The sequence below is a fragment of the Marmota monax genome, unplaced genomic scaffold (assembly GCF_021218885.2).
Source record: "Marmota monax isolate L192 unplaced genomic scaffold, Marmota_monax_Labrador192_F-V1.1 WCK01_AAM20220418_F8-fsc00114, whole genome shotgun sequence".
Taxonomy (NCBI): Eukaryota; Metazoa; Chordata; class Mammalia; order Rodentia; family Sciuridae; genus Marmota; species Marmota monax.
In genome coordinates, this window is record NW_026694943.1 from 5,753,916 (window position 1) to 6,042,273 (window position 288,358).

The window sequence follows — 288,358 nt, forward strand, 5'->3', positions numbered from 1 at the left end:
CAAAATTTCCTAGTTGCCATGCTAAAAGAGTAAACATAAACAGATAAACTGGTCTTCATAATATTTAAGCCAATATATCATTTCTCTGTGAAGTCAAAATGAAAATTGTTGATGGAGTTTTGGTTTTCTTCACACTAAGTCTTCCATATCTAGTGTGCATTTTGCAATAGCTCATCTCAACTTGAAGCCACATTTTAAATGTTCGGCAGCTATAAGTCACTCTTGCATTGGTTAGTGCAGATCTAAATTCTTTTATGTAAATAATGTTTCAAAATGTTGAAGAGAAGCAAAACTAGTGAACTTCATCACTGAGAAAAACAGGCCAATGGCCTATATCTACAAATATCTTACCTTAACACTATGTATGGACATCATTTTCTAAGCTGACAACATAAATGGAAAAGAAAAGTAATAACATCGTTCCACCAGGTTTTGTATCCAACTTCATATGAATAAAAGGACAGTGTTAAAAGAGCACCACCTTGTGGTGGTGTTTTCACATTGTTCAAGCAGAACTTGGGGTGGGGGGGGGGAGAATAGGAAACAATCAGAGTAGAAGTATAAGAAATATACTTTAGCAGAGTCACTACCATTTTGTCCTTATGTGCAACCTTTATGGCAGGTCCTCAAGTTATGAAACAGGCTTGACAAACCAGACAGAGGACTTGGGAATGCTGAACTCTGGGTGCCAGATAACTATTCAACATGGCCCTTGGCTAATAGCAAGCAGGCTTCAGTGCTTCCATGTTAATATGGCGTTTGCTTCAGAGAGATGCGATACTCAAGTTTCAATGCATATGAGCACATCAACATTTTAGCAGAAATACTGAAATAAAAGCCCTACTATCTATAAGCAACAACATAGCTATTGGACTGCCAAACCTTAACTTTATTAGACTTAATCTGCCATTAAATTCCAACTGAACAAAAATACTAGTTAGTTCCATGCTCTGTTAGGATGAGAATACATTGGCTTAACCAGAGAAGCCATGGAAAGGGAGTCTTTTTGAAGCTAGCCATTTAGCTAAGATATTTTTGGCCAAGGTCAGTTTAAGGACCCTTCTCAAAGTAGTATGTATTTTTGCCACAATGTAAACCAACTAAGGAATCTTAGGAAATAGATTTCATTTGCATTCAATGCAATTAGTAGATGCTGGAATACCAAGAAAAAAGTTTCAATGAGCTTTGGGGAGTACTGTGACTTTATAAAAAACATTTTTTTAAAAATACCATATATAGTAAAATACATATCTAAGTTATATATTCTCACTGATACAGAAGGCTTAAAATAATCCCTTTTTGTGATCAAATCAGCCCAAACCTATTTGGGCTTGGGAATGTGAGTTCCGTTTTTATTGAGCCCTTTACACAAGGACCTGTTGGCTTATAACCCTGTGCCTAAGCCAATATCAAATCCAGGCCAATCAATTCCAAGTCTCAAGAGTTCCAGGAAGACCAGACATTCTCAGTATTAATTAGTATCGCGAAACAAAGAGTGTGAGATAAGACTTCTGCTCATCTATAAGTAAATGTTCACTTTCTTTCGTTCTCTCCCTCTTTTGTAGTGGGGATTGAACCCAGGGGCACTTTACCAATCAGCCACATTCCCAGCCCTTTTTAGTTTTCATTTTGAGACAGTATCTTATTAAGTTGCTTAGGGCCTTGCTAAACTGCTGAGGCTGGATTTGAACTTGAATCCTCCTGCCTCAGTACCTGAGTTGATGGGATTACCGGCCTATACCACCATGACCAGCTGTTGAGTTGTTTTTAATCATGAAAGGATGTTTACATTCTTCCTATACCTGATTTTTACTCATGTAATTTTGTCAAATGCTTTTCTGCATCTAGTGAGATGATCATGTGATTTTTTTTTTTCATTTTGTCTATGTGTTGTATCACATTAATGGATCTGCATGTCAGGTTTAGGTTGACTTGGCCATGGTAAACAACCCTTTTAAGTACTGTTCAATTCAGTTTGCTAGCATCTTTTTAAGAATTTTACGTTTGTTCAACAGAGTTGTCCTGTAATTTTATTTTCTTGTAGTGTCCTTGTCTGGTTTTGGTTTTTGTAAAAGTTGTACTTGTTTTTAATGTTAAAAAATTAACATAAAATCATCAGCATTTGTATAAACCAACAAGAAATACCCAAAAAAGAAATCATGGATCAATTCCATTTCCAATGGCATTAACAGTTAAGGAAAATTTTAAGGAGAGAACATGGTGGTTTAGAGGAAAGAAGCCCAGCCCAGCAGTTCCTTAGCACTGGACTTAGAAAAGCAAGGTGGGTAACTAAGGGAACTCACTGAAATTCAATATTGGACAGTAAAAGAAATCACAGAGACACAGAATTTAAGTTATGATATGTTACAGACATGCCAGCCTGGGGTGGCAGAGCTGGTGGCAGCCAGGTCTGCTTGAGCAGAGGGGGAGTGCAGGCAGAGAAAAAAGTGTGGCAGGAAAAAAAAAAAAAAAAAACTGATCTGGAAGAACCTGTGGAACAGAGAGGGAGGCTGATCTTAATGGACTTGAGTTGGTGGAAGAAGTCATTGAGTGAAAAGCAACCAAAATCACTCAGCTCATGGGGGCAGATAGTTGGGTAGAAACCAGGGTCACCAGCACAGGAACTATTTATAAGCCTGGCCTGACAGCAAGCCAAGGCAGGAGATTGGGAACTCATAAGGGAAGTGGCAGCTGACTCAGCAGGCATCTACTAGGAGCCCCAGAATGTACCTGGACCAGTGTGACTCAAATAGGCCCAAAGAAAACTGCTAAGGAGAGCAAGCTCCCTTTGTAGTGGATGCCCCATAACAGCTAGCTATTGGCCACACAGAAGCATCTGCAATCCAGCTCTCATCCCTGCTAATTCACATCCATAGTGGTGAATGTGAGACCTGTGAAGGTTGACTCTGCACTCTCAAAGTAGAATGGATGGGAGGCCTGAGACATGGACATTCAGCCATTGGTATTTCCCCAGCAATAGAGGGTGTGGATTAAATTTAAAATATCCACCAACAGAATTCCAAAGTTCAGCTGGATTAAACTCCAACTACTGGAACTTTTGGTTTAGAGCTCTACACCAACCCCAATGCAGGAGTACACAGCATGTCTGTATTCACCCCTCTATCCCATCCCAATCTGGGAGACAGGAAACTAAGAGCTACTATAACCAGCTTTGGCTCTTGGCCACAACAGCTGGCAACATGCAAGGAAGACAAAGATGTTGGACTAAACAACCCAGCCCTTGAGCCAAGGGTTCAGAGCCCAAAAATGAAAAATGGAAATCCACCCATGCCGAGAATTTTGATGGAGGAAAAAAGCCCTATATTTCTTTTTTTTTTGTCTACCCCTTTTCCCCCATACATTCCCCCTTTTTACTTTAAAATTTTTCAAACATTACTTCATTAATTTACTTTTTTTCCCCATTCTGATTGTGTGCCATGCATTCACTGTGTGAACACATTTAATATATATATTCATATAATTTTGCTTCATTTTAATTGCTTCTTTTCTTCATTTATTATTTAGCCCTGGTTTTACTTACGTGAGATAAAACTATATTGTGGTCCGAGTTGTTTTGTTCTTACATTTGTTTTTGTACCTTGAATTTTGTCTCTTTTTGCGGCTTCTTCACTCTTTTTCCCCAATAGTAGCTAAATTTTCCTATTCCCTCTTCTACTTTTAAAAAATTTATTTTTATGTTTTATTCTTCCTTTATTATAGCTGTTATCTGCTTCCTATCACCTGCTTCTTCCATATTCATGCTTAAAGTTTCTCATCTTCTCTACCCTATTTTCTCTTCATGTTAGAAATGTAGCCAGGTGCACTGACACACTTATAATCCTAGTGACTCAGGAGGCTGAGGCAGGAGGAGCTCACGTTTGAGGCCAGCCTTAGCAACATAGAAAGGTCCTAAGCAACTTAGTGAGAACACATCTCTAAATAAAAATTTAAAAGGGCTGGGGATGTGGCTCAGTGGTTAAACATCCTTGAGTTCAATCCTGGTACCAATAAATATATAAATAATAAAATTTAAAAGAGTTCTCCTTTGACCTTTCTATCAAACATTATACCAGAGGTTTTGGCCAGTAAAATGTGCCAAGAAATAGGTATACAGATTAAAATAAGAAAAATAAAGCTTTTTTTTTTTTTTTTGTATATGATAATTTACATAGAAAATCTGGTAGACTGAAAATTGTAACTTATTGCATTTAGCAAGGTTTCAAGGTAAAAGGTCAATATATAAGAACAAACTGCATTTCAATATATTAGGAACAAATCATCGAAAAATCAAAGTCATTTAGCATAAAAAATGTAATGGATAAATCTGACACAAATGTGCATATAATGAAAAGATAAAGCATTGCTAAAATCAGTGGAAGAATTACTGTGTTCATCGTTGGAAAACTCCTTGTTGGGTTTGTTACAATCTCAGCCAAAACCCATCACGTATTTCATGCTTATTATAAAAAATAAACTGGTAAAGCTGATTATAAAATTTACACAGAAATAAAACAGAATGGACAAAACAGAAACAAAACAGCAGGAAAAAAATTTAGAGAAAAATAAAGGGCTGTCACTGCCCAATTTCAAGACTTCCAAACTAAAGAAATGAAGGCAATAATGTTGGAGTTTGAGCTACAACTCAGTGAACAAACAGCAGCTTTGTATGCAAACAGTACAGGAGCCAGGTGTCAATCCATGCTTCCCATCATATTCAAAACTGCAAATGATCATAAACTTAAGTGTAAAACTGAAAACTATAAAATATCTAGAAGAAAACAGGAGAAAAATTATTATATTCCTGGACTAGGTAAATTTCTTAGATAAAAACACCAAAAGCATGATTCAGAAAAGAAAACTAATCATCTCAACTTCATAAAAACTGAAAACTTTTCCAAAGACACTAGAAGAGACAAGGCCCACTCTGATAAAGTTCTTGATCCAGAATATATATTCTCAGATCTCAATTAAAAAAAAAAAAAAAAATAGACATTTCACCAAAGAAAATGTATGAAGCCAAATAACATGAATAGGTGCTAAACATTAGTCATTTGGAAGATATAAATTAAAACAATACTACTTCACACACATTAAAATGGTTAAAATTACAATGACTGACTAGCAAGTGTTGATGAAAATGTGAAATAAAGGGAATTCTCTACTGCTTGAGAACATAAAATGGTACTGGTACTTGGAAAACAATAAAATCTTTTCTAAAAATAAAACAAACGTAACATTTCCCATATAATTTAGCCATTCTGCTCTTATTTACACAAGACAAATGAAAATAACTTTTAATATACTTATAGAGAAATGTTTATAGAACCTTATTTAAAACCAACAAACAAAAGCCGGCTTCTGTGGCGCGCATGCCTGTAATCTCAGCAACTTAGGCAGCTGAGGATTGTAAGTTCAAAGCCAGCCTCAGTAACTGAGCTCGGACCTAAGCAACTCAGAGAGACCCTGTCTCTAAATTAAAAAATATAAAAGAGCTGGGGATGTGGTTCAGTGGTTCAACGCCCCTGGGTTTAATCCCTGGTACCAAACAAAAAATGAGGGGAAAAGCCAACATCAATCAAAGGGTGAATAAAACTGGTATATCCAACAGCAGCATACTGCTTAATGAGAAATGGACTGCTGGTGTCCACACTTGGATGAATCTTGAAATAATGTCCAGCAAAAGCATGCAGACAAAACAATACATTTTAATTCCATTTATATTAAGCTCTTGAAAAGGCAAACTAATGTGAAAGAAAACAGATCAGTGAGTGCCTGGGAAGGGACAGGAGGAACTGCAGAACAGTAGAGAAAACTTAGGAAAGGTTATGTTCTTGGGAAAGCCTCATAGTTGTTATGCACATGGAAACTGAGGTATTTTACTTCAATAAAGCTGCTTAAAAAAGAAGAGTTTACCCCACCTGGGGAAAATTGCTACCTGACTTCTGCTGAGATGAAGGGCAAAGCCCTTAAAACTTCTCTGAGAGCCTATTGAGATGATCTGGGAGTTCCATCCTTAAATTTTAGGGGCCTTTTCTTAATTCCAAACCTCTTTCGTTTCTAGAATTAAGATAACCATAAAAATTTAAGGCAGATATTATTAAGTTCATAACAATTTTATTCATAACAAAATTTATCTATAGGTATATACAATACACTTATTTTTTACTTTGACACATAAAAATAGACATATTTACACATATACAAAAATATTAAAACCAACTTCAGAAATAAGGAAAACACGAAGACTTTACAAAGGATACATTCTTGAGAAATATATACACTGAAAAAAAAGTTTAAGAAAGGTAAACAAACATTTAAATTAACAGACTCCAGAAATTGATATTTTAATTGGCATTAATTTAGTGAAACAAGATGTCTCAAATGCTAGTAGACAGTAACTAAGTAGTTTTCCCTTTTTTAAAAAATATTTAAATTTTGTTTTGTACTGAGAATTTTAAGCTTTTTCACATTAAGTCATAAAATATTTTAAGAAGTTGTGTGTCTTCTATTTACTGGGGGAAAAATCCCAGATACATTGATTTCAATATAAAAAGCAAAAAAAAAATCACAACCATTTTTTTGGGGGGGTAAGATTAAAACCTAACATTTTCTAACTAACCCTCATGCACATTTATAATTGATTTAATAACAGATCACAATCTTTGTAAATTCTTTTTGCTTTTTTTAGTACCAGGAAGAGGACCCATTTTACAATTGGCTTTCAGGAGCTTGCCATTCACACAGTCTTTGGTGGAATGATAATCACACAGACACCTTGTACAATAATCAAATCCACAGCCTTCCCTTCTGCAGGTTGCACGTTGTAAATAGGAATCATATTTTGCAGGTGACTTACAGCGTATACAAGCTTTGAGGCTTTCGTTCTTTTTCAAAGTCTTGGCAACCTTAAAAAAAAAAAAAAAAAAGAACAAAACCCATAAATTTCAGTAAGGACTGAATGTAATTTAGTTATAGTAAAAACAAGAAGGGTACCTCTGCTCCCCCTTACATATTTAAAGCACTACCATCACACATAAGACTTCTTTCCCTTAAGGAGACTAAATGTTCAATGGGTGACAGCATTACTTGTCAGGGGATTCAGTGGCCACTGCCACTTTTAGATATATTGCCTTTTACCTCAGGCTAGGTCTTAAATAGACACTGAAGGCTACTTGCACATCAATGAATAACTTAAATGCCACCATTTCTATAAAGCCTTCCTAGCTTCACTGAGGAGCTGGGTGCTCTTTTACCTTGAGTTCTTTTTAAGCCATCTTTTTTTTTTTAAAGCGGGGGAGGGGGGATTCCGGGATTGAATTCAGGGGTACTTGACCATTGAGACAAATCTCTAGCCCTGTTTTGTGTTTTATTTATAGACAGGGTCTCACTGAGTTTGTTGAGGCTGACTTTGAAGTCATGATCCTCTGGCCTCAGCCTCCTGAGCTGTTGAGACTGCAGGTGTGTGCCACTGCACCTGGCTTTTAAAGCCATTTCTGGGAGTTGAAATGAAGGGGGCAGAAGAACTATTAATTCCCTAATTGTTCTAATTATGATATAATTAAATTTCAATGAACATCAACATCTCTTCCAATTTAGAAGAGAATACATTAGTTAGTATTAAGAGCTAAGTTATATTTTGACCTTGAAAAATTCTTTTCTATTTCTTTAAAAGTTTTTTAAAAAAGTAAATGCCCCATGTTTGTAATTCATTGATTAAACATAAAATTACCTCAGAGAATTCATTGTGCCGACTGTATGTAGAACTTTTCGGATCACGTTGACTGGATAACTTTGTTTGCACACTTTTGGGGGGAGGAATATGTGTTGCAGATTTTTGAACAGAAGCTAATGCAGTTCTGAACATAACATATTCTCTGGTTGAAGCATGTGGTGAACACTTAATGCTGTTTTCCTAATTAAAGAAATTTCAACAGGAGTTATATTTCCTTTGCTATATCAATTCAACAACCAATCACGTAGATTTGTACACATAGGAAAGGTCAAACAGGACTGAAAGGAACTTATCCCTACATCTAACGTAGCTGCACATGCTTAAACATAGCCACAATAACTATTCAGAATTTGAAGCCTAATTCTTGATGGAAAGCGAATCAGAAACTGAGAAATCACTTTATATGTGTAGTCTATGAGGTATTTAATACTAAACAATGTCAAAGACAGAACAAATGGTCATTCTTCCTATCACCAGTAGAAGGCAGGAGCCAAGTATAAGTGTCACTACAGTATTTAACAGATTTATAGTCTTTTATACTAGAGTTTTCATTAATACCAGTAAAGAAATTCAACCTGGAGAATTAAGCAATACTTGTATAAAGTCATTTATTTAGTAGTAGCACCAAATTTTTGTACCTAAGCCTGTCCAATTCTAAAGCCCAAACTTTTAATCATGCATTGATCTCAATTCTTAGACACATCTATAGTTACCAAGTATTTTAGAAATATAAACATATTTCCCTTCCACAGTAAGAATCTTCCATATATTGATATTACTGTTTTTCTGGCAAGAAAAGTATACTTTTTATAGCCCCTATTATTATTATTATTTTTTTGTTACTGAGGATTGAACCCAGTAATCCACATTCCCAGCCCTTTTTAAAAAATATTTTATTTAGAGACAGGGTCTCACAGAGTTGCTAAGTGTCTCACTAAGTTGCTGAGGCTGGCTTTTGAACTCTCGATCCTCCTGCCTCAGCCTCTCTGAGTCTTTGGGATTACAGGTGTGAGCCACCACGCCCGGATAGCCCCTATCACCAGTAGATGACATGGCCATCACCATCTATTAATAACTAAGAATTGCAAATTAAATCTCTTTCCAAGATTGGCTAGATGGTCAGTACATGAAAACTTAAGTTATTTCTCCCTTATTAGTTTGGGCATTCTATTTCTAGAGGGAACCCAATAAATACATAAACAACTGAGGTGGAATTCCCTTTATTTTTTGAATTTGGTTTCTTAATCAGTTCTGTGAAAGGCTAAAATTATTTGCAAAGCATTTTTCCTTTTGGGAAAGGGTTTCTAGATTACTTTTTTCTTTCCTATTTCACCTTTATTTCTAAAGGTAAGAGTAGTAGCAGTATATTTTAAAAAGAAAACATCAATTGCAAAGACTTACAGTAACTCTTTGCATTGCTTTATTGTATAACTGGAATGTTGCCTTATCATCTTCTAGAATCTTCTTCCAGGCTGTGCTCACTTTGGACATACTGGAAAATAAATGACCACAAAAGAAACAAATAAAGCACCAAAAATATGCTAAGATGGATATAGTAGAGAAACACTAAGTATAAAAATGACATTTAAGTGTTTTTCAAAAACTATCCATTAGAATGGTTTTAGGCATTTGAGACTTAAGGACAGATGCCCAGGGCTAGTCATTTGGGTTTAACTGGTCTAAAATGGGGCTCAGGTTTCTATATTTTTTAAATAGCTCCTCATCAAGTAATTCTTGTATATCCAGGTTAAGGATCACTCTTTGTACTTTATTAAAAAGTGCAGACACATTTCGAAGTACTCTAGGACATACCACTATTAGCAGAAATCTACTTGAAAAGCCCATTATGATAAAAGAAAAGGGTACAATCTTTGAGCCCCACACTTAAAAACTGGTCTAAAAATATTTTATACTTCAAGCGTGGCAAAAAGTCATAGGCGTATTAGATATGCAGACTGTAGATATGTAGTTTATCTCCAGAGACATAACTAATTAATTAGAAATTTCAGAACTAAAAGAAACAAAAGATGCCAAACAATAGAAACAGTTTTCTAACAGTGAACATGAAATTCATAATGATCACATTAAATACATACTTCTATAAGATTTTCTTTCATCTTAGTGGCACACAAGTAGTGAAATAAGTGCCAGTGATCAAACAGTCATTATTTCAATTAAACATCGTCAGACTACTACATCAGTCTTTGTATCAGCTGATAGAACTGAGATACTGAGATATCTAACAGAAATGTACAGTAGATTATACTCATATACTCTAAGCAATAATACTTACTTGATTAAGTCCATATCACTGAGCTGTGTCAAAATATTTGCTAGGAGATGTCTGAGTCCCCTTCGAAAGAGTTCACCAAGGATATCTACACATTCTAGGCCCATTTTCCTGCCAATTATATTCTGGAGTTTAAAATTTCCATTGGATATAATTTCCTTCAGCATTTCTCGATCTATTTTAGGATTTCTCTTAGCATTCTTTTTTAATGTTGAACAAACCACTTTTTCAAAATGAAGAACTGGCAGCAAGTTTTTGTTGGGATATTCTGGGCTTTGTGTCTGTAGTAGGCAGGACTGTGGGCTGTTTCTGAAATCTTCCTCGAGTGAAAAGCTACTCTCTTCATATTCATTGAGGATACTTTGCTGAGTAAATGAGGAATACCCACTGTCTTCACAAAGTCTACTGGTGTCCAGTTCTTCTATTTCATTGGGACTATTAAGTGTTTGTTGCACATGTTGATTTTCTTTGTTATGCAAGGGTTTGCTTTTAGGTTCAAGTTCTTTAGTCCTGTAGCTCACAACTGGTGACCCAATATATGATAACCTTTCATAGTTTTTAATGCAGTCTTTACAAGAACCTTCTAAATATGCAGGAGTGTAGGAGCCTTGTCTTCCACTTTCATCTGGTTTTACCAGTTTCGATTCAGAATGAACATGGTTACAATTAAAATCACACTTCATTTTGCCAGAAAAAGTGAAACCTTCTTCTTTACAACCTACAAAAAGAACACATTTACTTCTTAATTGCAAAATTTAGATTGGAATATGCAAGATTCAATAACTTTGCATTCTCTTAGAACTATGTATTGCCTACATGCATTTGCCTATAAAACTGAAATTATCCAAGTTTAATTGAAATGACAATACATGTGGAAATATTTAAATCTTATAGACATACATATTCTTGAAGACTTCAGGACAGATTGCTTTTGAATCTATATATGTGTAAAATTTGACTATTTAGAATCTACATTTGATTAAGTAAAAAACAATGGGAAAAGGAACCATATACATCTGAACTCATGTAACAAATGAGGAATGTGATATGACAAAGAGTAGGGCCCAAAGTTAAAATCATCCTCAAAGTAATCACAAACATTTCCAGAATCGGTGTTTCTACCCTGGACTTTGAACATTCATACGTTAATGTATACCTAAACTCCCAGTTTTCATCTCCAAGTTTTATTCTGATTGAGGCTCTAGGTGACTGTGCAGATACACTTAAAAGTGTTTGTGTACTGTAATGAATAAACTCAGTCAAAGGGACATCTCTCTATATCTGGCTTAACGTGCTAAAAATGTTGCTATATTCAATCACTGAGCAAAGGTGTTTCATGACTAATTAACCAAAGAATCAAAGTACTTCAGCTACCAGTCAGAATTAAGACTTGACAAATAAACATGACACTCCAATCATTATAAAACCATATTTAATAACTCGAGGGGAATAGGTCAGCAGGTGTGAATTACTGTGCAATTGCTTTAAACAACTTAAGACAACATACTGGTTATAAGTAGCATAAGAGGAAAAAAAAATACTATCAACAAATCATGTAACTATTTCTGAACATTACTCATTAGAATTCTTAATTACTGATTCAATCTTAACCTTAAAAGAGTGAAAGATCTAATCAGTGCTTTTACACAATCCTCAGTGCCTAAGACATTAGTTAAGACACATGGAAAAGGCAGCTTTAAAGCAGGGTTTCTCTATCTCTACTCACTTAATTCTTGCTCTTATGTGCTCCCTGGACATGTGGCTGTTTAGCAGCCTTTACTCTTAGACATCAGTAGCAGCCCCCAACCACAAGGTGTAACAACAAATGTCTTCGGTAACCAATTATCACAAAATACAGCACAAAGGAGGTGGTAATGGCAACATTTCCTTTATTCCCAAGTAGAAAACTACAGTTTTTATGTATTAAATATTGGTAATTTGTCCATATTAATATAACTGGTTTTACTGAGAGCAAAACTTTTCAATCCAAAGTACAAATATACCTTTCTATCAAGTAAACTTGCAGTTGGAGGCTCCCTTTAACATCCTGATGCTTGACAGTGACAGTTCTATGCTTTAGTATCCCACTAAACCTAAAAATTAAGTTTTAACTAAGAGTTCAGGGACATAAAGAGTACATAAATAGGGCTGGGGTTGTAGCTCAGTAGAGTGCTCACCTAGCATGCTTGAGGCACTGAGTTTGATCCTTAGCACCACATAAATGTAAAATACAAGATATTTTGCCCACTTAAAAAAATATTAAAAAAGAGTACATAAATAAATTCTAACTTCCCAATTAACCCTAATCCTAAGAACAAATTAAGTGGTTTCCTTTATTGGTAAAAAACACCAATCAAGGCTTTTTTCCCTATTCTTGTCTCAACTAGAGAATTAAGTTTGATTTACATAGGATCACAATTTATATGAGAAGATAAAAAAGCAGAAGCAGCCTATCAAAGGCATAATTTTTACTTTAGGTGCCTAAAGCAAAGAGGCGTGAAGCTGACCTCCAGGAACTCCTTTTTCAAAGGTATATTCCCTGTTTCTAGAACCCAGATTTGGGAAGAATGTCCTATAGAACCTCTTTTATTCAACACAATTTCTTAAATAGACAGTCCTTTAAAATACAGCTAGCAATGATTCAAATATTTTATATTTGTTTAAAAGTTTGTGATTTCCAATATTCTCAAACAACTAATTAGTCCTCACTTAAAAAAAAAGTTATCATTAGCCTGTTTTGATAATGGAGCACAGTCAAGCTCAGCTAAGTAGATTGCAAAAGATCTGATCATGAGATAAGAAAGCCATATCACTGGACTGTAAATCCCCTGCTTTTTCCACTATCTCACCTGGGAATGTGGCACAAACCTGTTTACAAGTGACCAAAAAGCCAGAATTTATGATGCAAGAAGTTTTATATTCATTCAAGGTATGTATTTTCTCTGCCAGAGTATCTTTTTGGCTGCCTTTGTCTGGTTAACGCCTTCCTAGTTTATTATTCACGTAAAGCTTCATGTTTCATTTTATTTTTTTGAGGTCTTCTTAGACCACATCAAACCCTGCTTCCTAGCTCAATCAATTTTAAATTTGTAAGCTTACTGTAAACTCCTTAACACAACTGCTATTGCTTATGATGCAATCTCAAGCAAACAATACAGTGCCTGACACAATGAAGACAGACATAAAATGTCAGCCGTTTCCTAAGACCAAGATTAGAATCTGTACCTATCACTATGGTGCCAACACTTTTCTTTTTTTGCTTTGGTGCTGGGCTTGAACCCAGAGCCTTACACGCCAGCTATTGTATTTTCATTTGAACCGTACAGAATCCCCTATACATTCAGCACCAGTACCCAACTCAGATTACCATGGTGTACATGTCACAAATAATGAACAAATATTGATGCATTATTAAGTAAAATACACATTTTAGTTGTTTTCAGTTTCTACCTATTGCTTTCTTGTGCTCCAGAATCCCATCCAAGATCCACTGTCATGTTCCGGTAGACACCCCTTGTTTGTGCCAATTTCTGACTTTCCTTATAGAATGCCCATCAATGGGGATTTGTTTAATGTTTTTTTATGGTCTGGGGTTGTGGGTTTTTAGGAAAAAAGACACAAATAAAATGCTGTCATTACGTCCTATAGAAGGTAAAAGTTATTAATATAGTAACTTATCACTTCCAATGTTTATCTTAAGCACCAGGCTGAACTGATCAGGTTATTATCCTTTCAGTTACCTCCTGATATCATAGTATTTAAAAAGAAAAATCACTATACAGCTTACACTTCTGAGAAGTGCTGACTTTTGTACTTTTTGTCTAAATTTCTATTTTTCAAAGGGGAGTAAATACATAATCTTTTGGAATCTCTCTGCAGATTATCTATTTTATCCCATTTCTTTCCTTTTTCAACCATTTATATCAGCATAGACTCATGGGTTTTGAATCATAATCCAATACTACTTAAGTTTTTTTCTCAACTTGTTCCAGCTTTCACTATGGCAAGCTCTTTCAGCTGGTGCTGACTTTCATTTGACATATCTGCAAATGACACATCATTTTGTTTTTTGAACATTCCTTATTTTTTGGTTCTACAGGATGCTCTTGGTGGTTTTTATTTGAGAAAGGAAATAAAATCTGGATACTGGTTGTAGATTTAATTTTAACATATGAAGTGACTGTAATGAATTTTTCATCTCCATAACAATACTGAAAAGTAGGTTGATTTAAATACCACTGTCAACAGGAAAGGAAGCAGAAGTAAACTGCTTGCAAAGGCTAAGAGCATGCCTTTAACTAGTCAGGTACTTTCCAAAGACCAAGTCAAGTGTTCCCAAACTCTTTGGGAACTATCTGTATCCATAATTGACCTGATACTATCCAGATAAAGGGAGAGACTATTACTTGATTCTATAGCCTCTTGAAGTTAGCAAATAGGGTCAAGAGTCCAGTTCTGCCTCTTTATTCATTTATACAATATTTAATGATAGTATGGAGTGAGGAAGACATTAATCAGGGATGACCTTTACAGAAGGTGATATTCTGAAATCTAGAATCCTTGTGGAAATCTGTTAGGAAAATTCCAGATTCAGGGAAACACAAGGAAGCAAGGAAACACAAGCAAGCAAAATGTAAATTCTTAATGTTCAAAAAAGAGTAATAATAGTGCTGCAACTTAGTAAGATGGGGAGAATGACTCAGAAATAATGTTGGAGAAGTGGAACAGTCATAGGGTAGGTTGAACCTTTGCATTGTTCCAAATAAAGGAGAGAAATTTGGTTTACATTTTAAAAAGATCATTGGTAGCTGTGGTGAAGCTGTGCAGGAAGGTAAAAGTGAAGGCTAGGAGGTTAGTAAAGTATTTTACCATAGGAGTAGAGTTGGGGACTAGGGTGACTGCAGTGGAAATGAAGATAACTGGGTAGGTTCAAGGTCTATTATGTAGGAGGATAAAGACATAATTATGTTGCTAATGTACTGGATGTTGATGACTAGGGAAAGTGAAATAACAATACCCTAGGAATTAAGGTTTGAGCCATCCAATGTACAGCCTTATTTACAGAGTTGGGGAAAGACACTGACTTTTTCTCAAAGTCTGTTTCCTCATCTATAAAATGGGAGGAAGAAATTAAACTCCTTATACTCCTCAAGTTGCACATCATTAACATTTAAAAGCAGTAAAATATCCTCCAAAGCAAAAATTTGGGAAACAGATCCAAGTTCAAATGAAAATACCTGCCCAGCCTTTGTTAATTGGAACAGTGTCCTTCCATTACTATTCTCATTTTCCCTAAAACAGATACTAATGATACTCAAATACTGCATTTTAAAAAACTCTTTATTAACCAACTCAGTTCAATCATGAAACAAGTGGTATTATGACAAACTCTACAAATCTGACCTTCCATTTAACTTCCCAATCTAGACACTCTATAGAAGCCACCATGTGCACAAGGCTACACATGCTCATTCCTTAAGAATCTGAGAGCCAAGACCTATGGCCAAAGCTGTAAATCAGCCATAATCCTCAACAGAAAATTTTAGGAAAGCCTACTTTCAAAAGTATTTGGATGCGATATTTAGTTTTCTCAAATCTGTAAACAGGTAGAAATAAAACCTTGGAAGCAGTAAATGCTTTTAAGAGAGAAAGGTAGTTAGAAAACTGGAGGGAAAAAAAATTCCATCATAAAGACATCAACGTTCAGAATTTCGAAGGCAGAGTTAGGTATCAGGATATTTTAGAAGTATATATTATTGAACCCGTTAAAATTAATTTCTTTTACTACTTGATTCCTTTTCTAATGAATGAGACATTACCAAACACTGGAATACAGATTTGCTATTTTTTCCATTTGGGGCCATTTGTGAGGTAAAATATGCATTAGGACTTCATTTAGAGATGGCAACAAAGAAGATAAAAATAAGCGTTGGAGTGCCCTCCAATCTACCTAAATTTTGTAATAAAGGACTATGTAGCTGTTCAGGAATACAACCAAATAAAAATCACTTTTTCAATTCTCACAAATTGGCTAAATACCCTAGACAAATTCACAGGTTTGTATTAAAAAGTGCTTTTATTTTAACCCTTCCCTCTCGAATCTAGGCCTTGAGATTGAGTTACAGAGCAAAAAGAGGGAAAAAAGGATAAAACTGACGTTTTTGTCTGGATGTCCCAATGGAGCTTGGTCCGATGTGGGACGGGGGGGGGGGGGTCCTCTCCATTTGGCGGGAGTGGGGAGGAGACCCTGAAAATCCGGCGGGGTGGGTGGGCCGTCCCCTGCGGGCGCGGGACTCCGGAGGCGGGAGATCACCGCGAGCAGGATCTCCCGCGCCCGCCAGCCAGCCCCAGGAGGAGCATCCGGGAGCGGGCTTGGGCTGAGAGGTGTGCGTGGATGCAGAAGAGGGGGCGAGGAGAGAGACGCGAGGAGAGAGACGCGGGGAGAGGGACGCGGGGAGAGGGGCAGGCACCTGGCGGCCCTGGGGTGTCCCGCGCGCAGCCTGTCAGCTCCAGCGCGGGTGGGGGCGGGGAGGGGGCATTTTGGCGCCCATTCAAGCGGGTGGGCGGGCCGACCTTCCCGGGATTAGGTGCAGCCTGGTCTGCCACCGCCCTACCTCCCCGCAGCTCAGCCCAGGTTCCGCATGGGCGGCGGGACCCCGCGGTTAGCCACCGCTTCCCAACACATCTGGCCTCCCCTTTGAGAACCCCCGACTTCTCTCTCCCCCCCATCTGAGAACCATCGCGACCGTCGCCCGCCCCAGGGTCCTGCGAGAGGCCACGCGACCAGGCTGGGGAGAATGCAGGGTCAGGTGTAGCAGACTGCGTCCCTCACCATGCACCCCTAACTGAATGCGCTACTACACTTGGGTTCCCCTCACTCACCGTCTGGGCAGCGAGGGCACCCGGCGGCTGTCAGCGCGCTGGAGCTACAGGAGCAAGAGCTGCAAGAGCAGGAGAAAGGCCGTGTGACGCAGCTGCAGGGGCGCCAGCTCATGCCAGTGGACTTGGGGTCCGCCTCAGGTGTGGTTTCGGCCACACCAGCGGCGAAGCGAGTGCCTGCTTCACAGGGCTGTAGTTCTTAAAAGGCGCCAGCTGGTACTTTTAAAATCTTTGAATTTGGTGCCCAAATCCTCGCGGCCCAATGAGGAGCGTCTCTCGCACGCGCGCGCCAATAGGAAGGCAGTGGGAGGGGACGTCCTCGCCCACGCCCAATTGAAGGCTGCTGAGGCGGGGCCCAGCCGCGAAGCCCAACCCCCTTCCATCCTGCTCCACTAGTCCCCAAAGATGCTGCAGCCTGGGCGGGGCCTAGGAGTACAGGGAGCCCGCGGTCCAGCTGCACGTGGAGAGAGCCTACCACGCATGCGTACACCCTCCGCAGTTCACTCCGCCGTCCTGGGAACGGCCCTTCTTCAAGCCCCATTATTAGCCAGAAGACAGCTCTGGTTTCTCCGAAGATCTCTGACGGGAACAAACGATATCCAACGTTCTTCGATCGTCTCACAAGCGGGAGTCCGGTGAGCGGCGACTCTGGTCGTCCGGGAATCCAGGCTTTCCGGAAGACGAACCCTCCCCCAAGCCCTACGGAGCCCGCCTCTCTAGGATTTAGGCGCGCTCACCTCTCCCTCCTAATTTTGCCCCTCCCCTCGTCTAAGGCCTCTGCGCAGGCGCTTTTGGCGGGAGGCCAGAGAGTTGGCGGGTTGGCGCTTGCGCACTGTAGTGCCCCGAGGTTCCCTCTTGAGCGGGCGGGGCGCGGCGGGCGCGGAGCAGGTAGCGGTACGTAGGTGCGCGACCTTGTATAGAGGCGGGGCCCCTGAAGCTAGTCGCCTTGTGGCGGGAGACTGGAGCCTGGTGTTTACGCCTTCCGGCGTGGCGGAACGTGAATCCTTGCTACTGCGTTTACGTGTATTTTCGGCTGTAGTTGTTCAACCACCATTGATTCCCCACCCCCCACCCCGACGTTAAGTGTACTGAATTTGTATGTATGCCTTCCTGATTTTTCTTTCCGTGCGCTAAGTGCAAGAGACATTAGTGCTGTTCAAAGAAATAAAATTCCAACTTTCTTGAACTGAAGACCTCTGGCCGGGTGAATGTTTTTCCTAGCGATGACAGGAGTGGATGTAGTAATTGTTAAATCTTTGCTGACATATTGCACCATATTATTACTGATGCCGAACCTGGTATTATTTGAGCATGCACCTAAGTGGTGAGGGTGCATTCCTTGGACTCAGGTTTTGGCTCCTTAAGTGAAGCTACAGGATGCATGCTTTCAAAAAACCCAAATCCCCGCCTTTTACTATTTCCCCTCCTTTAATTTCCTGTAGTCTCAGGAAGGGAGAGTTGGCAGTTGGCTTTCAGTTAGTGTTCAATGCAATTGGTTCACACAGTTCCTGTGTGAGGCAGGACCAAGATTAGGATGAGTCATACAAGTGCTGGCTGGATCCATCTTTACCTAAAATTTTTATAATTAATTCATATTTTTTTGCATCTTCTTTTTCTAATGTTCCATTAAAGTAATATTAATCTTGGGTACTAAAATATGTTAGCCCCTTAAGTTTTGTACCTGAAGCAGGTGTCCCATTCACCTTATTCTAGCCTGACTCTGGTGGTAGGTCCTGGAAATAATGGGTTAGAAAGACAAAAGTCTTTCTAAATTTACAAGAATACTAGTAAACATTAAGAAACATTAAGACAACATAAAACAATGAATCAAGAATGGGGAGGAGAGAGACATAGGTTTTAAGAACTTTGGAGGATCAGAACAGTTTCTGACGCTTTGAACCATTGTCTACATGTTGAGCTGGCAGTGCAGACAGCTACATGAGCTGGGAAGACCAGAATGCCTTGCTAGAACTCATTGAGCAAGGAGGAAAGTGGAAGATAATTACCAGAGAGGTAGGGAGAAGCTAGATCCTGTAGGGTGTTGTAGGTTTCCATGTAAACTTTTAATTAAGAGTTTTTTCTTGCTTTGAGTAACTGTCCAATGGGTTTTAGCATAGGAGTTGCTGAGTGAATATTAAAACTATATAAAGTTCTTTTATGTACTGTGCAACTAACATTAATAACTAATGTTAATTCGTTAAAGATGTTGGCATTATTTTTATTTTATGGTGATTGTGCTTTGAAGTCATTCTCACTTTGTGGGAACTAAAACTGCTGAGTGGGAAGATTTCTGACAAACAGTCCTCACATGGTAAGATGAAAGGTTCAAAGGACCAAACTCATGACAACTAGGAGTGAGATTCAGAAAGTCCATTTACTTTTTTCTGTTATGCTTTGGAACATTTACTGGGGTCTTGGTTGTTGACTACATTTTTACATTACTTCCCTGTTTGACTTTAGAAATCATCTTTATTCACTTTATTTTCAGATATGGGCAGAGGTAGGAAATTTGAGAGTGGGGAAGGGTTCTCATTAAACTAGTTGAGCACATGGAATATAACCTTTGTCTCTTAACCACCCCTTACAAGTGTTGTTCAGCAGGATCCCCCCCCCCTCTGAAAAAGGCTGACATATTATTAGAAAAATCAAAATAACTTTAATAAGGTAATATAGTCAAGCATAGTTAGTCACATGTTGGAATAATTTGTACCACTCCTTTTCAGTTTATTACTTAAGTGATTTGAGCTTTGATTATTCTTAACTGATACTTTTAACAGGCTCATGACACCTGTTAATTTCATCTTTAGGGATAAAGTTAGAAAATGTCAGTAGAAGCACAGACCTCTTTTTTATGCAAATCAACACCAGAGTTGCAGGGTTTTTAGGTGCAAATGAACTCCTTAGAGAATTGCCCTTATTCTTGGTGATCAACTGCTCTTTGCAGACTTAGTGCATGCAAGACATATAGGGTGATGTATATGGGAATAATTGAAACATGGTATACTTACCCTCGTTGCTTAATATTTGTGGGCTTGCTTTATAACATTAAACATTTTTTAATAAAGGAGTCAGTACAGGATGGAATTAGGTGCACAACATAAGGGTATAATACAACATTGGATGGATCAAATACATTTGAAGTTACAGTGAGGAATTTTTATAGAACACAGGTTGATTCTATGCCAGGATAAGGGAGTAATCCATAGGACAGGGTTTCTCAACATCAGCACTATTAACATTCTAGGCTAGATAATTTTTTTTTTTTAATTGTGGAGTCTATGCTGTGCATTGCAGGGTGTTCAGCAGCATCACTCATCTCTAATTCACCTTCCCAAGGTGTAATTGTCTTAAAACATTGCCAGAAATTCCATGGGAGTTGAGGTGGGGGTGAAGCCTCCTCTGAATGAGAACCACTGCTGTGGGGATATCTTTTTGAGAGAATTGGAGGAGGTGGCTATCTACAGTATAAGGAACAAAATGGAGGAAAGGTTACATGCAAGGGTCTTTAATTTGACGGAGCATAAGGAGGTGGATATATAAAATCACTTCCCTAATGGGGAGTCATTCTAATGCTGGATGCCAGTCATGGATGTATTGTATGCATAGTTGTAGTTTTATTTAGCAGTGGGGACCTATTACAGTGTTGAGCAAAGGAATGTTGAGATCAGAGGCTTGTTTTGTAGACAGATTAATCTGGAGGTTATTTGTAGCCAGCATTATACAGCATCTAGAGAGGATGCAAGGAGAAATCAGGTAACTAATAAAGTATACCAGGAGAGAATTAATTCTGGACAAGTCAGTGGTAATGGAATTGGAGAGGATGAGAGGACATAGATCTTAGCAGTAAATTGAATGGGAAGCAGAGGAATCTAAGGGATCTATATTTTAAATTTGAGAGAGGGAAAGTGGTACCATTAATGGTGAGTTATAGAGGATTATGATTTTTCATTTGAAAGATATCTATGGCTTCAAAACTGTCATTCAACCTAATAGAGTTTTGATTAGTTCATTTCAGTTTTGGTTCTTTATGAACAATACACCAAATTTCTAGAAAAAAATACTTCAGGTATTACTGCTTGTGATGTTATGTCCTAAAGAGACAAGAATGGTGAAAACACAATCTTATGCATTAATGAGATAGTGTAAGGTCTAGATAAACAGATGTTCCTTAAAATAGGGTTATGTCCCCATAAACAAGTTAAAAATGGATTTCATACACCTACCTACAGAATACCACACTACAGCAGTGTAGAATCTTGGGTGTTCATTGCCCTAATAATTGTGTGGCTAAGAGCTGAAGCTCCAGAGTATCCCACCCCAAAACTGAAAAATCCTCAGTAGTGTACCCACCTTAGGTTGGGCACCAGCTGACTCATCCTTTTCTATTCCTTAGCACACAATTTTGTCTTTAATAAAAGTACAAATAAACCAGTAAATTAATATTTTGAAGTAACTGTTGCCATACAGATATTGTGGTATCTTAGTCTGTCTTGTATTGCTGTAACAATTCCAGATAAGGTAATGTATAAAGAACAAATTTTCCTACAGTTCTGGAACCTAAGAAATCGAAAAAAAGATCAAGGCTTCAGCACCTGCGGAGGGATTCTTATGCTTCTAAGAGGGTACTTTGAGTGTTATGTCCTCACATGACAGACAGAAGGGCAAAAAGGGCCCAACTCCCTTTTTCAAGACCTTTTATGACAGCTTTTATCCATTCATGCCCTCCCTCGTGACCCAAACACTTCCCCAAAAGCCAAACCTCCCAACACGGTTGCATTGCAAACTAAATTTCCAATATGTGAATTTAGGGGGACACATTCAGACTACACATAGCATACAGTAAAGTACTATGGAATACAGATGAAGGGAAGTTAATTATTTATAGGGGACACGATGCCTTTTAGGTTGGATCTTAAATCTGCATTAGTAAGTGGAGTAAGTTTTCTAGGCAGAGGGGTCAACATTAGTGATGTAGGCATGGTGGTGACATGCATAAGCAGTGACAATGCATGGTTTTTAATTAATACAGTTGTATTGTGTGTTTTGGCAAACATACACAAATTTGAGGGATCTTAAAATATTAAGAATTAGGATTCCAAAACTGCCTCAGTTATGGTTCTGTACTCTTATCCAAGTTTCATGGGTTTCCAGAATTCCATTTGATTAATTAGGAATAAATAGTGAATGAAGTAGGAGCCCATGTCAGCTCACAGATCATATTTGCCAGTTATTCTGCATGTGTTTAATACACCAATATGTATTTTATTTTTAAATCTTATTTATTTTTTGCTGTGCCAGGAATTGAACCCAGGGCCTCACACATACGAAGCACACCTTACACTGAGCTACATTCCCAGCCTAATTTTAAATATATATTGTTAAAATCCCAAATGTGTTAAAAGACAGTTTTTAAAACTGACATTTCGATCAGAGAATTTTGAACAAAGCAGATTCCTTCCATGTCAGTGGGTTTCATCCCATCAATTGAAAGTCTGAACAGAATAAAAAGAGCAGCCTCCCCTAAGCGAGAGTTTTCTAGTCGACTACCTAGGAATGGAACTGCGCCACTAGCTCTCCTAGGTCTCCAGCTGGCTCCCTCGTGCTGCACATTTTGGACTTTTCAACCTTAATAATCGTGTGTCAATCTTATCTTTCTATATATACATATCCTAGGGTTCTGCCTCTCTGGAAGACCCTAGATATGGAAATGCACTAAGGCTTACCATCAGTTTTGTTCATACTTTGGCAGAAACCTCCTTGCTTACCAGTCCTTCAGAGTTTGAGGTGCAATGCCAAGGCCTAATGCACCAGCTACACATCAGCTCTGGCCCTCGGCAAACCAGGAACCTTTCCATCATTGATTGGGATATACCCACACCTTCTAATAGGCCCCACTCCATCATGGGGAAGTAAAGACCCTTGCAAGGGTGGTCTTACATTGTGTACTCTTGGTCTTAGGGTACTCTCTTTCAGTGTACTAAGTGTTCTTTTATTCTCACTTGTTAATTCCATTACCAATTCAATTAATGACAGGGCTTCCGTCTCCTGACTAATATGGCATCTACTGTCATATTTTAAGTTTTTTCAAAATAGAGTTAAAGAAATTTTTCGATTAAATATTAAAATATTTAATTTTAAGGATCTTACAGAAACAAATGAGTTTATCTGTTTCTCGTAGAGAAGAGCGCAAGATTTACAGCAATCATAATGTTTTACTAATGCACTGAGATCTACATTAATTATGCATTACGAATATGTATATTGCTTACCATTGTAAAAACTTTTTTTTAAGAGAATACTCATGAGTATGCACAATTGATGTGCCATAGTATTTTCCTGAGCGCATGAAATACTTTAATAACAAACCAACCTAAGCTTTTTTGGAAACAATTTCTAGTAAATATTCATAATCAGCATAGTCCTTCAGTGACTGTATAAGTTCATCCAGTAGATAATCTCCTTGCATAAAAGTCTCAAGACCATGCAGTGATTTGTTTATTCTGTGATCTGTGACCCGGTTCTGTGGAAAATTGTATGTTCTTATTTTCTCTGATCTTCCTTTAGTTCCAACCTATACATGTATAAAGAAAGATATGAGATACAATTAGATCAGGAAAACTTGGACCTACAAACTTAACTTACTCTCACTAAATTCTTGATTTACAGTTGAATCACAAAACAAGATGTCTTCAAGTTTTAACATGTTGAATCTCTAAATGACATGGGATGTGATGAAAAAAGAATGTGGGCTTTAAAATCATAAAGATTAATACTTGAATTCTGTCTCTGCCACTTCAATGCTCTATGAGTTCAGGAAATAGATTAAACTTTAAATTTACCACATAAAAATAAGACAAATGATGTCTACTGCATAGTGACATTGTATACATAATCTCTGTGAATTAATGTAGCCATCTTGAGTGTTGATAAGATGATGAATGCCCCGTACTGAGGAAGTCTTAAAAGGGCTGTGTAAGTTACAAAATTAAATATTAAATAGGAAAAAAGTTCAGTTCAGTTTGCAAGAGTTATAAAAATTTGTTTTCCTTGGTACTAGGGATTGAACACAGGGTTCCTTTACCACTGGCCGAATCTTCAGCCCTTTTAATCTTTTATTTTGAGACATGGTTCCACTAAGTTGCTCAGGGCCTTGCTAAATTGCTGAGACTGGCCTTGAACTTGTGATCCTCCTACCTCAGCCTCCCCAGGGGATTAAAGATGTATGCCACCATACTTGGCTTTCAAAGGGTTAAAAATTAAGGGAATGGGACTCAATATCTTTTTTTCAGTAACTGACAAAATCTGAGAATGCCTTTGAATATAGAAGGCAGGGGAGCAAAATTACTATAATACAGGTATATACCTCAGTCAACCTACTTGAGTTGTTTTCTGCCTTTGACAATACATGAAAAGAGTTTGGACATAAAAAACTCAGTTATTTAAGAACATTTTCTATCCTGTGGAAACATTTTTTTTTTAATTCAATTTTACCTGGATCTTCCTAGCACTGTATCTTTTACTTGTTTCTTCCTCGAGATGCATATTGTATAGCTTTGCACGCAACTTTTTCATAGCCATCTCTCTATTTTTCAGTTGAGACCTCTCTTGTTGGCATTCAGAAACAACACCTGAATAGTTTTATGAGAATTAGAGTTTTAATAGAAAAATCTTCTTTACTTAATATGAAGGAATACTCCTTTTCCTTCTCATTCTTTTTCTATCTTTTCAGGGGAGAAAAACAGGACGACCCTCACATAAAAAGGAGACTTTAAACTTAAATAGCTTTTTATAGTTTATCAAAAGTGAAATTTAAGTCTGAACTATAGCAAAATGCATTTGCATACTGAAGACGTATATAATTAAACAATAAACATAAACCATTCGATTATTTTCCTAGTCTCAGCTAACTACAATAAGTTTTTGAATAACAATTATAGAAAAAAGTTGAGTCATTTAACTCTATTAATGTTTTTTGAGGATTTTCTTTATTCTCATTACTGTTATTATATTCTATATTACATAAAATTTGACCTTGAAGTTTAACATGAGGATACTCCCATATTTAAAAGAACAAAAACATCAATCTAGCACTCCCATCAACCACTTCTTGTTAATGGGACATAAGCCTATTTGAGATCAGTTACAGAAGTTCTTATATTCTTTCTAGATAGCAGAAGTTTGCTAATTCCAAATACTCTTTATAACATGTAAATCACTATATTAAGGCTGATAAAGCACACTTAGTTCCACTTGGTGTATAGTGGAGACTTAAAGATTCAGATTCAGTCCCTTTGCCTAATAGGTGTGTGAATGAACTCAATGGGAAGATGACCCTGAAATTATATGCAAAACTTTGCATGTATACAGGTATGTTTCTGGGTAGGATATCAAGTGCTTCATTTTCTCAAAGGAGTCCATGTTGCCCGCTCCCCAAAAGAGACAAGAACCAGTGGTTTAGAGCATTTTCAGATATATAACCAGTGATAATTACTTCACTGTGATCATTTTTCTTAAACAGCTAAGAATATTAAATATAATTTTCAGAAGGCCATTTAGAAAGATTGTACTTTCTCTTCATAGTCTTTAATATGGAAATTCCCTGGGTTCAGAACTCCCTCTTTTCCTGGCTTTGAGATTATCCTGCAGAGTATCATGTGCAGATTCTAAATCAAGTAATCAATAACTGTCTTTAATAAATATATAGTCCTTGGGTGACAAAAGGGTCTGTTGCAGTGGAAAATGAGTCAAGTCCTTCAGAAAGTGACTCTTTAGTTTTATGTTAAAAAAATAAGTACATACCTGTTGGAAGATGAACAATCCTGACAGCACTGTCCGTGGTATTTACATGCTGACCCCCAGCTCCACTAGCTCGCTTAGTATCGATTCTCAAATCTTTAGGATTAATCACCAGATTAATCTATACATAGAAAGAGAAGATTAAAAAGATTTTAAAAACTTACATTTATCAACTATGTAGATAAGGATGAACTGTTTAATACATTTCATGTATATTATTCATGTTGAGACTTTAAAATTTTAATTTTAAGAATAGGCAATAGTTGGAATGATGCTATTTTTAGACCTTTCTTTCTTTTTTTTTTTTAAAGAAGAGTAGGGAATCTAAGTATAATACAGAACAAAAACAAACCCTTTCTAATCCTCAAAAACTAGGCTTAGCTTCTCTGCAAATACTCCCTTTTTACCACATGAACAACAAAACAGCTATTATTAGAAATGTGTTAAGCTAAAACGAGATTTGTAGACTATTTCTGAGTTCAAAAAGATTAGCACAGGGGGAAAAATTGGTAGCTTGAGTGCAGAGTTTGTTTCAAACACATCTAAAGGCAAAGGTAAGACAAGTAGAAACAGCAAAAGCCAAGATGCCAAGAGTCTAGACTCAGTGGATACACTGTGATCTGACATCAGGATAACACTTTGTCTTAGGAGTCACTATAAGAAGCGCTATGTTTAAAAGTTTCCATAAGCTATGAACTGCGTTATGACATGTCCACAATCTTGGCAATAAAAATATTACCATTCCCTAAGCCCTCCATGTCTCCCTACATAATTCTTAGAGTTGCTAGAAGCGTCAGATGGTCATAGGGACCTCAGTATCCCATCATTTCCTCAAAGTGCCTACCATCTCCAAAACGTTAAACCAGAAGTGACTAGTACCTAGGTGTGACTCCTGCTACTGATTCTACTTTACTTTCTCCCTTAACTGTTCCTCATCTATGCTTCACACAAACATCAGAACTAAAGAAACTCTATTAACCCTATTACATAGAGTCAAACAGCACTTTTTCTCTCAAAATTAATAACAGAAACCCTCCATTAAATTTCTTTCTCAAACCATGTATATTTCATTTTGAAAAATGTTGAAAACCTATCACTTTTTGGGAGAAGAGAAATTAAAAAACAAATACAAAACTAGACTGAGAATTATTTTTTTTAAGAATAAATAATACTCATTAGGAACCATCATAACAATGTTAATGTGATTGGGCTATGAAGTATTAACTAATTATTATCCTTGTTCTAATAATATCTGGGGATCCAGTCACAAAAAGCAAAGTCAGTATTAAGGCTACCCAACCATATTTAAGTAGGTTAGTATTATTTTACCTAGAGAGATGGTCTCACAATGTCTATTTTAGTGGTGGAGAAAAGTAAATTGATAAAGCAAGACTGGATCATTTATAAATATTTAGTTCTTACCATCTTTTGTAAAACTACATTTTGAACTAAGATAATTGATTCTTAGAATTAACTCAAAATATGTGAGGAAGGCCAAATACTAAGAGAAAGAAATACTCAATTCAGTAAAATTTTGAGTGTTACTGGGGAGTGGAGGACAGGGGGCACTATGCTAGAAAAGGGGGGATTACTAACCTTACCTCAGTGGGCTGGGGTAATATTGCCACTGTCATGGTGCTAGTATGGATGCGGCCTTGCTTCTCTGTCTTTGGTACTCGCTGTACTCTATGCACTCCCCCTTCAAATTTCATGTGTTTATAGGCTTCTGAACCGCCAATGCTGGCAGATGCATGTCTAAGGCCACCTTGAAAATATAGGGAAGATAGGTTCTTTTTATTATTTCTGACATTTATAAGTAACTGACTATTATATCTACTATCTTGAAATATATTTAAAAGAATCACAAAACATAAACAGAGATTGCAAATATACTTATTTTGGCAAGCCTACTTTGACATTTAATCTTTATTGCTTATGATGATTAAATATAAAGCATTTACGGTGCTACCTAACTGACATCAATGAAACATGTAAAGGCCATTTTTAGAGACCATTAATCATTCAGCATTATTAAGTACTGAATGAATATCCATTAGACTGTATAAGCTGTTCAAAATTGCTGTGCTTGTAATCAAAATTATTAGCTAAATGATGAGCATAAAACAGCTTAAGACTTACAAGTAAGTTCTGAAGCCCAGTCATGGTCTTGCCAACCCTTTTTCTAGGTCCCATGTAGATAAATAAAATACTACTATACTGTGCCAAAATAAATTGAACAATTTACTTACCTATTTCACTTGGAAAGTATTCCAGGGTTTCAAAATGCCATCTTTTAAATGCAGCGTATTGCTGATACATATCAAACATCTCAGAAGTAAACAACATGGCCTCCTGACCCCCAACTCCTGCAGTTACCTCCAGGATCAAATCACTTTCATCAGTTTCTTCTGAGGGAACCAAAAGACAGATAATCTGTAAACATAAAATATTACCCCTCCTATAATTAAGAATTATTTGAAACTTAATAACAAGAAAAAAAGCTAAATGATCAGATAGAGGATTTTAAAATATTTAACCTAAAATTTCTCTAAGCAAATAATTTAACATTGCTGAGTACTATTCAACCATCTTGCCAATTAAAACCATATAATTAAATTGGTACTTCCATGGAGTACCAATGTTATTAATATAATAAATGTTTTAAAATTCATCTTAAACTTACTGGCTTGATTTTATTTTTCCTTGGAGAGCTTATATGCTTTAAAACACTTCCCTATTCGATTATTAAGAAGTAGTTGCTCCTTGTGAGCAGTACATATGCAAAAGAAGATCCTAGCACTAGTCTTTTGAAAATTAAAGCCTCAAAGGGGGGAAAAAAAAAGGATTCAAATCACATCTGTGTTTTTTAAACTTAATAGAAAAAACTTGTCATTTTGGAATTCTAGGACTAGCACTCTAATGTTGAGGGCCACAGCCGAGTCGGGATGACACATGGCATTTTTGCCAGAAGTAGTGGTTGAGAGGTGATGCCAGCGAGTTCTCTGGGAGTTCCCCTTGAGCTCTAGCGGGGATTCCCAGAGAGTTCCCATTGGTTGGGGAAGTGCAGGAGGAGGGATATTTCCAGCTGCTGGTTCCTATAGGAGCTGCATGGCATTGGAGAGGATTCCCGGGGAGCGTGTGTGGAGTGTGCTGGTGGAGTTCAGAAAGAAAGTTTGTTCCTGCTTCAGTGGCTCCTGATTGGTGCCCAGCCAGACTGCGGCACTCTAATAGTACTAAAGACACCAAATAAAGACACATTCTTGCCCCTGAGGTGCCCACAGTCTGTCATCTCTTTATAACCTCTTCTACCCACTGTCCATTCTGATCCCTTAAAATAACAAGAGGGGAGATATTTTATTGCTTTTCCAGAAAGTGCTATTAATGAGACATTTGTGTTTTTGTGAGAGCTCTACAATCCTTTTGGTGTAAAAATAGGACCACACTAAGTATATTTTTTCCACTTTAAAGACTAGTTTGTTGATAGTGGTAATCATTTTATAATGTATGCATTGAATACCTTCAGTAGATAAAATTTTTGTCAATTACTCCTGAATAAGACTGGAAAAACTTAAGTTAAAAAGCTTATTCTGAATACTAAAAATCTGGTTACTTACTTGTTGATTTTATTATAAACTTCTAATAAAACACATACGAAGTAATGACATGATTTGTTCTTTATACCAATACTGTACCTGATGTTTCAACTGAGTTATTTCTTTTTGACACAAAATTATTTCATTCTCTGCAAGTTTCCTTAAATCTTCGTTCTCATCTAAGGAAAAAAAAAGGCAGCAGTTGAGTTTTTCTTAACTTACTATTAAACTGCTAACAAGTCTCCGGGGTAACAGGTTTATTGCTAGTATAGCTGAAGGGAAAAATAAAATGTCTATCTTGTCATTTTAATAATTACATTAAAAACAGCATTTCTACATTAGTTTTCGTAAGCAAGTAGCTGTGAGAAGAGGAACTTTTTTTCCCCTGATGATTAAGTATAAATGAATCTAACTATTAAAAAACAAACCTCTAGTTTTCCAACTAAGGCTGTACAATAACAAATGAATACATTTAGCAAGATCAAAAAGCCAGAGGGGGAACTTAAACCAAAACTGAATCAAAAAGTAGGAAGTTATTGTCTTAGTAAATATTTCCTTAGTATAACTAAGTACCCTACTTAACCTTTATGTGAAATGCTCCTGTCTCTCTGGATTTACCCTTGTTTCATCTTTGAATTTTTATTTTTGACGTACATAATATACTCCCTCATTTATTCTATAGATAATAGACAGCCTACAAAAGGAGAAAATGGGACCCTTTTTTAGATATTACCAATTGTTCTTTCTGTGAAAGATCAAACTCTGTTTACAGAGTATCTGTGTGCTTATCTGTTAAGAACCAACCTTTCTGGGGTTCTGGTGATAGTCGGAATATAAGACGTACCCTTAAGGCAGGATTATAGATCATTTTTTTCTCTTTATACTTTTCTAGAGGAGAAAAAAATAATCCATAATAATAACTGAAAGCACTATGTGATTAAATATGTAAATAGCAGTACCTTTAAAGAGTTATTTTCCAGTTAGTTTTTGTGGCGCTGGAGATTGAACCCAGGGCCTTGTGCAAGCAAGGAAAGCACTCTACCAACTGAGCTATATCCCCAGCCATAGTTTATTTTTGAGTTGTGCTAAAGGCAAGAATTAGCTGAAGGAGAGCTTATGATATCAGCAAAATGGAGATAAGTACAGGACGCATTGGTGGAAAGGTAGAAAATTACATTGGACAGGGTATGGTATGGAAGAAACTAGGTGAAATGGATAATATGTGCAGTTAAGGAAAAGAAAAATGAATTCTAGCTAAAACTCAACCCCTAAGTTGCTCTTAGAGCAACAGACCCAACTTCTGGAGTCTTGGGTGACATCAGTAAAATGAAAGTTCTGAACTGCATGACTCTATGAGGCCTTTCCAGTTCTGAAATGTTCAGTTCTGCAAGGCTAAGGAGATTGGAGCTAGAGTCTAGAAGTAGTTTAATTTTAAGACTACATTTTATTTAAACCAGTATATTCAAGATATTATAATTTCAATGTGTTACTAGTATAAAAATGTGAAAAACTTTTTCTTTAGTGAGGACTGAACCCAGGATATGGCTTACCACCGAGCCATATCCCCTACCCTTTTTATTTTTTATTTTGAGGCAGGGTCTGGTTGCTTAGGGCTTCACTTAGTTGCTGAGGCTGGCTATGAATTTATGATTCTACTGCCTCAGCTTCCCAAGTTACTGAGATTCTGTACCTACAGCATATCTCAATAATTTGAATTGACTAATTTGAAGTCACATTACACACTCAATAGCCACTTGTGGCTTCTGACTACTACACTGGACAGAGAACTTCTAGAGGGTTTAGACTGAGGAATTATTCATAGGGAATGGTAATATACTAATTATTTTGTCTTTCAATATCATACATTAAAATATTTACAGTATACCACCTATAGTTTCCCCATTCTAGAGGGGTACCTTGCTCCAACCATTAAAGTAATTGCTTATTGTCATCTCCTCTTTTCCCATCCAAACTGCTGGAGATACAATGCCAGATTTATTATTTCTCTTCTGTTAACACTCTAATTTCTGGAGAATATTCCAATTCATCCTCAACAATGGTGCCAACAATAATTTTTCTTTAGAAAGATGTCACTTCTTACTAACTTTTTATAGTCTAAAAAAATAATCTGAATTTTTTGTCATGCAGGTTCTTAATTGTCTTTCTGGCTTCAGGTTTTTCTTAAACTATCACAACACCTATTCTATTTCCCAATTTAGTATCTTTATTCTTACTGATCACTTTTGCCTTTAATTCTGTTCTCTTGATCCACCTGACAACTCCTTGCTTATCCTTCAAGATCCATTTAAAAGCCAACTTTTCCTTTTATTACACTCTGCTCTTTAATATAGAAATTAAAACATTCACCCACTTGTTTTTACTTATCTTCTTAAATATCTCTCTTCCTCATTAAGCTGTAAGCTCCTAAAAGGTTGTTCCATAATTTTTTGGTAATCAGTGGTGTCTGACACATAATAATATCTCAAGACTTCCTGAATGACAATTTCTTTTAGCAACAATTTCTAACAGTCTGTTAACATCTCTAAGTTTGATTTTTAAAATACTCCTAAAATCCACTTGGATTTTAAGACTGGCTTAAGTTATGAATCTAATTTTCCCCCAAGATATTTTTTCTCAATACCATTTATTAATTCTTTTTAAAAAATCACATGTTGTTTTTCTCTTAAGTCACTTGGACTCTTCTTAACTCTCACAATACTCCATTAGCCCCCCCTTTTCATGGCATCTTCAATCCCATTCCAGGGTGACTTTTAAATTGCCACACATCAGGTTTCCTAAGTGATAAACCAACTCTATCATTTGCATCCTAATAAAAAAACTTCTGCTGGCTCCCTTCTGCCAACAGGATAAATCAACCTCTTATCTTAGATTAATATTTGATTTTCTTTACAAAAGGGTTCCAAACTGCCATTCCCCTTATCTCTCTTCCTAGATTAACAAGAGAACAGTGGTTAAAAGAGTGAGATTTGGAGTGGATCTTATATGGAGTAGAGGCTCCATATATAATCTGTGCTGCTTTTTACCTTTATGACTCAGGTTCCTCTTCTGTCACATGGGGTTCATAGTACCTACCTCATAGCTTGTGTGAACTGGATGAATTAACCCATAAAGAAAGCTTAGTAAAGCTTCAAGCATGATAAGGGATCAATAAACTATTAATAATGGTTAGGCTCTTATACCTCTGCATCACCAACAAATTCTTTACTTGGGTCTTTTTTCTTCTCTATATATCTGTTCTCATTTATCAACTGTATAATTAATTCTGTGTCCCTCAATAAACTGCAGCCCTCTCTGGAACCTTGCCACCCAAAGTGTGGCCCATGGACCAGCAACTTGGCATCCCTGGGAGCTGGTAGCAGTGCAGAAAGTTCAGCCCATTCCAGATTCGAATGCATGAAAATCACTTGAGAAACTGTAGAAAATGCACATTCCTAGATTTAAGATCGAATCCTAAGTCGCACCTCTTTACACTGGTCTGGAGCCCGTCACTGGGTAGAGTGCCTTGTTTGTCCTTGCTCCTGCCAGAGGATAGGCAACAAATAAATAAATAAAGTGGGGGCGGAGCACTGTGGCAAGGGAGCACAAAAGCGCCAAAAAGGAAGAATGAGAAAAGAACACGTGTAAGTATGTCTTGACCTGTCATGCAAAACAAAAAGAGGCTGCAAGTTAGTTAAGAGCTTCAAACTCAGTAGTGTGGACACCTGGCCAGCGGCTTAATGGAAAGGGCAAAGGAGGAAAAACAATCCGCTCAGATGCCGCTCCCCTGGCGCGGCCCTTACCGTGCAGCAAGTGCTCGGTCTCCCGCAGCTCCCGCTCCTTCTCGCTCAGGAGTTTGGTGACCGCTACCAACTCTGGCCCCTTGACTCGTAACTGGGCTTCTGACCCTGCCTGGCGCTCGAGGAAGGTCCGTAAAGGCCCGCCGCGGGCGAACAGCTCCTCCAGCGGCGGGCTACTGCAGCTTAGGGGCCGGCGGGCTGCGCCAACAGCTCGGCCAGCCCACAGAACACGGGCAGCGCCCCACAGAAGCCCGCCCCGCATGGCCGGCCCAAAGAGCTAGGCCCATCAGAACCGGAAGTTCCGGACAGAGTAGGTCTCGCGACGCTGCACAGAGCTTGGAAATAGGGGCGAGAGCTAGCCGCACCCCCGTCGAGCGCACGCGCGGGTTTTAAAAGACCTCTCGGAAGCGTTGGCGAGAACTTCCGGGCCAGCACGGGAACGCTGCGTAGTTCTTGAGGGCCAAAATTGAGGGGGCGTGGCGGGGGCGGAGCTCGCGGGGCGGAGCGGGGCTGTCCTGAGGGGCGGGTCGGAGAGCTGTGGGGGCGGAGCTGGCGGGGAGAGGCGGGGCGTAGAGAGGGGCGAGGCTGTCCTGGGGGGCGGGTCGGAGAGCAGTAGGGGCGTCTCCGACAGTGATGGGCGTGGCAGAGGGCGACCGGGACAGGGCTGCCTGCGGGGGCCGGCACCTGTTTCTAATCCTGGGTCGGAAAGGCCTCCTCGCGGGGTGGGTGGGAATAAATTGCTCTTCTGAGACAAGAACCAAATGAGTTTACAAAACGTGCTGTCTAGTCTTGTGTCTGCTACGTAATTTACTTGGTTTCAAGTGACTTCTCTCAGTTGCCTGTCTATCCTCACTGAGCCATGTTTTTCTTTTAATGCAGTTGTGTGAATTCTGTGTGATTACCACACAACAGCCCTGAGCGAGGGTCTCCTGGGTCGGGTGTGCTGCTCAGCAGAAGAGCACTCACTGGCCTCTCCCCAGGTAGCATCCCCAGCACTGCGCACAGGAAGAACTGCCTCTGGCAGCCTGATGCTTATCACTTCCAAAAAATTTACAGATAGGTGCCAAGAATACTGAAGTTTATTGGCAGTTTTTAAAACAGTTGTTCACAGGCCACCGGAGAAATAAATACAACCAAGACAGTCCTGGGAATGCAAAGGTTAAATGTTAAATGTTCAATCTGGGATCCCCTGCGATCTAACTGTGTTAACCAGTGTCCCCATGGTGTGTTTTTGTTTTTGAGATAACTTATTTGAAATAGCTTTTTATTTTTCTAAAAAAAAAAAAAAAGAAAGAAATGGTAAATCATAGGAGCGTTTAACAAAGTTAAAATATCCTCAGTCATCTAACCAAAACTGTTAAGTATAATATTCTTTCAAAAAAAATAATTTGGGGGCTGGGGATTGTAGCTCACTGGTAGAGCTCTTGTCTAGTGTGCTCAGCAACTGGGCTCATCCTCAGTATTGGGGAAAAAAAGAATATGCATTTTTGCATTGCTTCTCTCTCTTAGCACTACATAAAAAAGGAGGTGAAATGAAAGAATGAAATGATCCTTGACATAATGGAAATAGTTTTGCTACTTAAAAGCTCCAATTATTACAATTCTTTCACTTTGTATGTTCAAGGTCCAGTACTTTACAAAATTGTCTTGCTGTAAGATAGTGTTTGAAATCTATTTTATTTTAATGTTGATCCAAGAATAGAATGGGACAGTAGGTTTGTTTATACCCATTATATACCCACTAGGAGCAGTTATTTCCTAACTCTAAACTCAACTTTGATTTTTTTTTTTTTTTTACTACAGAAATAAATGGCTGGAGTAATTTGAACTCAACATGATAAATCTCTCAGCTGAATTCTCAAAACATGTTATTTCAAGAATATATTTCATTATAAAAGGTGCAAAATTCTAATAAGCTTATAGAACAATGTAATGAATCCAACCAGAATTTATTTTTCCTCAGATGCATAAGCAACTTAAGCAACACATGTAAGTGTACCCTTTATTCCTGTAGTGTTATACCAAGGAGGAAACAATAACTTGTCTAAGGATACATTGGTGAATTCTTTATTAATTCAAAAACATTTTAAGAAAGTGAAGAAAGTCTAATGCATACGCATTTTACAATGGTGTCCATAGGTTTCCACAACATAGTTAAATGAAAACAGCTGTTGTTTGATTTACTTTGAAAATTCAAACATACTTAGTATGAGACTTCTGGATTTTCTTACACTGTTGACATGCTCAAATTCTATTACATGGTAAAAATGTAGCATTTGGGGAAGTCTACTGTTGTACATAGGTAAAATCATGAAGTAGAGTCAAGGAAAGGGGAATAAAAATCCAGAATAATTTAAACTGGAGGAAAAATAATCTTGATTATCTATGCAATTGATGAGTAACTACAGTTATTTTGGCATTGCAAAATAACCAAGTGTGGTGCCTCTTAAGATGTATTCATGCACTTAAAACTTCTTTGTAGTCCACTAATAAATGTTGGTGGAGTCCAAAATATGGATATAGATTACTAAATATAATGAACATGGTAGTAAGAAATTATACACATTCAATATGATAAAGTATATAGAATCAAACACATTAAAATTTTTAGTATTAGTAAAACATCTTAAAATCATATACAAGAAACATTGTATTTATGACAAATAGTTAAAGCTGGGGTGAAAATATCAAGTCTTTTACATTATTTCAATATTGTGTACATTGTTCAGTGGAGGGCATATAGAAAAGCACTAAGCAAAATGATTACCAATTTAAATTACCTCTTATTACAATTAATAAGATTAAGATCTTTATTATCCAAAGTGTGTGGAGGCTTAAAATAATTGCACAGGTAGTTCAAGGAAAAAAATTTACTTCCACCTCTATTAAGCAAATATTCGACGTAACACTGTTTTAGTTTTATTCTCCCATTTGATTTTCCAGCTCATTGTATTCATAGCATTTGTCATTAATCCTTTAATGAACCTAATATTAGTATTGAAAATCTACTCAGAATTTTTTAAAACTCAGTGTAAATGTCCACTAAATTTTCCTCTAGTGTAACCTTATAAAAATTGATTACTTTATAGTGGAGAAGCCTAACAGTCAGTCCCTCATTCAGTTGATCAAGGTCAACATTAACAGCTAAGAGGATCCCAAAGTTTGAGAAATTCTCACAGCAAGAGGAGTCATGACCAAGGCATGCACCTTTGATATCGTGTGACAAGAATGGCATGTTTCCTCTGGTATTCCTTCCCCAAACCAAAACTGCTGTCTAATCATGGAAATGCATCAGTCAAATCACAACAGAGGGAGGGTCTACAAAATGCCTGACCAATACTCTTCGTCAAGGTCCTTGAAAACATGGAAAGGTATACAGACTCAGCTCAGAGGAGCCCGAGGTGACATGGCAACTAAATGGAATAGGGTATGGTGAATGAGACCCAGGAACAGAAAAAGGCCCTTAGATAAAAAACAAACAAACAAAAACCAGGAAATCTAAACATAGACTTAATTAATATTAGTTGATTAATGACTAATACCCCCATGGGTGTGAAGTATTTGAGGACAGTTTTTCTTGTTACTATCTGTGCAAATGAGAATTTACAGAAATGTAAATATAAAACTATTTCAAAAAAGATTTAATGAAAAGTTTTCTGAAGACATAACTACTCTTACTTTTCACATGTTCATGGTAAAATTGTTAAAGAAAACCATACTACTCTAATATTAAAAAGTCTGTTATGATCAGTCTCTTATTAACTTAGCTTTAGCTCTATCATCCATTTACATATTTGGCAAATGACTTGATATTTATATTATCATTTAGAACATAGCTTTTATTTCCATTATGTATGTGTATGTGTATATATATAAACATATATTGTATGTGTATTATTTATACACATATATATAACATTGTGTGATACATGTATATGTATGTGTATATATATATATATATATATATATATACACACACACACACACACACATATATCTGTGTATATGTGTGACTGAAGAAATTTTTCTAGATTACAGATAAGGTGAGAAATTGTTAAAATTAAAATAGTGGTTTTGAATCATATTATTGAACAAAACAATAGTATTGTTATAATCTTCCATCTTAAAATAAGCTTGGTTATATTTTTCTGGATAATTAATTAGTTAAATTTCCAAAGTATGTTTTGCAAATATTCAAGGTAACACTGTTTTAGTTTTAAACAAACAAACAAAAACCCACAGATATTCGTGAAAAGTAGCAATTACTATTGAGCTGAAAAACTTTGATAAAATATTACATGTAACACTATTCTTTTTATTTAATTTTATTTTATTTAATCATTGCCAACCTGTAAACTAATATTCTTCATTTGCAGATGAGAAAACAGACTCAGACAGAAAAAATGATTTGCTCACCATCACAGAAGTCAGAAATGTAATTTGAGCCAGGCTTGGTGGCACAAGCCTGTAATCCCAGCAACTCAGAAGGCTGAGGCAGGAGGATCCCAAGTTCAAAGCCAGCCTCAGCAACTTAGTGAGACCCTGTCTCAAAATAAAAAATGAAAAGGGCTGGAGCTATGGCTCAGTGGGTAAGTCCCCTGGGTTCAATTTCTGGTACCCCTCCTCTCTAAAAAGAAATCTAACTTGAAATCAAATTTGTTATTCTAAGTTCTTGATCTTTCACACTGTATTCTAAATGTGAATCTGTGGACATACATTTCCATTTGTAAGCATTGTGTATCACATCATCTGAATACAGCAATAAGGGTTAGAGCTTTATGAGAAGGAAATGTATTCAAACCTAGGACAGAAACACAACATAACTATTTAAAAGCTAGAATGTTATGACAACGCATAGGTATAAATCAGCAGCTTTAAAATTCTTAAATTTCTGCCAACAGAAAAGAGAAATATATGATAAATTTTGAGTTTGCATATGTATTAAAAATGCTATATTTGGTTATTTTCTTTAGCACTTAATAACATCCTTTTTCCTTACATAGAGCTTAAGTCATAGTAATCAGATTTGTCGCACACTGAGATATGTTACCAGTTAGGTAGCACTTTGTCTTCCACACTGGTTTCATTAGTCAAAGTCTAGAGCATCTCCTTGAATGAATCTGCAGAGATGTCACTGGGAACTATAGGACTACAGCTGTAAGAACAATAATTTTAAAAAATTCTTATAAAGACTGAAAAGTCTGATATTTGGAAATAATACTTATTACCCTGTACACTGTTATGTGATGCAAGGATATTGTTAAGTGTTTCAGAGAAGATCTGAAGCAAGTTTTCAGTTATCAGTTTGCAACTGTACCAGGTGAGAAGTTACTAAAATTTTTTACAGATTATATATTGTTTTCTCGGGAGGACATTATATATTGATCAGAAATTTATAAACTGAAAAAAACACTCTAAGTGTTGATAAAATATACTTTGAAGGTTAGGGTCATAAACTGTCAATGTAAAATAGATGGGCAAGAAAGTTTTCTGTAAATATCTTTACTATATTTCAAAATAACTTACTAATATATCAAGCTCAAAGGGTTCGAAATACATGTTTGATATGGCTCTATACATAGACATTTTTAAAGTCTTTAAGAAATTTTGATGGTTTTCCAAAAGGTTCTTACTTCCCTATCTTCTGATTGTCTTTGACATTCCTTCCCTTTAGATTTCTTCACTAAAGCCTTTGATAATGTTTTTTTTTTTTTTTATTAGCTACACATGACATTACAATGATCTTGGCAATTCATACATTTGAATCATTGGGGTATAGATAATATGTATTTATTGAAATTTAAATGGCTAAAATTATGATACTTTTGGTATTTAAAGTTAAACTGTATAGAAAAAATGAATAAACTCAAAATTAAGAATCCGGTATGATTTTAAATAAGCTTAATTGAGTGAAAATGTATATTTATTCCTCCAAAATAAACATTATTTACCTATTTCTGTAGTCCTTTTACAACACTGAGCTATCATGTAAGTATATAATACATACTTTATACTAGGTTCATTAAAGGATACTTATTTATAAACACCCCATGCATCATGACCAACTACCAGAACTGGTCACCCTATGTACATCTTTTAGGATTTTTTTTTAAAGGACTGCGTTCTGGTCTTGGCATTTGCATTTCTTAATTTCAGTATCAAAACTGATTTGCTCTTATTCACATGTGCCCTATAACACTGTCAGAACATCTATGCTAACTCTGAGTAACATAACAATTAGAATAAGGAAGTATCGTCCATCCATTATTACTGTGATCTATGTACAAGAGCAATCTCTGAAGAAATCTGGGTCTCCAATTTATCTATATATACATAATCTATATCACGTACTTTTCTTTCCATTCTAGATACACCTGAAGTTAGGCAATTCAGAAAGTGCATTAACATCTTTCTGTGCGCATTAGCAGATTCTAACTGTACACAAAGATCATTTGGCAATCTAAAACACAAAGTGCTCCTTTTAAAGTGCTCATTTTTCCCCAGGGAGGAATTCACTCACTAGGAAAAATCAAACTCTAATAAAGCAAATATTGTGCTCTTGGAATGGTAGCATAGACACCAGTTGAGGGCTTTTTTGTTTATTATAGCTCTGTAACTTAAACAAAAGGAATTATATCATACTTAAAAAATAGATAGAGTTGCAAATACACAGACATATTCTTAGATACTTCAAACATTTTGAAATTAAATGAGAAACCATCCCATCCCCTGAAAATAGAAGTTTAGCACAGGAATGCTCACGAAGCATGGTTACCAACATCTGATGCATAAATCTGCTCTAGAGTCCTTGTCAACCCAACCTCATTATCAGGTTTCAAAAAGACACACCAAGTTCAAAAATCTGTATTCTACAGACACCCAGGTTAGACATTAGGGCTCTTCATAAGGGCCCTTATCTTTCCCATTTGGTAAAATATTAAACATATTGTCAAACAGACAATTCATCTAATAGTCCAAAGTATCTTATAAAGATAACTTACAACTAGCAGGTCACCATCATATATAGTAACAACCAGAATATATAAAGTCTACAATTAAAAGATCAATGCATGCGAGTATCATAGTATATTACATATCTTCTAATCATGTGCACCAGTTTATTGTGCCTCAAACACACAAACAAGTATGATAGTATACCATATATGTGTACACATCATAGTAGCATAATAAACCCAATTCCAATCAAGAAAAAAAGTAAATGACTTAGGAACAATAGAACTTCGCAATAGAGGTGATGATGCTTTTAGATCTTTCTTTACTCTTTAGGAAAAAATATGACTTTTTGTAAACATCTTCATAGCTCTTTTTTCGACACATTACCAAAAACTATTATTAAATAGTAAATATCTAAGTGACATGGATAAACTATGTCTTAACACACAACACTTTCATAAAGAAAACAAGCATTTGTTAAAAGAAATGATTATAAATATTTTCTATCTTGCATTTTAACTATATTTTCATAAATAATGTCTTTAAAAGTGCTGAATATGGTAGGATAGTCAGCAACGCCAGTGTAAACAGAACATTTTGTTTTCTACTCTGCAATTTTTTTTTTTAAATCCCATTTTGTCAAACACTGCAACAGTTAAAATATTTGCATAGGGAATAGATAATAGCCCTTTTAATCATGTCTCCTGAATTCTATATAAATTAGAAAATCATATTCACTTAAAAAAACAATTCTTGAAATGTTTTAAGTTTATGGAAAAAGAAACTTACAATGCTAACCTTTCAAGTAAAATAAATTTAAAAAGAAAACCCCAAACTTGTTTTTTTAAAAATATGTTTAATAAATTAAAAAATGAGAGGTAGTTAAAAATGACAAAGAAAACCTATAATTTTAATATCATCCTTAATATAAGGCCAGTGTTCTCAGTGGATATAAATCTTTTTAAAACTTTCATTTTAGGTTACTCGGTATTATAGTCATTCAGTTCAAGATTAAAAAAATAGTCTCCAGGGGATATTAATATTCAAATATAACACGCTAATATAAATATGACAATGATTATTATTATTATTATTATTATCCTTTTTGTGCACAATAGGATATTGTTTTCTTGAATGTCAGACGTACATGCCAATGTTGGACAAGAGTTTTGTCTTAAATAGTGTATTTATAAAAAATAATATGGCAGCTAAAAGATTTGAGCACGGTACTGCCTTTTCATTATGGATGAGAATTAACAGTTTGATTTTGACATTTTTAAAATAAGTCATTCGTAACGATAGTACATGAAAACAGTTAAGGTCTGAAGTAGAGAATTATCTCTTCATAACCCTTATAAACTTTTCCTAGTATAAACAGCTCTTCACTGGATTTCACTTTCAAGGAACATATGCCACAGGACAGATGCTAGTCATCAAAATGTTTTACAGTGCTACATGTAGGCATTCTTTTATTAAGTACTTTTCTACATATTCCAAAACTAATTATCAAGCTTTTCTCTTTTTTTTTTTGTTGAAGTACATAACTTTACACAGCCATTGTAGAACTGGAGAGCCAGTCTTTAATAAATTAATTACAGTATTGGACATCTTATATATACATAGATTCATTTTCATCTATTACAATTAAAAACAATATCACTCTTTGATTTGTCACTGAGAGAAGATATCTTCAAATTGTTTTGTGCTTTGTTTACTTTTCTTCTTCTTCTTCTTTTTTTTTTTTAACATAGCAAACGCTTCTGTAATGAAAATGCCACATTTTTGGCAGTGAACAATCAGAGGGATCCTCCCCTACGATTTGCCAACAAACATAGATAAATAGCTCTTTTTTTTTCATGTACAGAAATATTGGCTGCAAAATTAGTGTTCTGAGCACAGTATTATAGCATGTTGAATACCACTGTTACATTTTAAAAATTGCCTTTTTCTGTCTCAGATTATATTAAAAAAATGCAAACCACAGCCATGTTTTGGCAATTATTTCTATAAGACCATATTGCACAAAAGTCTTTAAATACAGATATAAGTTATGCTATTTGATTAAATAGTACAACAACTACGTGGCAAATGAAGCAGCTTTACTTTGCACATGCAGTCTCTGGAAATACACTAGGAGACTGTTCATAGGACTACGAATACAGTTTGCTTGCAAGTAGGATGGGTGTTGAATAAAACAAACATAATTTGGCAATTCATTGTTTTGTGTGGTATTTTCTCCAAACGTCATCATGGATAACCTTTATAAAAAATGGAGACCAAAGACCATATGGTGGTATGTTCACAGTAGCCTGAGGAGTGCTATACTGCAGTTCTCCAGGGACTCAATTTCTGTATTATTAACTATTTTTATTCCCCATCCCAGCCCTCCAAAATTGATGTTTTTTTAAATGAAAATTAAGATTCAGAAGAAGAGCCGGCAGTACTTTCAACAAATGACTTATAGATCTGAGAGTTCAAAAACCTTGGGAAAGAATCTCTGTGCATTAAGGTATATATCTGAAGTTGGGCATCTTCATACATGTGAGGATTAGGATCCAACAGATTTCTATTGATCACCTCTCTAACTCGAGAATCGAGACTGACCTAAAAAGAAAATAGAGCAGATCCATTAAATCATATATTTTTTCAAAAGACCTCAATTAAATAAATGCAGGTTTTTGACATTTCAGACAAACATCAAAGAGTAAATTCAACTATTGAAAATAATGAGGTCATCTTTTCAAAGGCCACATAACCTTGTATAATTTTCTCCCTCCAATCTTTGATTTAAACAGACAAAAAACAAAAAATTAGTCTTTCTGCCAGAAATCTGGTTCACAAACATCTTGACTAACTTGGATTTATTTTTTCTATGCATTCATTCAGGAGCTATTGAGAGTTTCATTCACCAATGAGGTACCAGAGAATAACCAGAATATAAATTCACTTCCTCCTTTTCTTTAACTGTTGGGGAGTTATTCGATAATGGGATAAAACTCCATTGGCAGAGAAGAGTTCTCGGATCAAAATTAACATGCATATCAAGGCTGAATCTCAACAGTTTCTTATCCCAACAGATCCTATGGCATCACAGTAGGAAAAGAAGAATGTGGAAAAGCAGAGTGAAGCAGAAGCACAGGAGGCATTCTTAATAATGTATCTACCTGGCAAGACCCAAAAACCATCCTTGCATTGCAATACATCCAAAGATCTCTGTACTCAACAAAAAGCAGAAAAATTGCTTGAAATGGAATCTTTGAGAAAAGTATAAATAGGAACTAAGAATATGTATTAAAATAATCAATGCAGTGTTATTTGAAAAGTGCATAGAAGCCAGGCATAGTGGCACATGCCTGTAATCCCAGCATCTTGGAGGCTGAGATAGGAGGATTTCAAGTTCAAAGCCAGCCTCAGCAACTGCAAGGCACTAAGCAACTCAGCGAAACCGTGTCTCTAAATAAAAAACAAAATAGGGCTGGGGATGTACTTCAATCCCTGGTACCCCCCCCCCTAAAAAAAAGAAAAGTGCATAGAAATGAAATTCTGTTGTGATATAGCACCCTCCTCCCATTCCAGGCTGGAACAGGTAAGGACACACTGGGAAGGGAAGAGTGGAAAATAAGTAGCAATGAGGGCATGCTTGGGGAACAGGATTGATGCTCTGCCTTGAATGGCTTGTTTAAGAAACACTCCAAGAGCCCTGACTGATTTCTTCAACTTTACTACTGAGCAAGGAATAGGAAATTGTGACCCATGTTTACTGGTCTAATAATATACACAACATACATATTTATACCTACACAGCCTGTTATAAGCATTTATCAACAGTTTCTTTGGTTCTGGTTTCTTTTCCCATCACTGTCTGGGGTCCAAGACAGTCTCTGGATGAAGCCACTCACATTCCATTGAGTGTTCCCAGATTCCTGAGCTCTACAGATAATGTGGAATTGGGTTGACTGATACACTCCAGGGATAGCTGCTAGGTTTGTCAGGAAAGGGTGATCCAGACTAAATTTCAGTGGTTTAGTTAGACCAATTTATAGATAGAAAAATTATAAGTTTCTGGCTGAACTGTGTATTTTTCTTTGTAGGAAATTCCTTAAAAAATAATGTTATGGAAGTGTATCATTTAGTTTTTCATTTCTGTAGCATTCGAAGTCATCATCAATTACCAAACAATAAAAATAGATAATTCCCCCCCCCCGCCCCCGGCCATTTTCTCATTTCATCTAAAGGTATCTTTTGCATTTCTACTCAGTGGCACAATATTGACATTAGAGTTTAAACTAATTCATCTTATTTTGAAATGGGTTGTTCTGGTAGGGTGAAGTCTTACCAAACACATGCCACTGTTTTTGTAAATGGTGGTTTTATTTTTAAACTTGAGATAACTTTTTGTTTCAATGGAGAAGAACATTTTAGATTAGTGAAATAGAAAAAAAGGATCATTTACTTCATAAATAATAGCATCATTAAGTTTAATATAATAGTCCCTTATCAGTAGCTAGAATCAATAGCTTAAAGTTATCTGAAGACAGAGAAATAAAATAACCTTAATTATTACTTGTTTTGAGTCATTCATTTTCTTTGCAAATTAAAAACTAGTAAAATAGCATACAGTAATACAGCTTAACATTTGCCAATCTGTAACAAAAGCACATTTGTTATTTCTATTTGAAAAATAAAACATTTACCTTAATATCTTGTTTGTCTGAAAGGTTGTCAGTCAAAAGAAGTGTAGAGAAGTCAATAACAAGTTTAAGCCCATGGGAATAACAATCTACAGTCTCATCTTGTGGTGTCTTGTGCTTCAGAATGAGGATCATCTATAATACAAGGCAATGGGGTGGATCCAGGCTTGGGCCTGGGCCACAATCACCCTAGGATCAGGCATCTCTAGATGGCTTGTAAGCCATCTTAACTGGGGTCCACCTCATCATTCGGGGCTGAGGAATTCCTGGGAAAATCTTATCCCAAGGAGAGATAAAGTTGAGCACTACAAGAGCTATCTTTAGGCAAGGGAAGTTGTCTTCTTTCTCTGTCTGTATTACAGCAGTAACAGTTTACATACAAATACAGCTACCACGAGATCTGACGCATGAGATCTCTCTGACTACTGAGAATTTGGGAGCATTTCGTTGGCAGCATTTAGCTGCTGGTTTCAACAGTGCTGACCACTGTCAGTTTAGGGAGGTGGCAACTGCAGCTTCACAAAGATGGAAGTGATTTTATGGCAGCCTCTGTGGACTTGGAAATATTCAATCCCACAGGGAGGAGGCTGGAAGAAGAAATGAGAATGGCTTGGAAGCATAGCAAACATAGGAAACTGTCCCGTGGCCATTTCACACACTAGTGGAGAGGAAAATTCAATGAGTGCTTAGGTTTCACAAGAGTATACAGGTAAAGTGGGGGGAATGAAGATAGAAATCTTGATAGTGTGGTTTGGGAAGATCTGGGCTAACCATTGGTGTACTCTGGTCAAACTTACTAGATTTCCTATGCATTGAAGAGGATTACTGTGCTTAGGTGAATACTTCTGATCTGACCTTTATTTTGTTGTTTTTTTGTTTTTGTTCTAGTCCTTAAGATATAATGAAAATTTTGACCCCATGGATATGGTTGTCAGAATTGTAGTGAAAATAATTTTCACTGAAAGTCTTTTTTTTCCCCATAAGACTTCCTTTATGTTGATTTTCTGAACAATATTTTAATATAACTTGATTAAATACTTCCTCCCATTTTCCATCTTATTTTTAAGAAATTGTTTTACTTAGGATTCTTTTCCAAGTCAAATTCTGATCAATAATTTTTTTTTTCATTTATAAGCACCTATCAGATTTTAACAGTTAGAACTTTTGCCACTGGAGATTTTTTCTTAATTTTAACTAAAATTATTTAAATTATTTTAACTAAAATTTATTTTCCCCACATTAGTTTTAGAACCAAAGATATCTGATTCTCCTATCAATTTTAATAAATCTTGAGCATGTGCACATTACTTATGTATTATTTTATGCTTGTTATTTCTACTGAAAATAATTATAAATTACAAATAAGATGGATGATATGATTGCATCTATTGGAGCATTCTATGAAACAGCTTTACTTTGCACATGCAGTCTCTGGAAATACACTAGGAGACTGTTGATAGGACTACGAATACAGTTTGCTTGCAAGTAGGCAAAGATATTAGTAAGATTAAATGAAGTGATTGTATTCTTGGGCGGACTCAGATGAGATAGCATATCTTGCTTGTTTTGAGAGTTCCAGCATGTGGTAGGGTGGTTGTTTCTCATTTTTATCTAAAGTTCTAAAGTTGGGTTTATAGACGTCAGTCATGAAGAAGATACTGGACAATGGAGGAAGGACTCCACATGCTTCAGTAAGAAGAGCTCCTCAGTTGGAGTCACAGGTTCCTGGGCTTGTGTTCTATAGTCACCAGATTCAACTGCAATTTCTCCTGACATCCACTTTACCTCTCTGAAGACCAGCTTCCTCTGCTGTGAAGTGTTGGCCTCTCTTCTCCTGGCTGAAGGACTTGGTGAGATGTAGATTGTGAAAACGTGTGTGAGACCCTCTTACCAACAGTGAACTTTGAGCCCAATGTGGAGAGATAAGAGGAGATGTAATAATTTATCATAATTATGAGGACGATGTTTTGATCAAACCCAGTCAGTGTCTCTGCTTTTGTGTCAAATGGAGCTTCACCTTCTCAGTTTCTTTTCTGAACACCCCTTTCTAGACTCTATCCTTCGGCCTTGCCCACTCCAACATTGACCACAACTTTTAGTTACTTATTTCCAACATGTGTTTTCTGTCTTCATAGAATGTGAACTCCATAATGGATAGGCCAGTGTCTGTCTTGTTCACCATCATATATCCAACACCCAGTCCAGAACCTGGCTCATGGGACTCCAATTATTAAAACCTGGTCTTGAAACAATTTGAAGAAATTTCTACTATGTTGGCCTCAATAGTTTCATTAAGGAAAAAAGTCATATATATACGTGTGTGTGTGTGTGTGTGTATATTTACATGTATAAATAACTATAAATGTAGGCTTTCTCTACATATAACAAAATGAAACATAACTCAAATTAAGATAAAATAAACTTGAGTGAAGAAAATGTAGTCTAGTCAATAATAAATGCTTCATAACTTAGTTATTATCATTTTATAAATGATGCAAATTTTCATGTTTTTTAAAAATATCTGAGTAAGTAAGGCCAGATCATTTTGTTCCCATGTAAGAAATCAAGTTTGTAGTGCCTATCTTTTATTTTGATTTTTGGTTGTAGGTATTGAATCCAGGGGCACCTAACCACTGAGACACATCCCCAGCCCTTTTAATTATTATTGTTCTTTTATTTTGAGACAGGGTCTTGTTATGTTGTTTAGGGACTTGCTAAGTTGCTGAGGCTGACTGTGAACTTGAGATCCTCTTGCCTGAGCCTTCCAAGCCACTGGGATGTGGTAGGCATGCCCTACCACCCCCAGCATGTAGTGGCTGTCTTAAAAGCTGTGCTAAGATTCGAAGTTCAATCTGAGTAGGAGGACCATATTGATTAGCTCTGTCATTTGGTGGGGGAGGTTATGGTTAGTCTCTGTGCCCATTTTTATGGTTACTCTTGTAAATAAATGAACTGAATAATGAGGCTCAAAAAAAGTTAAGTGATTTATCCAAGTCACACAATTAGGATGTTTCAGAGCCAGGACTTGAATCCTATGCACCTGGACATTCATCCCATGCTCTGACTACTATATAATCAGGGATCTCCTGGATGTGACATGTGTTCTTACCAAGGAAAACAACATTTGAAGAACAATAATGCAACCTTGTCAGTAATATGTGGTGCCTGATTAGAGACTGAGAAAAGTTCACACAGGATCATCACCAAGCTAAAATAGATTGGAAAGGGCTCTAATTTCCATGATGTTTTGTGAATCAAATCACTGAACATGGCTCAAGAGTAAATATATCCATTCCTTGGCTTAAAATACAGCTTTTCAATAATTATTTTGTATAAATGAAAAGACCTACCTTCATTTTACTTGGTTTTTGAGAGTAAACAATAATCAAATATAATTATTACTAACTTGAGAAGAGAAAAACCAGGTAACTAAACAAAGGCACTTCATACAGTTGTGTAACTTAGATTCTATATCAAAAGTTATTTATAATTTATTCACAGGTCAGCACATAGGTAGCAACATGATAAAAATGTGAATTCTAACTCTTTCTCTTTTCGCTCTCCATTATATGATATTTTGAGATTTAGGGTAGGTAATGGATCAAATGTGGATGTTAGGAAAAATGGAAAAAATAAATATGGCTATTAAATTATATATTAGTCTTTAGAAAAGTTAAAAAGGTCATGTTCCTGATTAGGAAATACTATCTTAAAGACTTTGTGGTGAAATTCATGTTCAAAATAAAGAAACTAGGCCAAAACATAACTTCATTATTTTAGCAAAAAACGTGAAAACCTAAGTTTATATTTCAATAGTCAGTATCTCTGGTAACTCTCAGCACATCACAAAGAAGAAGTAATTTTGTGAAAATCAAGTATTTTACAAAGCTCCATCAACCAGGACATCTGAGAACGAGGAGCTGTGAGAACAGTACAAGTGCCCCACATAAAAACTAAAGGCCAGGACATGGGGACCATAGAAATAAAGAAATGGTAAGTACTAAATATGGAGAACACATTTTTTTCCTAACAATTTTTAAAAAGTGGAACAATTTTTAAAGCGAACCATATGTAGTACGAAGTACTGACCTAGGTAATCCAGACCCCTATCACTTTAAGACAACACACGTCACATACTCTAGGGAGAGAAATGGGCTAGATAATCTTCCCAGTGACTGTAATTTTGTGTAACTATAGGCAAGGACACAATGGGGCACAACTGGATCATATGGCTTATTTGCTGTATAATGCAACTTTGAAATACAAATGAGAATAAAATCATTATGCTAATAAGATTCAAGAAGAGTTGATTAGATCCTGAGGTTCTAGATACAACAGAGAACTGAAGGAAATTTTTTTTTGAATGTAGAATTATTCTACTGTTAGAAATACAAGGTGATTTCAGTAATAAATGTATCAGTAATAAATGTAAAAATTTCCTACTTAGTTTCTATGACTATTTCTATATTAATGCAGGAAATGAAAAATGAATCAATCTTTTGTGCCTCCAATTTAGGAAGTTTTCTCATTTTGTAGAGAGAATACTGCTGGAGTATCTGGAATTCCAGTGACACTTTAACCTAACATATAAAAATAATTAAAGAATTTAAGTACACTTTATTGGAAGTGAAATAGTGTATGTAGCATTTCCAACTTAGAGATTGGTAAAGTAGATGAAAATGCATTTTTCAGGTCTCAGAGGAAGGAGTGCAAAGCAGGATTTGGGGGCTGGGGTTGTGGCTCAGTGCTGGAGCACTTATTTAGCATGTGGGAGACACTGGGTTCCATTCTCAGAAGTTTATATAAATAAATAAATAACATGAAGTTCCATCAACAACTAAAAAAAATAAACAAAAGGCAGGACGGGGCTATCTCTAGCACTCAATGAAACACTGATGACAACAGCCCAGTCCTAGGGCACAAGAGGGCAGTGTGCAGGACAAAGGGAACAGAAAGCACCGGGACCAGATATTTAACAATGCAGGTAAAATCACAGTAGTTTAGTAGAGACAGAAAAGGCAACTGGAGGGTAAGGAAAAGACAGCCTCCCCGGGTCCCTGGGTTCTCTCAGGGCTTGAAAGCACTCTGAAGCTCTGACACCTGGGTGCCTGGCCACACTGTTATCCCAGGGCTTCTAACTCTGTCAGCTGCAGCATTTCTCATGCACAAAATTAAATTAATTTTTTAAAAGTTAAGAGGAGCATGCTATTTGATGGCTGGAGGTGTTTCTTACTGATTAGGTATATCCTGGCAATGGGAAAACAAGCTTGCATTTTCTATAGAATAAGTAAGATAATTCCTATTTCCCACCCTTGCCCTGAAAATATCAATAGTGATAAGAGTCCATTTTCAGTGCTGAAAAATCCAATCATAGGCATCATCAAATATGTTACTGGTTTTTTTTTTTTTTTTTTGAGCCCTTATGCCAGAAGTTTTCAAACTAGTACATGTATGAAAACAAAGTGCAGATTCCTAGGCTCTGTTTCCAAAACTTCAGATCTAGCATAGTCATGGGTAGGCCTCAAGAATTTGCTTTTTAGACCTGCTTTCATAGGAGTGATCTAGGGAGGATGTTTTGAGAAGCATCACCCTGAGGTAAATTCTTCTTTTCCATTTTAGTTTAAGCCACAGCAAGTTGCTTAAACAGGTGTTAGTTCTGAGAAGCAAGTAGACTACCACACACGGTTCAGCCAGAGATAAGTGATCAAAGAATAGTGGAGGAACCTGACTTTCAAACAGGGATATTCATGGTTTGGAAGTTCAGTAATCTGCTCAGAGAAGTCTTCTGACCTGTCCACATCCCATGTACTACCCAATTTGGATTGGACTGTGGTTCCTTTAAGGCTCTCCTTGGTCTTAGAGAGCCCACCTCAGTGCTTTCCAGATTTTTACCTCTTTTGGCGATAGTATGGAAATGTAATCTTCATATATCATTCTGGCCTTTTCTTCAATTACTTTTTTGTTCTGCTCTTTCTTTAAGTCTTCACAGGCGAGCCAGAAAAGTAGATTCTCTTCACTGTATTCTGTTCGCAGGAACTCTCTGAACAGGTTCCTTCCTGCAGGGGCCTTCATCATCTTGTCGAAATTTTGAGACCAGGACAAGACTTCATCTGCAGTGGGATTCTGGCTGCAGAGACAGAATGGGACCATTACCAAAAGCAGCCTTGACCTGGGAACACTAGACTAGGTGAAGGAGGGGAGGAGATAAAGTCTACTCAATTGCTGCCATCTAGTGGTCAGTATTTTGACATGCAGTTCGGTCTGGCAAATAACCTGCCAGGACCAGATGAGTTTTCTCTGGGTCTTGACCAACAATCAGGTAGGCACAATAAACCGGGAAAGGAGTCAGGTGATGAAATAATAAGGACCTATACACTGTATGAAAATGGTTATCATAAATTCCTAATGAAGGGGCGGGAATTGTGGCTCAGCGGTAGAGGGCTCGCCTAGCACTGGTGGGACCCGGGTTCCATCCTCAGCACCACATAAAAATAAAGCATTGTGTTGTGTCCATCTACACCTAAAAAATAAATATTTAAAAATAAATTAATAAATAAATAAATTCCTAATGAAGCTTGAAAATGTTTAAACCCTGACAATAGGTTGCGAGTGAATGGTACTCTGAAGCATAAAATAGATTTTTTTTCTTGACATCATAAAATAGATTTTTCTAGCTATAAGGAATAGTTTATTTTTTTCTTCTCTATCAGCCATTTATTCACTAGTCACTGGATCTCAAATAAGATCACATAGTGTGCACTTGTTATGTTTTTCTAAAATGCCATTGTAAACCAGAGGGATTTTAGGAGACATTGGGGAGTTTTAGATACCTATGTGCAGATTTTTTCATGACTACTGAAGAAACCATCATTCATTGTTCCATCTGCATTTGGCCAAAGAGGTATCTATATTTTATTTTTCTTAACCTTTCTGACCAGGTATTTAAAATAAATCTGTTACTATTCCATAATGTCTGAACTTTCTCCTTTGCTTAGAAATATTAAATTTTTAAAAGTTTTAAATTACAGTGAAGCATAATTATGAAAAACTCCTCATAAAAGAAAACACTTACATGAATAGTCAACTTGTATTTTGACTTTTATGCCCTAGACATTGCAGTTCAATTTCTCATTTTGGATAAACTTGTCAGAGTCTGTTTATGGAAATAGAACCAGAAGCCAACTGGGTATCCTTCCCAATTGACCAAAGATGTTGGTTATCCAACATGTTTGTGTGCGTGAGTGTGTGTGTGTGCGTGTGTGTGTGTGTGTGTGTTTAGAGTCTTTGCTCATAAAGAAAACAACTTTAAAAATACTCTCAGAAAATGAGAGTTAAATAGGCAGTTTGGGAGGCTAATTCATGCAATAATCTCTACCTCTTTCAAGAGAAAAGATAAACGTAGTTGATGTTCTGGCTGATAACAGAGCTAATAGAAAAACGGAGGAAAAGCAATTGCAGTCACAAAACAAGATCTCAATAGACTATGTTAGCATTCACTTCACAAAGTCATTCCAAAGATCACCCTGAAGCAAGACACACTGCTTAGGCACTCAGTAGACGTTAACAGCACAGAAAACAGTGTCCGCCTCACACTCACCACTCCTCTAGAACCTGGATGCTCTCCATTTTTGTGGTGTGTGTGGGTCTTCCTGCCGTCTCCCCTCTTTCTTCATTCCTGACGGTGAGGCTGCAATGTAGCATAACACATTATTTTGTTAAGACTCAATTAAAGAATGAATTTTGGAGGAGAAACATTTCATAAGAGATTTTATTGTCAATTATGTGAGAATATTTAAAATATAGAAAAAGAAACAACACTTTTAAATGGTGGGTAAGACTGTGCCAACTGAAAACAAGAGAATAATCTTCAAATAAAGTGAAAAAGCAATTTAGAATAATCAAAAGGGAGAGTGCTACTTATTCTAACCTCACAGTTACATAATTTGGATTACTAAAAAAATCTGAGATATTTATGTGATTATGTGCTTCAATATTTGATATATAGTTTTGTTTTGTTTTTGCAGTACTGCGGATAGAACCCAGGGGTGTTGGCCTTAAACTTTCAGTCCTCCAAAGTTGCTAGAATTACAGGTGTGTACCTTCACACCTGGCTTAATACATACTTTTATGTAGTAATATATACTTTTATATATATTTATGTAAAAAAAAATATATATATATATACTTAATATATCCTTTTATATATTTTCTTTAAATGAAAAGTCATTTTGACTTTGGGTTAATTCTATTCAGTTTGTTTTCCATTTATTTTTCCCATAACAGCAAAGAAGATAAAATGTCTCCAAATCTAATACAGATTTTGTTAAATTCACACATCCTTCCCACAGACCAGGTGTGCTGTCAACCAGTCATCTGAGTTTAAGTTACTGGATTTGTCTTTGACCTTTCCCCTGATGATCTCCGATGCTCTGAGAGGAGCAGGCCTGCGACTCTGAAGGTTTGGGACAGGAGAGCATTGGGCAGGAGGAATCTCTGTTTCTGAGGTGTAGGGTGGGAATTCTACAGGATTACAGGAGCAGGATGATCCCATTAGCTTTAGTGACCCAAAACAAGAATAAGTATTGTCTGACTCAGATAAACTGCAGCTGATCAGTGCCTGGGGTGGAACACCCAAAGTTCAATGTGTGGACTAGCAAGGATGCAGGAGGGTGGGAAGGATAACTCTGTCCTTCTACAACTTGAGCTCCTGAACTAGCAAATTAAAGCTTCTGTCTAAAAGCTGAAGAGCTTCACTAGAGCCTGTCAAGAGCAAAGCCAGGGCAGATAACACCTCTTTCATTTGTTCCTTCTTTCATGTATTTACTCTGCAAGAGGCAAGGGAAACTTTTTTTTTTTTTAGTGCCTGCCATGAGCCCATCACTACTCTCTTGGGAGTAATGTTATTCTGAGTATGAGCAAAGTAATGTGCAGAGTGGATTGGCAGGTGGGGCAAAAACTCAATATTAAATGTGTGGTATGGCTGGAGTGGGTTGGAACTCTAACAGCCTGCATTTCTTTTGAGTGCCTACAAACCTCAGTCTTCCATGTTGCTATCCATTTAGGTGACATATGTGTTTCATAAGAGAATCATTTGTTTCTCAAAATTATCTGAGTGACAGTGCTTCTCTGGAATTTCAAAGTGGGTTGTTGGGGGAGATAAACCACTGACAATACTCTCTGAAATTTCTTGCATATATAAAATAAATATATGTGCATGGATATATGTGTATATATACACACAATTTTTGGTAAAATCTATAAAGATCTTTTTTTTATTTTGTTTTAATTAGTTACACATAAGATCTTTTTTAAATAGGAAAATAATACTCATTCTACCAAGCATTATTGATCTTATATGTGTGGATATACATACATATTAAGGTTCTGCAAGAAGACTGAAAAAGAGATCTTTCCCTGCTTAGATAGTAAGGTCCTTGAGAGCTTATTTCTGTTGCATTCCCACATGTCCCAGAGAATGTGCCCCACAAAATGTAGGCACGCCCCATGTCATGCAATATCTTTGAAAATTTGTTCTCCATGTGCCTCTGCTGCAGAGTAACAAATCTGGAATTCACGTGCATGATTCACAAGTTTCCAAAAATGAATTCTGGCTCTTAAATCTGTTTCTGCAATGTTTACAAACATCCCAAATGCTACCATATTAGAGTGATCGCGATGAAGTACTGGGTTGTGTTTACGTCTTGCACTTCCACAGATGGTAAAATGTGGACACATATTTGGACTACAACTGCTTATAACAGATATTCAATAAACGCTTAACTGCTCCCCATTTGTGTTCTCTCTCCATCTAATGTTGGACCCTGTACAAAGAGGCTAAACTCTAGCAACTGGCAATTTATTCTCTTAATAAACTTCTCTATAATACCACTCTTCAAAATGGGTTTCAGGATTGCAATGTTCAAGCACCACTGGAAATGCCATTTTAAGACAAAGTGCAGAAGATCAACAAGAAACTGGACTGTGTGCCTGCCCTGATACATACAAGTCTGTCACCTGCCCCCAATTTCACTTGGTCCTGATCTAAGGAAGCATAGTTTGTTTGTTTGTTTGTTTTATTAAGGTGATAAACTACTGGAAATATTTGCTATAGAGCAACATCCACATATAGTCTGTGTTGGAGAAATTTCCAAAAGGAAAATATCAAATGTAAAAGTTGTAAAGTCTCAAGACTTTTTTTTTTGTTGCATGCATGTAATATTTATAACTAACATTTCTACTTTTTAAACAATTAACTCCATCAAGAGAACAAAACACATTTGCAGTACCCACTATGGGATTCTTGATCAAAGCTTAAATACTTTATGGATGAAAAATGTCAACAACCTGGGCTAAGTATATTAAAATAAGCATTTAAGTTCTACTGGAGATTTTCTAGAATGGTGGCTTTGAAAAAGGAGGAAATATATATGGTCCATTTCAGAAAAATCAGAAAATATGCTCTGTTTCTTGGTGAATTGTTGGTTTATGTTGGATAGTGGCATGGGGAAAGGTTGCTGCCAATTAAACAGTTTACCTAGGGGTTTGTGATCAGCGATATGTGCAAGGTCTATTATGGAAGATGGTCTACTAGTGCTAGAAGAACAACTGGCTTTCAGGAAGAACCCTTGAAATGGTGCAGATTGGATGAAAACTTTACAGTAGCCATGGTAACTCTGGGAAAGAGGATGATCATAAAACCATGTATGTTTAAACAGAAACTCAACTGAGGAATCAAGATGCTCAAGGTTAATACGCTGTGCCACCAAGGCTCCAAGAAAGAACCACTGTCATTGGTAAAGGCAGACAGTTTCCAATATTTTAACCATCTCACCCTGTGATATCAATCTTTTTGTTGTATATAAAAGCTTTTAACTAAAATTTCCTAGTACATAAATGAAATCAACATCCATTACCTTCTGAAAAATAACTGGCAGATTATTCTTTAATATTTCATTTTCATCATTCAAAATATTCATAGCAAAATACTGTAGCTTTATTCAAGAGTTGACAATAACCTACATATATGTATGAAACACCTGGCTTATGCCACCGTGACTGGAAATTCCACATGCATAGGACAAAAACGTGCTGCCCCGGAGCTCAGACAGGTAAGTAAACATCACACGGCATGCTATCAAGAAGTAAAAATAATGCATATGGTGTTTCCAAGACACAAGCATGGTATCTATACTTTTGCAAGAGGGAATTGAGACAGGCTTTGCAGAGGAGGTAATAATTAAATTGGGTTGAAAATGAGCAGATGTTTGCCAGAGATATCTTCTGGATAAAAGGGATTCCAATCCAAGGAATGATAAAGTTGTATAGAGTCTGGGAGCAGTCAAAAGGCACCATCTAAATGGAGAAGAGTGGACAGATGAGATGGTTCAGGGCAAGAGCCGAAAACCAGGATAAGCAGTGAGGTATGTCCTAAGTGACCAGCCAGGATGACCGGGTGGACTGCACAGGCAGATCACAACCCCCTTGGGATGATTCCAGCTCTTCTTGCTTTGTTTCCCCTTCAGGATGGTGACAATGAAGTGACCTATTTCACAAGAAGGTAAAGCAACAAATAAGAACTTGGGACCAAAAGGAAAATTATTTCAAATGCTTAATTGGATGTAAGGACCAATGAGCGGGATTCTAAAATGGGAATGTCAAATTTATCAAAGAGCTCTTAAATTTCAATGGAGGAAACAGACTTCTATTTTGCCGTTATTATAAAACACTCCCTCACACATTGCCTTCCTTACTTCTTCCTCCCAACAGTCCTGTGAGGTAAGCAGGGTGTTTATTATTAACCATTCCATTTTATTTACAAGGAAACATCACGCGGTCTATTTATATAGCACAACTAAAACACAGCAGGACTAAGACAGCATCTCCCATCCCTGGACTTCTTATCTGTGCTCATTTTCACTTTGCAGGGACCGCTCTGCACATAAACGAGCCGACTGTGATGTTTTACCTTTTTGGTTATTTACCAAAATTGATTTTTTCTTCAAGGTTTGGGAAAGGCAAACCACTTATTCCAAGTGTGTCCTGAGTGTAAATGCCCCTCCATGGGCATCGTCCCACAGCCCATTCCAAAGGAGCTGTGCCCCAGGACTCAGCCTGCAATAGATATGGGTGGGTGGCCACTTGTCTTCAGTTCCCCAAACCTGAGACTACCAGAAAGGAGCTGGTACAGAAAGTTTTGAAAGAGGAAGAAAAGATGTGATAGCACTTGCTGGGGACAAGCTGCTGTGGCTTCGAAGGCCTGCCTGGAAGCCCACCTTCCTCCCATCAACAGGAAACAACTTTCAGAGAGGAAAACAAGGGAAGGCGAATAGGACTGAGACCCTGCTTACAAAAGACTGCCAACCCTCCCCCACCCACAACCAAACAAGTACAGAGGCACCAGGAGGGAACAGTAGCCATGTGACATCCGTAATTTCAGACACATAAGAGCTGAGTGCAAACCTACGACCTGAACCTCATCTCCTTCATTTCTCCATTTTTATAATGCAACTTGGTTTTGAGTGGGGTTTGTGAGATGGAAATAGTAGCTAGTAATCTGTGCCTGGAAATGTTACACAACACAAATGAATAATTTTAATATAGTTAATTTAATATTAAAAATAGCATCACCTCTGTAAAAACTCTTGCATTTCATAGTCATGTATTCTGTGTCAAAAAACAGTTTTTCATTTGGTTTAAGTTTTTGCTTCAGGTACTTCAATCTCTTAAGTAAAATATTAATCTATTAAAAACCTGTCCACTAGATGGCGGTGTTACCTTTATAAATACAATGTTTTAACCAAGTCGGAGTTAAAGAATAACTAAAAAAGTTTCTGGGAGTAATTACCCATATTTGGAAGAAAAAAAATATATTCTTACAATAAGAAGTTTTGATAATTATGTCTTTTTCTAAGCAATTTGAAAAGAGTCCTTCAATTTTTCTGTGAATGTAAACTCCAAAGGGATAAATTTAATCTTGGGAGGTATGCCAAAGTGGAACCATTTTTTCTTTTTGTTATTTAGAAAATGTTCTGAATACTCCCTGGCCCAAAGTCATTGATTTGGGAATACTTTTGGTCTTCAAAGCAGGTAGTTATAATCTTATTCACATTGTTATTATGCTTTCCAATTATAAGTTAGTTTGCAGTCTACTGTCTTGTGCTGGGGGATGTAGAACTTTGGTCAAACATTCTTAGAACACATTCAGTAGATAAGGTTTTCATTATCAACAGGTAGGGAATGCATTTATGTAAAATGTTTTATGAGAACTATTGTGAGAGGGGGATCTCCAAATTATTTCAATCCCAGTTTTGAGTTGTCCATAAACATTAGTTTCTTCTTTTGAAACATGGAAACCAAAGCACTTCATTCTCCAAGTCTTTCTCTTTGCTACTAATTGTTCCTTCTACATGAATCTGCTTGAAATGATGAGTTTTAAAACATCCCTCTTTTTGTCTGTATTAAATTTCTATTTCAAACCTCAAGCCATGCATTTTAGGCTCATCAGTATGTTCATTTGATTTGGAATGCAAACTGCATCTAACAAGTAATTGCATGGTTAAAATCTGGAACCACTCTGTAAGCTTAGACAAACAACCAAAGTTTTTTCTTTGGCATAAACAAAGTAATCTTTATTTTTCCTTAGAATTAACAGAATCAGAGGACTGAGTATTTAGATGAACTATTATGATATATACCCCATGATTTGTTTCTGTTTGTTTGTTTGGACTGGGGATTAAACTCGGGGATGTTTTACCACTGACCCACATCTCCAGTCCTTTTTATCATTTATTTTGAGACAAGGTCTTGCTAAGTTAGTCAGGGTCTCACTAAGTTCCTGAGGCTGGCCTCTAACTTGTGATCTTCCTGCCTCAGCCTGCGGAGCCACTGGGATTACAGGCGTGCACCACCATACCCAGCCACGCCCTCGGGTCTGAATCACCTTGGTTTTCAGGTTGCCTGAAATGTGAAGCTGTTCCTTCCACCCACTGTGAGCTTCTCTGAAATTTATAGGTTAGTGGATACTTTTGGGGAAAAGCAAAGGTCTGGGATGTGAGATCAAGTGGACATCTGTTTTATTAAGACATTATGGATAAAATGGCATGTGATCAACTGAGTCTTTAAATGCCTTAGTTAAAACAGAGCTTAAGCTTTTGATTTTACTTAACTTGTGTCCCTGCCATAAAAAGCAGAATGAAAAACCCACAACTCCAGCAGCTGGTATTCAGCGATGCATCTGCTAGCCTGCAGTCGCTTACCCACCACCCATTTGTTCCCCCTTCCCTGGTGCTTTTCAGTTACTGGATAGATGACTTTGTCTAGGGTGCAGGTCGGGGGCATCCCTGGGCACAAATGCAACGGATGACAACAATCCAGACCTGTGGGGAAACTTAACTGCAGAAGGCAGAACTCCTAACACTCCGGCAGTCCTGTGGCTGCTGGTTCTGCTCTAAGATATGCTGGGCAGCATGCAAGCTGGGGAGGAAGGGCCCAGTGATGGACTGCAGGAACAGGGTCCATGACATTGACTGACAACGTACAAGGAACACTGGAGAACACACAGCGCTCAGACCTTACCATGTTGGGTAAATTCCTTTCAGCTTGGGGCGTCTAAGGGGGCTGGAAATACCTGTTAATAAAGGATTATTCAGGGGCCCTGAAGCATATACTGAACCATAAAATAAATGATTTATATATGTAGCTAATCACATCTCACCAAGAAAAAAAACTGAGGCTCAGAGAGATTAAGTGACTTGCCAAAGCCTTCAGGGTTGCATGTCACAAAACTGGGACATACGCAGATCTGCCTAATGACAGTGTGGCAGTTCCTTCCCTACCTCATGCTGCCTCTTGAAAGCAGTTTCTATTTGAGGAAGATGTGACATGAGAATTTGTGTATGATGGTGTAATATGGCAACACCACCTCTACTTACAATGAAACTCATGGAGCTAATATTCCACTGATATACATGGAATTGGTTGATTGAAATAGTTCTTTAATTTAAATAATCTAAATTTTTTGGGATATGCAGTAATGGTATAACTTTGCTTTCTCGTAGGACCAGATCCTCCAAGGTATCTGACATGCATTTATATGTGTAATCCTGATATCTGAAACAAAGATTTTATATCATTGGAAATTAAAATACTCATAATACCCAATTTGGTAGACTTATCATACAATAAGCTCCATTTTCACTGAAAAATAGGCTTCGTGATCTTACCTAGGAAAGACAGAACACAAAATTCTTGAATAATATTCTAAAATGGCAGGCAGATTGTAATAGGTCTACAATACTTAGACCATAAAAAAAAGTAAACTAGGTCCAAAGGAAAGAGTGAAGAATTTTAAAAAGATGGACAGAATCAGAGCTAATACTTATTTCAGTCAGATATGGCACAACTAAGACCCACTACCCGCAGGGGAAGGAAGGAGTAGACACAATGTTAAAAACTCATCTTTGTATTACTGTTCAGGGGAGGCCTGGAAATTCCCGCAGGTGTCCAAATAGCAACCTCATTTGTCCTGGATTTAGAGAGGTTGAAATTCATATTGTCTTAGAAACTGAATAATCTGCTTTGGTTAACTCGAGAAGGGAACTTCGACTCCCTCAAACTTAACCTTCATCACGATGTCTCAGGACCTTTAAAAAGGTGCTCCCTCGTTTTCTCTGACAGCAGCCTGTCTCTCTCCAGTTCCTCCCTGTGGCCTTAGGGAGAAGCGGGACTCTGGCAAAGCTCACCAACACCTCCTGGTTGGCCACATCACAGGTGTTTTAGGATCCCCATCGGATGGGACTTGCTGTCCCACTTAATGCAGCCTTGCCCTGCAAGCTGCAGACTCAGGTACACACAGAACTCTTAGGCAAGGCGAGCTGAAATCATCATCTCACCTTTGGTCTAAAAATGTCCTATTTGCTCATTTAATGAATCAACATCAAGTCAGACACTCAAGCAAGTAGTATGGGGTTTTCCTTATCTCTTCTCTAATCACTGTATCTTGACAGCGCCTTCTAACGTTTTCTTGACTATCTAATTCCCTGCATTCTTTTTACTGCCACTTTATTTTGGAGGCAGTAAAAAGGGTTTGGATCTGGAATGTCCCCCAAAGGCTCATGAAAGCTTCTCCCCAATCTAGCAATGTTCAGGGGTGGGGCTGCTGGGAAGGAACTGGATGATGAGGACCCTGACTTCATCAGGCATGAGCCCACCGAGGGATTCAGAGTTGAGTGGACTATTGGGAGGTGGTGGAACTGTCACGGGGGGAACCTAGTTTAGGGAGTGAATCCTTGGGGCGTGCTGTCGGGGACTTTATCTTGTCCCTGGTCCCTTCTTCTCCCTCTGCTCTGGCTGTCGTGAGGTGAAGGGCTTGCTCTAACACACCCCTGCACTATGATCTTCTGCCTCGTCTCAGGCCCAAACAGTAGAGCCAGCCAACCATGGACTGAAACTTCTGAAATCGTGAGCCAAAATAAATCTTTCCTCCTTTAAGTTGTTTATGTTGGGTATTTTGGTCACAGTGACCAAAAAGCTGACTAACACTTTCACTGAGGGTATTGCGAAAGTCTCCTAATATTTCTCTTGCTCTTTGTCTTGTCCTTCCACATAATTTCCATTCCCTTCAGAATCTGAAATATAAAGTAGACTTTTTCAGCTCCTTACTTACTCAACTTCAGTCATTTCTCATCTTTAAAAAAAGTAAAAAAGGTCCTAACTACCTCGATGGCATAAAGAACTTTTTTTTTTTTTTTTTTTGTACCAGGGATTGAACCCAGGGACACTTAACCACTGACCCCCAACCTCAGTCCTTTTTAAAATTTTACTTAGAGACAGATTCTCGCTGAGTTGCTTAGGGCCTCACTAAATTGCTGAGGCTGGCTTTGAACTCATGGTCCTCCTGTCTCAGCCTCCTAAGCTGCTGGGATTACAGGCATGTGCCACTGTGCCCGGCCATGAAGAACATTTTGTTATCCTCATGGCCAATCTCCCTGCAGACGCAGGACCTTCTGGACTTTATATCCCAGCAATGCTACATGGATTTGATTGCTCTCTCCCCAAAACCTTGCCCTTCTTTGCAAAACTCACTAGTCCTAGTTCTATTGCTAACAACCCTCACACAGAAGGATGAAGGAAAATGGTGCCTAAGAAAAACTCTCTGGTGCTGACCTGCTCGGCACCAGCTGCCACACAATCATACTACGTTCTGAGAGAATGTGCTTGTGCTTTTTTATAAGAATTTCTGTGACACAAATTTTCATATTTTATTCAGCAAACTCAACTGGCAAACCCAAATCAATCATCCATTCAGCACATGTTAAGGAAACACCTACTGGAGGTCAAATAGCATATTATGAGCCACAATGTCTTCCTGGCTATTTGAAAACACGAAACCTGAGCATATGGCCATGAAAGCACCTAGTGACGATTAACCAATATGAACTTTTGGGAATTCAAGTACAAAATCCACATAATTTGACAGAAGGTATTGACCTGATAAAGAACAGGGTCAAATGGAAGAATCACTGATATTGAAAAAAAAAATGGGATAGGGAGTTTTGAGTCAAACTCTGGCCCTCCCTAATGTGGTCAGCCTGGTCCAGGGCAGAGGGGGTCATGGCTCACCACTGGCCCTGGGCGAGGACTTCCCTGAAGCTCTGGCACACCCTGGTCACTCAGCCCAGATGGTGCTCACCACATTGTCACATGCTGTGAGTCAGCCACCATGCCGAGATCCCAGAGGTCCTTCCCAGGTCTGAGACGGAAGGACTGGGAGCTGGCTGGAGTACTGGGCTCTGGACCCCACCCACGTCTCCGTGCAGAGCCTGTTCCCAAATGCACTGCCCCCCGGCTGTCTCTCCACCTACGACCTCTTTCAGCTGTCTGCTCAGGATGGGCTTCTACACCAGAGGAAGGCTCCTCTGATCCTCTGAGGACTCTTGTTTTCCTCGGAACTCCCTTTCCTCATGGAGTCCACCCCAGTCTCAACCTGCTGGGGCCCACTCTCTGCATGGACCCGCCGGTACCAGTCTCTGCAGGAACTGGCCTCTCAGGAGTCTCTCACAGAGGTCACTCTTCCTACTCGCCACAGGGCAAGGTGGGGCCTGGCATTTTTCTTTAAAATCCTTTGAGGTTAATGCCCTCTGACTTGCCCTGTCCCCCTTATCCCTCATAACTCTGTGACCCCCCATGGCACCTCACAGGCAGACTCTTCCCTCTCTTTAGGCAGATTCCCCTGAACAGGGGAACCATGCCATAGGTGACCCCAAAGTGTCCCCATGGTAGCTACTAGGACACTTACTTGGTCCCTCACTGCATTAGCCAGCAAGTGCCTTAGCTCTAAATGCCTTCCTCTGGCCTGAATCCAGTTAACCTGCTGTCTCCCGCTCTTGACTGGATCATTGTTCTCCCTTCTACTCTCCCGAATAAGACCACGCAGAATATTTTCATCTACTATTTGTTTCTTTCCTGCTCATCTTTTAGTCAATAATCTAAATGGCACAATGTGATACCTTAAAAAAAGAGTAAATGCAGAGAAAAGGTACACATAGCACACCTTTGAAGGAAAAGTGTCAATTCAGTTCCGACTCTGTCAGCTCTACAATCGATAGGACTCTGGGCAGGAGTAACGCAGACTTGGCAGAGGCAGCTTAAATATTAAACTCTTTTAGAAGGTGACCTGGAAATAACACCAAATGTTCATTTCTAGATGCAGCCGCTTAATGAGACTTTGCTCCCTGGTATATCGGAGTCAGGGAGAACCCCAAGAAAGCTGACGAAACCCAACAGGACAGGGGGAAATGGGCATTCAGTTAATTGCAAATGAGAGATTGAATGAATGAATGATATCTACAAGTTCCATAGTCCTAATGTTGGACTGCTGATGGTGTGTATTTGGCTTGTGAAACCTGGGTTCAATTTGGTAGATGTCTTTTGATGGTGTAGTTTATAGTTCATATAACTGATAAAAAAAATGTTGAGGAAATTCACCTATGTTCTTCTGAGATGGAGTTTTGAAACTGCTGGGTTCTTTGTAAGTTCTCTTTATCTGGTTACAAGTGCTTTGGAAATACTGTTAATCCAGGGGAATAACTTATGCTGCCTCATGGGCTGCATCTGCTCTCTGAGAGTGATAGGTACAGAGGAGGCTATTCATTGATGCCTCAGATGGAAGGAGTCAGCTTACACGTGTGAGCAGTTTTAGTTCCAGGGAGTGGGCTCTCCACCATGGTGCACACTATATTTTTTTCCTCCTTAAAAAAAAAAATCCTTTGACTTTGAAAGCATGCATCTTAGTATTTATTTCCTTTGGCATAGAGCTAAAGTATGACAGCATCAGAGGACAAAACACGGCATTACTTCTGCACTGTTTTCAGTTACAAAGGCTGTAGTCCTTGTTAGAAATGGAGGGTGAGCTGCTACGAACACTGATGAAGTGTTGAGCATTCACCCAGAAAGATCTGTCCCACGGTCCAGGGACTCTGGGAAAGAATGTGTCCAAAACGGAGACGAGTTCGGTTTCAAAGGACTAATCAATTTGCTAGATTTATTCTGTGACCGATCTCTTCTGAGAAGAACCTGATGCCACGGGCCAAGTCTTGTGGTACCTGAGATTGTGAATCTGCTGGGGAAGGTTGGATTTGAAAATAGTTCATAACAGACCGGGGAATGTAATGTTTGGAAGTATTAAAGTGGATCCACCAATGGAGTGGATATTAAGAGGCCTGCATTTCAATCCCATCTCTACCACTAACACATCTGGTGACAGCCATCAAGGTCATCGATTTCCTGATCCGTAGAATTAGAGGTGGCATTTTTCAAATGCTTTGTAGTCATTGTTGTTGGTTTTGTGTATGTTTTGTTTTGTTTGTGCATTTTTTCTCGAGAAAAAGCCTACACCTAAGTCCAACAGGTAAGACAACTAAAGACAGAACCATTCCATTGCACACTCCAGGGGGGAGCCAAGCTGTGGCCAGCAGTCCTCTGCTCCACTGTCCCCTCAGCTGTCACAGCACCAAGAAGAGACCACACAAACATATGGGAAGGATGGTAGCTGAGGTCTCCTGATTTTTATTTTAATAACTAAATATAGGGAAACCCATCTTGCTTGATGAAACACAGCTAGGACAGCCAGGTATTAAAAGAGTGATTAGCACTGAAAGACTGCTAGAAAAAACAGCCTGGGTTATTTCAATGTAACCTCTGGTGCTGTGAGAGCATTTAGCTCTCAGCTCAAATAAAATTTTGAAAGCTCTACTTTTCTATCCCCTTTTTGATGCATGTTGTGTTTCTGAGCATTTCTGTTCTGCAATGCAGCTGATGTGTTACCTCAGGTCCAAGATCTGAATACCCTGACGGTCTTCACAGTGGTTTGTGGGGAGCCCCCAACATCTTTCAAACATTTCTTCCAGGTGCAGAACAGAAAAGAAGGCTACCACCTGAAAAGGCAGTTATTCTATTTTCCAGTGTCAACCCTGAAGCTCTAGACAAGGGGTCTTGCTAACATTATCTGCTCAGCTGTTCAGATTTGAGAGTCTCACATATGGAAGGTTTTGTAAGAGGCCAGAGTGTCCATCTCATAGCTGAGATGCAGACATCAGTCATTTATGTCAGATAGTTAAGTGGTCTAAACCTCCTTCTCGTGTCTTTTCATTATGTGGATATCTATGAGGAGAGCTGGGAGGCAGGAGAGAAACTTGTGTGGGGAAGAAGTGGTTCTTGACAGGATTGGAGAATGGGTCAGCTCAACAGCTACAAAGTCTACCCAGACTATTTAGATCTTGAAGGAAACTGTGGAAATATCCAGCAGTTACATACTCACTCCCTGTATCCTTCCCCCAAATAAAAAATAATGGTAAGTTTATAAAGATGGCAATAAATAAAAAAATGAGAGAACAGATGACAGTGAAATATGAAAGAGAAATGTAAATCTGAGAGAAATATTAAATTGTTTAAAAAACCCATAATATGTGAAGCTAGGGTGAAGTATTTATATTTATTGCTAGATATAGAAACTTATTTTCCAAGCACTATATTTCCTTAAAAGGAAGTAAAGTCAGCCACATGACAACTGCTCCTATTTGCAAGTGACAGCTATTTCATATTTTGACTTCTAACTTTTTTTAGTCCTTAAATTACATTTTTTCATGTCTCTTTTTGTTCTGCTCCTTTGACCTAGCCTGGAAAATTTGAAGAACATTTCTTTCTTTTTTTCACTCCAAAAAGCCCTTATAAATTTATTTTCTTAAGCTCAAAGTACAAAAATAATGATATTTTCAAAATGAATGTGTAAAGGAATTTTCATTTGCAATCTGATAGGATAGCATAATTAAAATCCCTGATTCAAAGCAATCAAACTTATTCTTTTTTCAAAAAATCCAACTGTTTACATTAGAAATCCCCTACCATTTGTTTTATATAGGACTTGTCAATGTACAGACTGTACATTTTGCAGCTCAGACTCAGGCATCCATAACCCATTGCTAACAAGTGCAGTTCCTGACCACTACGCTCTCGTCTAGGACTAGCAGGGAATACCTCATGCTTGGGGATCTGAAGTATGTGTCACCCTAAAGGTGTAGAGAGTTGCAAAACCTCTTCTTTTTTGTTTTGCTTTGTTCTTGGTATGTAGTTAGTTTTCAGCAACACTTTGCTTTCATGAGTTAATTTGAGTGTGTGTTAATTAGTGCATATTTCAAAAATTAATAAAAGTCAGTCTCACTATATATCTGTGTCAGTAAAAGCAGGTTTCACTAAACAGAGTTATGTACCACGTAAGGATGTTCCAGTCAGTGACAGACTATATACAGCAGGGGATGCATAGGGTCATAAAGCAGCTGAACATTTCCTATTACCTAGTGACGTCACTGCCATTGTATCATTGTTTAACCCATCAATCAAGAATTAAGGTGGTGCGTAGACAAGTTTACTGTGCTGACAATTGTACAAAAGTATAGTGTGTACAATTATGTATGGTACTTACTACTGGGTAATAAACAACTGTTACTGGTTTATGTATTTATATATATCACATTTATATCATTAGCATGTAGTCCTACTTATGCAAAAATGTTGACTGTACAACAGACTACAGTGTTATACCAGTGGCAACATCATCTAACTCAGGCTTACCCAGTCTCTTAATTACATCAAAAGGCCACAAATGACAGACTTATCCCATCATGGTTCATTTAGGATTACACTCTGTGTTGCTTATATGGTGACAGAATTGTTTAGCAATGCAGTTTTCATAATATATCCTCATTGCTAATTGATGCAGGGCTGTATTTATTTGACAGTTAACAAAGTGCAACCCAACTTCAGTATTCTATTTTGGTGCTTTAAATGTAAAGAAATTAAGAAACAAGTTTGGGCAGATAAATAAAATGACGTCTGAGCATAAGAACATGGTATAATGCAAATGAGAAATAGAAGTATAATTCTGAGCAGTGTATATCAATGCATTTGCAACGTTTTACACAGAATTTAAAATGGCTTTCTTTTTCAAGGAAATTTCTGTGTTACAAGTTAATTTTTAAAATTTTTATATTACTTTGAACTACCTCCTCCTTAAAGATTGTCTTTTTTTTTTCCTAATGTGAAATGTCCCACAGCCAATTCTTTTTTTTTTAATGCCTTTTTTTTGTTATTTATTTTTATGTGGTGCTGAGGATTGAGCCTAGTGCCTCACATGTGCTAGGCAAGTGTGCTACCACTAAGCGACAACTGCAGCCCCCCACAGCCAATTCTTTTTAAGTGCTCACTCTGTGTTGGATACTGTTCTCAGCTTGTTGTAGGTATATGGTATCTCATTTAATTTCTATAATAACTTCATGAGGCATGAGTTCAGGTCTTATTATTATGTTATTTGGTATCTGAAGATTAGAGAGATTAATTTGCTAAAGGTCACCCAGTTAGTGACAGCTGAGGACAAAATTTGAACCCTGGAAGTTTGAGTTCAGAACCACCATATTAAGTCACTACAGTGTTTCATGGATTAAGACTACAGCTGGATAATCTCTGTGGGAGTGTAAGAAAACAATTACACAATTATGACTGAAATACACCTCAACTAGAACTCTATTTCCTTCCTCTGAAATTATTAAGGCTTAAGAATGAAAGCAAATGAATCATCTATGACTTTCTCTAACAAAGAATCATCATTACCCAGTAATTTTTGTATGTATACTGCAATATCAGTCATTCTTCTGGGCCTGAGGGGTTTCTAGGTTGGGTAGGGCTTGTTCATCAAGGGCACCACTCAGAACACCAGTTTGACCACAATGATATTCTATCACATCAAAATACATCCTCGCTGGGCGTGGTTGCCCAAGCCTGTACTCCCAGTGGCTTGGAAGGCTGAGGCAGGAGGATCACAAGCTCAAGGCCAGCCTCAGCAACTTAGTGAGGCCCTAAGCAATTTAGTAAGACCCTGTCTCAAAATAAAAAATGAAAATAAAAAAAAATTAAGAAAGGGCTGGGGCTGGAGGTCAAGCCTCCTTGCGTTCAATTCCTGGGTTCAATTCCTTGGAAGTTAAACGTCCCTGGATTCAAACAACAACAACAATAACAACTCAGCCTCTGTGGATGCTGGGAAATTGTTGACTCATGCTCAAGAAGGAGGCTCAACCATAATCACTTGAGCCTTTGAATAAATGTGAAGTGGTTACAGGAGAACCAGATGACCACGGCTAGTCCAGAAGTTCTAAATTGGATCTCAAAGGACCACAAAACTTAGGGTTTCAAGGAAAGTTTCATTAAGTCTAACATCCCCCTGAGGACTCTCATCTGCATAAATGTCAGGACTTGGAGTCCTACTGATTTTCTCACTGAAAGGAACTTCAGGATTTGGAACTGGGAAGATTCCAGAAGGTACCTGAGCACCTCGATGGGACCTGGCAAATCAGTTTGTCTCTCTCATTATCATTCTGTCAGTAAGGAAAACCAAGAACAAAAAGAAACCTCAGAGCCTGTCAGTGATAAAAAGCAGGTTTTCTGTATCTACTTTCTGAGTTTTTGGTGAACTGACTTGGCCTTCATTCCAAGCATGGCCTTTCAGATTGGTGGTCAGGATCTCTGCTCTTCCCTCTGTGCTACTGGGAGGGGTTCTACTCTGAAGTTGCCACCCTGACTGAATTACCTGGCCATGAGGAACCTTAATGATCAACACCCCAGGAGGAAGCGCATAGTGAAAAACCACACTCAACACTACATGGAACACTACCAGGGATCGTCTTCATGTTCTCATACTACCATGATTCTGGTGAATACTGTTTTTTTACAAATAAATAACTATGATCTTATTGTTACCCAGAAGGTTTAAGATTCATAGAGAAAAACTTGACACAGTTTTCCATTCTTTACCTATCGATTTAAGTGTAGATTCTGAGGAAATTAATATTTTGCTAATGAATGTTTGCATGAGACAATGATCTGCAGTAATTCCTACTTTCAAAGCAGTGGGGGGGGGTGGGGGGAGACTGTTAAGGTCCAGCACGCATGCTCAGGGCGCACGGTACCGACAGCGCCACCTACCAGGAGCAGCTGCAACAGCAGCACCAGCAGAAGCAGCACGTGTTGTTGGGCCTCTGGTTTCCGGGCGCTTGAGCCACAGCGGGTGCTCCTTCATTCTGGGATTGCTGCCTTTTTCGCATTGCAGCTTCTTCAGTACTCAACTGGCTGAAAGAAGGGAGAAAACACAAGGTATGTAACAAATTGCCATAAGGATAAGTTGCCTCTGCAGAAGGACGCATCGTGTCCTGAAGGGAGGAAGGAGGTAATTTACGAAAAAGTAAAACCAGTCAGGTAAGTTTTAGCAGTCAGACCAATGTTTTAGAATATTATATTCTGAAAACTTTGGGGACAAAATTCTACCATGATCTGCTGCATAAATTATAATAATTATGCTGCTGCAAAGTCAAAACCATTGGTCAGGTGAATATGATAAGGATTGAAAATTTATTTTGAACTAATTTCTTTCCTCAAGAATGCTTAAATCTTCTTTCCTTAAAGTGATCACAGGGGTGAATGTAACTCGTTTCTCCACTGCTGTTTGCAGTAAGGCAAGTGGAGCTTTACAGATCACTGTTGCAAAGTTTCTAACTCTATGAGCATCATGGGGAAGATTAGGTTTGTGTTGGGTGCTCTCTCCCCTCCTTTTTAACACATGATCTCCTTGACTGAATATCTATCTGACTCATCCTCCAAGGGCCTAATCTTGAAAGCACTGTCAACAGGACCTCCATTTGGTTGGGTGGCCCTGTTGGAAAGGCATCACCTCCCTTCCGCCAGTCTTCAAATTTTAATTTCATTTAGGAAAGGATGGAGGAAGACAAAAAGCCATCAAAATGGGGGAAATTATTTTGGTGGAATTCATATGTCATAGCAGAATTTAAAAAAAAATACTAGGATACAGAATGCTCTACTTGTAACCCTATGAATCAGGACAATGACTTGCCTCCTACTGATACAGTCTATCCTGATCTAGGACTACATTACGGTTGTTTTTTTTTTAAATTTTAGTTCAGTAGAATAATGTCAAATTAGCATGAACTCTCAGGATAGAAATTAATTCTGTTGAATGATGCTTTTCACAATATGCAATGTATGTAAATCATACACAATTATTGTCATATTTATGGCTAAAAATAACACTTATTAAGACTATAATATGTAACAGGTGAGCTTTTAAAAATTATATTTTTATTTCTGAATACAATGATAGATGATCTTTTCTTGAAAATAAGACATCCTTTTAGACCACAGTGGTAGATAAATAGGGGCTAAAGCCATGGGTACCTTGTAGTTCACATGTGGAAACAAAAGGGCAAAGGTCCCACTCCAGTGGGGTATGAAATGCCACACCATGAGCAGTGGGAGACAAACTCTAGGCTACCTGCATGTAATCAGGGACTGTGGTTCTGTCACCCACATAAGAAACTGTCTAACCATTCAATGGCGCCTAACTGCAGCAGAGGGAAGTAGGGAAAGCCATCCAGATGGGACCTGTGCTGTTGTGGTTTCAATCTAGGAAAGCCCCAAGAGTTAGGCAGTGTAGCAGTGGTCAGAGGCGAAAAGGTTGGATTATGAGAGCTTTAACATCATCAGTGGATTCCTCCACTCGGTGGATTAATAATTTGGTGGTAATTGTAGGCAGGTGGGGCGTGGCTGGCCTTGGGCTAGATCTGTCCCTGGCCCCTTCCTCTCTCTGCTTCCTGGCTGCCATGAGCTGAGAGCTTTCTTCTGTCCTGCCTTCCTGCCACGATGTTCAGCTTTACCTCACACGCAGAGCTAGGGGGTCAGCAGCTAACCATCCACTGGGATGTCTGAAACCATGAGCCACAAGAAAATTTCTTCCTCTAAATTGTTCTTGTCAGGTGTTTTGGTCACAGTGGCAAAAAAGCTGATTACCACAGATGCAAAGCAGCCCACTGGTTCAGTGACCAGGCCAGGGCTGTTTCAAAAACCTTTGCTGGGTGGCAGGAATCCTGAAATACCAATGAAAGAGCTGCTTCAGGATGGAGGGTCTTGAGACACTAGTGGAGACACCTGAAAAACCTTCCATTAGGAAGAGTGAGAATGAGAATGACACTTCTCACTCAGTGTGATGCCTGCTGTCAACAAAACAACCACCACAACAAAATCCAAATGAACACTAGAACACAGAAAGCCAACTCAATAATTTGGAGGCGAATATATCTTGACCAAATGCAAGTAAAAGAATCACCTGTAATCAATTTAACAGAGATATATTTAGGTTAAACAATGTGTTCACGGAAAGACTAGTATTCATGAAGGAAACTTAAAAAATTATAAAAAATAGACAAATATTTGTAACAAGAATAAGTGGAAATGGAAAAACCAAAAAACACATAATCATTAAAAAAGATTCAGATAGAATTGTCTCCCAAGAGCAGTACCAAAGAGAATCAGAAATAGTGCCAAAGAATATACACAGAATGCAGCAAAAATACGAAACATAAGTGAATCCAGACAAATAGAGGAGTAACACTGAAAGGCTCCAGAACACCCAGGGAGACTTTCATCATAAGGAGAGAATTAACGGATTGTCAGGGAAGTGGTATTTTAAGGGAAGTTGGCTAAGAAGTTCTTAGCACTGAAAGAAAACAAACAGCACAAAACAAAGACTCACTTTGAAAGAGCACACCACATGCTGAGAAGGATGAATAAAATAAAAATCAATCTACATTTACACATAGGAGAGTAAAACTACAGATCTACAAGATAAAGGGAAAAAAGCTAAATTAGCCACAGAGGAGTCATACTTCAGGTGACTTTTTTTTTTTAATTTTTTTTTTTCAGAGAGACAGAGAGAGAGAATTTTTTAATATTTATTTTTTAGCTTTCGGTAGACTCAATATCTTTATTTTATTTTTATGTGGTGCTGAGGATAGAACTCAGCGCCACGTGCATGCTAGGCAAGCATGCTACCGCTTGAGCCACTTCCCCAGCCCTGTACAGGTGACTTTTAAGGAGCAATATTAGATGCCCAGGACAATGGGCAAGGGGATAATATCATCCTACAACTTCATATTTAGCTAAATAATAATCTAAGAGTGAAGATTATCTCATAAATTCACTGAGTTTATGGTTTAATCTTTGCTGGAATTAACTTCTGTCCAAAGAAAACAAAATTAGAGAAAGAAGTCAGAATATACTAACAACTAAGGACTGAATTTTGTAATATATGACACTGAATTTAATGTCTGGCTAAAACAAAACTCTATCTTTCTCTGTTTAAGACTGCAATAGTTAGGAAAATGGGAGGGTTTCTCTAACCCCTCCATCGAAACTGATTTTGTAGATATCAGAATGTCTCCATATTTTAAAATCTGAGTTATTCTGTCATCTTCTACTGGGCTGCTATAGTTTGAATATGGTTCTTCCTCAACAAAACTCATGTTAGGGCTTAATTCCTCAATGTGATGCTGGTAAGGGGTTGTGGGGTCCTTAAGAAGTAACCAAGCTATGGTTGTTCCCTGCTCAAAGCACTGATGTAGTTCCAGTAACAGTGGGTCAGCTATCATGAAGGGTGTTGTATAAAGCAAGGTTGGCCCTTGTGTTCACTGACTCTTTCGCATATGCCTGCTTGCCCATCTGTTTCTGCCCTGAGCTAAAGCATAATCTTGAATTTCCCAGCCTTCAGAACTATGAGCCAAAATGAAAATTTTTCCTTATAAATTTCCAAGTCTTAGATTATATATTGTAGAAACAGAAAACAAACCAAGTCATGAGCCTTATTAGCAGCACCTGACACTGCAATGCACTGCATAGGTATACCTAATATGCATCAGGTGAATTCATAACCTCCAATGAGATGGCATTGAAAGAGGACTTTTAGGAGGTAATTAGGTCATAAAGTTGGATCCCTTCTGAATGGAATTAATGTTCTTATAAAAGGAATCCCAGAGAGCTTTCTTCCCCTCTTTCTGCCGTGTGAGAACAGGAGAAGCCAATGGTCTACAGTACAGGAAGGACCCTTCACCAGAACTCAACCATGTTGGCACTCTAACTTTAGACACCCAGCTTTGAGAACCAGGAGAAATAAATTTCTGTTGTTTATAAACCACCCAGTCTCTGGCACTTTGTAATGGCAGCCCAAACTGAGCAAGAAAGACACACTAATAACTCCATCCCCTTTGAAATACTTTCTGCCCTTACCTTCATGGCCCACATTCCCCCTGGGTGCTTTCTATTTAACCAGTCACTTCTCACCCTACTTTGCTGTTTCCTTGGCTACAGTCATCTATCCTTAGAACTCTTCTCTGTCATTTCTTTGATAAACTCATTTAGACATTTACTGGATCTACTAGCCTGGTATACCAAGTCTCTAAACTAACATGTCCAATAAAGGTGCTTTTCCTAAATTCAGGACTCATGATCCAACAACCTACTCGACATCTTCTCTTGGCTTTCTCAACCTGTTGTCTCAAACTTCCTACATTCTAAGCTGACTCTATTAGTTTTTCTCCAAAACTTATTTCTCTCCTAGTTTTTCCTACTTTCGAACGTAAAAAGTCTCAAACTTCCAGTTATCCAGATGAAAGACTTGATATTTATTCTTAACTTCTCTATTCCATCCAGATTCCCCATCAGCAGATCAGCAAATGTGAGCCTTACCTGGTCCTCTCCACTTTCCTTTGGTTACTACCACTCCCCAGCTCTTCCCATTCCAATTCAATTCCATTCTGTTTTCAACACAGCAGTCAGAGTGTCTTTTAAAATATAAGTCAAATAATTTCAGCCAAGAATCTTCCTTTCAAATCTGTTCAAAATCTTCTGAAAGTTTCTCATCTTATTAAAAGCCAAATTTCTTGCAATGTAGTCCTTCATTATTTTTCTAACTGTATCTCATTTTGTGTCCTCCCAGTTCTCTGTTTAAACCACAGTGGTCTCCTAGCTGCTTCTCAGTCACATCTGATACAATCATGTGTCAGGACCTTTGCACTTATCCCACACTTGGAGCTCAACTTGTTCAAGTCTTTACTCAAATATTATATTTATTTCATTGAAAGTTTCATTCCATGGAACCTCCCATGACTATCTCGTTTAAAACTATAACTCCTTCACTTCACCCCCAGCCTGACTTATCACCCTTCCCTTTCCTGTTTGATTTTTCTCCACATTATAGATCACAATCAATCATACTACAAGTATTACATATTTGTCCAACCAACTAGAAAGTAAACCCCATGAAGACAGAGATTCTTGTCTGTTTTCCATCGCTGTAACCAGGTTTGGCATATAGGAAGTACACATCAATATTTGCTGAATGGCAAACTTTACAAGCATTCCCATTAATGACAAGAAAAAATACAATGAAGTCTTTGCATTCAATATTGAAAGTTATTAATTTCCTATCCAGTGCAATAAAACAAGAAAAGGTGAGTAAGAGTTGGAAAGGAAAACACAAATCTTAAAATTTATAATTGAATGGTTATCTACAAAGAATTCCAAGTGATTGAACAGACAAGTTATTAGAAACAATTCACAAGAGATACTAGGTCAGTCTTCAAAAATCAGATGCCAATTGTAATTAATATGAATATATAACATAAAAGCATATTCAAATAAGCACAATTTTAAACAATGTGTAACAAAAAATTCTAACAATTTCTAACAATGTGTGACAAAAATTATACAAGAACTTTACAGTGATATTATAAAACTCTATCAAAAAAAAAATAAGACCTAAAAACTGAGAGAGTTATTTTCTCAAATGGGAGGACTAAGTGTCATTAAAATGTTAATTGTCCCAATTTTATAAACTTGATATGAATGTAATAAAAGTACTAGTTGAATCATTCATGGAATTTAAAAGATGGAGTCTAAAAATGTATGTGAAAGAATAAAGAGTGAAGTATAAGCCAGGAATTTCTGGAAATAAGAATATCTTATCAGTGTAATAATAGAAAACCTTATCAGTGTAAATAATAGAAAATATCAGTGTAAATAATAGAAAACCATAATAATTAGGATACTGTGGCAACAGCATAGGAAAAGATAAGTGATCTATAGAATGGAATTCCCAGAGTGCTGAGAAGTGGAGTCAGGGACATGTGTAGTCATTACTTAGACCAGAGAATGTTTCTATATCATTTGAAATGACAGACTATTCAAAAATGGTGTTAAGATGTTTAGATTTCTAAATAGAAATATTACATCTCTAAATGATAACCCACATACAAATTCCAAATGAATAAAACACAGGTGCTGTAAACAAATTATACAACTACAAAGTAGAATAATATCACCATAGCTTCAAGAGAGAAAAAAGACTTCTTAATGGAAGACCAAGTCAAAAGGGAAAATGTTAATTTTTATGCAGTCAAATTTGTCAAAAACTTTTGAACAAACAAGGAAACCTTTTGAAATAAATAAGGAAGCCAAAAATAAAGTTTAAAAAGATGAGAACTGAACTACAACATACAAAGGATTATTAACCACCACATATAAATAACACATACAATTTTAAAATACAAATAAACCAATAGAAAAATGGGGAAATGAAATATGCAGGCAATTTATAAAAAGGGAAAATATGAAATACTCCTAAATGATATGAATAGATGCTCCAAACTAGTCGTCAGAGAAATTCAAATTAAAAAAATTATTCCACATCCAAATTTTCCATGGTTAAAAAGTCACAAAATACCAATTTGGGGAGAGAACTTGAGTAAATGAAAAACTCTCAAACATTGATGGTGGGAATGTAAATTGATAAAAATCACTTTGAACAATATTGAGGACATCTAGAAAAATTATATAACCTATGACAAATTCCACTTGCATGTTTATATGTCAGATAAAAATTCACACCTGCACATGAAGATATTAATTATGGTACATTTATTACCTTAAATTGGCAACAACCTGTTATAGATTGAATGTTTATATTCCCCCAAAATTCATATGTTGAAATATAATCCCCAATATGATGTTCTTTTTAGGTGGCCTCTGGTAGGTAATTGGGTGACTCCGATGCCTTTATAGAAGAGGCCAGGGTGCTTTCTATGTGAATACACAACAAGTACTCAGCACCTAAACCAAGAAGAACTTCCTCATCAGTCACTGAATAGCAGGCACATTGATTTTGGACTCAGCCTCCAGAACTGTGAGGCACACATTTCTATTGCTGGAAAGTCATACTGTGGATGGTATCTTGTGATCCCAGTCCAAGACAACTAAGACATAACTCATTATTGGGAATGGAGCATTGCTTTGACAACATGGAGGTAGCTTTGGAACTTGCTAATGGGTATAGGCCACTGGAGTTTTAAAGTGCCTGCTACAGAAACTATGATTGTCCTGAAGGGACCTTTACAGGTGCTTTTGGTGATGATTTTTGTGAGGAGGAGAGCTCTAGAAAAAGCTTCCATCTTCTTAGAGAAGAAATAGATAAGTTTATACACAATGTGAGTAAAAACAGGGACAGTAAATACCATTCTAATGAGGTGTCAGGTGGAACTGAGGAATGCACTATTATCCTCACATTAATGTTGTTGACCTTTTCTCCACTTTGTCCAATGAAGAAAGGGCAATCCTCGTTGTAACTGTCAAAGAACTTGGCTGCACTGGGCTCATGTTCTAGTGTTTTGTGGAAGTTAGAGTTTCTGAGCAATGAAATTGGCCATTACTAAGTGTGAAGGAGTGGCTTGGTTCCTCCTGCCTGCTGATAGTAAGATGTGAGAAGAGAGAAAAGACTTGACAGAAGAATTAAACAAAAAGGAACCAAAACTTAAAAGAGGTTTGGAAAATTCTCAGTTTACTCACATTGTAAAAAAATGAAGTCATGTGCCTAAGAGAACACCAGGGTGTGGCTTGATGAGGAGGTGAGGAAAGGTGTGAACCATAAACTTAATCAGCTACCAGAGCTGGAAAAATGACACTTTAAACTGAAGAAGGAGCCGGGAAGAAATGAAGAAAGGGTGTCAGGCTTCTTGGAGTTTCCAGGACAATCATAGAACTCTTCAGCTGCAGACATGCTCTAGTCTTCAAGACAAGCCAAGAAGGACCCTAAGGTGATGTCAGCAATGGTGCCTTCCTGTTCAAAAGCAAATGTTTTCAGCAGATCATGTGGCTTTTGCCCAAAGCCACCGGGTGGGACTGCCTGGAGCTGTGGGACTGGACCCCTGCTCAGCAGAGTCTTGAAGTTGAGACCCTCTCTTCCCCACCAGCAGAGCTGCAGATCCACTCTAGTGGTTCCAAAGGTGGGATCTCTACCCAAGTGGTCCCAGAGGGGTGAGCACCAAGCCACAGAGGGTCTTAAGATCTCATGGAGTTTGTCTCACTAGGTTTTGGACTGACTTGGACCTGTCACTACTTCCTCTGTCCTATTTCTTCCCTTTTGGAAAGGGACTGCATAGTCTACACCTGCCCCACCGTTATGTTTTGGAAGTGTATAACTTGTTTGGTTTTACGGGCTTACAGCTAGAGAGAGATTTTATCTCAGAATGAATTGTACTTTGAGATTCACTCCTGTCTGATTCTGATGTACTTCACTGAGACTTTCATCTTTGGCCTTTAGAATTGATGCTAGAACTAGTTAAGACTGTTGAGGCTATAGGGGTGGAAGGAGTATATTTTGCATGTGATAAAGACATGAATTGGGGGACAAAGGGCAGAATGTTATAGACTGAATATTTGTGATTCCTCTAAATTCATGGGATGAAATCTAATATTCAATGCGATGTTTGGAGATGGAGCCAATGGCAGGTAACTGGGCATGAGTGGGGAGCCCTCATCAATGGGATTAGTGTCCTTATAAAAGACCTTGATCTCAGATATTCAGCCTTCAGGACTATGAGAAATAAATTTATGTTATTGATTAAGCCACCAGTATCAGCTTGCTGAGAAAGAACCATATTATTATCTTTTAAGGAATGAATAAAAAGTGACATTACTATATGATGATCTGTGTAAACAACATTTAAAATAAGCAACTTAGAACTACAGGGATCAACTTGGGGAGATTGTAAAAACAATGTTGAGTGGAAAAATAGCTGTAAAATATTAAATATATACAATTCACAGAATTTGCATAAATATACAAATTAATAGTGCATATGTCTTCTGGAAAATACATGTAGAAGTCCTAAAAGCATACATTTTTGTGGATCTATGACAGGGTCCTGGGAGAGGATAATGGAGGAAACATGATTGGAGAGGAAGAATTTCAACTTTATCCGATCATTTGTTTAAAAGAGATCTGAAGCAAAAATGAAATAGTAATATTATTGGAGTATGGGGGTATTTGCTTTATTATCTTTTGTACCTATCTGTATTTCATTTTTTCTTTCAGACACACACACATATACATGCTCACAGAGCACAGAAGTCTTTATCTATATCCTGAAATATTGCAGAAAAATTCAGTAGTTTTCTTGAAAACTGGATATCTTAATTTTTTCACTGTTAAATACTCAATTTTGAAAAATCTGGAGGTGAATTCCATGTTGGGATGTCCAGTTGTTATGATGTAGTTCTTAAATATTCCCCCAAATCCCTGTGTTGAAGGTTTAGTCCCAAGGCACGATGCTCAGAGGTGGAGTTTTAGGAGGTGATTGGTTCAGAACTCTGACTTCATGAATGGATTAATCCATTTATGAATTCGTAACTTAATGGGCTACTGGGAAGTGGTGAAACCTTGGGAGGTGGGGCCTATAGGAAATAGTCATTGGGGGATGCTCTGGAAAGTTCTATTCTGTCTGAGGCCCCTTTCTCTGTTTCCTGGCTGCCGTGAGGTAAGCCGTTTTGCTCCATGATGGTCTACCTCAGATCTCAAAGCTGGAACCAGCTGACCATAAGCTGGAAACTCAGAAACCATGAACCAAAATAAATCCTTCATCTTTTCAATTCTTTATCTCAGGTATTTTGTCACAGTGGTGGAAACCTAAGTAAAGTACCATTTATTCAGGGAATCTCTAAAGATGTTGGCTGAAATCATTTTAGAGGGAGCTAAATATTACTTATTAGATTTGCAAACTCTTCTATGTCTTTTGGCTGGCTAGAAAATCATCAAAAGCAGTGCTTTCTTTGTGTTTCCTGAAGTAACTACATGTGTGGTGCCATAAATATCTCCCTTCTGGGAAAAAGTTCCTACTCACTGATATTTTTTTGAGTGTGTAGGTTCTCATACCATTTGGAGCAGATCGGTTCCATTTTTCTGACTGATTTGTATGTCCCCGAATACCGGCATTTTAGCATCTCATCTGTGTTCCAGACTAAACTTCTGACCTTCCTGGCATATGCCTATGTTGAAGAAAAGCAGCGTCCTATCACATTTTGCTACTTAGCTGCATTGTCCAAGGAATTAGACACAGAAAGCTGGGGCGGGGGGTAATACTGTCTGTGATTGCTGTAGTGACGGTGCCTAGGCAGCATTTTCCTGAGACCTCATCTACAGGTGCATCAGCATGAAGACTGGCCCACCCTCTGGTGCTGGATGGTCAGTCCTGGAACCTTTATTTGCACTTTCTTCTAGTGTGCAACTGTGAACTGTGGGGGTAAAGGGAATTGGCTGGGTTTACCAGTAAACACAGAAGAGAAAATCTCTATGACTTTTATTTTTCTTTTCCAAAGTTCATCAATTTCAGTTTTAAGCACTACAGAATTTCTTAATGTCATCAATAAAACATGAAAAGGTTATGCAAAATGAGCATAATAATGACCTGAAACTCAAACACTTTTGAACATTCTTTTTTCGCTCCTTTCCAACTCTCTGTGGAGAAAGATTGTCAAAGTACCCTTTAGTTTTGCAACATAGTGAAAAACAGGCAGAGGAAACTGGTTCCACTTTTTAAAAGTGCACAAAACAAAGACTTTAGTCAGTGAGTTGTGCAGTCCTTGAAGGGCCCTAGATCCAGAACAGAGCAGGACTAGTACAATGTGTAGCTGGTGTTCCAGAATGTTCCTCTCACACCAGCCTCACTTAAAAACATTTCATTTGGTCCTTGTAGTGAAGTGCTAGGAACATTGTAATGGAATAGTTATTAGTGGGCCCAGCATAATCACCCCCCCCCATTCAAAGCTTAAGTTTATTAGTAAAGAAGCAATTGCTAGAAGAAAACATAGACTCAACACACCAACATATTGGTGCAGGCACCAACTTCCTTACCGAGAGCCCTAAAGTGCAAGAACTAAAATCAAGAATCAATAAGTGGGACGATGTCAAATTTAAAAACAGCACAACAAAGGAAATGATTAAGAGTATAAAGCAAGAACGTACAGAATGATAGGAGATCTATGCTGATTGGTCCTCCAGCAGGGGATTAATAAATAGAATACATAATCAACTAAAAAAACACCCAAATAACCCAATTAATGATGGTCAAAACAATTAAACACACACTTCTCAAAGGAAGAAATAAATACAAATGATCAAAAAATGTTCAACATCAATAGCAATCAGGGAACTACAAATCAAAACTACACTAAGATTTTACCTCACTCCAGTCAGAATGGCAATTATCAAGAATACAAATAATAGTAAATGCTGCTGAGGATGTGTGGGGGAGTACACTTATGCAGTATTGGTAGGACTGCAAAGTAGTACAACCATTCTGGAAAGCAGTATGGATATTCCTCAAAAAATAAGGACTGGAACCACCATATGACTTAGCTATCCCACTCCGTGGTATTTATCCCAAAGAACTAAAATCAGCATACTATAGTGATCTAGGCACATCAACGTTAATAGCAGCACAGTTCACAATGACCAAGTTAAGGAGCCAGCCCAGGTGCCAGTCAATAGATGAATGGATAAAGAAAATGTGTCATATATACACAATGGAGCTTTACTCAGCCACAAAGAAGAATGGAATTATGGAATTAGCCAGGAAATGGATGGAACTGGAGAACATCATGGTAAGTGAAATAAATCAAACTCAGAAATCAAGGGTCTAATATTTTCTCTCATATGTGGAAGCAAGATCGAAATAAGGGAGCAGGAGGCGTGGGTATCCCATGAAAACAGAAGGGAGATCAGTGGAGCAGAAGAGCGGGATAGAAGGGGAAGTACCATAAAAGAGAGGAATGTTGGAATGAAATTGCCCAAACTATGCTATGTCCATATATGAATATATCACAGTGAACTTCACCTTTATGTACCTCTATAAAGCACTAATTAAAAGAAAACCATAAATTTATAGAAGACCAGTAGATTAAAAGAAGGGGAACAGGGAAGAAAGGAGGGGAGGAAAAGAGGAAGGACTGGAGACCAAAGCCAGTTATATTCCATGCACATATGATTATGTCAAAATGAACCCCAATATCATGGATAACTATAATGCACTAATAAAAATTAGTTCTCATCTCACTTCTGATACCAAACTTACAAACACGTGACTGGCAGTATCCCTCATCCCTACCCGCATGGCACACCACAGTATGGTGAAGTAAACAAGTCCTAGAGTCATGTCTGTCTCCAAATCTTGCTTCTGCCATCAACTCGATGATTTTTGGTTACTGAACCTCTCTGTGTTCCACGTTCCTCACTGGCAGATAATGACTGGTGATAATAGAACACACGAGAACATCAAAACCACTGTAAAGGTTCAAGGAAATAACCACATAAAATACTTGGGCCAAAACTTCACCCTCACAGGGAGCATCCAAAAAAATGACAACCCTCTCATGGGAATATGGAGGGGAGTTGTTCATAATGTACCAAGAAGTGGGAGTGATACAAACTTCTCAGGCTACAGATGTTGAAGATTTCCATCAGGATCATCTTGCTGAGAGATCATTTCGCTTCCTACATGGTGGGTTGAAAAGTTTTCGTATCCGTTGCTTAGAATTTTCCTATCTCAGGGTTCTACACAAAGGCTTACTCAGTGAAGAAAGAAGACTAATGGTTTGGGATTTTTTTTTTATTTTTTATTTCACGACTAACACTGTAATTTCTGTCACATGTAAATGAACTGACTCTCAAGTGACTCATAGCACCCACAATCAACTCGTTATCCAACAATCAAACTCCATTTTAATTGCAGCCATCTCGTCATGTTTAGTGAAAGCATTCCGTTCTGCCTCTTAGTTGTTGATTCAGTGTTGAGCCCCAAAAAGGTATTTGCTAAATAAGCCAAATTTGCGAGGCCCTCTTTAGCACCAGGGTGGACAAGGAAGCAATTCGCTAAATACAGACACTTATTCTGAGTTGTGCTGTGAAGAAAAGCAACTCATTTCTCAATTTAAAATTTCTGATCACTACCCTGCTTCAGCTAAGCCAGCACAAGTCTGTATGTCTGAGTAAGTGTTCAGTGCCCCTTCCTATTTCATGACTTGCTTATCTAAAAACAGTTGTTTCTAACCTACTTTTTGCTTTTTTGTGTGTGGAAGGGGTATTTTTAGTATTTTTTTTTCCTTTTCAAAATCATCATTTTTGAGACTACATTAGAACTATCAGAAATACAAGAAGTCAATATCTTATGTTAAGAGTGAATTAACTGGACACAGTGGTGAACATCTACATTTCCAGAGACTTGGGAGGCTGAGGCAGGAGGCCAGACTTGGCAACTGAGGAAGAACCTGTCTTAAAATTAAAAAAAAAATAAGAAAAGCAATTGGGCATTCAGCTCAGGGGTAGAACATCTGCATAGTAAGCCCAAAGCTTGGGCTTCAATCCCTAGTACCGCCTTATCCGTACTTCAGGTGACCAGAATCTGGCTTCATCAGTGAACAATATCCACATAGTTCCCTTTCTCAGTTGATACATAATACTTGCCAAAATGTCACATTCTGTTGAGTCAGCAATTCTCTCTTCATGTTCATGTTTACATATATGTATATATATGAAAATCTATGAAATATATTAAAATGCTAAAAAATAATTACTCCTGTGCTTTCCTCTGTCTTTAAGATGTGTAATCAGAGGAGCATTAGTACTTCCTCATGTTGGTTCCTGTGCAGAATCTATTGGTCACATTTAAATGCATTGTTTGACAAGTCTATTTGATAAGAGTACCTCCTATAGCTCAGCTGCTGGGTTTTGTCCCCAGAAGATTCAGTCATTCCTATTCAACATAACAGCACAATTACATCTCCTAGTTCTGCACTTCTACTAACTTCCTGTTTGCTTCTCTGACTGTGCTTGTGGAGTGCACTGCTTTAGAGTAGGAGATCTGGACTTGAATTACAGAGGTCTGCCTCGTATTGGCCATGTGGCACTGAGCAAGTTACATCGGTGGCCTCTGCCTTTGTAAAATGAAGAAATGATATTTACTTCACTCATTAGTTATTAAGAAATGGAAGAAAATATATATTGCTATTATTACCACTAACCATAGCAGCGTGACAAAAAGCACTCGATGATGTATAATCTCAATCATAATAAGCTACTGAATAAACTTCTGTCTTCATATTCATCAGGCAAAAATGTCTGATGATTGTTCTTCAAAATTTCATGAGGTTTTTAAATATTAACTACAAGAGTGACAGATGCACTTGGTATTTGCCCAAGTTCTCACTTAAATTTTGCCCTTTGCCCTTCGTGCAGCTGGTGGACCACCAACATCACATCAGTGGGAGGTGTTAGAAATAAGGACCTTAATCCCTGAAATTTCCCCCATCTGAATCTGCATTTTAACAATATGAAATTATATGGAGCTGTAGGTGACTGGTGTCCATACTGAGCCCAGTAAGCACTGCTTCAGGTCATGTGGAGCTGTGACCTTGAGACTCACTAGATATTGTAACTGGTGTACAGAGGAGAAATAAGAAGCATGCAGAGTACTCTAGCTCCATGAGAGAAGAATGATAGTGAGGGGCTTGGTGAACAAGAAAAGTCACCCTTTATCCACAGGTTAGCATCAAGCAACTGCAGTTCAGAAATATTAAATGGAAAAATTTCCAGAAATAAACAATTAATAAAATTTCAAATCCATGCCGTTCTTGCACCATCCTGCTTCACTCCCCCTTGGATGTGAATGAATCCCCTTTGTCCAGCACATGCATTTACCTACTACCTGGCTGTTGGTCAGAGGTATGGCAGCACTTGTGTTCAAATAACACTTAGATTGCTTCATAATGACCCAAAAGCCATTATACTGGTGTATAATGTACTGTGCTCAGTACTGTGCCCATCCAGGAGGTCTTCAATCCCCTCTCTGTAGGTAAAGGGCCCATCTCACTTATCCCCTCTCTGTCCTCTTTTATTCCATTTGGGAATGAATAGGTTCCCTGAGCAGTAATTTATAACAGGCCAGCTTCTCTAGCTAGACTCTGGCTTTCTAAAGTGTCTCCCCTGCCTCAATCTCCCTGGCACCTGGCAGAGGTCCCCTCTCCAGGAAATCCTGGCACAGGCTCCAGCCTTGGGAAGACACCTAGCACTGCTCCAATGTGCCTGTTATTCCATGTTGACTTAGAGATTTGGCATTTGTGAGTTTTTCCTCTAATAAGAGTCTGAGCTCTTTGAGCGCAATAACCCTATGAACTAGTGAGCCAAGTCAGTGTACAGTGTGTTATACAAGTGAAACGAGAGAGAGAAACTGCTGTCTCGCTCCTGTGGGAAGACACGGTCTCTAGCAGGCCAGATCTCGGCAGCGGACATGAAGGGGAAGGTCATTAGATTACTTAGAAATTTAAGCAACACATAAATGTCGTGCTTTTAAAAATCCATATTTGACCTGACTTGTTGAAGCTTTACTTTCTTTTAAAATGGCATCATTAGCTTAGGGTGAATGTTTTGGAAATGAGGACAAAAATACAGTAAGAGAAACTTCTGTCAGAAACACTACACAGTGACAAGAATCCCTTGCACGGCCTATTACTTTTATTGTGCCATTCTAAAAAAAAAAAAAGAAAAAAGTGTTTACTATAGAGTCATAATATATTTAACTTGGGGAAGCAAGTTAAATACATTATTTAACACTTTCATCTCTGACACTTCCTGATTCATCAAGCTGTTCTGCAGAGCAGACATGCTCATTATTTCAGTCCCACATAAAGAAGAAAAGAAAGGTTTTCAAAAGGCAAAAATTGGCCGGGCGTGGTGGCGCATGCCTGTAATCCCAGTGGCTCAGGAGGCTGAAACAGGAGAATTCTAAATTCAAAGCCAACCTCAGCAAAAGTGAGGCACTGAGTAACTCAGTGAGACCCTGTCTCTAAATAAAATACAAAATAGGCCTGGGGGTGTGGCTCAGTGGCTGAGTGCTTCTGAGTTCAATCCCCGGTACCAAAAAAAAAAAAAAAAAAAAAAAAAAAGGCAAAAAGACTTAAAGCATGAAAAGGGAAAAATTCAATAGACAAATCAAAAACTACATTTGGGTCTGCAGCAGGAGGATTTTGAGTTCAAAGCCAGCCTCAGCAACTTAGTGAGGCCCTCAGCAACTCAGCAAGACCCTGTCTCTAAATAAAATATATAAAAGGGCTGGGGATGCGGCTCAGTGGTTAAGTACTCCTGGGTTCAATCCCCTATAGGACAAAATAAAAACAAAAACATATTTGGATAAGGGTATGAGAGATTGTTTCCCCCAATAGTAATTATTCATAATTATTAATGATATTATACAAACAGGAAAAATTGCTATGGGAATTTAATACAGACCAATGGTTAAATACATTAAGTGTGAATAAAGATATTAATATAATGTAGAAATATTCACAGAAGAAGAATAAACACACTGAATATGTTTTGTTGATGTTGTGTCTAATATAACATACCTATATGCTCCTCTGTTCTTTTTTCTACAATTCAGGTTACCTGTGATCTCTTGTACCTCCTAACACCTCCTATACTGAAGAACAGTTTTACATATGCAGCATATGAGGGAGTATATTATCTAGTCTGTCCAAAGTCAACATTTATTTTGTCTTATAGTAACAGATATCTAAAAAAAGCATTGAAAGGTACAGTCAAATAATGAGTAATCTTTTGCAAAAGTCTTTATACTATTCAAGGTAAAAATTTATTGGGAGGATTTATGGTCACCTTTCCTACAGTACATTACTTACTATCTGTTTAATCAAGACATTATCTTGATTAAACAGATGACTGAGCCTTTAGCATAATGTATTTTTGGCAAACTCATCCTGGGCCTGTTATAAAGTTTATACCAAGTCAATATTTTTTGTAAATAAACATATCAACTTCCAGGAAGTACAAAAGTGATGGAATCAATTCAGTCAGCACTCTTCACTCCTGTAGCAAAACATTTACTCATCTCCGGAGGAGCAGGCAGCAGCTGTCAGAAAGGCTATGCGTGGTGATGAAGATGACAGAGGGGGATAGGCCAGACCCCAAGCCTCAGCACAGCGCTCCCCAGCCTCCCACTACAGCCACTCTCTGAAATCTCGAAAAAAGACAAGAAATAAAATGACAGGCTTTTTTTTTTTTTCTTTTTCTTTTCTTGGGTCAGCAGAATGATACAATGATTGTCTATCCTCAGGCCTCCAGGGAAGAGCACTAGTCATGAAAGGAACTCCAGCCATTCAGCTAGCAAAGAGAAAAGCTGGGAGAGAAGTGGGCATTGACAGCAATATTCAGAACCTAGTTGGAGAAAGTAGACATAGTGAATGTCTATTTCATACAGTTCTAGGGATGTTGTGAGAATATTAAATAATTTTATGCATGTGTATATGTGTGCTAAAAACTAAAAGTATAAGGTACTAAGCATGATCACGGGCACACAGTAAGTGCTCAGTTATCACTAGCTATTCATACTGCTGTCATAATCCTCACTTGACCACCTTACGGATCTTTCACCACTTTTGATGAAAGACAAGGATGTTTTTTGCTTTTTTTTCTCTGTCTCTCAAATTTCCAATCAGCCATGGAGAAATAATTTGTCAAATACTATAAAAAATTTATTAATAGATTTAATAATTTTACTATTAGATTTAATAGACAAAAATTACTGCCATATTGCCATAAAAGTGTCTAAATGCTTACTCTCACTTTCATTACTAGTGATCAGCTGCAGACCAATAATGAGGATTTTGCAACTGAACACAGACCCACAGATCACACTGAACAGTTGCATTCTCACACCTACAAAACATCAGAACTAGCATTTTTTAGGGAGAATACACTCTCTCATAGTCCTCTTACTCTTTGAGCAAGTGGCTTAAATGTCTTCAGCCTGGACTATGCAATTACAAAATCAAGAGAATAACATTACCTAATTCGTGATGTTGTAAAGATAAAATAAAAGATCCCTCTAATTAACAATGGGCACAGGATAAATCTTCAATTTATGTCAATTACCTATATTTCTAAGCTTTTATACTTTCCCTCTATGAGGGTTTTAGGATAAAGAACCTATCAAATTATTATCTGTATTCTCAGCACCTAAGGCAGTGCCCAACTGTCACAGGTTGCACAGTTAATGTGGATGACTGTCACATAGAAACATAAATATTACTAAGGAGTATGAAAAAATATAAGCAATTCATACCCTCTTGGAAAAAATGCCAGTGTGTTACTCCATTCCACACAATCACAAGCCATTAAAACATTAACCTCTCACACACACACTGCAGTTGTCAGAGGTCTCAGCCAAAGTCAGCCTCATGAAACAAGGGCTTGCAGTGATGCACGATGTGGTCAGATGCAAATAGATCATGTGTGGGAAAGAGGCAAACCCATTACTGAGGACTTTCTACCTACAATATGCAACCCTAAGAACAAACCTGTGAGGTCTATTATTGTCATTTTATCTTATTTGATTTTTAATTGGTCCTGGGGATTGAACTCAGGGGCACTCAACCATGGAGCCAGATCCGTAGCCCTATTTTTGTACTTTATTTAGAGACAGGGTCTCACCAAGTTGCTGAAGCTGGCTTTGAACTCGAGATCCTCCTGATTCAACCCCAGAGAGATTACTTAGTCACTGGATATCCAGCTAATATCCAGTACGGGTCTAAACTTAAACTACCTCCACAGTCTATGGTTCTTCTTCCTGTGTGGATAATTCCTAAACAGTATGGTCTAGCACAGATCCCTAGGGCAAGCCCCTTAGAGGATCCAACCAGCCATCATAACTGGAAGCCCTCATGTAAACTTCTCTGCTAGGCAATGGGCGGATTCCGGAGGCCACTGAGAACTGGTTGGCTTAGTTCATTAATGATTCCATCAATCTCTCTTGATCATCTAGGCTTCTATACTTTTCCATAACAACCCAGAATCACTAGAGTTATCTTATTCATTGAGGAAGACTATAAAAATCAGCCTTATCTGAGATACCCAATGGTGGTTCATCCTAAACATAAACTTCAAGTACTTGGTTTCCATTTCATATGAGCTATAAAATGTTTGATCCAAAATTGAAAATACAAAGATCATGGCTTATAACAAAAGATTAACAAAATACAGAAAAATCAGTGAACTTGCATAAATTGAGTTCCTACTCTGTACAGCTCATGGTCAGATCAAAAGAAAGTATCTTGTTTCTTCATATTAATCACCCAACCATTTTTATTAATTAGTTTGCAATGAGAGTTTGTAAGTTGGTTTGCAATAAAGGGCATCCTTTGTTTAAAAGCTTTGTTTAAAAACAGGTGTGGGCAAATATAGGGCAACCCCAAGAGATGGTCCTGCCTGCTGAGGTTAGGAAATAAGTCACAGGTGGATGTGGTCATTAGAGACAAGGGGACACCCAAATAGAGAACAGTTAACAGAAAGAAGGGACAGAAGATCTGTGTGCAGAGAGGCTTTCCAGCCCAAGCTGTGGCCTTAGCTAGGTCAAGAACAGCTGTCAGCCCAGGTAACAATAAAGGAAATAAATGCTTGGACACTCCCTGGGCCTTCCCTTTGATCTGCTGTCAGTGTTCACTGTTGGTCAAACCACCAACAGGTTTTTCAGTTAGGCCTTGTATGCCAGTTTCCTGTGATGGATGCATGTAGAGAAGTGAGAAGAACATTCTGGAGGGACACATGGGTGATGCTGTCTCATGAGGGCTGCCCTGTTGGTCCATTTTCCTGTATGCCCTGCATCTTCCTGAGCCCACTGATGACAACATGTACGGAGAGGGGATCCATTTTCTTACTATTTGTTACTCACTGTGTCAAGTAGACCCCCCAAGAAGAGGAAAACAAGACTCAGATCTACCTAAAGATGGGTGTTAGAACTCAGACATGTTTTAGGAATATTAAGGTAGCTCATAGGATTCTTGAAATATAAAAGCATGAAATGTTTTTCAGCATTTAAAAAAATCTTGAGGAGAAAATACATCTCACTATCCCAAGGAAACTGCTGTTCCCACTTGTGACACAAGTGCACACAATTTCTTACATTTCCCAGGCTGTGGCTTATTGAACAATTGACTTCTGGCTGTTCATCTGCATACAATCAGTCCAAAGTCAGCAGTGCTCTATGGATGCCAAGGCACCCTTTGCAGAGTTTTAGCAAGAGGGTAAAATCCATGCAACATGAGTCTATGTCTCTTAATAATGCATGCCCTGAATTTTGTTTGAGTCTACATCTCTTCTTTTTAATGAGTCACATAAAATGCGTTATTACGAACACTATTCACTTTCAACAGCTTCCTCACTACAGAACTCCATGTTAATGTGGAATGGGTGTCAAACACACCTGGGACTCTCAAGCTACCATTATGATATGACTGTGAAGTAGAATGAAAACAAAATGTTTCTTTAATTCTGTAATTGGTAGGAAAAAGGCTGTCATCACAATTGCCAGGCATGAAGAAGTTATAAACATGAGACAGTATATTACAAAGCCCTACTTAGCCTTGGTAAATTGGATGTCGTCAGCAGTGTTTACTACCATCTTTGGGTTGATAATATTTTTAAAAGAATTTCTGTATAGAGAGCAGTCTGTGGTTAATATCAAAGAAGGTCTATTGATTGATTGATTGATTATTTACCATCTATATGGAAACCTGAGGATGGAAAGGAACTAAAATCCATTTTTCCAGCTCTTCTTTTGAAGTACACTGTTGAGAGAGAAGAAGCTTGGCAAAACAGAGGCCATCATCTGCTCCCGTTAGTGCCATTCAGTGTGGAACCAGGAGTCGCTTCCCCTGATACCCGTCACAAGAGACCATGAAATTGGGCTGATTATTTCAGGTGGATGAATTCACAAAACCATGAGTACAAAGCAACATAAATACATAAGTTAATACACATTGCTATATTTAAAAGTTTACATAGACCAAATTAGGTAACTGGGCTTTAAATGAACTGAAAATAATTTGACATTGTTATTGAAGTCATTCACAGGTGAACCTTAAACTCTGCCCCAGAATATACTCTAGCTATATTCTAGACACAAAATCAAAATTTGGAAATATACAAGAAAATATGAACCAATTCCTTTATAACATGGGCAAAAGCCCAAATCTTCAAACCATGCTCAATTTATGAAAAAAAAAAAACTTTGCATGGCAGAAACAAAGCAAGCAACTATCATAAACATAATTAATAGATGACGAACTGAGAGAAGTTAAATTATAATTATAACTATTGTAATTTATAGTACAGAAGGTTAATTTTTAGATAAAAGAAAACTCTTTTAAAAAGAAGAAAAAGACCAAAACCCTAATTTAAAAAAATAAGGAAGAACATGTACAGATGATTCACTGAGAAGAAATAATTACTTTTTAACATAAGAAAGTTTAACCTTATATATAAAATAAATACAAATTATAATACAACTAGGTACTATTTTTCAAGTACCATATTTCTGGGTCAAAAGCTCTGTCACTTTTATGCAGTACAAGGGAGGAGACAAAATTTCGACCCTCAAGGAGGGGATTCTGGCAATATCTAGAAAAGACAGTATGCATTATTTACCCTCTGATTCAGCAAGTCCCACCTCCAGGAGTCTACTGTGAAGATTCTTCTCTACCAATGAAACAACACATGCACACAATCAGACCTTATATTATTTGCAGTAATAAAAGATTGGAAATAACCAAAGTGTTCATCAATGTGGGGGCTAGTTGAATAAACTCTGATGGGTTCTCTTCACCATGAGGATTTACCTTTGGGTGGACTGTCCAACACTACTCCTGGATTGATAAAGGTAGAATGCCAACTATGTCCTATTAACATTGCCTCTGGTAAAATCACTCCACTTATAAATTTCATCTGGCCTGGTAGAAAATTTGAATGAACCATAAATACCTTCACTTGGGACAGTGACTTTTCTTTTCTTTTTTTTTTTTTTCCAGTACTAAGGATTGAACCCATGGTCACTCACATCCCCAGCCCTTTTTTGTATTTTACTTAAGACAGGGTCTCACTGAGTTACTTAGTATCTTGCTGTTGTTGAGGCTGGCTGTGAATTTGCAATCCTCCTGCCTCAGCCTCACGAGCTGCTGGGATTACAGGTATATGTCACTGTGCTTGGCCCCTAGAACAGTGACTTTTATAACTGGGCATAGGCCTCCTAAACACTCCTAAACTATGGTTCTGGAATTGTTACAAGAGATACTGGCTTCTGTGGAAGCCAGAGCACCTGCCCCAGCCCTGTGTCCACCCTGTCTGCTGAGGAACTCATCCAACCAAGGACTGAGCTCCGCAAGTCCCCTGTGGGCTGTGACTAGCTCCTACTGGGCTGCTGTGGGATTCCTGCTGAAAGCAAAAACTGATGCTGTTCTGCAGGTTCCCGTCTTTTATACGTCCAAGTGGACTAACAATCTTTTGAGTCTGAATGGTGAGCAGGGCCTGAGAAACTCCCTGGAGGGCACTGCACATCCATGAAGTACAGGGTGGTGCACCTGTGAGAGACATGAGCCCGAGCTCCACAAAGTGGTGTGAAGTAATTTGAGGCATATGTGTTCAATGAGGAAAAGAAGGTGATTGGTTCTTGTGTGTGTGTGTGTGTGTGTGTGTAAAAAGGTAAATAGAATACACGTGTGTCTTTGTGAGTGCATACACACATACACATGTACTTGTTAACTTTTACAAAAAAGGACACAGGATAAACCAGACAATAAAAGTAACTTGTACAGTGGGCCAGTAGAACGAGAGTCAACGGTGACAATTAGAAGCGGATTTCTCACAAAGTAACTTTTTTATGTGGTTTTGATTTTGAAACAGGCTTTTCATGTTCCAAAAAACAAAATCAAATTCAAAAATTCTGAAATCAAACATAAACACAAGCAAATCAACACAATGCATATTCAATTCATACTATAACTATACACAGAAGAATCCATTCAGGTAATTTCTTAACAGAACACTGTGATTGTATATCCTTGGTGGGATATAAGCAAAGAAAGCTTGAACCTTACTCAGTAAGGTTTTCTGTTAGTAGTAATACTGGTGTTTTCATTATGAAATCAACATCACATGTACAATAACACAACTATGTAAAAACTAAGTAAATGGAGTGAAGAACCACTGTTTTTAATATAAAACAGATATGAAAGTTAATAAAAAGTGTAATATTACAAATGAACTAGAATTAGTCACATGAGTTTTACAATATATTTGCTTGATCTTTCCATCGGAACAGTTAAGAAGCAATGGCATCTCCGTAATAATGAGCACACACAGCATCTAGATTCTGAGTCCTAATTTTTATTCCCCACCAAAAGGAATTTGAGCTTCAGAGAATTAAAGCATTTGTGCCAGATAGCTGGGCCATGCTTAAAGACTAATGGTTCACTTAAAAAGAAATAGAAGCCAGTTTGAAGAGGCTCCCACTGGCCCAAGTTAGAGTACGCCTCTAAAAATTAAGGTATAATAATTTTATACACTAAAGAATTAAAGTTCCATGGTCTGTAATAACACTAAAAATGTGGACATAAATCTTCCTATGGAAAAATGCCAGGTAACAAACATAAGATGGATGATAGAATTAGGAAATCATCATCTGATTACAAAATCTATGAGGTGAAAAGCTGGGAATAATACCTCTATGTGGGGTCAAGATAGTACAGATTCTTTACTAACTGCAAAGGGGAAAAATGTACTTTCATAATGCAGCGATGTTTCAGTGCCCATTTTTAGCAAACGTTACTAAAGAGGACCACCTGACACTGTAATTGACACACTATGGGGTAGAACAGAAGTAACTCACTACCACCCTTCCCCCAAAGAACTTAACTTGAATATCATCAAGGCTCTGGACCTGATTTCACATTACAGAAATGAGGAAAACAGAGGAGCAAGTTAAGTGACATTCGAAAAACAGTAAGATGAATCCACAATTTGGGAAATTCTCAAATCCAACTCTCCTGTTCTCCCTACAAAATAAACACGATGGAGGTGTGGTGGGAAAACTGGGGTATTATTTTAGATCAAAAGAGACTACAGATATATGTCCAAATGTGATGGATGAATTTGCATTCGAACCTGTGTAAAATAAATGAATAACTGACTGTAAATATTTGGAACAACTAGGGAAACTTCACTATGCTCTGGATATGAGATGATAATTTGAAATTACTGCTCATTTGACTAGGTGTGATATGGTATTGTGATTTAGTAGCAGACAGTCTTTTTTCTTTTGTGACATACGCTTATGTATGTCAGAAGTAAAGTTTAAAGCCTTCTGCAGCTTTACAAATGGCATAGCTTTTTGTATGTTTTAGAAGTTCATAATCAATATGTTGTTATAAAAATATCATTAGAAATAAAAACTAAATTGTAGCCATTTGCAAGTAAAATTATTCTTCAAATGAGTAACAGGAAGATTAAGTGGGGAGTTTTTATGCCATTATAGAGTCAAACTACCATTTTGGAAGAAAGAAGAAAATAGTTGTGTGGGTGTGCATTTCACATTATCTAAAAAAAATTATCTAAAATAATTGGTATTCAATAGCATATAATGTATCCAATATTGAGAAGTTTTAAATATTCTTTACCATAATCTTACAATTATATAAAAGTTTGTTGATATGCAAGGTGGGGCTCATGAGAAAAATATTCAATCATGTTTTGAAAAATCATTTTCAACTACTCTTTGGAGCAATATTGTTAATAAAAATTGTATTGTTTATTAATAATGATCACCTATAGACGTTTCAGAAGTGTCCAGTAAAGTATTATCAAGTATTATCTCTACTACCAGTTTATAACAATTTAACATTTTTTTAAAGGACCAAGAGCCAGTTGAGAGAGAGAGAGAGAGAGAGAGAGAGAGAGAGAGAGAGAGAGAGAACTTTTTTTTTTAATATTTATTTTTTAGTTTTCAGCAGACACAACATCTTTGTTTGTATGTGGTGCTGAGGATCGAACCCGGGCCGCACGCATGACAGGCAAGTGTGCTACTGCTTGAGCCACATCCCCAGCCCCAACAATTTAACATTTTTAAAATACCAGCTTGTATAGGCAGTATACACTGACTTCTTTCTTTCCAAAGTATACCAGATGGAGAAACCTTATTTCCCTTTTAATAAAAGTATAATTATATTGTTTTATGATTTTAATATTTATTTCTTTTCAAAAAATTTAGGAACTATAGATAAATACCTATTTTTCTTTCTTGATTTTAAGTTTCTAGAAGTATATTTCACCCCGAAAAAAATGGTATTAATTATAGTACACACAGTACAGAGTAAAGTGGTTAAGGACATGGACACTGGAGACAGACTGCTATCATGTTGAGTAAGATACTTAACCTCTGCAAAATGAGGATGACATCATGAATTTCGTTTTCTTGAATATTAATGATATAAGCAACTTTTCCTATGTTTATTTGCCAGACTTATATTTTGTAAAAACTCCATTCAAATATTGGGCCTATTTATTTCTTTCTTTAAATTTTTTTTTTTTTTTTTAGTTTAGACCTTTTACTTTCATTTATTTATATGCAGTGCTCAGAATTGAACCTAGCGCCTTGCACATGCTAGTGCCTTGCACATGCTAGTCGAGCACTCTACCACCGAGCCACACTCCAGCCCCACGGGCCCATTTCTTAAATTGGGTTGTCTTCCTATTACACTGAAAGAACACTTTATATAGTCTAAAAACAATTCCTTTGCCAATACATGCACTTCATTTTCTTTCAGTCTGTGATTTACCTCTTCATTTCATTTAATGGTTTCTTTCAAAGAGTAAAACATTTAATTGTGATGAAGCTGAATATACCCATATTTGTATTTTTGTATTCTAAGAAATCTTTGCCTATGATATCAGGCAATTTTTTTTCTGTGAGTTTTATTATTTAAAATTTTTCATGTAAATCTATGATACATTTTGAGTTAATGCATAGAATAAGGTTGTTATGGTTTGGATATGAGGTGTTCCCCCAAAGTTCCAGTGTTTCTTCAAAAAAAATATTCAAAGTAACATAATTGAATTCTGAGATGTAGAATGTAGCTTAACATAATGTAGCTTAATCAGTCCATCCTAGTTTCAATGGATGGGGTTGTAACTGTATGGAGATAGGATACGGCTGGAGGTTGTTGGTCTCTGGGGCTGTGCCCTGGGATGATTGTTCTTCCTGCTGTCCCTTCCCCTGTCCTCTCTCTCTGCTTCCTGACCCCACAAAGAGTTGAGCAGCTTTCCTTGGCTGTGCCCTTCCCCCATGATGTCCAGCTTCACCTTGGGCACACAGCACTGGAGTCTATTGTCAATGGACTGAGACCTCTGAAACCATGAACCCCAAATAATACTTCCTCCCTCTATGTTGTTCTTGTTGGGTATTTTTGTCACAGCAACCCCAAAGCTGACAAAAGCAGAGGTAAAAGTCAAGATTCATTGTTTTCAATATAAGTATCCACTGTTTCAATATTGGGTCAACTTCTATCCTATAACCATTGTTATTCCTATTTCTCTGGGTTTAATTTGAAGTCTCTAATGTATACAAATGATTTTCAGTGCCTTTATAGGAAGTCTATAATCAGCTGATGTTACTCCTCTACTTTTAATTCTATTTTGAAATTGATTTGATCACTCTAGATCTTTGCAGTTCTGTATTTAGTTTTAGAATCACTTTGTCAATTTCGACAAAAAGTCTCTTTGGATTTTGATTGAGATTAAAATTATTAGACATGGGGAAAATTTACATTCAAAAAAATACTAACTCTAATGGTTCATTAACATGGCATATCTTCATATATTTATATCTTCTTAAACTTTTCAGTGCTGTTAAGTAGTTTTGCAGGATTCCAGTCTTGCATGTTTTTAAAAAAGATAAATTTATATATAGATTTTAAACAATTATTGTAAATGGTAATAATTTATTTTCAATATTTCATTTTCTAATTTTTCACTGCCAGCACATAGAAATACAACAGTTCTTGCACATTAATTTTGCATTTTAACTTGCTAAATTTTCATCTTCGTTCTAGTAGGTTTTGGGTTTTTTGTTTATTTGTTGTTGTTGTTGCTTGTTTTTTGGCAAATTCCTTAGGATATTCTACAAAAGCTATTTCTTCTAAATATAAAGACAGATTTTTTTTCTTCCTTTCTAATTTGTATTTCTTTTTCATGCCATATTGCACCAGCTAGGGCATCTCATACAATGTTAAAAAGAAGTAACAACAGACATTCATTCATTTGTTCCTACGCATAAAAGGAAAGCATTCAGATGACACCGTGCATCACGGTGTCAAGTGTTGATCTGTCACAGACATTATCCATCAAATTCAAGGAATTCCCTTCTATTCCTATTTTTATAATTTATTTTTAATCACAAATGGGCAAATGGGTGATGAATTTCGTTGTTGCTGCTGTTTCACAGATACTAGTGTGATCGTATAATTTTCATTTTAGTCCATTAATATGGTTCAGTTTCATTCATTAAATTACAAATATCAAATCAAGATTGTATTCCTGGAATAAGCCCCACTTTATCAGGATGTATTACCCTTTTTATATGTTGCTGAATTTGAATACTAACATATTCTAAGGAATTTTTTAATATTTATATAGAGAATATTTTTAAAAAATATTTATTTATTTATTTTAGTTTTCGGTGGACACAACATCTTTGTTTGTATGTGGTGTTGAGGATCGAACCCGGGCCGCACGCATGCCAGGCGAGCGTGCTACCGCTTGAGCCACATCCCCAGCCCCTTATATAGAGAATATTGATCTGTAGTTCACTTTTGTTGATTTAGTTTTTGTTTTTTTAAAAAATAAGGGCAGTAATGGTTTTATAACAGGAGTTGACAGGTTTGTTTCCTGAAAGACTGTGAGTATTATTTCTTTAAATATTTGAGAGATTTAATCAGATATTTGGATCTTATAGGAAATTTTAACATTATGAATTTAGAGTTGCATAATAACATTACGTTAAATTTGTTTTTCTCTTAATTGTTCTGTTTCTTTGAAGGAATTTGCCCATTTTTTATAAGCTACTCAATGCTGCCATAAAATTGTTGATAGCATCCACTATCCCTTCCATATTCTTAATATCTAGTGACACCTCTCTTTCCATTTCTAATAATTCCTGCTTTTTTCCTTCTCTTTCTCTCTCTCCTCCTCTCTCAATTCTATTGCTTTTGCTTTCATAAATTCTACTTTTTGTCTGTTTTCTATTTTCATGATTCCCGCTATCTTTATTGTTTCCTCCCTTCTGTTAATTTTGAATCAAAATTTCTCTTTCTTTTAGCATATTATTCTGGAATTTTTGTTGAGTACAGATCTTTCTTGAATGCTATAAAATTTTCCTTAAGCACTGCTTTAAGTGCATTATAAAAGTTGTGTTTCATCTCAGTTCAAAACATTTTCTAAATTCTCTCTTTTTTAAACTTGACCCATGGTTTATTTAATAGAGTATTGTTTGATTACTGAGTAATTGTGTACTTTTCAGATATCCTTCCTTCTAATTTAATTCAGTTTTGGACTTAGAATAAGTTAAATTAAGTTTTTCATTTAATAATTGATTTGTGATTGAGCATATGTTCTATCTCAATAAATATTACATGTTACTTTAAAAGAAAGTATATTCTCCTATGTTTGGGTGCAACATTTATGAATTTCAGTTAGTTTAAATTGGTTGATGGTGTTATTCAAATTTTTTTATTCTCTCTGATTTTTTGTCTAATTGTTCAGAAAAGAACGTTAACAATCTCTAATGTTTATTGTCATTTGAGTTTTTTTTTTTTTCCCCTGTTAGTTCTTTCTGTTTCTGCTTTAGGTATCTTGAAGCTATTTATCATTGTGAAGTCTTATTCATGGAATTTCCCTCTTTCTTCCCTGGATATAATCTTAATTTTGAAGTCATAATGATTCTAAAGGCTTCTTATGACTACTGATTTGACAGTATGTTTTTAATCCTTTTAATCTTTATGTGCTGTACATTGGGTATAGAGTTTTCCCTTATCCCTTTGTAGCCTAGTATTCAGTAAAGATTCAGAATTACCTTAATCAGATTTTTAGAGATTTTTAATCTATAAAGATACTGTGACTCTCTCCCCTACAAATTCCTGTCTCCATCTCCTTCAAGATTGTATCTCTAAATGTTTATCTGAATCCCAATGGTGAGAAAACATTTGTGTCTTGTTTACAAATACTCTGTCATGAGATTAAGAAAATTTCCTTTATTAGTTTTAGAAAGAGATTAAAGAATATTGTCCCCATAAATTTCAGGGTTTTTTTTTTCCCCCTCTTTTGGGTAAATGCTGAAATGCAATAAGGTCCATGCCATAGCCAGATTTATGGAAGACAAACATTTTCTAATTCCTTTTTTATTTTTTAACTAATGGATCATTTCCTATGGGCTAGCCTGCAGAAGGAAAAGCTGGCAGAGTAGTGAGTCTGTTTTTATGAAAATAAGGTCATTAGCACTAATTTTGATGGACACGATTCATTAACTTTTGGACAATATTGATAGGGGAGAAGAGAGAAAGAAACAAACAAGAAAAGAAACAGTAAATACTACTTTATGGCTGAAACCTTGGAATTAAAATGCAAGAGCCACTACAGCAAGCATTAAATTTAAACCCCCTTATTTTAACAAAGGGAAATCTAAAATGACAAACTAAATGTGCCCGAACTATAAAATAGTATTCTTATCTTGAACAGACAATGCTAGTTTTGGCATATTGAAAGCTTTCCAGATAAAGGGTTTATTTTTAAAGATACACACATACATCCACCTATTAGAATATGCACAATTATTGAAAAAATTGTAAACCTCATTATCATGAAATAACAATGTTGAAAGTACTGGTATAGAATATCCAGATGTGAGCTTGGTTTGTCAGAATGTTGTGATGAATAACTGGCTGGAATTGGATTAATTCCTTTATTTATCAGACAGAAGCGGTGGCCACATGAGGAGGACTGGTCATCTGGAATGCAGGGTGACGGAAGAGTTTGGATACCCAAAGATGAGAGGAGCAGGGCTTCTATTGCTAGCTGGAAGCTTAATGAAAGCCAAACGGGGAGCAGCCACAGTGTCCTCTCTGCAGTGCCTGCAGCTGGCCCTTACTCTTGTCTATCTGCCTGGCCCCCTCAGAGATCCAGGAGCAACCTAACATCCTTTAACAACTGTACTTCTGTTTTATTCTAGAATGGACTCTAAAGCTGACATGGAGATGATAAAATATATTAGATTCAACTACAGAGGGGTCAGTGACACCAGAGGACAGACTGGGCTGTTTTAATATGGTCACAGGATGGCAGTCTGATTGGGGGTGAGAAACAAAGATGTGAGGAAACAGCCAGCTCAGCGACTCTCTTGCAAGGAATGATGGAGAACAGCTGCTAAGGCTGAAGGGGCAGGGAAGGAATTTTTATTTTTCAGGAGGGAAGGGGACTGAAGGTTCCTGAGAAGACTGGAATACAATCCAAAGGACAGGAGGAGAGACTGCCTTGCCTACGAGGAGCTGTGCCTCTTCAGCCTATTAGGTTTCTAAGTACTATCCAGTGAAATGATTTGATGACTCCAGAAATATACAGATATTTACTCTGGAAGAGCCTCACCTGGTGTACCAACAAGAAACTGACAGATGCCATGGGAAATTCCAAATGATGAAAAGAAATCCATTCCATCCATTAATGTATGTGCAAAACAACTGAGATTTGTTGTTTCATTGAATGTGTTCATAAGCTATTTCTTCGTTTATATTTGTGAATGATATAATCATGTTACAAAAATTGAGATAATAGATTTAGCTAATACTAAAAGAAACAAAGTCAGTTTTCAGATACCGTTGTTTCACAATTCTTTTAAAATATGTTTTTAAATTTATGTTCAGGCTTTTTTGTATGGATACTCACTCTTTATAATAGGGTATATGTGCACATAGTACATGGAATATTATTTGTTTCATTTATCATAATTATGCTTCTATCTTAAACAATATTCACAGTCATCACTTTAATAACATAATACCTAACTGCCGTAGTTCACTTATCTTTTTCTCTGTTGCTGGCCATGGCTATATCTACACTCAATCATGGCATAAATTTGAATTACAGCTCTGGAAAGGACCTTGGTGATTATCAGGTGCCACATCCTCTTTATACAGAGAAGGAGATCAAAATACAAAGCACTTAAGCTAATTCCATCAGTATCCTATGGCAGATGAGATGCACAGTGAACATCAGACCCTGAGCTACGACAGGCGAGAGCAGCACGGAGACCTGATTTCACTTGCTAGTCTAGTTCAGTGCTTCTCAAAGTTCTGCTCTGGAAAATGTTTATTACCAGTCCACATTGAAATAAGGGCTTGCAGAAGAATGAGGGAAGCAGTGTTATGATCACAGTCAGCTGCTGATCAGAAACTATCAGTTTACATGCGGTATCAGTTAGAGGACTATTTTTATAAGTAGCATAAGATTAATTGAATGAAAAACCACTCATAGAATGTCTGGTTCTCCCTGTCCTTATGAATGGCATTAGAAAATATTATCTTGTATTTTCATAAGCACATTTAATGTATTACTCTTATATTTTTTTTTCTAAACAAAATCTAGTAAGTGCCCAAGAGATTGAGCTTTGAAAAATAATGCACATGTACCCTCTCTGCAAGCATGAGCATAATGTGCTAACCCTGCGGGTTCAAATGACTTTACATAAAGGGATTCTCATAGGAAACTGCAGGTAGAAGAGGCAGGCTGTCCTTTTACCCTTGGCTCTTTCATCATTGGATAATTCAGCACAGTTCTTGGGATGCATATTTGTCAGTGTATGTCAGAAAAAGAGTCCCTTGCAGGATAAATAATCTATTCTGGTTTATTTTTTTCTAAACAGTAGAATATGACTAGAGGAGGAAGGAGGATAAGAATAAAGAGGAGAGGGAGGAGGAGGAAGAAGAGGAGAGGAGGAGATGGAGAAGAAGAGGAGGAGGAGGAGGAGAAAAGGAGGAGGAAAAGAAATAATAAACATAAAAGATGACACAATGCCATTATTTGCTATATTCAATGTGAACTGATTTTGAGAACTAATGATAAATTTGGATACAATGGTTTAAAAAATATATTCTATAGCTCACAGGCTATCTGAAAGTTAATTCCAAGCATGAACAAAATTACTATTGTGTCACTTGGGGAAAACAGAAGACCAGCGGTTGCTGATTTCATTTCTCACCTTATAAACTAGCCTGCACACTAGTTATGCTCAAGAGAAATTATGTGCCCTGTTTTCCTATATTTAAAAATTTCTGGAGGAAGAATTGATGCTATAGTCCCTGTGGTGGATAACATATTCAGGGCCACCCTGAAGGAAGCCTCAACTGTCTTCCAGAATACGTTATCATCTTTTGGTTCTTAATGCAATTGTATTTAAAAAAAATACTGATATCTAAACTATTAAATTGTATCCTGTGAGGGAAAAGCGTGATAGCTGAAGAGAGATGGCCTTTTTACACAGAAAGAATAGATTGAGAATGCAAGACCAGCCCAACTCAAGTGAATGTCTGGCTTGTCAAGGTGTCTCAAGAGCACATCATTCCACAATGGAAACATTTTTCAAGTTAGAGCAGGAGAACATTAGCTTTTTTTTTTTTTTTAATTTCTCACTTTAATTCAGTGTTCACCCAGCAATATTCCCATGATGAATGTTCCCATATTTATTCATACAGGGAAGGCATGCTAGCAGTAATATTTCTTAATATGTATTAGTAAATTGGCAGTGTGATTTGCACTATTTTCTGTTCTATGATTTGGAAGTGTAAATTCATTACGTCACCATCTGGGATTTGGATTAAGTGCATTTCCCTCCATTCTTAAAAAAAAAGTTTTGTATGTGGGGGGACTATGTGTTACAAAAACTAAAAATGTTTACTTGGGAAAATTTAGAAAACATAGACAAGGATGGAAAACATTCCATAGTTTAGGAATAATGCTTAACTTTCACATGTGAGCTCTAGCTATGCATCTGTATCTCCTCTAAGTCTTTCTTTTCTTTTGCAATACTGGAGATTGAACTCTGAGGAGCTCTACTACTGAACTACATCCTGACCCTTTTTAATTTTTGAAACAGGGTCTCACCAAGTTGCCCAGGCTGACCTTAAACTTGTGATCCTCCCTCCTAGGTCTCCTGAACAGCAGGGGTTACAGGCGCCATGCAGGGCCCCTCTGGTTGCTTATAAGCACAAGCCCACATACCAGTCAGCTGAAGCACAGGCTACCTTTCAAAAGGAAGGAATCATTCCCGGACCTAGAGCCCCCACCAAGAACTTCCAGCATTTGCCCAGTTACATCCAGAATTTCTATGGACCAGTGATTTTTTTTTTTTAACTTTTCCATTCTTGATAAGAAATGCTCACTTTATGGTCAATATGTAGCAGGCAGTTAACTTGTCTCTTCAGTCTACAGATGAAGATAGAAAGTACTCTATAAATCAAAAATTAAAGAACTAAACCCAAGAAGCCTCTTCCACATCTGATTTAGAGAACAATATTCTGGGCTTTATATCCACTTTCAAAAGAATGAAACTGGGGCTCTCTCTCTCTCTCTCACCAGTTACAAAAAATAAAAATAATAAAAAAAAACCAACTCAAAACGGATTAAAAACTTAACTGTAAAACCTGAAACTACTAGAAGAAAACAGGGCCAAAGCTCGAGTACCTTGGAGTAGGCAAGGATTTTCAGGACAAGACCCCCAAGGCACAGGGAAACAAAAACAAAAGTAGATAACAGGAATTATTATTCAAACCTAACAAGCTTCTGCTTAGCAAATGGGACAGTCAACAGAGAAAAGAGATAACCTACAGAATGGGAGAAAATACCTACAAACATTTGACAAAGGGCTGATAATTAGAATATATTGAGAACTCAAAAAACTAAATGGCAAAACAAAAATAACTTGGTCAAATAATGGGCAAAAGACTTAAATAAATCATTCTCAAAAGAATGCATACAAGTGTGTGCACATACACACAAGAATCACTGTTCAACATCACAAATCATCATGGCAGTGCACATCAAAACTGCAATGAGCTACCACCTCAACCCAGTAAGAATGGCTAGTATCAAAAAGGCTGAAGACAGCAAGTGTTGGCAAGGGTGTGGAGAAAGGGGAACCCTCGCACACCCTTGGTGGAAATATAATTAGTAGAGCTATTGTGGGAAATAGCACGGAGGTTCCTCAAAAAAAATAAAAACAAAATTACCATGTGATCCAGCAATTCCCGCACTAAGTGCGTTACCACAAGAGATGAAGTCAGTCTGTCAAGGAGGCATCTGCACTGCATGTTCCCTGCAGTACTAGTCCTAACAGCCAAGACATGGAAACAACCCAAGTGTCCATCAACTGATGAATTTTAAAAATGTGGTATATATACACAGCCGAACACTGTTCAGGCACAGAAGATGAACTTCTATCATTGGAGACAACATGACAGTCATTATGTATGTTTTATATATATACATAGGCACAGAAACACAATTTCTGCCTCATCTCACTCATGGGTGGAATCCAAAAATAATGTGGGTCTCATAAAATAGAGAGTAAAATAGTGTTTACTACAGGCTGGGAAATGTATGGAGGTGGAAGGTTGATCAAGAGATATGGGAGTTACAGTTAGGCAGATCAAGAAGTTCTGGTGTGCTGTTGTATACAGGAGGACTCTAAATAAGAATAATGTTCTGTACATCTCAAACACCTGGAAAAATGGAGGTTGTTTTCACCTTAAAGAAATGATAAATGAGGAGACAGTCATGTTCAATCTAACATTACTCAATATGCACATGTGAGAACATCACACATAACCCCATTAAAATGTACAATTTTTATGTTATTGTAAATAAATCTGAGAAAATTCTAGGCTTTGAGCTGATTAAAGGAAGGTGTCTTCTGCGGACTTTGAGATGGCCCAATGATCCCTTCCTCTGGGTACTCACACAGAGTGCATATCCTGAGTAGAGATAGGATTTATCAACTAACTTGGCAAAAGTGACAAAATGTTATTTCTGAGATAAGGTCATAAGAGACTGTAGCTTCTGTCTGGTCTCTCTCTCATTCCTCACTATGTCATTTTTTGCCAGAGCTCATGTGACAAGGAAATGATGTCTCTAGGCAACAACCAGGGCATTTCAGAGATCTCTTGGCCATGTCCACATGATCAGTTTAGAGGTGGATTTGCCTCCAGTTGAGTCTTGAGATGACAGCTTCTTTCAACAAATACCTGAACCACAGCCTTTGAGACACTCAAAGCCACAAACACTCAGATGAATTTTGAGAGAAATTCTGCTGGTTTCATCACTATATTTTTACTTATGTAAAAATAAACAATCAGCCAGGCATGAATTCACACACCTGTAATCCCAGTGGCTTAGGAGTCTGAGGCATGAGGATTGCAAGTTCAAAGCCAGCCTCAGCAACTTCACGAGGCCCTAAGCAACTTAGCAAAATCCTGTCTCAAAATAAAAAATACAAAAGTCTGGAGATGTGGTCAGTGACTGAACACAACTGCATTCAATCTCTGGTACAAAAAAAAAATCAATATAGATATTGAGTTTGATATAGAACTGATCCCTTCTTTTATTACCTTAATGATTTCATGTGCATTGAAACCTGACATTATTTGTAAATTTACAAGTGCCTGAACAATAAATAAGCTATATTTTCCTTAAAATATATTTTATTTCTACTGTTTAATTATTACCTTTTCATAAGTCTTTCTTATTTTATGAGTGGGATATTTTATATCTTATATAAACTCTGAGGGAATCATCATCTTATTTTGAAGTTTTCTGTCTTGTTTCCTCAAGTGTTGGCTCTTCATGAGATTGGATGTCTACTCACCTGATTTCAGAGAATTCCTGTTTCCTCATCTGCAGATGCTCTGGTGACTGTGGGGTGCAGAGTGTGGCACACTGGGAGTAACATGTGCAGGTAGCTAATTTTAGGTGTTTGCAGCTTACCTATTTATACTTCAAATTTTAAGGTAGTACCATGTCTTCTTAGCCATATCCAGTACTTTGGCATGGCAGCTTCCCATAGACTATTATTATAAAAGAAAACGGAATGGATTACAACTCAGCTGTTCAAAAACATGGTTCTTATATCTCACCAAAAGATTGTCCCAGAAACATATCCTATCTTCTGTTTCTTGTAATCATGAGTTTGTAGAATCTCAAGAATTGCTTCCACCTATAAAATAATGTCCTCAGTGTTTGGACTATGGTTTCCATTCATCTTATTTCTTTTAAGAATGTTTCAAAGTCTCTGATCTGACAATGGTCCTCCCATCCTTCTTTCATTATTGTTAAGCATGCATCATAAAATGCATACTTATGTCTTATACGTGTACATGTATGCATGTGTGTATAAATGTATATCTATATGTTTATTTTTTATTAAGTGATTTGAGAATGGGTAAGGACACATATGCAATTATTTTGCCAGTTGAATTCAATTAGTAATATTCTTGAAATCAGAATTCTAAGACTTTGTCTAGAAATAGAATAAGTCAATTTTTGATAAAACTGAATATATGGGTCTAGGAGAATTGTGATACTGGGGATTAAGAAGTAGAAATGAACACTCAGAAAGTGGCCTAGTCATTTAGTGAACGTTGCCTCTGCCATCAACACATTAATGAGGTGTAGTACTTTAATCTGTGTATAAGAAAGTGATATTTAAAATACAAAAAAAAAAAAATTCACTCTAAGATTGACACAGAGGGTTATACACATTTTACTCCCTGGTAGCTTATGTCTTTAGTAACATCAGTTAACAAAATAAGACCATTGTGCAACAACAAAATGAAAAATAATAAATCAATGATTTAGCCAAGCATGAAAGTATTCAATAAACAGTTATATAGAATTTAAAGAAAGTTTTAATATTAGAAATTTTCTAATTCTATAGTCCAGAAAGTTAAGAGAAAAAATATGAGTTTGGTTTTACAACTAGCATGAATCTGACATAGATTCCTACTAATTAACCTCATGGTAATAATTGCTCTTACTATAAAATGATACTTGTACACTGTATTCCTAGGAATACATCATAAAAACACAAGTGATCCTAAAATGCATTCCACTTGTATGCTGAGATATTGTAGTAATACTGAATGTGAAATATAACACTATTGGATATGAAATAATAGTTAATTTGGAGAAATGTCTTGTGTGATTTTGTCAAGTGTGAACACTGAAATATTTGTAAAAGACATCTTCATTAGTGGTGATCAAGCTAATAGTCCCATAGCAACATATTATTCAGAGATATGATGCTTAAGATCCATAATTTACATATAAAGATTCTAATACAATTGCCTAATTTTCAAAATGCTATCTCCATTCAACTGTATTCTGGAAATTTGGAGAAATTTTTTTAAAACTAATATCTGTTTTAAATTGGTATTTGACCACAGACATCTTTAAATAAAGCCTAAGCTTTTTTACTGAAAAAGAAAAAATTCTCACCTTTGGGAATACGGGTAGAAATATGATATCCAGATTCAGTTGGAAATCCCAAGACTGTTATTTACTATGTGAAAATTTTAATTTAAACCAATCATTAAAAAGTTTTCAAAAACTTATTTAACTTTTTTGCTTTTTCTTTTAAAAAATATGGACATCATGCACCTTTTTAAATCCACCTAGATAAGTCACAATTTTGCAAGGTGTATGACTGTTTGCTCTGCGTAACTCCTTGTGCAAATAGATTATGTCACATTTATATATTTAGATGCTAAGGCACCATTTTAACTTTATGATTTTCATGGCAGTTGTTAAAGACTCGGGTAGCCCTTCCTGAGGACAGTCAAAAGAGTTTGCTGTGTGGCTTTTGACACTGTAACTTTTATCAATACCTGTTCTATTATTGTCTCTCTAGGAAATGAGTGTTTGAGAGTTAGTATTCAAGTAACTCCATGTTAATCTGGCTGTTTTATCATCTTTCGTCTTCATCTACCTCTAACCTCTCTTTATTCATTCTGCCTTTTGAATAAAGATGTGTAATTACACACAGTTTGGTACAGAAGGGGCTTGGGATATCACAAAATCAAAGTGGCACCAATCCACTTAAAAAGACCTCTAAGTGAAATTTGGATATGCAAGAAGTCAGAACATTACTTACAAATTATCCCAGTTCAATTTAGCTTATAAATGTTTTGGAATCATATAAACACTGTTTGTCAGACTCATATTACTTGTACCTTAAGTGACTTTTGCAGTTGGGCATTCCTTTTAGTCCAGGTACCTCCTGAGAAGCACAATGTTAGAGAATAGTTATAGTTTCAATTTCCCTTCATGCTTTGCTTTCATTCAAAAACCAGTAATAGTGGGTGGAGGGTGGACTGCCCTACTCTCAATGTTATGGGGACCTAAGAGTACTAAATTTCCATTCTCCTGGTAACAAAGAGAGAGTCCTGACAATGGCTACAGATAACTGAAGATACCAAAAAATATGAAGACGTTACTTAGGAAATATTATCATCAATACTAATTAGTCTTATAACCAAGTACTGCATCCCTGAAGCATTTTTTAAATTTTCTAAAATACTGCATATCTAGTGTCTTATTTGATTCTGAATTTTGAGTTAGTGTCACTCAACCATGGATAGTTTTAGGGTATGCGTCTTCTCTCTATAGACATAGAGACTGCAGCTTAGAGTATCAGAGTCATCTGATCTAACAAGTTCTGCTCACTTTCTCCAGAGTTGACCTCTCAATGGTACCTAGTAGGGTCAACCTTTCTATAAGTCAACACAGCATGCACTGGTTTGGTTCATCTTTCCTTTTTCCACTAGGAGAAAGTTCACTTAATATTCCACAATCTCCTTGACTCCCAGGAAAGAGACCCAACTCCTAACTATGATCCTTCCTTGTCTTTCTCCAAGGAAGAATAAAACACAGGAGACAACTAGTAAGGGCACTGAGACACATCTGAGGAAGGTCATGGGTAGGACATATTGTACACACTTCACCAAGTCCACACACAGAAGAGCACTTAATCAACACAATCCCAACCTGGTAGATTAGTGAATAAATATACAATGAATACCAGTTTTCAACTTCCTGGAGTTGCAAAGTGAACTATTGAAAAGATCACTGATCCTGGAGTTAGAAGACTCAACTTCAGTCCTCCCCAAGGACTAAATCACCAGTTAATATGTAACAAGTGACTTAAATGTAACTAACAAACTAAGCCTTGGTTTCCCCATCTGTGAAATAGGGATAAAATATTCTGGTACCTCACCTGACTGTTTTCAAGCACTAAATCTGGAAGTGCATTAGATAAATACAATTATGAAACATCTGGCATGACCAAGGAATAAGGTTTTCTGCATGTACTCTTCCAAAACTAGCACACACATCCAGGACTTAAGGCAGGTAGATTGAGCTATTTAAGTAATATGTATTTAAAGCCGACAATAAGAAATTTTGTTTCCATTGTACTAATAATTTCTAGTCGTCATGTCTTTGCTTTTCTCTGCTAAATTCCCATGCCTTCATCATTAATTTCCAAGCTTTTAAAAAATCAAATACAGAAAACTCAGAGCACTAAACACTTTCAAAATGTTCCCCCCAGTTTTGTTATCAACAAAAGCTTTTGAACTATCTTCTTAATGTTTTTTACATCTCTAATTACTTCTTTATAATTATCACATTCAAATATTAATATAACTTGGGAATTGACATAATCTTCACAAATACAGGAAACAAGGTATTTATTTGTCTCTGAAATAACAACATTAATAATAATGCAAAATCTCAGATGTATTAAATTCATTATGAATTTTGTTTGGTATGTATTTATGGGAATGTCTGAGTTATAATTTAAAAATAAATAAATAATAAAAAAATTATTAAAAAATAATTAAAATAATTTGAAGAAAATAGAAATTTAAGTGTAATACTCTGTGGGTAGATAATATTGATGAAATCCAGTTTTCTCTAATTCTTGGCAAGTGATTTAGACACACTGAGTAAGAGGGAGAACCACAATGTTTCATCAAGACAAATTCTTTTATTTTGAAGACAGTACATTAAAAGAAATATTTTGGCCATCCCATAATAGATTTTTTTTTAAAAAAAGAAAAACAGAAATAGCAAAAAGAGTACAGCATGAAACATAAAGCACGAGAGACATTTCTGAAATAGTATTGCTATGTTCACAATTTTAATTATGTCTGCTTTGGTTTCTGGAAAAACATTGCAATTAAAAGAAAGATTTTGAAATCAAATACCAAGTGTATTTACTTCAGGGAGAGTGACCCACTTAATGACTGAATCTGTGGTATAACAGGCATTTGAATATTATCTACATACACTATTCTGCATAGAATTCAATTTCTAAAACTATCTGAGTAATTCTCCAAAATAAGTATTTTACGAGGAAAGATCCCAAACTGGTTACCAGAATGCTATTTCCCTAATTTATTGTCAGATTATGAAAAACGATCTAATTATATCTATTATTCACATTTGCTGAGTCACTTCAGGGATACATAACTATGGGAAGGCCCTTGATTTAATCGAGTCTGTAAGAAATATTTATATCTAGATTTTCAAATACACTAAATCCAAACAATACTTAGGATCCAAACAATACTTCTTAAAATTTGAATAAAGCAGCTACAGGTCTCTAAAACACATAGTTGACTGGAAGTATCCTTGTATCCAACTAACATTTGCTAGACATCTCCTATGTCCTATATATGTGTTAGGTTCAAAAAATGTAAGGGAAACAGGAAGATTAAGACAGTCTTCAAGGAGCCAACAGCTGTGTGGATAGAAGAGAAAAGGTGCGGCTGGGAACCAAGGAAGGCTAGAGTGGGTAGGAGAGTCATGGGATTCTGCCTGGATGGTAAGAATGGGGCCAAGAGGGCCCGCAGGATAGAAGCAGTTTCACATACACAGGTTTAGGGTTAGGAAAGGGCATGGGTTCAACAGGATGGCCGGGCTCTGTCCTTGGGGCTGGCTCTTCCCTCATTTGAAAAAACCAGGATGATAACCCCACCTACCTCACTATCTCATTGTGAAGATCTTATGAGTGCTTCTCACTCCCTATTGAAATGCTCAATAACATCAGCTCCTGCAGATTAAAGACTGCAGGTGTCATGTGGCTTCATTTCCTTATCACATTACGCCAGCCATCTAATCTCCTTGGGTTTTTTTTTTTTTTTTCCTTTTCTGTAACAGGGGGTGGAGCAAACAGATGTTGACTTCAAGTCCCCTCCAGCTCCCAGGTTATTACAGCTGGATAACCGCTGCTTCATACACAGCAGTTTGCACTAATTTCTAAAATGAAGGGTTTTTTTCCCCCATAAATAACATTTTCCATCACATAATTTTAAAGTCAAGTTTGATGAGTAATAGATTGCCCTTCACTTCTACAGGTTTGATGATTCATGCCAAACTGAATACCTCTAACTTTCATGTTTATTTCAGGTAAATTAGCTTTGTGTGTGTGTGTGTGTGTGTGTGTGTGTGAATTTTGACAGATTTCAGAAAGATGACAGCATATCTGACTAAAGTAAAGACTGCCCCTTTTTATACCAGTGCTCCTTCCTCTAAACATAACATGAGCTGTAGAGGAACCATCTACAACCATTTAGAACCTGTTTTGTTTGGAGGCTGTTTCACTCAGTGTCTGGTTGGACTGCAACTTAAAGAGTGAGAAGTAATAGCTTTTAACAGGCTCTTTGACTTCTTTGTTCCTTAACAAAATGCAAAAAGCAGTGAACTAGTCAGCAGTTATTTGTGGTTTTTGGTGAAACATGTATCATAATTACATAAAAGAAAGAACAAATATTTCTTGACAGCAAAAGCAGGAAAAAATTCCCTGTGGGTTTAAACATTCATTCCATATGTTTTGTTTTGTTTTATTTTGTTTTAATGCAATCAGTGTTCATTGAACAACTGTTATGCGCCTAGTAGGGTTTAGACAATGGCAATCCAGAGCCCAATATTAAAAAATCTCTAGCACCCAGGAGAGAGAGGGCATCAAGGAGTTAAGGAAGGATGAATTAGTGGATCCGTGGTCTCTGTGCAAAGAATTTGGGAATGTGGGAACAGGATGTACACGGGGCAGTGGAGTCAAAGAATCAGGCAATACAGAGTTGCAGAGGTGTTGCATGAATTTGTCAGGCCTTGGTCTCAGGACATGTGGAGTAGGAAAGGGGTCAGGCAGAGGGTGGAACACCACATCACCACTAAAGAAGAGGTCAGGGAACTCTAGGAGGGGGTCCCAACAAGTATTAATAAGGGAAGGAGGATATGAGAGCCTCATTGCCCCAGCAGCAAATACTGGTGGGAAATGAAGGAGAGGGACGGACCCAAGGGTGGTTGGTGTCAGAAGTGATGAGTGGTGCAAGACAGAGTCTAATTCCCCAGGGGCGTATCTGGAGGTTTTAGGGAAGGAGAAAGACTGGCCTGGTAGGGACAATGGTGAGCAAGGATCATCTATTCCACCTGGTGGCCAGTGGTGGGAAGGGGTAAAAAGCCACCAATGGCAAGGTAACTTCATTCAGAGTCAGGCTCTGGGATCAAGAAGGTAAGAGGAGGATGCGAGAAGAATGTCTAGTAAATGCTGCTGACAGTGAAGGACACAGTGGAATGGGGAATGGGAACAAAATAGGATATAGTCTCTCAGGGACAGAAGCAAGGATGAGGAAGTGTCTTTGGAGGACAGGGTTTTCTAGAATGACTTAAATGGAGAGAAAGAAAGTAAAAACCTCTAAGATGATTGCTTAACATCTTTAATGAAGATATCAGGATCCAATGCTTCTAGATCATATAACTTACATTTATTTTTGAAAAAAGTATTCCAGATATTTAACACATTCTATTCCTAAAAACAATGCACATTATGTGTGTGTGTGTGTGTGTTCTGAAATGTTATAAAGTACCTATTTTGGGCAAGTTGCTTTTTCCCTTTGTAAATATTCTGTCTTTGGTGCAGTGATTCTTATGGTCTCATCCTCCTTCCCCAGCATGATGGTCAGCCCCCCACCCCCAGGAAAGTCCTCAGCCTCTTTGCTTCCCCAGATGAGTTATGAATCTAAGGGACAGGCACTTGAGAGAATCATCAAGTATTCAAAGTAGACAGGGCTTAAATCCCTTCAGATGATCCTCGGGCAGCTCTGTCTTAAAAGTTATGTCATTTGTAGAAAAATGGAAAAACCCGAGAGCATCATGTGAAGAAAAGTAAGACACACTCAGAAAGACAGTCTTATATCTTATCTCTCATATGCAGCAGCTTGAGGGAAAAATCAAGGGGTGATGTTATGAATGTAACAGGGAGACCATTAGTGTGGGGAAAGGTGGGAGAGTAAAAAGAGGTACTGGACAGTGAAATTTATCAAATTATGTTATGTATATGCATGAATATGCCACAATTAATCCCTCTATTTTGTATAGTTAATATGCACCCAATTAAATAAATTTTAAAAGTTATATAATACTTAAAAATGTGTGAATATAAAGTCAAGTCAAAGTGTAGGGTTATCTACCAGAAAAGGAGAATTTGAAGTGAGATTTTTAATAAAGTCCTTTCCATTAAAAATACTATCATTTTATGGCTTAAGACATTGAACTTGAACTTGGAATTGACTTGATAAATCAGAAAATCAGCCAGAACTACACATGCTACTTGAGGAATGATGATGAAGAGATGTACTGATGAAGTAAAAGAGAAACACGGGAGCAGATTCTTGGGGTCAACTGAAGTGACCATGTACTTTGGTCTGGAATTATCCATACTCACATCTCATGATCCAACATAAAATTTCCTAGCATTGCTTTTCACTTTCTAAAATAAAACTGACTTGGATGATAAAGATCACTCTAGATATGGCAGATTAATAAATAAAATAAACAAGACCAATGAGCTCCACATACATCTGACAAGCAGTTAAAAGAAAATCCACTCATTGCCTTGCACACACTTTAAAATGAAGGTGGATCTTTCTACCTTTCCTTCTCTTTCTCTCCTAGCAAAGACAGAATTTAGAGAAAAGTGATGCCGTCTCTTTCTATTTACTGTTTACTGCTTAATAATTTACACTGATATATTTTCAGGACTTTGAACTGATCATTGTTTAAGGATTTAGGGGAAAAGAACTGAGCTAAAATTTAAAATCCTTTGTGGGGTAAAATGAAGTTCAAGTAAATATAACCTTGACTTAATTTAAATTATTTTCCCCCTTCCTTTTATTAGAGGATAACTGAGCTAAACTCTTTTCTAAAACTTAGGGGGAGAGGGGAGGAAAGAAAAGAGCTGTATCAGTTTTAGAGGAAGGATGCTTTCTGCCATACTTTTCCCTCTTGCTGGAACTGAAGTGACTTTGTACCTCATGAATGGCTTTGTGAAGAACAATTAAAGAGTTTGGGTGGAAAAAAAAATGGTTAGGATTCCTAACTAGTAGTCCTGTGTCCATTTCTGATTGCGACACTCCTTAGCCTAATAACTAAGGGTAAGCATATTACCTAAATCCCTACACTTCAACTTTCTTATCTGTACTGTTATTATCCCACAGGGACACACTTCTCCTCAGAGAGTTTGAGGATTAAATGAGAATGTGTGTGTGTGTGTGTGTGTGTGTGAGAGAGAGAGAGAGAGAGAGAGAGAGATAAAGGACTTGTCACAGCTCCTGGCATTCAGTCCTTCAAATATCACCTGCCTACTCTACTTCCAGTTTCTGATTAATCTACAGCCCTTCAAAAGAGAACTAGCTTCAATAATGACATCTTTAAGATGCCACGAGTTCCCATATCAAAGACTATATTCAGGATATTCTCCTTGAAAAGGAAATTAATACAACTTCAAAGAACTTTCCCCAAGTCATTCAAGACTGTTTAAGCTTTAATACCTAGATAATCCATTCTGAGAATTCTGATAAATCAAAATTTTATGTGAAGATATTATCTGGCAATACATATTTTTAAAGAGGAATATATTTCCATTTATTTCCATAGATTGCCATATTTTTCTTGTCTAAACAATAATAAACCCCTATTTATGAGTTTGTCTGTTCTTTCTTCTAGAAACTCACTTCTCCTAGATACTTGTTTATATCCTGACATAGTTATTCATGTCAAAATTTGACTAGGTACAAGTATCTGAACTGGAATTAGAATTTACACAGCAAAAGGAAAGGAAATCTATAGTTTAAATACTAATATATATTGGTCATTATTGCTAGAAGTTTTACTTGGACCCAATTTATTCTTTACAATTCTATCAGGTAAATGTTTTCTTCTCTTTAGAAATAAAACCTGAGTTTTAAACATTCTAAGCAATTTGCCCATGTTCTAATCAATGGAGTTAAGTTTTGAACCTAGTGCATTAGATTTCAAAGTGTATGCCCATTCTACCATATATTCTACCAGCAACCATATTGTATGCTATCGATTTAAAATCATGGGAGATGTCTTTTCTGTATACCAAAGAATTCCTTCCTAGAACATAATTGGAGAAAGGTAGGGTTGTCCTTAGCAGCTCACAGCAAATAACCACAGTGTTGACTACCCACGGTTATGTGGTGGGCTTCCCATCAGTAAGATATCAGATCCACTGTCTGGCGTTCACGCCATTCCTGGAGCCATCTCTCTGGGTACTCCGGAGGAGGTATTTTGCTCTTTGGCAGACTTCTATCAAGGGAAGTGATAAGCCATATCACCTCACGCAGTCAGTAAGTCCTAACAGCCAGACACCAGAAGTGCTGGGAGAGGGACTAAGGAGACACAACAGGAAGGATCTGAAATGCAGCATGCCAGAGACATTTTATCCCTGGTTTCTCTCTAGGGGTAAAATGGGCAAAACGAACTCTTCTTCCAAGTCAAGTAAAGTTCCAAATATAATGAATGTGCATGTACACAAACACAAGAACACACAGACTCATTTTAGAATTGTCACACTCCTCAAGATGATGTGGTGTGGTCCATGAAGGAGTAATCAGCGGCTCTGGAGCTTTTTGATGTAAATCTTTAGTCTTCACTTAGTGTCTTTTAAGTTCCATACTAAGTCATATCCACATCATTCTGTAACCTATTTTCATTTTTTTTTTATTTTGGATGGAAATAAATCCAAATGAAAGCTCACACTCAATTTTTAATGTTCAGATCAAAGGAAAAAGAAGCAAAGAATAAAATTGCAGAGACTCACGAGTTAGCTGAGTTTCCTGTCAATCTGGTTAATCAATTTTTCAGAGAAAAGAAAATTAAAGGTAGCTTAATTTTATAAATCTTGCAACTGGATGAACTGAAATACACTCTCAAGAATGCAGATTTAGAATGCAAAAGATAAGCCTGAGTCACAGACTTGGTAGAACCCATCAGCATATAAAGAAAAAAGGGAAGAAAAAATCTATCTTGAGCTCTTTTAAAGTTATCCAGAGATAGTTTGCTGATCTGTAGCCCAGCTCACTCCACTGGCTGTCACGCCGGCGATGTCACAGATGGAGATGGTCCCTTAGTGCTCCCCAGGCCCCACTATGTATGTGGAAGAATCTAATCACAGTTGCCAACTGACAGCTGGCCTATGTGGATGAATCCTAAAATATTTTTTTTCTCCAGAATATTACTTTCTTTCAAATGCTAATAAGGGCTGAGCCCAAATCATTTTGGTGCCCTCTTTAAATAAAGGAAAACTACAATACAAACATTAAGCATTCTGTTTTCATTGTGCGTGTGTCTTGTTTTATACATTCTATCTTAAAATATTTATTTATAGCCACTGCCCTGATACTCAGTGGCTGGCACTCAGTAGGCACTGAGCCACAACTGCTGAATGAATAAAATGAATTGTACAGTGAGCTCCCGCCATTGAAAATCATTATGGAAGCCTATTACATCCATCTCAGAACTTTATAGTTCAGTTAACAAAGACTGTGGCTGACAGGTGTAGCCTTTCTCTAGAACCCACCTTGCACTCTTTAGCTATTCTTTTTCAGTTTTGTGAACTGAAAACCAGGGATATTACAACAAACCATAAGATATACAGGAGGGTATAACCTCTGAGTAATGATCTCCTGCTAGATTGTTAGTAGTTTCTGTTTAACAGAGGAGTGTTTAAGGAATAATGGGCTGAAGTGGCATGTATTTTTATGATGACATCTTTAGTAATAATATTTTTATACCATCTGTGTCTGTAATTTATTTAAAATGGGCCATAAAATATTACCACCAGTTGACGAGGGCGTGATGGGATAGTGATGTTCCTGTGCCCTTCAGCAGAAGGCAGGGTGGAGAATGCTGCTCTGAGCTCTTGGCTTCTGCCACAACCTGCTGGCTCCTCCAGGACAGCAGAGCCACATGTCCTTACACGTGCTGTGCCTACCCTTTTCTCCTAGCAACGGTATTATGCTAAAGTGCAGTTGCTGGGGTTGCCAGGATATTCTTCTATTCTCGTCTTCCATGAACGAACCAAAGGCAAGAGGAAGCGTAAACCAAACCAGAGGTGAAGCCACAGGTAGAGGGACCCAGAAAAACAAAGTGCCTCTTACGAAGAGGAAATAAATTGAGCAAATTGCTTTGTTGTTAATGCTCTAAAGCTTTATCATTTCTCTTCTTTTGGGTAAAATCAGAAAAGCAAGTTTTAAAGACAACTTAGAAAATAATCGCTATTAAGCATTTTAAGACAAAATTCACCACTTTACTCATTAGAAACCACATTTTCCTGCTAGAGAAAGAGAAACAAACATCTTAAAATTGTCAGAGCAACCTGAAGTATTCTGAACCATAATTACCATCCAGTTTTACACATAAAAGCGCTGAAGTAGATACCACATATCATTGAACAGAAGAGACTATTGATTGTAAAGTGGAAACTTATTTGTGAAATTTTATGATGCGGAAGAAAAATGTGCAGGTTAGAATTATTGAATCAGTATATTACTTCATTTCATATCTCAATCAATTCTGTGATAAAATGTCTTCCTTAAGGAGCCAAACTAACTTTCTCAGTTATACAGCTAAGAAGGGATGGAGACAGAACTCAAATCCTGTTTCACTCCTTTGTTCTTGCTTAGGCCACACTGCTTCTTCAATCCCTTGCAAAGATAATAGATAAAAATAGCCAACTAACATGCTTATAGCACTTTATAGCTGTTGATGTGTTTCTTAAACTCCTTACGATTTGCTAGGTATCATTAACCCTGTTTTTACCAATGGGAAAAACTGGGCCTAGAAAGACAGAATGACTCACTCAAGGTCACATAATTAGCAAGTGACAGAGCCAGAAATGAAAAAAAAAAAGATAAATGACTCTTAATCCAGAACATGTTTGACTAAGGTCAGACATTAACCAAGGACCAGATCTGAAACTGGATCGTGGACAGAAAGATAATTCAAAGAGAAAGCTATCGGTTGGACTGCAAGAGGAGCTTGTGCACATGTCATTGATTTATTCAACAAATATTTATCGAATGGCTGCCATCATCTAGGCTCTATTTTAATACCCAGGATACAGTGATGAATACAAGGCATAAAAATCACACAGAGCTTCTAAGTGCTCTGGAAAGAAACAGGGCGTGGGGGAGGGGCATAGCAATTTTAAATGGTGTTTAAGGAGGCATCCCTGAAAAGTTGACCTTTGAACAATAAAAGGAGATAAGGCGTGAGCCACGTGGACATCTGTGGAAAGAACATTCATGAAAGAAGAAAGAAAATGGCTGAGTTGGGGATGTCCTTGCTTAAGGCTGAGAAAGAAAGGACAGAGGGGAAGGTATGTTCAGAAAGGCATGGGGGCGGAAGAGACCACTAGAACTTTTGAGGTCAATATAAAGCCTTTGGGATTTTACTCAACATAAAGACTTTGGGGATTTACTCATAACCTTAGGCTGAGCAGCCTCGTGAAATCTGAAATCTGTTCTGTGCCAACGAATCTATCCTGAGATCACAAATATGTCTATTTTATCAGCCCAGTTTGATCTCGGGCTACCTAGCAAACAGATGCTACTTTTTCCGTCTTGTTATTGTATTATGAAAGCAAGGCCTCTTCTAGAGAGTGACGGGAAAGTTTCCAGCTCTGTGGATAGCTAATAAAAATGCTGAGCATTTTAAGAAAATCCCCTACACCCCCACACACAATAAAAAAGACTTAGTGCCCACTCTCAATGATCTGTGAAATCATAAAGTGTTTGTGGAGGAGTAAGTATGGAATTATGATTAGTCAAAGATCACCAGAGATAATTTTGTTTAAAATAATATTTCAGGTGAAGTCTGACAGCAATATGTAACGTGAGGTTTTCCAAGTGGACAGAGGCAGCTAAAACATTCTGCCTAGAGGTAACAGTGTAGACAAAAACAAGCATGCCTGAATAGCCTTGGCTTCCTGGTTACAGATCCATCCATCCCTCCATTCAGTGTGGCTGGGGCATGGCAGGCCTGAGAGGTAGCAGGGACAGACAGCAGGAAGGCCCTTGTAAAGTATCTGGATTTATGCTGCAGGCTACGGGGAGTCCCTGCCTGCTTCCACAGTACAGCATGGCACTGGGACTCACATTTGATTGCTGTGACGAAGGCGTGGAAGACAAGGGATGGAATGACAGGGGAGGCAAGGCAGGTGCTGCAATGGTCCAGTGATGAACTGAGAAGACAGAGATGGAGAAATGAAACAGACATAGGAAGCCTCAGGTAGACCCGCTCGGGTTAGGGATACAGCGCAAAGGAGCAGAGCAGAGAAAGAAGGGATTGAGGTCGCCATCGATGTTACTATGTGAGATTATGGAGATGTCATCCTTTGATGAGCACAGGGAAAGGAAAAGCTTTCCTACTGAAGACAGGGACACCAGTGTCCCAGTGCCAGCAGGAGAGGTCACTCTGAGGTGGCCAGTCAGGGGTTCATGAAGCTCTTAGGACTTTTACCTTAGACGTTGAAAGATGGTCTGGATTTTTAAAGGGGTAGAGAAACACGTACAGTATTCCAGGCTTAAAGAGAAAGAGCAAAGGCCCCCAGAAGTGGCAAATTAGAGACCTTTTTCCAGGGGTAAGTGAGTCGACTCCTGCAAGTAGCAGAGGGAGGAAGGGGCTGAAGAAGGTTGGTCTTTGAATAATACACGGTATTTGCCATTTTCCTTTCGGGAAATAATTCATTTTTTGTAAGACATTTAGGTGCACCACTAATCAGCTATCCTTGATGATTATGAAAGTGATCATAATTGCCCTGATTATGTTAATTGATAATGATCTTGGTATGAATATTATAATTCTTTGTCATGTTAGGCTTTATAAACTACCCAAGCAAATCTATAGCTGTAGCTAGACTCAGTTCTTGTGATCTCCTCTGAAAATGAAATAAACATTTTAGCAATTTGGTAGTCAAACAGTGGCGCCATGTTTTTTTCCTCCAAGCACCAAATGCTGTAGTTATACATGAAGTGTCAAAAAACAAGTTTAAAAGTTTTTATTTAAATTCATTTTAATCTTACCTTGAAGTCCATACATGTTCTTATAAGTTAAACTAAATGAATTCCGTAGCAGGTGTTTCATGCTGCTTTTAAAAAACTAATTTCACATATAAAAAAAAAATTGCAGTCAATATTATACTTTCTGTTGCAACAGGTATTATAATCATCAAATTTTAATTCCATCTAAACAACATAACTTTTTGAAAAATTAACATTTAAAAGTCTTGGCTATAAAGACATCACTTGCTCTATTTAGCCTTAAATTATTATCAGTGGGGCAGAGAATGCCTTCTCCAGGGCCAGCATTTCCAAACAAATAAATACCAACTGGAGCATTAGCTGTCATTACCTATTTTCCTGGAATACATTTGGATTCTTTTCCTTCCTTTCCCCTTGGCAACAATCAAATCCCTAACAGCTCTTGATAATTCATCATTTCTTGTTTCAGTGCCATCCTTGAAAATTTGAAAACAAAGCCATTTGGTTATTCTGTATATGAAGTTATGAACTAAAAAGAAGAAGAAGGAAATATCACAGGTAAAAGCAGACTCAGATTGCTCCAAGTGAAATGCTTTAAGTAAATGCTGCCTCTCCTGTAATATAACCGGAAACTTGGAGTACATGTCAGTCACAGGACAATCCACAAAATACCTGCCTCCCACACCCAGGAAAGAAAATACCACATTTTCCCTCATTATTTTAGGCTGCCTCTGTCTCTTCATTGATTTCACCGCACTGTGGCTCTGCATATGACATGGCTTCCATACATAATTTTCCCAAGAATTTGGATGAAATAACACTGAATTCTTATTACCTAAATATGCATTTCAGGACCATACTACTTTTGGTCTTTTATGTCTGTTAAATGTGATCTTAATTTTTTGATGTATCTTAGAATTCTTCTGCTTCAGTTAATTATGTTCTAAATTCTCTGAAATGTACCTCCATGCCTAGAACACTTGAAAGCAAGTTTGGCAGGAAATGCAAGAAACAGCTAAGGGATGGAAGGCAAAACAGGCAGCTCACTCCTGGAGAATACCTAGAGGGAAGTCCGATTTCTAGCCTGAGAAAAATGAGCTCACTTCTCCCCCTTGTGCCCAGAACTTTGGATGCCCTGACCTGAGCCATATATTTCCTTGACTGATGGAAGGCAAAGCAGTGGAATCTCCTTCCGCTGAGAGCTCATCCCAGTATTTCTCAAACTGCATTTAATAGATTTGTGTAGTACAATATAGGTTTGAAAGTACTAATACCAAATTATATCAATTTTTAAATTATTATTATTATTGTATTCCAATTTGACACAACCAGCATGTCTTTGATACTCCATCATTTGATCTCATTTATTTGCACCTAATGTAAGAGTGAAAGAAAAGAATATATGTAAAAAAATACAGAGATATAGCTATCCATAGACATAAGTCTATATCTGCATCTATACATACGCATACAAATGTATATGTCAATTTGTTAGCCCTGCATCACAAAGGACTGCAAATACTGCTCTTTGCAGCAAATAATAAACTCAAGCATTAAGCACAGAAACCTCCGTCAGGCAGGCATTCTGGTCTGTTTTGTTCTCTAACAAATCAGAATCTCCTAGAACAGTGCCTGGTAGAGGCTAAGCATTCCATAAGTATTTGTTAAAAAGAGAAAATCTCTTGATGAACCAACCATACACAAAATTCAGCACAAATCTCTTTTACTTACACCTTCTTTTTTCCAAAATAACTTCCTCCTTATTATCTGAACCTCAATGTGCTGCTCATCCCTCTACTGTTGGACAATACTGCACCATCACAGAAGAGAATATGTATAGATGAGAGTGGACTTTATTTCAAATACACATTCCAAAGAGCACTTTCCCTGTGAGTTCTTGCCCTGAGTATTTTTCTTTTCAACTCATTTCCATTTTTTAAGAATATATTCTTGCCCAATGGAAATGTGATAATTTACTTCTGCTCACTGCATGAAAGCAACATTCATTAACTTGGACATCCTCTTTTGAAACAATTTAACAAATTCTAATGAGGAAAACATTTGTTTACTTGTATCACAGTCAAACATGTGGTTAACTGACTAATGCAGTTAATATTATCATCAGACTCCCCCAGCATACAAGAAATACTAGATTGAAGATTTTCTGTTCTTTTTTTAAGTTGAAAATACTCTTTGTTACTTCACATGCCTCAAGTAAAGCCACTGGAGAAAGACCAATTTGCAGTATTTGCCTCACATCTTTATTCTGGCTGTGAGTTAAAATATTAAAGATAAGATGAGGGGAAAAAAAGAACCCGTTATTTTGTAGACTTAAATGATTTCAAGGTGCCTTTTGAACTCATTATGCTCCATGATTCTAAAATCCCCTGCCTGTCCATAACCTGGGGGAAATTTCTCTCTCTTAATAGCAAATGTGTACTCTAGACCCTAGAGGCAAAGCCCAATGCGATGCCTAAATAATCAAAACTGTATATTCCCTACCCACCAAGTCTAAGACAGAAAACAAATGAATTAATAAGCAAACCAAACAGACCTTCCCGTAAGCATCATATACTATTCCTTAACACGTTTTTGTTTTAATATAGAAACATTTTAAATTGCTCAAGAATGAATAAAATTGATGCTCCAGGAAATCCCTGACATTTTCCCTGACCCTTCTCCATTGATACATTTGCTTCTCACTGCCACCAACTTTAGTTCTCTCTAAAATCTTTAATAATAAATATTAAAAGTTTTCTTCGGTTCTGCCACTGACCTCAGTCTGCTGCTTCCTCTCTCCTGGTTGATCCTAACTGGACCACACACCCAGTGTTCTCTGGCTCACCCCCTGGTCTGTCTCCAGTGTGTCATTTTCTGATTCCAGATTCCTCTTCAGTTCCAGTGAGCTTCCCCCTACAGGCCTTGCTTTTCTGGGTGTAGATGGGCAAATTGATGTATCTTTTAGGCAAGTTGTGAAAGAAAGTCTTCAAAATCAAATGGGTAACATGAAACAATCTTAGCCAATAGGAGAGAAAAGAGTTGCCACAATGTAGGGCTCTTTATATACTCTTCCCATTTAGTCTTTTATAAACATGATCAATGAATATTCATGAACTTACCAGTCGTATCAGTACCCCTGCTCCTTGTGAGCGGACAGGGAACTCTAAAGGGAATGTGTGCTTTTCCCAAAAACCCCAAGTTCTTGAAATTTCCAGGACACAGCTATATCATATCGTATTCTTTATTATCTTCTTAGCTAACACACTTGGAAGAATTCATTCCATTCCTGATACCATTCCATGTAGTTCTTGCATCAATACTGAGGTGTGTTCTTTCCCATATGCACAACCTCCATTCCTCCAACACTGTGCACATTCTGTTCCCTACACTATTCCATGTACTAGCTTATGGGAGGAGACACACTGATACCAAATAAAGCAAATGCTATTAAAAAAAAAAAAACAAAAAAAAAAAACCCAGCATTTTTATCCTAGTGTGGATGAAGGGTCCATAGTAGGCTGAGAGTCCAATAATGGCTATTGTAAAGAGTGACATCCGAACTGAATGTGAATGATGAGAAAGTTCAGCTCTGGGGGCAGAAGTGGTGATGAGGTGGGACCCTGCTCAGTGTGCCCTCTCCCCATATTCCTGGAATCACATTAAGGCTATCTCATATGCTGATTCTTCTGAAGTATATGAATGTCCAGCTAGTCTTTGCTCATAAGAACCATCACTGCTGTACTTAGATCTCACTTTAAACTGCACACCTGACCTTCCAAGAGTTTAAAGAAGAAACAGCAATTCAACAAACGCCTGTGACATGAGCAGTCACTGTTGATCCCACCGTCTAACATATCACTTTCCTTTAAGTAGGAATCCATGGCATATATGCTTCATAGAATTGGGTCCAGGAAAGAATATTCCTCTGAAAAACTGATTAACTAATTGAGTAACTAATGAGTTCCAGATACCCAGGAGTGGTGGGTCTGGACTGCTGCTGTTCTGTCACACTCCCAACCTTAATCAGGGTTTGTTTCATTGACCCCCTCTCCATTTATTTATCTTGGTGGTTTCTTATCTTTATTCTGTCTCGTTTTCACTGCCCTTCGTGAAAGTGTTTTATTTAACCTGCCTAAAACCTTTTGGAAATGGATGATGTATAAAGCATTAATCACAAGTGCTTTCTAGACAATCACAAGTAACTTCCGCATTGCAAAATCTAATGGGTCATCTTGGTCCCTGGTCTTAACTCAACCTTTCTGCGAAATGACATAACTCAGCTGCTTTTTTATCTTAAAACTTTTTACCAACGCTTTTTTATTTTTTTGTGGAAGATTATTATACAGATGAATACAAATGGCAAAAAATAAAAGAAAAGCATCTCTTCTTTCTTGGTTTCAAGGCATATTACAATAGTTCCCTTTTAAATACTTTTTTTTCATTCTGACCAGCTTATGTATGAACATACATGTGTATGTATGTATGCATGTGCATATATGTATATGTATTTTTAGTTTCCTTCTTTTTCCATATATCCACCCATTCAATGCAGATATGCTCTGGGATTTTATTTAAGCTCCCATTCACTCTTCTTCTTCTTTTTTTTTTTTTTCTTTTTCTACTATTGACACCTATAAGTAAAAGATTTCCAAGTTTTATTTTTAGCCTCAACTTCTCTCTTCGATTTTCATTCCAAATTCCCTGGAGCCATGTGAACCTCCAAGTTAGAAAGAGGTCTTATATCTCCTTCACATTCCCAATCCTTAAATTTCCTCCATAACATCTCTACCAAGTATTTACCATATGATCTCCAGGGACAGCAAACCTACTACCTTTCAAGGCAGTGCACCTGACTAATTCACTATGACTGTTGGAAAGTTGTTTCCAGGGTGTGGTGGCACCTGTCTATAATCTCAGCAACTTGAGAGGCTGAGGCTAGAGGATTGAAGGCCAACCTGGGAAATGTAGTAAGAACCTGTCTCAAAATAAAATAAAATAAAATAAAATTACTTTCAATAGGATGGCAAATTCTCTATGGTGTGTGTCCATTGTTTCTAATGCTATTCCTAAGAGAGTAAGGGCTCATGTGCATTGAAGGCCAACTGTATACCAGGGCATTACACACATCACATTATCTCTTTTCAACTCTGTCCTGCAGTGTTACTGTTTCCATTATACACTGGGTAATCTAGGTCTAAGTATTTCCCATGGCTCTTGTCCAAATGGTTCTCCAGGGGAACCACTCCATTCCAGGTTAACATGGTACAACTTCCTTCCATCCCTCTTCACGTGAATTAGTTCTGTTTTGCAAGCTTATTTCACCATCTGTATCCCATTCCCATGTGACTCGAAAAGGCAGAATAGAATAGAACTGTCACCAACTTTGTTCTGTGAACTTCATATATTATGTGGCCCTCCTGCCATATCCTAAGATCATACTTTTGCTTCTACTTAAATCAACTTATATCCCTGAGGCTTTTTAATGGACAGCACGTTGAACGTCTGTGAGCATTCTGGTGGACATGCCAAACTGTTTCCAAATTGAACAGAGCTTATTTCCTCCTTGTGACTTTGGATTCCCATGCCTTGGTGGCATCTTTATAACTCAGACTCACAGGCTCACATGTTCTGTGCCAGCTTTAAGCCTCCTGTGGGATCTTCTAAAATTTCCACTGACCAAGTCCTAAAGGCTCCGGGGAGTTTTTTCTCACAATGTCATCATCCCACAGGCTGGGCTCTTGGCTCTTCCCCAGTTCAGGCCTCACCTTCTCTTACCTGGACAACTGAAATCACATTCTGATTCCCTTTCCCTTCCTCACTGATAGCTTGATGAAGTTCCCCTTCCAAAGCCTGACCCTAACCCTGTAATCCCTCCTTTGATGAAGCTGCATGGATTCTTTGCTTATCAAGGAAAATTCCAACCTTTCACTTCAAGAGTATCACACTTTAGCATATATCTCCTTTCCAGCCTGATCTTGTGATTTCCTGTGTAGGATTTGGAAAATTGAACCACACGTATTTTCTGAATTTTCCTAGTTCTGTGCCTTCTTTTATTTATATTGTCCTTGAGTCTAGAAGGTCTTTCTTTTTACCTATCAAAATTCTACCTTTCAATTTTGAAAGATTGTCACAATCTCTATGAAACTTCCATCTGGCTTCTAAAGCAGAATGACTTTGTCCCACACTCCCACTGTGAATTAAGAATAATTTCCTCATGGTCAAAGGGTGGCCTCTAACCCCCATTGTTCCTCCCCCACCATCCCACCCCCATCCATCAGGACACCAAGTAAGCTCAAAGTGGAGGCTGCCTCCTGCCCTGGCCTGTCTACCACATGCCAACTAAATCTGCATATGTGTATTTCCTGCCTTTTGTCCCATTTTGTCCCCTCTTCTGGAAAACTAAATCTACATACGTATATCACCTGACTTTTGATTCTATAAATTTTAAGTGTTTCCATGGGACCAGTGGAAGAAGAGATCCAGCAGCTTTTCTCCAGACTGAGCAAACTGCATAAAATTCACTTTTCCTTTTACAAAACATCTTATGCCTGTTTTTTTTTTTTTTTTTTTTGTGGAATCCAGGCAGGGTCCCGAGGAAAGGCTCCTAATAATACCATTTAATATTTCTCTCAAGTTCCTGAATTCTCCCAGCATTTTATTTCTCTCTTAGAGCACAATGATAATAGAAAATTACATACACATAGTTTTCCTCTAACTCATCTTTAGGCTCCTTGAGACTTGGCTATGTCTTATTTAATTTTACTATTCCCAGATACAGAGGAGGGTACCAATGACATAGTATGTTAATTAAGACTGAGGAAGTAGGAAACAGAAGAGGTGAAACTGATGAGCAGCTGAACCTGAAGAAGGCTTGGAAACCTAAAGCAAAAACTCAAATTCAGAACCACACAGGCCACATTAGCCGGCGCACCAAAGGAGCTCTCTCTCTCTTCCATTATTTCTGCTTGTCCCTAGTTTAACTTTTTAGTTAGTATCCTCTGAGCTCTCCTTCAGGGATATGACCTCCTTCCCCCCCCCCCCCAAAATCTAACCAGACAAGAACTCTCTTGGGCCTAAGTGGTCAGAGGCCAGCACAGCACACCAAGTGCCAGAGTTGATTTTGGTTATAATAAGCAGCTTCACTGAGTAACCACTTTGAGTGACGTTACTAAGCCATAAATTCACATTCTCTTAAAAACCATCTCAGTGGCAATGAGCAGACAAGCTTCTCTAGGCACACTTGTCATCCCCCCCAAGTCTTAATAAACACTGCAGATATTAAGCCACTACACTGCCCCATTGTTCCATAAAACCAAACTTAGCATGTGCATTTATTCATTGTGGCTCTTTAAAAATAATATACAAAGGACTGTACCTCATAAAAATAGAATTGACTTTATGTAAGATAGATTTAGGAATAGTTGCATTTCAATAGAAAATTGTGGTATAGATTTTTTTTTTTAAATGTGACTGAATCTTGGTATCACCTACAAGAATTTTTAACTATGAAACATAACCTATTAAAAGGAAGTGAGGGGAAAGGGAAAAATAATACAAGGGGGACAAATGAATGACAGTAGAGGGGGCAGAGAGAGAAGAGGGGAGGGGAGGGGAGGGGGGATAGTAGAGGATAGGAAAGGCAGCAGAACACAACAGACACTAGTATGGCAATATGTAAATCAATGGATGTGTAACTGATGTGATTCTGCAATCTGTATATGGGGTAAAAATGGGAGCTCATAACCCACTTGAATCAAAGTGTGAAATATGATATATCAAGAACTATGTAATGTTTTGAACAACCAACAATAAAAAATTAAAAAAAAATAAATCATTATGAACATAAAAAAAAAAAAAGAAAAAGAAACATAACCTATTGTCAGGTCAAGAAGTGTTCCACATTTTTTTCTTTCCTGGAATTAACATTTATTTAATGGAATTCTACCTCTTGAAATCCCACTCGCATTACTCAGATGTTTAGTCAATGAAATTACTGAATTAATGGGGGAAAAAATTAGCTTCTTAAGATTAGGTCATGTGAATTCACAAAACTGGAAGTAGTTATATAATGTGGCCGAGTTATATAATAATATATGAATGATATTATACTAGACGATATAATGAGTTTTAGCTGAGAGTCTTGTTTCCTGAGCACAGCCTTCCTGGTTTTTATGTGACTTTCCTTCTCATCTCACTGATGCCTGCTCCTGTATTTCCAAGCCTGTATCCTTTATCCCAGTCCCTGGACTATGATGACATAGGCATGGTGGTAGTTATTTTCCTTTCCATTCATGACTACAAAGAGAAAACACACACAACATGAGCCCTATACTGATACGCCAATCATGTGTTTCAAAATTAAACTTTGGAGACAATTCTATTCTATAAAAGGTTTTTCTATCTCTTGCTTTTCAATATTAAAAATGATATCTAAATATATTTTCAAATAAATCAGTAATTTATGTAAATATATGTGGATCATTAGACATTTAATTTCTAACAATAATTTTGTCAAAATAATTCTTCAACAGCGGAAATAGAGATTACTGGACGTAATGAGCAGATGAAGAAAGTCTGAGCAGAAATTGCCAACATTATTTATTCATAAACTAGCAACAGGACAAGCAGACCCTTTATCCTTAACCACCAGGAGACGGTAAAACAGCAGGTTTTTTTTTTTTCTTTGCCCTGATAGATTAAACATTTGAGTTCTTGATATGTTTTAAATTTCAGACAAACGCTTACATTTAAAAATCCCAATTATATAAAATGACAACAATAAGCATCAATTTTTCTTTGAAGTGTTAGAAAAGGAATTTATTCTCTTTCTCAACTTATTTAGAATACTGATACTACTTACATCTAATAATATTAATAAAGGGAGGACAAAATTTACCAAAACTGTAGGTAGGGAAAATGTTCATATTGCAATTCACACTAGAGGATTTAATATTTGGACTCACAGCACCACAGTCAGTCACATCAGTTTGTAAATTACACAGGTAATTGTATTGCTTTATAGCACGTGTATGCTTTAGTATCCTCATGAAAAGATGGTTTGTCCTTTTCTTTTATCTTGAATCTTGATCTTTCTAAACTCATAGGTCACAAGTAAAATGCTGCATGGTTATGCTAAGTAAAAATAAATAGAAAAAGAAATAGGCTTAAACTTTACAGTAGCACACATGGTTATTTATTAACAGCTCAGTCAAAGGTTTAATGACAAGTGTTAAATTTAGTGGCTGGCACCAGGTTTAGCTTACCTTCAAACTCATTCGTTCCTAATGTCAGTATCTTTCTTTACCATAAATAGGCCAGTTAGCTGTATACTCATAACATATTGCTAGGAAGGACTTGATTCATTCTTTTTTTTTCTCTTTGGTACTGGGGATTGAACTTAGGTGCATTCAACCACTGAGTCACAACCCCAGTCCCAAAATCAAACATGTATTTTTCTCAAAGATTATTATAATTTTTTTCTGCCATCGTACTATATTACAAAAAGATCCCTATTGAAGACGGAACTATGATGATATCAGGAGAGGGTGTTGTAACATTGTCATTGTATGGAATATGTGGTCCTAAGGTAGGGCAGGGGTAGCCAGTCTCCCTTTGCTGTCACAGAAACATTTCATTATATGAGGAAGATCACCCAGGGTGCTGGGGGTGTATGCAGATATTTCCTTTAATGAGGGAGAACTGGGGATTCTTTCTATGGGTAGCCTCACAAAGAGGCTTAAGTCTCCTGCCTTTGATGCTGCAGCAGAGGTTGTTAATCTACTATAGGAGCCTTTTCCAGCTTCTCTTCTCCTTATCTCCAAAACTCTGCTTGGCAGCTTGTTTGCACTTTAGGAGTAGAAGTTCCAAAATTTTGAGATCGAATTAACCTAAATTCTAAACCCTAAGAAAATCCTCACCTGGTATTTCCACCTGGTATTTAGGTGATTCCTAAGTTTACAATGACTAGTGCCCACCAGAAGAAAGCAGAATAGTAAGATGAAGCAACTTACAGGTGCATGCCTTATGGGAAAGGGACATGTGTAATTCATCTTTGTATGTAAAAGTCATATCACAGAGCTTGAAACACAGCAGGTACTCAAGAATGCTTATGAATGAATGAATGAATGTTCACTTAACGGGTTGTTTAAAGGAGCCAGTCAGGAAAGGATCAGAAGGAAAAATTGGAGAGCAACTTAACTTAATTAAGACAAGTACTAGCAAGAAAGTAAAATCTCTTCTATGCAATAGTTTCTTATATTTAGTTATTTATTTAACTCTAGTATACTAACACTTGCAGAGCGGTTGCCAATATGTGAAGCATTTTAGTAGACATTCTTGCGTTTAATCTTTCAACAATTTTGAGGTACATGCAATCATCATTTTCAGTTTTGCAGTTAACAATAATAAGGTTCAAAGAGACTAAGGCTAAATTCCTTATTTGAATCTCAAGCTTGGGTATATTCTACCAAATTACATGCTCTGCTTTTAAAACCTCTTTCTGACTCAGGAGGTTGAGGCAGGAGGATAGCAAGTTTGAGGCCATCTTTTGCAACTTAGCAAGACTATCTCAAAATAAAAAGTAAAAAATAAAAGGGCTCAGGATGTAGCTCAGTGCTAGAGCACCCCTGGGTTCAAATCCCAGTACTGAAACAGAAACAAACAAAACCCCAAAACTCTTCCTTTTGAGGGCAATATTCCATATTTTTCTACAGATATCATCTATACTAATTAATATAGACTCTGCTGCTTGTGATATAAAAGAATTTGATTTTGGCAAATCGAAAGCTTAAAAAGTTGAAGAGTTGGGGAAATAGGACAGGTTTTGATAACCTTTCATAATAACATTAAAAAAAATGGCTCCACACTCAACTTTGTGAAAGCCTGAGTGTTTTCAACTTTACAGAACTGTTTTTACCAGATTGAATTCATGAAGAACAGAGAAGATATGAGGTAACTGAAGAAATGAAATAAACACCTGTTCATTTTCATTTATGTCATAATTTCCCCCGGGCTGTGTCTGTTTTATTGTAATGCCACGGCCCTTGAATTATAACCTGTGTATTTCAACAGCCAATCAGCAGTACTATGAAAAGCCTATGGCCCACAGGAAGTAAATATTTGCTTTGTGAACCACATTCATTGTCTATAATAAAATTATATTTATTGACACAGGGATTTAAAAGAAAATCTCACATACACAGTTTAAGAAATTCAGAGAGATTCTAGATGTTAATTACTCATGCTAGAATTCCAATTAAAAAATACTCATATAATTTTATAAAGATGTCTGCGCATCTAATAAATAGTAAAAATGCAAATCCAGTTCTATTTGAAATGAGAATGCATTTTCCACCATAACTTATTGTTTCTCTTATATTTTCCAATTATTACAAATTTTGGTTCTCCAATGACTAAGGTTTTTTTTTTTGTTTTTGTTTTTTTTAGACAGAGAGAAGAGAGAGAGAGAATTTTTTAATATTTATTTTTCAGTTTTCGGTGGACACAACATCTTTATTTGCTGAGGATCGAACCCAGTGTCCCGCGCATGCCAGGCGAGCGCGTTACCACTTGAGCCACATCCCCAGCCCAAAACCAGGAGTTTTTGAGACCACTGACTCATGTGGAACATTAAGGAGACAAAACTTATCAAGGTAACAGATTAGATTCTTACCTTTTAATTATTGAAATTTTACCTACAACTGAAAATTCAAGATAGGGCATGTTAACCCGATAATGATTTCATAATTGAACTTAATTATTTCATTCTGATGAGAAATGTGAGTTAGCGTCCCATGGGACCTCCACCCACTGCCATCTTTCCTTTCCATCCCATTTATCTTAGGAAAACTCCAAAGTTCTCCCATAACACTAAGAACTGACAGAAACAATCCATGAAAACTTAGGTGCTCTTTATGTACAAGCCTCTCAGCAGGGTGTTTGGCAAACCAATGGGTGACCCTGGGCTTCTCAAAGGAACTGGGCAAACTGGCAATCCCAGACACCATGATGGTATCCTGTGAACACCAAGGTAGACCCACTCCAGACTAACCTAACCTACCTCCAACCCTTCTGCTGTAGCCACAGTAATCTCTGTAGTCTTTGCCACAGGCAGTCTTTACATCTGAGCATTTCCTTCCCTTGTTTGCTTTACCCTTTTTAAAGAGGTTAATATTAGCAGTTAAATAAATAAGAAAAATGCATCCAAATACCAAAGTATACATGGGCAAGAGACTTTTCTTTCTCAAAGAAAAAAATAAAAATTTGCTTAAGAGCATGCTAAAAAGTAATCTGATTTCTTAGTAACCAGTTTTCTTAGTTGGTGAAAAGTAGATGTTCTTACACATCAAGCTTGAAGGAAAAAACTGCATTACAGATATACATACAATTTAGGAATAAGGATGTACATCAGTTAAAACAGAAAATACTGGAAATAACATAAAGGCTCCAAAATAAAAGAAAGCCTAAATAAATTAATAAATTCATTTATAAGATGAATTTATTTTGTGGTGACTATTACATTAAAAATATGAAACAGTGATGAAGTAATATTTATTTTCAAATACAACATTCTATGACATGATTCCAGTTTTTTAAACAATGGTGTAATCATGTACAGGATGAACAGGTGTTAAAGTACTCTGTATTGGCAATAGCAGTTCTTTAGACATTAGGATAATTCTAGGTACTTGGCACATACTAAGCACTATGTACTTTACATACACAGCACTCTATTTAGGCTTAAAGCCATCCTAGAAGGTGGATCTTTATTCTGGTTGTATAGCAGAGGAATAATAACTGAGGCTAAGGGCAAGTGAGTAACCCAAGATCACAGCTAATAAATAGAGGAGCCAGAACATAAGGTAAGGTCAAGTTGGGTTCATCATGTCCATTTCTGCCCACAGGACATTTATTTTCTATTTAATACATTGTTCTCCATTCTAGGGGATCTAAAATAAGCAAATATTCTTTTATAATTTAGAAACGAATCAATACTATATATGTTGTATTAAAAGCATGCATATTCATAATGTAACAGTTTAAAAAACGATTCCCTTCAAACATCTGTGACCATGGGCATGAACTTCATGGTCTCACACTAGTGTAACTGGTAAAGAACATGAGCATTCTTTTAAAAACTGTAAATTTTACCTTGGGAAACTTTTGTGAGCCATGTCAATTCCACAAAGTTTATTCATTTAAGAAGTGTTTGGCCTTTTGTTAAATGTTGTGCCATATACAATAGCAGGAATAAATGAATTTTTTGGAAATTAGAAAAATATCTTTGGGAGATAGTGGAAATGGAGAAAGAGAGGAAAAGTGGCAATATCTATCTAACATCAAAAGTCCCATTGTCTGTGTTTTAAGTTTTCCCTAAAAACTTATATGTCTGAGAATCCAAGACACCCCCCAGTAATGTCATATAATTTTAAACATCCACAATGAATTTTCACTTATACTCTCAATATAGAAATCAGATGAAACAAAATGCTTTCAGCATCACAAAGCATTATTAGTGCCATCCACTGGGTACAGAGTGGTGCTTGCCTTTCCTCTTCTGGATAATGCAATATCTTTGTTGTTAAGTAGGCAGATTTGGATTACCAGGACTCTTAGCAGAAATGCAGCTGAATTGATGCCCATCCCTCTTAGCTCTACCCCACAGTCCATGACCACCCTCTGCTTTTCCAGAAAAGTCCCTGTACTTTAGTGAATGGATTTATAATATAAAGTTCATCATCTTTATAGCAATAGATTAATGCATAAATTCTTTCTCACTTTTAGTCTGTGAGTCACTCAGGCATTTTTATCAATTAAGATGTAGATTATTCACTTTTACTTGGCTATTATAATAAGGTAGGCGGATAAGAATACATCTCTCCCTTTTTATTCAAAGCTTCTGATCTGTAAAGGAAGGTTATTTATTTATTTATTTATTTATCTAGCAAAGAAGTCCACAGGAATAATGATGGACTTAGAAATTCAACATTACGAGTTCAACTATGCTTGGACCCCAGGAGATCATCCACAAAACCAAAGAAAAGCTATCTGGTAAGAAAAAGCTGTTTGCCTTAAAACTGCACAGGGACTTCAAAGTAGCTCATTGCTAATTCTCTTCCTTGGAAACTAAGCACCAAAGAGTAGTTGAGGAACCAGAGAGGAAAGAGTGGATGTCGGCAAAATGGACACCCTATGCTGTTCCCTGTAAATTGGGTAGTTTTATTAATCTTTTAGACTACAATTTCAGTTGGAAAGATGAGTGTCCCCCGCTGAGATCAGGTGTCATTGCTATGGAGATTCATCTTATTTAATAAATTATGCTACTTGATCTTTTAATAATAAACACTGGTTTTCTCATTTAAAAAAACTGTAAATAAACTACTCTTCCATGGTTGCCCTAAATATAGTTTTGAAGAATATAAATATAGCAAATAAATCTATACTCCTATAAATGTGCTAATTACTATTTTAGTTCATGCTTAGTGAAGAAATAGCTTAATAACAGTAAGTTAACTGGAGAAGGGCAAAATTCTCATTCATTTGAATTAATGAGTACAAATTACCTTGGATCAGTTATTAGTGCTATAACACACATTTAGTGGACAACCACTACTATTACTACAGAAGACTTCAGAAACAATGTACTTGAAGTGTTTCACAGTGTGCAACATTATTTAATACATATGGCGTCTAGCACCTATGAATACAGGAGAAAAAAAAATACCACTGTCCATCAGAGGAGTGAAAAGTATTTCTCACTTCGCCAATTAAATCATTTTCCGAGGGGTTCATCACCCGGAAAACCAGTCTGTGTGAACGCCGGAAATGCAGATGGCATTCAGTCTCAGAAGTGCTTTTCTAGGTGGGAACCAAACTAAGATTTCTCATTTTGTGTGACAGCCATCCCACGAGGAAAAGAATCTCACTGTAAAACAATTTTCAAAAAAAAAAAAGGGGGGGGAAGAAACAACTAGGAAGCTCGCAAAGTTCTCCAGAGGAGACTCTGAAGAGAGCATTTCTTGGAGGGTCGGCGGGAGAAGGGGTGGTTCGGGACTCCGCCTGGAGCCAGGGTCCGTGTTCCCAGGGACCAGGATCCCCAGGTGAGCCGGCGTCCCGGGCTCCCGCTGGAGGCGGAGGGCGCAGGGCGGGTCCCCGCGCGGCCCGAGGGCGTCCTTCTGACCAGGCGACCCCTGCTCGGCTTCCGGGAGCCCAGGGACTCCCGGGGCTGGCGCGGGCTGCCCCGGACGGACGCGCGGCCAGCAGCCTCCGGCTCCCGAGGAGCATCTCCCCACCCGCGGCTCCGAGGCCAGCGCTGCCCCTCCACCATCCTCGAGTCCTCCGACATTTTCCACGGAGACAGGGAGGTAGGGAGAAGAGGAGAAAACGGCGGAGTGTCTGCACCCAGCCTCTGCCGCAGCCCAGGAAGAGGGAGAGGAGGAGGGAGACTGGCGAGGAGGAAGCTCTCAAACTGTGATTCCATCGATAATAAAAAGAATCATCATCACCCACGGCCAGGGAGTCTCGGATGCACACACCCGGCCGCGGCCAGGGCTTCGGTGGGCGTTCCTCGTCCTCGCCCCCTCGGTGGCCGCGAGCCCTACCCCACGCCGTGCACACCAGAACTCCCTTCCCCTTGACTGAGGGGCGGGGAAGGAACAAAAGAGACCCTCACCCCTACACACACACACACACACACACACTCACTCACACACCCAGATATTTTACCATTGCTCTAGGTACTGATTTTTGCAACGCCTTCTGCTTACACCTTCCCCACCTGAATAGCGCATTTCCCAAAGGTACAAAGATAAGGGAGAAAAAATACCACCCGAGGTGATCGGGAGATTAGACAATTTCACATTCGATTCTCTTAACAACCAACCCTCCCCCCCTCAAAAAAAAAAAAAAATCCCTGCGGGACCGCGAGCCCCGCGGGGTCTCCCGCCATCCCGGCCCTCTCTGCCGGTTCTGCGAGGGTGCCCCGGGAGCGCGGAGACCCACCAAGGCTTCGCTGAGCGGCAGGACACTCGCCCGGTCCCTCCGCAGAGCTGGAGGGCTGCGAGCGGACCGAGCCCAGGCAGCGACGCGGGATTCAACTTCCCAAAGCAGCGGCGCCGCTGGCAGCGCCGAGACCCCACCGCCCAGCCACCTCCCGAGCCCGGGTATTAGCAGTCGCACTCTCCGCCCCCTCTTTCCTTCACCTCCCCCCCACCTTGAAAAAAAAACCCATCCATCGGTGCAAAGCAGACATTTTGATGTCATTTACTTAGCACCGCTCGGCTTCAGTGGCAGCATCTTACCCGATCGCCTGGAGGTGTAGGCAGCGCACCAATGGTCCGAGGGCGCGAGGCTGGGCTGCCCGGTCCTCTTAGCAGAGCCGGTTTGCTGCCATCCGCCCAACTTCAGCACCCAGCGGGCGAGGAGAGAGGGAGAGAGGCGAGGATGGAGGGGAGGGGGGAGGGGGAGGAGGCGAGGGTGGGCGGGGAGGCAGCGAGAGCCGCTCGGCAGCGCGCATGCGTTCCGCGGGCGGGCGCAGCCCCTCGCCCCGCGCGGCCGGAGGTGCCGCTTCTTCCCCGGGCGCGCGGCCGCGTGAGTCACCGCCCCGCCCCTTGCTGGCGCCCGCGCCTGGCCGGGTCCAGCGCGCCCGCTGGAGGACCCAGTTCACGGTGCAGAACCGCTCGGCCAGCGGTCTCGCTTTGGCCACTCAAGTCCCAGCTTGGTGGAAGCCCTGGAGACCTGAGAGCCTTCCTTGAGGAGAGGAACTCTTGGACCGAGGCTCGTTCAGCTTCACGTTCACCCGCAGCCCACGCTCGGTTCTCCTGGTCTTCTGGTTTGCAACCAGAAGCTTGTGTGGAAGGCGCAACGCAGCGCTGCTACTGAGGGCTCCCAGCGGAAGCACTCTTGAGTGGGGGTTCAAGAAAGTGTAAAGTTAAATAAGTTTTGCTTACCAAAAGATTCCACTTAATGAAGACTGCTTGCTTTATTGACTTTACCCAGAAATCTGACCCTTTCCCCTAAGTATTCTATCGGGTGCTATCTGGCCTAAGGCATAGGTGCTGTCTCGGGCATCTGGACCACTGGAACTGGAGTTTTGAGAGAGAGGCTGATGAGAAGGCAGGAGTCGTGGATCATTAAGTGATGCGATGATGCTTGGGGCCTAGAGCATCTTCACACGCTTGGTGGCTACTCAGGTCCACTAATTGTTCTGTCCCCCAGTGTGGTGTTGAAGGAGCTTCAGATACTTACTACACGGTGAGCACTAGATTGCATCTCTGATGATTAGATTGAAGTGTTTGTGAGGGGGAGGTGGGGAAGAGGATTTCTTTCTCTTCAGATACCACATATGTGGGAAGAAGAGTGACTTCCTGCAGGAATGATTAGCTCTTTCCTTATACCTAATTACAACTGATTACTTGTAAATATACATGATTTCCGTTGCTTGTGTGTTCACGTATGCAAATACTGTTATCATCATTTCAGCGTGTTGATCACCCTTCCCTCTCCAGTTGAATTTAATATGTCTCAGGGCTTGCTCCAGGGCCTCTTTCCTGTAGCTATCTCCCTGACTTTAATGTATTAGTGCTCTTAACGTGCATTTCCTGGTGCAGTTCTGCAAACTCTTCTTTACTGGTTTGTAGTGGGAGATAAGTACAGAAATTGAGAAGATTTAGAAACGTTTATAGCTATTTGACACTACCATAACATCCAAGCACATTAGTCAGTTGTACTTTGCATGTTTTATTTTTAAGGTAATTCGTTTTTGTTGGAGTTTACATAAGTATTTGTCTTAGTCCATTCAAACTGCTATAACAAAATACCGTAGATGGGGTGATTTATAAATAACAGAAACTTATTTTTCACAGTACTAAAGAGTGGGAAGTCTTCAGTCCAGATGTAGGCAGTTACTATCTGTGGAGGGCCAAATTTCTGGCTCTACATATTGCTCTTCCCGTTTGTTCTCACATGGTGAAAGGAAGCAATGGGATTCAAGACTGTCCCTTATAAAGGCACTAGTCCCATTGGTAAGGGCTCCACCTTTTTGACCTAATCACCTTCCAAGGACCCACCTCTTACTACCATTACTTTGGAAGTTAGGATATTAGTACATGAATTTTGGGAGCAGGATATCAACCTATGAATTTGGGGAATGAGGACAAAAACATTCAGCTCATTGTACTATTGGTCCATGATGGATAAAAAAAAATAATGTCCTTCTCCAAGAACAATTTGAGCAGCAGTGAACCCTATATAACTCTCAGATTTATATTTTCATTCTTAGCCTCTAACAGAATTCTTTTCAGTCCTTTACTTGAAGAAGAATTAGAGTAGTAATACTTATTGAACAATTACTTCCTGCTTGAGATTGACCTGATTTTTTTCATGGTTCTTATTCTCTGTTCACAAGAATCCTACCAGGTAGATACTATTATTATCATGTTTAACAGGCATCTCAGAAGCATAACTCCGGATATCCACCCCCTCCAAACCTGTTCCTTTTCAAATTGTTCTACCCAGTTACTCAATCCAAAAATGTAGAAGTCATCCTTATTTTCTCTCTTTTCTTTCATCCTCACATCCAACTAATTAGCAAATTATGTTTTCTCCAACTCCAAAACATACCTCACTTTGTACACTTCGCTTCCTTTCCATTGGTACAACCTGGATCCAAACCACTATCGTCTCTCACCTGAACAATTCAAAAGTCTCCTACTTTGCCTCCTTGTTTCTGTCCCCCATAAACCCTGAAATATATACTCCAAACAACAGCTGAATGATCTAAAAACATAACCAGGTCTAGTCATGTGTTTGCTTCAAACTCTCCAGTGAGTTTGCCTTGCACTTTAAATACAACACATAATGCTTACTGGAGACTAAAATATTCCACATAAAACTGTTCCAGCCTCATTTGCTTCTACCATGCTCCCGTAGACTGTAACTATGACACATCAGCCTGCTTCTTTCACTCTCTTGATTGAATCTAGTTCATAATACGTGCATTTCTTTTTTCCTGGTATTCCATGCTGTCAAAATTTTAAAAGCAGGTTCTTTAATATCATGCAGATATCTGCTCATATATCACCAACTCATAAAAGCATAATATGACCCACTCCATCAATCTATACCATCAAGGCAAAGAGTTCTAGTCTGTTAGACTGCCTTGTTTTATTTTCTTTAAAACACTTTTCGCTCTCTGAATATATTTATTTCTTGTGTCCTCATCCCCCACTCGAACAAAGTATCTTAAGAATTTTGCCCTTACTTTTCACTGTTTCACCTGTAGGACCCGGAACATAATTTGGCACATAGCCATACTTGGTAAATATTTAGTGAATGAATGAATGAATTACAAACTAAAAATGGTGTTCTTTATCTTATGCTGATGGCTTCTCTTCTTGGATCCTAATTGCTACCTGTCAGAATCTATTGTTTTCCAAAAGTGTACAGATAGACTACATTGTTTCCTCTGCCCAAACTATCAAAGATGACTTCATGCAGTGGCACACAATCAAACAAGATACCAAGCATACAGGATAAAAAGGTATTCTTCCCTCCATGATCTTCCCTAAAGCACTTGGCTCTTTGTGCAACATTTTACAGATATGATAATTTGACTAATCTACCACTCATTTGCCTGCAAAAGACTTGGAGACTTTCATGGTTGTAGTTTTTTTTGGTAATCCCTTATGCATTAGCCATAATCTTCAGTGTTAATCTTCTAGGATGTTACCTACAGTCTGAAAGATGAATAGATGGGCGTTATTGTTTAATTGTGGTGTCCTCCAACAGTACATGTATGAGTCAATGCAAGAAGATTTGGATGAGAAACGGTTGGGTTATAGCCTTAACCTAACCAGTAAATTAATCTCTGATGGGATTAACTGAGTAGCAACTGGAGACAAGTGAGATGTGGCTGGAGGAAGTGGTTCACTGCAGGCATGGCTATTGGGTATATATTTTGTATCTGAAGAGTAGATTCTCTGTCTCTGTGCTTTCTGATCACCATGTGAGCTGCTTCCTTCTGCCACACTCTTCTGCTGTGATGTCCTACTTCACCTTGAGCCTGGAGGAATGGGGCCAGCTGTCCATGGACTAAAACCTCTGAAATGTAAGCCCCTAAATAAACTTTTCCTTCTCTACAATTGTTCTGGTTCCTGTCCTTTAGTCACAGCAGTAAAATAGTTGACTAAAAAACTGGGTGTAGCCAACCACGGCCTTAATGACATTGTAGAGTTGATCATTTGTTCTCTCTATGTATAGCTAGATCTTAGGCAATATCTCCAACAAACTCGACATCATTATGACTCCATTGATATTTCAAGCCAATATTTATTAATGTCAAATATATGTCTGTCAGTATACTTTCTAGCTTTATTGAAAAAATATAAATGTTATATAAAATTATTATTATGTGTGACTCAGAAATGAATTTCAGTTCTGTACTCTTTGTATAGAATTAGGAACTCACTAGATTTATCATTATCAAATAGCCATGTGGTGACCTTGAAAAGCAGCTTTCAGTCACATGCATTCCCTGGGTCATAATGTGTTTTTCAAGTAGAGAGAATCCAAGTACAGTAGCGGTTTGGGTATAATGCCTTCATAGTAAGGCAGACAGGAGACTTACTGACAAAATATTAGCAGAAAGAGACATTAGAAAAGAACAGAACATCAAAATACTTATAAATATATTTCCTTATAACTGAGGTATTTGTCATTAGGAAGCTGGAATCTATCTCAATGAGTTTAGTACCCTGCAAAGGTTATTTCAGGAAGAAAGTATATAGTACTGAATTTTGTTCTCTTTCAGCACATTCTCATTCATTTAGAAGCAACCATTTACCCTTGAAAAGGAGAGGGAAAACAAAGAAGTTGGTTGAACTGACTGCACCAGCCAGGTAAATGTCTGCAGTCTGGAGTGTGGATGGCTGGATAGAATGTAGCTGCTTATGCACACTTTTTCTATACTTTCAGTAAATGGGGCTCATCATGCTTCTTCAACTGGTTTTAATCAAACCTTTGAGACAGGCTTTTCTCAGGGAACCTATTTAGATGGAAAATACTTGTGTTTCTTCCTCAATATATGAAGAAAATGAGAGAAATGAAAGAAAGAAAAGGTTGTCTGCCCCCCAAATATATAAAATTGAATACACAGCTTCACATTTTATATGAACCATATTTTTTATAACTCACAAATATTCCCTTGTTTAACTTAATAGCATGAACTTGAAATGCTTGATGTTAACTTTCAGAGTAGCATTTATGAATTTACATTTCCAGGTAATTCGATGAGTCCATGGAAGTAGATATAAACACATCATGTGATTTTATCAGTTTTGTCCAATTTTGCTTATCATAAACTCCCACAGTAGCTCAGAAATGCAGAGTTGTTTTTGAATCATCCCAACTAGTTTAGAAAATTCTCATTAGATGAATCTGTCGTATTCACATTCTATTTGGTCCAACAGATCTACCATGTAATGTTGGACAACAATCCTCCACTCTTCCTTAGAAAACCAGCACAATTTTTGCCTTACCAAGAGAACATGATGGTATTTAATTATTACAGTCAGATTCTTGATGGAACAAAATTCCAGAAGTTAATGTTCAATGTTATATTATCTTGAGATTTGTGGAAGTTCCTCTTTGCTAGGTTGTAGAACAGGTTTCTGATTTATCAGACCTCCTTCCAGGGCATGATGAAAGCAAAGATAGAGACAGTGGATGATTTTGCAAGTTTCTGGTATTATTACTATATTTTGGTTCATGGAAAAGCAAATTCAGAGATATGTAAAGTTAATGGAAATCTTGATTGTGTGTCTGTAGAGAGGAACAGTTTGCTTGAGATGTTCAGTATCTAGAAGGCCCCAGATGATTAATTTTCAAGTTTCATATTGAAGTAAACTGAAATTGTAAATCAGAAGATGTGTGCTCCCATGGTAAAAGTTTTGACAAGGACTCCCTGGTTATTGATTTCCTGTGGACTAGTATCACAGTATGATATATGTTGAAGACATATATTAAAATACTTTACATAGCCTAGCCTACATTTTAAATATTAGAATTTAATATGTAACATGTATTGATTGAGTGCTCAAGTTCCATCCACTCATTTATTCACTCACCCATTCACTTAAAAAGTTCTCAGAAAACATTTATATTGACATTTGGGGAAATAAAAATATAATGGAAAACATAATTCCTAACCTTAAATATTTATGATTTATATACTTTATGACTTATATACTTTACATGTATGATGCAATCCCCCCAAAGAATCCATGAGTACACCTGAGATAATATGGAATTATTGTTTTCTTTCTGAGACTTGGGCCAGAAAATTATGAAACAAAATTGTGTGTTTTGTAATCAGAAACTGCACAACACAAAATCACAAATGATCAAAGTGGCCTGCTGAAGGAACAACACTGCAAACTTTGTCTTGAATGGAACTAGTTTTGAATGGCTTTGAATATCTACAATAAGAATTCAAGAAATTAGATATTGAGAATATAACATATAAATATGAAGTTACTGCTCTGCTTCTAATTGACAGCCACATAGAAAATATTTATTATGTACCATAATATGCAAGGCGTTGAGCAGAGCTTTGGAAGTTTGCCAAAATAGATCAGAATATAAGGAGTTACCTGGTCAATAGCATCTAGTCTAGAGAGATCATAGTGAACTTAGTGGTAATGGACGATCAGCCCTTCCAGTGATCTGCAAAGAATAGGGGCCATTTGTATAGACTGAGATATATGGAAAGGCATTTGGTTTGGAAGTTACAATATGGTACCGTAATTGGTTCAGTGAGAATTATGAGCTATGCATAGGAAAACTTGATTATTATGGTTTGGTAATATAAAGATTTCAGAAATATAAAATTTAAAAGTTTTAAATAGAGATCAAGGCTGCATTGTAGTGAGGAAGGTGTTAAAGCCTCAAGTATGGCAAATTTACATCATTTACATACTAATTCTAATCAATTACTAGTAGTATTGTATGGAATAGGATTCTTAGGTCACCTCTGGGATCAAGCAAGAAAAATTCTTGTGATTATTAGCAATGTCTGATATAGTGTTAGTGCTTTTGCCTAGGATTTAAAGTCTCTGTTCTAGCACATTGGAGGGTCAAATGATTTGAAAAGGGAGTCATATATATCAGGACAATAGTTCTCGAAGAATTCTCAAGCTGTTCTTTTTCTTCCAAAATTGATACTCTGAGAACAATGTGTTCAATTGGTAAATAAGCTTGAATAATGAAAGTTGATCTCTAAATTTGTTTCTTAGGATTTGATAAATTGGCATGTTAAAAACTCTTAAAAGCTCCTTGCTTAAAAAAAAAAAGAAAAGAAAAGAATCCACAATGGCTTTTAAATACATGAGGAAGTTCTCCCTCCCTCTCCCTCTCTGTTTCTTTTTTCTCTTTCTCTGTCTCTGTCTCCCTTTCACACATGCACACACAGTATATGATATACAAATTACATACACGTGCGTTTTATCAGGAATCTCAATTTTATTGATTATGTATCTAAGGTCAAAATAAAATTGACCTTTTAACCTCCATTTTTCTTATTCCATTCATTCAATTTATATTAAGCATCTGTTATGTGGCTGTGGCAAGCAGTGTTCCAAGCTCTGGTACCATATACCAAGGAAAAAAATAAAACCTCTTCCCATGGGGCTCATAGACTTAATATTAGAGACAGACAAAAATCAAAGTCATTAAGAAAATTAAATTAATAGTAAGTTACACAATTGTAAATGTTAAGGGGAAAATGTAAATCAGAAAAAGAGGAGAGGAAATATGTGTGCATGTGATTTGGGATTCTGGTATACACAAAGTCACAAAGAAGACTTCACTGAAAAGGTAATATTTGAGTCAAGAACTGAAGAAAGCAAGAGATGACACTGACAAATGTCTAGGGAAAATGAATCACAACAAAAGGTACAGTCAGAGCAAAGACCCTGAGTGTGTCAGTCACAGATATAGAACACCAGTGAATGGGGAGTGTCGATCCATTTTCCATTACTATAACTCAATACTTGAGAATGGGTAATTCATATTGAATAGAATTTTGTTTGGTCCATGGTTCTTGAGGCTGGGAAGTTCAAAAGCATGGTGTTGGCATCTGTTCAGCATCTGGTGAGGGCTTTCTTCCTGCATCATAACATGACAGAGGCATCATATGACCAGAAGTAGCAAGCATGCTGACATGTGTCTCTCTTCCTCTTTAAAGCCACTAATGCCATCAGGGGGGTCCCACCCTTATCACCTTATTCAATACTAATTACATTTCAGAGGCCCAACCTTCCAAATACCATCAAAATATAAATTTGGAGATTAAGTTTCCAACACATGAACTTTTGTGACCACATTCACACTGTAGCAGGGACAGCGGCAAAGGATGAGGTTATAACGGAAGAAAGAAGGCAATCGTGAACTGCCTTGTAGTGTATATGTTGACTTGCACTCTAGGCACCTTGGAGATCTATTGGAAGATTTTGAAAGAGGCTGGCATAAAGACAAGCAGTACTTTGTAATTTTGGTGTTGGAAACAGACAAAAATGAATATGAATAAATAAAATGAGAAAGAAGAGATTTGCAAAAGCATATGTAGGGCAAATGTGTAAAGACCTACTACATATTAATAAGAATGAAGCAACCAAACAGAAAAGGAGGCAAAATGAAAGTAGGACCACTCTAGCTACTGAAGTGAGGATGGACAGAGTGGGGAGGAATAGATGGCAGAAAGATGTTTTGGGGGCTATTGCAATTAACTAGGGGATGCTGGACATATTTTCATGGTCGAGTTTGTAAGATTCACTAACTATGTGGATGCATGGTGTAAAAGAATTTGAGGAATCAAGAATGACTTACTCTGCACTAGTTTTCCTTTCACAACAATGTGCTTTACTTCCTACTCCCAGAGCTCTCTGATCCCCACAGCTAAGACCAATAAGTTACCATAAACAGGCTTAACCACTGTCCCTACAGGGCCCCCTTGTGCAAAGACTGAGGGGGATTCCAGACAGAGGAAATACAGAGAGGCCTGTCTGAACAGTGAGGCAGCTCAGTATCTATCAGCCTCATACATGTACAACTCTGGTCTTACATCCTGGCTCCAGATACTCTCCTTTTATCTTAATCCCCATGCCTCTGAATGTCCACTTCTACTGTCTCTGTTAGGAGTGCCACTATTGACCCAAGTCCTTCCATGGAATGAGGTCCAACTGTACTGCAGCTCTACCTACTTACTGTTCGCAGGAACCTGGTGGCCAGCCACCTCTGGGCTGCCAAAACATCTATCTGTTGCATGTGGTTGGATTTGTATGCTGTGGAAAACTTGCCATATGGCCTGAACCTTTGCCTGTTACCATCTGTACCATCCTTTAAAGTTCTGAGGCTCTTCCCATGTGTTCAGTTGTTACCACTTCTTAAGTTAATTCATTCATTTGAGAACTCATTCATTCATGGCTGCATTTATGCTTTCAACCCAACCTTTACTGAGTACTAGCAATGGGTCACATGTACATGTTGGGAGCTGCAGATAAAAGGTGAATAATCTATAGGCTCTGTTTACAAGGTCCCAAAGAATCTTCTCAAGTCTAGAAGACATGAATAAATGTGATGGAGTCCTGGCCTTTCAATGTGTCCTGTTATAATATCAGTCATAATATTGCTTGGTAATTGCCTGTCTATTGGGATTTCTCTCCCATAAAACTTTTGCCTCTTGTGGTCAGGGAATTTGCTTGCTCAGGTTTTCCAGCATCGGGCACAGTGTCATGTATGAAGTACCCAATAGGTATTATTGAATAATAAGCCAATAAAAGAAAGACCAGGCTTCCTGGTGTTGATGCCAGTTGAATTCCAGTTTTTAAAAAATAATTCATTGGATGCAGAAGGAGTAAGACTATTTCAAACATGAAAGATAATTTTAGCACAGTGAAATAGCATGGGATCTTCCAGTGGGTTCAAGAAATATCAGGCTGGAGTCCAGGATGTATGTCCACATAGTGCCTGAGACTTTGCAACTATGAAAGGTGGGCAGGAGTCAGATCTACACGGCTATTGTTTCATGCTAAACAAACATTTTGGATCATTTTCAGGAAGGATATGAAGTAGGGCACATGAGACTTTTCACAATCCGATCCTTACTTCCCCTTTCCAGACTTCTGTCCCTGGTTTTATGTTCCTGAAACACCAACATGTCTCACACTACCCCTGTCCTTCCTGTAACACCCCACGATGCATTCTTTGTTAGGTTGTTCCACTGTCCGGAGCGCCCCACCCTCATTGCCAGCATCTCCTTCTCCTGACTAGGTGTACTCACACTTCAGCTCAAGGGTGATCATCCCCACAAGTATTTCGGAGCTCCATAACTCTCAGCAGTTCCTAAATTTCACATTCAACCAGTGCTCAGTATTCGACAAGCTTTGTGGTGAGTTCTTTGTATGTATGATTTATTCTTCACAGCAACACTATAAAATAGGTACTAATGTTATCTTTTTTAAGTGGAGAAAACTGACATTTTAAAAGTTTATTGTAAATTTTGTAGATGAACAAACTAAAGCACAGACAAATTATCTAAGGGTCAAGCGTGGCTGAGCTATCATACTTGAGGTAGGAGCTAAAAGCCCCACCATCTTCAAGCTTGAACATTGCGTTGCGCTGCTTGCGTGGAATCATGTGACCCTTGGTGGGTATCCACACAAGCATCTATGTAACAGTTTATTTTAGCAATCTCAATTTGGCAGAAGATTAAATTGACACAATTTTCTTTTCTCCAATTACAATTCAAAAACTTTCTGTGTCACATCCCTTTTTCCCACTCCTTGATATCTTGGGAAGATTCCTTAATTATCTGATCACCTTTCTTATTAAACTCACTCCAGTGTAGTCTAAATTTTTAATTTATCTTTGTCAAAACTTTTATTCTTACCATTGCCGGGCAGGCTTTTGGCTCAAGGGACTTGTAATGAAGGAAGGCTGGGCAAGACAGTTAGCATTCCCTCCCCTGCCTCTCTTAGCTAGGAACCAGCTCCCACTGGGTCAGAGGGGGCCAGGGAGGAGAGATGTAGAGAAAAGGGCAAATCTCTCTTTATTTAACTGATCTTGGTCACGAGTCTTTGGTTGGCTGTCTGTGCTTTGGACACAGGCATGGATGGGCTGGCATTTTCATGGTGTGGCAAAGATCCAGATGCTAGCTGGCTGTGGGCACCTGTGGGACACTGAGAGGGCAGCAGACTTGCACAGCAGAGACCTCATTTATCACCTTTGTCTCTGAAAAAAGTTTTATATAGCATTCATAATAAATAATGTATGCACAGTTTTAAGTATATTAATATAAAACACTGCCCTATATTTAATTTTACAATAATTAAAACATTTATCTCAGGACTCCCTGAGCACACACTCTTATTCTAGATTTTGTGTTAATTCATTCCTGTACATTGAAAAATATGACTACATTACAAAAATGTAATATAATACCGTTTGAAGTGTTTTGTTCCTTTTCACACAAATAACAGTTGAAAGGATCATGAAAGTCATTTCTTTGTACATAGTGTAAAGTATGAAAGGATACCCCATTTGCCCAATGCCCCATGTATAGGATGGCTTATATATGTAAAAGATACTACATTCCCAAAGGTCCTATTTATACATAACCTATATTTTCATTTTTAACAATAAAAAAGGATACATAAGTTCTAGATGACAATTTCTAACCTAAAAAAAAATGACTATGTGTACATTGTATTTATCTTCTATTGCTGCTGTAACCAATTACCACAAACTTGGTGGCTTAACACAATACCACTATGTTATCTTATAGTTCTACGTGCTTGGAATCTGGTATGGATACCACTGGGGGAGTTTCCAATTCCTTTCCTTTCCCAGTTTCCAGAGGCCACCTGAATTCCTCCATTCCTGGTTTCTTTGCATCTTTGAAATCAGCAGCAGGACTTTTCTTCCCCTTCTTTTTTGGCTCACGACTCTCTGGCCACAGCCAGAAGAGATTCTCTGCCTTTGAGGACACAAGTGGTTGTACTGGGCCCACCTGGATGACCTCCCCTCCTCAAACTCCTTAATTTAGTCACAGCTGCTAAGCCTCTTTTGCCCTGTAAGCTACATATTCCCAGGTTCCAAGGACTGAATGTGGACATTTGGTTGGGGGAGGGCATTATTCTACTATCACAAGTACATATTTCTGAAAGATATTTTGAAGTTCAGTCTTTTTCCACGTTTTATATGCTTATAATCATATATGCATATAATTAAATAGTATTTGTTCTTTTCACTTGATTTTGCTTTATAAACTTAATATTGTGTTTTGAGTTTAGCAATATTTGTAAATGAGCTGTAGTTTATTTTCATTACTACAAAGTATTCTGTTATATGAATATGGCAATAATTATATGTCCATTACACAGTTAATATACATTTCTATAGCTTTTAGTTTGGAGCTATTAAAAACATGGCTATTATAAATCTCCTCATAAATATCCCCTAATTCATATGAGCCCATATTTCTTCAGGATCATATTTAGGTATGAAATTGAAGATATTTAAAGCATTTTAGTATCCACTTATTCACTGTTGTCCCTAAGAAATCAGCTGTCAACCCATTTTGCACTTTTTTTTTTTTTTACCTATTTATCTTTTCATTCTGCGTTCTTTTAAGATCTTCTCTGTCTTTATTCTTCCACAGTTTCACCTCATCTTGGTGTGAATTTCTTTGTATTTACATGCTTGGAATTACTGGATCTCTGGAACTGAGAATAACTGAAAACAAATCCAGTTGTTCACACTTTTCTACAGGTACATGTTTCAAGATTCATAGTAGATTCTTAAAACCATGGATATAATACTAAACTCTACATGTACTAGGTTTTTCCTATACAGATATACCTATCACACAGTTTAACTTATAAATTAGATACAGTAAAAGACTAGTCATAATAAGTAACAATAAAATAGAATAAGTTTAGCAATATAATATAATAAAATTATGACTATATTCTCTTTCCCTTTCAAAATCTTATTGTTATAAACTCACTTTATTTATTGCAATGGTGTTAGTTGATACAGTATCTATGTGATGAGATGAAATGAGGTGAATGATGTAGGCATTTTCACATATGCATGTGACTACTATATAAGAATTACTTGAACAAAGCGCTACAAGTACCTTGATTATAAACCTATAACCAAGGTGTCTACTAAGTGACCAATAGGCAGGCAATACATACAATATGGATACCTTGAACAAAAGGGTGATTCATATCCCAGGCAAGATGGAGTGGGAGGGCAAGAGATTTCATCATGCCACTCAGAACAGTGCACAATTTAAAACTTAGGAAACATTTATTCCTGGAGTTTTCAATTGAATATTTTTTAGGCTGCAGTTGAAAGTGGGTAGCTACAAGTATGGAAAGTGAAACCACAGATAAAGAGGAACTACTGTACGTTAATTACCTCATTAGGGGGAGAAAAAACAACCGAATAATTTAAGTGGAAAAGAAATTATTAAAGATGTAAGCAGCAATACTTGAGCCAGAATAACTAAAACCAATAAATAAGAAAACTATACTTAATAAAAATCCATGAGATAAATAAACTATCACTAAAATTAATAAATAAAATAGAGAAAGTACAAAGATGCACAACGAGAAAAGACTAGGAGAAAACAGACATCAAAATAGAAGAAAGTTCTACAAATTTCAAAATATTTCTTCATGTACCTTTTTGCAAATAAATTTGAAATTCTAGTCAATCTTGAAATGATTGAAGAGATAGTAGCAAACTCATGGGTGGGAAATATTGCTTTTTATATTTTGTTGTACCTATAAGCATTTAAAGTACATAGTGATAAGCCAGGTGTGTTTGCACAGATGGGTAGTTCCTGCTATTGGGGAGTCTGAAGCAGGAGCTTCATTTGAGCACAGGAGTTCACGACTAGTCTGGGAAACATAGTGAGTCCCTGTGTCAAAAATAAGAACAACAATGACGGCAAAAATATAGAGTGGCAAATGTGGTTATATACATGCACACCTGTCTGTATTTATACACGCTTATATGTAATATGTAAATCTTGCTTTGACAATATGGCAATAAATGAGTTAACAAAAATTTATAGGATAATGGTGAGGAGAATTGAAAAGAGGAGTGAAATCACAAACTTCTTCCTATATAATAGAGTCAAAAGATATCATTTAAAGTGATAAATCAAGTAGTACAAATTTAATATTTTAGTGCAAAGGTAAACACTGAGAATGGTAGTCGTACTGAATATATTGGGTTGGTGAAGGAGAAGTAGGGGACAGCTAGAGCCTTGTTTTATTATTGTTAATTTTATTAAAGCTTGCACACATAAATATAGTCAGTAAACAACATAGTATTATATGGTAGAATTGAAGTCCATACAGGACTATCATATTAATACATTGAAATAGGGTTATCACACTTATCATGGGAGACTTTCAGGTTAGATCACAGAAAGTCAAAGTTATATACATACAATGTCACTCTGGAAACAAGTGGTACAGAAAAGTTAAGAAAATGGGAAATGGATAACAGTGAATTTATTGAAAGAAAAAAAAGGCAGAGACTCCAAACTTGGCATTGAGTTAAGCTAAAATTCATCAAATGAAAGAAAGAAGGGCACTTCCTGAAGCTGAAGAACAAAATTCAATGTGATAATGAGTTAAAATAAGATAGTATGAATCTCAATGATGCAGAAATTACTAAAAATGTAGGTAGAAGCACATTAATAAAAGAAAATTTTAATTAGCCTCTCTTAGCCCAAGGTTATATCAATTAAAAGTAAGCAATGATATAGAGGCACTGAACAATGTAGTTTTTCATGTTTATTTTTGTAAAGTCTCTTTTTCTAATGGTATAGTATTCTCCACTGTACTTTTGCGGGTCTCTACATGGTGGATGTTTTTCCCCCACTCTTTTACTTTCAACATATTGCAACTTTAAGCTTAAAATTTGTCTCTTGTGTCTACAAATAGATGAATAATTCTAAAATATTTTTTGTCTTCTGTATTTTTATTGGAGAGTTTAATTCATCTACATTTAATGTAATTACTGATAAAGTAGAATTTACATTTGCCATTTTTATTTTTTCTACTTGTCTTTTTGTTTTTTAGTATTTTCATTACTGTCTTCAGATTGTGTTAAATACTTACTTTTTATGATTTTCATTAACTTTTAAAATTTTTTTACTATAGAGATTTGAATTATTTTCCTATCAATTATGATTAACATCATAATTTGCAATAGTCTAGTGCACATTAATATCTTAATTTAATCTAGTTCAGGTTCAAATGAAGATCAACTTAGTTACAAAACTATACAAATTTTTTTGCCCTAATGTAACTTATTTTCTTTTATGCTGCTATGGTCATAAATATCACCATTATAAATTGATATTCATTACTATTGCTTTATGTCTTTTAAATTTTATAAGAAAAAAGGCATAGAAGAGAAAAACGTAATTTGTACTATTTTGTGTTCATCATAGTGGTTACCTATATGATTGTCATTACTTATTCATGTTGATCTACTTATTCATGTTAGTGTAGTAATTTTCCATTTCAGCCTGAAGGACTTTGCTATTTCTTGAAGGACTGACTGGTCAACTGACAACAGAATTTTTCAGTTTTTCTTCATCTTGGAATATCTTTATCCTTTAATTTTTTTTCAGTTGTTGATGGACTTTTATTTTGTTCCTATTTATATGAGGTGCTGAGAATTGAACCCAGTGTCTCACATATATGAGGTAAGCACTGTATCACTGAGCCACAATCCCAGCCCTATCCTTTATTTTTAAGGAGTAATTCTGCCAGAATTTTTTATCAATAGATTTTTTTCCAACCCTGAAACATTTTGAAGATCTCCTTCCTCTGTCTTTCAGCTTCCATTGTTTCTGAAAAGAAATTAGCTGTCAGTCTTACTGAAGATCCCTTTTTCTCTTGCTGCTTTCAAGATACTGTTTCTTTTGATAGTTTGAACATTATTTGTCTTGTTGTTTATCTCTTTGAGGATTTCCTACTGAGAGATCCTGAGTTTCTTGATGATATAAATTGTTTTTCTTCAAATTTGAAATCTTTTTGGCATAGTTTATTCAGATTTTTTTTCTTTTCCTTTCTTCTCTTTTTTTTTTTTTGCATTTTATTATGTATATGTTGCTGTATTTGATGATGTCCCATGAACCTCTGATGCTTTATCAATTTTTAAAATCCCTTTTCTTTCTCTTCCTCAGACTGGATAACTTCAATTTTTCTAGTTTCAAGTTTGCAAATCTTTCTTTTGTAATTTGTTGTGGAGCTTACCATGGTTTCTTTCAACTCATTTAATACTTGCTTCCTTTTATAATATGTAACCCTTTATTGACATTTTCTATTTGGTGAGACAGAAAAATAAAAACTAAACAAATGTTCAGAGTTGGTTTTACAGGAAGCCACGAGGAAATTCAGGTTATGACAATTCTTTAGGAATGAGACCTTGAAAAAGATCAAGATCCATCCGGCTTCCACTCTTGCCAGGAATGTAGGCTGTTTTTGTTTTTTGTTTTTGTTTTTCAATATTCCTGTTGAACTGACATCTTATTCACTTGTGCTGCTATAACAGATAATTTATAAAGAACAGAAATTTATTTTCTCACCATTTCTCTCCCTCCCCCTGCCCCTCTCCGCACACACACATATACTCACACGCAAAAGAGATTGAACCCACCACTCCTGCAAGCCCTCAGTCCCTTCAAGAGAACAAAGTCTTATGACCTAAACACCTCTCATCGGTTCCCACTTCCCAACACTGTTGCATTGGGGATTAAACTTCTAACACGTGAATTTTGGGGGGCTCGTTCCAAACTATAGCAACTAATAAAATTAAGATAAATTAAAATGCCAGAATCTTACCAAGATCTCTGTGATCTTACCAAGATTTAGTCATTTACTGAAAATAACTGCTCCTAGGCTTTCTGCAAACCTTGTGTTAATCTCTACTGTTCTAAATATGTTAATTCTAACAATTTTTATTGCTTTTTTGAAGTGGAAAAATTTCAGACAAATCAAGAACCAATAGAGAAACTATTTTCCTCTATTGATTATGTATATATTTTCCCCTATGCTTACTCTTGGAACTACAATACATATTCTTCAGTTTTTAGGTCTTATACAAATTAATAAAACCATGTTATATAATATTTTATGTATAATGTAATGAATTTACAATAATATAATTCCTTTTACCTCCATCCTACTTTTAGCTATTATTATCATATATCTTGCTAGTACCTGTGTTATAAACCTCATAATACAAGGTTTTCTTTTGTGTTTAGATAACCAAATATCCTTCAAATAAATTGGAATAATTTTTTAAAATGGCTGTCCTATTCACTGGCAAGTTTACCATTGTTCCAGCTATTGAATTTTTCAATCCCAGTTTTTCTGAGAAACAGAAGAAACACTGAGTAGGAAGCATATCTTGTAGTGCAGCTTTCTAATAGCAAATTCTATCAGCATTCATTTATCTGAAGATGTTTTAATTTCATTCTCATTGTTTGAAGGCTATCTTTCTTCATAAAGAATTTTAAGTTGGTAATTTTTTCTCCTAGCTTTAAAAATGTCATTTGTCTTCTGACTTACTTTGCTCATGATGAGTAGCCAGGAAGGTCATTTTCTTTATTATTGTTTTGAATGAAGTGTGTTTTTGTTCTGTGGTGACTTTCAGACATTCTTTTTAGCTTTTGTAGTCAATAATGTGCCTAGGTAGGACTTTCGTTGTATTTATCTTATTTGAATTTCACCGAGCTTGTATCTGTGGGCTGTTGTTAAAAAAAAAAAAAAACACACACATTTTATTCTGTGCTATTATTTTTAACACTTTTTTCACTCTCACAGTTCCCCAAGTGTCCTGGAAATCCAATTTTACATGTGTAAAACTAATAGACAGTGACTTACATTGCCAGTTTAGTTTCTTCAATCCATTTTCCTCTGTTTCTTTATGTTGAATAATTTGTGTCAATCACCACATCTCCAAGCTCACTGCTATTTTTTTCTGCAGTGTTCAGGAGGCTGTTAGGCCTATGTAATGCATTATTTTAAATAAAATTCAGATATTTATCAGTGATCTTGTCAGAGTCAGTTGCACTTTTGCTGCTGTGCCCGAAGAACTAGGCATTCACAACCTGCCAAAAAAGTACAAATATGCCTTTTGCTTTTCCTGTTTCTTTTCCCTTTTCCCCATAAAGTTAGTAGCTGTGGTCAGGGAGAATCATCAGGCCAAGGAAATTTTTAGCAAATAAAAATAATGCAAAAACAATGAAATAAACATATCTTAAGAAGCTAGCAAGAGAAGAGTAAAATAGACCAAAAATAAGGAGGAAAGAATTAGTAGAGTTTAGAGAGGAATCGAAGAGAGAACAAACAATAGAGATGACTATCAAAGCCAAAAGCAAGTTTTTAAAAAACATTAATAATAATATTAATAAACCTCAATCATGCCTTAACAATGAAAGAATGAGAGAAAACCCAATAATCAAAATGAAAAGGGATTGCAAGGGACGGCATCTCAGATCTATAGCAATTGAAAGGATAATGAAGGAATAGAGTCAATGGCTCTTCCAATTAAACTCCAACAGCTTAGGTAAAACTGACAATGCTTGAAAGACACAAAATATTTAATGTGGCATGAGAAGAAATTTAGAAAATCTGCATCTTCTGATAGTTTATGAAAAGATTTAATTGTAATTTAGATTTTTCTTAAAAACAAAACTGTTTGCTCAGATGGCATCATTGGTAAATTCTACAAAAACTTAAGAAAGAAAGACATAATTTCAAATTTTTACCAGTGCAGTCAAAAAATAGAAGAAGGCAGTACACTACTGAGCTCATTTTATGAGGCAAGGATAACACTGCTTTTCACCCAAAGAGACAATCTATTTTAAACACACACCTCCCCCCCACACACACACACACAATTATAAGCCACCAGCACTCATTTAAACATAGACAAAAATTCATGACATTATTAGCATATCTAATCCATCAGTAAATAGAAGGGAGGCATATATCATAAAAATCAGGTTGTCTCAGGATGCAAGGTTGTTTAACATTAGAAAATTGATCAGTATAATCCATCATGTTATCAGAATAAAAGAGATAAATGATCATCTACATAAATTGGGAAATGTATTTGAAAAATTTATCACTTATTTGTGATAAAAATTCTCAGCAAATGAGAAAGAAATAAAGAACATATTCAATTTAATAAGCAGATTCTGCTACAAACTTACAGAAAGTATTATATTTAAAGGTGAAATACTAAATGTTTTCCCCCTAAGATCAAGAACAGGCAAGAAAGTTGACTCCTACCAGTTCTACTCAGTATTATACTAGAGGTTTTATTTAGTGCAATAATTGATGGAAAAGAAACACAAGGCATAAATATTAGGAAAAAAAGAAAGAATATTGTATAATTTACAGATAACATGATTGTGAACATGGTAAATTTTAAGAAATCAAAATGAAAAGACAAAACAAAAACTCCAAGTAAAAGAATTAATAAGTGTATTTGGTAAGATCCAAGAACATAAAGTCAATTTTAGAAAAGTAATTGTATCTAATGAAATTTTTAGTAAGTTTCATATGAAAATCTAAAGAACCTAGAATAGACAAACCAATCTTGAAAAAGAAGAAAAAAATGAAAGGCTTAAGAATATATGATTCAACATTTCTTATAACAATTCAATATCTGAGACATTTTGGTATTTGCTGAAGAGTAGTCAATAGTTAATGACAAGAATAGAGACAATCCAGAAACAGATCCACTCTTTTACAGTTCAGTTTCAACAGAGTGGCCACTGTGAATCCAGGGAGGAAAGGGGTGTCTTTTCAACATTGAATTGCCAGGTATTCATGTAGGGGAAAACATTTAAAAAAGAACCACACCACCTTGGCCTCCACTTTACTTCATGTTAAAAAATTGAAATAAATAAATTATATTTGTAATAAAATATGTACATGATATTGATACCTACAACATAAACATGGCCAAATTAAAAAAATATTATATTGAGAAAAGGCAGCCTGACCCAACTGATTTCATTTTATATGAATTTCAAGAATAAGTAAATCTCATCTAAGATGATGAAACTCATCAGAGCATTTACCTCTAGGGTACTTTGGGGGGTTTTGACTGTTGTGTTTTTTGGTAGATAGGTATTAATGTGCCATGCATTTTTTTAAAATATAGCTTTCAATATTAAAAGTGACCTTTATTTGATTTGTTAAGAATTTTTTTGGCTTTATTCTACCTCTAGATGTTGAGATTACTTCATTTTTATTGCTTTTCATATATTTGCATGTTTTAATATCTGATAAAGAATAGTGTTTTGCAGTATTAACAATTTAAATATTTTAGAAATTTAAACAAGTTTGCATTTTCTTAGTGGCTGATATTTTTGATCTGTTCATTGTACTGTTTTATAGTATATTTCCAATATCATTTAGTGTTTCATGTTCAGTTCTTTAAGTTGCATGTTTGTCTTTTCTATATGTATTTCTTTTGGTGTTTAGTAAATTTGACTTTTAGATCTTATAGTTTAATTTGCACCATTTTAGGGGAAAAAAATCCATAGTCACCTCTTTTGTTTGGATACTGTCTGTGGTATCCTGTTACAAACAAGACTGCAGTTGATTCCTCACTTTTCCCTCACTACTCAAGTTGAATATCTAGGCATTGTGTTATTGTTGATCTTTACATCAGAAATTATGTATGCTTCTATTACCTCATTCACTAATTTCAAATAATTGTTAAGTCTTAAATATACTTTAAGCCTTAAATATACTTAGGCTTGTATTACTTTATTTGCAAGCTTTCAGCAATATTGTTCTACTTCCTGTTAATTCGTATGTGAAAAGTATATCCCACCTGCCATTATTTCTGCCTTGTAGTTTTTCCTAATGTTAGTGTTTGAATATCTGAAAGTTGCATATTATTTTTTCACCATCATTTCCATCTTTTAGTCTTAGTCCCACTAAGTTAATACTGGCTACACCTTCCACAAACATTGTGTGTATAAAACTCCTTTTTTCATAGGTTTTCCAGGAAGTGAGTATAAGATTGATATTGTTCAATATTTATAGAATGGCTGTGGATTTTATTTTGAAAATAAAAAGAAAGCTTGCCTGGGCATAAACCTCTTATCTCACATTCTTTTCCCATTAAACTCTTTTTAAAAAGTGGCTGCATTCTTTTCCTAACATAAATGTTGTTTTGAGAATTCTCATATTATTCTGATAATTATTCCCTTATAAGTAATTTTTGCTTCTTGGCTGGATACCAAAGGGAATTTTTAAATTCATCTTAAAAATACAATAATTTTTCCTTAGGATATGGCTCGAAGTTCATAATTTTTGGTCATTTTCCCCAGGTACACACTATGCTATTTTAATAGTTTATTTTTCAGGAAACATTTTTTCAAATACAGTTTTAAATATTTGTTCTTTTCTGTTCTTTGACTTTCTTCCTTGAAGACTTTCATTATGTGTGTATTTGTTCTCTATACCCTATCTTCTGACACATTTTTAAAAATTTCCTATTGCTGCTGTATGTAATAAATTACTATGACCTACTGTGAAATCAACCTAAATGCCCTTCAGTAGATGAATGGATAAAGAAACTGTGGTTCTTTATCCACACACACACACACACACACACATACACACAATGGACTATTACTCAGCAATAAAAGAGAATAAAGTAAATGGATGGAATGCAGGTAAATGGATGGAATTAGAGAAGTAAGCCAATCCCCCAAAAGCAAAGATGGAATGTTCTCTCTGATAAGTGGATGCTAATCCATAATGGGGGGGGGGGGCATAGGATGAGTAGAAGAACTTTAGATTGGGAGGAGGGATGAGGGTAGAAAAAAAGATGGTGGAATGAGATGGACATCATACCCTAGGTACATATATGATTGCACAAATGGTGTGACCCTACTCCATGTACAACCAGAGAAGTGAAAAATTGTGCTCTATTTGTGTACAATGAATCAAAGAGCATTCTGTTCTCATGTATAACTGATTAGAACCAATAAATAAAAATCTTAAAAAGATTTAAAAATAACTATGAACTTAGTGGCTTTAAACAACACAAATTGGTTATCCTACGATTTTGGAAGTCAATCGCAAATGGGTTAGCTGAGCTGCGTGAGAGTCAGTTTCTCAGTCCTTTACAGCCTCTAGTGGCTGTCTGCATTAGGTGGCTTAGGACCTCCACATCTGCTGCAGTCGTCTCCCATCCTGACTCTGACTCCACTGCCTGTAGGCAACCCTGGGATTATATTGCACCTACCCAGATGATACAGGGCAACCTCCTCATCTGAATAACAATCCTGTCTGTGAAGTCCTTTTGCCAAGCAAGGCAGCATATTGATGGGTTTTGGGGATTAGAATGTAGACAGCTTTGGGGGGACCATTATTCTGCCCACCATACACATAATTCCTAAATCATCTAAGCCATTTTTAGAAATTTCTGTTTGATTTTTTTCCAATTCTCTTCTTTCTTATTCCTATTTGCCTTCCCGTGTCTTTTCTGGTGTCTCTTTGCTCTTCTCTCTTACTTAGTCTTTTATGAAATATTGCTTGCTTTCTACTTAGTTGTAACTGATATCTATTAATTTGTTCTGAGTTTTTCTGGGTTTTGTGCTGTTTTATCAAAGCTTTAATTCTTCTCTAATACATAAATATTACATTGTAGTTTTCATCTGTTCCATGACCTCATTCTTCTGGTGAATTCTCATTGTTTGTCTTAATGTCATTAAGGCCTCATTCATGATTTCCTTGTAATAATTTCCCATGGTGTTAGAAAGTCTATTTTTATTTTAGTTTAGTTTTTGCTCCTTTTGTTTTAATGAAGAACAAAGTAAGGCAGACTTTCTTGGATTATTCAGAAACGGGCAGGCCAAGGTAGATTTTTCCCCCCATAGCATGGTGTAAGAACTCCTTTTGGTTTTTACAGAGATAGATTCACAATGTGTCCTCTCCCTCCTGGCCACTTGTTCATCTCTCTGGGCTGCATGGCTGAGAAGGATTTCCTGCCTCTTGTTCCTGGGGTCCACAGCCCTTCTCCCAGAGCTGTGCTCACAGCATCAGGCTTTCTCTTTATTGCTTTGTTTGTCCTGTTTTTATTTCTCCATTAATAGTAAAGGATACTTTCCTTTATGTGCTGAAATCTTTTATAAAAGTATAATTTTGCTGTGGATAGTTAAGACTTATAGCATAACGCCATGGGCTACATTTGGATGGTAAACTGGGGGCCATGTGGAGCAAATGCGCATATCCATCCTCACATAGAGCTACATTTTTGCAGGACAAGAGCTGTCATAAAGCATTTTATTTTGAAGGACTTTCTGGGATTTCTCTCTGAGCATCTCAAACACCACTTCTTTTCATGCTCAGTTCTGTGCTTCCTGGTAGCAGGAGGCACTGGCCTACTGAAGCAATAAGATTCTACTGATAGCTAGGACCAGCCCATTCATTTCTGCCTTCTCCAGATCTGTGTGACTCTGGCCTTTACCTACAACTCTGAGCCTGTGAGCATGTTCTCCTAGTTTCACTGATTGTGCTCAGATTTTCTTCCCAAGTCTCCTCTCAGGGCCAGTTCCTTCTTGGGGTACACATTTACTGGTAACTTGTGCTTGCTATTTGGTTATTTTCACTTCATACTGTTTTGTCACACAAATGTTGTTCTTGTGCATGTCCCATGGCTGTTGCTGATCTGTCACCAACATCCACCCATACTCTGTGGTCTGTGTTCCTTGCTGTCTTTAGCTATCATGATTTTTTTAATTTGGTTTTCAGGAGAAGTTTGGAGGATGTAAAACAACTACTCCACTGACAATACTTTGTCACAGAAATTCTAACATATATTTTGGGAGAATTACTGTAGATCCTTCATTGAGATTAGGCTACAGGTCAATGAATAAGGAAGCATGGAAAATAAGTTTTAGTCCACTGTAAGTAACAACCCAAATGGTTAATGGTGATCACTGGAAGATGAAGTTAGATTCTGGATATCTTCTGAACAGGCAGAGCCCCAAGATTCCCTGATGGTATGGATATTGGATATGAAAGAAAAAGAGAAGGTAGAAATGGCATAATGTTTTTTAACATTTCAAGGGATGGAGCTGTCACTAACTGGGAGGTACAAACTGTGGCTAAACCAAACTGAGTGGCATGTGAGTCAGATTGGGGTTAGGCTCTGCTGCAGGAATAAGCCCTGAACTCTCAATCTTTGTATGATAAGATGATAAGAAAGATGGGAAAAGTGGTTCTCCTTTAGCTTTTAGCTGTGCTGTGGCCGTGAATGTGTAAACTTTTTCTGTAGCAGGGGATGGAGAGAGCTGGAGGATCACAGATGGTGAAAACTCTTTTGGGTTCTCTTCCTCCTTCTTTCCCCTTGCCTTTATCCTCCTTCCTCTTTGCCCTCCTTCCCTGCCCCCCTTACTCCTCCTCCTCTCCTCCATTTAGTTTTTTTTTCCCAGAACCAGAACCACAATGGCATTCAACACTTCTGTACTTCTGCCCACATCCCATTGGCCTAAAGCCAGTTACATGAACCCAGCCAGACTGCAGATGAGCTGGGAATTCCTTTGCTGCCCATTTGAATCGCTTGTCAGTGAGTTCCTGTTCAAACACCTTACATGTCTATTACTTTATGCATAGATTTTTTTTTTTTCAGTACTAGAGAGTGAACCCAGGGACACTTTCCACTGAGCCACAACACCAGTCCTTTTTATTTGGAGACAAGGTCCTTGCTAAGTTGCCGAGTCTGGCTTTGAACTCATGATCCTCCTGCCTCAGCCTCCTGAGTCACTGAGATTGCAGGTGTGTGCCACCGTGTGGGGCTACCTAGGAATTCTTAATATCCTCTGAAAAGTAGTTTCTCGTTACATGTGTTTCAAATATCTCTCCCTGTCTATTGCTTGTTTTTTTTTTTAACCTTATTTATAACTACACTTGTCATGTGGAACATGCTAATTTTGTGATCAAAGTTTCCTATACTTATTTAAGACATTTCTTCTTATCCAGATGTCAAGATATTTTCCTATATTTTCTTCGAAGTGTTTTTAAGCTACTTGGCCTGTTTTTCTTACTTGTTTATTTAATCCACTGGGGATTATATTTTATTTTTCCATCTGACTTAGATGTGAATCTGCCACTAGGATATATCAAGTTTTTATTATGTGCAGGTTTATTTTTGGTTTTTGTTTCCATTATTTCCAAAATTATCTCCATTGAGATATTTGTCTATCCTTGTGGAATAATAAAAAGTTTTCCATTACTACAGTTTTAAAATCAGTCTTGACCCCTCCTTTTGTTGTCATTTAACTTCTTCATTATTTTTATACATTTATTTTTTTTTGGAGGGGGGACACCGAGGATTGAACTCAGGAGAACTTGACCACTGAGCCACATCCCCAGCCCTATTTTGTATTTTATTTAGAGACAGGGTCTCACTGAGTTGCTTAGTGCCTCACTTTTGTTGTGGCTGGCTTTGAACTCTCGATCCTCCTGTCTCAGCCTCCTGAGCCCTGGGATTACAGGCATGTGCCACCATGCCCAGCTACATTTACTTTCTTGTGTTCATTTTATAGTCAACTTGTCAATTTTTAGCAAAAATCTTATTGGTGTATTCATTTGAATTATATTGATTTGTCTATAATCTTGCAGAAAAACAGAATATAAATCATATTGAATTCTCCCTCCAGGGAAATTAACATTTTTGTTTCAATATTATTTTCTAATTTCCCCATATGAGTTTATCCATCATTTTTTGTTGTTTCTAGGTTTTTATCCATTTATTTCTCTTGGTAACTTGTTTTTTTTTTTTTCTTTCACAATTTCCTTTTAGATTTCAACATTTACAGGAAAAGTATTTTAGTATACGTTTATACCCATATGTGACTACTTTCTGAACTTTAAAAAAATTACACATTTTATCCAACAAATTTTTTGGTAAAGAATGTAGCTTTTTTAATGGTCTATATTCATTGTTTAAAATAGATAAATCAAATACTAAAGCACTTGATTAGTAATGAAAGTGTTAACGAGTGCTATAGTTGTTTTCATGATTATTATTTTCTTGGTAGACAAAAGTATCACTTGAAAGCAATGATGTATTTTTGTGGTTTATTTATTATTTACATCTCATTTCTTCTCTTGTTTTTCCTTTTGGCGTGAGTTTGGAGTATCATAAATGGTAATAGGAGTACATCTGTATTTCGACATGTGATATGATTCTTGCTGCCATGGTTGGCAAATTCTTTCATAAGGGTAGGGAACTTAAGTTCTACTTCTTACTGGCTAAGAGTTTTTAAACAACGATGAATATAAATTGGCTTATAAAGGTTGGTATTTTTTTCCATCTATTGAAATAATGTTTTTTCTCCTTTGGTATGTTAATCTTATTTCCAGTCACTGAGATACAGGGAGGTCGACTCTGAGCAGGAAGTGAGGTCTGGAACGGATATTGAGGGAATCAATACAGTCTCTGCCCACTGCATTCATTTGCTTTACAACATTCACCCCACTCATCTTCCAATGTTTGAAGTTCCAGATAAACTCATTGTAACTCCAAGGTACCACTGTTTAACACAATGAATCCATTCCTAGTACCAACACAATCAAAACAGCTCTCTGAAAGTGATAGAACCAAGTCTCACCAGTTCTTGCATTCATTTTTATGAGATGTTCATTCTTTTTTTTTTATTCCATAACTCAGCAGCATCTTGATATTCTGTAATCTTGGCACTCACAAATCATTATCTGCACATCCTAAGATTATGGGTAGGTCAAAGGGAGAATAGAAAATGAAAGGCATCACTTGAAAATAAGAACATAACAGAGTATTGAAGACAATGTGAGCCACCATGACAATGCTCAGACGTTCAGCTCATCATGAGGCCATATTTGATATACAAACATTTCTTCCCTAAATACTCATTTCATATTTCCTTGGCTTTCAGCCAATATCTTTCCTGGACAGTTTCTTAAGTTCACAGGTTACTTGAACTTTATTCATGAGAGGTTTAAACCTTGATAATCCTGTCTGAAATAGTGGGGAGAATTATGGTTTTCATTTGTACAATTGCATGTGGGCGTGCTAGGAGACACCCAATATGACCTCCTGAGCAACAGACACTCCTCCTTAGCTCCAGTCATGTATCTGTAATCCTTCCTCCCTTTCAAAGAATCATTTACTGTAGACTACACTCCAGTGAATATTGTGCTTGAAGTTCTTCCTCTTGAAGGCATTCCAGTCTGATTGTCCTTCAGGACCACCATAAATGAAAAATATAGAGTCCTGACAATCCAGCTCTGTGTGGTGCCAGAAAGTAACAGAAAACAGTATGTCAACCAGGCCTGAGATTCTTTTTCTTGTCAACTAGTCAGGGGGACTTCTGAACAAGCCCCAGACATTTGCTGAAGCTACACAATAAGCAGCAGGAACAGGCATCCTGAGAATGTGGACCCCCCACCCATGTTACTGTGTATTCAAGACCTGCCTCAGAACTCCGCAGTGGGTGGGTCAGATACCATTCACTTGATGGTGTGTTACTTATCATTTGGTGTCTGATTGTCATGTGTTTGCTTTCTGTCAGAACTTAACAGCAAGCCAACAACTGTTTCTCAAACAGAGGACAGCTCCCTGTTGAGAGAGGGAGACAGGGCTTTGTCTTTAGCGTCTGCAATGATTTTGAATTTATGTGTATGGCAGGATTGTTAGAGAACTCTATTCCATCGCGGTACGTCTGAGTGCTGTTGGAATCCATTGACTATCATAGCTAAAAAAAAATGGCATGTACTTTTTACTATGCTCAAAGAAAAGTGTTCTAATTACTCTCCCCTTGAATTTGGGCTGGCTTTATTACTCACTTGACTAATAAAGTATGACAAAAGTGACACACAGTCAATTCTGAGCATGCCTTATTAAAGGGCTGGAGGATTCCACTGCTTCAAGTTCCAAGCATCCATGTAAGAAATTCAATTACTTCAATGCTATGGGGAAGCTGAAGCTGCTTGTAGAGATCATATGAAGAAACCGCATGGAGGTATGCCAGTTCTGCTCAGACCCCACCCTGACATCTGACTTAACCAAGACCCAGACCTCGAGACATTGTGGAAAAGAACTCAGCCCTGCCCGCATTTCAGATCTGTGAACTAAATCCATGATAATTGTGATTTTAAGTAATTATAGCTTGGGATGAGTGGTTATGCTATAATAGATTATTGAACTGTATTTCATAAAGTCTAGTTAGCATTGTTCCTTACACCAAAGTCTGACCCAGATGAGCCCATTTTCCAGTCTTGAACCAATCTCATGTTCTGTCAGTCTTACAAGGAAGGTAGCACAACCTTATTTTAACCATGTTCTGAAGAATTAAGACACTGTAGTGAATAGAGATGCAAGAATCTGGAAAAATTATCATTGGAGAGTTGGACATGTGATAAAGTAACTATCTTAGGTGAAAACTAACCATGAACTGTTTCTTTTGAGTTCCAGTAAGGTTGTAGATTCCTAGGAAAACTATCAAATTTCCTGTCTTAATGTGAAAAAAGTACTCTTGCATTTTTAATTTACATATTGAAGAGGAGGTTCTTTTCTCTTGGAAGCCGGAGATGATGGATTAAATAAAATAAACTCTTTAACGTTAGGCCTAGGGTTATTTACATGAAATATAAAATTAAACAGGGTATAGTAAAAGACATAGGTTAGCATGCTCATTACCATATCTGTTGTTGTAACTAAAACAACTGCAAATACATGTAGGTACATTCCTGTTGGAGATATCTAGGCCAACTTACCAAGAAAAGATGTTAGTATTTGTGTCCCGTCCGGCAGGACACATCAACATGGGCAGCAAACCTAGATGGGGAGGAATGAAGGGACAAGAGACACGAAAGGTGACAGCAAGACAGGGGTCTGATCAAGCTGCAAACTTTTATTGTTCACACAGGGGTATTTATATGCTGGGGATGGGGAAGCTGTCTAATCAGCAGTTGCTGGATGTGGGTCTTAAAACTGCCAGGTGCAAGATGTCTGATGATCCTGATAACCGCAGGATGTTCCAGGGAGATAGGTGGCTGCAGGATGCCTCCCAGGCAGGATGTCTCCCAGGGGGCTGTCAGGCTAATCTTTGAAGGAGAATTTCCTTCTAGTCCCTGACATATTTGTGTATGATTGGTGCCTAGAATCACTGAGGTTTAACTTTCTTTTTATAGCAATGAGAACTCTTAGGTGATGTATGATAGAAAGTTCAAAGCTTTCCTCTTTGACAGAGATTTCTTATCTCAGCCACATGCTCTCAGATTTGTTTGTAAAGAGCATGTGTGTGTGCATGCCCATATATCCCTTTGGACTTCTCTGGATCCACCACTGTTAGCTAAGAGCAGAACCCTTTTGGTCGCTTAAATGTTCTTGTCTTTGCAATTAAGAGGTAGTGAGCCGGTGAAGTGCTCATGCTTGAGAGTCATCTTATCTTGCTCCCTATGGCTTGCACTGGAATTTGATCATGTCTAAAAAAAATATGTAGTGATAGAGCTCCCTGAGTGCTATACTCCAATTTATAAGTTAGAGGTCAATTAAGTGTTACAGTTCTCCTGGGCACAGTGAGGTGACCTGCTGGTACGTCATGCACTGCACTCAGTCCTTGCAGTAACCTTACAACATTGCTGGATGGTAGCTTTGTGTTTCCACATTCTGTTGGGGGCGGGGTTCAGTCCTCAGATTCAGATTAGATATCCATTTCTTCTAGGAGCAAAAGCAAACATTGCTCTAAGTTTGTGTTTGCATTGTTTGCGCTTGTTTGGTTTGTTATTGTGAATACGACTGTATATATCCTACCCAGGGTGTCAAGATGTATATATATATGGTCAAGACGAATTTTCTGGTGTGTTTTTGGAGTTGTTAGCTAGTTTCTATTATTACTTGAAGAATTGTTAGTAAAAAGCATTATTGGGGTTTGGGGACCAAAAATGTTTACAATCTATCCATAAATGTTTACATTTTAAACTATTATCTTAGCAAAAAAAGATTAGTCTCACCTCCAAAGCTTGGGCTGAGCCACAATTTTTTTCACCTTGCTCATTACAACCACAACCTATGTGAGTGCTGATTGGGGAAGGCAGCATTCCTCTGTGTGTTTTTCAGGGTAAGTATCAGTTTAATCCTCCCGAAGGAGCTGGAAGAAGAGCGACCCCTCCTGAGTTCATGTCGCAGATCTCTCCATTTCCGGCTGCTCTATTTCAATGCTTTGAGTGGGAAAGCCTTGTTGGTAAGCGTGGCTGTTCAAAACAGATGAGATGAAAAACTTAAGAATAAATTGGCCATCCTTTTCCTAAGTGACTCTCATTTTAAAAACCAGAAAAGCTTCCATTACTCCTTATTTTAGAATTTTTAATGGAATGGGGTTACAAAAATGAGAAACAGGTGTTTAATAGTCTTTCCACTATTAAATATAATTTAGACATGGTATATTTATCCATTACTCATTTCTTTTTCTACAGTAGTACAAAATAGGAAATTATGAAATACCAAACTAATATAGTTTAATGGTGAATAAATTATAAAAACAAAAAAAAATTCTCTGGAGTGTGCTTTATCTTAAAACTGTATTAGGAATAGGTTATCTGCACATCTCTCTATAGAAAACAGAATTTAATGTGTTCAAATCACTGGATACCTAATTACAGGCTACTTCCAAAGAACTGCATATCATATTTTTAGAATTGCTTTACTTAGTTTTAAAGGATGACCACAAATTTTTGTGTTGTCATGCACAGTAGCTCCCCAAAAATGAAGACCAACTTTTACACTTTGAAAAAAAAGGAAATGAGAATATGACAATGAATGTGGAGAGGGAATGAAGTCTTCAGACAGGCTTTTTTTTTTTTTTTTTTAATCTGTGTTGTACAAACTCAAGCGGATCAGACGTCATCCTTAAACTATTTGAAAAGTAAATCATTTAACTACAAAGAAGACAGTAAGAAAGTACAATAAAACTAGAAAACAGTTACAAAATGGCTGCAGTAAAACCTTACCTGAGAATAATTACTTCAGGCGTAAAATGCAGCAGGTGTTAAACTACCTGACTTCAAAACATTTTACAAAACTGTAGTCCTCAAGACGGCATGGTTTGGGCATAAAGACAGATACACAGACCATCGGAGCAGAACAGAGGCTGGAAATGAAGCCTTGCATCTACAGCCAATGGAGTTTTGACAGAGTGATGAGAATTTGCCCTGGAGAAAAGACAGTCTTTTCAATAAAGGGTGCTGGGAGATTGGATATCCACTTGAGAAAGAATGAAATCTCTCAGCAGGTACAAAAATCAACTCAAAATAGATTAGGGACTTAAACTGTAAGACCCCAAATAATGAGCTACTAGGAGAAGATGCAGGGAAATGCTTCAGGATGCAGGGATAGCAAGGAGTTTTTGTACAAGTCTGAAACCACAGGAGAAAAAAAAACAACACACAATTAACAAATGGGAGGGGATTACATCACACCTTCTGCAAAGAAAGGAAGTGATCCACAGAGGAACCTGTCAGTGGGAGAAAATGCTTGCAAACTATTCATAAAACAAGAATATGTAAGGAACTAAAAACCTCCATAGAAAAAAACACAAATAACCTTATTAAAAAATAAGCCCTAGACTAAAGTAAACACGTCACAAAAGAGAACATACAAATGGCCACCAGGTGCATGAGAATGGTCAACCATCACTCATCATCACGGAAATGAAAATCAAAACCACCGTGAGAGAATACCTCAGCCTATGGAATGTGGTTAGTGGTGAAAAGACTAAAGAATTGGGCAGAGGACGTGTCCAAAGGGAGCTCCTGCACACTGTGGTGGAAATGTATATTAGTGCTGCCATTACAGGAAACAGAATCAAGGTGCCTCAAAAATTATGACTCCAACAATCCCACGACTGGGAATACAGCTGAAGGAGGTGAAATCAGGATGTTGAAGAAACATCTGTGCTCTTAAGATGGTTATTGCAGCGCTATTCATGATATCCAGGAAATGGAAACAACTCAAGTGTCCATCAGCTGAAGAAGGAATGAGGGAGCCGTGGTTCATACACAGGATGGAATACTATTTGGCCACAAAAAGCATTAAATCTTGTCACTTGTGACAATGTGGATGAGATCATTATGTTGAGTGAAAAAAGCCAGGCATAGAAAGATGGGTAGCCGCAATCTCACTTATATGTGGAATAGGAAAAGTCTATCGCATTGTAGTTGAGAGTAGGATGGTGGTTTCTAGAGGATGAGGAAGATAGGGGAGGGGGAAGGATGGGGAAAAGCTTCCAGTTAAATAGGGGAAAGAACTTTGTTCTGGTAGTGTGACTACAGATTACAGCAATACTCAGTATGTGTCAAAAAGCTAAGAGAAAGGACTTTGAATGCTTTCACCATAAATAAATGGTATGTATATGGGGAGATAAATATTTAAATATTACACTATGGATAATGTATCAAAACATAATATGAAATCCCACTAAGAGCTACACTTTTTTAATACTTTTTTTTTACTTGTAGAAAAACATAATACTTTTATTTTATTTATTTATGTGGTGCTGAGGATTGAACCAGTGCCTCACCCATGCTAGGCAAGTACTCCACCACTGAGCTACATCCCCACCCAAGATCTACACTTTTTACATCTTTCTGTATCTTAAAAATAAAAACAGTTTAAAATGGCAAATATTATGCTATATATCTATCTTACCCCAATAAAAATATTTAAAAATATATTTGCTACTAATGTGCTTACATTAGAAAATGGAGACCTTTATAGGAAACATTCATAGTCTTGTTCTTTATAGTTGTTTTTTTTAAATATTTGCTTTTTAGTTGTAGTTGAACACAATACCTTTATTTTTACGTGGTGCTGAGGAGCTAACCCAGGGCCTCACACATGCTAGGCGAGCGCTCTACCGCTGAGCCACAACCCCAGCCCTTTGTTCTTTATAATTTTTAGGACAGGAAAGAGCCTGAGAGAAAAGATAAATAAGCATTGTCCCTGCCGAGATTTATTTTCTGTGTAGATCCTGGTCCCCTTTTCATGTGACAGTGCTCTCCTGTGCTGTTCTGTGTGGCACACAGTTCTCTGGAGTCCATTTTACTCTCTGTCTGAGAGGCACATGGAGCCTTCCCTCCCGCTGTGCTGGTGGTGTTCCCAGTCAGCGCCTTCTCCAAGCAACTTTTACAACATCCAGAAGAAGTTGCCATGTGAACTGATATCATGAGTCTCATTTGGCAACTTTAAAAATAAAGATTAGAATATTTGTGTGGTAATGAAATCCTAAATGTTCAAGACATTGGGAGTGCTTGAAGATTAATAAAATGTGAAACCAGGAAAGAGTGGAGAGAGAGTCTTAGTGGATTCCCAATTATCTGCATAATTGGAGTAGGCAATGAAACAGATCAAGCTCATTAGACAATAATACAGAAACCAATTATCTTTGATATCAGTTGTGTTTTGTAATTTTCCTGTGAGTATGGGTGGGTCTGGTGGACTGAGATTATTCCACATTTTGAGCCAAATAGAAGTTTGGAAAAGGTTCCCAGTTCCCCCATCCCACACCTGCCTGTGGGATCATCATGATGCTGTGCTTTTTGCTGAATGCTGCATCAGTGACTCCCCTTTGCCGTTCCTCCTCCATTCCCACTTGCAGTGATTCTTCCTGCCCACTGCTTGTCTGGGATGTTGCTTTCCACATTGGCTTCTTCTGTCCTCAGGTGCTTACCTTCTACCTATAGTTGCACTCGGGAGACCCTCACTGTCCCCATTTAAAAAGTGCTCACTGCTCAGTTCTAGCACTTCAGTTCTTTACCACCTACCTTTCTTCCCAAAATATTATTTTGGGCTCATCTGTCCTTTGTCCCTTGCTTCACCTTGTGCATGAGAGTGACTCTAACTGGTCACTCTGGATGTCTACCTGAACCGCATGGATTATCTGTCTGCCTTCCACTGCAATTTGTATGGGGCATGGTGGGAGGGTGGTGGTGTGGAGGGTGAAGGCGTGGATGAAAAGGGAAGTCCTTTCTCTTTGCTTCAGTCCATTGAAATAGCCTTTTAATTGATCTTGTCATCTTCACACTCAAAGCCACTCTCTCTATAGCCTTTGAAAGGGTTTTTCCAAATTCAGATGTGAAAATGCCTTCTCTTTAAAAATGCTTTTTACAAATCTCTTTAATGGCATGTTTTCTTTGCATATTCTATTTGACAAAATAAAAAGATAATGGAGGAATAGGAATTACCTACCCATGATGTGTCTAGCATTCTAAATAAAGCCACATTTTTTTTTTCCAAAGATAAGCTTCCTGGTTCCAGGGTCTATTATTAAATAATCAGGTAGACATGCAGGTTACCATCAATCTGTTAGTGGTATTAAGTAGGCTAAAGCTTTCATGACTTTTGACTTGTACAGTCTCTCTCTTTACTGAACAATGAATGTAAATGAAAAAGGACAAGGGAAAGGAATATGTATTTCAGGAGAACTCCCTATTAGAATGCACAGGACTGAATTTTTTAAAATTAAAGATCAAGTAAGGGGTCTGGGGATGTAGCTCAGTGGTAGAGTGCTTGCCTGGAATACACAAGTTCCTGGGTTCAATCCCCAGTACCATCACCATTAAAAAAATAAAAATAAAAAGCAAGTGAACTTACACATCCCAATACGCCTTCTAAAGGAGGCTCTTTAATAAGGCCATTGAAGTTTATACTGACTTTCTTATAATAATTTCTGAACTGTTCCTCTTGGTTTCTCTATCTTTACTGTTTTTCCTTCCTGAGTTTCAGCAAGCCTTATCAATAATTGTGAACATCTGTAGTGAGACTAGAACTAGAGTTTCTTCAGTGTGACTTTCCAGAAAAGAGGCATTTCTTTTGGTTGTAAAAGTCTGTCAAAAGTCATGTGACCTAGCTTTGCCTAATATTTTGGATTTCCATAAATATGCAACACTGGCTATGTTCTCTATTTATTAGTTTCAATTCCCAAATGGGACTCTATTTGTTGCCTCAGTTTCTATTCTTTCTATCCTCACCCTTAGGAAACAGTGAGTCTTTGTTCTCGAGCAACATTTAAGTTATAAGTTGTATTTATAAGAGTATTTATGACTTATGTAGAGAAGGGTTATAATTTTTTTTTCCAATGAGTCTGCTGTCTCTTGGTCTCATTATTAGAACATACCACTATCCTGTGAAAAATCCCTCACCATCCTGACCCTGTCTTTGAACAAGGTGCCTTGGAAAGGAAGCCATTAGCCTAAAATGACGAGAAGGCTTTATCCCAAAGTCTACACAGTGGCTAAGCATGCAGACAACTTGGGAAGCCCTTTCTGTTTCCTGACTTGTAGGATGAAGAGAAGAAAATCTGTAAGGCTCTAAAATATACCAGTAGATTGACCCCAGTGACTGGTAACATAAAACTGTTCTTTTAAGCTACGGGTGACTTGTAGTCCCTTCTGGGGAGGGGAGGTCTTTAGTTATTAGGGCTAAAAACCATAATAATGGCTTTCATCGCTTTGTGGAGTGAATCTATACATATTTATAAGAGATGGTTTAGAAATTATAGCAATTTGATTCTTTGTTTATTTTCATAAACATTTACAAATTAATATAAATATCTCATGCTGTATTGTTTGTTTTGCTGGAATGCACTTATTGAAAATTAAGTGCTTAGTCATAGAACATCTGGGCAGGAATGTGGGTGACTCAGAACAAACTCATCACCATTATCAAAACTCAGAGATAACAGCTTCCCGACAATAAGCCATGGATATCATACTCTTCTACCAAGGGCCGTGGTCCCAACCATTTCTCTTCCCCAAATCTCCCCATATTATTTGGATAGATTTGCTGGCTCCAATGGTAGACTATTGGTAAAAGCAAGAAAGCATGCCATTATTATCTTAAGCTTTTTGTTTGCATTATTTAATGACTTTATACAGTAATAACCATGAAAACACAATTTTCTTTTTACGAATTATATTGATAAAGTCACATAATATGAGACTCATGAATAATAATGGGATAGTCATTTTTTTGGTGGGGAGGGGGACTCGTTTACAAATTCTAGCGGGGAAAAATTGAGAGGTAACTAGCCATTTTTTTTTGTATAAACTAAATCTTAATATTAGCCTTCCTAGGCTTAATAGAAATTAATTTTAAAAAGTCATCACTGCCAGATCTAAACCATAATTCCTATGATGGTAGTTAGTATTTAAATAAGATTACATATACTTTTTTTTAGATAGAGGATTGCATAAATCTGCCTTTTGGAAACCTTTGCTTTAAATATGTTTTCAATTATATGGTGTTACTGTGCCCACAGTGTTCCTATCACAATTGATTGATTTAAACAATCAAAGATTTTTGGAAGGGTCTGGGGTTGTAGCTTAGTGATAGAGCACTTGCCTAGCATGTGTGAGGCACTGAGTTTGATTCTCAGCACCTCGTAAAAATAAAAAAATAAATAAAAATAAAGGCAATAAAGGTTCATCCACAACTAATATATATATATATATATATATGATATATCATATATATTATAGGAAGGGATTAGAGCACTTTCATTCCAAAGAGTGCTGACTTTTTCTTTTCTTTGCTTTTAAACCTTGACACTATTTGAACCAGGCTGAACCTCTGATGTAGACGTAAGGTTTGGTTTTTACTTTAGTGCCTTAGTTTATGATCTATGATATAGATTGAGGATGATATTCTGGGGTTGAAAAATGGAGAAGTTCTTTCTGGAAAGAAAAGAAATATTATCCAGGCTGGAGCTGCCATTTGGAAATTATTGACTCACATTAAGAATAACCTTAAAAATATTAGGTTATTTTTCAAATGATATTCTCAGAGGTGGACAGCCAATTTCACAATAAGAATAACTTAATCTAGTATTGATATTGCTTCAGTATTTCCCAAACACAAAATGCCACTGAGCCTTGACAGTTTCTGCTAGCCAATGGTTCTGGAGAAATCTGAATGGTTCTCCATGTGCTGTCTGGTGTTGGGTGGGTTGGCTGTTACGTCTGTAAAATTCAGATGGGTCCAAATTGAAATATAAGACAAATTAAACTGATTTAATATTTCCTCTGAATTCTAATAACTTAATGTATTTTCTTTCTTTAAAAACATGAGAAGACTGTTCCAGAAAGTTGGAACTTTGACAGGTACAGGGTCTGAAAGAAGGCTGGACTAAATGGCTGATGAGGACATCTTGGACAACATGAAGTTTGGGAGTTCAGGTTGGGTTTTGAAACATTGCAGTTTTACATACACGAAGTTCAAGATTTTGTCTCTGTTTTTAAAATGATGAGTCTTAACAATGAAAGAGTTTTAATTAGAAGTGTGTTTGTGGGGTGCTGACATGATTTCATATACTTTTTTTTTAAGATTATATTTGAGGAGACCATTTTACAGTGGACAAACCTGAACAGTGGTTTAGTACAGTGGTCTAGTTGAAAGAGGATAGTAGTTTTATATCTAATTTAATAAAGGCTTATACTTCATTGGCATAAATACTACGAAAGAGAACATTCTTGTTTTCTCCTCTTACTTCTTCCAGATAGACTTTACCAGATCTTGTTTTCCCATCCCCTCGACCCCACAACATGTAAATAGATTACTTACTGCACACTTAAGACCCAGTGCAGTCCACGTTGGACCAGATCAAAACTCCATCCTCATGTTCACTTTCAGATTCTCCTCCTCCTCTCTACCAGGAACTCTCTGTTAATGGCAGGGTGCCCTGTGCTTTTCAGTACCTTCTCTCCCTTCCGCTATCCCTTCCCCCTTTGGTATGCTGACATTGCCAAGAAGGGATTAAGGGAGAAGGGGTCAAATGCCTTTTCTTTTGGTTCATGATGATGTCATCCTCTCCTGACCATCACTGACTGGTTAATTCTAATGGGCTGAAGATATCCGTTTAGGGACTGCCTTCCAAATGCCTTCTTTATGAAGTACACGTGTGGGGTCTTTCTGTAGTGCTTTAGGGGCCTCCTCCCTGCCCAGGTACTTCCCTGTTCTTACTCCTACCTCTCCTGTCTCACTAGAACCTTCTTGTTGCTGGCTCTTCCTTGCTGAGCAGCCAGTCCTCCTGCACAAGGACCTGGCTAGATGACTCACACCAGAGTAACTGCCATGGTGTCTGCTGGACCCAAGGGACACTTACTCATATGGGCCCAAGCAAATGTGGGAAGTCAAGCTGTTTCTGGTATGCATCTCCAAATTGACATCTCTTTCCAGTTAGTTTTTCTCTTCACTTGAATGGTCATAAGATGCTTATAAACAGGTCTATTAGGAAATAGTCAATAGGAAGCCATTTTATAATCCTTACAAGGAATAAAATCTTGGAGTCCACTTCACCTGACTTTCTAGTGTAGCAATAGTGTCAGTGGAGCTGAATGCTATGGTGCAGACACCTGTAATCCCAGTGACTCAAGAGACTGAGGCAGGAGGATTGCAAATTTGAGACCAGCCTTAGCAACTTAGCAAGGCCCTAAGCAACTTAATGAGACCCTGTCTCAAAAGGGGATGGAGTTGGGTGCTGGGAATGTGTCTCAGTGGTTAAGCACCCCTGTGTTCAATCCCTAGTACCAAAAAACAAACAAAAAAAGTCAGTGGATCTTACTAGTCGATACCCAAAATCATAGAACTCTCTTCTAATTATGATTTCCACTATTGTCATGGAATTCTCTCCTTCCTCCTAATCATCTGCTTATATAGATTTGCAGCACATGACAGGCTAATGGCTGAGGGTTCCATCTGGTTTTGAGATTTTTTTAACATACCCTGTAAAGGTATCTGGGACCCACATACTTTTTGGCTTTTAGAATGTGGGGAAAATTTAATTTTACATTTCCAATCATTTCCAGCTTTTGTCTGTCACCATGGGAAACATCATATTCAGAATCCTACATGGTTTGGACTATCACAATGTTAAAGGAGATGGGGATGATGGTTTAGGGCTTCATGGTAGATTGGACAAGGAAGTGAAAGGGTAGGAAAAAGGGTGAGTCTTGGGTTTCTGTTGTATATTACTCTGTGGAGGTTGGGAAAACACTTGAAGGAGCCCAGGTCTTTCATAACTCCACCCTGCCCCAAGGAATGAGCAAGCAGCAGATGACATGTCACGTGTTCACCTTGGACGTTTTGAGTTTGAGTCAAGGCGAGTTCTGTGAGATGGAGATATATAATTGTGATTATTTTTTACTAGCAATAGCTGAAACCATGAATGTGGATGGCATATAGGGGAGAGTGTTCACAGTGAGAAAGAGTACAACACTTATGCACACTCACAACTATTGAACAAAGACATCTTACAGAAACATCTGTAGAAATTAGAATGGTTTTAAAGAAGTTTGTAGGGCTTCCCTCACTATTCTGAAGTCACATGTTCTTACTATCTCTACCTCTATGTATATAAAATGTGGCACAATTTGTCCAATAAACCCAAGTAGCCTGTTGGTGGACTTGCTGGGTTCCTATAGATCCAAAATATACATAAATTTATTTCATGACAAACAACTCCAACTAGGTTATCTGCTTTAGAATACAACATTCAGAGAGGACCTGAGGATAAAAACCTCAGCACCAATGGCCTGGTAAGAGAAGCCTTGTGCCCAGCTCAGGATGTAGATAGAAATATCCAGGCACAATGGACCCTCCAGGAGAGAGAAACCCACAGTACTGAGGGTTGGGTGGTGAAGCAGAGGCTGTGGCTGTACCAAGGAGCATTTTGAACAAGTTTGAAGATCCTGCTAGAAAACTTGAAGTGGAAAATTTAAAAATTTAGATAGAGATAGTCCAGAACTAAGATTTTTTTTTTTTGTCATTATTATGCATTTGCTCCTAAAATAATGATCCGGAAAAAAAAAAATCAGGGTAGAGTCTCTGAAATTGCCTATTAAATATATAAAGGCTGTGTAGCAATGAATGAGTATAACAGCAATACACAAAATTAATATTGTTCGTCACATCTTTTCCCATCATGTGTGAAAGTTTCTTTTGTTGCCGAACTTGTCCCTCAGATGCCTCTCAGGTAACTGTGATTGTCTTCTATCGGCAGAATCAATGGTTACAGCAGCTGGCCGCGCTGGGACAAGCTCTGCCGAGTAGCTCAGCCCATGACATTCTGGAAGATATGAAGATGCTCACAGGTGAATATGTAGATCCAAAATGCTGCAAGAGCATGTCACGAGGTAAGAACTGCACTTCTAGAACTGGGGCTGTCCAGAGAGCTTCTTGATGCATAATTACTACTACTACTACTACTACTACTACTACTACTAATAATAATAATAATAATAATAATTAATGATCCTTCCTTACTCGAGGAAAGAAACATCTCACTTTAATTCAATCAGAACTGGGCTAGAGTCATTTGAGACTTTAAGAAAGTAGCCCTTTTGCCCAGGCGCACACTTACGTTTTCACTTGCATGTTTATATGGCTTAGGACTCTCAGGACGTGGCTGTCTTCTCTCCCTCTTAGTGTCAAAAAGGTTAGAAAATAGCTTTTACCCCAGTGATTTTCATATGAAGAGAAATTTTTGAAAGAGTTCAATTAATATTTTACGTAAAATATCCAAACTAATGGTAGAGATTTATTTTTGAAGCATCAAAGTTTTTTTTCTTTACATTTTTATTAAAATAATTTTATTTTTGGTAGTCTCATTAACAGTAGTTTGTCTTCTTAAAATTAATTTTATTGTATTGCTTGACTTTCCTATCTCCACTTTACTTTGTCATGGGAAAAGCTCATCTGTTACAAAGACACTTAATGTCCAACAGGGGAATGTGGGGAGGACTGTACCAGAGTCTCAGTGGGGTAAATTCTCTTGAGTGATACTTTTCTAGGGAGTGTTGGTTACCCAGGTGGCCAAAGGTGTGGCTTGCCCAGGATCCTGAATTACCACTTCTGGGGTAACTGTAGTTTCAAGGATAGATATAAGGTTTTTCTGGCTTAGCATATGTGCTAAGGCCAGGGGTGAAGAAAGCATGGCCTATTTGGGCTACTCTGAATAGGTTAGTACAGTGGGGCACAGCAGTAAAGGGAGTCAGAGAGGATAATTTACATGAATCAGTATTTTCCACTCTGCATTCTATGAGCTGCTGTGTACCCCCAGGAGTGTGAAGATGCCACAGAGAGGCAGAGGAAGACACTCCATAACAGAGAGCAACATCCAGGGCATCAGCCTTGAGTGAACTGTTCTCTTTTTAATAAACTCTATGTTAATATTTAAGGCCTAATCTATAAATAAAATATTTATAGATTATAAATCTATAAATATAAAATATTACTTGCATGTATCTGAAAATCCATGAACATGAAACAAGCAGAAGGTTCAAAGAGTTTTATTAGTAATCTCTTGATGATTTTTTTTTTAAAAAGAGGAAATAGAACATTTTGCTAGAACATAATATTAATTATTGATATCTAAGAGTGTTCTCTAAGGCACATGGTGCTCATACTGACTTGCTCTAAGTGGGTGTTAGGGGTCCTGAGGTACTGATTCCCTCTCTCATCAGGAGAGGACAGGAAATCTTGGAAAAATCAGCAAATCCTGGTGGGTTTCACTACTTTGCTGTACAAGTACTATTTTTTCTCTGAATGCCATGATGTTAAACGGATGGGAAGCGTTCTGCTAAAGACCTCTTCTTAATTTTATTCTTGTTTCTGTATCATTTGAAATTTGTGTCTACACACATCATTGTATCAGAAGAGACACTCTAGCTGCCTATTCATAATATAAGAGCCCAGCCTCTATTTTTAAGTATAAATACTTTAGCAAACTATTGAAAAATATTTGATGATCAGGTTCACAAAACTTTGAGGGAAACTAGAATTATCACATAATTACTGCGCAGATACTTCTTTCGGGACACCTTGATAATCTGTGGAATTGGTTTATAAATTGCCACAGAAGATATGGAATGATTGTAAAAAGAGGATTTCCAGTCTAGCCTTCCCTCACCAGCTTTGGCAAGTTACTTAACATCTTAGGTCTCCTAACCTGTGTAATGAGGCTAATCATAACAAGACCTCATTAGTGAGTTGATTAAAATGAACAATCTCATTAGTTAATTGATAAAAGTACTTTGTGTGATGAGGCTTATCATTCATGGGAGTTGTGAAAAGTGCTAGCTATGTGGTATGTGTTAAAAAAAATATCGGCCCATTGTGTTCATTCTCTGGGATCCCTGGGTAGGGTAACCAGATGGTTCTGCTTGGGTAATGATTCAGAGATGCAGGGTTTGTCTGCACAGTGATGTCTTCAGCAGAGCATTCCTGTGTTATCTAACCTCCCCTGACTTCTGACCTTTTTATGAGCTTATAAGGGGACTACTCTTTAGGCTGTGAGCAATCCAATTGCCTTTGATTACATTCCTTTTCTGTTTAAATTAGCCTGAGCTGATCTCCATTGTTTGTAAACAAAAACTGACTAGTAATCTCCATTTGGATGTTTAAGAAACAGATGCTATAACACTGAAGAATCCTGCCCAAGTTTTGCAAGTAGTGAATAGTTGAGAAGGAATTCAACATCGTTTAACCTTAATCCAATATCCCTGAGCTATATTTACTATAATAAATCTTCAGAAATGCCTTCCTTAAAGTATGAACCTTGAGTTTTATTAAGTCATCTGTGAAGGTTATCATATAGGTATTTAATAAATGGTTATACAGGTTGTTTTTGGTATTCAAAAAATCTTTTGTTTTGAGTAATATCAGGAAATTTAGTTGGATACTAAGATATTCAATAAGTTTTTATTTTGTGACACTCTCATTGGTAAATGCTCAGCCCAATATTATGATGCTTTTGATGTCTCTCCTGTTCATTTAGAAGACTCTGTCTTGTACAAAGTACAATGTAAAAAATGCTTTTGAGATATGTTAAAATGTGTGCAATAACAAATAAGTGATGAAGTGCAAACTGTATTTTAATATATTAATGTAATTGATCGAGATGAACTATGATGAATTATTTAACAGTATTTATTGGGAAAAATATTTATAGCAATTCCCTTCAAAGAATGATGAATGCTATGAATTGGGATTGCCTGATTGCCTGGCTATAGACCATTTCCTCCATCACTAGTAGATGGGCTTGGGAAGAGCTGAGTCTGGAGGAGACCTCCAACAAACTAGAGTGGGTGGGGCTTTCCTCTGGAGTTCAGAAACCATGCCATTAGTTTTAAATTCCAATGGTAATTTGGTAAATCTTTCTGGGTTTTTCAGATGTTTACAGGGTGTAACTGGACTGCCCTGGGAGGAGAATGAAGGAGATTTCAAGTGTAAGACACTAGTTCTGAAGGCATCTTGTTATCATTCTCCTTTTTCTTCCTCTCCACCTTTGTATGGGCCGACATGAGTCTGGAGCTTCTCTGGAGTCAGCCTTCACAGATCAACTCTCTCCTTTGCTATCAGCCTCCTCTGGGTATTTTGCATGGTGGCTTTTAATCTGTCAACAGGCTTTCACTCTGTTTCTGTCTTCCAGAAATCTGTTAAAATCTCTTTTATCTTTGGGTGGACCATTCTGTCTGATGTAATGGTTTATTTGTGCATGATCGTTTTGTTGGTGATGTTGGAACTGATAGAGATAAACACTTTGCTCTAAGTTTGCATTCTTGATAAGACTTGCTCAGACTTGGTCCTAAAACTATAATGACTTTTTTGACACTTCTTTGGAAGGATCTTGTGAATTCTCCTCAAACTAAAAGAAAAAAGAAAAAAAAATTACATTGCTATATTTATAATGCTTTGAAATATGCACGAAGCTACTTACATATTTAATATCATTCATCAAGGACACAGAGTGAGATCCTAATCTGCTATAATTGAGGCATCAGTTTTCTCTGTCAAGTGAATCCCTAAAGTTCCCTGTAAGGTGAGAGTAAGATGGACATTCAGATTCTATAGTAAATTTTGGTATTTCCCCATGATGCAAAGCCAAGGTGTTTTCTGTTTGCTTGATAGTTTTTGTCTTTGGGGAAAAAAAACAAATAATTGAGAAAAACCTCAAAGAAAATCTTCCCTGGAATCTTTAAGAACCTCTCTTTTCTTCTCTGTCTGGCTGATTTTGAGATTTTAATATGCCTCAGGGAGGAGTTAGATCATGAATGGAGCAGAAAGTCAAGGCTACCCTTTCGGTTTACATGGGAGGGTGACCAAGCCAGACTTCAACACAGGAGGATTATACCAAGCACGAAGTCAAGATTTCTAACAAATGGAAATTAGGGAAAGACTCAAGTGCACAACACGAAAGTGTAGGCATCTTTACTGAGCAGCCTGATGCAGAGTTCATATTTCCATGCATGGGGGAGATGTGGATGAAGAGCTGAAAATTATTCCTTGAAAGTTGTTTTGTTCATTCATTTATTATCCATTTGTTGATTCCACAAATGTTTATTGAGCTGCTTCCTTTCAGGAGTCTGAGAATCTAGAGGAGAAAATTCTTGGTTTCTTTTTTTCCCCCCTTTTCATAGAGAGGTTAGAATCTAATGTGGGTCTCAACAACTAAAGAGGCTTGATAGTTTTTTCCTAAGATCTAATTAGAGCCAGACCACATCAGGGCAAGTAACAGCTCTGCTAATTATAGTTAAGTAATGGATCATTATATTTTTTAAAAATATAAATATTGGTATTAATAAACACATTAGTGAGAGGGTGGGTAGTCTTAAACTTCAGTTGAACATTGCCTCTATTATTATTAGCAATATTGAGGTAGAGATCTTAAAGGATTCCAAAAGTTTGCAAAGAGACTCAACAAGCAATTTTCTGAAGCCTTACTTGTAAGAAGGAAGAGTGTTTGATGGTCATTGTACTTCATTTCATTTCCCGCTGAGAAAGTAGACGTGACAACTGGTCACCCTGGCCGGATTCCAGAATCAATGTGTTGGATTTTGAGCAACACCTGCCCTTCTTTTCTGCATCCTGAAACTTACCTGAATTCTGCTTGCAATTATGAGAGTTGACAAGGCAAGTGAAAGAGAGTAGGGCCTAAAAATACCATGTACTTTTACAAATCAAGCTGAGAAAAAGTTTGATGGAAAGGAAAGAACCGAGCCTGTGTTTAACAAGCTAAAGCTACATCAAAGGGACAGAAAGAAACCGCTTGATAATAAAAATGTTGCTTTGATTGAAACTGGGCAAAAAGCCAAAGGTACTGGAGACTCAGACACACTGAATTGTTTCAGGATCAAACACTTCATAAGTCGATGGTAGATGTGAAATTTCTCTAGTAAGTTGTGAGGCTACATCAAAACAGACCCCTTGCTGAGGCTCCAGAGTTGAACCTTACTCAGAAAGTTCTTTTTCTTTTTCTAACTAAAGAATAGATATAGATACATGGATTCATTTAAAATAGATTTATCAAATGGTAATGTACAAGAATTTCTCATTGGGAATTCTGAAGACAAGTTACACTGGATGGAGTTCCTGTAACCCTTCACTATCACGTTAAATCTTTTAATTTGTGTTTTAAATTCTTTACATTTACTAGAAGGCCACAAACACTACAGAGAGATTGGGGTGAGGAAAGTTCTTATTGTTTAAAGATATTCAATGTATTACCTTGTTTAATAAACATTTATTCAACATCTCTTAGGTCTCTGATCTAGGGTACATGAATTATATCTGTGAAAAAATAAACATATATTTCTGAATATTTGGACCAGACAATAAATAACAAACATAACACATTCACAAATGTAGAATATTATATGCTGTGGAAAAGTTAATCAGGGTAAAGGTGAGTTTGGGCTTGGGAAATGAATGGTAATTTTAAATAACTTGGTCGGACTGGAACTTGTAGAGGTGGTACGTGAGTAATTTCTTAAAGGAGGGAAGTAGATTAGCTGGTAGATATCTCAGGGAAGAGAGCATTAGCAGTGGGGACAGATTTTGTATGTGTCCGATATTTGTTCCATGTGTGAGCCATGGTCTATGGTAGAAAGAGTAGTGGGTGTCTGTGGATGTTCTTTTCTGATTTATTCTGTTTTTCAGTGAAATTACAAGTGTATGTGTGGGGAGGTGTTATCAGCTAAGAGTGAGGATGATGGGAGAGGGGAAAGGCCTTAAAGGAGACGAGAGTCTCCGACGGTCATCTGACGGTACTGGGGCGTAAAAGGATATATTAGATTCTAGGGCAGCTGTATCAGAGATCCATAGTCTGGGTGGCTTAAGCAACAGAAAACTTTTTCTCACATTTTGGAGGCTGAGACTCTAATAGGAGGGTATTGGTAGGGTTTCTTCTGAGGCCCCTCTCCTTGGCTAGTAGATGACCACATTTTCCCTGACTCTTCCTGTGTCTTCTCTCTGTACCTGTCTGTGTCCAAATTTCCTCTTCTTACATGGACTCTAGTCATATTGGTCTAAGGTCTACACTAATGATCCCATTTTTACTTAGTTACCTAACATGAAATTGAGGCTGTAACTTAGTGGTAGAATTCTTACCTGGCCTGTCTGGGCTCTGGGTTCAAGCCACAGCAATGTAAAAACAAACACACAAAAATCCCTATCTCCAATGAAAGCCATATTTTGAGGTACTGAGCGTTTCACACTTCAACACATGAATTGGAGGGGTGGGGCAAAATTCAGCCCATACCAATAGAGTAAAAAATATAGTATGATATTTAAACACTATAGTATAGAAGACTAAGGGTAAGTATTAAAAAGGAAGAACTTCTTGAGAGACAAGAGTTTGGGGATTCCTATATAAGTTTTAAATAATCTCTTCTCAGCAGTTCTGAATTGAGCATTTCTCAGTTTCTCACCAATACCTGGGAAGATACAAATAAATGTGAAAACTCAAATAGCAACATTAAAAAATGCTAGTCTAATAAATTGATCAGATGTAGAAGAGAAAAGAAAATTGACACAAAGATCATAGAAAAGCCTCAGCGATGATGGATTTTGAGTGCAGAGTTTTTCAACTCAGAGAAACTAAACAGGTGGAAGAAAGGAGGAAACCCATTGAAGCAATATTGAACCAGATAAATTTTCTACTGGAGATTAGCTATGGACTGTGGATTTCTGCACAGTAATTTACTCTCCAGCCATAAATCTGAGAATGCAATTGAACCATCACTTATGTAGGACATAGCATCATGGGCAAATCACAAAGTGGATCTGTTGGAGAAAGCTTTCCATATTCTACTGCATTCAAGGAAGAGAAGAGAGAGAAAATCTTGTGGCAAAAAAGCAATTTCAGGGGTAGAAACATCAGCATGAAGACATAAAGGGAGAAGATATATCTGAAACTAATCAGGAAATTATTGAATAGAAAACTGAGGGAGACTGAAAATAAATCTAAATAGAATGCAAGAAAACATAATTTCAATGAAACCAGATCAGAAAGCTCTCAAGAGAAACTGGCAAACTAGAGTACCATAGGATGTGATTTACAAAGAAATAAAGAAAGAAATACTCAAGACAAACAAGATAATAAGGCATCCAAAAGTAAAATAGCAGAGTAATATTCCAGCCTGGATTAGATATAGGTCATGACAGAAATGAAGAGGATGGGATTTGTGATGTGGAGGATTAAAAATCAAAAGTTCTTTGAGAATGCAGAGGTACATGGCATAAACAAGGAAATGAAAGAACTAATCTTATTGCTGATGAAAAAAGATAAAAAACTAGAAGAGAAACAATAATCAAAGCTATAACCAATTGAAACTACTTTGCATATGCCAGCTGAAAAGCTCAACTACCATGAGAACAGATTCATATTTTGACTGATCCTGAGTCTGCCAAAAGAAAACAAAAAAAATAAAAGATCAATTGAGCAGTCCCTACAGGTACCATGAGCCAAGTATAAAGAGATATGAAGAAAAAAAGAGGTTCACAAAAATGTCTTATGCAACCCGAATACCAAAGATAAGTAACATATTTTGTAAAAGTTCAATATGATCTGGTACTATAACCAGCAAATTTATCTTTTGCTAATTAAAGGAGATAAAAGTATATGCAAATATACAAATTGTACATAATAACATGATATTATGGTGTTATTATTTTTAAAAACACTTCATAATTCTGGTTGACAAAGGTGAAAGAAACTAGAGGTTAAATGATACACTGAGGAGTGCAAAGAATAAAAAAAAACCCCTGTAATTTCATGATTAAGTAGATTGATGAGGAATGTTGACATGAAATAAAGTAAAAATATGTTATGCAAAACTGAAAATGAAAATGTTCAAAATATATAAGATGAAAAAGTACAGCCAGGCAGCTATAATCCCAGTGGCTCCAGAGGCCGAGACAGGAGGATCACATGTTCAAAGCCAGCCTCAGCAACTTAGTGAGGTCCTAAGCAATTTAATGAGACCATTTTTCAAAATAAACAATAAAAAGGGCTGGGAACAAAAGAAGTGAAAGACCTCTGTGAAAACTACAGAACACTAAAGAAAGAAATTGAAGAAGAAATTAGAAGGTGGAAAGATCTCCCATGCTCTTGGATAGGCAAAATTAATATTGTCAAAATGGCCATTCTACCCAAAGCACTATATAGATTCAATGTGATTCCAATTAAAATCTCATCATCATTCCATATAGAAACAGAAAAAGCAATCATGAAATTCATTTGGAAAAATAAGAGACCCAGAATAGCCAAAGCAATCCTTAGCAAGAAAAGTGAAGCAGGAGACATCACAATACCAGACCTTAAACTATACTGTAAAGCTATAGTAACAAAAGATCATGGTATTGGCACCAAAATAGACAGGTAGATCAATGGTACAGAATCAAAGACACAGAGACAAACCCACATAAATACAGTTATCTCATATTAGACAAAGGCTCCAAAAACATACATTGGAAAAAAGATAGCCTCTTCAACAAATGGTGTTGGGAGAACTGGAAATCCATATGTAGCAAAATAAAACTAAACCCCTATCTCTCACCATTGCACAAAACTCAACTCAAAAGCAGATCAAGGACCTACTAATTAGACCAGAGAACCTGCACCTAATAGAGGAAAAAGCAGTCCCAAATCTTCATCACATCAAATTAGACCCCAACTTCCTTAATGAGGCTCCTAAAGTGCAAGAAATAAAATCAAGAATTAATAAATGGGATGGACTCAAAATATAAAGCTTCTTCTCAGCAAAAGAAACAATCAATGAGGTGAAAAGAGAGCCTACAGTTGAGGAGCCAATTTTTGCCACACGCATGTCAGATATATCTCCAGGATATATAAAGAACTAAAAAAAACTTAACACCCAAAACAAACAACCCAACCAATAAATGGGCTAAGGAGCTGAACAAACACTTCTCAGAAGAAGATATACATTTGATCAACAAATAGGTGAAAAAATGTTCAACATCTCTAGTAACTAGAGAAATGCAAATCAAAACTACTCTAAGATTTCATCTCACGCCAGTTAGAATGACAGTTTCAAGAATACCGACAACAATAAGTGTTGGTGAGGATGTGGGGGAAAAGGCACACTCATACGTTGCTGGTGGGACTGGAATTTGGTGCAACCAATTTTCACAGAGGTCTTTCACTTTCTTTCTTTCTCCATAGAAAGCAATATGGAGATTCCTTAGAAAACTTGGAATGGAACCACCATTTAACCAGAGCTATCCCACTCCTTGGTCTATACCCAAAAGACTTAAAATCAGCATACTATAGTTACACAGCCACATCAATGTTTATGGTAGCACAATTCACAATAGCTAAACTATGGAACCAACCTAGATGCCCTTCAATAAATGAATGGATAAAGAAACTGTGGTATATATACACAATGGAATATTACTCAGCATTAAAAGAAAATAAAATTATGGCATTTGCAGGTAAATGGATGGAGTTGGAGAACATCATGCAAAGTAAACCAATTCCCTAAAACCAAAAGCTAAATATTCTCTCTGATAAGTGGATGCTGATCCATAATGCTGCGGGGCATGGGAAAAAATGGAGGAAATTTGATTGGGCAAAGGGGAGGGAGGAGTGAAGAGGGCAAGGGGGCAGGAAAAATGGTGGAATGAAATGAACATCCTTACCCTAGGTACATGTATGACTGCACATACACACAATGCTACATTGTGTACAACCAGAGAAATGAAAAGTTGTGCTGCAATTATGTACAATGAATCAAAATGCATTCTGCTGTCATATATATATATATATATATATATATATATATATATATATATATATATATAATGCATTAATTAATTTTAAAAAAGGCTGGGATGTGGCTCAATGGTTAAGCGCCCATGGATTAAACCCCAGTACCAAAAAAAAAAATTATATATCAGTAATTGCTATATGATGTTTCAGATTATATTTAAGAAAACCTGGTGTATGTTTGAGAAAAACTTTAAAATGTTACAGGTTACTGCTGGTAGAACAAATATGTTTTCTAAAACATTGACGATTACATAAGTAAAATAAAATCTTTAAAAATCATATAATAAAGTAAACAGCAAGAAATCAGACTGAGTATGAGCTAAAATTGAGCTAAGAAAAAAGATTTGTGTGACATTTGAGAGGAATCAGACATTATTAGCATCAGCATTAAGAAGACAGCTACTTTAAATATTTAATGGCAATTTTTGAAATCACAAAGATAAAGAATCCTAAAAGCATATAAAAATGATTCAGGAGGCTATTTCAATTTCAAGATGAAGCTTTTGGGTAAAGTAAAAGCAAAAATATTATTTATAAAATGAGTATCATTAAAAAAAAGTACAAAAGGTTTTCAAATAAAAGAGCATGCAAGGTTTTATCTGAATGGAGGCTTTACAATATTAGAATCACAGTGTTACAACCCCAGGTAAAAAGGTACCTGTGGTGGGAAATCATTAAATGGGGAAAAGAAAAATTAATCATTCAATGTAAAAATATAAGCTTACCAAGTGGTAAAATAAGTTGTATGTTTAGAATTTTAACCTTCTAAATGCCCAATAAAACAGATACATTAGATCAATAATAAATTACTTATTAAATAAAAGCTGTATCTAATCTGAGAAATACTTGCAATGTTTATAAGAGACACTTGAAGTTTTTAATATTTATAAAAAAGCTTCTTAAAAACAATAATAATAATTGAATAACTTAAGAGGGAATAGGGTAGATCACAGAATGAGGCAAAAGAGCAGTTAAGTATGAAAAAGTTTAGCATAATTAGAAAACAAAGGAATGCAAAATAAAATCACAATCTGTCAACTACAAGAGTGTTTTTTTGTTGTGGTTAGCTGTTATAATTATTATTATTATTATTATTATTATTTTAAATAATAATGGTATCTTTGAGTTTGCACATAATTGTTGACAGGCATATAGATTACCAATCTTTCTTGAACACAGATTGGTAATTTGTATCAAAAGCCTTAAATTACTCATTTCCTTTGATTCACTAATTTCAGTTCTTGGAATTTATTCTAGAGGGAAAAAGCATTAATTCACACAACAGTTTTATAAGAGAATTTGTAACAGATGTGTTTATACTGGCAAAAAACTAAAAAAAAAAAGGGGGGGTGGTGGTAGTGGTTTCCTTACTATTGTATTTTAATAAAGACAAATCTTAAACTAGAATACTTGATAGCCATTAAAAGTTATGTTCTGAACTATATGTAATGACATGGGAAGTCCCAATGATTGTTAATATTAAATGAAAAACATCACATTAATACATTTTCTAAATATTTTTTACACCAGATCTATTAATACAGTATATTTTTGGAAAGAAAAAGATTAAAAAGAAATATAAAAATAGGAGTGGATATTTGGGATCGTAGAATTGAGTGACTTTTATATTTTAGAGTTTCATTTATAAATTAACCATTATCATAAATCAGTTTTAATAATAAAATACTATATAAGATTTCCTAATTCTGAAAGGAAAATAATTCGAAACTATTTTCCTTAACTCAAATCACTTGTGTGTTTTTCTAAGCTAAAGTGCTTACTGATTCCTCAGGAAGAATAATCTGTCCCTCTTAGTGTCAACCACTTCATCTTCATGCATTTCTCTGGTGACACCTGGGATATGCTTTAAAAAACACATTTGTTTGCTAACATTTTTGTCTCTGTCTTTTTTATGAATATCTGAAATACAAAGTGCCTAACTAGCAAGGTATTTTTCACATATTGAAAATGCTTCTTGAACATTTGTTGAAGGAATATATTCCAGCTTGATCACAGAAATAGAACTTTTTAGAAAGAATACATGGTTTACAAAGTCAATAATACAAAGCACTTTGGATGTGGAAGTTTTCATGTTGTATCCTTTCAATTTACCAATGTGAATGTTCATGTCTAAGTCATTTGGTCTGATCTTATTTTTTATCTTCTTTTAGGTTTCATAGCTATGATATATCTCACAGTAACCTATAGAGAAATGTTTGTATATACACATTTGTAATGAATTAGGACTTGACAGAAATTTACAATACTTTAAAAATATTGTAGTTACATATTTGGAAAAATATCACACTTGAATTGAGGACTAAGTTTTGACAGAAACTTTACTTAGTTTCCACAAATTTAAATGTCTAGAGTCTGCACATTTGTTACTTTTCACTATATTGAAGTTCTCTTTACATAGAGAAGTGATATTACTTTTTATCCTTTGGAATTCTAAAAAAAGGGAAAATAATGGAATAGTGGGTGTCATAGAAGCTAGTTAAGTGGCATCATGGTATTACTGAGGGACAGAGGCCACACAACAGGTCTGCCCAGGGAAGTGTGTAATAAACATGAACAATATTTCAGTTACCTGAAGGATTTTTGTGGCTATAGTTAGTGAAACTTCTATATGAAGATGTGTACATTTATTGTTTCACTTCAGTCTTTTAATTGTTCAGTCTCTCTCTCTCTCTCTCTCTCTCTCTCTCTCTCTCTCTATATATATATATATATATATATACATATTTGTGTATATATGTATGTATACACACTTACACGAGAAAGAAAGATATACTGTGCAATTACAACCACAGGAAATACCTAATGATATTATAATAAATTATTATAATATTTATTATTATTAATTAAATACCTAGAAATACTTAATGACATCACAAAGAATGTGTCATGGCATTTATGTTTTTCCACAATCAAGAAATCTAATTTAAGTTGAATGTTAACAATAAAGTTATTCTTCCTAAAAATAGGTGGTTAACATTCTCCTCTACTTTTGCCTAACTAGAAGGACTGCACGTGGATGATAGATAACACTTGCAAAGACAAACAAGCACAGAGATGGGCTGAAGGCAGCATTCCAGAGATGAGGTAAAGTCAAAATCCTGAGTTTTGCAGAGTTTTGCTTGAAAGACAGCTTTTAAAATTACCCTCAATTGTTAGATAACTAAAATGGCAATTATTCTGCCGCAATTGGCTCATGCGCAAGGAATTCACTCATCGGTCTTAAGACATATCCTATCAACTGCAAGTGACTGGTCTAGCTTAAAGGTAGAAGGGCTTGCTGAGGTCTCAGTTGCAGTGTTCCTGAGATGTACCTTGAAAAGTTACAGATTACGAATGGAACATGTGATGCTTTCTCTTCCCCAGTCAGAATAGGTTAAGTCTAGGAATCAAGAATTAGAAGTAGAGTGCTTATGGCATGGATACAGATTTATGGGAATGACATAGGAAGGAGTCAACTATAGCAGTTATTAACTTATTGCTTCTCAGTTACAACCTTACTCTTATTTTCTCTGCTTGTGACAATGGAGTTATATCTGCACCTTGAATATGCCCTTTGCCAGCTGGCTTGGCATTCGGCTCTCCTGAAAAGACAGTGGAGGGACACAGGAGGGCTGGAAGAGGAGGGGGTTTTTTGCTCCTGTGTTCTGCTTTCCATGGAACACTGTCAGTGTGAAGAGAGCACAGCTGCAAATACTAGCTGTAGTGCACTCTGTGGTCCACTCAGCACCCCTGCAAGTTCGTCAACACACGGTGAACCACTTTTGTAGTTCAGCAGGAACATCCTTTAGCAAGTTTCTTGGTCACCAAAATAAGAAGATCTTCTCATGATTTCACAATGAGTGGATTCCACTGAGCTTCTTTATCTCTGCAGTGGTGACAAGTGCAGAGCACTTGTGCCGTGTCCTCTAAGATCTGAATCTCAGCCTTGCCAGCTACCATAGTTTGGATCTAGAATGTCTCCCAAAGTCCCATGTGTTAAAACCGTAGACCCCAGTTTGATCCTATTGGAAGGTGGTGGACACTTTAAGAGGTGGGGGCTGGTGTGACATGTAAAATTTTGTCACTAGAGGCTTGCTATTGAAAGGGACATTAAGATTCCAGCCACTTCTTTTCCCCCACTCTTTGCTTGTGAGTAGGGTATTTGGCATGAATTCACCGAATGCTAACGGAGGTAGTTTTAGGCATCAAACATAAGGCCTTCAGATAGATCTTCAATGCTCAGCATGATTAAAGTTTGATGATGAAGTTTAACAAAGACTAAAAAATGTGAACAAGTATGAAGTTTAACAAAGACTAAAAAATGTGAACAAGTAAATATTTGGACCACATCTCTGTATGATGGTTAGTTTGCTTGGTGTTAATCCACACAGCTTCTTGAGACTTTTTAGGGAAGCTTTAGAGAATGTTCTTCAACTGCTTTTGCTTTCTTTCATTAAGAGTTCAAGTTTAAAATGCCAGTAATGTACCAAATTAGGTGAGTTCATTTAGTTGACATCTACCCAATTTGCTTTTCTCTGGGAACTGATGGCTCTCACATACGACAAGGTTCTAAGTTTATTGCCTAATAGCCAGTTTGCTGATATATCAGTCCACCCCTTGGGCACAGGCCATTGGACTAAAATTGAATACTTGATTCCAATTGGGCAGCATTTATTAGCAGCAATTTAGATTTTCTCAGTAAGAGAGCCTACTCTTTGCTTTGCTGATCTCTAGCTACAAAATTTTGAAATCTTTCCATTTATTAAAACCAAATAAAATGGAGTTTTCTGACATACAACAGTGTGATTCTATGAAATTCATTCAAACATAGTCAATTTCCTTTTAGATGAACTTTTTCAGATAATTATGCATTCAAAGTGCTATCAGGATTTTATTTATGCAATTTCTCAGCACCTTTTATATGAAATATAATAAGCTAAACCTTATATTGAAAAAATACCTGTTATGTACACATAGACCCTGAAAAGTTCAGGGCAAACATTCTCCTCACTGGCATCCACTGATGCTGATTCTTATTCTGTGCTGGAAAGAGAGACACGGAGAGTGTATTTGCTTCTGTATTCAGTCCTTGATCACTGAGGAAGGTCCAAAAGAGTGCTTGTTAGCTCCAGTCAATTGAAATGCCAGCTCTCCTTTTGCCTGTGGTTGACGCAGCCTCCACTGTAGGCCACAGAGTAGCTGTTGTCTGCTGCGGCCACTGTCTATGTGTGGGCTCTTTACAAAGCTTTCTCCATCATCACCACCTCAGAACTGAATTCCCTTTGCTGAGGTTTCTTGTCTTTCTCTTAGTAAATATGTATTGAGCACCTACCCTCTGCAAGAAACTGTGTGTGCTCCTGAGAATATGGTAGTCATAAGACACACTCTAGTGAGCTAACAGCTAACAGCTCAGAGGATAGAAACATTAATCAAATATTTATTTATTTAAATGGATAAGCATATCAATTATATATATTTTTAGTGCACAATATGATGTTTTGAAATACACATACATTGTGGAACAACTAAATCAAGGTAATTGATATATGCATTACTTCATGTACTTATTATTAGTTTATTTATTTGTGACAAGAACACTTCAGAGTCTACTCTTGGCAATTTTCAAGTACAGTATGTAATGCATTGTTATTTACTATAGCGTCAAATGTTTAAGTCAGTTTATGCAACAAACTTAATACATATTTTATTTACTCTATCACTATTCTAGGTGCCAGTGATCACGCAGTGAAAGAAAAAAAAATGATCAAATGCTGGTTACCAAGAAGTTATCCTTCTAGTCACATAAAATCACAAACAATGATACAGGCAAGAAGAAAAATTACTGAGCACAATTGCAACATAATTGATCCTGAGCCCAAGAAGATCTCATGAATTATGACGTGTGAAATGAGACCTGCAGGGCAAGAAGGTGTTAACTAGGTCAAGAGATGAGCAGAAAAAAACCACATGAGCAAAGGACCTGAATTAATCCATAATTGTGGGAAATAATTCAAAAGTAATTAAAAGTACTAGCGGTTCATTCTAAATCCCTGACCAATTAAAATTAATTAAGTGACCAAGAAACTGGTTTCTCTTGGCACTTTTTTCAACATTAATTATGTTAAAACACAATTGCCATATTCAAAAATGAATATTCATTTGGGAATTCTGATCAAGGATAGGAAAATATGGATTATATTTAGTGTAAGTGCAGTGAAAACACTGCTTATGCAGCCATAATTATATAATATTTTCTGAGGCTCAAAATACAGTTAAATATTTTTGCATGTTAAATTCATGTAAAGAAAGAGAATTTTAAAAAATTCAAAAGAAAGGGAATATTTTTCTTGTCACTAGGTACACAGCACTAAAATGCTTTTTATTCATTTTTATGGTCCTATTACCATACATGTTCATTGTATACAATATGAAAAGTGGAAGAGATTATAAAAATGGAAATAGAAATTAGCAGTTACATGCCCACCAGAGTTTATATAACTTTTTTGTTTGATTTAAATTGTCTAATTAAAAATATCATATGTTCTATGTACAAATATCCTAAAATTGGATTGCCAAGATACAAAGCTTTGAAGTCACTGTATGTGTAGGTTCATTTTCTGTTGCCAATAACACAATATGACAAACTGGGTACATAATAAGGAAGAGAGGTTTCTTTATTAACTGATTTGCACCTGGTTCTGGTCCAAGGAGGGAGGCCACACTGAGAGATGCAGGCAGAGGCCCAGGTGGAACAGGGCACCACAAGCCCAGGGACAGGGAGTGCACAGGTGCCTCTCTGCCTCCTCTGATCTCTCTCCCTCTTATGAAGCCATCAGGATTCAAACATGGGGTCTCTGCCCTGGACCTTCCTAATTACCTCCCAAAGCTCCCACCTGTAGTTGGATTAGGCTCCCCTCCTAATTACTCACAAAGGGGATTAAATTTCAACACGTGTAACCTTGGGGCATGCGCTCAAGCCATATTCCCAACCACAGCAGTATCTTTATGTGTGTGCTTTTCCTATACATTTTATGGAAGAAAATAACAAAGTTGCCAGCTGTCTTTTTTTTCTGTCATTGTTGGATTTAAATGATGACTGAAGTTTAGAAAATCAGAAAATTACTTTCTAAAGTTGCAATTTTATTTTGTTGAAAACGTAAACATGCATGTGAGTCTTTATAAAATGAAATAAATTTTCTAGAATTCTGATTATTCTTGAGGATAAGACATAATATTAGCCTAATATAAAATATGAATATTGCATCTACTATAGATATGGGATTTAATAAAATTATCTGAATAATGAGAATATTAATAATATTTGGATTAAAATATATTTGATTTTTCTTTATTTATTATGTTCTAAGTTATTAATTTTCCATATTAATTTTACTACAGTAATTTGTTCTTCCATAATTACATTTTAAAAATTTTCTCCAAAACAGCACAAAAAGGAATATGAAAATACAGATGGCAATAATTTATGTGATCTCAACTAAAATTTTCAAGACAGTGATGCAGAGGATCACTTACTAAGTTAATCAACTTTCATAACATACTGAAGATCCTGCCTACAGGTAGGTTTATGACTTGGATATGGCTGATCATATTTTCCCACTTCTTTGTCTACAGGGATGGGTGCAGGTGATTGGTGTGTCAGTCAAACAATCTTGGTCATTATTATTACTACATGTATCGATGTGGAGTGAGAGGTTTTTTTTTTTTTTCTGTATAACTTTGAAGCTCAGAGCTTCTGTTGATAATTTTTTGTTTTCTTCTTTTCATTTCTTTTGCATGAAATAAATCTGGCAAACAATAAACACACTGCAAAAGATAGCAGAGCTGAGCAGGGAAGAATTGTATAGGAGATTCAAGACAACATTTAAGCACCTGGAGATGGCAGAATTTGAAGCCTGGACTTGACAATTCTGCAAGCATATAAAAATGTGTGTATGTATGTACTTATATTTAATCTAGTTTAGGTCACATTTCTCATAATTGAAACGTAGCTGAAAATATGCAAGAGGTGAGATCCATCATCTTTTTTTTTTTTAAATAAATGGGGATGGAACCCAGGTCCTTGTAAATGTTAAGTAAGCTCTCACTGTACTATAGAGCAACATCCCTACCCTAGATCTATACAATTGTGAAAGAACAGGTCATTTTTTTAATTTGCTCTTTTTATATATACATAAGAATGAATATATTTTGACATACATACATGGAGTATAACATATTCTATTAGAATCCCATTCTTGTGGTTGTACATGATGTGGTTTCACTTGTTGTGTATTCATATATAAACATAGGAAAGTTATATTTGATTCATTTACAGGTCATCTCTATAGTATTCAACTTCTTCGAGGACATAAAAAATCTTCTCATTCAATTGGATACCAAAACTTCTATAGTTTTTCCCAAACATGTACTGAAGTATAGACAAATTTCACCTACAAAAGTAGGTAGAAAGTATTAAAAGGCAAAAGTATTAAATATTAGTGAGTCCAATTAAACATTATCAGACTAATTTAATACTGCTTATGGATTTTTTCAATATTAGAAATACATATCAAAAGGAGGGGGAAGATGGCAGATTAGAGTGAGGCAGCATTTCCCCTATTTGCTATCAGAACTCAAGCAGTGTGAATATTGCTTCTCTCTGAGGCTTAGAGTGAAAATTCCTGACTGAAGGAGCCGTCTGCCTAGCTGAACCAGAGACTGTTCGACTCATTAAATGGATCAAAGAAACAGTCTCCCTGAGTTTATCAATTGTCCAGGGAAAGATGTTCCAGGAACTATCTTGGGACATACAGCACAGTGGGACCAACAGGAACTGGAGACTCAGATCCATGAGTTCTCAGCTAAGTCCGAGTAAACCTATCTGAGCCTAGTAAAGATTTAACTGATCCTAACAAAGCCATGGAAAATCAGAAAGACATTTTTTGGAGGGGAACACAAGTTGGAGAGGCTGAAGAGAACCTTGCTCTCCCCAACCCTGCGCCTTGCAGGTGTTAACAAGGCCTGCTACAGCAGGTCAGCAAGTAAGAAGGGTGTGTGTGAGGGCCACTTGGCTCTCAACTTGCCTGGCTGACCTGTTCTGGTGACCAATCTGGCATCCACTGGGTCCCTTGCATCTGCTGGGACTGGGAACAGTCTGGCACCCACCTGGGACCCCTGGCCCCCCAGCCCTCAGTCCCCTGACTCCTGGCCCCTGACCTGCACCACTCTACTTACTAGGTCTGCAGCTTTACCTCCAGCCCATCCCCAGCCTTCCAAGCCATCACTTTGCCACTGGGCTTGCCCAGCTCTGCCCACAGCTTCTCTGCTGGCCCGCAAGGCCCAACCCCCTGATTCATCTGGCCCAGGCCAGCTAGACCTGCTGTACATGGCTAGCTGCTTCTCCCACCCAGCCACAGCCCAGCCTGTCTGGCCCACCACTTCATAGCTGCCTCAGTAAGCTGCTTCAAAACCCAGCCCGCAGCGTGGCCTGCCTACACCAATCTCCCAAGAAGAGACGTTGGGAAGTCTTAAACCCCAACTGTCAACTTAGTAACACAATAAAAAGAAAGGACTTGACAGCTCATGGCCCATACTATCATGGTTAGTTCATACCTCAAAAAGAAATGAAAATCAGTTGGGCACAGAGAGAAAACACATATGTGCAATGACTATTTTGTCTACCATAGTGGAAATGACTCCTTAATTCTTAACCTTTTAGCCAAGATTTTTTTTTCTATATGTGGTTTTGGTATTTGAATGTGTACTGATTGATTGAAGGACTTCTGTGCATATACATATTTGTTTCCCCTCATTTCTAGCCTTTTTATTTGAGTGTGTTATTTTTGAAGGTTAGGATTTTGGATTAGCATGTTTTGATTCAATAAGGAAACTGAAGAAGAATCAGTTGGAAATCCTTGAAATGAAGGAATCAATAAATCAAATTAAAAAAAAAATCATTGAAAATAATCACCAGCAGACTAGAGAGAGTTTCAGGCAATGAAAACAAAATATATAATCTTGAAAATAAAGTTGAACACAAAGAAAAGATGCTAAGAGATCATGAACAGAACTTTAAAGAAATATGAGATGACATGAAAAGGCCAAATTTCAGATTTATTGGTATAAATGAATGCTCAGAGGTACAAACTAAAGGAATACACAATCTTTCACCAAAATAATATCAGAAATTTCCCCAAACATTAAGAATGAAAATCAAATACAGGAGGCATATAGGACTCCAAAAGTACAAAATTACAACAGACCAAAACCAAGGCGTTATTATGAAAATGCCAAATGTACAGAATAAGGTTGAATTTTAAAGGCTTCCAGAGAGAAATGACAGGTTACATTTAGAGGAAAAATATTCCGGAACTCACCTGATTTCTTAAATCATACCCTCAAAGATAAGAAATCTTGGAATAATATATACCAAGCTATGAAAGAAAATGAATGCCAACCAAGAATACTACACCCAGCAAAATTAAGCTTCAGAATTGAGGATGAAATAAAAACCTTCCATGATAAACAAAAGTAAAAAAGAATTCACAACTAGAAAAACTGCACTACAAAACTTACTCAATAAAATATTTCCTGAGGAAGAAATGGAAAACAAAAGGGAACACCAGCAAAGGGAGGAACTACACTAAAAGGACAGTAAACCAATGGAGAAAGAAATTCAAATAAAAAAATAGGAAATCACTCAAAATGATAAGAAATAAAAATCATGTAAAAATGTAAATGGCCTAAACTAATCAATCAAAAGACATAAACTGGCAGATTGGATTATAAAATAAGGTCCAATAATACTCTGTCTCCAAGAGACTCACCACATAGAGAAAGTCATCCACAAACTAAAGGTGAAGGGATGGGAAAAATACATATCATTCACATGGATTTCATAAATAAGCAGGGGTTTCTATCCTCATATCAGACAAAGTGGACTTCAAGCCAAAGTTAATCAAAAGGGACCAAGAAGGACATTTCATACTGCTTAAGGGAATTATACATCAACAAGACATCACAATCTTAAATATTTATGCTGCAAACAATGGAGCATCTACATATATCAAATGCTTGGCATTGAACATAGGGCTTTGTGCATGCAAGGCAAGCACTCTACCAACTGAGATATATCCCCAGCCCAATTTCAAGAATCAAAAAACTCAAAACACAATGATACTGGGTGACTTTAATATGTTTCTCTTTACACCAGTAAAATAAAAAAAATACTATGAAGACATTTACCAGTTTCTAGAGATATAATGCCTACCCAAATGAAACCAAGAGGACATAGAAAATTTTGAATCAAGAGGACAAGCAATGAAATTGAGGATGCCAACCAAAGCCTACCAACAAAGAAAAGCCCAGGACCAGATGGATTCTTAGCTGAGTTCCACCAGACTTTCATAGAAGAACTTATCCCACACTCCTCAATTTTTCCATGAAATAGAAAAGAGGAAACCTTTTCCAGACTCATTCTGTGAAGCTACTATCACCCTGATACCAAAACCAGATAAAGACAAAAAAAGGAAAGGAAACTTCAGACCAATATCCCTGATGAACATTTATACAAAAAATTCTTAATTAAACTACTGCCAAATCATATACAAAACAAATTAAAGGTAATGCATTATGACCAATGAGGTTCATCCCAGGGATGCAATGTTGATTCAACATATGGAAATCAATAAATGTAATTCATCACATAATAGACTTAAAGATAAGAATCACATTATTATTTCAATAGATGCAGAAAAAGCATTTGACAAAATCCAGCATCCATTTATGCTCAACACACTAGAAAAACTAGGGATAGTAGGAACATACCTCAATATTGTAAAAGCTATATATGTTAAACCCAAGGCCAACATCATTCTAAGTGGAGAATAGTTGAAAACATTCCCTCTAAAAACTGGAACAAGACAGAGATGCCCGATTTCACCACATCTGTTCAATATAGTCCTTGAAAACCCAGCCAGAGCAATTAGAAAAAAATTTAAAGGACATGAATAGGAAAAGAAGAGTTGAAACTATATTTGCTGACAACATGATTCTATATTTAGAAGACTCAAAACGTCCACCAGAAAGCTTCTAAAACTTATAAACAAATTCAGCAAAGTAGCAGGACATAAAATTAACACCCATACATCAGCTGGATTTCTATCCACCAATGATGAGTCATCTGAAAGAGAAATTAGAAAAACTATTTCATTCACAATAGCAAAAAAAAAAATGCTTGGGAATCAATCTAACAAAAGAAGTGAAAGACCTCTCTACAATGAAAAAAAAAAAAGAGAGAGAGAGATTGAACAAAACCTTAGAAGATAGATCTCTCATGTTCCAGGATAGACAGAATTAATATTGTAAAAATGGCAATATTATCAAAAGTACTCTACACATTTAATGCAATTCCTATTAAAATTCCGATGACTTTCTTTATATGAATAGAAAAAGCAATCATTAAGTTCATTTGGAAAAGCAAGAGGCCCAGAATAGCCAAAGCAATCCTCAGCAAGAAAAGTGAAATAGGAGGCATCACAACACCAGACCTTAAATTGTACTAGAGAGCTATAGTAGCAAAGACAGCATGGTATTAGCACCAAAACCTACATGAAGGCCAGTGGTGCAAGATAGAAGACACCGAGACAAACCCACATAAATACAGTTATCCCATCCTAGACAAAGGCACCATAAACATACATTGTTGAAAATACAGCCTCAGTAACAAATGGTGCTGGGAAAATTGGAAATCTATATGTAGCAAAATGAAATTAAACTGCTCTCACCCTGCACAACACTCCACTCAAATTAGTCCAGGACATAGGCATTAAACCAGAGATGCGGCACCTACTAGAAGAAAAAGTAGGACCAAATCTATCATGTTGGCTTAGGAACTGACTTCCTCAACAAAACTTCTAAAGCACAAGAAGTAAATATCTAAAAATAACAAATAAAAAATGATCATCGGATGTATTGGTACGCTTCTGTAATCCCAGCAGATTGGGAGGATCACAAGTTCAAGGCCAGCCTCAGCAGTTTAGCAAAGCCCTTAGCAGCTTAGTGAGACCCTGTCTCAAAATAAAAAGTAAAAAGGGTTAGCGATGTGTCTCAGTGTTCCGTTGCTCCTGGGTTAAATACCCAGTTCCTAAATAAATAAATTAAAGTAAAAATACTATATTGAACAGCAAGGTAACTATACTTAACACTACTAAAATGTTCATTTACAGATGATTAGGATGTTTAATGCTATGAAAGCTGACTGTGGCCTCTGCCCAAGGAGCATCTTTGATACTTGTCATGATACACAGCACGAGGCTTTTGTTACTGTAAATCTGTTTTTCTGCCATCAAACATTTGCTCCAATTCATTCACACATGAATTCTTTATTTTCCCTCTGAAAATGGTTAAGACATGCAGAATAGACATGTCTGTTCAACACAGCCAAGGTCAGATTTCATATGACCTCAGGGATCACCCATAGTCCAGTGCTAAGAGCAGTCCTGCCTTAGCTGCCAGGGTAGAAGTGCCCCTTCTCAACACAGAGAAACAGTTCCTCCAGGATTTTCAGAATAGTTTCCTTCTGTATGTTCCCACTAACTTCCCCAGATTAGAGGATACTTATCCTGCCCCCTTTAAAGACTCTTGGAGGAGAGATTCAGGAAAATCCTCTTGTAACTGCCAAAGGGGCCTTGAAGAGTCAGCAGGGAGTGGCATTGCCACACCGAGGTATTACATCTGAGGTACCCAGGGTCAAGAGCCTAGGATCCTGAAAGGCAGTGTTGAAATGCTGTAAAAATCTAACTTACCCAAGGAACAAATCATTTGGAAATTAAAATAAAATACATATTGGCTTCCAACTCTATTGGTTTCAGAGGCTCAAATGTTGTCTTGAAGCCCCCAAACCACTGCCCCTACTCAATCTTTGGTATCTTTTGCAATGACTTTGTTCTTAGGCACACTGGGTTCATGTTGTAGAAAAGGTGGTCAACAGAGACTTCAGAATTCAATCTTACAGCCATGTGGGGCATGATTATCCCTCCTTCAACACCTATTGTAGCAATAACCGTGGCTGTGCTTGGATGAGTGACCAACTATCACCTGAGCCAATTGCTGTGGAAGCTTATTAACGTGGTTAATCCCATTGATATTCAAAGAAGAAACGTTTTCAATCATCTTGGTAAACTTCAGTTCATATAAAATGCAACTGCATTTCAGATTAGCAAAAATATTATTAAACAGAATGAGAAATGTTTCATGTTATAAGAATAGCTAGCTTTAATTAATAGTAGCCTTTTATTTGACATTGAAAAATTAGAAGCACCTACATTAAATTCTAGAACAAAAAACATTTTTACAGCACATTGAATTAGACACAAAATAAGAAGCAGTAGAAAGGCTGAGAATCACTATTGTTATTTCCAGACTACATAATTACACAGATGGAAAGTACAGAATAGCCAAATCAAAACCTATTTGTTTGATTGAAAAAGAAATATATATATATATATATATATATAGTTAACATTAAGTAGTTAAAAAGTAGAATGTAAAAGGGACAGCATTCACACCAGAATCTGCTTTATAATTTTCCCAGGGTAAGATTTTAATACATTGAATATGGTCTACTTTATATTAGACTACTTTATGAATCTTGCACCTCAGAACACACTGAAATACACAGATTTTATGAATGGCTTCTGCTAATGACCTCCCTGTATCCATGTAGTTCCATAGCTTAGCAGTCCCTTCCATCCTGCCTCTTGGCTCAGTCACAAGTCTTGTTTTGCCCAGTAGGCAGTTAGTCAAGGTGACACAGTGCAGGCTTGAGAGGTTCTTACCTTAGGACTTGTCTTCTTGTACGCACCCCTGCTCTTTCCCTCTGTGCTTCTGTGTGATCACCATGAAAACATGCTTCGCTAGAGTGAGTGGCCAGAGACATACATATACATAGAGACAGTTGGAAAGGACCTCGGTGGTTCCGATCAAACCAGACAAGACCAGTCTAGGGACACCTGACTCCAGATATTTGAGTGCAGAGGGCAACCTGAGGCCAATCAATCAAGGTGGAAACACATCTCAATTACCATATTAAATTTGAGAAGAATCAGAAACATTGAAAATAGCTTTCTTTGTAAGCCTGATCTTACAGTAAAACGAAAATGATTAAATTTGATTAAGTAATGAAATGAGAAATCTTTTATTCCATAAAATTCTCCTCAGGAAAAACAAACAAAACAAAATAAAAACCAACACTCCCTGTGTTTGGAGAATGCTCTGCTGAAAGTACTTTATCCACTGAGCCTGAATGTGAAGCCTGAGGAATCAGCTGTTAAAGATGGAGGGAACAGTGTTTCCCTGGAACTTACCACCTGAAAGATCACAAAGGTTTCCTGATTGTTTGGGGGAGATAAAACTATGGGTCAATGTATTTTACATCTCTCTGCATTTCTGAAATGGCTTACCGGAGGCTCACTTGCTGTTGAAGCCTCTTCTCTTTTTGTTGATATCTACTTCTTTCACACTCATTCAGTTCTACATATTTTTGTACTGCATATTGTCATTTTCTCTCTAACCTGTAAGTTACTTATAAGTGAGATTTTTTTTTCCTTTGCAGTTTCTTCTACACTTATTTTTTTGTGGTACTAGCTTATTGTTAACTTCATTTTTTTTTTTTTTTTAAGAAATGGGTCAGAGAACCATGTGTATGATACTATTCAGGCTTCATGAGGCATCAGGAGTGGCTAGGCATGTCGAAGATGAGCAGTACTTGCTTTTAAATTTTTTCATAGGGAGTGACAAAGGGGCCCTCTCCCTCTCTCTGTCTCTTGGATTATACTTATTAGCAGTACTGCCTAAATCTTCCTTACCCTCTATTTTTGTCTGCTTTGTCTATCAGTTTCTGAGAGCTGTGTGCCAGTGTATCCTGGTAATGGTGGTGGAGCTGTCAAACTCTCGTTGAGATTTTGTCTGATTTGGCTTTGTTCTTAGGTACATATGGACAGTTACTATATATTCAGAACCTCTGCAACACCAACTCCTCTTTGTTAACCTCACCACCAAGTTCTTCATTCTCAGGTGCTATCTTATGGAGAAAATAGACACAACTCGAAGAGACACTCCACATTTTCTCTCCATTAAATCTGCCAGATCTGCCATGGTACCCGACTTCCCTCTTCTCACAGTGAGTGATTGCCTGTCTCTAAGAGCTGAGAGTCAGCTCTAGATACCTGAAAGACTTGCCCATGTACTTCTACCTTCCCCTCATTGTTAATTTCTTCCTAGAGTACTACATTCTTTATACTGTACAGTCTTCTGTTATCGTTTATGTGAATTATCTTCATTTACGTGAAATCAGTATGGCAGGCCCCTACTTTCTCGCCCACCCTGGGTCCTCCTATCATTAGCCTTTCCCTGATTGTGGAACCTTTGGTAGCTTGAGTTCTATTTTCTTAGAAAAGGCTAAAGGGTTAACTTCTGCTCTCACTTGATTTTCTACTTTCAGTTATTCCATCACAGTGTTCCTCCCTAATATGCGCAAAGGCAAACCTACTTCATCAACACCAGAATTAATTTTCTTCCAAAGACCACTGGGTTGGGTTTATGCCAAGAATGTATATTCTTTGTGCAATACAAATTTCCTGCAGAAATGATGATAATGACCTTCCTATGTAAATATCCCCCTTTTCCTGGAATAGTTTCATTAGAAACACTTTCTGCTTTAACAATGAAAGTACTGACATGAAGAATAGTTTCCATTGGGCCACATATTTCAGTCCCAGTAGAAGGAAGGGATATGAATATGTGGGACTGAGGTTTTGGTGAAGAAAACCAAAGTTGGGGAATTTGGAGTTTACTGTATCCTAACAGGATGTATAAATCTGACCCCTCCTAAAACATTGAAAAAAGTTGTTCCGTTCCTCATCTGTTTTGGTGACCACAGCCATTGTTGATTTTTCTTCTTTCATTGATCACAAAGAAGTGGAAGAATCATTAATGTCATGGGCTTTTCAGAGTTTATATCTAGTTTACTTAGGGAATCTTGATGAGGCATAGTGATGGAGTCATGCAGAGCTGTGATAAACTTTGATTTCTCCACTGTGTGACTTGAGTGAAGTTAGTTTCTGTAGAAACTGGTGAGTCTCTCTGATTACAGCAAAGTTATACCTTGCAGGGATTTTGTAAGGAATTACAAATGACACAAGCCAGGAGGTGTGTGGGAGATGCCATGACTTTGTCCTGTATATATAAAGTGTTCACCCCAGTCTTCCAGTTCTGGGGTAGGAAATACATTTGACAACCCAGCCAACACTGGTGGTAGAGAGGCAGTTCTCATTTAGATACTTGTTTGTGCTAGGAGAGGAAGCATCATTTTTTCTTACGCATACTCTCATGGTCTCATTTGCAGAAGATCTATATCCAAATTAGCACAAGGTACAGTTCCAAAAAAAAAATCCCATTTTTTTCTCCTTTTCCTTTAGGCAGACTTATTTATCCTGAATTCCACGTGCTTAGGAAATACTTGAGGACTTGCCAGCCTAGAGTGATGACTGCGCGGTGTCCTTGCATGTTGTCATCTGGCAGCTGGACGCCCTCTCCTCCTGCACAGCTGCTCCCTCTGTGTGGTGACCCATTCAGCTGGTCCAAGACAGCAGAGCCCCTTTCCATCAGGTACAGGACCAGGCTGTCTTTCTTATTTTCGTGTCCTAGTTAGGGCTGCTGGTCTGCAAAGCAGAGGCAAAGGATGAAGAGGATTCACTCCATCTTAGACAAAGAGATAGTAAGGACACCCAATGTTCTTCCATTCCTGCTTTGGAAGTAGTTGCTAGTTCCAGGAGTTGCTCTAGAGGGAATATCTTAATGGCTGGAAACCAGCTGGTAGGGGTTATAATAGCTTTTTTAGAGCAGAGATGTAGAATGATTTCTAGTCTGGAGAATTATTAATACTCCATTCTGACAATGTAACTATTAACCCCAAAGAGATTCCAGTTCGTTTTGCTGGGAGGATTATTATTATTATTATTATTATTATTTTAATCTTCAGACTCTCCAGCATATGGTAGCATGTATATTTTATGACTCTTTGAAAAATAAGAATGTTAATATTTTTTAATTATTCTCAATGTATTAGTTTCCTGTGGCTGTTATAAAAAATTGGTACATCTTTGGTGGCTTAAGACAACAAAAATTTGTTTTCTCAGAGTTTTGGAGCCTGTAAGTCTGAAATCCAAGTATCCAGGGGACTGTACTGCTAGTCAAGAATCCTTCATGTCTCTGCCAGTTTCTGGGGCTGCTGGCCACCCTTGACTGACTGGTGGTTGTTTCACTCTATTCTGTTTCCTTCTTCTCTTTGCCGTGTGTGTGTGTGTGTGTGTGTGTGTGTGTGTGTGTGTGTGTGTAATCCCCCCTGCCCCTGCTTCTCCTATACAAATATGTTTGATGACATTTAGGTCACACTTAGGTGATCTGGGGCAGCTTCCCCATGTTAACATCTTAAATCACCTCTGCAAACCCCACATTTCCAGTAAGGTCACATCATTTAGAAGTTCCAGGGATTAGGACCTCATGTCTTTGGGGCCACCGTTCAGCTCTCTGTACTTGGTAAGTAAGATCTCAAATGATGATAAACGATACTCACAATTTTAAGCATGATTCATCAAAGAAAAGGAATAGATACATTTAAACCCTTTCCTAAAGTAAATCGCAAAAAAACAAACAAAAAAATGTGTTGAAGGCCAGGAGAAAAATAAATTTGTGAATGAAGTTGTGAGTAATGGCAGCAGGCAGAGAGAAGAGAAAGGAGAAGCCAAGAAATTGGCTTCTGAAAGCATTCAAATAATTCTCATTGCTAAGGAAACCACTTCACAATTTCCTGTCTCTATCTCAGCTCTGAACAGCTGCTTTACTTATAATTTGGCTTCGCTGAAGGGCTCTAATTGCTAGGTGAAGAAAGCCAGAGTACCAAAGTTAGAATGGAAAGAAAAATCAGGGTGATGCAAAATAACATAAAAACAAATTATTTAAGATAATTGGTAAAGTTGGTGCTTTAAAAAAAGTGATTATCGCTCCTTTCCCTCTTCCTAAATGCACCCTATGGATGGATTCAACAACTTTGATAGTTATTGGGAATGACTTGTTAAAAGTGGTGCTTTTAAGTTTTCTATGATTAAAAAAAGAAAGCAATAATGCTAATTCATTTTCTTTAGCCAGAACTGTCAATGTCAAATGGGTATTTTGTCTCTTGACCATTTTATCCTTCTGTGAAGTATGTTATTCAACAAAGTAAAAATAAAGGTTTTGCTGAGCAACCTCAGGTGCCTCTGAATGAGGTGGAGGGAATCCTCAAAGTTTGCTGGTCCTGTAGCCTGAGTTTTGCAGCCTTCGTAGGAATGCAGTTTTATCTTGGAATTTGTCGTGAAGAGTCAACCATGAGAATCTTCTCCTGCATTCCTCTCTCTTTTCCTCTTTCCTTGTATAGCAGGAGAATCGTGCTTCCCACAATTCATTTCCTTTCTGTTGCTGCTGATATTACTGGGGAAGAGTTTGTCCTTCTTTTCCATTCTATTCTCCTGCCAAAGTCGTGTTTTCCTTTTACAAAGTACAGGGTAGTAATAGAAATTAATAATTGTATGCTAAATAAAGATGTCTTTGTGCATATGTAGTACACATTAATATCTAGAATTACTTTATCTTTTATTGAGTGAAAATTCAAGATAGCCTAGAGGGAACAATTGTCTTTTGATAGCAAAGTTAAAATGTCTCCAGATCAATAGCATCTGATACTTTTCTGCAGTCATGGAAGTTTTCATATACTGAGCTACCTTATATGCCACCTACCAGCTACTAATGGATGTTAAGCACTGGAAGTATAGCTTAACTGACTGAGCAACTAATTTTTAGATTTTATTTAATTTTAATTAATTAAATTTACTGGCACACATAGCCAGTGGACATTGTATTAGACTATGTATCTCTGGATGGATCTCACTAGTATTATTTTATTTGTTTCACAACATTTCTAGCTGTGTGACTGCTTTGCAGGTAAGGCACACAAAAGGAACCTTCTGTACAAACAGTTTCAAAGCATGAAAAAACTCCAGTGTATTTGGAAAGGGACCCAGGATAGTGCGTATATCTGACTTTAGTTACTACTTTGGCAATAAATGGTGGAAAAGTAGTTCCAATATAAGAGAAGTGATGTTGCTATGTATTTAAATTAATACCTTCCTGCTCATATGTTGCCAAGATACCCTGATGATTCAGCCTGTCTTTTCTGGATCTTAAGCCTGTCCTTGCCGAGGTTGCCCGTCTAAGCCATAATAACTCTTAGCAAAGGGACAGATCCAGGCTAAGTCAGTCATGCTCTTGACTACACTGCAGGACAGAGCTAGGTGCTAGAATTTAGGAAATCACATGGAAATCATGCCTCTGTCCCATCATTTTAACTGCTACAGAAGTCTCACTCTCAAAATCTGCCCAGATCTGTTGGAAATATGGACAAGAAGTGGGCCTCAGCCCCATTCCCTCCCTGGATCTTTTTAATCTGAAGATAAATCAGTCCCCTTCCATGTTATTGAAAATCACCTGTGATCTTAGTAGGCTATTGCCCTCTGGTATCAGGCTCTTATTCTCCTGTTCTTTAGACATGGTCTATCATAGATTATAAGATTCTAGAGGGCAGGGACTATGCCTTCCCCATTATTTAAATTCAATACCAACTTCAGCAACACAAAAAATTATAGCACTGAAAAGTCCACTTTTTCTCCTTACAGCTGTGAGGGAGTGGGATTTCACAATGCAGCAGGAATATTTTATTGTTTTAACAATTGACCTCAATTAATGATCATGTCCAATAAGACTTGGAAGAAATTTAAATCTTTTGCAGATTCGGAGTAAGGAAGATTAAGGATGGATCTGGTGTTGAGCGAGGAGTGCAGCTGTTTCTGCAGATCTCAGATCCCAGAAAAGGGAGGCATCTGGTAGGGAAGGCTGAACAAGGAGAGGGTGATGACAGAGATCCCATGGCTCCTTCCTGTCTTTCCTTGCCAATCATTCTTCTGTCAAACAGCCCCAAACTCTGAATTTCCTAATCATGATTCCCTGATTTACCATGGAATATTCCTGGTTGGTTCCTTTGCACTGTACATTATAAAACTGACATGGTGTGTTGCTTATTTTAAATTGTGAATATGATGCTGCGGTGGAAAATGAAAACAACTAGAATGTTTTGAAAATAACCCTCATATACTTTTCATATTTAGTAAGTCACCCCAGGTGGCCCTCTCCACCCACTCAGTGCTGGAATCCCCCACTATTTCTCACCACAATGCTGAGGTGTGGAGGTGCCACCCTCAGATATGGGAGCACTTGAGCTTTGGCAATTAGCTGCTGGTTCCCACTTTGGGATTAATAAAAGAGGTGAAAATGAATGTTAATTGCCACTCCATTTAAGAATTCTGAAGACAATTAATGAAAGTCTTTTCCATAAGAAATATGAGATTACTAATTAATTTTGTAAAAGACCTGAAGAGACTGTGGTATTATTCCTTGGTCTGTCTTGTCCAGGTAATTAAGGATAATTGACCTTCACAACTCAACGTTCATGTAGTGACAGTACCCTGAGTTTTACTTAAGAAGAACGCTAATATCCAAGCAGGTTAACACAAGACTTTTAGTAGAGAAAACATTCATTTCCAACTATTATTATTATAGAGATAAGTTACAAAAACGAATTAAACTCAGCTTTTGATCTCTCCTTACTATGTTTTACATATATGTATATGTAAATACATATGCATACACATACATACATGTGTACGTGTGTATTTATGTGGTGTATGTATGTGCATACATAGTTTGCTAGGATAGGTATAACCAGTAAGTGGATGGATAAAACAACAGAAATTTATTTTCTCACAGTTCTGGAGGCTGGAAATCTGGGCTCGAGGTGTTGGAGTGGTTTCTTCCATTGGTGTGAGGCCTCACACCCTAGCTGGTAGGGGGTTGCTTTCTCTCTGTGTCTTCACATGGTCTTCCTTCTGTTCGTGCCTGTGACTTCCTTTCTTCTTGTCAGTCATATTGGATTAGGAACCAACTAAATGATTGTCATTTTAACTTAGTTCCTCGTTAAAGGCCTTATTTCCAAATACAGTCACATTGTGAGATACTGGAGATTAGAATTCAATGCATAAATTTTGGGGACATACAATGCAATACATACATAACTTACATTTCTTAAAAATTCACTTAGCTCAGATTTTTTTGCCTTAATAAATTACTTATTCTTTTATAATAGACACTATAAATAAATGGAATGAAAAATTTAAAGGTACAAAATATCTAGAGTCCCTTTCGCAAGCCGTCAATATTTATACACAGAAGCAGTCACTGTTAATCAATAGCTCTATATTCTTCCAGAGATAGTGTGTGTGCATGTGTGTGTGTGTATGGTGTGTGTGTGTGTGAGTGTGTACCCATATTAAGTGAAAAGTTGCAAATGTAAAGCAGTGTTCCTGGTATGTTTTCATTTGCATTTCAGATAACACACAATCTTGTGTGTGTGTGTATAAGTTATTTTTATATGGTTTTATAATTCTAAAATATTTGAACCTTTCACACATTTATAATTTATTTGTGTGAAGGTATGAAACTTGGATGTAAATTGGATTTTTCCAGGTTGTTAACTCAGTGTCTCAATATCATCTTTTTAGAATTTTTCTTTCCTCCATCCTTTGAGAGTCTGCCTTTATCATTTATTGCATTCTCTCATCCACTTGTATCATTTTGATGAATTCTCTTCTGCTCATTTGTGCAGAAATGATTGTTCCCCATTTCCCTGGCCAGTCTGCGCATTGCCTAACTGAGCACCAGTTCATTCCTGTGGCTTCTCTTTCTCGTGGTGTTACCATCCATAGTTCTTGGAGATTCATTGTCTCCATTCAGCAAAGAATTGAAGAACAGAACACAGAGATAGCAAGCAAGCAGCAGGTTTATTGCAACAGCGACAGTAAAAGGTTCTCCAAAGAGAAGAGGCCCTGGAGCCAGGAATCTGGTGGGATGGGGAAGATTTGGCTTGTTCTTTTAATGGTCTCTGGAATTTCCTCCTTTCCTCATCTCCTTCCCTATTCATACTCTCCTCACTATTGTTCTCCTGCCCTGTTTCCTTGCAGCTATCTTAGTTTTTCTACTGGTTCACTGCTTAGGAGCACAAGTATGGAAGTGTCTCTCTGATTGGGTCCCCCCACTTGTGTCCATAAACACTTTCATCAACTGGGAAATGGACCTCATTGAAAGACCCTCTCCATGCTCCTTTGGTCTGGCCCTGCATTGACCTCTTCACTTGCCGTCCTGCACTGGCTGCCTACGTCCTTCTACATCTCTTTCAGTGGCAGGAAGGGTTAACGTGGCATCAACTTTCTACAGGTTTTCAGGTTATTAAAGTACACTAGAGCCTGATGGCATCTGCATTAATCCTGTAGGAACGGGGAACAGCCAGGTGGCAGGACCTACTGTTGCAGCATGTTCCATGATAAACTTTTAACTGTGTCCGTCCCACGTGTGCATATTCATGGTGTTGAGAGAGATTGTAAACATTCCTGTCCTCTTTCTGGGGGTTTCTGATGTATGTCAGACCTTCCCTTGACACCATTGATTTGGAATAAGAGTAAGAATTTTCACTGAAGCTCTATAATTTAATATGTGTTAAAGTTAGATTTCCCTTTACTCTTTTTTTTTTGAGATTTTCCTATTTTTACTTATTTTATTTTATATATCCAGGAATATGTTTCCAGTTCCTAGAACATTGTTATTTTTAAAAAAATCATTTTTATTTTATAGACTAGACGTTTATTCTCTGTGTAGGTGTCAGCTTAGGGATTTAAGACTGACCCTTGTTAAAAGACAAATAAAAACATGAATCCAGGGATGGCACTACCTCTGCTCAGGAGTGGAGTAGAGAGGCCTGCTTTGGAGGACAGTTGCTCTCTGTAGATAATAGCACAAAGATATGGGTGTCTGGGGGCCAGACGTGGGTCCCCAGAGATAGTGTGATTATCTTAAAAGGGATGTCACCAGACAGTGTGGCTTGGAGGGGAGGTGTGGTCATAGAGAGGTTGGTTTCCACAGCCCAAAGCCCCAGGAAGTGGTCACAATTGTCAGAGGGGAAGCACTGTCCTCTTCCACATGGTGTGGCTGAATGGAGGCTTCCTGTTTCCCCACCCAAAGTCCATTTTCGTCTTGTCAGCCCTAATTCTATGTGCTCTGCCATTGTGCATGGAGAAAACGAGGGCCCTGGGGTGGGGTGGGGGGTAGTGCAGTCCTGTATCATGTGTAGAAGTGCATTTAGAAGTTGGTGGCCACTCAAATCCTTCCTTCATTCATTCATTCTTTTTTTTTTTTTTTTTTGGTACTGAGAATTGAACTCAGAGACACTAGCACACTGAGCCACATCCCCAGCCCTATTTTGTATTTTATTTAGAGACAGGATCTCACTGATTTGCTTAGCACCTTGCTTTTGCTGAGGCTGGCTTTGAACTCTTGATCCTCCAGTCTCAGCCTCCTGAGCTGCTGAGATTACAGGCGTGTACCACTGTGCCCAGCTCAAATCATTCTTATCTGGGATATTCTTGCAAGTTCATAGGAAAATTTCTGGTAGAGTCATTTGTTTGATGTTCCTGGGTTCAGTCAAGAGGCAGGCACCACTTTTGGCCAGGTTTTGTGGGTGTGTAGACATAGTAGGATAGTGGACAAATGTCCTTTGCCCCACAAGGGCTGTTTGTTTATGGTTATTTGTCAGCTTTATGACAAATACTTCAAAACTGGTAATTGCGACTGAGGTATCAATTACTAAGAACTATGTTAAAAACTACTATGTTGGTGGATTTGTCAATTGAGCATTGCACTTTGCAATACAAATGGCTAAATTGGCCAGAGAAGTACAAAAGCATAAAGAACCTGATTATTTCAGAAAAAATGACTTTACAAAGAAGCAATAAAGCCAATGATGATGGTGGTGTTTTCAGAATTATTCCAGAAATGGAAAAAATAATGAGAATCTAAAAATATCTTCAAGGGGCTGGGGCTGTAGCTCAGTGGCAGAGGGGTTGCCTAGCACGTGTGAGGTGTTGGGTTCCATCCTTAGCAACACTAAAATAAAATAAAGGCATGCTGTGCATCTACAACTACAAAAAAATAATTAAAAAATCTTCAAAAAATTTGACATAATTGATACCAAAACCTAGTCCACAAAAATGTGTAGTCTAGTTTAAATATTAATGTAAAAAATGTTAAGCACTAGCAAACAGTGCATCAACATATCGAGATGATGTTGTTATATGATACATCCACTATAAAATTACAACATGAATCCATTATAGAACAGATACAGATGTGACACAATACTTTCACATTAAGAAATAAATAAAATTCATATAAATTGATCAAAATAGAAAAAACAGATCTATGTTAAAATTTATTAAACTTGTTCTGCTTGTTTACACAATAATTTATACTTAAATTATTTATTTTAAAGTTTCCATCTATCATAAGTGTAAGTTTATATTAGTTTTGAATTTTACTAAGTGGATTAAACCTAAAGAGATACAAGTATCAAATGTGTTTCTCTTTTTTGCCCTCAAACATTTTTTGTTACATCTTTCTTTCTCATCATTCAGTATTTCATCTGCTTTCAGGTATTAAAGATTCCAATGAAATTCAGCTTCAAAGTTCCATCTCATGTATAGTGTGAAACCTGGTCAGCCCACAGGGAAAGTGGGAGAATGTCTGGCTCATTCTTCCACTCTTCCCCCTCTTCCTTGTCTTTCACTTCCACTTTACCATCATTGGATGCTTCTGAGTTTCTGTTTCCCCCATGGTTAACAGAAGTCCCTGGGGCGGGCACACTGAACTCAGTTAAGGTTGTGCGCCAACTTGATTATGGTGCCCTGGTATAACACTAAACTTCCCAGCAATTCAGCCAGCATAAAGCCCAGGCCAGAGCTGCTAATCATCTCTGCTCTTGGAGAAAATGTCAATCTCTGTGAGGATCCCTAGGAGTGTCTCTTTTGAAGCTGAGTGGGAGGAGGAGGTGACAGCTCCTCCTATCTTTATGCACAGGCCACCAACCAACCACTACCACAGATGAATTCTTCTGAATCAATTCCTATCTTCAGCTGATGTGGGCTGGACAGGGAGAAAACCTGTTCCTCTTTGCTCTGTCCTGAGAGAGAGAGAGAGGTCTGGTGGCTTTTTGTTGCTGTAGGCCAAGTGCAGATTTGGGATCCATTTTCCTCTTCTTTAAGACAAGAATAGTCTCCTTCTATAACTTCTTTGTTTATAGGTTCTTGATTTTCTAGGATTTAAACAAAAATCAACTTTATTTTTCTGTCTTTTAATCCTGATTTGTGAGTGAGTTATTTATTTATTTTTTAGCTGTTGGACAAAATCTTGTTTATTTCCTGTCATTGTTAGATTATTTCAGCATAGTTTCAAAATTATATAACTTTATATTACAGTTCTAATTATCATCTCATTTAGGGCTTCCCCCGCTCGAGCTATTGTTGTCAGTAATAAAACGTCCCTTTTCTCTTAATTCATAAGTCCCATGCCTTCTGCTACCGTCTATGATATTGTGCAGGTAGCTCGTCAGCTTGCAAATAATGTGAAAATCTCAGATTCTTTACAATTCTTGACATCTCTAGACTAGCAACCACATTTTTAAGAATCCATGCTATAAAAATAAAAACAAAACTAATGATGCCTAAGAATATATTTATAAGAAAATAAGAGCCTGGAGAAAAAAATGGATATAATCTAGATATTTACCCATATTGAATGGCAATGATTGGTGCTCCAGTTATTTTATTAAATATTGTGAAGCATTAAAAATGGAGTTTGAAATGTATAATAATTTGAATATGTATAATTTGAAATGTATAATAATCATTTTTACACAAGAAAAACAAGTTGTAAAGCAATAGGTTTGATCTGACTTTTGTAAATCAAAGCAAAATTAAACCTATTCAGTAATGGAGTGATTTGGGAGTGATTATTTGTGTGGGTATATATATTATATGAATATAATATATTTGCACACATGTGTATACATTTTTGTATGTGTATATATATATATATTTATTTATAAATATATATACAGTATATATGTGTTTGTGCTTCTTGCAACTAGATTTAGCTTTTTAATGATGTGCCAGCCTAATGAGAATGTACCACAGAGATTGTGTTGCTTTTCCATCTTCCTCTATCCTGCTGCTGTGAATAGCTGGAAGCCAGAGACAGCCAAGCCTGAAGCTTTTGTGCAACAACCAGAAACAATCTGCATTACCTGATAATAGATCTTATTTTAGATGAGAGAGAAATACAATGATCTTGCTTAAGCCAACATTATAATCTTAAAAACAAATTCTTGCATGCATAGGCAAACCTTGTCCTAATAATGCAAGTCTCATGGCAGACCACACATGTGGTTCTCCTTAGTGGAACATGTAGGCAGAGTACCTGTGCTGGTCCTCCAGCTTCCCTTTTGAGGTCAGCATCTTCACTGCAGCTGTTCCTGTCATGGTTCACTCTTCTAGGACAGACCTCAGCAGAAATTTTTGCCTTGAGAGCTGCTTTGAATCCAGAAAGAACCATTTTTTTGGATGTAATGCTTAGTATACTTTTATCTGGTTCTGAAATCTTTTTTAAAGTAGTTACTGTCTCTGTGATTTAACTTGGTATCAAAGTACTTCTTTCTTTACTCAACTGATTATTTCCTAGAATGTTTCTTTTTTTTTTTTTTTTTTCAACAGAGAGCTTGTCGCTGGGGATTCAGGTTGGGCCATCCCCAGCCAAAGCCCTGTCCACGAGGCTGCCTGATTCAGGTGGAGCCAGGAGGAAACTTTGCATCAGCCCCAGTAGGTGAGACATCTTTGTAAGAAATTTGATGTCCATTTAAGAGTTTAGTTCCTGGTCAGCATGTGGTAGGAAATTTAAAATCTTGTCACAACTTTGCAAAATCTGTTTGTTTTTTCTCCATGAAAACAGTACCAAAGCATGTGTTCTCCCAAATTGCAATTCCAGTCTCAGTGGTCTCCACATTATCTCCTTTACTTTCTGGAAGCGGGGCAAATCCCATTCCTGCTCCTTCAGGGTCCAGGTGTTCCCTTTAGTCTTCTCTTCAGAATGTTGGGAGCCCTGGTGGAAATGCACAGGCAGTTCAGAAGAAACCTTGGCTTCCAAATTTCAGCCCCCTCACCACGATCAAATGTAACACTTGATTTTCTTTTAAAATTGTTTCCAGTATTACAGATTGAATCCCAGGGTTCTTACTGCTATGATGAATCTCTTTTTATGTTTTATCTTGAGAGAGGGTCTTACGAAGTTTCTGAGAGTGGCCTCAAACTTGCCATTTATTTTCCTGCCTTAGTCAGCTGAGTGGCTGGGTAACAGGCCTGTGTCACCATGCCTGGCTGAGTGTAGACTTCAAAATGCTGGCCTGTGCCTCAACACCACTGTTGAAGGGACCTGACCTGGAGAGCAAGGGTAGTTTCACAATCAGGGGAACACTTTGTCCCTAAGGCTACTTAAAATTCCCTTTGATTCTCTTCCCATGTTTTTCATAACAAAGCTACTCTTAAACTCATCGTACGTCATTCCAGAAATTTCTGCAACTGTCTCCTGTGTGCGCTCCATATGTTTATCATACCCACTGGCCTTGCTCCATTGCTCCCTCACAAAATCCAGGATACCTGGTCCATGAAGAAAGGCTCCTCCGTAGAGTAGAGGAGGTAGAAAAGAGACGAAACTGGGACAAAGCAGAAAATGATTTTTTGAGGCTAGGAGCAAAGAAGACCAGCAGCTACTATAGGTTAAGAATTTTTAGCCCAAAACAGAAGGCAAGTGAATATTCATCTTTTTCATTGTAAATTTAAAGTTTACATATTTGGTATCTTAATGTGGATCTGAAGCACTAATGGATTCCTTGCTCATTCATCCATCGTGACTACTGTTAACCATACTACAGACACTGCTCTTATGAACCAGGGCAAGGAGAACCACTTCTCCTAGAGGGCCAGCCAAAAATGTTAATTACCCTATTCCTCCTTTAATACCTATATGATTAATAGATTCTGGAACTTCCGTTTCCATTAATACAAGGTAGCTGTTGGCAAAAGTAGTTATAATATCAGACATAAAATCAGTGGATAAAAAGGGGAATGGATCTGGAAAGTTCATGAAAGAGGTACACTCGATCTTTTATACACACTTAAAAAAATAGCAGGACTATTTCTGACTTCAGATGAACAAATCACGAAGACTTCCAGATCCCCTTCACTTTCTTGCAGTTTTGTATCCAGCAAAGATTGCAAAGTGCTGAAAGGCTCATCAGAGCCAGTGCATGTCTTCCCGGCCTTCCCCAGGAAAAAAGAGGACTCCAAAAGCAACCAGTGGTACAGGGAAGGGAACCAACAGAAAAATTCATGGAAGTGTTATTTTTCTTATAAAGAAAACCTAGAAATTGATATTTCATAGTTTTCTATTTACTGAAATAAATGTTAATGGATTATAACAAGAATAGTAATAAAATCAACCAAGCGGGTTCCAATGGGGAGATTTTGTCACATAAAAGATAGGCATTACAGCAGAGAAAGATACTTTTTGGGAAAACTATGTCTTATTGCAACAATTTAAGATGCTTTCAAAATTTATCTACTAAATTCAGGAAAACATAAATACATGAAACAAGATGTAAAATGCTACATGATAAAAAGACAAAAAAATGAACTAAGAGGAAGCAAAAAAAAATTCTCTTCAATTCATCTCCTTAATAGAGGTTGCTTATGCATCTCATTATGGACTGCATTGTGGGCTGCCAAGGTACCCGAGTTGAGGCCCTAACTCCGAGTATGAGTGCATTTGAAAGTAGAACCTGCACGGAGGAAATCAAATTTAAATGAGAGGATAAGAGCGGGGCCCAAATTCCAACAGTCCTGGTGACCTCATCAGGGAGGAAGAGACACCAGGAGCACAGGGACAGGTGACAAGGCTGCCATGTGGGAGCCTGGAAGACACCTCTGCCCCACTAGAAAAATGCTGTGACAGCTTGACCTTTGACCTCAGAGAAAGAAGGCTGTGGCACCTTGATGGAAGACTCCCAGCCTCCAGGACTGTGAGGAAGCAAAGAATCCTTTAAATTTCTGGTGTTCAAACTGTGTGCCAGGACGCTTGAGCACCACCATGAAAGCCCCATGGGATATTTAAAATGTTTGAGAGTGATAAAGGAACCCTGGATTCCTTTCAGATGCTGCACAATTTGCTATTCTGAGTTTGCAACTTTGATTTTGGATTGCACCACGTTCCTTCCTATGATGTCATGTTTGTGAAAATAGAGTTGTTCAATCTGATGCCAATATTTCTGAAGTTATGCTGTGATACACACATATGTTGTATTATTATGTAACTGTGGTTTTAGATTTTAAGGATGGATGTAAGTAATGTTAATTTTTTTTATAATGACATCCATCAAGAAAGTTTGGAAACCTCAAAGTAAATTAAAGTAAGTTAAGGACATTGAACAGGAACAAAAAGAAGTAAACAAAACCATTTATTATAAAAATAATAAAAATTAGGTTGTCTCAAAATTTTCCCTTGAAAGTAAATGCCAAATGCCTGAAGAAGTCTCTATTAAAATGTACCCAAATTAATCCTGTTCAACTTCATATTTTTTGGTGAGAATTTGTTTATGGTATACATTGTCTTAGTTCTTGAATGTCTGCTTTTATTTTTCAGTTGAATGGAATTACTAAGTGACATTAACAGTACAAATACTTAAACTAAACAAGAGATAAATTAAAATTACTATGCAGTAAGGAGGTCAGAATAAAAATGTATTGAGGGCTGGGGTTATGGTTCATCGGTAGAGCACTCGCCTAGCAAGTGCTGAGGCCCTGGGTTCGATCCTCAGCACCACATGAAAATAAATAAAATGAAGGTATGTGTCCAACTACAACTAAAAAATAAATATTTTTTAAAAATTAAAATGTATCGAAACCACAAATACCTGTATATGTGGTTTAAAGTCTACATAAAGGACAAATAAATTACTTTTAAAATATAAAATATTTAAAAATACATTTTAAAATAAAAATCTATACCTAGAACTCTACCTTTCAGATAGTAAATATTAATATGATATGGACATTTTATCTTTTAAGTCTCTATTGAAATTCATATTTGTGTACATATACTTTATTGTAAGAATTCCATGGGCCAGGTTCTTTGAAGGAATTGAACTGATGCTCTTTTTTATTTTTTTAGGGTCTTCAACAAAAGATTTTTTTTTTTTTTAAATTTTAATTTTAAATTGAAAGATTATAGTTGTATATATTTATGGAGTGAAAAATTGATTATAAAATTAGTGTATATAATGTGGAATAATTAAACCAAAGTAATCAACATATCTTCATCTTAAGAACTTACTTTTGGAACTAAAAACATTCAAAATTAACTTTTAGCAATTTTAACATGTACAACCTAATGTTTACTCTATTTACCACACATGGACTATATCTCAAAGAAAACAAAACTTACTCCTCTTGTCCACTTGAGGCTTTGTACCATTTTTTCCATCATCCCCTCTTTCCTCCCACCTCCCAGCCTCTGTAAACACCATTTTACTCTTTGTTTCTTTGATTTCAGTTGTTTTAAATTCTACCTTTAAGTGAGAGCATGTTGTGCCTTTCTATGCCTACCTTATTTCATCCAGCACAATGTTCTCCAGTTGCATTTATGTTGTAGTATAGGACAAAATTTATTTAGGACTGAATAATGTTCTATCACGGATATATACCATGTTTTCTTTGTCCATTCATCTGCTGATGGACACTTAGGTCAACTCCATAACATGGCTACTGTAAATAATGCTGCAGTAAAGACAGGGGTGCAGGTATCTTTTCAATAACTGATTTCACATCTTTTGGGTAATACCAGGAGTGGGGTTTCTATATCTTAAGGTAATTGTACTTTAAGCATTTTTGAGGAACCTCCATACTATTTTCCATAATGGTTACAATAACTTGCTTTCTCACTAGCCATGTGCAAGGGTTCCCTTTTCTCCATATTCTTGCCAAAACTTGTCACCTTTTTCCTTTTTGGTAATAGCCATTCTGATGGATGTGAGGTGATGCTGCATCATGCCTTCATTTGCATTTCCTTAATGATTAGTGACATTGGGCATTTTCCTTATACCTATGGCTATTTGTATGTCTTCTTCTGAGAAATGCCTGTTTGAATCCTTTGTCTATTTTTATTGAATTATTTTTTTCTATAGGCTTGTTTGAATTCCTTATATTTCAGATATAAACACTTAATCAGGTGTATGGTTTACAGATATTTTCTTCTGTTGTTCAGGTTGACTGTGTCCTTTGCTGTGCAGAATCCTTTTATTTTGATGTAATCCCATTTGTCTTCATTTTCTTTTGTTTCCTGTGGTTTTGGGGGGTCGTATCCAAAAACTGATAAACCAATGTGTAAAGATTTCCTGTGACATTTTATTTGCACTCTAGCTTACTTAGAAAACAGATTTTTAGAAGTCATAGAAAAGTAAATTTCATCAATGTTAGTCTATGATTATAAATCGAAGGAAAAGGAATCTAAATGAATGCAATTTCATTTGATCATTGTGATTCCAAAGAAATACCTGTAGGAAAATATGTGCTGAGACACCTAATTTTCACTGTTATAGGGTTAATTTTAGTAATAGATATTTATGGAAGAGAAATACTTTTAAAAGTTCAAGTAAAAGTTAACATTCCTTCTTAGATCTAGAGTGCTGGTTATATCTCGACATTTTTATGACATGCATTTTAATGATTTATAAATAGCAAATTGTATCTTATTGGGCATGTGCACTTGGCTTTTATTCTTCTAAAACTCACTTATCAAATTGTTTCTTAAGATTTCTAGGTTATTATTATGTTAATTTTGAATGGAATAAGTACCATTGGCTAAAACAAATCCCCAATGTACAGATATTTTTTATAATCCAGTGACTCAAATGTCAAAAATTATCACAAAAACACTAAAAAAGTAAAAAAAAAAATTAAGATAATAATAAGAATATGGTTTCTTGGAAGCAGCCGGAAGTGCAATCATTCTAGCTAGCATGGCTGCTTCCTTCAGGCTGAGAAATAATGTGGTTGTTTTAGTCAGTTTTGTTTTTTTGGCCACTGTCACCTAAAAGACCTGACCAGCACAATTATAAAGGAGAGAAGTTTATTTGGGGGTGTATTCAGAGGTTTCCATCCATAGACAGCCTGCTCCATGCTGTAGTGCTAGAGGTGGGACTGAACATCATGGCAGAGTGTGTGGTAGAGGGAAGCAGCAGATCAGAAAGCAGAGGGACTCCACTGTCCAGATGCAAAATATATACCCTGAAGCCACACCCCCAATGAACCATTTCCTCTAGCCACACCCCACCTGCCTCCAGTCACCATCACTTAATCCCATCAGGGATTGTTCCGCTGATTAGGTGAAGGCTGTAACTCAATCATTTCTCCTCCAAATCGTTTTGCATTGTCTCACATGTGAGCTTTTGGGGGTCACCTCATATCCAAACCATAACAATGGTTTTGCCCATGAGTGAGGAAGGTACTCATCCTCACCAGAGCCTCTGCCCTCCATCCTCTGATTTGTTCAAGAACAGTAGGGAAACAAACCTCCCAAGCAAAATACCTCTACAATCATCTGCAGGACCAGGATTCCACTGGTGCTGTCTTTACTGTGCTGCCCAACACTGCTGTGAGCAGGGAACAAGGGGCTGTACACCACCCTGGGCCATGTCCTGTTGACTGTCTTGCTTTATTTTCTTAAACTTAGAAAAAGGTTAAAACAAAAGTTTAGAAAGAGAATATCTCCCAGTTGTTGCAGTCAGCTGTGAATAAGAGCTCTGGATGAAGCAGCATTTCAACTTCAGACACAAGCGCAGATTCTGGCACTTACGATGTGGCTCTTTGACAAAGAAAGATCCCTGGAAAAACTCATATCAAATTCCTCTCTAAAATCTGTTGGCTTAGTGAAGCTCAGTTTCATGAGAAATGTCTTACTAGGGTATTGAAATATCTTATGGATGAAGAAAAACTTCATAAGTTTATATTCATTTTACTGAACCAGTAAATGGACCTTTAAATCAGGTCCATGTATAACAGAGCTCTCCTTGAAGTACTATATAAGCGTGCAGTAGTGTGGATACTTGATATATTAATTTCATGAGCACCCATCTTTTTCAAACTTTAAGTGCTTGAGGAACTTGGTGAGATATGGATTCTAGTTTGGTAGATCTTCATTAATTAGTAGAATTGCTGTCACATGAACCTTGGGTAGCAAAGATGTTGACAGATTCAGAATGATGACCAATTTCAAGTGCAAATGAAAACAAGGAGATAGCAAATAAAGAGCCTGTGAACTGATATGAGAGCTTTTAATATCACATTGAAAGTTACAGGAATCTGGTCTTTCAGAATTTTACAGTAGAATTTTATTTTAGAAAAGGAACAGGGAATGAAATTGACCAAATTATACTGTTGTACTGTGCACATGTATGCATATTCAACAACAATTCCACCACTAGATATAATTCTAATCTTCTAATAAAATGGGAGAAAGATTGATATGCAAAAAAAAAAATCACTCTGAAAGTTGGAGAGAAACTGATCTGGAGCCAGAGAAGCTAGAAGACAAGCAATATCTCAGTTGTGCAGGGAGAGCCATATTAAGGGCTGTGGTCCAGAGACCACAGAGATACTAAACTTGACAGTTACACCCTAGATTATGGTGCCAGTTAAGTGAGGCTTCTATTGTTACTTGTAATTCTGTGAACTGTAAAGAGATCCTGCTTCCCACAAGGTAAACAACACCTCTGAGTGTAAGTAACAGCCTGTTTTGCTTCTCCTAACCTGTCTTGTAAATATTTTATTGGATTATGGAAGTACACATTGTCAGGAGCCACGGACACTTTGTATCTAACCATGAGACCTGCTGTTTAGAAGCTCCTTGAAGTTTGAAATAAGTTGCTTATTAACACTAGTTTGTTTCTAAGCTAGAATAATATATGGGATATTACTGTAACATGGAAGTGACCACTGCCATTTATCATCTAAATATAAGCCTTTTAATTTATTCCTCAAGACATAAATTAATATAATAAAAAGAAACTTAGTATAGCCAACTGTATCTAGATCCCTAGTAAATATGAGTTTCTAACATTCTCTTTTTACCCCCTTTGGTGCTAGGGACTGAACGTAGCACCTTATCACTGACCAACATTCCCACCCTTTCAGTTTTTTATTTTGATACAGGCTGTGGCTACAAGGCTATCTTTGAACTTGAGATCTGCCTGCCTCAACTTCTCAAGTCACTGGAGAGTGACTAATGTTATTCTGTCATGGAGACTTTTAAATGAACACCATCCCAAAGAGGTAAAAACACAATGCTGAATCAGTGACTTTAATAATTCCTTCATTTTAACCCAAAGAAAGATACAAACAATTTTCACTAATATAAATTAGGTTTTCTAAGCCAACACAAACCAGGCACTAAACTAACATCAAAAGACTGTCTGAAGGGAGCCCTCGTTATGGTCTTGCATGGGCATTCATAGGAATGATCGTAGGTGGGATTTTTAATACATTTAGAAGAAAAAAAACTAAACAATAAGATAAATCAGAGGGCTGGGGATGTGGCTCAAGTGGTAACGCGCTCGCCTGGCATGCTCGGGGTGCTGGGTTCGATCCTCAGCACCACATAAAAATAAAATAAAGATGTTATGTCCACCGAAAACTGAAAAATAAATATTAAAAAAATTTCTCTCTCTCTCTTTAAAAAAAAGATAAATCAGATAGTGAAAATGGATATCTTAGTCTTCCATAGAGCTCCCTCAATGTGTGGAACACAATCTAACACATAGTAGGAGTGTGAGGCAAAATGTTGACTGGACATAACTTTTCACTTAACTCCAGATGTTTATTTTTTTGCTTCTGGGAGAACTGATTTTTCTAATATACTTGCTATTTGTAGTGCTAGTGAAGGATAAATGTGGGCTGTGGACTGTGTGTGTGCGTGCATGTGTGTGCATGTGTGTGTGTGTGTGTGTGTGTGTTCCTGGGTCCGAGAGAATTTTAACATAAGGGAAGTATTAAGTATTGTCATTCTCAGGAAGAGAATGTAGAAATCTTTCCTGGAGAAGAGGGAAGGGTGAAGGGAATTCCCACAGCTGACCTAAGAGGCTGTGCTCCCTCACATTGGGAATGTGGAGAGAGACCCCTGCACAGTGAGCAATAGAGCCACCATGTAGTTGAGATGTGATGATGTGTTCAGGCCCAAAGGAGTAGACTCAGTTGGTGCTCCTTCATGGCTATTCTTTCTAAGCTCTCATGTGGCCCAGAATGCATTTAAGAGATTCCCAAGGTGGGGAAAGAAGCCTGAGTTTGGAACCTGCAAGCCCATTACAGGGCTTCTACAGAAAAGAGTAATGTGATCTCATGCCAGAGACCAAAGTGCACTGCTTAGACAGAAGCTGAAGTGATGATACGGCCAAAATCACGGCATGTTGAGTCAGGAAAGGGACTCCAGGCTCTGGGCTTACTGGAAGTGCATACCACTAGATTCACCAACTATTGACTGGGGAGCAGATACCAGCAGGAAGCAAGTGACCAGGAGGGATGAGGATACTGTGTTGCCAAGGCAATCAGGGACCCAGAGCACAGGACAGTGTCCAGCACAGAGGCCCAAGGGCCATTCTCCTCTATTGGGGTTATGTGTGATTGTTCTCTCTCATCTCATGATCAGGGATGTAAATTAGGGCATGATTGCCTTAATACAATGGTTGCATTTTCAAAGTGACTATGACATACATTATTTTAAAGAATTGGTAATAATTTCTTTGCCCTTTACTTGATTGAAAACTAAAAAAAATGTGACATTTTTGGTTCCAAAGCGAGAAGCTTTTGTTTCCTAACCTTTAAATTAAAAAAAAATTTTAATTTAAATTCAAACTGCATGTTACTGAAAATCAAGCATGATCTTTCTTAACTGATTGTATACTCAGAGGTGAGTATATAATCATTATCATGCCTGTTTTACATGGTAAACTCACTGTGCTTGTGAATGAGGACATAATATGTAAGGATATTAAAATATTCCACATTTCTCAAACTCATTAATGACTGGGTTCTAGACCCTCCTGTTGGCGTTCTTATTTTCCTGTAGCATGTTGGCTTGGATCATTTTTCTATTATGGAGCATTCTGAATGCTTTCAGGAGAAGTTGGTTTGTTTGTAATTTGTATGCTTCTACCTGTGGCACTTTAATATTTACGTGGGCACAGGCCTGAGGACGGACGTGAAGGTGGATAAATGACCCCCTCCTAGGGATTTTATAAGCTCCTTGGCTCACTGGAAAAACTCATTTGGTAAATGGATCCTCACTGTACTAAGAGATGTTTACCTAGTTCTTTTATGTAAGTTCAGCCTGCTTTGTTCTAGCATTAACTTGATTTCGTTATTTCTGGTAATCTCTTTCCATAGCATAATGATCAATCACTTTCTATAGCCTCAAATGACCCTTTTCCATATATAAAATGATCAATCCTGTGAAAAGAGAAATCAGACCATTTTCAGGTTGTGCTTATGTTAGTATTACATTTTAAAGCTGATTTTCTAGAAACTTTTCTTATCTGTGATAGAGGAATTAATCCATGAAAAAATAATTTTAAAAAATTCTGTTCACTTTAATCTCTTTATTACATATAGATATATTTCTCTAAAACCCTAAAATGTAAAAAAACTCAAATAAATTTGGGATGTTCTGTATATCGAGTTATCTAGTATACTTTTAGAGTGAATAAGCTGTATAATGTTTTTGGGTTTTGTTCAAAATCTTTTTCCTGGAGAAGTACCAGGTCATTGAATAGAAACAAAATATGAGGCAATTTAAAAAGGCTACTGTTGAGATTTTATTTTCTTTCAATGATGAATAAACATGTTTTTACATTAATGCATATTTGCTAAATACGACAGAAAATTCTTTGCAAATGTGAGAAAAACGAACACACGTCACATGCTAACTGTGGTGTAAGTTATGCCAACTGCGTTTCTAGGCACCAACACCAGAAGGCACTAAAACACTGTAGTTAGTTGTCTGCCTGCCAGGCAGGCTGTTCACAGCCTGTTCACACAGGGCAGGCTCTGTGCGGTATTACTCAATGCAAGGATTGACAGGAGGGGCACACTCTAGCCCCTTCATTTCAGAAGATGTTTAAACACAGGTTGTATTTTGTTTTCTTTCTGTACATGAGAGGAAATCTCTTCATAAGGGAAGCTCAAGAATGCGTTCCCTTCTTCTCTGTCTCTTCTTGGTGGCAAGAATTAGGGATTTGGTATTTGAGATGGGGGGAGGGAAGGGACTGAATGCATTTGTTTAAGTTCATCACAGTCACGAACATTAGGAAAGTGACAGGAAGGCAGCATCAGGTAGAAGCTCAGGAATAAATTTATAAAGGATTAGAAGTGTGTACTCCTGGGGGTGGTGGTGGAGGAAGAAACAATTTTAAATACCCCAGAAAAAACATAACTATTTTTCTTTTTTCCTCTCAAATGTTATTAAAACAACAAAATGGTAGATTTTGAGATTACATATTCCGATAAATGCAAAAGTTTGTAAGAAAAGCATATATTCTTGTATCATGCTGCTTTTAAAGTTAGAACATAGAATGAGAGATCACTGCTGTGCTATGGATGGAAAATATGTAATAGAAAGCAATCACAAAGTTAGGCATAATTCCAAAGTTGCTCTTTTTTAAAAAAATGTATTTAATAGTAAGTCCATAAGCACATAGCAGAATATTTCTGTTGTAAATTGCTTGAAATTCTCTATATAGTAATGAGAAGTACCATGATTTTTAGGCTTCTGACATTTAAATAAGCCAAATCATCAGATAGCAACAGAACTTGGTAATCACCAGTCATCAGTGTTGCTGCGATATGCTCAGGCCCTGAGTAGGGCAGGGCTTTCTGTTCTCTGGGTTATCTTGAATTCTACAATCAAAAGATTTTATGACAATGAAAATCTTATGGTAGCAGTAATGAAGATGCCATCATGAACGCTGACTCATTTAATTGTCCTAACATGTGAATGTGTAGGAGTAGATGTGTTGCATAATGGCCACATTATGTTGGAAATTCTCAGAAAAAGTTGTTTTACCTTTTTTTTTTTTCCAGTTTTAGTGCTGGGGTTGAACCCAAGTGCTCATGCTTGCTAAGTACTGTCACTGAGCTATGCCTGCAGCCAAGAAAAAAAAATTGAAGCACAAAATAAATGACAAAACACCAAATATATAAAAAATTTAAAAAAACATAAATATTTGACTAAACAGGTTTACTGAAGTGATTTCTTTTTAAGAAATATGGTGAGACTCACAAAGGAAATCTATACATAGGGATGGAATATTTTAGATTATGCTTGAGGAAGATTCTGTTGCTTATTACTTTTAAACTTACTATATATGCATGTATTCCCATTTATGGCCAATAATCCAAAAAGAAATACTTAAAAGTTTGAAGTCCCCCTCTGGGTTTCTACAACTTGTAACAGAAAAAATAAAGCAAACTAATTATGAACAAAAATTTTTTAAACCACAGATGCTTCTCAAAATTTTGTAGTGAAGGTTGTTGGTGACAGCACAATTACTTTTGTTAAAACTAAAGTGACACAATTGTTATTTGATAGTGAAGATATTTTCAAATTTATTTCTCAGTTCTTCACTCTGAAATGAAAATTGCATAAAAACTTAACAATTTGCCAAATTTCAGGAGATAGTATTTGATGAAACTTTGTTTATTTTTCTGTAATACACCTGAAAAGGAGAAAAATTATTCATGGTTCTTTTTGTTATTGCTTATATTTGCTTTGGGGGAGACAATTTCTTAGGACAAGGCCTTGAAAAGACCAGGGCTTTCAAGGTGGCTTTTAGCTCATCAACTTATGCATACAAATAGAAGGGTGAAATTAAGGAACTTTAGTTACCAAATTAAATTGGTGCAACTGCAATTGTTGTTGGCATTGACTTCTTTTTTGTTGTACATACTAGACAACAGTTTTATGAATACATAAATTATGGAGAATATTTTATTTTTGTAAACCAAAACACAACTTCAGAGTCAACTGAAAGTTACCAAAATATACATTAATTGCATTTTATTTCTCCTTTTTACTGCTCTATATAATGGTTTTATGATTTAAAATCTCTTGGTATGTTATGCCTTTATCAGAACCTAAAAGAACATGAACTCTATACATACTTAAACTTTGCCACTAGGACAGGAAGTTGTTGATAAGTATCTGAGAGCTCTTGGATCCTCAGAATCTCTAGAAGGTTGTTCACTGTGAGCCGATCATGATAACAGAAAATACAAGTTGCTGATGTGGTTTTTTGAGGAAAGACTAATAATTGATGGGTAACAAAACAAAACAAAACAAAAGGCTCACACAATCTCATCCTGGGGGACTTCTGCATCTGTGTCTAGGACTTTCCTTAATCTGAATAAGTGATTTGAGAATAAGATGCATACTAAGAATGAATATTAACTGAATAAGAAGGCACTCTTGGGAGTAGATGAATAATCTAACTCATGATGAAAACTTGAAAAATACTGAAGGTTTGTGATGGAGTTCTAAGAGGCTGGGCCTCCCAGGTGGGGTGAATTGTTCATTCAGAAATTCAGTTTTGTTAACTTTAATGATAAATCTCTAATAAATACATGAATGATTAAAAGCTGGCAAGAAATAAAGCTAAAAATATCCTCATATCTCAAATGATCTTTTATAAGAGATGATATAATTGCATTTCTTTTAACCCAATATTAGTTAACCACTTTTAGTGGTTACTTGTAGTAACACAAGTAACAAGTTACAAGTAACAAACCACAAATTGAAATATTCCATGATTTTCAACACTGCCAACGTTTTATACCATTATCATCATCATTGGACAAGTCACAAAAGCACTCTCCCTAGACTAGCATCAGAATGAAGTGTAGAGTTTAGAACTTATATTTTCAATGCTGGCCCTTTAACCTGTTTTTGTGAAGAAATTTCATCAAGGTCTATGACAGCAGGGGGCCATGACAGATTCTAAATAAATTCATCTCAACCCATGAATCTCCCTTCCAGATATTTATGTACCAGTAACTGAAAATCATAAAATGAGTCTGTTTTGATTTATAAAGTACTGTCAGATTCCCATCGTTTACACATCAAGTTCAGTGATCTGCTGATATTAAATCATATTTTACATTTGAACTCATCCATGCTAATGGGGGCTTTGTGTGTCCCTTTGCAAATTTCTAGTAATTTGCAAACTTTGACACATTATATTCCAATTGAAATCCATTTACCTTAACACAGTTTCTAGTTGCATCTCCTTGGTTACCACATGACACTCAAAATCATTAATTCTTAGAGGTTGGATTAATCAATATTATATTGAGTTTTCAGTTCTTATTATTAAAGACAAAATTTTCCTATGATTTGGGTTCTTAGAATATGAAGTAGAAAAAGACATAGTTAAAAGAGCTAAGAATGGAATCTCTACAACATTGGTTTTACTCTGTGCATCTTCCTCCATTTGCTCTGTTGCCTCATGTCCCAATTTTAATAAAACTTTTTTTTTTAATACCAAAGTCAGCTCACACACATAGCATGAAATCCTCAGATGGTTTCCCATGTCACTCAGAGGAAAATGCAGAGTTCCCACAGTCACTGACCAGACATGACAAGATCCCGGAGCATGCTCTGACAGCATGTACCTCTTCTCACTCCATGCACACCAATCACCTTGCTGTGCTCTGTACCCTGCACACTCCATCCTCACAGCTCTTGCTGGAAGCTCTTGGCCTGTGACACATTTTTCTGACATGCATGCATCTGGCTCCTTCGTGATCTTTAGGTCTTTGCTCTGAAATCTTTCTCAGTGAGGTCTTTCCTGATCTCCTTATATAGAAAACTCCTTCTTTATCACCCTCATTTACTTTATTTATCTTCATAGAACTTATTGTCACCTGAATTCATAGTATATTTTACACATTCATGTTTGATTAATTATCTGTCTTAGTAGAGTATAATTTCCATATATTGTTCAAGATTATGTTATCAGTATCTAGCATAGAGTCAGGGACACAATAAATACCGAAAACATGTTTATTAAGCATAGAAGATTCCTACTTCATTTAAAATGGTTTTGGCTCTTCTAGTTATTATGCCTTTCTATATGAATTTTAGAATTTTACCTTTATGTACAATAAAAGTTGAGATTTTCACAGGAATTGTGCTAAACTTGTATGCATCAATTTGAGGAAAATTAACTTCTTTACTTTGTTGGGTCTTCTAATCCATAAACAAGGTTGTCTTTTCATTTGCTTAGATCTGTAATTTTTTTCATTGGCATCATGTGGTCTGGTATGTTTTGTTAGAATTATACCCTAGAATTTCATTTGGTGAACAATTGTGAATGGTATTATATTTCTAATTTTAATGTTTATGTGTTCATTGCTAGTACAGAGATATATAATTGGTTCTTCAATGTTTATCTTGTATCCTTGGAACTAGCTGAATTAATGTATCTCCAGGAAGGATTTTTATTGTTTGTTTGTTTTAATTTCTTGGGATTTTTTTTTTGTATAGATAATGATATCATTTGCATATAAGAACATTTTCTATTTTTTTTTCCTTTCTGATTGGTTTGCCATTAATTTTTGCATTTAGGAGTGAAAGTGGCAATTCTTACCTTGTTTTTTTTCTGTTTATTTTTACTTTGTGAATTATAGTTATACATACTGGTGGCATTTGTTGTTACGTATTCATACATGCACACCTTGCCTTGTTAATAGAGGGGAATGGATTTAACTTTTAGTGTGAAATAAGTTAAATAAATAAAGGGGAAGCCATTAGTTTACTTGACAGGACATAGATTGACTATAGATTGTCTCTGTATCTGGGCTCTTATATAAGCAAAATGAAACTTGGAGTCATTTCTTAGAACTAACTTAAAACAAAAAGGCAAGCCTTACTCAATCATAAGCAGCCAGTCAGCTAATTGGTTATATAACGAATAACTTCACATTAGATTATATTAAAATAATGCAACTGTCTAGCTATAGTAAATTAAATAATTTTTTACTTCACTCCAGCATTCAGCCTATCAACACTTATTGCTCATGGTAATGGAACACAGTTCTCTGTTTCGAGTGTTGCCCAGTTCATGAATCATTTTTTTGCTTGAATAAACTCTGTTAATCTTACTTTGTCTAAAGTTTTTCTTTTAACATTTCTTTCAAATGTTAGATGTAAGTTTTTGTTGTCAATGTTCTTTACCAATTTGAGAAACTTTTCATCTATTCCTATTTTTTTGTGGGTTCTCATCATGAGTTGGTTTTGAATTTTGTTGAGTATCCTTTTTGTTTTTTGCACTAATTCATGTGATTATGCTATTTTCTTCCTTATCCATTACTATAGTGGATTATGTTGATTTTCAAATACAATAAATGAATCAGCACTGCATTCCTGGAGTGAACTCTTCTTGAGCATGACATATACTTTATTTAAAAATATAGATGAATTTTATTTTAAAACAATCTGCTAAATATCTCTTTCCCCCTCTGTATTCATGAAGAGTATTGATCTGTCATTTTTGTCCTTTCTTTTTATTCTTTTTACTCTTTCTCTTTTTTTTTTTAATTTTCTTTTTTGGCGGGGGCCGGGGGGATCCAGTTTTATAAATGAGTTGAGAAGTGTTCCCATTTTTTCTGTTTTTAGGAAGAGATTTTGTAAAATTGGTCTTAATTCTTAAAATTTGATAGAATTATCCAGAACAAACATCTTAATCTGGAAATTTCTTCATTGGAAGTGTTTAAATCATGAACACTTTTTTTTTTTTTTGATACTTGTAGGGCTGTGCAGTTATCTACTTTGTATGGAGGGAGCTGTGATAGCATTTTTGAGGAGTTTTGTCTTCAACATGAACTTTATGTGTTCACGGCATTTCCTTATTTTCTTTCCGATATCTGCATGGTCCATGGTAATACTCTGCTTCACCCCAGCAGATATTGATCATCTGTATCTTCTCTCTTTCTCTCTTTGCTAGACTGGTTAGAAGTCTGCCAATTATTTTGGTCTGTTCAAAAACCAGTTCTTGGTCCCATCACTTCCCTCTTGATGCACAGCAGCGGAGGGTGCTTCTTGTTCCTCTTGGATGGGGCTGGGGGATTCTCGCTCCCCATGTGGTCTCCATGGACACCGGTCTGGGGAGCGTACTAACTGGGTACTGATCCCAATTCTGATTCTCCCTAAAGCCTGCTGGGGGGAGTAGAAATACAGGCTGGCCCGCTGGCCTGCAGTGATGTGGAGGAGAAGCCCTCAGAACCTCTTAGCAAGGTGAGAAGCCCTACTCTTGGACTCCTCCTACTCCTCCTACTCCCTACTTGGTTTCTCTGGCACAGCTGGCATGGGAGTTGGGACCACTCTCTGCAGCCTCCTAGGATTGGATGTCGGAAGTTTTCAACTGATCTTTGCTAGCATGGGAGGAAGCACAGCGCTTTCTGTTATTTCCTGAAAGCTTTCTTTCTTCCTAGGTTGCCCCTTTCGTTGTTCTTTGGCTAGAAAAAACAGACTTTTTCTAGTGTTTTTTTCTTCTTTGCCCCTGTTGTGTTTCCAGGTTGTTGGCTCCTTTAGCTCCATGGCTGGTGTAAATGAGGCTGAGGGAAACCTGTGGCTGTGGAACGCACAACTGTGTCATTTCTTGGATCCTGAGACTCCTGCACTGTCTTCCTCTCCTCATATTTTAGCTTTATATCTAATCCCAGGTGTTTAGCTGTATTTAGCAGGAGAAACAGAAGAAAATATAGCCAAAACAGTCTATCTCAAGCACACTTTTGCTTTTTGTGTAATGCCATTGTTATGGAGATTGGATGGCCTTACATCTCTCTCTTTTCTTTTCCCTGACAGCATTTCCTCAGAGGGGAGATATTTCGTGCATTTCATCAAAATAACCAGACCAACAGAAACAATAAGAAAAACTAATGCTTCTGAAATCATCTCTTTTCATTTTCCATGAACATGTAATTTTTAAGTGCACAACCCTCTTCAGAATATCAAGTATGTGGTGCAGGAAGAATTTTACCCTTTGTCATTAGAGACTGCATTTTTTTCTGAAATCACTGGCTTGGTTAAAACCATTTTTGCCTAAATTTTTCAGTCAGGACATCAGATGATACTGTTAATACAGCAGTTCTCAAAAGAGTGCCTTGGGAGGAGGCCAGTTAGCAATGTCTTGAAACATTTTTGTTTTTTAAAAACTGAAGGATGGAGTGCTATTGTCAGTGGGCAGAGGCAGGGCTTGGTGCTAAATATCCCCAAATGCAAGGGACACCCTCACACTAAGCAACTATGTGGTCCAACAAATCGGTAGCAACACTCTGGAACATGTTCCTCTACAAGAGAAAATAGTATCAGTTGGCAAATAATAGGTGAAAAGAACTCTTTGAGAGAGCTACTAAGGTAGGAGAGAGAGTATAGCTTTCAAAAGTATAGCTTTTCAGCAGGGGCCCTGCAGTCAGAGAGTCAAAACTGAACACAGATTTTATGTGAGGAAGCAACGGCCTAGTTGTGTGGTTTGCATGAATAAATAATATGCACAGCAAGCGAGGTTGGGTGGCACAGGGGATGCTTAGCATTGCTAGTTGGAAGGCTAATTGGTACAAACATTTTGGAACATTGTCTGACAGAGACTAGGAAAGTTGATCATGCACCCACCTGTGACCCAGAATCCAAGGCCTGGGAATTCAGCCTAGAAACTCTTGTACTTTGCTACCAAGAGACTTGTAAATAATATACAGAGCAGCATTTTTCATAGTAGTCAAGAGCTGGCAACAACAACATTTTCCTCAGTAATAGAACAGACACCAAATTATGATTTATTCATATACTTGGATATTACAAGTGAATAGAAATGAGTGTCTTACAGTGACATGTATCAATACTGAACACTTCATAGACCTCAGTGAAAGGAAGAAGTCAGTCAGTGTTTACAGGCTATAGGCAGGACAGTTCTAGTTATAAGTTCAACACTAAAATATATTGCACAATAGCACAGGCTTGGTAAAGCTAGAATGAAAAAGCAGAGCAAGGAAATAATCATCTCAAATATCAGCATACTAGCTTTCTAAGAGTTAAGGATGGGGTAAGGCACGAGGTTCAGGGCTTCCTGGAACTGCATGTCCTGAGACTATTCACCTGATATTCCTTTATAAGCCATAAACATGTATTTGGTGTATTAGATGTATGGAAACTATGCTACTATTTAAGATTAAACAAAAACTATGTGAAAAATGTAGTGTTTAGGAATAATAACTCTTCAGGACATATATTCAAAAGAAGGAACCAAAAAATATTTATCACACATATTAGTAATGTCCAAATGGAAGGACAGCTTACCAGTTGGAAAAATAATCATGTACATACTATTTTATTAAAATAAGCTCAATATTCTTCTTACTTGCCAACCACAAGCTGATTATCTAAATCTCTTTGTTCTAAGTTAGAGTTAAAAGTCGAATTCTGATCATTGATCCAACTGATCTTGCAAATTAATGATCACCGGAGCGTTTTGGTTAACAGAAGATATTTGCTTTCTGCTTAACATAAGTACATTTGCTTTCTGGTTCATACACTGTCATGCCAATCTCTAAGCCAGCTTTCTGAAGAAGCAAAACTCGAGATTTCTTGAATATGATGGTGCCCCATGAACTGCTTTCTGCACCATCTGAAACTGTTGTTGGCATCCCTACTACTACAGTGTTCTGCACAATATTGCTATTTTATATGTGCAATGAGTTCTTTAATGCTTTCCAGCCATTTTTATGAATATTTTAATAATGGAACTCCATAATCACATGTAAAATAGGCAGAGGAGCTATTATCTACCTTCATTAACTGAAGAAAAAATAGGTCAAGGAACAAACACAGCATATTATTATGCAGACTAGCTGTGCACACAGTGAAATAAGACTCTAAAAACATAAGAGAGTGAAAAAAATAAAAAATAAAATGTGTGTGTGTGGAAGAATTTATGTAAGATAAAAATAAATATACCAAAGCAACATAATATGTCATAAAAAGAGACACATAAATCATATTTATACAAATGAAACACATTAAAATGGTCATTTGTAATGGTAGAAAGAATGAAAATTGGGAATAGGAGAAAACTGGGATTAATTAAAGAAAATAAGAGAAAATTATAGTACAGACAAAAATATGAGATTTTTGATTGTTATTTATTTTTCACCCATAAGCTGCATTATTAAAATATCCAATATTAGAATGTGGATCTCCAGAATAAAATAAAAATAGAAAGATGTTTTTCTTTAGCCTATACTTTATGATGTGAAAAGCAATGCAGTAATAATTGTGGAAGGAATTGTGGAAGGACTAAAATTCCTAGGACTGAAATTTCTACCCTGGAAAAACAAAGTTGGAGATAAAACATATAATCATAAGAAAAGTTAAAAAATAGAATAGCAGCAGATTGAAATCATAGTTCATGTGAACTATTAGAATTGATGTCTCAATGCTGTGCTGATGAATTGTCAACTGACTTGTGCCAGGAATAATTACTGTGTCTCATTCATGAAAATAATACATGTTGAATATCACTCAGTTTTCCTAGCACCATTTGTTGAAAAACATATCATTTCTCTAACGTATTTTTTCAGTAACTTCATGAAGAATCAAATGACTCTATCTGTGTGAATTAGTCTGTCTTTTCTGTTGGTCTTCATATCTATTTTTATATAAATTTTCTGCTGTTTTCGTTAACAGCTAACATAATTTGGCTATTCTGGGTATTTTATTCTTCCATAGGAGTTTTATGACTGATTTTTCTAGTTCTGTGAAGAATCTCATTGGTAGTTTGATGGGGATTGCATTGAATTCGTGTATTGATTTTCACTGTATGGTTATTTTGACAATATCAATTCTACCTATCTAAGAACATGGGAGGTCTTTCCATCTTCTAAGATCTTCTTCAATTTTTTCTTCAATGTTCTGTAATTTTCATTGTAGAGGGCTTTCACTTCTTTGGTTAGATTTATTCCTAATTTTTTTTAATGCTCTTGTTAATGGAATTGTTTTTCTGATTTCTTTCTCAGCAGATTCATTATTGAAGTATAGGAAAGAAAGCTATTAATTTTTGCATGTTGATCTTAACATTTTGCTACTTTGCTAAATTTATAAGCTTCAGTAATCTTCTGGTGGAGGTTTCTTTGGGTCTTTTAAGTATGAAATTATGTCACCAGCAGGCAGAGATAATTTAACTTCTTCTTTTGCTATTTGTATGCCTTTAATTTCCTTCTCTTGCTGATGGCTCAGGCTGGAGTTTCCAGAACTACATTGAATAGGTAGCAGTGAGAGTGGACATCCTTGTCTGGTTCCTTACTTTAGAGAAAAATTTTCATTTTTTCTTCATTTATTCTGATGTTGAGTTGAGGCTAGTTTTATATAGATTTTATGATTTTGCTGTAAGTTTCTTCTATCCATAGTTTCTTCAGTGCTTTTTATGAACAGGTGCCAAATTCTACTGAATGTTTTTCTGCATCTATTGAGATATTCGTGTGAATTTTGTTCTTAATTCTATTTATGTGTTGAACTATATATTTTTTTGATATGTATAAGTTGAGCCAAACTTGCCTCCCTGGACTGAAACCAACGTGATCATAGTGTACAATATTATTAATGTGTTTTTCAATGCAGATTTTATTAAGGATTTTTGCATCTTTGTTCAACAAAGATATTGTTCTGTAGTTTTCTTTTCTTTGTGTATCTTTGTCTGGTTTGGTATCAGGGTGATAATGGCTTCATAGAATGAGTTTGGAAGAGTTCCCTCTTTTTTCTATTCCATGGAATAATTGGAAGAGGATTGAAATTATGACTTAACTGAGAATACATCTGGCTCCTAGAGTTTCTTATTTGAAAGGCTTTAAATTTTTTTCTTCTAATTACTTATACATGACAGTAGAATGCATTTTGACATATCATACATAAATGAAGTATAATTTATCATTCTTCTGGTTGTACATGACGTAGAATTACACCAATCATATATGCACATAGGGTAATAATGTATGATTCATTCCGCTGTCCTTCCCATTCCCAGAACCCCTGCCCTCCCTTCAATCTCTTTTGTGAAATTCAAAATATCTCTATTCTTCCCTACCCTGCCCCTCCCTGCTTACTGTGAATTAGCATCTGCATATCAGAGAAAACATTTGGCCTTTGTTTTTTTGAGATTAGCTTATTTTATTTAGCATGATATTCTCCAGCTCCATCCACTTACTGACAAATGTCATGATTTCATTCTTCTTTAAGGCTGAGTAATATTCCATTGTGTATATATACCACATTATCTTTATCCATTATTCTGTTGAAGGGCACCTCCTAGGTTGGTTCCATATTTTAGCTATTGTGGATTGAGCTGCTGTAAACACTGATGTGGCTACCTCATTGTTGTATGCTGTTTTTAAGCCCTTTGGGTATAAACTGAGGAGTGAGACAACTGGGTCAAATGATGGTTCCATTCCAGATTTTCTAAGAAATCTTCATACTACTTTTCATAGTGGTTGTAGAAAGTCTTCTAATTACTCCTTCAATCTTACTGCTTGATATTGGATTGCTTATATATAAACAATCCAATATGTATATATATATATATATATATATATATATATATATATATATATATACATAAACAATCCAATATACATTTATATGTGTTTATATATACACATATATATGCTTGATTCAATTTGGATAGGCTATATGTTTCAAGAAATTTTTTACTTCTTGACTTTCCAATTTATTGGAATATAAGTTTTCAAAATAGTTCCTAATGATCCTCTGGATTTCAGAAATGTCTGGGGTGATATCTCCTTTTTCAAGTTCAATTTAGTTGATTTAGGTTTTTACTCTTTTTCTTTTGGTTAGATTGGTTAAGAGTTTATCAATCTTGTTTATCTTTTCAAAGAACCAATTCTTTGTTGCATTGATCGTTTACACTTTTAAATTCTCAATTTCACTAACTTTGTCTCTACTCTTAATTTTTCCTATTTTCTACTGGTTTTCCTTTTCTAGATCCTTGAGATGTATGATTAGATTATTTGTTTGTGGCCTTTCTTTTTTTAATGTAGGCATTTAATTCTATGAACTCTTACCTCTGCTTTACTTGTTTGTAAGAGCCTTTGATTTCTTCTATGACCAGTTCCTCATGCAAAAGCATATTATTTGCTTTCCACTTGTTAAAATGGTTTCTGTTTTATTCTTTTTTTTAAAGCAGGGATTGAACCCAGGGGAATTTAACCACTGAGCCACATTTGGTTTTTTTTTTGTTGTTGTTGTTGTTGTTTTTTGGAATGTCATGATCCATTTTTAATTTTGAGACAGGTTCTCACTAAATCGCTTAGGCCTCACTAAATTGCTGAGGCTGACTTTGAACTCACGATCCTCCTGTCATCCTCTCAGCTACTGGGATTATAGGTGGATGCTACCACACACAGCTAGTTTCTGTTTTTTATTTTGTTATTGAGGATTAACTTCAATCCAATATAATCTGCTAAGATTCAAGGGGTTATACATTTTTAAAAATATTTTCAAAGACTTTCTTTGTGTTCTAAAATATGATGTGTTTTGGAAAAGGTTTGTGTAGAGCTGAGAAGGAAGTGAAGTCAATTGTTGATGATCAGAATATTACATAGACATCTGTTTGGTCCATTTGATTAACATTAATTTTTTAGGTCTAAAGAGTCTTAGTTTATATCTGGATGATCTAAATGTTGGTGAGAAAAGAGTGTTAAAATCATCTAGTATTGTTTTTTTTTTTTTTTTTTTTGCAGTCTTTCTAAGGCTTTATGTCAATTAGTTTTTGTTTTATGTATGTGATGCACTGATACTTGGGGCATAAATATCTCCAATCATTGTATCTTGTTTTTGGATAGTTACCTTAACTATAAAATGACACTTTTTGTCTCTTCTGATTAATTTTAGCTTGAAATGAACTTGGTCAGCTGAGAGTAGCTAATCCTGATTGCTTTCAATCTTCATTTGTGTGGTATACCTTTTTACATCCTTTCACCTTCAGCCTTGAACATTTTTGTTTTTAAGGTGAATCTCCCATAAACAACATGTGGTTGGGTCTTGTTTTTAAATCCACTCTGCCAGACTATGGTTTTTAATTGGAGAGTTCAGACTATTCATATTCAGTATTATTCTAGAAAGATAATTTTTATTTTCTGACATTTATTTCTAATGTTTAGTTCATATTTGACTGTCTTTTTACTTGGCTGTTCTGATGAGATTCAACTACTTGCTTTCTCTGTGTTGGATTTTTGTTTCTGCTGTATATAATATTTCATCAAGCATTTTCCATAGTGCTGGCTTAGCCATGAATTCTTATAATTTTTGTTTAGCTTAAGTTTTTATTTCAATTTCTCTGAAAGATGACTTTGATGGGTATAACAATCTTGTTTGACAACCATTATCTGTCAGGATATGGCAAATAGTATTTTAAGTCCTTTTGGCTTTTAGAGTCTGGGCTGAGGTATAACAGAAGGTCTAATTAGTTTATTTTTAAATATGTCTTGATGTTTTTTTCTTATGACTTGGTGTTTTCTATCCTTGTTCTGTGCATTAAATATTTTAATAATAATGTGTCTTGGAGAGATTTTTTTTTTACTTTTGTCTATTTGGTGTTCTAAATACCTCCTGTATTTGGACTTTAATCTCATTCCTAAAGTTTGGAGGATTTTCTGACATTATTTCACTGAAAAGCTCATAGCTCGTGTATTGTATTTTGATATCTTCTTCTAAGCTAATAATTCTTAGATATGGTCTCAATCTTATCCCAGATTTCTTGGATATTTTTGTCCTGGACTCTTTTCTTTATTGTTGACTTTGTTTTCAAGATTATACGCCTTATCTTTAAGGCTTAAAAATCTGTCTTCTTCATTGTCCAACCTATTGGTAATGCTTTCAAATAAATTTTTAATTTGATTTATTGAATTTCTAATTTCCAGGATTTATGTTTTGATCTTTTCCAGATGCTCTATTTCTTCATTGAAATGTTCTTTCACTTCTGTATTTTCTTTCTTAGTTTCCCCTTAGATTTTCTTTTAGTTCATTGATCATTTTATATTAAATTTCTATATTCTTTATCCAACTGTTTTTTTTTTTTTACTGTAGTGTCAGTGGGATCAGTTGTTGAAGTGTTGTGAGTTTTTTAGGGCGACTTGTTCCTCTTTATTTTTTATATTATTTGTATTTCTACCCATACAATGGAATGAATGTTTCTTCTATTTTTTATTTAATGGACTATTTAGTGATCTTCTTTCTCTGAAACACAAGGTGGGTGAATGTGTAAGTGTACACACTCCATGTGTACCCACTGTTTTGCCCATTGTTCAACATCACTTTGAGAGAAGATTAAAAAAACCCTATTAATTGCAATCACTTCAGAGCATAGTTCTGTACTGACAAACCTTAGAAAAGTAGCTTACTGAAAATGTTCTATAGAATTCTTCTCATCCAGGTATAAAATTGGAGTGATGTTCTTGAATAGGTTGAGAAATCAGTTATTAAAGACAGTAAAATTGTTATTGAACTATGTAGGATCTGAAAAGGGGAAAAGAGAAAAAAATGAACCAAGGAAAAAAAGAGAAAGAGATAAAAAGACAAAAATAATGCAAATTAAGATAAAAAGAAGAAATCGTAGGGGATTTGAGACAGGAACAGGTAATTCAAGATGGAAAAGAAAGATTAAGTGTAAGTGTAGACCTGAACTAGGACAGGGAAGATAGAAAGAATGTTTAAAATTAATTCTTGAAAATATAGAAGAAAAGCAATCAATTGAGGATTACAGAATCAAATAATAAGGGCATATCTATTAATTCAATAAAAATTATCTGTAAGGTTAAAAATGACATTGGAACTATATATGATATTTCATACTCAGCTATTTGAGCCAAGAAGATTTCTTCAAATCCTAATTTAGATTTTATCAGGATTTGGGACTTTTAGAAGATGTCCACTGCTCCTCAGCTTTACCCGTTTCCCTGGATGTGGAGGTAATGATCACACTAGCATATCTCTGATATATTTCTCAGAGGTTCCCTCTAATTTTTGGTTTGTTCAGGTACCTACTAGCTTTCTGGTGGGTCAAAGATGGTCCTTAATTGTCTATGACTGAGCATCCATGTTACTCCCTGTTAGGGGATGTGGTTTGTATGTTTTCCTGAGGAAAAGCTCCTTCTACCCAATACTGTTAAATTCAGTGTTGGCTTCCCCAGGTATATTTCAGTATGTGGTGTGGAGGTCTTTGCTGGAAGTACAGTGGTCTGGTTGAAATGGTGCTGGGTGATCTGTGGGAGGGTATAGGGCTGCTGTCCCCTTTGGAGTGTGTAGATCTCAGGCCAGTGGGATTGTATCTGAGCACACTGGGCAGTGGTGGCTGGTGTCTATGTGATGCTCCTCTGAAGGACTGTTTGTGAGGTATAATGCCTTGTGTGTATGAGGTTCTCTGCTAGCTATTTGGAGTTATACTCAAGAAATGCCTTCTGTGAGTCTATGTACCTGAAAGGATCCAATTGGATTATCCAGGACTTGCATCTGCGGATACTCTAAGAGATGCTGGGGCACAGGAGCCACATCCCTGTGTTGCTATGGCTTTCTTATCAGCCATTGGTGTTTGTAAATCATCTTGAAGGCCCCTATTTTGTGTGTTTGGAAGACATTCCATCTGCTAGTCATGTCTGTTGAGTGCACAGAGCTCATAGCTGTTGCAGGCTGCTATGGAACACTGAATGCCCACTCCCCTGTGCCATCCCCTGTGTGGCAGATATATGCATCCATGAGACTTTAAGTGATGGTTTGTAGCACAGAAATATCTACTCTGGCTGTTGCAGATCACTGGGGGTTTACCCACCACTCTCACTGAAGTAGTGTCAGCTGACCCATCTGCATCTGAGCTCCTATGGTTGTGGCTGTGAGGACTACTGAGTTAGGGTTCATATTCCCTGGAAGTGATTTCTTCTCTAGTCAGCTCCTTCCCACTCCCCTTATGTGTGATGAGTGGGAGAGGTTTTTGTAAACCTCAGCTATTATTCCTCTACAAGGACTTTCTCTGATGGATTACTGAGACAACCCATTTCAGAGGCATTTCCTATGGTTTTATTTGTTACTGTTTGAGGTGGGGAGCAGATGTATAGATTTAATTACTACTAGGGAGGCCTTCTAGCTGTGGTCTCTACAAATTCAGCACAGTCTGGGCTGGATTGTGCAATCTCCACTATTTTTGCTGCTCCTGCCTGTTTTCACTGAGAATTTTCTCTGAAGAATGCTTATTATTGGCTTCTTCACATCAACTTTTCTATTTCCTCAAGGTGGCTTAAGGTTTGCATAGCCTATTCGGAAACTCCTCATTTGCAAGTCTAGCATAAGTGGCCTTGCAGTTTAATTTGAAATGTGGGAGGATTTATACTCATTATTTTGTTCTAAGTCTTTTGAAACCCTTTCCAAAATTTTAACATAATTTAAAATTTAAATGTAATTTTGCTAAATCCTGAACAATTCCTTGCCCTCAGGCTAGGATTATGCTAACATCAATCCAACTTTTTAAAAGTTTTTGGAATGTCCTAGTTAATATTGTAAATGTGCTTTGTGATTGTTACAAAATGGATGTAATAAAATTGATGTAAATACAAATAAAATAGGTGCAATACAAAATAGACACAATACAAATTGATAAAAATAGTTGAACATAATCTTACATACTTTGATGATTCACACATACTTTGATGATTACTAAGCATCAACTAAATAGATCAATCTTTGTGAATATAATGCTGCTGATTTAGAAAATTTTAAAAGCAAAACATTACCTATAATGTTGGATTCTAACTTTCATCTCAAGAAAATGAACTGCTGGTCTCCACACTCTACCGTGTGTGTGTGTGTGTGTGTGTGTGTGTGTGTGTGTGTATAAAACCTTCAGACATTTGTTCCTAGAATAGTTCTCTGCCTGGAATAATTTTTTCCAAATTAATTTCCCTATAGGATAAAATGTTGCCCCATTCTTCAACTTTTTCAATTATATATCTCACAATTTTTTTTCCAAAATATTTTTTAAGGTTTTCTTCTTTGTTTGAATTACTGTGACATAATGTTATGTTTCTTGAGTTTTGACTATATAGACATTTCAGAGTAAAGTGGTTTCACAATGTAGAAAGACTGTTCGGAAGGGAGGTGGGCTGGGACTTTAGAGACCTTACCCTTGGATGGTATCCTTATTTGGATGAATTCAACACCATTCTGTGTCTTTCCTTAGGCACTCACTTGAGACCCCTGCCCCATTATAGACTTATAGTATCAGAAATCTGATTTTCTTAAATCCCAAAACGGATTCATCTCTCAAGAATGACTTCAAATTAAATAAGCTTTCAAAGTCTGATGTATAAATCAAGACTTATGTTTTACTTTAAAATAAGAATTATAAAGGCCAAAAATATTTTTAACAAGTTATTTTCCTGCAAAAATAGATGAGAGGTCAAGTTATAATTAGAAAGACGTTTAGTGAGTATGAGAGCCAAATAAATTGGGTGAATTTGTTTCATTTTAATATTTTATGGCATTAGGTTAAGAAAGTCTGATGCATCATTTCCCACAAATATGAGATGCTATTGGGGCCAGGTAGCTCTTGTCTCTGGGTCAAAACTCTCTCTCTCCTGAACAGTTAGAACAGTACTATTGGCTTTTACCTTAGTAATATAATTTTTATATCATTTCTGGGACGAGAGAAACAATGTCATTTTAGGAACCAATCAAAACTTTTCAGGAATTGGAGTATTGTTTTTGAAGTGAAGTCACATATATCTAATCCTTTGGGTGTAGATTTCAGAATTTAATGCTTTTCTATATTCATGAAGTTTTGAATATATCCCACCCTACAGCACTCACTATAATAATTTATAACCTGTGAAGAACAGTAACATGGAAGGAACAACTTCAGAGTTACTGTTCTTCACAGGTTATAGATTATTAAGTGCAGAACCACATCTGAAATGATCCTTGGATTGCTATTAAATGCCAGATACGGTTTAGAGTCTTTAATAAACAATTAACACATGTAAGTTTTCTTGTTTTTGTTTTTAACCACCTTGGTAGTTATGGTAATAAATAAGTATCTTATTAAGTATTGATAAGAGGTTATGGGAGGTATTAGTTCTTTGATCATCAGGTGACATTTGAAATTGTATTGTAATTAATCAAAACAAGAACCTCAATTTTGGACTGCCTTAATGCTCTACTGTCTGACTCAATATATGTTTCATATGATTGATTAATATAAACATGTTAAACAGCCTAATAATCAATTGTAAGGTCATTAAACGCCCTGGAGATTGATACTATTTTATTGCCAAATGGATAAACTGCCCCATTTAAACTGAACCATCCATCCTTTGATCCAACAGCCAGCAAGGCAAGATACAATATGAAGTCTCTATCAGTATTAAAAGCAGTGAATTTCACTAAAAATGTACTTTTGCTGAGTCAAAAAAAAGAGTAATGTTAATCATACTACCAAAACCCTTTATTGATTTCTCTATGGGATAAAAAGTCCAAGAAATTAAGAAAACTCAGTGTTCAAAAAATTATGACAGTATTTTTCTGACTTGGTTGTTTTTCAATTACTATTTTTCTCAACAGCATAATAAATGTCCCAATAATATTACTTAGAAAGTGAATAAACATTCCCAGCTCAATGGCAATTTGTGCTTAACTAAGTTCAGAAATATGATTGAGCAAGAATAAATGCTTTATTTTGGATCATAAACATGACTATTTCTATCTCTAGATCTAATATGCTAATGATATGAATAAATAATAAATGTATGAGTTTTCGGCATGTTAAATAAATTAACACTACTTTAAACCAATATTGCTTAAATAGTCTCAAAATTACTGGCATATTGAAATAGGTTATGGAGTATTTTCACCAAGAAGAATGTGAGGAATTAATTTAGAAGCATTAAAGGTAAACGGAATATCCTGAATTTTCCAGTATAAAGACACAGTGCAGGAAGTGGCCAGAATGTTAATGGGTCTATTCCACAAAGTAGTCATTGCAAGATCCTTTCTAGGAAAGTTTTCACAATAGAGTCATATTACTGTTTGGGAAGAGGAGAATGGTAGTTTATATGAATTCCCTAGACCTTCTGTATTTGCTGTTGGTTCTTTATTAATAAAATTTTCATTATGTCAGAAAGCTTGAGAAACCTTTAAAAAATAGCTGCCATTGACTCACCTACATAGGGAGCAAACAGAGAACTACCATAAGAATCTGACACTGCAGAAAGATATTGTTTTAGTTTCCTAGGGCAACCAGGACAAGATACTGTACCACACACTTGGTTGCTTAAAACAATTGAAAGTTATTCTCTCACCATTCTAGAGCCCAGAAACCCAAAACCATAGTGTCCACAGGGCCAGGTGCCTCTGACGGCTGAAGGACAGATCCTTCCTTGCCCCTTCCTGTCATCCAGTATTTCTGCAATCTTTGGCGTTCTTGGGTGTGTAGAGAGAATACTCCAGTTTCTGACTGTGTTCATTTGATTTTTTTTCTCTCCTCTTATAGGGACCCTGGACACAAGATTAAGGTCAAAGGAGCCCATTTTAATTTGATTACATCTTCTAAGATCGTATTTCCAAACAAAATCATGATTGCAGACTGTAAGGGGTGTTTAGAACTTTACCATATCTTTTCAGGGGACGCAATACAACCCATAACGCCCTCTATTCACACTTCACCTCAGGTGTGGTTTTTTCTCTTCCATTATTCTGGATTGTTGAGAGCCACAGCCCAAGGGGCCCCAGCAAACTTCCAGCTGCCAGCTGATGATTGGCTCACAGCGGCCCCAGCAACATCTAGCTGATTGGCTCCTCTGCGGTGATGCTCATTGGGCTGGTTCCCTGCCCTTTCAGACCACGTCTCATTGGGGGACTTTTTTGGCTCCACCCACACGACCAAGCCAATCGGCCTCAAGAGCAGGAGGATTGTGGGAGGTGGAGAGGCGTGTGGTTGTGAGAGAGGCTTGTGGGAAGCCAGTGGTGGCAGTTGGGCTCTGAGGGTTTTTCCTGAGGAGCTGTTTTGTTTGGCGTGTGTGGTTCTAAAAATAAAGTTCGTTTCTTTTGACAAGTGGCTCCTTAATTGTGCCCAGCCAGACTGCGGCACTGGATGAATTGTGCTTTGCTCCAAACTAAACCCTCAACACTCCACTTATACACTAAATCCCAACCTCTCTGATCTCAATGACATCTCTACAAAAAATTTTCTTCTCTGTTATGTATTACATGCTTTTCTCTCTTTACTAAACCATCATCAGTGACATAGGAATGTATGAAATTTCTTTCATCTTAAAAACAATCAGACATAAAAAATAAAACTCTTACATCGCCTCACATCTCCCTTTTGCTAATATTCAATTTATTTGCTCTCTCTTGCGGCAGGACTCCACAAATGAGTTTTTCATACTTCCTGTATCTAATTCTTTCCTTCTTATGCTTTCTACCACTACTTCACTAAAATTGATCTTGCCAAGGATGACAATGACATTTATGTTGCTGAATTCAATGGATGACTTAGTTTCCTTTTTAAGTAAAATGATTTTAATGGCTGGGACAAAATCTTAGAAACATATGCTAGAGGTCATGAAAATAGCATTTTCTTTAGAGAAACTTTTGACATTTAAAAAACAAAAGTACGATAAAACTTTTAAGGTATCAGTAAAGACTAAATCAATTTGGAAATAAAAAATGTTTCAAATGCTTTAGATATATCTAAAAGGAAGAAAATTTGGAAGTCAGTGTTGAGTCTCCATGAATTATGTATAGTTTTAGCATTCCTTTAATGAATATTTCAGCCAAAGATTATGGTACTTCAAAACAATGAATCATGTTCAAAATGTAAGCTCTTGTCATAACTGCAGTGCTGCAGCTCTTCTAAGGAAAGCGATACAAGCACCCTCTGTCCCCCTGAAGCCTGAAGCCTGCAGTCATATCTTAGAGAAAGTCATTATAAAGCAACCTGTTCTGTCTTGGATCTCCTTAATGTTGCTTTCTGTGGAGTTTAAACATGACTCCATTTCCCATAAAGTTCAGCGTTAAGTAGTGCATTAAGTATATTTGGCAGGGATAAGGTTGTAGTTTTCTTGGGGTTTGTATGAGATGTCTGTTAGAGGTGGTAATTGGACCAAAACTGTGTATAAAGTACACTCTGTAAGGAGGGTGGGACCCACTTTTCAAAAACCCCTTTATTTTGAAGTCAATATTATTTGCCACTCAGTGTTTTTGCAACAGTCATGGTTTCTAACTTTTATTTGTTCCTATAATTTGGGATCTGTCTATTGGCAAGAGCTTAGTGAAACCTGAAATTTGGCATTTGAGTGCTTGTAATTTTGTGCACACTTCTATCTCTTCAAATGAACCAATGATTTGTTTGGGATTATCTCTCCCAGGCTGGGATGATGTGAGCTATTTAAGAGGAAGGTTATGACTTACTCACTTCTATGATCTCATTTTATTTTTCTATGTCTGAGATATTGCAAGCACTCAAATGTTTGAAAAAAAGAAAACCACTGGCTTAAAAACACAGTTCATTATAAAACTTATGAAAATTTAAAATATGATTTTGAGAGCTTAGTCCCTGCTTTTGAGTCACACTTTTCTGTTTCAATGTGTCTTTTTTATGCATGTCAAGAGTTAATTTAGATAGCTTTTAAAACTAGAGAATAATGGATATTGACATATCCATTACTGAATAATTGAAATAAATTAGTGGTCTGGAATTGTGTGTAATTGTCAAGATTTCTACTCCAGTGCAAAATGTATGTGTTAATATTTCTTCTATGTGAAAATATTCTTTCATTTTTCCCTAGACGATTGCTTTGTTAAGAATTTATTGCATTTATGATTATTCCATTTGTGCTGCTATAACAGGATACCACAGACTGGGTAGGAAATTTATAATGAACCAAAATTTATTTTTCATAGTTATGGAAGTGGAGAATCCAAGGTGAAGGCACTGGCGTTTGATCTGATGTATTAGCTTTCTGTGACTATAACAAATATCTGGGATTGTCAACTTTTAAAGAGAAAGGTTTATTTGGGATTAGTTTTGGAGCTTCCAGTTCATGAATAAGTAGATGCATTGCTTATTTTATACCTCAGGTGGGAAGCAGCATATTATGCAGAAGTGTGCAGTGGAATAAATTCACTCCATTCATATCTGGAAAGAGTAAAAGACAAGGAGGAAAGTAGCAGGCTCCCACAAGTCCCTTCCTTGGCACAACCCTAATGATCTGAAGACATTCACCAGGCTCCACCTCTGCAAGTTTTCGCCACCTCAAGGCTGAACAGGTACTAAGTCTTGGACACATGGAGGGCATTCCACATCCCAACCATAGCATCTGCTGAGGACCGTCTTGTCGCATTCTCACATGGCAGAAGGCAGAAGGGAAAGCTGGCTAATGGCTGAGTGAGGCTGCTTTTAGAAGGGCTTTAATCCCACTGAAGAAGTTGTGGGACCCTGTCACCCATTGAAGGCCTTGCCTTGTTATGCTGTCACATTGGCTATACCCAAATTTGGAAGGAACGGATCACACTGCACCACTGTGACAGTAGGTTCCAGTCTTGTCATATTTAGAGAACTCAACCACACCCATCTGGGTATTTGGGGATCTCTTCTTATGGAAATGCTTTCCAATTTCTTGTTTGTACTGCAGATTGCCTTTTAAAACTTTTGCTTATATAACATGCGATCTTGTTAATTATTTGAATTTAGTTTTTCAGAGCATTTTTTTTGACAATATCCTGAGGAATTATTTTATTTCACAATTTGGTTCTAAAACAATCTCATAATGAAAATTTTCTTAGTATTAGTCTCAGTAAAATTCAAAGCAAATAATTAGATCATCACTAATTTTTACATCATTTTCTTTAGTACTATATTAATCAAGGTCTTTTACTGACAGCCTCCTTGATTTGTAGCCTTATTGGTAGAAAGAAACAAAATCATGCTTTATTTGACTTTGAAGCCCCTTTGGCACATTCAATTTAATCTTTATTTGCACAGTCTTTTCATGAGCATTCTCTATAAATATAATAAAGAAAATAGTTTGGAGGTTTTTTTTGGAGACTTTGACAGTTTGCTGTACTGAGTTTTGATGGAGCCTATAAGCTTTCTGATGAGGTATATAATGTATAATTCTTATTTCTAATTTATTTCTTTAAAAATCTTCAGTTTCCTTGAAAAGTACTCATTTTAACATGCATATTTTAAACTTCAATTTGATACTGCTACATTTTTAATTTTTTATATAACAATAGAGGGATAAATTTCGTTTCAAACATTTCTTTTCCTTGATAGAAAACTGGATTTACGTGTTCAATCATCGCCTCACAGCTTTTGAGTTAGTGGGCTTTCTGTTGCTATGACAAATAACTGGGATAATAAATCTGTAAAGAGGACTAGTTTACTTTGGTGGTTCCAATCCATGGTCAATTTGCCCTGTTGTTTTTGGGCCTGTGATAGGGAGTGCATGGTGGAACAAAGCTGCTCCTCTCATGGCTGGGGTATGAAAAAAAGGGAGGAAGTCACCAGAGTCCCAATATCCCCTCCAAATGCACATCCCCAAAGACCAGAGCACCTCCCACTAAGCCCTATCTCAAAGTTTCCACCACTTCCCAATAGCTTCACCCGGGGGAACCAAGTCTTTAACACATAGGTTGGGGGAGCCTTGAAGATCCACACTCTAATGGATTTTGTGTATGCTATTGAAAATGTGAACAGTTATATTTCCTTTACTCTATGTTCGAAACATATCTTCCCCTGCAATAGATATTTGTTCCATTTAGTATCCTCTCACTGTAGTTCCTGGAGACCTGGTGCCCTACAATGACATTCAAACCTTTGCCTGGCCAAAGGAACCTTATCTCTGAAGACCAGGGATTTCTCTCATTAAGGTTCACATCTGAGGACCACTCTGGACACTTCACACAGGAGCAGAATCATTACTACCACTTACTAAGCACTCACCAATGCCAGATAATGTGTAGTTGTATCATAAACGTTCTTTGATTAAATTCTCACAAAAATCTGATGGAATTGGTAACCTCATGTGCCCTTTATAATGAGGACGCTGAAATTAGACAGTTTGAGTAACTTGACTTTGATCCATAGTGAGTAGATGAGGTGGGGATTTAAACTCAGGCTGGGGGCTTCTGGAATCTCTGCCTTACACTGTGTGGCTGGCACATCATTTATTTTTACTGTACCAGTGTGGTGGGTTGATTGACATCTACTACATTCTCTAGTTGTCTCTCACTGCCATTTTATGCTATAGTTATTTGCAATTTAAAAAAATTATAGTAGTACATCCCAGTGATTTAAATATGGGAAATTGCCTCTTATCCATCAATTCTGCATGCCTTCCAACATGATCATGATGATATTTAGAATAATGATTGAATAAAATACGTGAGGGAAGAAGGCCACCAGGGAATTTAGCAATGTCTTACATGAATTTGCATTTTACTCATAGTAATTTTATATATACACTTTTAACTGCAGAACTGCAGATCTATTATAATTACTGTAATTTTAGAACATTTCATGTGATATGACCTTTAATTTCTAATATCAGAGTTTCATATTATCTTGCTTCCTTATGTCATTCCCTTAGAGCAATAAATCCTACCTCAATATTCTGTTTTATCTTATCTAAATAATCTAAAATAGCCAAGTGTGTATATGTGTGTATATACACATATACATACATATATGAATATAAGCATAGCCATATATATGTATACACACAGGCACATACAAACATTCAGATATACATTAGGGAGAGTAACACCCTATCCCAAGATGTCTACCTCCCAATCGATGTCCCCTGTGAATATGTTATGCTTCTAGGCAAGGAGAATTAAATTTGCACAGTAATTACAGTTGCTAATTATCCGACCTTTAAATAGGGAGATGATTTCGAGTTTCTAGGTGAGTCCAATGTAATGACTATGATATTTAAGGAGAAAGAGGAGGGACATGAAGGAGACCTGAGAATAAAACAAAGGTCAATCAGAATGATGTGGTTCTGGCTTCGAAGATGGAAAAAGTGCCCCAAAGCCGATGAATGCACATAAACTTGAAAAGCTAGAAAAGTCAATTATTTCTCTCCTAGTGCCTCCAGAAAGAATATACCTCGGTCAACAACTCGATTTTAGCCCAGTGAGAATATTTCATACTTCTGACCTCTAGAACCATAAATTAATAGATTTATATTTTAAGTCATTAAGTTGTGGTAGTTTGTTACAGTAACAATAGGAAGCTGATTGTACAATACATATAGTATAATTATTTACTCATATTTTATTATTTTTACATAATTATGACATAAGTTTCCAGTATCTGTAAACTTCAACTAAAGTTTTTGTAATAGTTAAAGTATTGTTTTGTATTTCCTTACAATTGGGAAATTCTGTTTTGAATTTTCTGATCCCTTTTCTCTTCTTATCCTTGGAACTGTGACCCATAGCTTACCAGAAATAATTAGTCATGAAAGTTGGCCTTCATAAAGTTGATCATTACACAGGTAGATATGTTGTTTAAACTCAAACATCTTAAAATTCTATAGCTTCTGATGACAATTTGTCCTTCCTTTGTGAAATACAAAGAATTAATTGCCTATAGATAATGTGCTTACCTTAAAATTACACATAAAATACCTATTTCCTCTATCAAATCCCTGCAGAATTATAAAAATCAAGAACTACTTCAAGGTCCATAAACCTGAGATTTTTTTTTTCAAAATTTCATACCTTTCTTAGATTAAAAACACGACCCATTTCTCAGTTTCAAAACACATAAAGATTTTAGCATTATTGTGATATAAACCAAATCCACCCTTCTGTCATAGTTGGATGCACACAAAGCTTCTGGAATTGATGCTCAGCTCTTTAAAATGGGAACCAGAATAAAATAATTTCAGTGGATTATTTTCTCTGTAATTAGTTAAGAAAATATTTTCTCTCTGATGTTTTCACTGATTGATTGTTAATCCTTTGTTAAGCAGCAGTTCTTCCAAAAAGGCTTTTGTGAGAGAGGTGGCAAAACTTCTGGCAGAAGAGCTGTATCATTTTGTTGTTGAAAACATGCTATTGCTGCCTTCCTGGTAGAGAATGGCCAGAGTCATTTAAAAAAGGAGCATTTATGTTACCTTGTGCCGCAGTCCGGCTGGCTGCAGCAAAATAACGGGGGGGGGGACGAATAACTTGTGTACGTTGAAACAGCATGAGTAGGAGCCGTTTATTGCAGGACAGGAGCAGTATTTATACATTCCACACAGCTTATCTAATTAGCATAAACTAGATACATCAGTCAACCAATCAGGAATCTCTACACTTAATGGCTCCCTTTTGTTACTTCTCAAACCACTCCCTCTGGCATTTTGCCAGGCACCATCCAGACTTGTTTACAGACTCTAACAACCTTGCTAGAACGGAATCTAGTCCTTAGTGAAATAAATAAGGGTTTTGAAAGACTTCACTAAAAAATATCATTCTTTTATCCATTTAGAACACTATGACTGATATGGTTACAGCCCAACCATCTCTGCCCTGGGGACAGAAATGATTAGATTGGGGGGTCTTTGTCCAGAAGTCCATAACATATATTTGGGGGTGGGGGATGCAGAATGAAAGTACTAACCTACTTTGGGAAATTTAAGTAGACTTTTAGAGCATAGCTTGACATGGAAGAGTGATGCATTAGTTTACATCACTATAATTAAATACCTGTCACAAGCTATTTATGAAGGAGGGAGATTTATTTAGCTTACAGTGTTAGAAATTCAAATTCCAGGGTTAAGCTTCTCCTTTGTCCTGGCCTCTAGTGAGGGCAGCAGCACATCAGAGTGAGAGCATATTTCAGAGCAATCTTTTCTCAAGCTAATGGAGAGATAGAGATAGAGATAGAGAGAGATAGAGATAGATAGAGAGAGAGAGAGAGGAATGGTACCACACCATTTCTTTCAAAACATGTCCCTAATGAACTAAGTATCTCTCACTAGGACTAGATACATGTGCTTTGGGCATGTATCTTGCTTGGTTTTATCTGGGCTTCCTGGGTCTATGGTTTAGCGTCTAACATTAATTTGAAGAAATTCTCAGTTCATGGTAATTCAATATTTTGTCAGTTCTTTTTTTTAAAAATTTTTCTCCTTCTGATAATATTCTTTTTATACATATATTACTATTTTCTTAATGCCTCACAATTTTTGGATATACTACTCTATTTTTTATCAATCTTGAAATGTGTGTGTGTGTGTGTGTGTGTGTATCCTCAAACTCAGAGACTCATTCCTTAACAATGTCCTGTCTACAAATGAGTGCATTTTAATTTTTGTTGCCATTTTTATCTCTGTGATTTCTTTTAATTCTTAGAATGTTTATCTCTATACTTATATTGTCATTCTGTTCTTGCAGGTTTACTATGTTGTCCAAGAAAACTCTTAATATATTTATTAATCACAGTTGTTTTAAGTTCTGGGTATGATAATCACATATCTGAGTCTGGTCTGAGGCTTTCTCTGTCTCTGAAAACCGTTTTTATTATCTACCTTTGAGCATGTTTTGTGTTTCTTGGTAGCTGTGCCCAATTGCTAATGTGTTTGCAAGGTTCGAGGTCAGGAGAAGTGCTCCAAAGTTCTATGACTAGGTCCTAGCCTTTTTAGTGAGTCTGGGATTCTGGACTGTGGACTTGATATAAGCTTCTCAGCCCAACCCTCCTTCTCCAGGAAGACAATGTGGCTGAAGAGGGTAGGAATTGGGTAGCTCTTCCCCAGGTCAGGGAGAGCTGAAGAAACCCCAGTGGTTTAGAGTCTGATGAAATAGTTTCTCTTGACTACAAAGCTAGCTAAGGGCAGAATGCCCTGGCATATTTCACATGCTTCCTTTTGCCCATCTGCTGTCTGAAGTGAGCAGGCATTTTTCTCTACAGAGATTCTCATTGCCCTCCTGGAGGTAAAATTCACAGATGTGTGAGCACCCCCTGTGACCGAGCCCCCTGAGGTTTTGAAGATGAGAGTTGTCCACTCTCTACAGTTCACCAGCTAGAGTTCAGGCTCTCCAGATGCTTCCAGAGAGGTTTTATGCCTCTCCCTAGTCTGGTAAGTTGTGATTCTCTGCATTCACCTGTCTTCTATACAGTTTATTAGCAAAAGTCTCCCCTGTGACCTCACTTCTTGATTTTTCAGTTTGTCAGCTTTTCAGTTGTTAGCACACAGTGACAACATCATGGTTTGTCAAATGCTGAACTGACAACACTGCATATTTGCTTTTCAAGTGATGTGATAATTTGGTAATCCTAAAACCACTATTTGTGTATTCTTGATTTTAGTGAATAAATTACTATGGAAAACAAGGTTTCCAACTATTGAGGACAAGCTTAAAAGAAGGAAAGAAAGAAAGTTAGAATCTATTCTTTAGTATTGGATTAGGATTGTAAGTCTTATTGTAAACTCAGAATGTATGTGTATTATACATTAATATATCTAGATTGAGTCATAGGTAGAAATATGTTTGCATATATACACCTATTTTTTAGCTCTGTCCATTCAGATGGCCTAGAAGTTATAATACTCCAAATAATATAAGCCAATCCAACACCTAAATACTGATTTCTAAATACCAATTTCCATGAAAAGAACCCAGAACTCCTTGGCAATATGTCTCAATCAAGTGCTGAGACAGTGCTATGAGTTCAGTTGTATTATTTTCAAATTTATATGTTGTAGCACTAACTCCCAGAATCTCAGAATGTGGCTTTATTTGGAAATGTGATCATTGCAGAAGTGTTAATTAAGTTGAAGTAATTGGTGTGGTCCCTAATTCAGTGCGGTGATGTAAAATGGGAGTGGATGGAGACATGCATAAGGGGAAGAAGATTGAAGGCTACGGGTGGGAAGCAGCCTTCCAAGGCCTGAAACAGACCCTTCCTTATTGCTCTCAAGAGAAAACTCCCCTTGTGGCACCTTGATTTTGGAGTTCTAGCCTCCAGAACTCAGACAATAAATTTCTATTGCGTAACCCACCAAAACTATGGTACTTTTTAATTTAGAAAACTAACTGACAAGATTAGCACAAAAAGAATATGGATTATCATTGATTTATAGGAAGTAAAGAGATCTCAAAAAGAGATGGGAAGGTGTATATAAAAAATCAGGGCCATCTTGAATAGGGGAAAATTAAAATAACAACAAAACATTATTAATGGCAAAAAAATTGTATTCCACCAAATAAAATAAAATCTGGTCTATACTCCCCTGAACAAATAAATGACTAAATTAGTTGAAGAAACTTTTATCTATACAAGGATTCCAACTAGAAAATGTAGAAGAAATTATGATATTAGGATATCACTATTTGCTCCCAATTTCAACAATAAATTTTTCCAGGGAAGAATCATCAATGGATATTAAAATAAGGAGATGATATAATGGAAAAATACTATATTTACATAATCTCAAATCTCTCCCTACAGCACACATTAATCACAGAGAGATAAATTGTAGCTTTGCAATAGAAAAGTCTGGAAAACATCACCTTAACCAATCTGTCAAAGCTACATCACCATGAACAGGACAAATTGATAGGATTTGCCTCTGATATAATATGCCAAGAAAGAAGAAACATGAGTTAATGAGGTAAGGTGATAAGATGTTTGCATTTGTGGAATTCAGGTGACATGTGAAGGGAATTCTTCATACTTTTTTTGCAATTTTTATGGAAGTCTGATATTTTCAAAACATAAAAATTGTAAGAGTTTAGGTAAAAAGGATGGAGGAATGATGATTTTTCAGAATTTAATTTATTATTCTAAAATACATTTAATAAAAATAACCCATAGTTTTACACATTCTACATAAGTAGACTATTTACAAATTCACTTCTATAGCTTTTACTTAATGGTTACTATTTTCCCATGATTTGCCTTTTTGATGGCTTCCTTCAGTAGTAAAATCATATCCAGTGTTCCTTGTAAATAAAACATTAGCTGCTGGGGCAATCCTCCTTGTTCCAAGTCCTCTGATTTTTTTCCACTTTGTTGCCATAAGTAGATTTGATTGCTCACTTACTGTTTCCACTGGAAAGTTTGGTCTGGGTAGCTGACATCCAGATGCTGAGGATATGCTTTGTGTGGTGTTTTGTTTGAATCAGAAGACAGGTGGTGACTGTGCAGTAAGTTCTTGGCAAAAATTATTGTCAAGTAGATACGATGAATCCAGAAGGAGACATGGTCCTAAGAAGCAAGATAATAAGTGGTGTTGACACATGTGAAATCTGTTCTTATTCAACAGGAATAACAATTACTTTTAGCAAGAGGAAAAACTAAAGACAATGTTTTGCATATTAAAATAGCAAGTTCAGGATCGTCTTAAAATTTAATTAAAATTATTTTAGAATTTGTTCTTTCATAAGAATGAATTAAAACTTGTCTTATCTAGGTTAAGGAAAAAAAATAGATTATCACAGACACAGTTCTAAAAAGGAGCACAATTGGGTAGTATGATATACTAATGCTATAGCTTGGACTAGTGTCCTCCAAAGGCCCATGTGGTCAGCACGCTGTGGCACTGTTGGGAATGGTAGATCTGTAACAGGTGGGAGGAAGATAGGTCACTGGGGCCTGTGCTTTAAGAGGATATTGAGGACAGCTCCCTCCTCACTCTCTTGCTTCCCAACTGCCATGATCTGGTCAGGCCTCTTCTGCCATCTGTTACTCCCATGATGTGCTGGGCCACCACAAGCCCAAAGCAACAGGACCAAGCAACCAGGCACTGAAACTGCTGAACTGTGAATCAAAATAACCCTTTCCTCTTTATAAGTTGATTATCGCATGCATTTTGTCACAGCAAGTTTTTAGCAGTGGTGGCAGGTGGAGGGCCGTCTGCATTTCCATCTGGATGGGAACCAGCTGAGTCAGTGCTCTGGGGATGTGTACTCTGATACTACCAGAATCAATGGGTCTTTAAAATGTGCTACTTTGTAAATAAGTGTCTGGATAGACATTCTTTAAATTGTTATTTTCTTTTGTTCATGTCACTACTATCCATGCACAGTTATAAAAAAGCTAGATATTTTCTTTTCTCACTGAAACCTGTGTTGATTACTTTGCTTCATTCAATGTAGCCTAGAGTCATCCCCTCCCTAGTTATAACTATATTGTTACAAAATTATTTAATTTCTTGCTTTATCATGTTTATTAAATATCCCTAGAAGTTTGATTATTATTTTTATGGATTCATCACAGTCTTGCTAATAACAGCCTTTTACCAAATACATAGTGAACCCTGTGAGGATTTCCAAGTCCCCTTGTGCCTAGTTTTACTCTAGATGCTAAACTCTTCAGGGATCAATCATATATTTATCTATACTGTGAAATGAGGAAGGTGCGAAGGGAGAAGCACCCTCTTCCACTTCTGCAGTTTCCTGAGCAAATTAGCCGATGGTTTCTGAAGCTGTTCACTCCACTGTGAACCATAAAACACCTGTGGAGCTAGTCACATAGCCTCAAAAAAAAAAAAAAAAAAAAAAAAAAAATCGAGCGATGGGTTTATTGTGTTCCTTTGGTGTCTTATTTGTAGGGCCAGGCTGTGTAAAAGGAGCTGAGATAGATTTTCTTCTTCCCTGCTGCTCCTTTCAGACCCATAAACAAAGCCTGTCCTTATTGATCTACTGCCTGCATCCCTGGAGCCACCGTTTGGATCTATAATTCCTTTAAAACTATCCTCAGCTACCCAGGTCTATTCCCTCTTTCTTCTCTTACCCTTCGGATATGTAGATTTAGCAGAGGAGTGCCTTTAATAGTTTTATCGTTTATTTTTAGAATAAAAATGCAACAGTAGCAGCCACAGAACCTTTGAGAGACCCCCGACGGGCACCTGCGCAGGCTTCCAGGGTCGCTGAGGTTCCTTGTCCTGTGCTGAGCCTGGGATACTCTGCCTCGTGTGGGGCGACACAGTAACTCCCCACGCCCACAGACGCCAGCCTTAGCTCTTTGAGAGTCCTTGCTTCTATTATTTTATCCGACCTTACAGTATTTTGATCTCTGAAGAAGAACAGCGAGAGAAAGTCCCGAGCTTCTAGACGGAGAGCACCTGTTCCGAGGGCCCCGTGGGCTCAGGCCAGGCCTCTCCCTTGGCCTCGCGCGCCCCCTGCCGCCGGCCTCAGGCATTGCAGAGCTCAGCAGGGCGAGTGCGTGTTCCTATTCTGGGAACTCACACTCTGTGAACCAGAAGACAAGGTTTCCTCTCCCTAACATCACGAAAACAGGTCTGGTTTTAATTTCCTCATTTTTGGAGTGAGGAGAATATTTGTTTCATGAGCAGATGCTCTGTGATCTTAATGGGAAGTGGGAGATATTAGATTCCACGTTCTAGTTCTGGAGTTTGTAATCTAGCAAGGAACATGAGGTAGGTGGTCTAAAAGCAAACACCACGGGACAGGCAGTTGTCATCAGCAGCCTTAACAGGAGCAAGACCCTCCCTTCTAACAGTCTTATCTTTGACTCTCTAGATTAGCTGGAGAAGCACAGGATAATTTAGTTCAACAGACAAGGATGATGCTCGCGGTAACATGCATGCTTCGGGCGTGTGAGGCCCTGTGTTCCATCCAAAACATTTGGGTTTTTTTGTTTGACAATAATTTTATTTTTAAATTTAAGGTAGTTATCAGACAATCTTAAAATGCCAAAGACAATAAATTATGTAAAAAGTGATTTAATACATGGAGTCTTTTTCATATTATTCTTTTTCCAATCTCTTCATTAGCTTCCCTTTCTAATCATCATAACCATTGCCTTCCTAGAATAAAAATTTTGTTGGCAAGGCAATCTGATTTTTTCAGGAAATCTTCTCCTCCCATTTTCTTGTTGATGCATAGCATCAAATATCAAGTCTTTCAGCAAGTCTTCTGCTACCTTCTGCACTTGGTACATGTTGTAGTTTAATTTCTGTGAGTACTCCTGTAATATCTATATTTATGTAATTTCAAACATTAAAATAAGAGAATCTAGGTCATTCCAAAAGCAAAAAAATATAGTATCATGTGTTAATTATACCTCCCCAATATATGTCCACATCTTAAACCCAAAACCTATAAATATGACATCTTTTGGAAAAATTGCAGATAAAATTCAGTTAAAGTTCTCATTATGAGATCATTGTGGAGTAGGTAGGTCCCTAAATTAACTGACAGCTGTCAGTTAATAAGAGAGGGGCACCTTGAGTTCCCAGAAGTCCCCAGAGAGAAGGGATTTTTTCCCCCTCTAGAGCCTTAGGAGGGAGCCTTAGGGAGCTCTATTGGAGTTGTGATGTCAGACTTTCAGCCTCTAAAACTGTGAAAGAACAAACCATTCTTGTAAGGCATTCAATTTGTTATCATTTGTTATGGCAACTCTAGGAAAAGAGTACTGAGGATATTCTGGGATTATAACAGGCAGAAAAACCTGGCTAGGTTGGAAAGGGGTGAATGAGCAGAGAAATCTTGTTAACATATAGGAAAACTGGAAACACAGAATAAATCTTCCTGCCTCTGACATTTATGCCCATCCTTCCTTCTTTTCTCCTGTTTAAGATGTTATTATCTCTAGGTATAGTTCTTATCCCATATTTTATTAATGACTTCACAGTTACTAGTATCCTCTGTCTTCTTTATTTTTTTCCTCTTTATAGTTTTTTTTTCCTGTTAGCATGCAAACATAGGCAGGTGAATTCAATTTAAAACATAAATGGAAAACGAAGCTGAATGAGATGTCTTAATAATATGTGACAGTCAAGCTGCACAATGACAATTCAGTAAGTGGTGGCCTGCATCTATCATGGTGACTCCATAGATTACAATAAAGCTGAAAAATTCCTGTCAATCAGTGGCATCATAATGTAATGCAATCACAAATGTGTGTATTAGTCAGCTTTCCCTCACTGTGACAAAATAGCTGAGATAATCAAATCATAGGGAGGAAAGGTTTACTTTGCTTATGGGTTCCTCCTGTATAGTCATCACATCCTGTACCTCTTCTGCATTTTCCCTGTTTGCCTTATGAAATAGCAAACCCTTTTGCAAACTGGTTTTCACTGCTGGCAATTGCTTACTATGCTATTTCTGTTTATTATGCCAATTAACATTGCAGATGTCATAATAGGAAGTATTTACTTTAATGACGTAGATCATTTTCATTGATTATTGTTATTATTTGACTCCTTTTAAACTGTGGTACTAGAAAACTTTAGGGCTGCTGTAAGTTCATAGGATAGAAGCTCTCCTGCCCCAGGTTCATACTGATAAATGGGTAGATATACAAATAATAGGAAAAAGCAAGGGAACAAACCATACTAAACAACCCAAAATACCTCATAACAGACTCCATTGGTACCATAGTGGAGGAAATGCCAGAGAAGGGGAATTTAGAAAGTTCATAGTTAAACTAATCTGCAAAAATACAGGATGATGTAAGGAGTGAAATCTGAGAGAAAATATGGGAAGTGAAAGATTATTTCAATAAAAAATACAGATTTTGAAAAAGAACAAAATGGAAATCCTTGAAATGAAGGTACCAATAAACCCAATTAAAAATTCAATGGAATGCATGACTAATGAATTAGATCACTTGGACAATAGACTTTCAGGAAACAAAGACAAAATATATAATTTTGAAAATAAAATTGTCCATAGAAAAAAGATGTTGAGACCATGAATGAACTTTCAAGAAATATGGGAAAACATGAAAAGCCCAAATTTAAGATTTTATCAGGATGAAAGCTCTCAAATACAAACTAAAGGAATGAACAATCTTTATGATAAAATAATATCAGAAAATTTCCCAAACTTTAAAAAGGAAATGTAAAATTAAATATAAGAGGCATACAAGACTTCAAATATACAATATTACAATAGATCCACACCAAGTCACGTTGTAATGAAAATGCCCAACATTCAGAATAAGGATAGAACAATAAATGCTGCTAGAGAAAAATAACAGATCAGATTTAGAGGGAAACCATATGTGTCTCAGCTGATTTCTTAACCTACACCCTCAAAGCTGGGAGGTCTTAGAATAATACAAAGCAAGCTCTGAAAGAAAATGGATGTCAGCCGAGAATACTATACCCAGCAAAATTAAGCTTCAGAATTGAAGATGAAATAAAAACCTTCATGATAAACAAAAGTTAAAAGAATTCACAACTAGAAAGCCTGTACTACAGAACACACTCAATAAAATAGTACATGAAGGAAAATGAAAAATAAAAAATGAAAACCAGAAAAGGAAGGAACTATACTAGAAGCGTAGTCAATCAAAGGAGAAATTATGTTAAATTATGGAATAGGAAATAATTAAAAATGATTAGGAATAAAAATCATCTCTCAATAATAACATCAAATGGCTTAAACACATCAATAAAAAGACATAAACTGGCAGATTAGGTTAAAAAACAAGACCCAACAATAGGTTATCTCCAAGAGATAACAAAGACATCCACAGACTGAAGGTAAAAGGATGGGAAAAAACTAATCACTCACATGGATGGCATAAACAAGCAGGAGTTTCTATCCTCATATCAGATACAGTAGAATTTATCAAGCCAAAGTTAATCAAAAGGGACAAAAAGGGCATTTCATACTGCTTAAGAGAATTGTACAATAACAAGAAATAACAATCATTAATATTTATGTGCTGAGCAATGGAGCATCTGCATATATCAAACAAACCCTTCTTAATATCAAGAATCAAATAGATTACAATAATACTGGGTGACTTTAACACACCTCTCTCGCCACTGGAAAGATCCTCCAAACAAAAACTGAATAAAGAAGCTATAGAGCTAAAAAATACAACAAATAACTTAGACTTAACAAAGATGTAATGTTTCATCCATTGGTAACTGAATACACTTTCTTCTCAGCAGCACATGGATCCTTCTTTAAAATAAGCCATATCTTATGACACAAAGTAACTCTTAGCAAATACAAACAAATAGAGATAATACCTTTCATTATATCAGATTATAATAGAATGAAATTAATCAATGGAAAAAACAGAAGCTACTCTAATACCTGCAAACCAAATAATGGGCCATTGAAAGATGAATGACTAGCAGAAGAAATTGGGGTAAAATTTTTAAAAAAGTACTTAAAGGCAAATAAGAATAGTATACAATATATCAAAGTCTCTGGGATACGATGAAGGCAGTTCTAAGAGGAGAGTTCACAGCACTGAGCTCATTTATTAAAAAAATTAAAAGCCAACAAATAATAATTACATCTCAAGACCCTAGGAAAAGAACAAATCAACACCAAAAGTAGTAGAAGACTGGAAATTATTAGAGTCAGAGTCAAAATCAATGAAATTAAAACAACAACAACAATTCAAAATATCAATAAAACAAAATGTTGGTTCTTTAAAAAAATAGATATATGTGTAATAAGAATTGTAATGTTTTCACTACTGTCGTGTATTTAAAAAATAAAAAAATAAAAAACTTAAAAAAACAGAACTGTATTTATATGAGACTTAAAAAATGAATGAAATTGATAAACCCTTACCCACACTAATAAAAAGAAAGAGAGGGAAAAAAAACAAAAGTATTAAGATTTATCATGAAAAATAAAATATCACCAACAACCTTACTGAAATTCAGTGGATGTTAGGAAATTATTTTGAAGATTTCTATTCTAATAAGTTAGAAAATCTTGAAGACATTGACAAATTTCTAGAGACACATGAACTACCCAAATTGAACCAGGAGGACATAGAAAACATAATCAGATTAATTTCAAGTCATAAAATTGTAGACACCACCAAAATCCTACCAACAAAGAAAAGCCCAGGACTGGATGGATTCTCAGCTGAGTTCTATCAGACCTTTAATGAAGAACTAATACCAATCTCCTCAAATTGTTCCATGAAATAGAAAAGGAGGGAACCCTCCCAAACTCATTCTATTAAGCTTGTATCACTCTGGTAATAAAACCAAACACATCAAGGAAAGAAAACCTTAGTACTTGATGAACACAGATGCAAAAATTCTTAGTAAAGTACTGGAAAATTTCATACAAAAACACATGAAAAGATAAGGCACCATGATCAAGTGGGGTTCATCCCAGGGATGAAAGACTGGTTCAACATATGGAAATCAATAAATATAATTCACCACACTAACAGACTTAAAAACAAGAATCACATGATTATCTCAATAGAAGCAGAAAAAAAGAAAAACATTTGTCAAAACAGCATCCATTCAGTTTAAAACACTAGAAAAACTAGGGATAGTAAGAATATACCTCACATTGTAAAAGCTATACACATCAAACCCACGTCCAGCATCATTCTAAATGGAGAAAAACTGAAAGCATTCCTTCTAAAAACTGGAACAAGACAGGGATTCCCCCTTTCACTACTTCTATTCAAAATAGTCCTTGACACTCTAGTCTGAGCACTAGGCAAACGAGAGAAATTAAAGGAATACAAATCTGAAAAGAAGAGCTCAAACTATCTCTGTTTTCTGACAACCTGATTCTATATTAGAGAATAAAAAAATCCATTAGAAAGCAATATGGAGATTCTTCAAGACCTAGGAATGGAACCACAATTTACCTGGTTATACCACTCCTCCTTATATGTCCAAAGAAGTTAAAAGAATATACTACAGGGACACGGTCACATTAATATTTATAGCAGCTCAATTCACAATAGCTAAGCTATGGAGCCAACCTACATGCCCTTCAACACATGAATGGATGAAAAATATGTGGTATATATACACAATGGAATATTATTCAGCTATAAAAAATAATGACTTTATTACATTTGCTGGTAAGTAGAAGGATCTGGAGACCATCATGCTAAGTGAAATAAGTCTGTCCCCAAAAAACAAAGGTCAAATAGTCTCTCTGATATGTGGATGCTAACACACAATAAGAAGGGGGAGAGGAAGAATAGAAATTCATTGGATTAGATAAAGTGGACTGAAGAGATGGGAGGCAGGGTAGGAATAGGAAAGACAGTGAAATGAATTTGCCATAACATTCCTATGTACATATACAAATACCCCACAGTTTATCACACTATTGTGTACATCCACAAGACTGGGATCCTAATAAGATATACTCTATGTTTCCACGAATATGTCAAAATAGACTCTATTGTCATATATAACTAAAAAGAAAAAAATAGTCAAAAGAAATAAATAGGCATTTATCAAATATAGAAACACAAATGGCAAACAAATATATGAAAAAAAAGTTTATCTTCTCTAGCAAACAGGAAAATGTAAATCAAAACTACACATAGATTTCATGTCACTCTGGTCAGAATGGCAATCATCAAGAATACAAACAATAGTAAGTGCTGGCGAGGTTGTGTGGAAAAGTGTAGATGCATACATTTTTGGTGGGACTTGCAAATTATTAACACCACTCTGGAGAGCAGTATGGAGAATTCTCAAAAAACTAGGCACAGAACCACCATATGACTTAGCTATCCCTCTTCTTTGTATTTATGTAAAAGAACTAAAATCAGCATACTCTAGCAATATAGCCACCTCAGTGTTCATAGCAGCACAATTCACAGCAAATTATGGAACTAGCCCAGATGCCCAACAGTAGACAACTGGATGAAGAAAACACGGTATTCATACACAATGGAGTTTTCCTCAATCATCAAGAGGAATTAAGAAATGGTATTTGCCTGTAAATTAATGGAAATGGAGAATATTACGCTAAATGAAATTAACCAAGCTCAGAAAGTCCAGAGTCTCATGTTCTCTCTCACCTGTGGAAGCTAGAGCAAAATAAGGGAAAGAAGGAGGTGGAGGGGGGGATCAGATGTCATAAATACATAGGGGGGGGGGGAATCAGTGCATTAGAAGGTGGAGAATGAGAGGGAAGGGAAGGAAGGACAGAAAAGGGGAGGAAACACACCCTGAACTTAACATAGGAATGTTATATACACATGTAAAGATAACAGGGGGAATTTCAACTCTATGTATAAAGAGCCAAACAAACAAATAAAGGAGTGAAAGGAAGGTCAGTAGAGCAGAGGAAGGAGAATAGGGAAGGAAAAGCAGGAGGAACGTGGATTGAAATCAATTTCTTGCCTGATGATTTTGTCAACATGGATTTAACTACTCCGTATACCTATGATGCTCTAATAATATAAAAAAGAAATGCACAATATTTAAGGAGGAAAGAAGCAATTCATCAATTGCATGTTTAATCTTTGTATTTGCATTTGTATTTTAATGCCTAGAAAAGGTATAAATTAAAGATATATATATATATATATATATATATATATATATTAAAGAGGGTTTTTTCCTGGTTTTTGATTGCCATGAATAAATAAAAGAAATATTAGAAGTAGGATAGAAGCCTGACAATCCATATTCATTTACAGTTTCCAAGAAAAATACAAGCATGTGTTACTTTTGATATTAAAACATATTTCAAATCTAGTATCACATTGACTGTCAGTTGTCCTACGATTTATATACTTTAGGAAACGAGTGATGCTAATACAGCTATGATAAAATATTTTCTTATTACTTGGAATTTTTATTTTATGTTTAACAAATGAATCCTTTAAGGATTTTTTGGACAGATTTTTTTACCTTCTCTCTTATTACTTTTTTGCCACTTTTCTGGGTATAAACATACATTTCACTTTAATGTTTAATTATTGCATAATGTTTGGAAGATATCAAACATCATATACTGGTACCAATGATTCACACAACTCCATTGAAGTGATATTAGTATGCTCAGGTAAAGAGAGGTGAGTCATGGTACTCATCTGGCTGAACATCTTTGTAAGGAACATTTGTTTTAAATTGTCTCTGATGCCAGAGATATTAAAATGAGATAAACAAATTGTCTGTCTTAGGATTTTTAGATGCTGTAATAATATCAATGTTAACACTATGCCCATGACCCAATTCTTCCTTCTAGCCAATTGAGACAAGTTTATTGCAACAGTGATCTGTTCCTGCTTGCTCTGTTCTTATTTCCCAAACCCATTTATTTATCATCCCATCTCAATGTAACTCCGACACCTAACACTGTATTGGTCACCAATCGTCTCATCACAAAAACTATAGGAATTACTTTGGTCCTTTAGTATTTAGTGCCTCAATACTTTCATTTATTAGGGTAAAATTCTAATTCCCTCATTTCTTTTTTACTTACTATCTATAAAATTTCTTTAAAAATAAACTTTCCCTATTCTATTATTTGATTAGTCTGTTGTAAGATTTTTTTAATAAAAATCATAATAAATACTGATTTTTTTTATCAGAAAATTTGAACATCGAATATTGTGATATTATGCATTAATTACTATTAATTGTTCTTGATAAGATAAGGATATTATGGTTTTATTTTTTAAAAGTTCTTACATTTACAGATTTGCTCAAATCTCTGAGGTTTATCAAGAGAAGTCACTTGTATCTATCAATAAGCCTGGAAAGTTAAACAGAAAATAGGATAGATTCACCTGATTGTGAAACACTTATATTAACTACATTTGTAACACACAATTAACCACACAGTTCAGAAGTGGTATAGATTCACATCCTCTTTGATGTATTTTTATTGAGTACCTGTTATGTGTTAGGCACATAAGTGTTTCACAGCCTTCCTCTGTACCCTGAAGTACTGAAACAAGATGTATACCATATAAAAATGAATAAAAACTTCAGAAATTAGAAAACATACTACAGCTACTATAGCAGGCCAACAGAGGAACTGCTATTGAAAGACACATAGTTATTGACTCTCATTCCCCTTTCCTAAGATCAAAAAGAGTATGTGTGAGGATGAGTGTTTGTGTGGGTATGTGTGTAAGAGAGAGAGAGAAAGAGAGAGAGAGAGAGAGAGAGAGAGAGAGAGAGAGAGAGAGAGAGAGAGAGAGATAGAGGAAGACAATCAAAGAGTCATAAATACCCATCCTCACACATATAGGTAAGAGAGAAAGAGAGAAAGAGCTTACTGAAAATGTCCAGTTTTACTTTTATTATTAAAATTTAAAATTAAATTACACTCATAATTCAACCATTATCTCTCTTTTTACTTGACAGTAAAAAGTATAAGACATTTTTCTTTCTCTTTTTTCCATACTTTTATTGGCGCACTATAATTATGCATAATGGTGGGATTTGCTGTTATTATTTGTACGTGCATATGCATGGCTCTTGGTTTTACTTTATATTTCCATTTTAAGTCATTTAGAACTGCACATTATGTTGTATTTGGTTTTCATATTTCATCCCAGTTTTGCTTACATGTTTTTTCATGCATCGTCTGCAGATGTACTGACTTTTTTATGACAAACTAAGCTACATGTGATATGTATAGTCATCTATCTTAGCCCAGTATGTTAATGTAGAAATCACTTTTCTTTCCCGTGGAATTTCATTTCACTGGAATAAAGTCAAGAAGGATGTATGGTGATATATTAAATATAGATATATTTATACTTTTCTCTGAATCTGTAGCAGTTTATAGTACAGTATCATTTACCATTTCAGGTTTCCTGGTCTGATTTTTATGGACTGTGTTATTTTATGTACTGTAGTGTATCATGGTGTTGTGAAGAACCACTCAGGACTTCTCAGCAATTTATCACTAACCACAGTTATATGTTTCTGTAGCCCTGAGAGAGAATTTAAATAAATCTTATATTTTGTCTGTGGTAATATAATTTTTATCTTTCCCTCATGTTTTTCTATCCAAATTTTATGTATTTGAGAAGCTCTTTTATAAGATTCCTGTGGTGGGTAATCTAGGAGCACAGCCTTACTCCTTTTCTGTACCAGGTTCCCATGTTGGGGCAGTGATAGAGGTGGACCCAACTGATGGGTGGACGAGGTGTTGAACTGTGATGCTAGATTTGTTGGAGTAACAGGAAAAACTCTCTTTTTTCCTTTTGGGTCATGAACTGACAGAGTGCAGATGTGAGGCTAACAGATGCCAACCCTTTGTCATGTGACAGGTGTCTATACATGTAAAGAGAATGTGACCGACAGGTAAGAGAATAGAGGAGTGAATGTGGGAATTCCAAAGACTAAGTGCACTTCCTGGCTTATGCAGTGACTGAGTAACTCATGGGCAGTTAAGGAAGCTAGTTTCAGTTCAGGTTGACGTTTGTCAACTCCAAAATGCCCTGCTGACATCTACATGTATACTTCCCTCCAAAAACACCATGTGGAAATAATATCATAAACTGATTTAAAAATCATGTTAGAAAAGAGATTTGTGTGTGGCCTAGTGTAGTGTCTCCCAGATTGTGCCAATATTAGTTTTGTTGATAGAAAAAAAATTGCAGAAGTTGAAGTTCAGCGGTAAATTGTTATGGGATATTCTGGGCTAAGCCAACTTGACATTTCCTTATTGAAGTTTCTCTAAAAATCTTTAGTGACTTATGTGGAATGTGAAAATTAAATGTTTATCAAATGTTTGTGGAACTCTTATTTTATTTAACATTTTATAGACCTAGATTGATTTTTGGTAATTAAACTCTGAATAGGGAGCTAGGAGTGATTTTATATTAGGTAGAAATTTTATAACCCTAATGAGTTTGTTAGCTAATGATAAAAATCAAACTCAAACTAGGTTTATCAAAACGGAGTGCTCTGCTTTGGGTTATGTAACTGGGAGGGTGGATCTGGTTTTCGGCATTGGACCCAAGGCTTAAAGAACATCCCTACTATGCTCTCCTTTCCTTGCTCTTATTCTTCTCCATCTCTCCACTTCACATGTGTAGGTGTTTTGGCTTCCTCTTCAACTACAGTTATTCTACATGGGCAGGAATAATTGTAGGGCAGTACCAAAACTACATCTCTATTGATCCCCAAAGGAAGAAAGTTCATTTCTTTCCCAACATCCATACATCAAATTTAGCTTAGAATAAATTATTGCCTGTCCTTCAATCAGTCACTGGAAGTAGATGACAGTACCAGTAGTACCCTCAAAGCAGTCATCTGTGGATATATACCCAGACAAAAGGTCCACACAAATGACAACACTATCAGAATCAGACTGGGCAGGATGGTTTCCTCCAGGGAGAATTTGGGTGCTATTGTAAGAAATATGAGATAAACTAAGCAGCCATTAGCACTGGTATCTGCATGTGATATACTGAAACTTTCCCTGTAAGATTGTGCTTTGTGCTGTCCTTTTAAAGTTACATATTTACTAAAAATTAAGAAAAGCTTATTTCTCAATAATGCTAGAGACATTTCTTTGCATATTTCTATTAATTATTAAAGAGAATTTAATTTGGGAGTTCATTCTTGGGCATTCTTTCGGTACGTTATGACATGATTATTTGCATAAAGAATTATATTAATTGAACATTAAAGTTACAATGAAGAATCATTTATAGTAATAAGTAGTAAAAAACTTTAGTAACTTTCATGATGGTATAACAAAGACAAGTTTGCTGTAAACTATTCTCTATTAAGCAATAACAGATTTGTCTTATTAAAAACAGACTAAAATGAACAAAACTATGAAACAAATATTATTTTATTCTAAGAAATACCATCCATTTTCTTTTGCTAACAAAAATGGTTGAATATATATTGCCATGTGAAACACTTTGAAATGGCTGGAATTTTTAAAATTATGTTCCAAATAAACTTGGATTCTTACCAATAGAGTCTATTGGTTTAAAGTAAATCCAAGTGCACCAAATTTATAATTATATTAGAATGCGTAACTTTAAAATAATTTGAAGTTAGTTGTAACATAAAAATTACTTTTATAGATTTAATTATGGGGGAAAGGAAACCAATCTATCTGTAATTTTAATTAACATTTATTGAATATTCACTTTAAGCACTAAACTACATCATCTTTATGAAGGATCATTACTTCCCATGTGGAGATGATGAACAGAGAAAGGTGAAGTGACATTATAAAGCTTGGGAGTGGACAGGGGAAGGTGGGATGCCAGCCCATCTTGGTCTTTTTATCAGACTTTTTTTTTTTTTTAGAGAAGTTTTAAGGTCCACACAAAACTGAGTAGAAGGAAGAGATTTTCCATAGACTGGCTGTCCCCACACATGCATAGTCTACTTTCTTATCAAAATCTCCCTCAAGTGTAGTACATTGTTACAGTCAATGAGTCCGCATGGGCACATCATTCTCACCCCAAGTCCATAGTTTACATTAGGATCGTTCTTTTTATTGTTTAGAGGTCTTGATAAATGGCCCAGTCACTGTTATAGTATCATAGTGAGAGCTTTTATTGCCCTAAAAGTTCTCTTTTGGGACTTTCATTCCTTCTCCCCCTAATCATTGGAATTCACAGATCTTTTTACTGTTTCCATGCTTTTGTTTTGTCCAAATTTTCTCACTGTTAGAATCATACACACATTTTGCATTGTATTTTTTTTACTTATTAATATGTGTTTAAAATATTTCTTTGTACCTTTCCATGGGTTTTCACGTTTTATTAATACCAAATAATATTCTATTATCTGGATATGCCACAATTTATATGTTATTCACCTACTAAGTAACAGCATGGGTCTGCCCAAGTTTTGGCAATTATGAATAAAGCTGATAAAACATCTTGGTGTGGGCTTTTGTGTGTCCACAAGTTCCCAACTCTCCTGTCTGAATTGTTGGGTCATACGGTAAAAGTATGTCGGTTTTTGTAAGAAGACAACAAAATGTCTTCCAAGGTGGTTGTACTATCCTGTATTCACACCAGCAATGAATGAAAATTCTTATTCTACAGTACTTGTCAGTATTCTGAATTTTTTTCATTGTAATATTTTTCAGGGGTACATCATTATTGTTTTAAGTCAAAATTCCCTGATGGCATATGATACATATGATATAAAATATCTTTTTGTGCGATTATTTTCCATCTGAATATCTTTTTTGGTGAGGTATTTGATCATTCTGTTGCTCACTTTTTAGTTAGTGTTCTTTGTTTTCTTATTATTGAGTTTCAAAATTTCTTTGTATATTTTAGATTATGGTGTTTTTTCATATACATCTTTGCAAATATTTTCTCCAATCTCTAGCTTGATTCTTCTTCCTCTTGGCAGTGACTTTCATGAAGCAGAACTTTTTAATTTTAATGACATCCATCCTGTCAATTCTTTCCTTTATGGATTGTACTATTGGTGATGTATTAAAAAAGTCATCACCAAAACCAAGGTCATCTAAATTTATCTTATGTGATATTCCAAGAGTTTTATACTTTTGCATTGTACCACATAGGTCTGTGATCCATTTTGAGTTAATTTTAGTAAGTGTTGTGAAGTCTCTGTCTATATTCATTGTTTAAATGTCCAGTTTTCCAGTACTATTGTTGAAATGATTTTCCCCATCATATTTATTTTCATTCTTTTGTTAATGATCAGTTAAACATATTTACATGAGTCTAATTCTTGTGTCTGTATCATGATGTAGTTGCCAATACTTTCATAAATCCCACCTTGTCTTGATTATTCTAACTTTAAAGTATGTCTCCAAGTTGGGTGGTTTCAGAGCTCCAACTTTGTTCTCCTTTAATATTGTGTTGCCTATTCTGGGTCTTTTGCTTTTCCATACAAACTTAGAATCACTCAATACCCACAAAATAATTAGCTGAGATTTTGATGGTGATTACATTGAAACTATAGATGAAGTTAGGAAGAACAGACATCCTGACAATATTGAATCTTCTTATCCATGGACATTGAATACATTTATTTTGTTCTTTGATTTCTTTTATCAGAGTTTTGTTTTCCTCCCTCATATAGATATTGCAGTTATCTTGTTAGATGTATGCTGAAGTATTTAAATTTGAAGTGATAATATTAATGCTACTGTGTTATTAATTTCAAATTCCACTTTATTACTATTGATGTGCAAGAAAGCAATTGAATTTTGTGTATTACCTTTGAATACTGCAATATCGCTCCACTTGCTTACTGGTTTTGAAAGATTTGTTTTTTGTCAATATTTTAGATTTTCTCCATAGACTATCATATAATTGCCAAACAAAGCAATTTTCTTTCTTTCCAATTACTATACTTTTAATATTCTTTTCTTTTCTTATAATATTAACTAGGATTTCATAAACAATATTGAAAAGGAGTGATAAGAAGGAGTACCTTTGCTTTGCTTCTCACTATAGCAGGAAAGCATCTGATTTCTTACCATTAAATAAGGTTTAAGCTGTTTGATTTTTGTAGATTAAGTTTATGCAGTTCTGTTCTTAGACAGTATGCAAAAACATTTAGCAAAAGCTCCAATGGATAAAGAATACAGCATCCAAGAACAGATGGGCAATGTAAGTAAAGGTGTATATTCAAACACCAACTTGAAATCCTAATGGAAAAAAAGTAAATAAATACTAGAGGTCCAAAACACTGCTGAAGAAATGAAAATTTTTTGATGGGCACATTAAACTGTACTGGCTAAGGAAAGAATCTCTAAAATTGGGACTACTTCGCTAGAAATTCCAAACTGAAAAGCAAAAAGGAAGAAAACTCACCTTCCTCCCCCCCACAAAAAAAATGCAGAACAGAATATCCAAAAACCCTGGGAAAACTAAATAAGGTGAAAAATATGCCTAAAGGGAATACCATAAGAACAAGACAGAAAGGGGCAAAGGAATATTTAAGAAACAAGACAGAGAATTTCTCTGAATGAATGACAGACATGAAACCACAGATCCAGAAAGTCCAGAGAACACCACACAGCCATTCTATTCAGCAGAGCACAATTTAACAATACAAAAAGACTTGAGATAAGTAACTATAATGAAGGCCTCATGTATTTCCTACATTTGTAAAAATATAGGCAAACTTCTGAGAAAAATCTGAGATGCTTTCTTGAAGAGAAGCTGACTGAATTCAGTTTGAGAAAGAAGATGGACAGAAATAGTGATGAAAACAAATAAGCATTATAAATAAAATGAACATAAAGTTAGTATTGGAAAATTTAAACTACAAGTATAGGAAAGAAGAAGAAGGGATAATATTCACATTATTTTGGAGTTATTTTAATTGCATAAAAGGCTTCTCAAACAATATTTGGGCAAATCAGCCTGCAAGAGCAAATGTAGTACACATTTCAGAGAGAAGAGTTGGGAAATGAGGATGCCAGTTATCGCATTGTTGCCAAATGCAAGTGTAGGCTATGAAAATCAATATTCAATGTCTTAACAAGGGCAATTGCAACAGAGGGAGGGTATAATAGTATTACTTCAAATTAATTTATGGAACAGATAATACATTGTAATTACTAAAAGAACTCATACCTATTGTCAATTTTTACCTTTCTCTGCATTTTACACATGAGAAAAATAAGATTAGAGAGGTTCCACAAGTGTTCTTAGATCACACAATTTGGAAATGGTGAAGCCAAGATTCAAACTCACCCAGAAGCATAAAAACCAAACCAAATCAAAACATCCACACCTAAGCATATCATTTTAAACTACAGAAAATCAAAGATAAAGTTCTGAAAGAAGCCAGAGGGGGGAAAAGTATCTTAACTATCGAAGAACAAGGACAAAAATTGCATCTGAATTTTCCACTGAAACCATTCAAATGAGAGAGAATGAAACATTAAAAGAGAAAAAGCAATCTACAAACCTAGAATTCCATGTCCTTGAAGTTTTCCTTCAAAAGTGAAGAAAATAATATATCGACTGTCTCAGATAAAGGTTGAGAGAATACAATACCAATAGACATGATTTGTAAGAAATTCTAAAAAGTTCCTTAGAAAGAAAAAAAAAGTGATATAGGTCAGAAATTTGGATTTACATACACAAAGGAACAGCATCCAAGTAAGAACCAGTAAAAATAACAGTTTTAAAAACCATGTGTTGCGAACAATGCTCAAAACAACTGTGTTAAGAAGTGCAAACTTGAAGAAGGCAGAGCCCTCAGGACTGAATTAATGCTGTCATTGCAAGAGTGGCATCCTTATATAGGTGCGTATTGCCCCCATTGGGCTTTTATGTGATGCCTTCCACCATATTATGATGCAGCAAGAGGGCCCTCTGTACATGCAGCTTCTTGATGTTGGACTTCCCAGTCTTCAGAACTGTGAGCAAAATAAAATTCTTACCCAATCTGTAGTATCTGGTTATAGCAACCCAAAATGGACTATAAGACCAGCTCTTGAAAGTGAATCATCAAAATTGGCTAATTTTTAGACTAATCATAGTCACTAAAATATTGCTTTGTATAGCTATTTGTTGAGATTAATTAATGAATAGGAAATCTAATTTGGTATGTGTCACATTCAGCATTAACTACACATGCCCTAATAACAATTACTGTTGTCCTCCTTTAGATTATAGAGTTTGAGAGGGGAATAAAAGAGGTTATTTTGTTCAATGGTGGATGCTATTGAAAAAGTTGCTTAAAAATGTCAAGATAATGGGTTCTTGAGGCACAGTTTATTTCTGGCCTTAGTCTCCTTATCATAAATTCCCTATCATAAGAAATCACAAGATTTCTAAGTTGTTTAGCATCAAAACTTAGCTCTTACTCTATGACTCCAATACTTACAAACATGCCATGAAAGCAAGTGTCCAGTGGATATTTATGAAAGTGAAATGTTAGTGTGTGAAAATATTTTCTTAAAGCAGGATGGACAAGAGTTTGCTGACACTTGGACACCTGATCAAGTTTTATTCTCTTGTATGTAAACTGAGTTGTTGGAGGATTTTAGAGGGTATGAATTTCAAGAACCTATTTTTAAAGAAGAGAAACTGGGCCTGAGGTTGTGACTTGGGTAAGGTCATAAAGTTAACCAGGGGAAAGCAGAGGCCAGCTGCCTGTCATCTTGCCATTCGGCCCAGAGCCCACACCCATCTGTAATGCTGAATTCCAATAAGCAAAGAAATAGGTGCACTTTTCAGCAGATGGTTTTATTTATATATGAAACATATTTTGCAAATCCTTACTTTATATCAAGAAAGAGATAGGTCTTAATATTTTTTCAATCTTGGATACTTTCTCAATGTCTCCAATTTGACTCATTTATGTACTATTGTCATATAATGAATAATTAACATGTTGGTACAGAATATTGGTTGTAGCAGAGGTTCTATTGCAGACACAGTGTAAAATCTATGATGTGGTTAAACAGGTTCATATAAGTAGGTTTAGAAACCATAAAAAGGAACAATTCACTCTTTTCTTGCTGAGCTACCAAAAGATCATTTAGCTATGGAGGCATTTCTGTGAGCTGCTCTTGGCTGTGCAGAAAGAGGCAGGGGAGACTTTTGATTTTATTTTTAATGTGTCTGTAGCAGAGAAACTATTTGGAGTTGACCAGATGGAAGAGAAAGCTGCTTCCTGGCAGAGACAGATTCTTTTACAATATCTGCCTGAAATCACAGCCACACAGAAACCAAGCCATCAGGGCTGCTGCAGATGCTTGGCTGCAAGCAGCTGTGGTCCAAGGTCTGTGGCCCAGAGTTTTTCTGGAATATGGTAATTTCAACCTGAAAATGCACCTCTGAAACAGGCAGATAAGATATTTGAGTTTTCTCTCCATAATCAAGACTGAACTCTTGCAATGACTAGGTTGGAATTCTTGAACTAATTACAAAGAGCAGATAAAGACCTTCTTACAATGAGGGGGAAGTGCATATATGATCAGAATAAGAAAAGGTAATGGTACTACTTGATCATCAAATTGGCAAAGATGTAGTTCTTTTGGATCTTGTGGGAGATTAGTATTCATGTGCTATGGGAAAGTTAGGGCTGAGGTATTCTGTATATCATACTGTTAGCTTTGAATTGTTTTGAAATAATATCCTGATAGAAAATAGAAAGAGATAGGAATTATTTGCATATTCTTACCATGACTATGTATATTACTTTCTTTTTTTGAAGGGGGAAGGGGATTGAATCCAGGGGAACTAGGCCCTGAACCACATCCCCATCCTCTATTTTGTATTTTATTTAGAGACAGGGTTTCACTGAGTTGCTTAGTGCCTTGCTTTTGCTGAAGCTGGCTTTGAACTCACGATTCTCCTGCCTCAGCCTCCCGAGCTACTGCTATTACAGTGGTGTATATATAACTTGCATCCATTAGTTTTGATATTTGATGTGAGTCATGTGGATATGAAGTAGTGCTTATAACTAATTTGAGAACTTTTGCTTTCTGAAGTCTGCAATCTTTACATCAATATCATTGTTTATATCCATTATTTTGATATCCTTATGAACTTCAGGTAATTAAAAAAGGGAAAAAACACTTTTACAAAACATCATTTAGCTTTCTAATTAACCTTAAATGTGATGATTACAAAAATAGAGTCAAATTTTCATAATGGCCAAAATAAGTGGTGGCGGTTTTTGGAGGGCTGTGAGCTGGTGCATTTCCTCCAGAGAAGACTTGGAGACATCTTACAAGTCCCATTATGAAATTACTTAGGAAAACACAGAGATTTTGAGAGGCTGGAAAGAAGTAACTATGAAGAAAGTGATCATTGAATGAGAATTATTATTGAATGAATCCTTGTCAATAACATGAAAAAAGATAGTAAGGGAACTTAGAAAGTCAAGAATTATTCAGAAGATAGAATCATGCGCTTAATAAACAGAGGTGCAGCCTTCAAAATTGGAAGTTACCCAACTTGAAGCTGATATATAGCTTCAGCATCCAGAAAAAATTATACTGTGACCAAGGAGGAAAGTTTCTCAGGGAGATGTTTAGATGAAAGATTTTGCTGTTTTCTCATGAATAGAGACTACAACAATGATAGAGTAACTTTGATTTCTGGGTTTTTTTTAGCTTCATGATTTCCATCCTTTATACAAAGATTCTAATACATCCTTAGAGATGTTCAAGTGGGATACAGAACAACAGGTACAGGTTTAGTGGTTTACTTTAAATATCATTTTAAATTAAGATTGTTTATTGTATAATTCATACTTGATATCAAACCAACTAAAACATACTCAGTGACAGAGTAATGTCTTTTTGATGCTATTTAATCTTCATGTTCTTTATCACATAATCCACATCTGAAGTTGACATGAGCCTGAAATTTTTATGATATAACTTAGTCTTAGTGTTTAGAAATCTTTCTTGACAATTTAATGAAAAAGACTTAGTGTCTTAAGTTCTGTTAATGATTTTCAGGATTTTGGCATAAATGTTCCATGCCAGAGTATATCAGATCTATTGTTTTTAGAGTGAGAAGATCTTTCAGATTGTCACAACTCACATTCAAATACATTTTGGTTGAAAGTCAATTTTACCTGGAGGTTGTCTCATTTGCGTACAATTATTCTCCCCCTCACTTTTTTTTTCCTCTCTAAACTGGCAAAGAAAACTGAAACAACAACAACAAAAAATTCTTAAGGATTAAAAAACTATTGTTTAAAATCCTGTCAGGATCTAAGATATGAATATAAATTCATATTGACATATTGCATTTAAATAATTATTTTTTACATTAAAACAAGCATGAGTTTCAATCGGGGGTTAGATGTTTGTTTTGGACTGTATATTTTTCTTAGAAACCATAAGCTTCTCTTGCAATTAACTTAATTATGTTCTTTGTGATCTGTGAAAAGTAATGTGAATATTGTGTGTGTAGGTCAATGTGAATATCACTTGGAATAAGTGATTGGTCTTAACATATAGATGTTCTGAGAAGAAGTTTGGACTCCCATTGGATTGATTAGATTTGGCTCTGCAAGAAAAAGCAGGGAGTCAAGCATGTGGTGTTGTTATTACTCAGGCTACACGAACATTTCCTACAGAGAAACTATTCTTTAACTGAAATTCTGCATATCACACAAAATTTTACATGCAATTATTAACAAGGGATCCATCCAAGGGGTAATTTCTAGGAGTTTAAAGACTTAGTATTACAAGGAGAGTATTCTTTATAACCTACAGGAATAGCAGCCACTGCCTTTAAGAATTAGGAAGAAGATATCTAGAGAGATCATGAGCACGCTAGAAGACAAAGAACATCGGTTTAGACCTGAAGTCATAGGATTCACGAGGGCAGAGCTTGAAAATGCTTTATGTTTTTTTGTTCTACAGAAGAACAGCAGTATCAGCATCAATTGAAAACCTGTTGGAAATTCAGATTCTCAGGTGCCAACCCAGAACTACTATATGAACATCTTTGGGACTGAGCCAAGAATATATTTTAGTAAACCCTCCAGGGGATTTTGGTGCATTGCGAAATTTGAGAATCTCTGTTCCAGAAAAGGCAAATTGGACTTCACATAATTCTTACTCTGCTGGGTTTTAGCTAGCTTATCTTGGACAAGTCACTCAGCCTGGCTATATTTCTACCACCTTATTGAAGACTATGAGTAAGTTGATATATTGATTGTTTCAACACCTGTGCCAGTGATCCGCAGAGTGGAATTCAACATTCACACCTAAGGTCATGGCATACAAACTCCAACCTATGGGGACAACTGGATGGATTCAAGAAAGTAGAGGCCAAGTTAAGGGAGTCACAGAGCAACCAACAGCTGTGGAAAACAAGGAATTCAAGAAGTTCTTATTTTAAAGGATATGGACTCTTTTTTTCTCCTCCAAGCACTAAGAGAAATTTAGATATTCAAGTATTCAGCACAAACAAGAAATAACTGAAACATGAGTCCTAGGGAACCCTTTTCATCCAACAAATTATTCAAAGCATGAGTGTTTGAAATGGAGAATGTGTGTGGCTTAATTTCCTTGCTTGCATAGTATGTTTGCATAAAGGAGATAGAGCATGATACATGAAAGCTCTGCATAGTGCAAGGATAGTGACAAATATCTAAATGGTGTCTCTTTTTAAAATTATTTTCTAGCTGTAGGTAGTTGGACACAATACATTTATTTATTTATTTATTTATTTATATGTGGTGCTGAGGATCAAACTCAGGGCGTCCCATGTGCTAGGTGAGCGCTCCACTGCTGAGCCACAACCCTAGCCCCTAAATGGTGTCTCTTAAAGGAATAGAGTCTCAGAAAATCTGAGAGACAATGAAGCCAGTGATTAAAGGTTCTAAACTTCAGGATGACCCTGAGATTTCTGGTTAGGGGTGTGGCCCCAATCAAAAAATAGCATGCGACATTATGTGAGCACCTGCTATATTGAAGCCTCTTTACCCACTTTCATAATTTGTCTATTCTCATCTTAATTTAATAGCCACAAGGCACAAATGGTAAAGAATAATGTCAAGAAATGAATGAATTTGAAGACTATTTCATTTCTTCTGATTTTATCCTCAAAGTCTCCAGACTCCTTCATCCCCCTATTCTGCATTAGCTGGTTTCAAATGTCATTTGGAAAATATGAACCATCAGAATTAAAAATTCTCATCTTCCCATTGTAGGATCTATCCACTTAACTACAGCTGAACTTACAGCTGTTCCTACAGGAATAGATGAGACGAAATGTTCGTTTTCCCAGGGGAGACCTGATCTGATTATCCTATTGCATTTTAGTTCCTCAAGGACTTCATGCAGAAATTCCTTCCTCTCTCTCCTTCCTCAGCTTCCTCTTCACTCTCATCTCTATACCAACATACTCTGGAATGTTCCATTTCTCTTCTCCCTTTGAGAAATATTTCTAGAAAGACATATTGATACTTTACTCCCACTCACAAGTTTTAAAAAGTTGAAAAATAATCTTCTTTTAATGCCACAACTAATGGAAGTCCAGTATAAGAGAAGAACAAATGAAAAACTGTTAATAATGCTACCCCCTGCCCCAGACAGTTTTAAAATTTGGTGTATGCTCTTTTATAAATGATTTAATTTATAATTTCATCAAGAAATTCTCATATATATTTAAAAAAAGTCCTGGGGGTTAAGAAAGCATTTCTTTCCCAACTTTATTCAGTCTTGATACCCAGCTCATTAGGAAGAATCACTTTAACCTCCTCAGGGCAGAGGACAAGGTCAGCCTACAAGGTTTGCTTCAAAGTTCTGCTCTTTAATGGCCATGTGACCTTTGTAAGTCACTTAGCTCTACATTCTTCAATTATCTCTTCTAAATAATAACAATATTACCTACCAAAAAGACTTTTTATGAGTTAATACACATGAAACTGTTAGAAGAATATTTACTACATTGTTCCTAACATTAAAGTGTTACTACACTTGTTTTTGTTCTTTCTCTCAATTGCTTGACTTTAAATAAAACGTTGATATTGCTATGTCATTTTTAATGTTATACTAACTATGGGCTCCCTCATACTGGGGATACTTCAGCTCTTCTACATTATCAAATAACCTGCATCACCCATCTCCCTATCTTGCACTAAAACCATGTCACAATTTTTAGTTAAATCAAAGAGTGTAATACATCTCATGCTCTAAATTTCTTTGCTGTTATACTACTGTGATATGGGGTTTAAGGAAGGTAATGTGTTCTGTTAACCATGATGTACTGGAAAGTCCATTGTCCATTTGATTCTAGCTTCTGACCTACCTGTGCTTCGACACTGCTGAGGACTTACTAATACTCTCTTTTGTCAAATCCAGAGCCAACTTCTTTAGTTGACCTCTGAATTGTATAAAGCACTGTTAACTACTTTCTCCTTAATGAATTACTTTTCTTTTTTGACTATTCTCATACCATCCTTCTTTGGCCACTTCTCAAATCCATGACTTTGTCTCTTCTCTTTGGATTGTTTTCTTTTCTTCAGAATTATTTTGGAGTAACTCCAACCTACTTTTCTCTTTCTATATTTTTTCTTCCCAGATAACCTACTTTGCTTATACAGTTTAAAATGGTACCTACATACTAATGTCTTAAAAATTTGTTTCTTGCATGATCTCCTTTGATCCCAGAAACATAGGTCAAATATACTAATCGATGTCTCCATGTGTCATTCAGCTTTTCGTCTCTGAGACCAAAATAACCAACAAGAATAACTTAGAAGAGGAAAGATTATTTTGGGCTCACAATTTCAGAGGTCTCATTCCATAGTTGCTATGGACTCCTTTGCTCTGGGCCTGAGATGAAGCAGAATATCATGGTAGAAGAGTGTGGTGGCTGAAAGTTGCTAATCTCTTGGCAACCATGAAGGAGAGAGAGAGGAGGGAGGGGGGAGAGGGAGAGGGAGAGGGAGAGGAAAGGAGGGAGGGGAAGGGGATGGGCAGAAAGGAACATCAGGGAGAAAAATACAGAATGCCCAAGGCATGCCCCCAGTGATCCACTTCCTCCATCCATGCCCCACCTGCCTACAGTTAGTACCCAGTAACCCATGCAAATTTTGAATCCATGGAAATGAATAACTCCACTGATTAGATTAGAGATTTCATATCCCATTTGACTTCTGAACATTGCTACATTGTCTTATGAGCTTGTGGGTGACACCTCATATTCAAACCATAACACTCCAGAAATCTAAGTTACTTTAAAGCTAACATGACAAAAACATAACTCTTGATCCCTTATATCACTGCACAAAAAATTAAAATTATAAAAACAGTCCTTCCCTTTTATTACCTGATCACCCAGTTAATCGAGCCAAAACTTGATGAGTTATTTTTGACTTCATTCATTTCCTACTTTTGGACATGAACTAACATTCAAACCTGTCAATTCTATCTCCAAAACATCCTGAATGATTCCCTTCTCTTCATTTTTACTACTCTACCCTAGTCTTAGTCATCATCTTACCTTGCAGAAATCCTGCTTCCCTTTGACTCTTTGTAACTAGCACTTTGTGTGTGTGTGTGTGTGTGTGTGTGTGTGTGTGTGTGTGAGAGAGAGAGAGAGAGAGAGAGAGAGAGAGAGAGAGAAGGAAATGAGGAAGGGAAAAAACAAACAGAGATGCTTCCTCACCACTTGATAGCCACAAAAACCTAATAGTAAGATGAGGCCAATTCTGATGAACCAAGACAAGGACTTCCTTATCACATGACTTTGTAGGACACGACACGTCATGGCCCTGCCATCTGAAATCACCCATGTCTTCGGTTTGTTTTTGTCCAACTCCCTTATCTTCAAAAGATAAGCTAGCTGATGGTGGATACCTTGCTTATTGTATCAAAACACAGAGAAAATGCTAATTGTGCTTGGAAAATATTAAGAAGAAATGACTGGATGAGTCAATGACAGCCATGTGATAAAACTTCCAATTATTAGGAGTCTTTATTGTCCTTTTGTTCACAGAATCCTTAGCTGACAAAAATTTTCCAAGACCCATATATATCTTTTGAAGTGAAATTGTTGAACTCCAACTATTTCTGGGAAACACATATTTATTTTGGTATCATAAAATCATGCAGATAAATAGATGATTTCTCTTTTTAAATTTGTGTAACCTCATTAGTAGTTAATATATGGATACGAACAATTTAATAGTTAAAATCAAAGCATATTCCATTTAGAACATTTAGCTTCATCAGTTATTTATGCATTCTATTTACCCCAATATGTAGATTGCTTTTTTTAAAAATGAGACTATTAATTGGTTCAGTAAAATTAACACTGGGAATGTGAATCTCAACTATCAGAAAATTTACGTAAGATGCAGTTTTCCAGTAGATGCTTGGTAATGTAACCCTTTCATAGAAAACACCAAAGGAATTGAATTTCACGATGCAATAACAGATAACAATACATATCTACGTGTAAGTCATGTCTTATTTATGACTTGTTCTGTTTTTCTGCCTTTAGAATAAAAGCATTCCCTTCAGAAGTGTTAATTGATGACTCTAATAACTAAAACCTATACTGTAAATAACAGCAATAGGTAATATAAACAGAATACAAAATATGTGTTCTAGATTGAAACTTTTAATGTCCATTTCAATGCATCTTAGCCTTCCCTAAGAGTTAGCCTATGCACTCATAAATGGTCTAGTCTACACAGCACTGAAGTTGCCAGAGATTTTACAGCCACAAACAAAAAAGGAGTATTTTCAAGAATAAGAAAAACACTTCTATATTTTCTATCATCAAACTTCCACACAATTGCAAAATATATTAAAACAGTAGTTTAGTTATGCATGTTTTCAAAATAAACATTTAATGTCCAAAATTATATTTATTCACAAATACAATATTATAACTTTAAGCAGTGTCAATAATGATTATGGGTATACTTCAACGTCATATTAACTTTTCAGCTTTAAATCTTTGCTTTTTAAGCCAGGCATACTTGTAATCCCACAGTTGGGGAGGGTTGCAAGTTCAAGGATAATTTCAGCAACTTAACAAAAGCTAGTCTCAATAAATAAATAAATAAATGATTTGGGGTGTAGCTTAGTGGTAAAGCCCCCTTGGGTCCCATCCTTTGTATCAAACAAGTAAATAAAAGAAACTTGGTCTTTTAAAATCTAGAACTTCATATTTATATCAGATAATAAGGAAAATTCTAATTCTGCATGATGATATTTTAAAAGAAATGTCTGAAATTATTAAGCAACTTGAATTACAGGTAACAAAACACCCAAGGCTATTTGCTAACACTTTATGCGCCACCTTTTATTTACAGATTTGGGTATACATCATATAATAGTGTTTATTCCAATCCCTGCATTAGTGAATCATACATATAGCTCTGTATTCTTGTGCCTTTCACCCCAAATTCACATGTAGAAATCCTAACTCACCAGAGGATGTTATTAGGAAATGGGGGCTAGAGAAGGTGATCAATTCAGGAGAGCAGAGACTTCAAGATTGGCATAAGTGATTCCAGAGACCTGGCTCATACTCTTTACCATGTGAGGACAGCAAGAAGACACTGTTGATGAGAAGCAGTCCTCGCCAGACACTGACTCTGTCAAGCCCTTGATCTTGCATCCTCCATTCAGTGTCCCAGAACTGTAAAAAGTAAATATCTGTTGTTTATAAACTATCCACTTTATGGTATTTTGTTTTCGCATCCCAAATAGAGTAAGACAGTACGGACTAAGCCAGAATACTATGTGATTGTTATTATAGCATCATTTTTAACAAATCATTTTTACTATATTTGAAAATTACCTGAAGTCTTTGGTTATCAAAGGATTTTTTTTTTCCAAATGTATATATATATTTCCAACATTCACAGCATACATTAGTTTTGCTCCCTACATATTTATTCCATATATCATTAAGCTCAATAATTTAATAAAAAAATCAGTGTTCATGAATAATGAGGCAAGTTCTACCAAGAACTTATCTGGTTTATTTTTAGACCATTTTATTTTTATAAAATAAAATGAGTATAAAATGAGGCAACGCAGCTCATAGGAAATACACACATTTGGAGAACCTGAGAGTGGCTGGAAACTGAACGAATCCATGGAAAGACAATTCAAATTACTCTCTTTCAAAATGTTGACTTTTAATTTTTGGCCTTTGAAATTTTCATACTCTGATTTTGAGCAGTGGTCTACTTTATGCTTTGAATATAGCCCTTGCTGCTCTGCCACTGCAACTGATTTTTAAAATGGACCTGTTTCTTTCTCTTCCTCTTTCCATGATCCTCCCTAATCTTTCTCCCTCCTTAATCTCAGAGAAATAAGGATTACCTTTCTCCCCTTTCCTAGGCAGAGTTATCTGTCCTTGACCACACACCCACCACAGGAAGGAAGTAATTCAGACTTTCGGGATGGCACTAGAGATCTCAGAAATGACTCTCTCTCAAATTAATAAGTGTTATAACTCCAGACAGAGAACACGTGAAATTAGCCTTTGAATCACCTCTTTAAAGCCTCCTGCTCACCTTGATGGGCAGACTCATGGCCTCTGGAACAGGAAGGAGTCCCCTGTGTTTCTTTTTTTGCTAGCAAAGCAATAACCTTTATTTTTCCATTTTCTCAAAACCGTGCCCCTCATTATCAGATTGGCATTGGGGATAAGAACTGTGCTTTCAGTAACAATTTGATAAGAAAACGATTGGTGGACAAATTTGAAAATTTAGTTTATTTATGTGATTAAGATTGTATTTTTGAATTCTTTTTTACTATATAAACTAAACATTGTATAGATGCTCATCTCTGTCTCCCCATTGTTGCTTCAATGGTATATGTGACTGGGTAAAACATATTATTTTATAGTCCAAGATTATATATGTCTATTTATTCATCATTATTTTTATGTTGTTACAAAATGATTTAAGTCAGCTTCTAAACTGCATGAAATAAAGCAAGGTGGCACACATTTTAATAGTACAACCAGAAATAGGTGAGAAATATAAGATGACAGAAAAAAATTCAAGGATGTGAAATGAAATCAGCTGGAAATTATTTTATTTCACAAAATGCATGTACTGATAAACTATGTAGTTTCTATGAGTTTCTAGTTCATAGTAAAAATATAGCAATAATATGATGGCAGGCACTAAGATATTTTGTTTAGTCTGTGCTGGACATTAAGTTCTTTATATATTTCACCTAATAGTTGCCTCAACTCTGAAATTATGCTCATTTTCTACACAATAAAATGAGCATTTAGATGTCCAAAATTTTGTCCAAAATTACAGAGGTAATAATTGTAGAGCCTGGAAATGAATCTAGCCTGACTCACTTAATTCTGGGAACCACTACCTTTTATCTAATTGATTTTTTTCAGCTTTCTCTTCATTATCTCCTAAGGTCAAGGATCATTGTAATACTAGGTCCTTTCCTGTTATTTGAATGGCACCGACCCGTCTAGCTTTGAGTTGCGACTCATTACCCATGACACAGTAGTTCCTCATACAAGAGCGTGACGTTTCTAGTTGCAGCTCAGCAAAGAGAACTTCAGTTTGCTGTTTTCTTTGCAGTGATTAATTATTTTATCAATCTTCTATTTGGTTTTAGTGAAAATCACAACAGTATGTGACAGTCATGCAGTAAATTTGATGTTTTTGAAGTCTTTGGGATTTTGTACATTATCTGCTTATAAGTTTAATAACTTTATTTCTTCATTATCTGCATTATCTGCTTATAAGTTTAATAGGTTTATTTCTTCCTTTCTGTATACATGCCTGTATCCCCACCCCACCCCCACCTCTTCATCTTAATTGCCTGGTTAGGACTTCCAGTATTCTGGCTGAGGGAGAAACAGTCCTGCATAAGGGCACAGACTGTGTAGAGCACATGAGCATAGTCCCCAGGTATTGCCATCTAGTCTGTGTCAAACTTCACTGTTCCCAGTGCCATTCCACTAATCTAAAAGGCCAACCACTTCACAGAGATGGTGAACACAGTGAGAACAGTGAATTCCAGGAATCTATTTCCACTCTTCACTAGGTATAAAACAAGCTTGCTTTTCTTCCAAGATCTCTAGTTCTATAAAGAGATGAGACTGCAGAAAATGGCTTGGTGCGGCAATCCTTTATTGTGCTACTTTAGGTCAGATTTCTGTTCCCTGTAACTGAAACCTTTCTCCACTTACGCAAGTAAGGAAAGACTCCATTGGGCTTGCCTGCCGAGTTCATTTCTAGGTGGTTTATAATCAGTTAGCATCAAATTTTGTGTGGGCTAAACCATTCTGATAAATGCTTTGGATCTGCTACTCAGTGTGGTTCCTAGTCTCTGGGAATTAAGTGCTGCTATCTCGTCCCTGACATTACTGGATTTCATGATCCTCATTGGATTCAGAATGCACTTTTGACAGTGTAAGTTCCCATAGCTGTTTTGAGCCTGAAGAGAAGAATCAACATGGCATTCTTTACAGATGCTGGGTCACCTTTCACCAATTCAATTTTCAAAGTCTTGAAGAAGGAAATATCTTAAGCACTCTGACAGGGTGTGAGTGAACAAATTTTTCATAAAAAGTCATCACACACCTTTTCATTAAAACCTTTGCTTATCTTCCTCTAGAGTAAAGCAAGTAGATTCCGAAATCTCAAGTTCCTTCATTGTGGACCATCTTTGTGTCCAGGTTTCAACACATCAGTTAATTAAATGATTACAGCCATTTCCATCCCTCAAGTTAACACACTGAATACAGAATATATGCTTCATGCACCAATATTAGCATATTTAACCTGATCCAATATTGTACCTCCAGCTAGATTCTATATATGAAGTTAAACCACAAGTTGGATGGTTATGTTTGAAATATACCTTGATATTTAGATTTCAATAAGAAGCAGATGCAGCAAAAGCAATGAAAAGTTATATATAAGTACAAAGTACATTGCTACAAATCCTAAGTAAAAAATAGCAGTAAGATGGAAAATGACAGCTTAAAGCACTGAGAACAACATAAAAACAATCCATAGAATTGCATATGATTCATAATTTGATTGTAGTCCTGGCTCTAGGAATTAAAATTTTTCCATTTCTTTCATACATAAACTTCTTGACATATTATCCATCTATTTCAGTAGACAGGAAGATATATTTTATAAAAAAATTTCCAATTTTCATGTAGGAAGGAAATCATACAAATATTTGCTTAAAAGGAAATGAGTAACCACAGTTCAGTAGATTCATTTTATTTTGTACTGATATTTATTTCATTTTTTTCTTGCTGGGCTTAATTAAAAAAATATTGTGTGGAGAACTTCAATACAATTTAATCAGCAGGAAAACACATTTATTATGGAGAAAGCATTAAAAAACAAAGAAAAAAAGACTGCTGGGAGGATTTATTTTGGTAGTACCACCCAGAGGGCGAAGGTTAAAGATTCAATTTATACTCAACAGGAATGAAGCCGTAAATAGAGGAAGCAAAGAGACTTAGTTAGCAAGACATTTTATGGCACAAGCAGTCCATGCAAAATAGTCAACTTGGTTTGGAAATAGGATTGGAAAATACGAGTAGAAAACAGAGCAATGAAAAAAAGTCAAGAGTTCATTTTGGTAGCCAGGAAAATATAAACAGATAATTTTTATACAGTATTCTAAGACATAAGCAAAGAGCCAAAGAAACAGAGACAGTTTGACTTTTTGCCTGTGGTGGATTGTGAAGAGTCCATCAAAGAGATAACATGAACTAGAACTAGGAGGATTAATTGGCCTTCACCTGATGCCAACTAAGGTCTGAATGGTGATACTCTAGCTTAGAAGTCAACAGGTTCCTCATAATGGGGGTCATGGAAGGTGCAGGGAAAAAATGAAATAAAATTTAGGTCTAATTTCATTTTGTCACATATGGATTTCCAGTTTTCCCAGCACCATTTGTTGAACAACTATTGTTTCTCCAATGTATGCTTATGACGCCTTTGTCTAGTGTGAGATAACTGTATTTATGTGGGTCTGTCTCTGCGTTTTCTGTATTGTACCATTGGTCTTCATGTCTTTTTTGGTGCCAATACTATGCCATTTTTGTTACTATAGCCCTGTAGTATAATTTTAGGTCTTGTATTATGATGTCCTCTTACTTCACTTTTCTCACTGAGGATTGCTTTGGCTATTCTGGGCCTCTTATTTTTCCAAATGAATTTTGAGAGTGCTTTTTCTATTTCTGTGAAGAACGTCATCCAAACATTAATAAAAATTGTATTAAATCTGTATAGCGTGTTTGGTTGTATGAACATTTTGACAATATTAATTTTGCCTATCCAAGGACACGGGAGATCTTTCCATTTCCTAAGGTCTTCTTCAATTTCTTTCTTTAGTGTTCATTGTAGAGGTCTTTTACATCTTTTGTTAGACTGATTCCCAAATATTTTACTTTTTTTGAGGCTACTGTGAAGAGGGTAGACTTCCTAATTTCTCTTTTACTTGATTCATCACTAATATATAGAATGCAATTGACTAATGGGTATTAATTTTATATCCGGCTACTTTGCTGAATATATTTATGAGTTCTAGAAGTTTTATGGTGGAGTTTTTTTGGGTCTTCTAAATATAGAAACATATCATCAGCAAATAGGGATACTTTGAGTTCTTCTTTTCCTATTTATATCCCTTTAATTTATTTCCTCTAATTGCTCTGTTCAGAACTATGTTGAACAGAAATGGTGAAAGAGGGTATCCCTGTCTGGTTCCAGTTTTTAGAGGGAACGCTTCCATTTTTTCTCCATTTAGAATGATGTTGGCCTTGGGTTTAGCATAGATAGCTTTTATAATGTTGAGTTCTGTTTCTATTATCTCTGTTTTTTCTAGTGTTTTGAGTATGAATGGATGCTGTATTTTGTTAAGTGTTTTTTTTCTGCATCTATTGAGATAATCCTGTGATTTTTGTCTTTAAGTCTATTGCCATGGTGAATTACATTTATTGATTTTCACATTGAACCAACCTTGAATCACTGAGATGAGCCCCACATGATCATGGTACACTATCTTTTAAATATGCTTTTGTATGAAATTTGCCAGTATTTTATTAAGAACTTTTGCATTAATGTTCATTGGGAATATTGGTCTAAGATTTTCCTTCCTTGATGTGTCTGGTTTTGGCATCAGGGTGATAGTAGCTTCACAGAATGAATTTGGAAGGGTTCCCTCCTTTTATATTTCATTGAGTAATTTGAGAAGGATTGGTGTTAGTTCTTCTTTGAAAGTCTAGTAGAACTCAGCTGAGAATCTGTCTGGTCCTGGGCTTTTCTTTCTTGGTAGGCTTTGATGGAATCTCCAATTTTATTGGTTGAAATTGATCTATTAGAATTTTCTATGTCCTCCTAATTCATATGGGTAGGTCATATGTCTCTAGAAATTTGTCCATGTCTTAAAAGATTTTCTTTTTAATTAGAGTCTGAAATTTCAAAATGGTTTCTGATTATCATCTGTATTTCTGTAGTGTCCATGGTGATAGTTCCATTTTCATCATGAATTTTAATACTTTGGATTTTCTCTTTCTTTCTCTTCATTAGCTTGTATATGAATTAATCAATTTAATCTATTTTTTAAAGAACCAACTTTTTCAATTTCTTGGATTGTTTCTTTTGTTTCAATTTCATTGACTGCAGCTCTAATTTAATTATTTCCTATTCTCTACTGCTTTTGGTATTGGTATTTTTCTTTTTCTAGAGCTTTGAGAAGTAATATTAGATTATTTATTTGTTGACTTTCTATTCTTTTAAGAAATGAGCTCAATGCAATGAACTTTCCTCTTTACATTGCCTTCATAGGGCCCCAGAGATTTTGATATGTTGTATCACTATTCTCATTTACTTCTAAGTATTTTTTATTTCATCCTTGATTTCTTCTGCTACCATTTGCCATT

At 36.7% G+C, this 288,358-nt stretch overlaps 3 protein-coding genes and 3 long non-coding RNA genes across 13 annotated transcripts; 3 read left to right on the forward strand and 3 right to left on the reverse strand.

Moving 5' to 3' along the window:
• Positions 1-6,088: 6,088 nt before the first annotated feature.
• Positions 6,089-17,629, reverse strand: Fbxo5 (F-box protein 5). The gene is made up of 5 exons (XM_046427393.2): positions 16,905-17,629; positions 10,026-10,740; positions 9,134-9,224; positions 7,730-7,912; positions 6,089-6,905 (listed from the first exon to the last, which is right to left on the reverse strand). Exons 1-5 carry the CDS (start codon positions 17,014-17,016, stop codon positions 6,654-6,656), a joined length of 1,353 nt encoding a protein of 450 aa, XP_046283349.1. The 5' UTR covers positions 17,017-17,629; the 3' UTR covers positions 6,089-6,653.
• Positions 17,276-42,784, forward strand: LOC124081196 (uncharacterized). Of its 2 annotated transcripts, XR_009225220.1 has the most exons (4): positions 17,276-17,536; positions 34,891-35,076; positions 37,464-37,676; positions 42,425-42,784. It is a non-coding gene; the product is annotated as an uncharacterized LOC124081196 (long non-coding RNA). The 2 variants fall into 2 exon arrangements; XR_006847981.2 differs by lacking the exon at positions 42,425-42,784 and having other exon boundaries at positions 17,279-17,536; positions 37,464-37,767.
• On the reverse strand, positions 22,160-33,476 carry Mtrf1l (mitochondrial translation release factor 1 like). 6 transcript variants are annotated; one of them, XM_046427394.2, is made up of 7 exons: positions 33,091-33,460; positions 29,390-29,469; positions 27,947-28,130; positions 27,299-27,462; positions 25,701-25,818; positions 24,393-24,529; positions 22,160-23,472 (listed from the first exon to the last, which is right to left on the reverse strand). In XM_046427394.2, exons 1-7 carry the CDS (start codon positions 33,347-33,349, stop codon positions 23,272-23,274), a joined length of 1,143 nt encoding a protein of 380 aa, XP_046283350.1. In that variant the 5' UTR covers positions 33,350-33,460; the 3' UTR covers positions 22,160-23,271. The 6 variants fall into 6 exon arrangements, 4 of the variants coding, with proteins under 4 accessions (XP_046283350.1, XP_046283352.1, XP_046283351.1 ...); XM_046427396.1 differs by lacking the exon at positions 33,091-33,460 and having other exon boundaries at positions 23,014-23,472; positions 27,947-28,105; XR_009225219.1 differs by lacking the exon at positions 24,393-24,529 and having other exon boundaries at positions 23,367-23,472; positions 27,294-27,462; positions 33,091-33,467.
• Rgs17 (regulator of G protein signaling 17) lies at positions 35,139-136,280 on the reverse strand. Of its 2 annotated transcripts, none has more exons than XM_046427341.2 (5): positions 136,139-136,280; positions 69,261-69,404; positions 52,330-52,419; positions 50,625-50,859; positions 35,139-42,645 (listed from the first exon to the last, which is right to left on the reverse strand). In XM_046427341.2, the coding sequence occupies exons 2-5, from the start codon at positions 69,377-69,379 to the stop codon at positions 42,457-42,459; spliced, it is 633 nt and encodes a 210-aa protein (XP_046283297.1). In that variant the 5' UTR covers positions 69,380-69,404; positions 136,139-136,280; the 3' UTR covers positions 35,139-42,456. The 2 variants fall into 2 exon arrangements, with proteins under 2 accessions (XP_046283297.1, XP_046283298.1); XM_046427342.2 differs by lacking the exon at positions 35,139-42,645 and adding an exon at positions 44,343-44,867.
• Positions 136,281-136,490: 210 nt separating this feature from the next.
• LOC131423526 (uncharacterized) lies at positions 136,491-194,025 on the forward strand. Its single transcript, XR_009225221.1, has 4 exons — positions 136,491-137,090; positions 176,005-176,137; positions 193,521-193,652; positions 193,909-194,025. It is a non-coding gene; the product is annotated as an uncharacterized LOC131423526 (long non-coding RNA).
• A 19,846-nt stretch (positions 194,026-213,871) lies between these two features.
• Positions 213,872-253,969, forward strand: LOC131423530 (uncharacterized). Its single transcript, XR_009225226.1, has 4 exons — positions 213,872-213,984; positions 246,439-246,627; positions 252,269-252,437; positions 253,811-253,969. It is a non-coding gene; the product is annotated as an uncharacterized LOC131423530 (long non-coding RNA).
• The last annotated feature ends 34,389 nt before the right edge of the window (positions 253,970-288,358 follow it).

Excerpts from the sequence above, each read along its gene's own strand:
- Fbxo5 (XM_046427393.2), bottom strand. The coding sequence starts at position 17,016 with ATGAGCTGGCGCCCCTGCAGCTGCGTCACACGGCCTTTCTCCTGCTCT. Across the intron at positions 10,741-16,904 it reads GTGCCCTCGCTGCCCAGACG|GTTGTAAAGAAGAAGGTTTC; the intron begins GTGAGTGAGGGG and ends TTCTTTTTGTAG. Across the intron at positions 6,906-7,729 it reads GGCACAATGAATTCTCTGAG|GTTGCCAAGACTTTGAAAAA; the intron begins GTAATTTTATGT and ends TTTTTTTTTAAG.
- Mtrf1l (XM_046427394.2), bottom strand. The coding sequence starts at position 33,349 with ATGCGGGGCGGGCTTCTGTGGGGCGCTGCCCGTGTTCTGTGGGCTGGC. Across the intron at positions 27,463-27,946 it reads ATACTTTCCAAGTGAAATAG|GTGGCCTTAGACATGCATCT; the intron begins GTAAGTAAATTG and ends TATATTTTCAAG. Across the intron at positions 24,530-25,700 it reads GATTGTTCATCTTCCAACAG|GTGTTGTTTCTGAATGCCAA; the intron begins GTATGTACTTAT and ends AAAACTATTCAG.
- Rgs17 (XM_046427341.2), bottom strand. The coding sequence starts at position 69,379 with ATGCGAAAAAGGCAGCAATCCCAGAATGAAGGAGCACCCGCTGTGGCT. Across the intron at positions 52,420-69,260 it reads TGCTGTTGCAGCTGCTCCTG|CCTCACCGTCAGGAATGAAG; the intron begins GTAGGTGGCGCT and ends GCTACATTGCAG. Across the intron at positions 42,646-50,624 it reads CCATACTATCGCCAAAAGAG|GTCAGTCTCGATTCTCGAGT; the intron begins GTAAAAATCTGG and ends TTTTCTTTTTAG.